This window comes from Stenella coeruleoalba, assembly GCF_951394435.1.
Source record: "Stenella coeruleoalba genome assembly, chromosome: 4".
In the NCBI taxonomy this organism is placed as follows: Eukaryota; Metazoa; Chordata; class Mammalia; order Artiodactyla; family Delphinidae; genus Stenella; species Stenella coeruleoalba.
This window is the reverse complement of record NC_137149.1, coordinates 52,171,585-52,459,942: the sequence shown is the minus strand read 5'-3', so window position 1 is coordinate 52,459,942 and position 288,358 is coordinate 52,171,585. Positions and strand designations below refer to the sequence as shown.

Here is a 288,358-nt window from a genome sequence, read left to right as displayed (position 1 = left end):
AAATTCCATTCTGAGAGTCATATCCTTGGGTCTTAAAGACTCACAGCCCATCCACAACAGTGCTGAGGACCAGACGGGGTGGGAGTCGGTCAGTTGTTGGTCTCTTTTGCCATAAGACTCTGAGAATCGTTAGGTGGTATTTATACTGCAGTCGTGTCATGAAACAAGCGTAGATGTTGGCCCCAGTCCTACTTGGGGCTGAACACTGATGTTGCATTTCCAGTCTCTTTGTGGCTTATCTTCCTCATCTGCCAAACGAAATTATAGTAATAGATAATTATTACTTCCTAGAGGTTTTACGAGGAATGGTCCTGGACACTTCGACTGAGGAGTTACTATAGTGATGTGTGAAACAGACACAGCCCTTGTCTTCGCAGAGCTTCAGGCTGATGGGGAGACAGATGATGACCACACAATCACACAAATGTAACATTCAAAGCTACAGTAAGTGCTATGTAAGTACACAGTAAGTGAAAGAAGAGTCCTGCAGGCTGTATGAACATCCAACAGGAAAACTAGTGTGGGTCCAGGGGAGAATTCCCTGTGAAGGTGGCATCAGTGGGTAGGGGTAAGTGAGGGTGAGATAACAGGCAGGCAGAAAAGCCCGGACAGGAGAACAATGTGGGCAAACACTGTGGGAAAGAGAGTGGACCAGGAGTGTGGCACTGGAGGGAGGAGAAAGTGTGTCGGCACACACAGAGTTGGGGAGTGGGTGGGGAATAGTGTAAGATGAAGCCATGCGGATGTAAGATGAAGCCACTGCACCACCAGGGAAGCCCCTGGTCTATGTTTTGAAACCACGGCTCAGGTTACTGCATGGAGAAGGGATAGGAGAAGTCATAGGGAAAGTAGGAACATCAGTTATGGGTCACGTGGACTGGGGTAGAGCAGTGGAGATGGAGAGATGAAATAATGGGACAGAAATTTATCTTCAACCTGAGAAAGAATAAGGCAATTTGATTAAGTCCCAATGGGTGGGATCAGTGGGAAAGGCTGTGGCAGTTAAAAGAAAAGGCAGAGGGCTTCCCTGGTGGCACAGTGGTTGAGAGTCCGCCTGCCGATGCAGGGGACACGGGTTCGTGCCCCGGTCCGGGAAGATCCCACATGCTGCGGAGCGGCTGGGCCCGTGAGCCATGGCCGCTGAGCCTGTGCGTCCGGAGCCTGTGCTCCGCAACGGGAGAGGCCACAACAGTGAGAGGCCCGCGTACCGCACACACAAAAAAAGAAAAGGCAGAGCCATGAGGGCTGGAGAAGGCTGCTTGGAGATGGGATGAAGTTGGGCCCTGAAGAATGGTAAACCCTGATTAGGTGGGAAGGAGTCAGACATGCTGGCAAGCCCAGTCGGTGAGGTGACTGCTATCATGATGCATCCTGAGTGCAACTGAGGAATCGTGTGAGACTAGATCAGAAATTAAATATGCAGACTCTAGTTCACACTGTTTTAGTTAGGATTAGGTTGCAAGTGGCAGAAAACCCAAAATAACACTGGCTTAATAAAATAAATTTATTTTTCTTTCTCACATAAATGAAGATGGGAGGTAAGCTGTCCAGGTCTGGCTAGTATATAAATTTTAAGACCACCAGGAATCTAGGTTTCTATTAGTATCCAGGTTTCTGCTATATTCAATTCTTGGCACCCACCTCGGGGTACAAGGTGGCTGCTCCAGCTCCAGTGCTCACATCTTCATTCTAGTCAGAGGAAGGATGAAAAGGAAAGAAAATGGTATGCTCCTTCTCTGTAAAGATACTTCTCAGGAGCTGTATATTCATTTCTGCCTATTTCTCATTGGCCAGACCTTGGCATACAGCCACATCTAGCTGCAAAGGAGAATGGAAATATATAACATTAATTCTAGGCAGCCACGCACCCAATTAAAAATTGGGGCTTCAATTACTATATAAGAAGGGGGGGAAGGGAAGCAGTCTGTGCTACACGCAGCAGTTTATGACAGTAAATTGTAAATTAAATATCGCTGTCATCTCTTTAGGTAGGATTCCTGTCAAGTGATAGAAAAACATTTTAGGATGACAAATAATACCCCGTCTGGAATGTTCTTTTCCCAGATAGTCATGAGGCTCATTCCCTCAATTCATTTTGATCTCTGCTCAAATGTCACCTCCTCAGGAAGGCCTTCTCTGGTCACCCATCACTCTCCATCCCCTAATCTGGCTTTGTTTCCCTGCATAGCACTTATCACTATCCGATATTATGTGCTCTATTTATTTCTATGTTTATTGTGCGTCCCTCACAAGGATGGGAGCTCAGTAAGGAGAGGGACTTTGTTTTATTCACTGCTGTGAACAGTACCTACATCAGTTCCTGCCAAGTACTAGGTGTTCAATAAATATTTGGTGATTGAACAAAGAAATGGACAGAGCACATAAACAAGTCATAAAAAATGCTCTGGCTTATCCTGGGTTTACATAAGTGACAGAAGAAATACAACTAGTAAACAAACCCATGGAAAATATGCAGCATCTTTGGTAATAAAAGACATGCAAATTATAGTACTCAGCCATAAAAAAAGATTGAAATTTTGCCATTTACAACAACATGGATGGACCTGGAGGGCATTATGCTAAGTGAAATAAGTCAGACAAAGACAAACACTGTAGGTTTTCACTTACATGTGGAATCTGAAAAAATAAAACAAACAAATGAATATAACAAAACAGAAACAGACTCACAGATACAGAGAACAAACTAGTGGTTACCAGAGGGGAAAAGGATGGGGGGAGGAGCAAGATAGGGGTAGGGGATTAAGAGGTACAAACTGCTAGGTAGAAAATAAATATGATACGAGGATGTAATGTACAACACGGGGCATATAACCAATATTTTAAAATAAGTGTAAAGGGATTATAATCTATAAAAGTATTGCCTCACTATGTAATACACCTGAAATTAATGTAGTATTGTAAATTTAATTGAACTATACTTCAATTAAAAGAAAAAGTGCAAATTAAAGCACCCACGAGGTGCTGTTTTTCAATGATTAAATTAGCAAACTGAAAATGTGAACTCATAATATCAAATGCTGATAAAAGGATGATAAACCAGTACTAATAAGCAGCAACCTTATAAACGAGTCTGATCCTTTAGAAAGCTATTTGCCCAGGCCTCAGGCCACCAGTGCCAGGCGTCGTTCATTGGCAGCTCTAACAAGTGGCAGTGACAGTGCATTCAACGTGAGCGCTGCCCTTGGAGTGGTACTGATGGCAGCCCCGAGGTTGCCAATGTACATCAAATGCCTCAAAATATATATATGCACAAGTGTTCACTACAGTGTCACTTATAAAAGCAGAAGGCTACACATAATAACTAAGTACCCAACTGTATGGAAATACTTTAGTCATTTGGAGTACGTGTTCTGAATGAAATTATAGCCATCCCTAAAAATAATACCATAGAGAAGTACCGAAACAGGATGATGAAAAAATACTAAGTGAAAATAATGAATATACGAAACAGTATATGTGTAAAGCACTTTTCAAACTCTCTGGGTGATGCAGTTGTAATTTTTTTTTTACTTTCTTGTCTAAATTAAAAAAAAATAAATACATTTTCCAGAACCCTACAAAAACCATATTTCTCATTTTGAGAGAAAATTCTATCTTAAAAGTACATTTTCAAAAAGTGGTAAGTAGGATGAATACTGTATATAAAGTAGGAGTTCAAATTTGCTTTTTATGAACTGTGATTAGAGGTAAAGGCTGGAAGGAGAGCTACCAAGTCTTTAACAAACGTCTATCTTTGGTAGTGTATATATGTCCATGCCACTCTCTCAGATAGCTAGTGGGAAGCAGCCGCATAGCACAGGGAGAGCAGCTCAGTGCTTTGTGACCACCTAGAGGGGTGGGATAGGGAGGGTGGGCGGGAGGGATACGCAAGAGGGAATAGATATGGGGACATATGTATACGTATAACTGATTCACTTTGTTATAAAGCAGAAACTAACACACCATTGTAAAGCAATTATACTCCAATAAAGATGTTTAAAAACAAACAAACAAACGTCTATCTTGAGGCAGTGGTATTAAGGATGATTTTAATGTTCCTATCAACATGAGACATGGTATATTATTATTATTATTACTATTGCTATCATTATTGTTATTTACTGAGCCCTTATGACATGCCAACCACTCTGCTGTGTGCTTTACACACACTGTGACATGTAATATCCCAGCAGCTCTCTGAGGTAGGTGTTACCTCTGTTAACCCATTTTACAGGTGAGGAAATGGAGACCGAGGCAAAGCTACCTGCCCAAACTCAGCCATGACTTGTTAAGTGACAGCCTTATCAGACACAGACATGATGTCTGCCCTCCTCTGTAGCAAGGAGGGGTTTTTCACTTGTCAGAAAGGATCCAATATGATTTCTCAAGAAGGGCAGCCAGTGGGAGAAGGACTTCAGAGGGGGTTGCACACAAGCCTCTGAGGGCAGCGGGGCTCAGTGCATCTACCCTCCTGAGGAACCCATACGTGGCCAGTGCAGGGTGAGGAGGGAGGGGAGTCCCAGTCAGGCTCTTCCAGAAATTTGAGATGGTTACAGGGAGGAAAAGAGAAAAACCCTAGTAGGCAGCAGTCTGGGTGAGTTTAGAAAGAGAATGAGGAATAAGGAATTTAGAGAGTGACATTTTGAGCAGCAGAGAGGGGGAAAATTGCAGAGGGGAGGTAAGATCATTTGAAGAAATGTCAGGCTGCCCTAAGAATTGAGAATCCTGCAACATACCATTACCTGTTAACTACCTCTGGCTTCTGGACTGTGATTCTCTGAGGATAAATCATGTGGGGCTCTGAAATGTATTTGTATAATATTTTTACTTATCTATTTTTCTTTATTTAAAAGATGTGCATAACATGAATCATGAGCATATGATTCACGTTATAATGAGGAAAAAAATCCAAATAAATCTTTTATGTGTTTTAGAACAATTGTTTCTTAAGATGGAGAATGGTTTGGGGAACAGCTACCAATTTCTTTATCCAGGGGTCCATCAGGATTGCTCATGTTCTGTCTTCCTAGTGGGGAGCGTTTGCCAGATGTCCTCAGTACCCACGGGGCTTTGGGGACTGCAGGAGACACCCAAACTCTGTGGCTCGGAGAGAGGGGAGGCACTTAAACCATTTCAACTCAGTTTAGTAAATTTTTATCAATTCTCCTGGGCCTGTGCTCAGTCAGAAGGTAGGGCTCCAAGGCGAGAAGTCTACTTTTTTTTGTTTTGTTTTGTATTTTTTGCGGTACGCGGGCTTCTCACTGTTGCGGCCTCTCCCGTTGCGGAGCACAGGCTCTGGATGCGCAGGCTCAGCGGCCATGGCTCATGGGCCCAGCAGCTCCGCGGCACGTGGGATCTTCCCGGACCGGGGCACGAACCCGTGTCCCCTGCATCGGCAGGTGGACTCTCAACCACTGCACCACCAGGGAAGCCCAAAAAGGCTACTTTTATTTTGCCCCATCTGTTTATCGCCTGCTTCTCACAGTGCACGGAGAATTTCCCAAGGGCAGGATTCCATCCACTTGGTTCATGGCTTATCCCCAGCACCTGGCACCTTGCCTGGCGCTTAGAAGGTATTCAATAAATGCGTGCTGAGGAGCGAAGTAACGGCTAACGCCCTGAAAAATGCATCAGCTCTCCCTTGATAGCCCTAATGTCTCTTGTTGGAATTCTCTCTTTTTAAATTTAACTCTGTGGTAACACTGGCTCAGAAAGTCAGACTGAAAACTCCAGAGCTGGCCAGGAAAAGAACCGATGTAATAGAGATATAGAAGGGTAGAATAAGCAATGCAATATTGGCTCTCCTGATTTTTTACTCCTTATTTATTCCCATTCCCCAAGCACATACTGTATGCCAGGCGCTGTGCTGAGGTCCTGGAGACACAAACCCTTATCCTGACCATAATAACGGGGATAAACAGAGCATTCCCAGGATTACTCTTATCCACTGATAATAACAATTAGAGTCCAGCCCTGTGTTCTAGGCATTTTTCGAGGTGCTTTCCATGAGTTGCTTTGTTTAGAGGTAGTGCTATATTATGCCTGTTTTACAGATGAACAAGCTGAGACTCAGAAAAGTCAGGTAATTTGTTCATGTTCACAACTGGGGTGAAGTTCAGGCTTAGGTTCCCACCATCTGACACCTGTTCTCACACACTTACCAGCTTCCAGGGAGCTTCCTGAGAGGTAATCCTGTGATCACTGGCCTCCAAATCACCAGGAATGCTGGATAAAAGTGCAGATTCCCAGGCTCGGGGCTGAAGGATCAGGATCCTTGGGAAGGGAGCCTGGGAATCCCCAATTTTTAACCACTAAGCCGAGTGATCAGATTTGCACTAAAGTTCGTAAAGCACAGCACTCAGATGTGCCACAGTTACTCCTTGTGAGTTTACAAACCTTCTAGGACCCACTGTCCTGCACTCCACCCTTTCTTCCTGCCAATGGATGAACAGAACAGAATAGAAAGGCAGGAAAGGAGGAAGAAAGGATAAAAGGAAAAAAGGAAGGAAGGGAGGGAGGGAGGAAGGAAGGAAAGAAGGGAGGGAAGGAGGAAGGAAGGAAGGAAGGGAGGGAGGAAGGAAAGAAGGGAGGGAGGGAGGAAGGAAGGAAGGGAGGGAGGGAGGGAGGAAGGAAGGGAGGACGGAAGGGAGGGAGGAAGGAAAGTAGGGAGGGAGGGAGGGAGGAAGGAAAGGAGGAGAAACGCCCCAAATTGGGCTCCATTTCAGTTCAGAGCAGGTGGACACCAGCCCTCTGCCCCTCTGCTCTTGGACCCTGAGCAGCAGGTTCCCTACAGAGGCTGGAGCGCAGCCGAAGGGCCTGAGGAACGCGTCCTTAGGAAGCACCCTCTATGGACGGTGATATCAGCCCACTTAAAGCAGCTGAAGCAGTCAGCTGCTGGGAACAGCAGTGCAGTGGAATTTAGCTATAGCCAGTGCTCAGAATCTGAATGTTTATCCCTTTCCAAATCAGGACAGTATTGCACAGGGTCCCCTCCTAGTGGGCAGGGTCCGTAGCAGTCTGCAGAATGAGAAGATTCAGCCAACAGGAACCGAGGCAGGAATGACAGGCAGAGACACGGGTTCTGGCTCCAAACGGGCTATGGGACACTAGGACAGTGAAGAAAGCTCTATGCTGCAGGGAGAGGAGTGAGGATGGGGCTGCCGGCCAGTGAGGGGGTATCCACAGCTGGTTCTCGCCAGCAAATTACATGGCCACTCTGAGTCAATTTCCTTGTGTGTAAAAGGAAAATAATAATAATAGTTACTATTCTCTGTGATTTATGGAACACTTTTTCTGTGTCAGGCACTGTCCTGAGGCAATCAATCTTCATAACAAATATCTATGAGGTCATTTTGGTCCCCATTTGACAGAAGAAGGAAATGAGCCTTAGGTTAAGAAACCTGCCCAGTATTTCCCGGCAGGTAACCAGTGAAGCCAGGATGTGATCCTGGGTCTGTCTGATGCCAAAGCTCGTCTTCTTAATAATTACTGTTAGCTTCTCCAACATTCCTCGAATTTCTAGTTCTTATGACTAAGTGCCTCAACGTGAGCTGTTCATGGTTTCAGAGAACAGAGGTACCACTCTCTTCCCAGCTCCACTGAGCCTGGATGGTGAAAATGTCCCTGAGCTCATCCGTGTCCAGCAGGGATTCAGCAAATATATAACACGTAGCTCTGTCAACTGAGAGAGCTGTCAAAACACAAGGGGTCCCAGAGGCGTCTAGACCAGGTCTCAGCTGGGCCAAGCAACATGTGAGAAACACAGGGCCCTCTGCTGTCACCTGCTGTCCCAAAGGTCTCAACTGAGGAGAGCACGTGTACAATAGGGCTGGAGGAGTTTTCCGGCACCACAAAGCCTCACAGAAAACCCAGAGCTCCCGGCCAGGTCCCCCTCTCTATCCTAACCTCCCACCTCATTCCTACTTCTACCTGAACTCCAACAGATCAAGTTCATTCCCACCTCAGGGCCTTTGCTCCTGCTGTGACCTCTGCCAAGCAGACCGCTCCCGCTGCCTAGAAGCAGCTTCCTGCAGATCGGCACAAGCTTTCCTCCTCCTTGCCATCTAGCTTTCTGATCAGAGACCCCTCCTGCGGGAGGCCCTTCCTGACCACCCTGCCTAAACTAGCACCCCCCATCCATCCCTCTCGATTACGCCTTCCTGCTTCACCTCCTCTGTGGTGCTTTACACATCTGAAATAATCTTATTCATTATCTGCTTATGTGTTTAGAAAGTACCTGGCAAACGGCTGACTCTCAATGAACATGTGCTGAATGAATGGATAAGTGAATAAATGAATGAATGGAAAATCTTACTCAAGTGTTTCTGTAATAAGAATCCAGGTACCTATAGTCAAAGTACCCCCCTTCTTTCAGTTTCCAAGGGCAGAGAAATAACCCTGCGGTTGGTAAGAACTTAACAACCGGTAGTTATATCCACACACACTGCTGGGCATGGGTCCAAAGCTAAAAAGGCACTAACTGCTTTTATATAAGGAGGTAGAAACGCAGTCCCTCCGTGTCCTTTAGTCCTGATGCTCTGCATTATGGTATCTGTTACTGTGTTAATTGTTTCTGTCTCACACGGCCAGTTTGGGCTTTATTCTGCCTATGTCTGGGACGGTGACAGGTTCCTATACAGAGAAGAGAGGTAATGTGTCCATGTGTGTGTGTGTGTCCACACCTGTGGGCATGTGTGTGGAAAAGCAGCGACACTCCAGGAAGGGTTAAGTTACAATCAGGCTGTCTGTGCTCAGGGCCCCATGGCTGGCCCAGGAATGGGATGGGCCTGGAAGGTGGAGCAGGCTTGCCTTGCACCAGCTGTTCTTTCCAAGACAGGAGTGCACATGCTTGCCCAGCTGGCCTGAGTGTGTGGAACTCCAGTCGCCTTTAAGAATGGCTTCAGAAGCCCACACCTGGCAATCACTCCCCCAACCCCCTTGCCCCTCCACGGCAGGTTCCATTTGGGAAACTCTCCAGTCGGTCATTAGAGGAATGAGCCGAGAGTGAGCCGTTCATCAGCTCGCCAGCGCTTGGTGAAAAGCAGCAAAGCAAGGATGGATGTGGACAGCCTTCTCTTGAATGGAAGCAACACGACGCCTCCCTGCAAACTGGGGATCGAAAACGAGACGCTTTTCTGCTTGGATCAGCCCCATGCCTCCAAAGGTAGGTGTCAGAGGCTGATACTTTAATTCAGAAAACTATTAAGTTGGGGGAAGAAATCAGCAAAGGCAAGGCTGACTGCAAAAATATAACAAAGTCCTCGTGAGACAAGGCTGGGTAAAGTCATCTGTTCAGAAGTTTGGATAAGAGATCAAAGAGCAGAATTGAGTCCAATGTTCTTCTTGTTCCCCAGGGGACAGTTGGGATTAATGTACAGGACTCGGGGGCACAAAAGCAGTGGGAGGAGGACCTGAAGTGGAGCCAGAAGAGAGGACAAGTGTAAAAGCTTGAACTTACAAGCATCACAGAAAAGGTGCTGTCACAATCTAGCTGTCGCCTTTTCTTGGGGGAAATCAGTGTGAAGAAGTGATTATAGCGAAATAATGCTTAGCAGCTAGGAAAGAAAGCAATCACTATTCACTAGAGGGGCTTTGTTCTTAAGAAAAAGTGGTTCCCTGAGTGAGTGATCCTTTAACAGACCAACCTTTTAGAAGCAACTGAATCACTCTGTGCTCTCCTCACTTTGTTTCTGCAAAATATTGTTAAGTACAGGGAGAGCTGGGTTCAATGATGTCCGCCCCTGAAAAAAAAAATCGGCAGGAAATAAGTGCTTGGTGCGCGTGCTAGGTTTTAACATTCTGCTCTCATAACCTCCATCCCTCGTCCGCGTTCCTCCTCTCAGAGTGGCAGCCAGCCGTGCAGATTCTCTTGTACTCCTTGATATTCCTGCTCAGTGTGCTGGGAAACACGCTGGTCATTACGGTGCTGATTCGGAACAAGAGGATGAGAACGGTCACCAACATCTTCCTGCTCTCCCTGGCTGTCAGTGACCTCATGCTCTGCCTCTTCTGCATGCCGTTCAACCTCATTCCCAACCTGCTCAAGGATTTCATCTTCGGGAGCGCTGTCTGCAAGACCACCACCTACTTCATGGGTGAGCTGCTGCTGGTGCCTATTTCTGGAGCTCGCCCCAGACCCTGCTCAGCCCCAGACCTTCCCCAACCCTTAACAGCCAAAACAAAACATCTGTCTGTGTGGGGCTAGGTGTAAGGACAGAGGAGCTGGCTTTATGAGGGGTCAGTCCTCATAACTCCCCAGAAGTCAGTCCCCAGTTTTAAGGGTCAGTTTCTCAAAGTGGAATAAGTTGGTAAGAAGCCACAGAAGAGCTTGGTTTTGCTTGTTTCTGTTAGAAAGTAAGACAGATGCAAGCCGTTCTGCTCCTTCCTGGAGGTCGTTGATTGTATTCTGAGCTCTACCCAACCCAAGGCATGGCTTTTGGGGTGGCCAGGGTGCTGGAAGAGGGCTCTTTCTGCCGTTGCTCTGGCTTTCCTAGGGAACAGGGACTATTTGAAAATGAGTTTCATCAGAGGTCTAGATTCCCTTCTCAGGATTCACTTCCCAGACTGTTTTCCCAGGGTCTGGGACCATCTCAGGCACGGAGAGAGAGAGAGAGAGACCTCTGCCACTAGACGAGGAATTGAATTTGCTCCTAGAGCCTGTGGGTCACTAAGCTGACACTGGTTGGCTGAGATATGCAGCTCTCTGCCTTTGCCAATCAAAATGATGGTGATGATAATAAAAGTCACAAGAGCTAATATTTTTGAATGCATTTTTTGAGCACCAGATATTCTCCTAATTGCTTTGAGTTTTTACTTCCATGATCATATTTTATCTCCCAACCACCCTATAAAGAATATACAGTTATCCTTCCCTGTTTCATGGAGGAGGGAACAGAGGCACAGAGAGGTTAATAATGTGCCCAAGGACACACAGGCGGTAAGCTACAGAGCTGACTTGAACCTAGATCGGTAGCCACAACAGTGGTGAGTACATGACCTCGCTTTGCCAACTGTTGTGGCTCTTCTAAGGCGGAAACAAAACATGCCTCTCTGCCCCCTCTGTCTGCCAAAATGCTTTGTCCCTTGCCCATTCTGAGAATTAGCTGGGAGAGGAGGAGGAGAGGCGGGGAATGAGGAAGGAGTTGTTGTTTGTTCTGACCTAAGCTGGGCCAAATACGCAGAGCTGAGTTGGGCTAGGGCAGCCTTCAATGACCGGAAAGCTTTGAAAGCCTTTATTTCTCCCAATTGAGGAAGCAGGATCCAGCAGTGACGAAATGACGATGAATAACTGATCTGCGTGACACGGACAAATAGCCAAGAAAGTGTCAATCTGGGTCCAGTCCTCGACTCGCAAATGAAAAGGATCATTGTTAAACAATGACGCAATAATAGTAACCAACATCGCATAGTGCTTTAGGCTTTCAAGACCTGTCTATGTATACCTTATGATAATATTTAATAATCTTAACTGGGGTTTGTGGAAGGAGATTTAAAAAGGGTGCTCGTGTAGCGGCACAACATTGTGAATGTGCTAAATGCCACAGAACTGTTCACTTTAAAATGATTAAGTTTATGTGATGTAAGTTTCACCTCAACCAAAAATGTTTTTAGATAGCTGGGGTCTGAGCTAGGAGCCTTAAAACTCTTCCTGAAAATTTCTAGGACAGACTGTTCTAGAAAATGAAAAGCAAGATAATTCTGCAAGTGTTTGCAATGCCATAATGGTTTTGTTGGATTTCTGATTCCAGTGATTTCAATTCTTCCCTTAATTTTATGTTCTCCTCGATACTGTTTCTAATAGTTAACACTCATTAAGCTCCTAATACAGAGCCAAAAACAAGAGTGCTCGCCTGCTGGTGGGTTTATAAGTACAGTGGACCCATTGTACAGACTTGACTCGGGACTTTGGGGCTGTACCCTCTAATTCAGATGTCATCAACTCCTTAAAGTCCTATAAAACAGAGCCAATCCTGTCTCAGACGTAAGTTCTTATAGAATGGTTTCAGGGTTGTAGATTCCTTCAAGTCTCTCAGGAATACTCTGGATATTCTCCCTAGAAAAAGAATATTTTTATACATAGTTTCACAAAAGGCCCCAGGCTAAGAACTCCTCCATCATGGTAAGAGATAAGAGAAGAATCAGTTGAATTTATGGATGAAGAATTAAAGGGAATTTTAAGGGGATATGAGATTATAATAAGTATGTACACACACAAAATACAAAAAATAAGGAAAATTAAGCTTTTTTGACTATACGTAAGTATATCCTTTTGAATGAGGTGTTTTGACGTCTTTCTCACTGATGATGCATGTTCCTTTTACAAAATACAGAAAGCAAAGAGAATGAGAAAAAAGGCCCTAGTCCTTCCTCCCAGAGAAAAACGTTAGTTATAATATGGAGAGTTTCCCCTTCTTCCTTTTTCACTAGGTAATTTTTCAACACTCCATTTGGAAACTTAGAATGTTTCACTCTTAAAAACAGTTTGGGGACTTCCCTGGTGGTCCAGTGGTTAAGACTTCCCCTTCCAATGCAAGGGGTGTGGGTTTGATCCCTGGTCAGGGAGCTAAGATCCCACATACCTTGTGGCCAAAAAACCAAAACATGAAACAGAAGCAACAAATTCAATAGTGTAACAAATTCAATAAAGACTTTAAAAATGATCCACATCAAAAAAATCTTTAAAAAAAAGTCTGTACTAGAAATTTTCAGGAAGAGTTTTAATGCTCCCAGCTCAGACCCCACTGAATTTTCAGGGTCACAGTCCTTGAGAATATTGGGTTAAAAGGTCAACTTAACTATGCAGATCACGCTCAAAACTAAAGCTATTCTACAGGTCACTCAGAACCTCTTCTGTGGGATAGGAACATATTTCATCCACTTGGTTATTAATTAATGAGCGCCTTCAGCCTAGGAAGGAGTTGGTTGTAATCAAAGTTCAATAAACTTATCTAAAAATTGGCAATAAGATGTATTTGCAAACACATTTCTTTACCTGCCTCAAATCGTTTTGGGAACAAAGCTGGGAATAAGTCATTTTTTTTAGATATACATACACAATATTCTTACCCTCTGAGCGTTTTCCTCTGCTATCTATCAAACCTGCGCAGATCAGGTATGCTTAAGCTCATTGTGCAAATAAACTTTGGATTTCAGAGCCTGCGTAACCAGCTTCTTTGTTCCTTTTCCAGGCACCTCTGTGAGTGTCTCCACCTTTAATCTGGTAGCCATATCGCTGGAGAGATATGGGGCAATTTGCAAACCCTTACAGTCCCGCGTCTGGCAGACAAAATCCCACGCTTTGAAGGTGATTGCCGCTACCTGGTGCCTCTCCTTTACCATCATGACTCCGTACCCGATTTATAGCAACTTGGTGCCTTTTACCAAAAATAACAATCAGACCGCGAACATGTGCCGTTTTCTACTGCCAAATGATGTCATGCAGCAGTCCTGGTAAGGCTGCATGGGTTTATTTGTTTAATACAACTCGATATAATTTTGCAGGTTTAATAAAAACTGGAATGTATTGTCCAGTGTCTGGGGGGATCAGTCTCCTAGAGACTTATCGAGAAGTTTCACTCTAACCTCTTTCTAGAGTAACAGTGACAGCAAACACTTAGAGTGCTGTGTTTTAAATGCTATATATATATATATATATATATATATAAATTCAACTAATCCTCTCAAAACCCTATAGGGTGGGTACTATTATTGTCCCCATTTTACAGAGGAAACTGAGACATGGAGAGGTTAAGCAAGTCACTCAAGTTCCCAAACCTAGAAGAGATAAGAGAGCATCTGGTCTTAACCACTATGCAGTGTGCTTCTGGAAGAGCTCTGATTTTCCAAGAACTGGAGGTAGAGCCGAGGATGAGTTCCAAATCCCACGTGGTTTTTCTTAGAGCTGCAGCTGTGGTATTTGCACGGGACACTGTACTGGAAATAAAAAGGCAAGGTTCTAGTACCTGTTTCTTTGCTTACTAGTGGGTGATATTGGACAAGTTCATATAACCTCCCTGACATTCAAGTTCTTTATCTACACAAAGATTTAAGAATAAAGATTTTTTTTATCTACCTCATTAGATGGATGTGAGATTCAAATGAGAGCATGTTTATGAAAATGTCACTAAATATCTTTAAAAAGGCTACACAAATACAGGACATTATGTTTACCAGTTCCCAGCATGTTTTAGAAGCAGGGAGCTAGACATTTAAAAATGGCTCAAGGGCTTCCCTGGTGGTGCAGTGGTTGAGAGTCTGCCTGCCAATGCAGGGGACACGGGTTCGAGCCCTGTTCTGGGAAGATCCCACATGCTGCGGAGCAACTGGGCCCGTGAGCCATGACTACTGAGCCTGTGCGTCTGGAGCCTGTGCTCCACAACAAGAGAGGCCCCCGTAGTGAGAGGCCCACGCACCGCGATGAAGAGTGGCCCCCTCTTGCAGCAACTAGAGAAAGCCCTAGCACAGAAAAGAAGACCCAACACAGCCAAAAATAAATAAATAAATTTTTTTAAAAAAGTATTAGACATGGGAATAAATGGGAAAATATGAGCTGTACATAGAAAAAAACTGACAATAGAAACCAACCCTAAATAACACAGATGTTGGAAACTTCAGACAAGGATTTAAAAAAAACATAGCTCAAAACTGAGATAATTTCTGCTTTCTTTGCCTTCCTTTTTTTCATTTCAACCAAGTAACGCGTACACACAAAGAGTTATGTTGCAAATGAGGGACTTTTCCAAGATTCGAAAAGAACTCTTATCAAAACATGTCCAATTGAAATGAGAAATGGCTCAGCCACCGTGAGCCTCTGACAATTTTATGGCCTAATTGCGTAATCTTACACATGCCAGACTGCAAAAGTGATTTAGGGGCCAGACTCATAAAGAAGGAGGCTGCAATTCTTCAGGAATCAAACATATTTAGAGAAAGCATAGCTCTGGCCCACCAGGCACTAGAACGAGCTTGCCACTGTGCCAGCGGGTCAGAACAACCAGAATGCTTATTTTGCAAAACCAAGGAGGTTTTCCATCATTGCTACCTATGCATTAGACGATTCTGTTGCTATAAAGTCAACAAATGGTATATTGTGATGTTTAAGAGCATGAGTTCTAGAATTGTATTGCTCGGCTTCAGATCTCACCTTTGCCACGAGCTGTGTCATTTTGGACAAATTGTTTATTGTCTCTAAGTCTGTTTCCTCATTTGTAAAATGGGTATCATGTTAATAGTACCTACCTCAAAAGTTATTATGGGAATTAGATATAGTAATATATATATATACTATATTGAAATTGAATAAGTCATCAATGAATGTAAACTCTTATTATTATTATTTCAGAAACCGTTTTATTGAGGTATTCACCTACTCTCATTGGCTTGTTTGTTTTTTCTTTTTTAAGCTCTCGTCTGTTTTAAATGTAGACTTGTTTCAGGCACAGACTTACACCAAACTTTTCCATTTAACTAGTCCTTCATAAGAGACTTTAACTGAAAGAAAAGAAGTAAACAACTTCTAATGACTGACTCTCCAGATGGGGAATTTCCAAAGATATTAAATACTAGTAATTAATGTGTTTCCTCAGACTCATTAAAATGGAGATGAGCCCTGCTTATTCCATCCCATCTGAGTTTGAAATGCTAGAGATGCTGGTTATTGCTTTTTATTTTATTAGGCACACCTTCCTGTTACTCATCCTCTTTCTTATTCCTGGAATTGTGATGATGGTGGCATATGGATTAATCTCTCTGGAACTTTACCAGGGTATAAAATTTGATGCTAGCCAGAAGAAGTCTGCTCGAGGTAACTATCTCTTAGCTGTATGTTGATGCCAAAAGATTACAAACGCTTATTTTCTGTAACTTAAATGGATATACCCAGAGTGTGTATAGGGTATATTAGAGGTTTTCAAAAGTCTTCTTAGGAGACTCTGTGTCCTAAGGCACAGTCGTGAGACCCAGTGTCTCTATTCCTCATCTGTAAAATGAAGAAATTATTCCTCTCAAAAGGGTGCTGGGTGGAATAAGATGACATAATACACACATCGCCCAATTACAAGCCGAGGGCCCACGGGTCCCAGGCTCTCTGTGCTGTTGCGTACAAATGGACCGCCTTCCACAACCAAAGCAAATTGTAATTCCAGGCGCCATCCTCTCTCCTCCCCTTCACTCCTGTTGCAGCTGCCACAGAGCCTCCCGTCCCCCCTTTCATTAGAGTCCACTCGCCAGAGAAACTTACCCGATACCTTTGTTGGTATCACTCGCCGCCCCCCCGACACACCGTTCTCACTCCACCCCTTTACTCAGCTCTTTACCACTTATACAACTTCAAGGTCTTCTTTGGTTTTTGCTCATTATGCAGAGTCCTCACAGTAAAAGCAGTCTGGAGCTTTCCCAAGCAAGCAGGAAACTTCCCCCTGAGGAGCTGGAAGAAGACTGTGCCTATTCATTCTTGAACAGTTCTTTAGCCCTATAATCTACATGTGTAAAATATTATTTTACTATTATAAATTATGTACATCAGATACTATACATTATTTTAGTAGTTTTAAGTTGCTTTTCATTTGAAGGAAAGGACTAGTGTAAACAATACCTACCCATGTCAACCAGGCCCGAGGTCGCCTGCCCAATAGTACAGTTCAAGTGTGGTTTAGCCCCTTGATGCAGGGGGCAGGGGTTCCATGCCTTCCGTCTGGCATGACCCATCCCGAAAAATAAGTGTTGTCCCTTGCCCATCCAGAAAGGAAGCCGAGCCCCGGCAGCAGCGGCAGATACGAGGCCAGCGATGGGTGTTACCTGCAGCGGTCCAAGCACCCAGGGAAGCTGGAGCTGCAGCAGCTGTCCAGCAGCGGCGGCGGCAGGCCCAGCCGCATCAGGAGCAGCAGCCCCGCGGCCAACCTGATGGCCAAGAAGCGGGTGATCCGCATGCTCATGGTCATCGTGGTTCTCTTCTTCCTCTGCTGGATGCCCATCTTCAGCGCCAACGCCTGGCGGGCCTTTGACACCGCCTCTGCAGAGCGCCGCCTCTCCGGGACCCCCATCTCCTTCATCCTCTTGCTCTCCTACACCTCCTCCTGCGTCAACCCCATCATCTACTGCTTCATGAACCAGCGGTTCCGCCTCGGCTTCATGGCCACGTTCCCCTGCTGCCCCAACCCTGGTCCCCCAGGAGCGAGAGGGGAGGCGGGGGAGGAGGTGGAGAGCAGGACCACCCGGGCCTCTCTGTCCAGGCGCTCGTACAGCCACGCCAGCGCCTCTGCCCCGCCCCCGTGAGCTGTGCCCTGGCCGCCAGCACCAAAGGATGGAGCGGGGACCGAGGGAGGCAGCAGAGAAGGAGAAAAAGAAGAAAGCAGGAGGAAGAGGAAGCGGGAAGTGAAGGAGCAGGAAGGCGCCATCCCCAGTGCGAACTATTCCTTGTCTGCTTGGCATCCTTCGTCTGAGTGCCAGGGGAACACTACTAGGGCGGGGCCGGGACTGGGATTCCAGGCAGCTCCAGGCAGGCAGTTTCCATACCAGTCACCATTCGAAAAACCTCAGCAGGCCGGTAACAGGAGTCCAACAGGACTCCTCCTGCACGTGTAATTGCCAAGCACGTGTTCAAACTGGGACGCGGACCCTACTGAGCTTTAGAAGTGGGGCTTTGAAGTGGGCTCTCACTCCCCATAGGGACACCCTTCTGTGCACTACTGCTTCTGCTGATGCAAAATTTGGGGGGCTACTTTGCCCCTGGGGAGTCCATCACCCTTTCACGTACATTCTGTAGCCATCCACCTCATCATGACCACGAATGGGAACCCAAAGCAAACCCTCTTCCGGCCGTTTTCTGTAGTAAAAGAACAGCCTGACTTGTGCTCCTTGAGGTCGGTCAGGGGCATTCAGAGACATAAGTTTATGTCGTCATCAGAACAGCATCTGGAAAGTTGTCTAAACGATGGAATTTGGAACTTATATTTCTGAAAAGAAAAGAGTATGTGGCAAGTAGCTGGATGGAATGCTGTCTTATCATAAGGAATGTTAAATGCCAGAGGGGGCATAGAAACATTTTTCTACTTTAATAATATATATTGCTTAACTCCACCTTTATATGGTGATATGAAACCCCATGGCTTCTTTGCCTCAACTTAACTTCTCATACTCGTCCTCTTTTCTGGAAAGACCTCAAGGTACAAAGGAAAGCTGTAACCTATGTGCACCTGGCCAAGCTGGAAACAGGTGGAGTCAGGCCCAGAATAAAAACTGGCATACTTGGACTCAATTAACAAGCAGCTTTTGAAAGTCAAAGGCTGTATATGCCTTTAAGTACAATCTATGTGTTTGTTAATGTTCATAGTAATTTTATGTGTATGTGGAATATGAACAGAGAAGTACATTCTTTACATATATATATACTCTTCAGGGTGTTTAAAAAAAGAATAGCGGATGGAGGTTGGAATTCAGAAAGTGTTATCATTCTACATTCCTCTACGACGGTTGGAGTTTCATGACTTCTTTTCTTTGCAAAATTGGTGTTGAAATCTCTCTCCTCCAATGTAGAATCTCAGCTTAAAATAAGACATGAACTGTACATTTAGATACAAGGAACAGAATGTGTCAGTCCAGTCTACCGGCCCTCCTCCCTCCCTCCCCACCACTTTCTTTCATAGTTTTCATGCCTCCAAGCATCTGAGAGGTGAGCTTTTCTTTTTCCTGTTTTCTTGGGTCCATGACCACCCATTGATCCATGCCTGACAGACACTCTTTGTGGTGCACAAGGGCTAGTGTTTTCAATTATAAAAAAAAAAAAAATCAATATGGAAAGGGGAGGGGCAGAGAGTGGCAGGAAGTGATCATGAATAGGGGAAGGGACGTTGTATAATTTAACAAGATGTGAGTGTTGACATTTGTTGTTTTTTTGCGGGTTGGGGGTATAAAGTGTTAACAGAGAAGAAATTATTGAGGATGTGAACATATGTTATAGGGGACTTTTCAAGCCAGATGTTAGTTTTTCTATTCCTCAGACTACAATCTTATTTTAATAATTCTAACCAGTCATCTCTGTCAAAAATTTCAAGGTAAAAATTCAACTGACTAAAACGTGCGCTGCTAAAATAGTAATGATAAAAGGTGTAAGAAATGAAGATGTCTCCAATATTTGAGTAAATCCTACAAAACCTACCATTTTCCTGCCAGAAGAATAAACCTTCCTCTCCGACAGTGTTAGCATATAACTAAAGCTAAATTAGCCTCTTTGCTCCCCACACCTTATTGGAAACCTTTGGAAATTCCAAAGGTATGTTAACCTAAAAATAGGGTTGCCAGATTTAGCAAATAAAATACAGGATGTCCGGTTAAATTTTAATTTCAAATAAACAATTAATAATTTTTTTTAGTATGAGTATGTCCAATGCACTAAAATACATCTTATATTTTATCTGGCAACACTACTTTAAAAGCATGTAAGAATATAAACAAGTTTTCCCAAATATAATATAGAGCAATGAAATGCATCTGTTCACTAAATTTATTGGAAAGTCTTTCACATAATGGAAGCTTTTTTAAAAAAGAAGAAAAATGCTATTAACTTTCAGAATCGGTGCCTGACCTTTGGAAATGGTACTATCAATAGGCTGATTTTACTTTAAGAAAAAAAATGTTTTTAACATAAAGCTATTCTAGTACTTTGTTGAGTCAATTGCCTTTATTTCATGGTAAACTGAATTCTTAAATTTGAAGTAAAATGACCAATAGAGTTAAGAAAATAGATTCACCAAGTTTCTGGTATTTTCTAGTGTCTTCTGGTAGCTTCCACTCATCACCAGAGTGGTAAGTTTGAACCTGAGCACTGAAATGTATCTTTGATTTTTACTTAGCCCATGTGTCCCAATGGCTTCTCATGCCTTAGTTACTTCGGTAAACTCTCAAGATAGCTTGCAATGGTGAATAAGAAATGCATGTGTCTAGATATTAGTTTATACATGTTCGTGTGTGTATCTTCTCCATTCACTTAAAATGTAATCATGAGGCGAGCGACAGCAGCTGTTGAATCTCCACTGTATTTCCTTCCAGTGCTTTGCCCAGTACTCTGTACACCATGAGTGCTCAATAAATGTTGTGACTGACTCCTGCTCTGCCTCCGATGCTTTGGAGAATTCTTTTCCTGTCCACAACAGTGAGTTTCAACAAGGCGGGCATACTCTTGGGGAGTATCAGAATTTCTAGAGGGCTTTTTCCAACTCTGCGCATATCCCTACCCAAGACTTGGCTGTGTGAGCATTTGCTGCCACCTCTCCCTCCCTTTTGCTCTCCCCCGTGTGTGTGTGTGTGTGTGTGTGTGTGTGTGTCTGTGTGTGTGTGTGTGTGTGTGTGTGTGTGTGTAATTGGAGATGTTACCAATGGGATGCTGTCACGCCTGTGAACAGTGCCAGGACACAGATTTTTTTAAAGGGCTGGGAAAAAGGACAAATACCGTAAGATTCTATTCACATGAGGTATCTAAAGTAGTCAAAAATCATAGAAACAGAACATAGAAAAGTGATTACCAAGGGCTGGGGCTTTAGTGTTTAGCCAGTGTAGAGTTGCAGTGTTGCAAAATGAAAGAGTTCTAGGGTCTCTTGCCCAGCTATGTAAATGTACTTAAAACTACTGAACTGTGTGCTTAAAAATGGTTAAGATGGTAAATTTAAAGTTAATGTGTTTTTTAGCAAAATAAAAAAGGGGGAAGGGGGTTGGGAAGCACTGGTCTACAGTATCCCTTGGTTTTGCTCCTTTCCACCCTCATTCTCTTTAAGGAGAACAGTAAAAATAACCATCACTGTGTTCCTAATCCATGTTTAAGTACTCTACTCACTTGTTAGGGCTGATAAGTATTATCAAAGCCCACTTGGCGCCCTTAGCTGTTACCTCCCATCTATTTGCTCTCCTGCAGGCATCTTCCTGTGCCATCCCCCCCACCCCCACCCAAACCTACCTCTGAGCCCTGTGGCCGTCTCTCAGCTCCAGCCAATGTGCTTCCTTGATTCGGATCTCTATGGCCCCTCCGGCTTTCTGGTCACCCTCAAGTGGAACATAGATTCCACATTTCCTAAACCTGTGGCCACAACTGAGGACCAGCCCCACAATTCCACACTACACCCTGGCTCTGAGCAGCCCAGCCTGGGAAGAATTTCAGGTGCTCCTTCTTGCTCAAGAAGAGAGATCAGACAAGTATGAATTGTCCAGCAGCCACCCTTGTACATAACACATTACAGGTGCTCAGTAAGTGTCTGGGGGTGAATGAATAAGTGAATGGATGAACACATTTGAATGGAGTCCGTCCTCAATGCCGGGCCTTTCCGGGCTGCTCTGGGGACAGCACCATCCTAACCAGAGGCATCTTGCCCAGAGTGTGCAGTAGGTAGGGCTTGACAAGAGGTAAAGCTGACTGGACAGCCTCATTCTGTTTCCAATCCTCCACGCTGAACATGAAGTACAGCAAAAACTGCTTTCCAGTTCTCTGACCATAAACACGTCCTCTGACGGTAAAGAGGATATACATTGGACCCCAAGTCCGGAAGTCTGTGTCCCAAACTTAGCCCTGTCCCTAACTTGCTGTGTGGCTCCAGGCAGGTCACACACCCTCTCTGGGTATCAATTCCTTCCTGCAAAATGACGGGTTGTTGCTCCATTTTTGGTACTGTGGGATTCAGTGGGTCGGAATGTGCTATGTGCTTTTATTATTCCATACCCTCCCTTAGTTTCGTTGGCTTCCCGTTGTCTTCGCAATCAGAAAAGCTCCCTGACACTAAGCACGTAACCACCTCTGAGGAAGGCTTGATCTCGAGGGCACCTCTGAGAGAAGGCGGCCAGGGTGAGAAAGAAAGGGTCGCAAAGAGGAATGTGCAAGCTCTCAGCCCCTTCTGGGTCACAGCTGCCCAGAGCAACTTGTGTGAGGCTGGTCCCTGGAACACGAGCCACATTCCCACTGAAACGTAGGCAGAAAAATCCACTCCCAAACCAAGTTTTTCCTAGATGAAAGAAGTACCAACATTCGTTAAAGCCTGCTTTATGCATTGTGAAGTCACTGGTGACAGCGGGTAACAATACACACTCATGGAAGGATGAATAAATGTCTGGTACATATGGGGTTAAAGGAGGCCGTCAAAAAGATGCTACCGCCAGTTGACCCTCGAGCTGGAGGCTCCCCTTCCCCTCCCCTGTCCCTGGAATATGCTTTCCACTTGCCTTCCCTGTTCCCAGAAGCTGCTCCAAGGATACAGCCTTGAGATAGAAATGTGGTGCCGAGGCTCCTGGACAGTGCAGAGAAGGCCTGTGAGTAAACTTCTAAGGGTCTGGTGGGCACGCGTGGAGATCGACTCATCTTGCTGCCACCCAAGAAAGTCCCCTTGCTTCTTATACCTGCCACGACCAATCTGGAGGGCGGCCTCTGTCTTCAGTCTCTCGCTGCCCTCTACCAAGGAGGCCGGTTTCAGATTTTACCCTGGAAGGCCCCGAGAAGGCTGCTTGCAAAGCAGCATCTGGTTTCTTATTTAAATCTCCAAACAACGTGCGAGGCATCATTTTCCACAATTCACAGGTGAATAAGTTGAGCCTCAGGGGAGTGACCATGTGTACGAGGTCCGACAGCTAGTAAACAGCAGAGACAGATCAGGCCCATTCTAACGCCACCAAGCTGCTGTCGGGATTAGGTGACATTCAGTAACCTAAGTGATCAACAGCTGGTGATTTCATTTCCTATAATGCTTCACAGTTCCTCGTCCTGGTGCTACACAAGGTTAAGGATGAGAAATCCCGTCTCTGTCCCCCGCCCCCCGCCCAAACTCACTCACCAATGGCCTTGCTCTGAGCTCCCTGAATGTGGAGGATTTGAAAGCTGGCATTTTGCACGTGTGTCTTGGATGCTTCTATCTCTATGTTAATTTTTAGAGGGAAGATAATACACTTTGCCATATCACGGGGAAGCCGAGAGATGCTATCAGTCAATGAGCTTTCACCTCTTGGGCGAATTATCAACATTATTAAAGTAGGTCTATTTTCTCAGAAGAATCAGAGAGGAGACAAATATAGGTCAATTTATCTGTCAGCCTGCCATGTGAAGCTTCCTGGTCTGTCGCTTCACCTGCTATCTATCTATCAAATCCCCCTTCCCCAGTTAAATCTACAGGTTATTATTATCTACAGACCGTCACTAAGATGTCCCCACCCCAAATTCATCATCTGAAATGGAATGATCTGTCATATCTCAAACCACCTCTTCTGATTCTGTCTGCTTGCTAATGGTACCTCCACTTGCTCAGATTCTCAGGCTCAAAATCTGGCTCATCTTTTTTTTTTTTTTTTTTTTTGCGGTACGCGGGCCTCTCACTGTTATGGCCTCTCCCGTGGCGGAGCACAGGCTCCGGACGCGCAGGCTCAGCGGCCATGGCTCACGGGCCCAGCCGTTCCGCGGCACGTGGGATCCTCCCGGACCGGGGCACGAGCCCGTGTCCCCTGCATCGGCAGGCGGACTCTCAACCACTGCGCCACCAGGGAAGCCCTATTGGTCAATTTTTGTTGCCTTGTGCTTCACTAACAAACAACCCCAAATCTAGCACAGAGGATCATACATGAAGGTTTTCAAAACATGTTTGATGAATGAATCCCTCACCTATAAAATAAAGTATTGGGTCTAGATTAGTGGATTTAAAATTTTAACACAGAGGAACCTCTTTCCTCCCTACCTCCCCAAGCAATTCTGTATGGAAGCCCAAATGGGAAAGAGATGAAAGATTGAGGGCTTTGAGACACTTCCTTGAAATCTTAGTGGAACCCCTTGGCGTTTGAAAACCACTAATTTGACTCGATTTCAAGACTAAGAATCTGTGATCCTTGGACCTGCAGTATCAGCCTGTCTTCCGTCAGGACTAGCGAGTGACTACAGTTAAGCTTGGCCTCCCAAGTTTAGGGTCTTGATTTGCAGACTTGCTGTGCCCTTGGCTTTGTTGAGTGAGCAGACCACTCAACACACCACAGCATTTAGCTGAGAGGAGATCCCGGTCCAACATGCCTCCTGTTGTGAGCTAAATTGTGTCCCCCTAAAATTCATATGTTGAGGTCCTAACCCCCAGTACCACAGAATGTGACTGTATTTGGAGACAGGACCTTTAAGAGGTAATTAAAATGAGGCTCTGAGGGTGGGCCATAATCCAATCTGACTGGTGTCCTTATAAGAAGAAATTGGACACACAGAGAGACACCTGGGCTGCACGTGGACAGAGAGACAACCATGTGAAGAGGCAGCAAGAGCCCATCTGCCAGCCAAGGAGGGGCCTCAGAGGAAACCAACTCTGCTCATCTTGGACTTCCAGCCTCCAGAACTGTGAGAAAATAAATGTCTGTTGTTTAAGCCTCCCAGTCTGTAGTATTTCGTTATGCAGCCCTAGCTGACTAATACACCTCCCCCTACCAAAGGTGCAGGGCTCAGAAGGCCCCTCTCATTCCTGAGGCCCAAAACCGGTCCAAACTGGTCAGAGAAGACAGAGCCTCAGAAATGCCCCTTGTGTGGTACCACCAGAACTTCTGAGAGTTTGAGCTAAGTCCTCACACTTGCCCCTAGGTCTCTTCTCCATCAACTGCTCTGTCTTTCCCTCTTGGGCCCTAATTTCAGTTACATCCCTCAAGCACAGAAGCAGCAGCTGCTATAAGGAAACAGCTGGCTGGGGGCTGGGGTGCGGGGCAAATAAATGAGCTGGGCAAGTGAGAACAGGAGTAGTGGCTGAGCGGGTTCAACCCAGCTGAAAAACTCCCCAGGTGGAGCCAGTGGATCCCAGGGCCTAACTCAGCAGGTGTTTCCCTGGGCGCCTTCCAGGTGGAGGGCTGCCAGATAAAATACAAGACACCATTTAATTTTGATTTCAGATAAGCAATGAATAATGTTTTAGTATAAGCATGTCCTGGGCAATGTTGTATTTATCAGCTATATCTGGCAACTGCATCCAGGAGCTCTCACGTGCTGGGGCAGAGAAAGAATGTCAGGAAACTGAGAGGGAAGAAATTAAATATGATCATGTGCAGCACAGACGGAGGACACGGCAGAGACTGGCACATCATAGGTTCTGAACCTATTTGGGAAGAAGCAAAGGAGTGCTTCTGGGTGATGTGTCTCTGGCCAGGGCAGGTGGGGCTGGAGACTGTCACCATCCCAACCTGCAGCCCCTTATTTGGAGTCAAGTCAAAGCATCCCAGTTGTATTCATTTTCTGTTGCTGCTGTAACAATCTATCACAAACCTCATGGCTTAAAATAACACAACCTTATTATCTTATAGCCCTGGAGGTCAGAAATCTGAAACGGGTCTCACTGGGCTAAAACCAAGGTGTCAGGAGGACAACATTTCTTCTGGAAATTTTAGGGGAGAACCCATTTCTTACCTTTTCCAGATTCTGGAGGCCACATGGCCTTCTCATCTTGAAGGCAGCAGCATAGCACCTTCAATTCTCTCTCTCTCTCTCTCTCTCTCTCTCCCTCCCTTTGTCCTCCCCATCCCCCTCTCCCTTTCCTTTCTCTCCTTGCCCCCTCTATGCTTCCATTATCCCTTCTCCTTCTTTGACTTTGATCTGTCTGTCTTCAACATATAAGGACTCTTGTGATTATGTTGGTCCACCTGGATCATGGTAACATACATACCCACAGGCTCTGGAGATTAAGACATGGATATCTTTGCAGGGCCATTATTCTATCTGCCAGTGTTTCTCCCCTGTGGCTTCTGCCACCTTGTCAAGGCTGCTATTAGGAAAAAACAGAGTTTGGCCAGGATCCATGGCTCCTAGATATATACAAGGATGGTGCTCAAAAATCAAGGTGTTGGGCTTCCCTGGTGGTGCAGTGGTTGAGAGTCCGCCTGCCGATGCAGAGGACACGGGTTCCTGCCCCAGTCCGGGAAGATCCCCATGCCGCAGAGCAGCTGGGTCCGTGAGCCATGGCCGCTGAGCCTGCGCGTCCGGAGCCTGTGCTCCGCAACGGGAGAGGCCACAACAGTGAGAGTCCCGCATACCGAAAAAAAAAAAAAAAAAAAAAAAATCAAGGTGTTGAGTACTAGGGGTTGAGACTTAGGCATGGACATGAAAGGCTGAGGGAAGGAGACAGAATGTAGATCTGAAACTAAAATGAGACACACTCAGGTCTGACCTCCTGAATATACTCCCCAGTCTACCCTGTGGGGGCATTTCTGACACCCTAAGGCTGCCTTAAATATTGCTTTCAACCAGGTCTCCCTTGGTTTGGGTGGAGAGAGCACAGTATGCTTTCTCTCAAGGTCACAGCCCTGGGGTAGCCTGAGCCCTGCACCGTCTTAGCAACAGCTCCACGTGTAGACCCTTGGTGACCAGGCTCTGACCCTTCAGAATCTTAGTGGCTGTGCTCCTTTGCTAAGGCTGCTGTAACAAAAGACCTCAAACATGGAGGCTTAAACAACAGAAATGTATTTTCTTACAGTTCTAGAGGCTAGAAGTCCAAAAGCAAGGTGTCAGCAAGGACGGTTCTTTCTGAGCCCTGTACATGCCTCTCTCCTAGCTTCTGCTGGTTGGCTGGGAATGTCTGTCATTCTTTGGCTTGTAGATACATCACCCCATCTCTGCCTTCATCTTCACCTGGTGTTCTTCTGTGGTCATGCCTCTGTGTCAAAATTTCCCTTTTAATAATGACACCAGCCATACTGGATTAGGGCTCCACCCTAATGACGTCATTAACTAATAACACCTGTAGTGACCCTGTTTCCAGATAAGGTCACATTCTGAGGTACTGGGGAGAGGGTTAGGACTTCAGCACATGAATTTGGGAGGGGACACAATTCAACCTGTAACAGTGACTTAGAGACTTCAAGTCTCCTAATTCCACAGCTCTCAGTGAAATGGGCATGAGTAATTCTACCCATGAAGTATTCACCCACCTCCCTCAGTGTGTGTCCATTAAATGCTTAATCCCTCTGCTTCCTCAGCTCGTGGCAGAATGCAGTTTCAGATGTGCATGTCTCTTCCTTATCCTCATGGCTCCTTGAGGTGGATATTATTAACCTCATTTTATAAACGAGACTAAGAGTTTGAGAAAGCTGCCAGAACCACATCACTCATGAGGGCAGAGCAGGAAGTCACACTTTGTGACCCTCACTTCCACTGGCCCTTTCAAAAGAGGGACAAGTGAGTGAGGACTAGGGCTTACCAAGTGTTATCCCCAATAGAAAACTGAGTCCCCGTAGAGAACTGAGCAGATCCTTGGGTCTGGAATCATCTGGCAAATTCCTTGAGGTTCAAAAAGTGCTACCAGCCAGGGAATAATTCACTGTTGGGTGAGCTGTGGGAAGCATGAGGGTAGGGGGAGTTCAGCTTCCAACAACAGAGGTATCTATGCCTGCGGTCTTGGGTCACACCCACATGGACACAAAGGCTTGGCATTCCCCATTCTAAGCTCCCAGAGGCCACTCCACCCTGCCCTTTGAAAAGGTAGATTCTTATAACTAGATAAACAGTTCCCCTTCCCCAGCCCAGAGCAGCATTACAGGAATCCCAAAAAGTACTTTTTTTTAATTACATAAAGTAATAAAATACTTAGGAATAAACCTACCTAAGGAGGTAAAAGACCTGTACTCAGAAAACTATAAGACACTGATGAAAGAAATTAAAGATGGTATAAACAGATGGAGAGATATAGCATGTTCTTGGATTGGAAGAATCAACATTGTGAAAATGACTATACTACCCAAAGCTATCTACAGATTCAATGCAATCCCTATCAAATTACCAGTGCCATTTTTTTTTTTTTTTTTTACAGAGCTAGAACAAAAACATCTTAAAATTTGTATGGAGATAAAAAAGACCCTTAATAGCCAAAGCAGTCTTGAGGGAAAAAAATGGAGCTGGAGGAATCAGACTCCCTGACATCAGACTATACTACAAAGCTACAGTAATCAAGACAATATGGTACTGGCACAAAAAAAGACATATAGATCAATGGAACAGGACAGAAAGCCCAGAGATAAACCCACACACCTATGGTCAACTAATCTATGACAAAGGAGGCAAGGATATACAATGGAGAAAAGACAGTCTCTTCAATAAGTGGTTCTGGGAAAACTGGACAGCTATATGTGAAAGAATGAAATTAGAACACTCCCTAACACCATACACAAAAATAAACTCAAAATGGATTCGAGACCTAAATATAAGACTGGACACTATAAAACTCTTAGAGGAAAACATAGGCAAAACACTCTATGACATAAATCACAGAAAGATCTTTTTTGATCCACCTCCTAGAGTAATGGAAATAAAAACAAGAATAAACAAATTGGACCTAATGAAACTTAAAAGCTTTTCCAAAGCAAAGGAAACTGCAAACAAGATGAAAAGACAACCCTCAGAATGGGAGAAAATATTGGCAAACAAATCAACAGACAAAGGATTAATCTGCAAAATATATAAACAGCTCATGCAGCTCAATAATAAAAAAACGAACAACCCAATCCAAAAATGAGCAGAAGACTTAAATAGACATTTCTCCAAAGAAGACATACAGATGGCCAAGAAGCACATGAAAATCTGCTCAACATCGCTAATTATTAGAAAAATGGAAATCAAAACTACAATGAGATATCACCTCACACCAGTTAGAATGGGCATCATCAGATAATCTACAAACAACAAATGCTGGAGAGAGAGTGGAGAAAAGGGAACCCTCTTGCACTGTTGGTGGGAATGTAAATTGATACAGCCACTATGGAGAGCAGTATGGAGGTTCCTTAAAAAACTGAAAATAGAACTACCATATGACCCAACAATCCCACTACTAGACATATACCCAGAGAAAACCATGATTCAAAATGACACATGCACCCCAATGTTCATTGCAGCACTATTTACAATAGCCAGTTCATGGAAGCAACCTAAATGCCCATCGACATACGAATGGGTAAAGAAGATTTGGTACATATATACAATGGAATATTACTCAGCGAAAAAAAGGAACAAAATTGGGTCATTTGTAAGGACATGGATGGATCTAGAGACTGTCATACAGAGTGAAGTTAAGTCAGAAAGAGAAAAACAAATATCGTATATTAATGCTATATGTGGAACCTAGAAAAATGGTACAGATGAACGGGTTTGCAGGGCAGAAATTGAGACACAGATGTACAGAACAAACATATGGACACCAAGGGGGAAAGCGGCGTTGGGGGGGGGGTGTGATGAATTGGGAGATTGGGATTGACATGTATACAGTGAAGTGTATAAAATGGATGACTAATAAGAACCTGCTGTATAAAAAAATAAATAAAATTAAATTAAAAAAAAAAACCCCAAAACCTCAGATCCTGGGTCGCATCCTTAGAATCTGGTGTGGGGCTCGGGAATATGCATTATTAACAAGCTCCCCGGGTGGTATTTACACAGGTGGTTCTGAGATGCACTTTCAGAATCTTTGTTCTGCAACTTTCTATTCTTTAGAAGGTTTGAGTCCCTGTTCCCCAAGACAAGGATTTATGGGGCAACAGATTTCACCACAGCCCCCCTGCCATGAGCCACTGGGGGAGCAACTGAGTCACAGGTTGGGACTGACCAAGAAGTCAAGTGGTCCGAGCCAGGAAGCAAGGGTGGTCTTCTTTTCCGTGATGGAATACAGAAGGATAGTGGCACTGCCAGAGAGAGTGGTGACACGGACGTGCACAATGTCACCTCGCTCTCCCAGCTCCACTCTCCAATTCTCCCTTTCAGGCTGCACCCAGGAGGCCCCCTGCTAGACCGAAAGGACTGCAAAGTAATGGCGGGGGTGGCTGGTGCAACGCCCCACGAGCTGAGGCCCCATCCGAGCTAATGCAGAGGCATGCTGGTGGGAAGTAGGAGAAAGGGGGCGTGGTGCAGCAACCACAAGCAAGACTCCAGAGTCAGACCACCTGCGTTCATTCTGGATTCTTCCCTCTGTTAGCCGTGGATTCTTCCTAGGGCAGGTCAACAACCTCTCTGTGCCTCGGTGCTATTGTCTGTGAAATGGGGGGAAGAGCCCAGTGTCTGCCTCTAAGGAAATTACAGAGAAGGAAGGAGGTCATCCTTTTAAAAAGCACTTACCATATCAAAGGCGCTCAAAAGCGTTAGCTAAAATTATTAACCCATGAGTCTTGGTTGGGACTGTTACTTTGGCTTCTGGCAAGTCCATAAAGAGGAAAGGGGCACATACTAGATGCTCAATAAATATCAGTTACATGTGCGTTTGTAGGCCTTGCATGCTGCTCCTGTATCCACCCCCAGATCTGAAGCACAGGGAGGGCAGTGTCCTGTGATCTTCTCCAGGATCCTCACACAGGGTTTACCCAAGATAGGTACCAACAAACAGAAGCCCAGTTGGAGATGGATCCCATGACAGCTATATCATCTTCCCCAGTCCTTCCTCTCACACTTGAAAAACGGACTCGCCAGGGCTTCATTGCCCATGAAACTGGAAAGTCTTGTTGCTAATTGTTCATTCTGAGGCTACTTCACTATCCTGATGTCTTTACTGATGAACACCCGTGACCTCCCCCTCCTTTCTCATCCAACCCCCAAGTGGTACCAGAGTGGATCCAGACAGCGGGCTGCCATTGTACATGGGTTCAGATTATAAAAATGTCAAGTACTGGAAAAAATATATTTCAAATTAACTCAATTTAAATATGGGGCCACTTCATTTAAATATGTAACTTGAATCTTCAGTGTTTCACTGCAAGAGGAGGAGGTGGGGAGGGGAGCAAAGGGTGGGGGGAGTGAGCCCCTGGTCCCTGCTGGGCATTGGGCTGGGCAGGTTTCCGGACCACCCGTCTCTCCCACTGGGTGTGAACTGGGTCTTGCTGATTCCCTAGGGTCTGGGACGGCAGGAGGCACACTGCTCCTGCCCGCTGTGGTCAGGAACCAGCACCTCCAGAGGAAGAAAAACTCTGCTGCTTGCCACCCTGGCTGGTCCCCTTCCTCCCCTTTACCTAAGTGGGTACCGAGCTGCCAGCTGCTATGAGATCAAAGCCAAAGGGGAGAGGCTCCGTGCATGCCCACTGCAGGGCAACCAGAAACATTGGTTTAGGTAGGCCGTTGTCAGTCTTGATCTGTCAATTTCTTACTTTTAGCACAGCACTAACAACATACACTTATTAACTATGAAAATAACGTTATAAGTGAATTTCCTGTGGGAAAGCTAATCTCTTTAAGGTGAGTCTGAAACTGTAGCTCCTGGCCCCCTTATCTCTTGTTTTTACAAAAGGGGCATTTTGAGAAATTCAGGTATACTGGACAATGGCTGGTTTTTATTGGGGAGGGTGGTAGTGTTGTCCCCCGAGGATCTGAAACAAGAATAAAAAGGTCCGGAGAGAGAAATGGAATCTGATCAATTTGGGCCCAAAAAGTAGAGTCAGTGGAGCATGCGGTCCTAGAGTTTGGAGTGAGGGGTAGCAAGGGGAGGAGCGCTGAGGAGAGGGGAGTTCTTTGCAGAATAAAATTAGGGTGCATGAGAGGGTAACATGACTTAAAGACCCTGAGGCCCATTTGCAATTCACTGTCCTAATCCTGCCAGGACCCAATAAACATGAGAAGGCTTAGTGCAATGGGAGGCTCACTGTGAGGTTGGTAAAAGTGGCCTTTGATACCCAGGCCTGTGAGACACACAGCCAATATTCAGCCAATATTCTTTCTCTTGACACTGCCACCTCCTCTGCAGGAGGCATATCCCTGCCCTACGGATATTGGGATTGGCCATGTGACTTGCTTTGGCCAAAAGAATTTGCAGACAGGGTAGTGACAGTGAGCAAGTTTTGAGCCTATGACTGAAGAAGCATTGAGGGTTTCCATTTATTCCTCAGTTTGCAGCTGGTCCAAGAAGGATGAGGGACACATGGAGCAGATCTGGACTCTACCCACAGCTTGGAGCCGAGCCCAGCCTAGCACAGATCAGCTGAACCCAAGTTGACCAATGCACACTTGAGCAAGAAATAAACCCTTATTATGTATCACTGAGGTTTTGGATGATTTGTTATGCAGCATTACTGTAGCAATACCTGACTGATGCATTGCCCTTTCCCTGTTTCCTACCACCTCACTCTGTGTGTCTCCTATCCTTTCTCCTAGGTCTTCTCCCAATCAGAGTATTTCTTTTTTTAAAATTTTTATTCGAGTATAGTTGATTTACAATGTTGTGTCAGTTTCAGGTGTACAGCAAAGTGAATTTGTTATATATATATATATATGTATATATATATATATATATATACATATATATATATACATATATATATAGAAAAATTTCAACCTAAAAGGCCTGAGGTCAACTTCTTAACACTTAAACTAAATTTTAACTACAGACTTTCCCCTCCCAAATATATATATGCTTCCCAAGTCATTGTCTCTTTGCCAAAAGAAAGGCTTTTCTATTAGGATTTCAGAAATCACCAAGCAGGTGAAAAAGGCATTTACAGACTGGGCACGCTTTTTTATGTCTCCTGATTTCACACTCCTAATAGCCAGGGTGAGGCACACCCCATCAAATAGCTGATTTTTCAAGAAGGCTCAAAATACTGAAAGAAGGGCTCAACAGAAGCCACACATCTGCTTCATTCTATCATTTGCTCACAAGAAGTGGCAACTTGGGCTGACGATTCTAGCTGCCCACCCCTCCCTTCAAGTTTGGCCAGCTCCCCAGTGCACATGGCAGCATGTGTTCAGGAAGATGACTAATGTTAGCAGAAGGCTCTGGAGACTCTCTCAGGGAACTTTAATTTATTAAATATAAAAATCCATGTTTAAATGTAATGTCAAAAGTACGACACAGACCAGCAATAGCTAAGACAGACTGCTGCCTCTAATCTTCAACAAAGAGACGTTCTTCATGTTCTGGCTTCTGGGCTTAAAACCTCTAACGATTTTCCAGGAAGGCTCAAACAACTCACCAGAGAAGTCAGTGGAGGCCAACAAAGCCCATCTATTTCTTTCCATCATCTGTTCTTAATGGCAGAGGCTACGGCTTTCATGTTGGGATATAGTACGTAGTTGAGTCTAAGTTAATTTCCGTGGAAGGCAGCTGTTCCTGATTGCTTGGGCTGGGCTAGAGAACACAGCTCTGTTTTCCATGGAGCCCAGACTTCATGTTCACTCGTCCACTCCTTTAATAAAGAGTTATAGGGCTTCCCTGGTGGCACAGTGGTTAAGAATCCACCTGCCAATGCAGGGAACACGGGTTTGAGCCCTGGTCCAGAAAGATTGCACATGCCGCGGAGCAACTAAGTCCATGCGCCACAGCTACTGTGTCTGTGCTCTAGAGCCCGCGAGCCACAACTACTGAGCCCATGTGCCACAACTCCTGAAGTCCGGGCACCTAGAGCCCGTGCTCCACGACAAGAGAAGCCACCGCAATGAGAAGCCCGCGCACCGCAACGAAGAGTAGCCCCCGCTCGCCACAACTAGAGAAAGCCTGCACGCAGCAACGAAGACCCAACACAGCCAAAAATAAATAAATAAAGTAAATAAATATATACCTTAAAAAAAAGAAAAGAGTGATGGAGAACCTGCTGGGTGCCAGGCCTGGCCCCAGGGCCTGGAGGCACGTGGAGTGTAGACAATGCCCAGGTCCCCTGTTTAGACTCTGGAGGTGGAGACACAGACCACACACGAGTAAACACAGAGTGCTTTGGTCACAAGGAGTAGGAAGAAAGAACAGGGTGATAGGATATGTGCGAATAAAAGGTAGGGTGCTCAGGGAATACCAGAAGTGGAAGTTTCCATGCTGCTTACCCTTCGACAGGCGCTATTTTAAGTTCTTTGTGTATATTAACTCATTTAATGTTCACAGCCACTGTATGCGGTAGGTACTATTCCTGCCCTTTAACAGATGAAGAAACTGATGCACAGAGAGGTGAGGTAACTCGCTCTATATCACACAGCCAATACGTGGAGGAGCTGGATGCAGGCCCAGGTGCTGTGCCGCAGTCCGCACTCTCACCTGCTATGCGACATACTGCCTCACGGAGCAGGAGACGGTGGAGCCGAAGTCTGGGTGATAGGAAGGGACCAGCCATGTCAAGATCTGGGGAAAAGCGTCCTCCTCGGGCGGGCAAGGAGACCAGCGCCGTCCTCTGGAACCAGAGTGGCAGCTCTGGACGCAGTAAAAAGCTTTGGGATCTGTTTCCACTCTGTGGTGTTATTTCTCATTCAAAAGCCACTTTTCCTGCTAAAGCTTCATGAGGCCTTGTGCATCATCTGTTTTTCTAACCTTATGTCCTAATACCTCATACAGTACTTAATCCATAGATATATTGAATAATTCTTTTTTGGATCAATGAACATGTTGACTAATTAATTAATGAGCACTGGACCAATCTGACATTGGTTTGAATTCTAAATCCTTCACCTGTTAACTGTTCAACCTTGGGCAAGTTACTTAACTTCTCTGATTCTCATTTTCCTTTTCTGTACGATGAGGATAATGAGACAATCACCAGGTTGGGTACTGAGAGGGTTAAATGAAATAGCTTTTGTACGGAGTCAAGAGCAAGGTCGCCATCGGATAGGTCCTACAGGAATGCTGGTGTCCAAATTTCTTTCCCCACTACATACAAAATCAGAGTTGTCCTAGTGCCATGAACCCACTGTAGAATCTAGAGTTGAAAGGGACTCTAAGCCCTTGTTACTTGAAGTGTGGTCCAAGGACTAGCCCATCAGAATTCCATGGGAACTTGCTAGAAATAAATAAGCTCAGGCCGTACCCCAGACCTACTGAATTAGACTTTCTAGAGGAGAGAACTGCTTATCTGTGTACTTCATAAGCACCCCTCTCCATCCTAGGTGATTCCTATCATCAAAGAGGAAGTTGAGATAGATGAAGCCTGCTCAAGTCCAAGGGTCTAGATCCTTCATACTGCTCCAAACACATGGACCCCAGCCCACTACCCTGGCGCTTGCTGCCTGGGCTTCCAAACATTGCTGCTAACCCGTTTCCCGGCTGCCATGACTCAGATACCTGCCACTCCTAGCTGGGCCCCCAGTAGATTGACAGCCACCCCACTGGATGTCCACACCGGACCAATCAGTTGGGCTCGGGAGGGTCCAGTAGCATCGCGCAAAAGAAGAGCCGGAGCCTGGCTCGCTGACCAGTGTCACAGTCCCCTGTGAGAGGTGCCTTCTCTCCTTTGCAATCCTCCTGGCCCACCTGCTGTACCTTAGGAAATAGAATGGAACAGGATTCTGTGTAACTGTGGGAGGCGGCCTTGTCTGTGAATCATCAACCACGTCAACAAACCCTAAAGACAGAGGTGAAAGAGAGGACCCGTTCTTACTCGCCTGTCAAACATCCTCCAGGCCTGTCTATGCTAATTGCTCATTAATCAACTCTGATCTTAGGGTGTCACAAAAATTGGTTTCTTCATTTTTAGGATATGATCAGACCTTCCAGAAACTAAATTTTCTTCTTAGCTGCTGCAGAACTCACTTCAGTGAGGTGTGGAACCTGTTGTTCAGTCTTGGTGACTGGACTCATTTGGGGTTTTCAGGGAGTTGGAATAAGAATGCCTTCCACTCCACCTTGTAACTCCTTGTTTTGCCCCTCAGCACACTGCTTTAAACATTGTTTAGAGACCACCTCTGTTGGGATGATAACCCAAATGATGGCGCTAAAACATAACTTCAGAATGGCGGTGATCCTGTCTGCCATGACGGCTCTGCCTGGCACAAAGTGGGGTTTCGATGTATACTTCTTAATAAATGCCAAAAAGCATAGAGATGTAAATGGACTTTACAAAGTTGCTCATCAAGATGAGGGCTGGAGGGCACATTGGGCTCTCATTTTTATCCAGAGCTGTTAGCTTTTAAATCTTTACTGTGCTCAGGCTGACTTTCATATCCTGTTCCAGCGAACTAGTGAAAATCTTTCCCAAGCCAAGTTCAAACTTGCTGCCATCTACTGGCCAACACTTGACATTATATTTACCTGCGTACATTTAAATTTTAACTTGTAACTTAAAACATTTGCAGAAAGTTACGGAAACATGATCTATCATAAGGATCTGGAAGTAATATCCCATTTCAGGAGAATAAACTGTTTTGGATTACGTGTTTTAAAATCTTAGATTATAAATTAGAGCGCAATGAAATTTCCAATCAATAAATTGTTATATCCTCAAAGGATGGATATATTGTTTTTCCGGATTTTATGGCTCCTCCTTCATAGTCTGTGAGTTTGGGAAAAAGCATATTGAGTCTGAAAGTCAAAGAATGTCTCCTGAAGTTACTCAGGCCCAGAATGTACACATTCAGAAAACTTCGGCGGGTAGAGCTGCCCACTCAGTAGAAGATGCTAGGAAGTCCATCTTCCCAGCTCCCCACCAAGAAAGTGTGTGTGGAAAAAAAAAAAAGAAAGTGTGTGTGTGTGTGTGTGTGTGTGCGTGTGTGTGTTTGATATACTTTTTAAATATCTGAACTGCAAGCATTGGAAAACAATAGATCTCACATTGCTCGTGGTACATATGAAAGGTAAGTCGGGTCCATAAATAAAACTCCCCCAGAAAGAAAGCACACAGACACACACACATACACCTCTAATTTCAAAGATTTTTCTGAGACTCAATGTGGCTCAAGACTGGCCATTGAGAAGCTGATGGTTCTGGAATGGGATCCAAAGTCTGCCTGGTGATTTTCTTTTTTTTTTTTTAAATAAATTTATTTATTTATGCCTGTGTTGGGTCTTTGTTGCTGTGCATGGGCTTTCTCTAGTTGCGCCGAGTGGGGACTACTCTTCATTGTGGTGCGCGGGCTTCTCATTGTGGTGGCTTCTCTTGTTGCATAGCATGGGCTCTAGACTCACGGGTTTCAGTAGTTGTGGCACGCAGGTTTCAGTAGTTGTGGCTCACGGGCTTCAGTAGTTGTGGCATGCGGGCTTCAGTAGTTATGGCATATGGGCTTCAGTAGTTGTGGCACACGGGCTCTAGAACGCAGGCTCAATAGTTGTGGTGCACGGGCTTAGTTGCTCTGCAGCATGTAGGATCTTCCCAGACCAGGGCTCGAACCCGTGTCCTATGCATTAGCACTGCGCCACCAGAGAAGCCCCTTGCTGGTGATTCTTTAGACTGTTCCAAGCCACCAGTGCCCCACAGGACCACAGAGAGAAGCCTCTGGCCAGGGGCAGGCAGGGAGACTACACTGTAGTCCAGGAAACATTCCCCTTCCTTGAAAACAGATTTAGCATCTCTGAGAATTGTTTGTCCTAGAGAACAGAAGAGTGGTGTGTGTGTGTGTGTGTGTGTGTGTGTGAGCTAAGACCTGCCTCTTGCACAGCTTCTCACTGGCAGGGCTCACCAACGTCTCCCTTGCCCAGTGATTTGCCAGGAAACCGCCACAGAGTGCGGTTCTCATCCAATAAATATTTATGGAGCTGAGAAGATGGACTCAAACTCATCCAATAAATATTTATGGAGCCTTTACAGACACTGTTCTAGGCTCTGGGGACACAGCATTGAACAAGGCAAACAGTGCTTCCCTTCTCTTGGCTCTTGTCTTCTAGCAGGAGAAAAAGGCAATAGACAAGTGCAGAAACTCAGGAGCAGTAAACGCTACACAGAAAATAAAACAGGGAATGAGATGAAGCGTGAATGAGCTGGGGAGCTGGAGGAGAGAGACTTATTAGGATGGCCATCTTTTTCTCAAAAAGCAGACACCTGAATGAAGTGAGTGAGACAGCCATGGGGAGCTCTGGGAAGAGTGATCTAGACAGAAGGAACAGTAGGTTCAAAAGCCCAGAGGTGGGAATCTCTTGGTATGTTCAAGGAACTAAAAAAAAAAAAAAAAACCAAATGCACGTCACATACATAACTTCAAATAATCTTTCCAAAGACCCTAAGAAATAAGTGCTATTATTATCCCCATTTTACAGATGAAACCGAGGCTCAGAGAGGTTAAGTACCTTGCCCAAGGTCATCCAGCCGACAAATGGCGGAGCTAGGCAAGGACACCAGGTATCTGGCTGTAGAACCCAAGCTCTTAAAGAATTTGAATTGATATGAGAAGAAACAAGTGCCGGGTATTACCTGGAAGAGCTGAGGGGTGTGGGTGGTGAGTAGGGGTGGAAGATAGAACCCAGGACCAAACCAGTCTTCGGGAATAAAGGGTGCTTTCCTTTCCTCCTGGGGAGACTTATAGAAGAGAATCTTTGAGAAGAGGGTGTATCAGTTGACAGGAAAGGAAAAGGAACAGGGTGTGCCTATGGGGTCCCCAGTGAAGTGTGTTTGTGTGTGTGTGTGTCTTCTCTTGTACGACTACGGGGACAGTTACACTAAGCGTGTCATTTTAAATTTCTCTCTGCTTAGACCCACACGCCCTAACGACCCGGTCCCTCTGTGAAGTCCGAGGGTTTGTGCAGCTGCACGGGACATTGTCATGGGAGAGCGGAGTACCCACACCCCTGCCTCCCCTGGGCAGGTGAGAAGGTCAAGGCTGAGGGTCCAGAGGGAGAACAGAGAGAGCCCTGTGGTCTGCAGCTAAGCTGGCTGAGGATGTAAGACAAAGGCTTTCCTTCCCAAATGCTCTGAGAGATCGTAGCCCTTAGGGGGAGGGTGGTGCCTGGGTCTTACTGTCTCATCCTAGAACCCAAGTTTCCTGAGAAGAGCAGTGTCGTCTATGTCACACACCAACCCCCAGGCCCCCAGCACCTAGCACAGGTCCTGGCAGGTAGAAGGCACTCAATAAATAGGTGTAATATGGACGTGTGATATGTCTATTGGGACCTTCTGCTGCAAGGGGCAGAAAACTTCTGGTTTCCAAAAGAAAGAAAATTTCTTAACCTGATAATGAAAAAAATGGGAACTAGATTGGGCTTTCCACCCAGTGGACACGGGGCTCCTATGGTGAACCCAGAACTCTGAGTTTGCCAGGTCTGAGCTCAGCCTTTCACCATATTTGTTTCATTCTCAGGTAAGTTGGTTGCAGCAGCTTCAGTCCCCACCCAACCTCCCAAGAGAAAGACAGGGTCCTGGGAATCACTCTGATTGGGCCAGCTTACATCATATTACCAGCCCTGAGCCAATCGTCATGGGCAGCGAAATGCAGTGTCTTGATTGGCCTCCATCTGGGTCATGTGCTTCACCCCAGATTCCTGAATGACAGCCCCACACTGACCTCAAGGATGAGCAGAGAGGGAGAGGAGGATCCCCTATGAGCCCCTTATATTGGGTGGAAATACAAATGATCTGTACCATCAGAGACAGGGAGATGGAAATAATAGCAATTATAATGACCAACATTTATAGAGGGCTAACTTCTACTGGGTTCCATTCTAAGCACTTTACAAGTGTTAATGCAATTCTGGTAACAATGGGATGGGTAGGTGGTATCAATAGTCCTTACGTCACAGAAGAAGCAGCTCAGAGAAATTAATTAACTTGCCCAAGTTCACACAGCTATAAAATGGCAGAACCAGGAATCAGACCCAGGTATCCAGCTACAATGTCCATGCACTCAACCACAGTCTATGTAAAAAACTGCTGAGAAAGCCCAGAACGGGGACAAATTAGTGGGCAGCATTTCAGCTGATACCCAGTGCCAAGCAGAGGCCTGACCCATAATAAACTCTATTTGTCAAATGAATAAATGGTGCCCTGGTCTCACCCATGTGCATTTGACATCCTCAGATGCAAGTGACTTGATTTCTGGGAAAATACTTTATACTGCTTCTATATCCTCCTAAGCTGGAGGTCCATAGTGGGTGCTAACAATTTTTATTTTTAGGAGAAAATGAAGAAGCAATCGTGATTGGAAGAAATATCCTCTCCACCCCACCTTAGGGAGGATTCCTATTCTTTCATCCACCTTACATTTTTACCCTGGGCAGCACTTCCAGAAATGACTTTTCTGGGTGGTCTTGATACCAATTCTCATCTCTGCTCTTCTGGGAAAGCTTCCTTCAGAGACCATATCTAAGCTATTTGCCAGTGGACAGGGGCTGAGGGGTTCCATGTGCTGCAAACTCGTAGATATAAGCAGGCATCTTCCCGACAGAGCCCAGGTAAAGAGCCTGGATCCTGGGGATGGTGGGGACAGAGAAAGCCCGCGGTCTGGAGCCAGCCCCTCCCCTGGCCAGGGTGTCTGTGGGGTCCAGCTTAGAATTCTCAGCTCTGCAGGTTGGTGCTTCTTCTCTGAATAGGCCCTGTGCTAGGGTCTGAAGTGGACCACCAAGGGATGGGAGTAAAACATACAGCATTCACTCACCCACTCACTCCCTTATCCATCCTTTTACTGATACTTATTTGAACACTAACCAAGTTCTAATCGCTCTTTCAGTTGCTGGGGCATTAAAAAGAGGAAGACCAAGATTCCTCCCTGATACCCTCCTCCCAAAAGACACCTGCTCATTCTCCTATGAAGCTGAGACTCTTGGGGGATCCAGCATTGACCAAATAATCACACACATCACTGAAAGGACCAGGAGCTAAGAGAGCATGTGACGAGGAAGCTGGCAGAGGTAGGGCTGGCAGTGGAGGAGGGAGTGACAGCAAACAGCTCCCAGAAGAAGTGATATTTGAGCTGAGCTCAGCCGAGCAAGGGGGAGTTCAAGGTGAAGTGGGTTGAGGCGAAAGGCAGTCAGGCAAGAAGGAAGAGTCAGGGCTGAGGTGGTGAAGAAGGACTGACAGAGGCAGTGCGGGTGTTGCAGAGATCGGGGGAGGAAGGAGAGATGCGGCCGGAGAGGGAGGAGGGGCCTGACCTTGCACGACTTTGTAGGATTTGTTGGGAATTTTGTCTTTCACTAGAGGACACTGAAAATCTAGTCCTGGGTATGGGTTTACGAGAAAGAGCTGTGATTCAGTTTCTATGTTAGGAAGTCCCACTGGCTATTGTGGGGGAAACCAGAATGGATAAGGGGAGAACCATTAAGAGGCTACTGGAGGAATCCACAGAAGAGATGGTGGAGGTTTGGACAAGACTGATGGCCGTGGAAAGAGGTAGCATGGACAGAGTCAAGAAACGTTTAGGACACAAGTCAACAAGCCAGCTCTGGGACCAAAGCGGATTCAGAAATGTGTTTCCTACTCACCCCTCCCATCCAGGACAATCGTAAGACTCCATGGGCCCTAGACACTTGTCCCTGGAGGCCAGGCCCCACATTCATATAAAATACCCACAGCCCACATCAAACATGGTTTTGTAGGGTTTTTTTAAATTGAAAATATTTTAATCATTTTGCTTTTCAGATTATCTAGCTACGTGTATAATTAATACATTGAATTTGCAAATGGTCACAGTTTCTTGGCAATCATCAGGCATACCCCAAAATCCTACCCAAGGGAGAAAATCAAAACTACAAACTGTTTCCAAATATAATCAAAATGTTTGTTACTCTGGATGATAAATTAGGTCAACACCTTCACACAGTCCACAAACTTAGAACTTTGAACGTGACCTCCGCCTAGGGCAGAGGCTGTCATTGTTTTTATTCTGGGTGTGTCAATAGTGTTGATTTATACAACATGCCATAATTTTGAGAACCCTCTTTTGGCATTTCTTCACCTGAAAAAAATTAGATTTACTGGGGTACCATTTACATCCAGTAAAATTCAGTCTTTTTATGTGCATAATTCTATGGGTTTGACGAATATCTATAGTTGTGTAACTGTGACCACAGTCAAAATAGGGAATATTTTCCTCACCCCCAACATTTCCCTGGATTCCCTTCCCCCCGTTCCCTGGCAACCACTGGTGTGATGTCCGTCCCCCGGGTCTTGCCTTTTTGAGGTCTTCTGATGGAATCACAGAGCATGGAGCCTTCTATGCCTGGCTTCTTTCACTCAGCACGTGCACGTGAGATCAATCTAATTTTGCACGTATCAATGGTTTGTTGCTTTTTGCTGCTAAGTAGCAGTTCACTGTATGATGTATTACCATGAACTTGTTTATTTTTTGTAAATTTATTTACAGAAATTTATTCTCCCGCAATTCTGGAGGCCAGGCTTGCGCGCCCTCCAGAGGCTCTCTGGGAGGTTCATTTCCTTATCTTCTCCAGGTTCTGGAGGCGCCAGGGGTCCCATGGCTGGTAGCTGCATCACTGCAGTTTCTGCCTCCGTCCTCACATGGCCTTCTCCTCTTTCCCTCTTGTCCTCGGATTTGGGGCCCACTTGATAATCCAGGGTGATCTCATCTCAAGATCCTTAATTACATCTGCAAAGACCCTTTTTCAGAAAAAGGTCACCTTCACCGGTTCAAGGATCAGCACACAGATACGACCTCTGGGGGCTGCCATGCACCCTATTACGTATGGATAGATCACAGTTTGTCTCTTCTCTCGCTAGCCGATGAGCATCTGGGTTGTTTCCAGTTTGAGGACAGTATAAATACCCCTGCTCTGGACACCCGCCGGTCTTTGCACTGACCCACGCTCTCCTTCCTCCTGCGTGTGGGATGAGGGTGTCATTCCCCTACTTGGTGACACAAGAGGCACTTGAAAACAAGGCAGTGGCCTGTCCCTTTCGGTCCACATCTAAGCGGCTGTGCCCTGAGGCCTGCGTGTCCCCTGCCCCCTGGTCTCAGGCCCCTGCACTTGGAGTGTCAAGAACATTTATATAAATGGGCTCTTGGAAAGGAAGAGCTCCAGCAGGGTCAGGGACTGAATCTCATTTCCCTGGACAGCTTCCTCGAGTGCCAGGCTCCAGCTTCAGACGTGGCAGTTTCTCTTCCTGTCAGTGTCCCCGGCACGTGAGTCCAGGGCAGGCTCGGGAAGCCAGATACCGGGTGCTGCGGCTGTGAGTCCCTCTGCCACCCCACACCCCCCGGGGACCAGGGCGCACTGACCCAGACGGGCTGATGGGGCCCCCCTGGGGTGCAATTTTATCATCAACCTGTAACTGCGTTATCTTCAAAAATAAATGAACAGTCGATCTTGCTAATCCCCTCGGGCTCCCCAGCTGAGCCTGGCTTGTGTTTGGTTACACATGTCCTCCTGTGGGTTCAAAGGAGTCTTCTGTTTAACATCTACATTTGCTTTTGAACCCTTTTCATTTATTTATTTTTTCATTGTTTGTTTCTGCTTGTCCTTGCCCTGTGTGGGAACACCCGGATGCTGGGCCCTTCTATTCTAAGGCGTTCCGCCCCTGTGAGATCCTGCACACCTGTGTGACCCTCACCCACCTGCTTATCTCACGCTGACTAGGACACCTTCAAACTCCCTGAGATGAAAGCGCCAATGGAGTTGTTTAGAAAAAAGGCTTGCTGGTGACCTCACCTGCTCCCCAGGAACGTCTGCCTCCTAGCCTGCAGGGGGAGAAGGTTCTTGCTGGGGGGCTGCGAAGCCCGGATTCAGTCTCCACCTCCTGGTTGAATTCTGTGTCCTTGACCTTCGGCTGTACTGCAACACTAACTGAGCCTGTCACTGCGGCGCAGAGTATAGTTCCCCCCAGGATTCATTCCCTCCATTAAAACAAACAAAAAACACTCTTTCTAGCCTTCTATGGGTTGAAATGCCTGGGTTGTTTTGTTTTTTTGCCGGAATTCAAAATCCTAACAGAGAGTCCGCTTCTACGGCAGAGATGGAGAAATCTGCCTAATTTCCTCCCAGTTCAACTTTTCTTTTCTCTGCTACTCCGAGGGCCTCCTGAATTTTGTGCAGCCCTATTCACAGTGACAAACATGGTTCCTGGGAGGCTGAAAACAGGGAGCATTCACCCTTCTTACTAGAGAATTCAGATGACTGCTCAGACACAGGTGAAACCGCCCTCAGGCTTCCCACAGGTGAAATCTCAGTGAGGTGAAAATCCAGGTGGCTTCAAACATAAGGCAGGTCTGCCTCTTCTCTTCCAAGCCACTGGCTCCCACCTAAATGTGTAGCTTGGTTTCCACGTGACCCAAATCAAACTCAGCATTACATGAATGCCTACTTTATGCCAACCACTTTACATATTTAATTGCATTTTTATGTTTATCAACAACCTCAGGGAAGCAGATATCCTTCCTTCCCTTCATTTTACAGATGAGGAAACTGAGTTTTAGAGAAATAGAGTGAGGTGTCTAAGACCTCAAAGCTAGCTAGTAGTGAAAGAGGAAACCTGAACTTAAGCCCACGTCTCTGTGTCTCTAATGCTCATGGTCTTTCCCTGTCCATGCTGCCTTCTCCAATCTGACGTAATTCACAATGTGCCTTTGAACAAGTTACTCAGCCTCTCTGAGCCTCAGTGTCCTTGTCTATGAAATGGGAATAGTAAGTCCTGCTCCCCAGTGTTCTTGAGAGCTTTAAGAATGGCATCAAGCAGGTAAACTATTTAGCATATTCCTGGCACATATATGTTCAGCAAGTAGCACCAACTTCTATTTTCTAGTAATAGCATTCAAGCTTTTGATGGTAGAGTCAGATCATAGAATCTTCCAGCTAGAAGCACCTTTAAGACCATCTTTTACAGTCCCCTCACTTTACAGATGAGGAGATAGAGGCCAGAGAGTTTACGTGAACTTCCTGTGGTCAGACAATGTGTTAGTGAAAATCTGAGGCCATGTTCATGGTCATTCAAGTACAGGTTCAAGTTCTTCAAAACTGGCTTTTGGAAGAAAGGAATGTTTGTATCTTGCCCTTTGAACTTCTTAGCTGCATTCCAGGCTATTTGGTGTGGGGATGGGGGATGGGGAGTAGTTTCTGTTTTTGTTTTGTAGCAAATCACAGTTGAGGAAAAATTGTAAAGGAAAAGCCAATATGGGTCAACACTTCTTGACCCATGTGAGATCCCTGGGTCAGCATCATCTAGAAGCTTGTTAGAAATGCAATTTCTTGGGCTCCAACCCAGATCTCTTGAGTCAGAAACTCTCTTAGGGACTTCCCTGCTGGTCCAGTGGCTAAGACTCCATGCTCCCAATGCAGGGGCCCAGGTTCGATCCCTGATCAGGGAACTAGAGCCCACATGCTGCAACAAAGAGTTCGCATGCTGCAACTAGAAAGACCCCGCGTGCCACAAAGAAGATCCCGTGTGCTGCAACTAAGACCCGGTGCAGCCAAATAAATAAATATTTAAAAAAAAAAAAAACCTCTCTTAAAATGGATCTTACAATAAATACTTCATTTGAAAATACTGTATCCATAAAATACACCAAGAACAGAATGTTATGAAAAAAAGAACAAGAAAGAGTTTTTGAAAACTTAAACAAAAAATGAGAGCCAAAATGAAAAAATCCAAAGAAGGGCTGAAAGGAAAACTAGAGGAAATCTCTCTGAAAAATGAAATAAAAAGACAAAGAAATGGAAAACAGGATAAAGATAAGAAAATTAAAGAAGCAATCAGGGTGGCGGTTTGGGAGGGTCATCTGACTGGTAGGAATTCCAGAAAGAGAGAACAGAGATAATGGAGGAGAACAATCTTTCAAAGACATAACACAAGAAAACTCCAGCAAAGTTCATAAATATCTATTATTTATTTATTTATTTTTGTCTGGGTTGGGTCTTTGTTGCTGCGCGCAGGCTTTCTCTAGTTGCGGCGAGCAGGGTCTACTCTTCCTTGCGGTGCGTGGGCTTCTCATTGCGGTGGCTTCTCTTGTTGTGGATCATGGGATCTAGGCACACAGACTTCAGTAGTTGTGGCACACGGGCTCAGTAGTTGTGGCTCGTGGGCTCTAGAGCGCAGGCTCAGTTGTGGTGCACGGGCTTAGTTGCTCCGCGGCATCATAAATATCTATTTTGAAAGCACCCAGTGAATGTCTAGCATGTGTTTGAAAAAAAAAAGTGTACAGCAACATATATGTCAGTGTACAATTTTAGAAACCAAGGATTGACAAAAATCCTAGGGCTTCCCTGGTGCCGCAGTGGTTGAGAGTCCGCCTGCCGATGCAGGGGACACGGGTTCGTGCCCCGGTCCAGGAAGATCCCACATGCCGCGGAGCGGCTGGGCCCATGAGACGTGGCCGCTGAGCCTGCGCATCCGGAGCCTGTGCTCCGCAACGGGAGAGGCAGCAACAGTGAGAGGCCCGCGTACCGCAAAAAAAAAAAAAACAAAAAAAAAGCTCAGTTGTGAAGGTTTAAGCAGGGGAAAACCACGATCACCGATTTTGTGTTGTGTTGTGAGCAAGGACAAAGAGCAGCCTTGTGGGGAGAAAACTTCGTTTCACGATAAAAGAACAGCTGCCAAAAACGGCCCAAGAGGCTGCTGGGAATGTCCTCGTCACACTCTTTCCTCCTTTATATGAAGAAGATGGGGCGGGGGCGGCGTTCTGGATTGAGAGTCTGGGATTTCAGCACCAGTGGAAATGATCGACCAGGCAGAGGTGCCAGAAATGGCGGACCTGCATGTTGACTGTACTCAATGCGCAGGGTAGTAGAATACAAGGAGGTGAAAAGCAGGGACTACAATCAATCATGCACACCTAAGCCTCATACTTCCCTTTTAAAAAACTTGTCATAGAATTCCACATTTTCAAGTGCTACTTCCAAGATTGCTCTAGGTCCTGTTGGGATAAGTTCCTGGACTTGGCCCTGTTCAGAATTGGCTGGGAGCGGTAGGACACGGAGATCAAGCCGTGGTGGATGGTGCCTGAAAACTTTACCTTTCCTTTAGAATTTTACATAGAAGAGGACCAGGAGGAGCCCCTCTTTGGCCACCTGGACTCGCACCTGGCCCGCGTCGAGGCGCACAACCAGACCCTCATCCAGCTGGAGACGGGCCTCACGGCCACGAGCCTGACGCACGTCCTCACGTGGGGCTGGTTGAGTTGAGGCAGTGGCTGTTCCACATGATCTGGAGCCTTGGGACTGGGACCCCCAAAGCCGGGCTGGAGGGTGCAGGATGCTGCGGCTGGTGTGGCGCCAGCCCCTGACCAGAACCACCTAGCCGAGCCCCCAACCCCATCCATCGTGCTGGACCCGCCTGGCCTGTTTTCATCCCACAGGAAGGGGAGGACCATCCCTCTTCGGCCTTCTCAGGCTTGCCCTTACCGCATGCTTGGTTCTAGATACCTTTAGATTTCACTGTGTCAGTAAAAGGATTTTGCTCTCCCCTGGGCAGTCGAGACTTGAGGGGGGTTTTGGCTCGGGCATATGGGTAAAAACACCTGAAGGGCACTGACACGAGGCTGCATTTGTAGCCCAGTCTTGTCCCTCAAAGGCCTAAGTCCCCCGGGTGTAAGAAAGTGGTCCACCAGCAAAGATCCAGTAAAACAAGTGGCCCAATGTAAAAAAACAATAAGAATAAAAATTTAAAAAATAAAGTGCTACTTCCGCAAAGCAAAACATTCTATAAATTCCATTATAAAACCACCTAGCTGTGTTCATCATGAATGTTTTTTGTTATAGAGTTAAAACCTTGTTCCTTTTCTGTATTAGATAATACTTACCTAACTTTTCTTTAAACCAAGATGAGTCATGAGTTCTTACATATGTGTGCAGGACACCTTACACTATTTATTGAACACCTGCGTGCCAGGCACACAAAAAACCGTATCCTTAACACAAAGAACTGTGGATAACTGTCCAGTCTTGCAGGTCCTATGGGAGCTGTGGCACCAGTTCTATCCCCCAGCCGTAAGCTTTAGGGTCTAACCTGTAGGTCAGGACGAAGCACCGCATTTGTACTTTACATACATCAACTTAATTTGTCGTCCTCATTGCTGTCTAGCGCTAAACTAGGGTTTTTCAGGGGTTTTTGGTACTGTATCTTTCTAGATTTTTGTTTGTTTAAGGAGAGGACTTGCTTCTGTGATCCCTCACCACTAGCACCTGATGCAGCTTGCCCTCTGCATGTTTTTAACTGGCAACCATCTATGGGTTCAAGGACAAAAAATATACACATATATATACTTAATTGGACCTTTCATTAGGTTGCTTAGAAAGTGATCATATACTATTTATAACAAGGGGTAGAAAACATATTATTCCCATCTAAATTCTAAACCAAGAAGCTATTACCCAATCTATACGTAGACTGGGAGTTTGGAACTGACATGCACACACAGCTATATTTAAAATAGATAACTAACAAAGACCTACTGTAAAATAAATAAATAAATTGGTTTTTTTTTAAAAAAGAAGCTATTACCAATCCTAGCCATTAAAGCCTCACAACTCAAATTCCAACTATATTGTTTCTAAATTATTTAACGATCACTATTTTTAGATGTATTTAGCAAAAATCCTGATAACTTTGCTTATATTTTTTTCTTCTGGGGGAGATCAGATAAATGAACTTGTTATGACTGAAAAAATACGTAACAACTTCCCCCCTTTACTTTGTTTCCCTATTAAACAAAGTACGCTTTCTCTCCAACGAGGAGCTCCCACCAAAAAGGAAAAAACATTCTATGTTCTTTCATACACCAAACCAAATGACAACCTTACACTGGAAAAGCAAGCTACTGTTAAATAATGCTCTCCAATCTTGTTGAGATTAGCTCGAAAAGTTCCTGAATTGGGAGACAACCCTTGAGTGGCGAAGCCCATTTCCCCGTGAAGAAGAAAGAACCACCCCCCGCAAAAAAAACTTTCTCTTTTTAAAGCACTGTGTAGTTTAAAACATTAAAAAAAAAAAATCAGCACAGCCATCACTTTGATGTGATGTAGATTAGATAGCAAGGTAAGACTGTAAATGTACCAACTGTAATATGGAATTTAATTTTATCTCTATGAAGTATTCTGAAATCAAAGACGATAATACATGCATCAGGCACATCCAACAGAAGACTTTTACAATGGTTTACATTTCCTTTTTATTTATTTCTTGAAACTGCCCATATTGCAGGTTTCTCATGGATGAAATATGGAACTGAGCAGATTCTTTTTTCTACAAAATTATGGTATAAACTTGCTCAATTTTCTATCTTATTGCTAATAAACCTTACAGGTGCACAGTTTGTAAAATAAACCCCTTAAGGACTGAATGCATAGAGCATGCTGCAAGGTACAAGAAATAAGCTAAAAATGAGCATATAAACCTACATCTGGACCAACACAGTACTGAATGCTGGCAAACATTTATCACAACACATGGAAAAATTAATAAAAGGAAATACAGTTCAGTCCTGAAAGGGTTAAATAGAAACCCTAATATATTATTGTTTCTAACCATCATCCCACATTACAGTGCTTGAAAACAAAGTCGAAAGTCTGGCACAGAAAATTACACACATTTGTTCAGTACTCATCAGAAACACAGCTGCTTTTGAAATCAAAAATAAGTAACTTGGTTAATAATTGAATAACATTTTGTTTCAAAAAGGAACACCCCCCCACCCCCTGCATGGATTATCTGATTAAACATGACTAGTTAGTTTAGTTCTTAAAACCTGTGTTGGAAATTGAGGGCACAGATGGTACTCGTTTCATTAAAAAAAAACAAAAACAAAAAACCCCCCAAAAACAAAAAACTAACCAGTTACAACTGCAAATAAGTCTGTGCAGTACGAGTGACAAATATTTCACTAATTAATATATATATGAGGATGCCTTTAGTTGCCACAGTTTAAGAAAAGTCAGCAGCAGGGTAAATTTTATACTAGTGTTCAACTCTGAAATCATTTAAAATAAAAAGGGCATTTTATATTTAAAGCCTTTAGCTTGCCATCCCAATCTACGTGATCAAATTCAACAGAATAAAAACATATTGGATAACAGACTCAGCTTCTATGCATATTTTCAGAAACTGCATAGAATCATAAGAGCATAGCCTACACTTCTAATACAGAATTAAAAAAAAAAAAGCTTGGATGTACTATACTTTAACTGAAGTGGTTACCATTCTGAGAGTCTTTATAAGGGATAATGACCAGCATCTCTAACAATGCCACCATTGGAGGAGGGGTCGTGTTCTACCATAACCAGAGGACAAGGCTCCTGAAAATTAAACACTGAAAATAATTCACAAAAAAATTTTAATCAGCTGATAAAAGAACTACTAGTAAACAATAAGCCACAACAGACAAATCATTTCAGTCTTTAGTTTGTGGTATGTAGAATGTCATAAAATAGTGGGGGGGAGAATGCCTGTATAAGCATATTCTTGGACTTTTCAAAAATAAAGAGGAAAAGGGTTTACAGTCTAATATTTCAATTATCTTATTAAAATAAACAAAGAGCCAAAATTAGATATAGCTAAACAGTAAAAAAGCAAAAGTTAATTTTAATAAAGCCATAAACTTGAAAAAATTATTTTGAGTTGCAATGCTGGGTAGGAATAGTTTGTTCTTCAAAAGCATCTCATCTGTTATCAGTTAATTTAATATAATTTGGTAACTAAATACCAAACCTGGGAAGTGGAGGAAACTTGTGGCCCATTCAAAGTAAGGCAGCACTGAAAACATTTCGGCGCTCTGAACAAAAAGCACTGTGTAAAGACTACTTCCAGACTCAACAGAGAGAAGAATAAATACTACTCATAAACAAGCAAGTTTGCAAGAAAAAGCCAGTAAACAGTTAAAACAAAGAAAGATAAGGCCACAATGAATTCTGCCCTTGGTCACTGAAACAGATTTAAAGTGTGAGGCAGGATTAGCTTACAAGAGAAGCTAGTGACGGGAGCAGACTTAAAGAGAGAAAGGCTATATATAGTATAATGCAGCCTGTGAGTAATTAAAAAGGCTTGCAGTAAAGAGAAGACCACAATAACTTTTATTTAACCACTAACATGTTTTACAAATGACTTCCCCCTTGAAAACTGAGGAAAAAGTGATGTAAAGATGTTAGGAATTGTATTTACAATGGCAGAGTCTGAGCAGAAGAATGAGTAATGAAGATATCAAAGCTGGGGGTGGAGGGGAGTGGGGGGAAGCTACTAACAATGATGTTTTAAAAAGTCTACTGACGGAAACTTTTCAAAATAGCCCAGGACACCAGAAAGACAATTTCTGTATGGAAACTGCAGGAAGTTAGTTTTGCATTCTTAAGGTACTTGTGGCTCCTGTTTTATGGGACAGTAAAAGCTTACCACAATCTAGAGGTAGTTTTTACTCAAAGAAAGATGACTGTATTACTAGACCATGTCCTGTAACATCACACACATAGTTCCTGTAGAAAACGTAGCCCAATGAGGCTGCTGCAATTTCTAAGACACCGAACATAGGCGTGCCCAAAGTGCAGGAACAAAACCAACGTGAAACCGGTGAGCCCAGCACACACAGCCAGCACACAACCCTGAATGCAGCCAAATCTTAACTGAATGGAGAAGAAATGCTTTCCGAGTAGGAGACATTTGTGAAGATGCTCAGTACTGGGGAAGAGAAAACAAAAAAAGGCAGGGAGAGAAATGGAAAGATAAAGTACATTTGCATTTTTATAATCTTACAGCTATCTGTTCCTAAAGTACTGTCTTCCAGCTATTTTAGTTGGTCATCTAGTAAAAGCATCTTGTTTCAAGGTTACAATGATATTTTGGCCTAGGCTACCCCCCACAAAAGAAAGTAAGTAAAAACATGCTTTTGCTGAGATTTTCCTCATTATACAATAAGGGCACCATCTACCAACTGGTAGCAAATACTTCTGATGATATTTTTTTGTCATATGCCAACAAGGCAGAAAAACACCCTGCTGAATGAAATCACTGGGAATATTCTAGCTTCAAAATAAAATGTTTAACTTACACATAATACAAGTTATGTACAAGATTAGGAGGAGGGAAAACCTGAACAAATCCTGGACCGCATAGATACATTTCTGCACAGGAAAAGGGAAGGGAACACTGTAAAAACCAACATGTTCCACGCCATTAACTCATTAATGGCTAAATGGCCACATTTAATTCCAGGTAAATGTTAGGACCTCTTGGATTACAACTATAAATACATTTTTTTAAAAAAAGGAACACAGAAATAACTATCAACGGTGTCTGAGAATAGAGACTAAGTCAACGTACGTTGCATGTATTGCAGGCAAGGCAGAGGCATTTTTTTTAAAGCTTTTGCACAGACTTCAAATAATCTTAAAAGAAATATGCAGGCCTTTACAAGATTTGACTTGCTGAAATCAAAACACCTTCCACTCATGAAAAGTCATAAGACTTCAGCTTTTAAAGAAAATAATAAAATAAAAAGAACAGTTCCAGCCTTAGACCAAAAAGACCTGGAGGAGTATGGTAATTAGATTAAACAAGCATGGTCAGGCTTGGAACCTGAATGTACTTAAGAGCAAAAGCTCAAAGGGGGTGGGGAGGAGAACAACCTATTTGGTAACAAAGGTGTACTATATATACTGCGATATAAAAAAGGTATGGTGAAAATGTACCTTTTACTAAAGCTTATACAAGTTCCTTGGTCCATAAAAACTATGTTAGATTTTCGTCTTCTAGTTTGATTACCTTTTACTCCAGCCACATCTCTATTTCTTGCCCATTTAAACAAAACCAAACAAAAACCAACCAAACAAAAATAACAGCTGAAAAAAATCAATTTCCAAAAGTTTGCACATTTTGATGTTTTTTTGTTTGTTTTACTGTGGCTTCTGCACTTCAAATCAGCACTTGCAGGTAATGGGGTTTTTGAATAGTATCACCGGGTACGAAAAGTTTTCCCAAGAAACCACAAAAGATTGTTCATTTTTTTCTTTCTTTTTTTGTCAACATTTTGCCGCACTCAAGTCAGTGTAAGTCCTAGCAAAAAGACGGTAGTTAGGACACAACTGTTGCTGTAGATGACGTGACATTGGTTGAATTTGTGCTGACATTTGTGTAACTCCCCTCGCTGTTTGTGTTTGACTCATTAGGGGGCACTTGGCTAGAGTTGGCTCGAAGGATTGCTCCTGCCGCGCTGCAATGTGGCCGTGGCCCCGGTTCTGGGGTGTAGGTAAAGGTAAGGCTGGTGGAATAAATGATTCCATCATTACGGACCAAAGTTACTGGAACCTGGACTGGCTGCCGGACCCATCTCCAACCTTCTCGGAATGCAGAAATGTCTGGGACAACACAGAGCATACTCTCTCCACATCTGAGGAGGAAATAGAAATCACTTAAAAGCACAGAAAATTTTAGAACTGAAACTTAAAACAAGGTTGCTTAAATACAGGACAACCAATATCAGGAAAGAGTCTCATGTACCCACACCCCCATCCAAAACTCTAGATGATGTAAAAAATTATATTAAGTACCTGTACATAGTTTCAGCTTCTACATCCCCAAACCACACTCGTAAATTTGGAGTGAAATTCTGTCCTGTAAGTTCAAGCATTGCTACGTCCCCACCGCCATTCAACTGCAATTCACAGAAAATCAGAACAATGTTGAGAAAACTTTTCATTTTTCATTAAAGTACAGTTTCTCATTCGACTATCATGTGCAAAAAAATGGATAAATAAAATGCTTCTTTTAAATGACATGATTATAAAGACAAAGTGAACTAAAAATATCGCAAGCTAATATACAAACTGATTTACATTTAAATTTTCTTGCATAAAATTATGTTCCTCTCATTTTCTTTTTTTAAAAAATCAACAAATGATGTGTAACAAAACCTCCAAAAAAAAAACTCCAAATCACAAGATTTGGAGAAAAATCAAATTTATTGTGAAATAAAATTATGCCATGTCATAGCTGAGATCAGCTGCAAAGAGCTAAAAGTCAACTTGTAAGTGGTCTCACCTGAAGACTTTCTACAACAGGCACCGGTGTGACTGGGGCAAGGACAGGGCCCATCCCCTCGTAAAATGTATACTCTGCCTTATCCGTACTAATGATTGTCCAGGAAGCGCCATCATTTATCATCTCTTTATTTGGTTCTTTTGGGCATGGAGTGGCCTTATGAAAAAATTGGTTAGAAATTGAGTTTTATATACACTGCAGTATAAGACACTTTAACAAAGTAACACTCATAGACTGGCATTAACATGAAGAGAATTTAGTACAAATTTATAAACTTCCCAAGCACGATGCTTCGCCAATCCCTAAACAAACAGAATGTTAGCATGGAAACCTCACATATGGCAGGTTTTATTTTAATACAAAATATTTCAGTGACATACTAAAAACTAATAATACCTTCAGAATACCATTTAAGTAAGAGTATACCAGTACCTGTATAATTTCTTTAATAAAAGATCAGTATCTGTGATGTAAATAGCTGTTTAAAACTCTTTAGGGATCCCTGAGAGAGAAAGAATGGGAGCCCCCTCCTGCTCAGAGAACAGCTAGAAACTTATGTACTTTCAGCTGGAAGGAACCGAGATATTGACTGACAATCCCCTACCCCTATCTCGAAACACCTAGGCCAGACCATCAGTGCTGGGTTGAGGAGACTGGCTGTGTGTGCATCTCTCTGGAAAGTCTCCAGATGTTCAGAAATGAGTTTCATGTGAAAGTATAACTATTCTATTAAGTCATCTGTTCATGTCATAATGTCCTCATGAAAGCCTTCTGAGTAAATATAGTTAAAAATTAGCTTTTGAAATGTGTCATCATTACTATCTTAGAAGACCCCAATATAAATCTGATGAGAATTATGAACGCTCCTCCAAAACAGGCATGTATCATATACAATGTTGTCTGCACATAATTTCAGGTGATTTACTGAACACCCAACATCTAGTTTTGGATAATCTGAGGGGCTCTTTGTTCCTCAGAACTAGACGTTAACTGCTTCTCTTAGAACATTTTCATAGTTTTGAGTTCTTCCTTGATGTAAGATGACTGCTATATCCGAGGAACATGTGGGCTAAGGACCCTTGAACTTGAGATAAATATCTGAACACACAGCTTCATGTATTCGGATACAATTAACATTAAGCGAGAGTTTCATGTTTCTAAATGCTGCTAACCTAATGGTTTGCACATTTTAGATTTTACCAGTAATTTAAAAACATACCTGAAACTGAATTATTCTTTCTTGAGAAAGGCACAAGTACATTCTTTCTGTATCCTTAAGGTAAAATGCACATTTATGGAGCTGTGACACAGGATCATCTGCATCCAGTAATGCGGTCTGCTTATCAACTTTCCTAATTATCTGTATTTCAACAATTAAAAAAGAAAAGATCATCACATACGGAGTTTTCATTTCGTACACTGTCAAGAGTACACAGAAAGAATCTGCTATATAATAATACATCACAGGTATTTGTCACATACCTACATACACAAAAGAATTTACAAACAATAAAGCTAGGTATAAGAATACTTTTAGATTGCAAGCATGTTAAGAATGTAGAGATGTTACCTTTTTCCTTGAACTCCTAAAAAAACAGGGCAGACTGGCACCTGTTTTCTAGATCAGTGGTTTTCAAACTTTAATGTCCATACAAATCATCTGGGGTTCCTGTTAAACACACATCTGTTCTGATCCCACAGATCACATATGGGGCCTGATATTCTGCATTCTAGCAAACTTCCAGCTGATGTTAATCCTGACCTTTCCAATAATATACAACGACAAATATTCCAACATCAAAGGGGAAATTATCTCTAAAGGCCACTAAGGGTGTGCTAGTCAGTACCTAAGTCCAGTATCATACTTATACGTTGTTTTAATTTTAACCTAAAAGAGGTTATCATTTTGCAGATTAGGAAACAGGCTCAGAGGTCAGGTTAAGTTCCTCAAAATCACTTGGTTAGTAGCTCAGGGACCAGAATATGATTCCAAGGCAGGCTGCTTGTCCAGCCTGAACTCTTTCCATTACACACCATGACCTTATAATCCAAATATTCCACAAAACACATATGGATATCTGAAAGATAATCCTATCAAACCTTAGACGTTACTTATCACATGGAAGGTAATCACTAAGTGTTTGAGGACTATGAAAATCACTCCCAACAGCATACAAACATGTTAGAACTATTTCTCATCTAAAATCAGAAGAAACCCCTTCCTTGACTACACATCCCTGTCCTTCCCTCTCACCACCCTGTTTCTCTGCTCTCCTTTACATCAAAACTCCTCTTCCTCACCACCCCAACTCCTGAAATCTCTCCAGCCTTTTGTCTCAAAATTGCTCTTGGTGAGGCCACTAAGGACTTCAAGACCGTTGAATCCCATAAGCACTTCTCTGTCCTCATCTTATTAGCTTTCTCAGAGGCATCCGACCCACACATTCTTCCTTCGGGGATACACCTGCTCTAACCGGCCTTTAGTCTCCACAGCCGAGTCCCCAAATCTCTTCTCTATCCATACTCTACACTTTCTATACTATTTAGAAGTTGGCAACTCCTAAATTTGTATTTCCGGCCATAGCCTTTCTCAGGCACTCGACGTGTATATTTAACTACCTATTCAACAGTTACACTGAAAATGTCTATTAATAGGCATCTCAATCTTAATCAAAAACAGAATTTTTTATTTCTCCCTAAATGTGATCCTCGCTCAACTCATAGCTCAATAAATGACACCACGTTCACTCAATCCTAAAACCGTGGAGTCATCCTTGACTCCTTGCTTTCTCTTATACCCAAGCTGTCAACAAATTGTTAGGTCTACCTTCAAACAAATCGGTCACCTCTCATCACCTTTCCAGTACCATCCTAGTCTAAGGTACCATCATCAACTTCTTGCCCGAATTTTGACAAAAGCCCAACCACCTTTCTCTTTGTTTCCACAGCTATGTCCCTATGCTCTCTTATCCACAAAGCAGCCAGAATTATTCTTCCAAACATAAACCAGCCATCATTCCCTGTTTAAAACTCTCCAGTGGGGATGTCCCTGGTGGCGCAGTGGTTAAGAAGCCGCCTGCCAACGCAGAGGACACGGGTTTGATCCCTGGCCCAGGAAGATGCCACATGCCACAAGCAACTAAGCCTGTGTGCCACAACTACTGAGCCTGGGCTCTACAGCCCACAAGCCACAACTACTGAGCCCGTGCACTGCAACTACTGAAGCCCACACGCTCTAGGGCCTGTGTACCTCAACTACTGAGCCTGCGTGCCGCAACTACTGAGGCCCACGCACCTAGAGCCCGTGCTCCACAACAAGAGAAGCCACCGCAACGAGAAGCCCGTGCACCACAATGAAGAGTAGCCCCCACTCGCTACAACTAGAGAAAAGCCCGCACACAGCAATGAAGACCCAATGCAGCCAAAAAAAAAAAAACACACACACACACAAAACCCTCCAGTGGCCTCCTATCTTACACAGATAACAGAAAGTCCATAGTGTAGATAGAGAGAGGGACTTGACAAGATGTTGCCCATGGCTAACCTTGCAGAATCATGTCCTGGCACTTCCCCCCCGCACCCCGACTTGGCTCTAGCTACAATGGCTTCCTTGCTAGTCCTCACACATTCCTGTCTTAAGTTCTTTTTGCCCTCATTCTGTCAGCCTGAAATGCTCCTCACCCAGTTTCTGCTTTTCCAACTTCATTCTGGTCTCTGTTCAAATAGCCCCACTTCAAAAAGACTTCTCTGACCACTCTAAGCACTCCCTTTTCCTATCCCTTTATCCTGTTTTAATGTCTTATCACTTACATTAACCTTTTAACACATTATATGGGTATTTCTTTAGCTGGTTTTCGTTGACATCCCTTCCAAAATGTAAGCTCCGGGCTTCCCGGGTGGTGCAGTGGTTAAGAATCTGCCTGCCAATGCAGGGGACACAGGTTCAAACCCTGGTCCGGGAAGATCCCGCATGCCGCGGAGCAACTAAGCCCGTGCAACTACTGAGCCTGTGCTCTAGAGCCCACAAGCCACAACTACTGAGTCCGCATGCCACAACTACTGAAGCCCACGTGCCTCACGTGCCTAGAGCCTGTGCTCTGCCACAAGAGAAGCCACTGCAATGAGAAGCCTGCTCGCCGCAACTAGAGAAAGCCCACACGTAGCAACAAAGACCCAATGTGGCCAAACATAAATAATAAAATAAAATTAATTAATTAAAAAAAAATGTAAGCTCCAAAAGGAAAGAAAGTCTACCTTGTTCACCAATGTATCTCCAGCATCTAGACAGTTCCTGGCCCATGGGTTCAGGGCTATTTGTAGAATGCACGTATGCATGTAGGACTGTAATACTTTGCTCCACAATGAACACCCTTAACAGTAGCTACTCACAAGATATTGTGAGGACTAAATGAATCAATATATGTAAAAGTGCTCAGAACAGTGCTATTAATATTATGCAATATTATTGGGTTTTTATCACTTGATTCACACCAGACATATTCCAAGATGATTTTTCTTTACTTAAGCCACAGCTATTAAAAATCCCAATCTTTTAAAGTCAACATTCTTCATATTTACATATTTTTAGCTCTGCAGTTTATTAGTCAGAATATTTGTCATTCTACTCACATCACCATTAATTTTTGAGTTTAAAGGGAGACACTACACTTTTAGCAATTACAGTTTCTAAGATATTCTGTGAGACTAATTAAACTCAAGCAAAATGTTTCCATTCAATGCTAGTCTTAAAGGTTTATTTAAATTTAATGATGTTTGGATTTTAGGGAAATAAGTGAATTTTGAATGATGTAAGTTTAAAGCTTACTGTAAGTCTACCACACTCAACTATGACTTCACCACGTAAGAGTCAACATTTGCCTATGACACTGTCATTTCTGTAATCCACTGTTTCTCCACTACCTAGTAATAATAAGCATATTGAGAACATGGGCCATGTTTGGTTCAATTTTATTTCCCATAATAGTTCTCTGGACATAGACACTGCTGAATGACCTAGTCTCACCAATAAAGAAACCAAATATGTCCCCTACTATTTGGTATCAAACTTGCTGTGATCATTTCTAATTATTAAGAACAGGAAAGAAATCTGAGAAACCAGATAGTATGAATGTTCTAACAAGCTATGTGTGATGAATTCTACATTCATAAAACACCAGATGTTACTCCAACCAGCTCTCTCTCTTCTACGCTGGCTTTGTAGGTTACTGGTACAGTATTTTCCATATTTCTGAGGTAAACAGGATACAGCTCTTAAGGACAGAAAACATATCTTATTCATATTCCTAGACTATACCTGGTAAATGCCCAGGCTGAATTCATGTCGCTGATTAGTTTACCTAACAGATTTTAGATGTCCCAAACCTCTGGGGCATCTGACAGCCTTGAGGAAGTGGGATAAATACTAACCAGTGTTTCTTGTTAGTTGGCTAGACCTACATAGACTATGCCTGTTTTTAAAGCATCCTAAAAACCAGGATTTCTCATTAGAACATTCATCCCATTGAAACTTGGTCTTGGAGGGAGAGTGTTTTCCAAGCAAAGATCTCCAATAAGGCTAATATTCTAGGAAGCACAGCATGCAATGTTCAGATATTAAGACAGTGTCATCCTTCTTGAAAGCACATGAAAGCCTCCTCTGAAAAACGTGCCTTTGTTGAAAACTGCACGTAAGTGGAGGTATAGGAGGGCCTGAAGTAGTGCAGACCATATAAAGCCTAGCTATGTCTCTGAGGAATCTAATTCCTCAGTCACACAACCTCTAGAAAGAGGTATTTACCGGTACATTGTTAACGATGGTACTGCAACTTTTCCTAAGGCATTCTCTGGATCAGGTTTTTTATTGCAGCATTTTTATAATCAGAGCCCCATACTTTTACATGTTGAAAATATTCAATTAAAGATGATGTTCAAGGGGCTTCCCTGGTGGCGCAGTGGTTGAGAATCCGCCTGCCAATGCAGGGGACACGGTCCAGAAAGATCCCACATGCCGCAAAGCAACTAAACCCATGCGCCACAACTACTGAGCCTGTGCTCTACAGCCCGTGAGCCACAACTACTGAGCCCGTGTGCTGCAACTACTGAAGCCCGTGTGCCTAGAGCCCATAATCCACGACGAGAGAAGCCACTGCAATGAGAAGCCCGCTCACTGCAACAAAGAGTAGCTCCCGCTCACCACAACTAGAGAAAGCCCACGTGCAGCAGCGAAGACCCAACACAGCCAAAAATAAATAAATAAAATAAATAAATTTATTAAAAAACAACAAAAGAAAGATGACCTTCAAGCAAGGCAGACCGGTACTTTACATGAAACTAAGTGAAAACACTATTTTAAGATTTGAGTCTGTCTTCTAAGTGGCCCATATATAAGCTGTTGCTGATCAGAGGCAAAGGCCTCTGAATAGTGATTCTATAGTACAAGCATTTAATACCAAAGCAAATAAACATTATCCTTGGAATACAGTGACACATAATGAATGAAAAGAGAAGAACCTGAGTAAATGTTGATTCAGCTTGTTTTTTGGTGTGTCTTTCTTTCTAATTTATGTACCCTTCTTTCCCTACCTTTCCCCTTTTTATAATTTGCCTCAGGTTCAAGGTTTTGTAAATTTATATTACTATGTTTCACATATTTTGGCTTATGAAGTTGAAATGGGAAATAAAATCACCTTGTACAACCATGACACAGAAAAATATAAAACAATTCAATAATATGATGCATTTACTTAGATAGTTATAGATCAACCCAGCTCCTGCTGAAATAGTCCCAGAAAATATCAGCCAATGAAATACTTCATCAAAGAGATACAAAGCATATTCAGGCAAGTAATACTAAAAGTTCTTCCATTCACTTAATCCCCTCCCCCAACCTGACCTTGAATCAAACCTACTCATAAACCCCCTCCATCTTTAATATAACTAAATTGTGTTCTGCTTCAGAAAAGGAGGGGGAAGATGACAAAGGGTATATGAGGGGCTTTTGCTTCATTCTGCTAAGAAAAGCAGTTTTTTACAGTTTTAAAAAGCCCCAAACACTATGCCTCTCTACCAGAGTAAGAAACACCAATTTTATTTAATTTTTAAATCCATCTTCCTTTGGGAGAATAAAATAATAAAAATTATGCTTGTATTTTTAAAGAAATTTGAAATTCTATGCTTTTGAAAACTTGGTCCTGTGTTGGGATGAAGCAGGTACCACAAAGATTGAATAATGTATCTACATTAGTTAAGAAAATAAATCCTAATGTAACTTTATAGTGCCCTCTATTGAACATATCCAGATATACAACCAAAAAGGGAAAAGGCCACCAACATTTATTAGAAACAGTCATGAAGTCATTAAGGCCATACCAATCTTGGGAGTGCCATGCCAGTAACTGAACACACAAGTTTGACTGTTTGTCCATAATGGATGTATCCATCGCGGACTGTGAATTCTTCTCCTTCTGATTCATCGTCATCCACTGCAGTGCAATGGAAACAGATCAAATTATCATCTTTTAGAACTTATTAATCTGCTTATAAAAATGACAAAACTTAATATATCTGTATGTCTTATTAGTAAAATGAATTTAACAATTTCACACGAAAAAAATCAAATGCATATTTTTATACTCACAGAGATGAATGTAAAATGCTCCCCACTGCTGAGAACTGGCATGGAAATTACCTCCTTCTACATGCAAGTATCTGGTACTAACTGTCTGGGATCGAAGTCGATTAAACAGAGCCACCTTTGTTCCTGAGGCAATGCATACTGCAAAGAAAACACAGCTCCTATTTATGTGAGTGGGGTTTGGGGGCGGGGCAACAGTGGAGAGCAAGAAGGGACCAGTACCCGGTGAATGAGGACTATGCATTACTATCATTTAATAATTAATGGATTCTGCTAACAATTCTTTTAACCCTCTAAGAAAATACAGATGATACCCCCAAAAATCAAGGTAACTCTTTATCAATAATGTCAAGCTAAAGATATACAATATGTCCATAAAAATCTTTTTTTTTTTTTTTTTGCGGTACTCGGGCCTCTCACTGTTGCGGCCTCTCCCGTTGCGGAGTACAGGCTCCGGATGCGCAGGCTCAGCGGCCATGGCTCACGGGCCTAGCCGCTCCGCGGCGTGTGGGATATTCCCGGACCGGGGCACGAACCCGTGTCCCCTGCATCGGCAGGCGGACTCTCAACCACTGTGCCACCAGGGAAGCCCCATAAAAATCTTTTTTAAATGAGAGTTACACAGTATGTTTCATGCGGTGCTGTTTTTAAAAAGGAAGTTACTTTTAAAATAATAAGTGTCCAACAGTAGGAAACTGATTAAATAAATTATAATATCATTCACCTATTTGAATGATGTGTATTTAAATGCATTGGTAAGAAAATATCTCCCTGATATATCACTGAATGGAAAGCACACTCTTTATACTGTGTTTCCATTGGGTAAACATATACATTTTTATGTGACAGCATGTGTCTCCATGTGCTCACATCTATTTCTATGGAATACATTCATAGAGAGGGGTGTGGAAGGATGTTTACCAAAGTTGATGGCAACTGCCTCTGGATACTGTGATTTTAGAGATTTTGCTTCCTTCTAAATACCTTACAGTATAGCATTGCATGAAATTTCTTGAAAAAGCAACCACATCTATGTAAGCAAGAAAATACTCTGAAAATGAAATATGTTCTCTGCCATCAAGTAACTTAGAGTCAATAGAAATATAAAATTAAAGAGGTAATCCTGTAATTTGAATTGGAAACAGCCTAAATACATGACATTATACCTCCTGATGCAAGAACACTACATCGCTGTGAAGTAGGCTTGCCCTCTAGTAACAAACAACAAAAAAGAACCAAAGAACAACCACCTTAAATCTGATCAAGTTTCTAAATTTACTGACAAAGACTCTCTCCTTGACCAAACTTTAGACAGGCTCCTCTGAGCCCTTTTTCCACCGGGACTTTTCCTTGGGCCCTGGCATTGGCCTGCCTAGCCCGGTTATTGCCAAGAATCCTGCTAAACCATCCTCCCATCCTTGATATCTGTTCAAGTTCCTCCCCTCCACCTTTATATCTGATCATCTAGGCCTGTCTTCATAAAAATTCTGGTAAGCTAGTTTGTCAAGAATCCCCCTTCCCTTCATGTCTCTCTCCTCTTAGTAACTTTCCATCCACTGATCCCCTCAACTCTGTTCCTTGGCTATAAATCCCCACTTCTCCTTGTTGTATTTGGAGTTGAGCTCAGTTCTTTACTGAAATCTCTTTTCCCTACTGCAACGGTAGTGAATAAAATCTGTTTCTAACCATCTTTAGTGTCCAGCTCTGTTTCTCTCCGACACTACAATTTACAGAAAATACATTAAACTACACCAAGGAAATATAATTAGCAAATTCCAGTATGTGGAAATCTCTCATGGTCAACTGATTCAGTCTCTTGAATAAATAAACTACAAGAAGAGAGAGAGAAACAGAGAGATGTAGAGAAAATCCACAGATTAAAAAAAACTCAAGGACATGTCAACACAATATATAGAATAATATCTGGTGGATCTTATTTGAATTTTGATTCAACCAAAGGGCTAAAAAAAAAACCCCACATTTTAGATAATTTTAAATTTGAGCACTAGCTAGGTATTTAATGATACTAAGAAACTATTTCTTTTTATAGTTGTTTTATGTTTATTTTTATGTGATCATGGTATTGTAATTATATTAGAAAACAAGAGACCCTATCTTTCAGAGATACACAGAAATATTTACAGATGATATAGTGTCTTGGATTTGCATCAAACTAAAATGAGGGCAGAGGAAAGTGTGTGTGGGGGGTAGGGTTACAGATGAAGATAAATCAAGACTGGCTTGAAGTTAAGATCACTGCTCCAAGTTAGAGGATGAACACAAGAGGTTTCATGTCATTAATGCAACTGTCTACTTTAGTATGTTAGAAAATTTCCATAATATAAAGTAAATGATGATGATAATAATGACCAAGCAGACTAAAAACCATCCACTACATAAAATCCCATTAAGTTCATAATAAAACAAAACAAAATAAAAACAAGCAAATAAACCAAAATCCTAAAACCTCACTGGTCACCTTCAAAGAATACTATTGTTATTCTGCAAATTAGTAAATAAGAACCTATCCTGGCTTTTCTCCATAGACTATACTTAAAGCAAACAGCTAACAAATGCAAAAGTTAAGAATAAAAGAATTAGAAAAATCATCATTTTGCAGCCCTTAATGAAATACTAGATTTAAGCAGCCATCATGAAGGGCTACTGAAATCATTAGGTTAAAGGTCGCTGAGGAACTTTTTAACTAGTGGATTAGACTAACAACAGCTCAAATTACTATAACCAATCTTAACATAACAAGAAGTGGGATAACCAGATATTACATGACTTCTGATCTGATAGAAATGAACATACATAGGAGCAGCTAATTCTAAAATAAAAGTTTAACCAACAGTTTGTAGAAAATATGAGAGACAGAGGAACACGTAATCAGCCAGATCCAGAATATGGAAATTCCACAGGAAAAATGACCCAGTTTCAACAAATAAATAACACAGAAGGAAAAACAGGCTGGTGGAAAGAGAAGAAACCATTACAGATTAAAATGTATGAACCTTGTTTGGATCCAAGTTTGAACAACCCAACTGTTAAAAACAACAACACAACTGTAAAAAGATATTTCTGAGACAATGTGATAAATCTGCACACTGACTAGCCATTAGATGGCATTAACGAACTACCATCAACTGTTGTTGGGTATAATGATGTTTAAAAGAAAATGATCTGTTAGAGAGTCACTACTGCAGAAATGGTTGAAAGGATAGGATGTCTGAGATGTACATTAAAAAATTCCAGCAGTTGGAGGAGGAAGGAAGGGGTGGTGGTGATAGAGATGATAAAACAGAATTGGTAAAACCTGTTGAGGCCAGGTGGTCACCTTATACTACTTTCTCCCTTTTATGTAAGTTTGAAAGTTTTCATAATAAAAAGTTAAAATAAAGAAAACTGGGTACAGAGGTTGAAGTGTAAAATTCAAACAGCATTTATCTGCTATAGTCTAAAAATGTGCTGATGAGGCAGCAGTCTCTGCCAGTGCAACTACATCAAAATTTTTGTTCAGGTTCTCAGGACAGCCTTCCAAAGCCCATTTGATATAACAGTGTTTCTCAAAGGGGTGCTTTTGATATTCTAAGTGAATCAATTCTTTATGGAATGGGAACCTTCTTGGGCACTGCAGGACATTTAGACACCCTAATGCTAACATTACTCCCTCCAGTCACTGTGACAGCAAAAGGAAACTCCCATTTCTCCAAATGACTCTGGGTGGCAGTGATGAACCAATTCTGTTTAAAAACCACTTCCCTACCCCAGGTATTGCCCATTTTTAATTAAAGAAAAAGACAATAAAGCAGCAGTAATAACTGAATATGACTTTTTCAGATAAAGTGAAGACCACAAAAATATTTGAAAAAAAGGAACTGGCTACTGAAAAGCAATTTTTAATTTAAAAAATAGCTGAATTTGTCTTATTAGTTCATGTTGGGAGTTGAGGACAAAAAAGAAAACAAGTATACATACAGTCAGCATTTTTCAATGACTGCTTCTTTTTGGAAGGTTTGGAGATGACTTTTATCCGCTTGCTGAGGAACACACCAATGTCATCACTATTGCCATAGAACATCTTTACAGAGAGCATGAAGTGCTTTCTCTTGTCTGAATCAGATATATACAATGTTTTGGCCGTGCAATAGTTCTGTGAAAGAAAAGGCAAGTTTTAATAGCACCAAAACCCTGTCAGCTATGTACCTACAACTCAGTATGGCCACGTCTAAGTTTGATCAGACTTAAAGGCAGTAACTCCACAGAAGCGCTGATAAAACCAACTGTGAAAAGTACTGATCTCTGAAAACAAAGTACAAAGTCTTCCTTATCAAGTCTACGAAATACTAACACTGTGTTGTTTTCCCCTCTCAAAAAGGCTTTTAAAAAATAGTCTTTTCTTGTTTTATACAGCTCTACATCTATTTCACAGAATTACCAATGTTATAGCAGTAATTTTTTAAAATAAAATTTTACAGTTAAAAAATTCCATGACTGTCTTTCTGCAAATAAGATATAAAGAAGGCTATCAGAACTCAATTAAATTATGTAAAAGATTTTAGCACTGATCCTTCTCAAAATAGTGCATACAACGTTTTTTCTTATATAGCCGAACACTAGAGTAACCACCCATGAGTCTGAGGAAAACAATATTTTTTGAAATAGCTAACACTTTGCCCAATGGGATAATTCCTATTGCATCACCAAAAGAACTGAATTTAAAGGTACTAGAGAAAACAAACGCAGCAAAGTACTATGTCAGTTTATCAGAAATTAAATTCTGGTAACTGAAAGGATAGTATTAAAGAATTATAGCACTTGCAAAACAACAAAGATACTTTGAAATGCTACTATTTCAATTACATATGACAATTCTAAAATCTTTCCTATTCCCTTGATCCCTGTGAATGAGGGAAGAGGCTAAATTATTGATCTATTTTTCCAGATTGGGTAAATAATGCTCAAGTACAGCTTAAGTATTTAAAATTCTGAAATATATATATATATATATATATTTTAAAATCATTGCTCTACTTTAAAATTAGGCTAAACAAGTTTCTTGACTACCTCTGCTGTGTGTTCCTTTTAGAAAGTAGTGCAAATGCCACTCATTTAGAAAATAACTAATGGGCTCTAGGTGTTTAATCTTTAAAATATTACTCACAGCCAATTTTAGTACCAGAACAAAAATCATGCCATACTTTATTGCATTTCTCAACAGCAAAGTTATATAAGAAAATTTAGGTGCCGTCTTGAATATTTTACTCAATTAAGTTTTTATAAATTCAAAAGGGAGAGAAAAGCTTTGAGAGGCTTTGTTCTGCACAAGGCAAAGTTAAGATAAAGCTCATAATAGTAATAAGAAAAATTAAAACAACAGCCTTTGCACTCACTCAGCTCCTTTCACTCCAGGATCTCTAAGTGTTCAGGGATGCTGAACCATGGCCCTGCCGTACTTTAAAAAGCTCTGAAAGTCAAATAAAGCCTGCACTATGGAATTATTCTACAACGTAAGACAAAGTCTAGGAAGATAGGTATTGATACACTAAAGAGAGTACTCCCATGTAACAAAAATAAAATGTGTACCTAAATGAAAGCAATTAAATTCTAATGGCAAAACTTAAAAATGATGAGATCACTTAATTTGAGTGTTAACATTAGGGGATATGATCTATATCAGAAAAGAGAAAATACTGAAATCTAGCATAAATGGTAAGGTAGACTGGCAAACAGGAAAGGAAAAAAGAGCAGAGAAAATTGGGTCATAACACAGACACTCAAAGGGCTTTATTTTGTTTGGAAAAAGCAAACATACATATATCTCCTTGGAAGGAAAGGAAATATACCCCTAATTACAAAAGTGAGTAGTTTGAATCCACAAAAAAATTCTAATAAAGCTATCTCAGATACAATTTATTATTTTTTAAAAGCTACAAAGCTACTGACCACAAACTACTCAAATTTCACAAGAAAAAAAAAAAGGACAAGTCACTGATTCAGAAAGAGTATTACAGCTTTAAGACGCTAAGTAAATAAAAACTGAAGTTACATTTGCTTCATCATACCAAAAGGCTAAATTAGCTAATAAAATTCTAAAACAGAAAATGGCATATAATAAATCTGTCTATAAACAATGAAGAGTTTAACTTAAAAAACATCTTTCTGAAGACAAGATCTTCAGGAAAGAAAAAAAATCTGCCCTGAAATAAAAAATACCAAATATAATGCTACAAAAGTTTATAGAAATATCTGAATTGTAGAATTTGAATTATATAAACAAAACAATACTAGCAACATAGGTGTAGGGGATGTAATTCTTTAAAATAAAAATACAAGTGTGCTAATTAGGGAAGTAATTCATGTTGCATAGCTTACCTAGTCCCAACTATGTAAGACAAAAACTGAGGAAATGAATAGTTAACAAATTAAAAACATCAGATCCAAAATATTACCAACATATAGTTAAATGTCATGACCATAAGGGCTGCATATACTAGAACTTTGTTGTAATGAAGATTAAAATACGGACAAATACCCAAAAATGCAAAATAAAATCCCTCCTTTTTCAATAATGACTAATTGTACCATTCAATGAACAGGCTGTTGAAAGAAAATAACATTACCTTAAATGAATGGAGGTTAAGTGAGATAGGACCAAAGTGCCTCTTTCTGAAGCTCAGCATCTATCCACTGCTTGGTCCATCTTTGCCTGCCTGGACCCAAACTTACCTTGTTCCTGTACCTTGATGATCCAAGCATATGATTATGCTGTTCTTTCTGCCTGGAATGACTTCTGCTGACTCTCAACCAGTCTTATTCTCTATAGACTTCTCTAATAGCATTTTTCATTATAACTAAATATTAACACATAATTTTGGCATACAGACACTGTACTACCCTGTCAGTAGGTGTTTTAAGCACTATTTAATGCTCAAGCTCTCAGGTATTCTCTTCTGCAAATTTCTAGGGCTTGGGGAAAGGATATAATGGCAGAAGTTGAAGAAAGATGTACTGAGAAAATTATGCTGAGAAAAGCAAGTGGCGGTGCTGTTTGTTTGTTATTACCTCCCTTAAAATTGCTGGAAGCTGGAAGTGTTAAAGCAAGCAATGAAGTTCAATTGACACAATTATATACAATGGTAGCTAGAATCCCTGGCATCTTACTACCTATCTGATCTAATTACCATTCACAGTTCCAAATGTCTAGATGTACAGCTTAGAGACATATCACTAAGACTTTCTATATAACAGAAAAATAGATGAGACATGACTAAGGCCTATTTGTTCAACCCACTACTTAAATATATCTTTTACCTTGGCTCAAGGGTCATAATTCAGAAATATTTTACACTGCTCTATTTTAAGATGAAACAACCTTTACTGTAGTAAGTTTTATCCCAAACCTAATTTAAAATACATAGTTGACAAGCCTTAATGATAAAAATATAAAGATACAAATGACATAAACATACTCAGATTTGAAGGAGGTTGAAGGCTCCTTATTCTCAGTGCTCATTATCTGTAAAATGACTAAAATTGAATGAGAGTACAAATCCACTAGCTCACCACCCTCAACCTTGCCCTCCAAACTCCCATTCTTAGTGTCGGCTACAATACAGCAAACACTAAGACATTCAACAAAGACTTACTGAATGAGAAAACACCTATTTATGCAGTACTTTAAAAGACATTCATGTAGTCACTGAAATCAGAAATAACCATTTTTCAAATTTTAATATCAAGAGAAAACAAAGTAATAACTAATGCTAAGTCACTGAAGAACTACTTTTGAAAACTAAAGGTACAGACTGAAATAACTGCTTTCTAAATCGATAAAATACAATTAGTAAAACTAACTCATAAATTTTATTCCCTAGTAAAGTAATCAAAGAAAATACCTAAAAGTTTGAGTAAAGGTAATCATGGCTGTTCCTGTCTACACAGCATATTTCTGTTCTACACTGAAGCTAAGTAAAACATTTATGATGTTTATAACCCATAATACTTTGTTTCTAGTGTAAGACTAAGATTAAATGAGTAGAATAAAACATTATTGAACTATGTATTTTCATTGTTGTTTGACTATCATGCCCCTGTCAGATGGATGAGCAATTAGCCTCCTATACTGGCACCCAACAGAAATCTGATTCACAGCCTGCTAAAACTGCTAGCAAGCTGAGGAAGCTTATTGTGTGCCACCTTTAGATGTCAACAGCTCAAGCTCCATCAATCACGACTAAACCACAGCTACTTGAGAAGTTTATTTCTGGTTCTGATTTATATATTCAAAAGAGTGCTACCAATAGCCATAAAAGGAAAAAAAAAATCACCACTACAAAAACAAGTAAGAAAATTGCATTCTGGTACCATGGTTCTCTTTACCTTTCCTTCCAAGTTCAGCTGCTGCATTTCTTGGTCACTATTTCCTATTCCAATAAATGCACACGGTTGAGACTCTTGTTCAGAACAACCATCGCGTTCCATTTGTTCTTTTTTTTTCTTCCATCCACTGCCCATAAGATATACACAAGGAGGAGGGCAAAAGAACCTGAAACAATGAGGGGGAAAAAACACAATGCAATTACATTCAAGAAAGCATTTCCTTTTCTTAAACACATGAATACAAAATCATGCTGAACTGCACAAAGTTAGCTCCTAATGAAACATTTTGGTGAAGTCTTTTGTAATGCAAATAATCATATCCACAGCACAGAAATCAAGACTTACACTTCCATTTGTTCAGGTAAGGTTCATCTATATTGATGTTATGCATTCACTTAGCCTAGATATTTTTTAGAGCAGGGAACGTCTCTTTTCACATAGCTCAGAGTTTTGAACTACTGCAGTTCAACAAATCCAAAGTACTCTAACATATACAAAACATGGTATACCATCACAGAATCTGCAGTTACTGATTAACGTCTACTCAAAATGATGTATCATTAATTAATGACATTCTTGGTATGGATATTACTCTTAACTTCATTTGGTAATTAACCTGGAAAACAGAATTAGAGCAATGCCCAAAGTAGAAAATTTCGAAATACTAATACAACTAAGTAAAAGAATTGAAAGCAAAATGAATCATTGGATTACTATATATCTTACATCCTGAACACCTGCTGTATGTGGATGACTGAAAGAAAAATATACTGTATCCTTTCAACTCACAGACACCAAGAGATTTGTTTCGCTAGTTGCCAAAAACCCATCCTCACAAATTCTTCCCACCTAGAATAATTTCCTTATAATCTTCTCTTAGTAATTACAAAATATCTACTTCAAATCCCAGCTCAGGCAGGCCCCACATTTTACATAGTTCAGACCATCAATCCAGTCCTTGTGTAGGGTGTAATTCCTTTGCTCAATCACACACTGACTTACACATACTTTAAAACATTTATGTCGGGACTTCCCTAGTGGCGCAGTGGTTAAGAATCCACCTGCCAATGCAGGGGACACGGGTTTGATTCCTGGTCCAGGAAGATCCCACATGCCGCGGAGCAATTAAGCCTGTGCGAAGCCCGTGCTCCACAACAAAGAGAAGCCATCTGCAATGAGAAGCCCTCGCACCGCAATGAAGAGTAGCCCCCGCTCACCGCAACTAGGGAAAGCCGCCTGTGCGCAGCAACGAAGAACCAATGCAGCTAAAAATTTAATAAATAAATAAATAAAATAAAGTTAAAAAAACATTTATGTCATGTCTCGTCAAGGGGCCTGAAAACTCAAATACCTACTCAAATAGTAGCCAAGTAAATTCAAATAGCAGCCAGGTAAGCAATATAAATGGGTGGGCCAGCTGTACAATAAATAAGTAGAAATATCCCTCAATTACCCAAAGAAGTAGGTTCCCTCCCTTCTTTCTTGAAACACACAGCCCTCATGGTAATTCCAACTTTTTGTACAGCTATAAGCATAGAAATTTCTTTCTTAATCTTTTAAGCCCACTGAAAGAAAAAAAAAAAAGAGCTTAACTGCAAAGAGCATCAGCCAATGCTGTGTGGCTCTGATGACAAGGAAACAATTGGGATCAGCAAGCATGTGAGTATACACTCACCCACCCACTCACAGGGCTGAACTATGGGCGTGGAGGCCTAGTGCTGGCCACATCCTCCAACTTCCCAATAGTTGCCTGAAATCAAGTTTTACATGAAATTCCTAATTTTAAAATTTTGCAAATAATTTATGCCTTTTAACACTTTTTAGGCCAACAATGTACAGACTTAAAAAAATAAAAAACTAAAGAACTGTACACAGGCATGTGTGTGTACATACATACACACAGATACCATCACGCTGGATTTAGCTTTCAGGCCACCCTAAAGGTAGTAAATTGGGAGGCTGGGGTCAACATATATATACTACTATGTATACTAATGAGAATCTACTGTGTAGCACAGGGAACTCTACTCAGTGACCTGTGGTTACCTAAATGGGAAGGAAATCTAAGAAAGAGTAGATATATGTATACATATAACTGATTCATTTTCCTGTACAGTAGAAACTAACAACACTGTAAAGCAACTATACTCCAATAAAAATTAATTAAAAAATAAATTAAGTAAAGGTAGTAGAGTAGTGTCTACTTGTTTGCTTCCCCCTCAGCACCTACTACAATACTGACTGAATTGTATCAAAATACATGGCACCTACTTTTCGCTCAACTCTACCAAAGACTACTTTAGAGGCAATCTACATACAATTTATAGGAAGTGAGCTGGGTTTATTTAATTTTCATTAATTCACAAAAATTTATTACACCCCTAGTCTATACTAGATACTGGGAATATATTAGTAGTTAAAACAAACAAAAATTCTTGTCCTAATGGAACTCAGAGTCTAATAAGAAAGACAATTTTAAAAAGCTAGATGACTAAAATAACATATATACTCTGTTAGCTGATGGTAAGTACTGAGGGAAAATAATAAAGCAGGGAAGGGGTACTTAAAAATGTAGAAGACCTGGGTGGCCAGAGAAAGCCTATTTAAGAAGATGACTTTAAGTCATGACCTAAAGCCATGGGTTTCTAGGGTAAGAGCATTTCAGAAGAAGGAATAAATAGCAAGTGCAATGGCTCCAAAGTAGAAAGGACTATAATGGACGGCGGAGAAACAACAGACCAGCGTGGCTGGAACAGAGACGAGAACAACAGGAGATGAAGCCGGAGTAATGGGGAAGTAGACCTAGCAGGTCGAAGGGGTCAGGCTGAGTTAGGATGAAAATCTTCTGGGGTCTTCTCATATGTATCTAAACCAACAGAAAGGAATCAGAGCAGCCTTTGTTCCTGTATACTCTCTGTCACCATGGACATAGAGGTCACAGCCGAGGCAGTGGGCTCAGTTCCAGGTCACTCCAAGTTTGGAGGGATGCCTGGATTAGCTGGGCTAGTTCAGGAGTTGGCTCAGTTCAAGTCTGCACCACGGATCTTTCTGGCCTCTAATGCTGGGAACCACCCAATACTTACCATGGCACAGATTCAAATATCTAGCTGGCACACTATCAGGAAGTTGAGAAGGCATCAATTTTGGAAGCTTGTCTACTATTAGTATTTTATTGACAGATGTTAAGCCTCCTTAGTAAGTTGGTATATCAGCTATAAAATTCGAAAAGCTTTGTTTTACTATAGTGTACCAAATGTAGTGCTGGTTTTCTCAAGAGTACTGTGATAAAATGGCATGAAACCAACAGGGCATAAAAATCAGACAGGTTGACAAGAAATTCATTACCACTCAAAACACTGACTTAGGTTCTATATTGAAAGTGCTTTCCAATCTTGTAATAAATGTAAGAAAAATGAAGATTCTTCAACTGCCTCTGAACTAGCCTTATTTTTATATCAACTCTACAACTATTCAAGAAAGCTGTGATGCAAGAAAATTGCAAACCCAATATAAACATTAAGATTATTTCTACCATGTGATGATGAAATCATATTTTAAACATCCCAATATTGTCACTCCCTAAAAATCAGCTAATGAATCAAATCTTCATTTCCAGAAACTTCAGTAGTAATATAATAATCAAATAGAAGATAACATCAATACAAAAAAATTTACAGACAAATGAAAGAAAATTAAAGGGAGGAGGGTAAGGAAAAAATGCCACCTAATTAACAAAAGAAAAATTAACATACACCTTTATAAGGTGTATGTGAATCGATGATTCTTTGAATTTGGACAGCTGGTCAATATGTACCAAACATTCAGTGAAAAGTCTGACCAAGTGGCTAGCTTTTGGAGTTTAACAGCTGCTATAAAAGGACACTTTATGAAACAATGTGCCTTTATTTTCTAATCTAAGCAACTATGACAAACAATGCTTTTATTTGCCACTTGGTGGCGATATGCACACATTTATGATTTCATTCATTTCCTAGTTCAACAGTCAGCCTTTATTTTCAGAGAGTGATTCAACAAGTTTTTCCTCATATCCTGAGATGAGGTCTGGAAAATACCTTACAGATTCAAAGAAACCTTTTTATTTAGCCCAATATATAAGATTAGACAAAATCCAAACACATCATTTACATTTTTTTATTTTGGCAGAATCATTACCCTTTGATGATTATTCATACTTCCCCTAACACAAAGTTGAAGAAATGTTAATATGTCTACTGGCATTTCCATATCTTTAATAGAAATTTGCCTCTAGACAAAATAATTTTTTCTTTAAGTTTATTTTTCAATTTGAAAAGACCTTCTTCGATTAAAAAGTAAAACTAGCCACTAACATACTAAGTGGGATACCAAATATGTTATGCAAATAAATACTCATCATTAGGCACAAACGTGAATCCTGAGAATGATTTAAGATTTTAGGATAAAACTTCCTACCCCAATATTTCTAGCATCATTCACTGGAGTTATTTTGTAAGCCAAGATGACTGTGGTCATGTCCCCAGGTTACCTCATGCCTAATGCAAGAAAGAAAGCAGATCTTCCTCTTTCCGCTGCACTCCACTAAGGAGTAAGGGAAAAGAACTCTTCCAGTAAGAAGCCCTGCCAGTAATCCAGGAGGCTGACCTGTGTTAGCAGCCCCTGACGACTAATGCCTTTTTAAAATCAGGTAATTTTAATAGGTTTTTACCTTTACTGTGAAACTAGTGTATGTCTCTTCTGGAAATTTTAATAATACAATAAACATAGAAAGTAGTTACTCTGGCTTTTTCATCTTTTTTTTTTTTTTTTTTTTTCATTCTTTGGAGTCAGAAGCTTAGATTCTTTGAGCTTTCCTCTGACTGGGGTTTTAGACCCACCAGGCTATACCCCAAATAATAGAAAGAAATTGAAAATAAGGGCAACCATAATAACAGTTAACCATTAAATCACCTATTTTAACTTGATAAACCACTATAGCTTTGTATTTTTAACAGTGACTAACAAACAGGAACCTTATCTGGACTAATCTTTTGAGTAGCTCTTCCCCTTCTGTTATCTGCACTGGGCCTCAGTTATCCACCGAAGTATTTAAATGACTTAGTGACTTTTAAAATTCCCATCCAAGATGCTTTTGCACAGTACCTGGAACCTTACAGGTTGTGAGAAATAAAGAATAAATGAGTTAATAAATGAATCCAATTGTATTAAACTGAGCAACACTGCCCAGGTTGGCAGCTTATACAATGAACATATGTTTTCCTATCTTCATTAGATCCAGCCCAATCTCACTCTGCTAATGGTACAAAGAGAATCCCAGACAAAGTGAAGTTTACAAAGTTTGTGTTTTTTAGACGTCTTTAGGTTCTTCAGGTACCTTTTCCATCTGCAAGCCTTGCTGTAGATAATTAACACTCAAACATAAAATGCAAGGCTATGAAAATTAGGGAAATGAAAAAAATATGAAATTTGGAATTACAGACCCAGGAGTTCTAATCCTGGTTTTTATCAACTCCTAACTAAAGTGAATCTGGGCATATTTAAAGTCTCTGATCTTTAGTCTCCTCACTCACAGAATGGGGATTAAAGCATGCCTACTTTACAAGATTATTCTGAGGATTAAAATTTAAAGACATCTGTAAGGCATTTCCAGAACAATGTCTAGCTCGTGACTGGTTAAAGGGAAGCTGTTCCTCCTTCAGATTCACTATGAAATACAAGGCTGACCATTTAGACCCATCTCAAGTAATGAGGGTATTGACTTACACTGTTTTGCTTGGTTGGGGGGAAGGAGACAATCTCCTATATACACGTGATATCATTATTGGCGGGGGGGGGGGGGGAGCAGACAGACCACCTGAATTTCCCGTACCAACTTCATGCAAAAAGGGGTCACTATCTCGATTTGGTTTCTTTGTCCCAAACTGCAGGTACCAACTTCTTCACATATTTAACTCTAAATCAGATGATTTAAGTTCCATTAGTAAAGTAATCAGAAATTTAGTAAACTTGAATAACTAAAAAAGAACACTTGGCAGTATGAGTCCTAAATGCTGTTTTCAGCTGTTCATCCTCTTTGAGGATAACATTATCAACTAAACAGTTTCACCATTTTTTCAGCTCAGATTTAGAGGACTTTGAGAAAGAGACTATTTAAAATTCTTCCAGCCTGTAAATTAATATACTACCTTTCCCTTCTCTTATGCATATGCTAAGATCTCCTTTATCTCACAAATTCTAAGATTCCACTCATTCCTTTCAATCCAACACCCAAACCTGAGTTTTCATTCCTTCTCCCAATTCAGTTTTGGTGCCTTTCTAGCCAATCCAAAAAAATCTTTCATCTTCCCCCATAAGCAGCCTTTGTCTACAAAATGTTTAACACAAAAATGCTGTCTGAAAGACAAAGGCTTGAGAAACTATTAACAAGAAAATTCCAGGAACCAAGTGAAAAAACAAATAACAAAAATCCACAATTATATACCAAAAATGCTGAAATTTTAAAAATACTAAGACGAACACTAAATATTAAAATCCCTATTATAATTTAATTTTGGCTAATCTGATTTATAGGTCATTTCTGTAGTGCCACATTTATGTGGTATGAGTACCAGCTCAGCTTTGCTGGGTTTTTTAACCTGAATAGGCACAGGGTCAGGGTGGAGAGGGCTGGGAGTACTTTTCTTCACAATCACTGCATAATTCAACTTGGGGGTTTGTTTAAGCCTTTTTCTTTTTAAAATGGTACTTTTGGGGTCACATTTCTTTATAAAACTACATTTTCCACCGAAAGGAAAGCTACTTTTTGAATGAGCTAATGTATCACAGAAATACTTAGAGAACACCATGCAGCCCCAAATAAAAACTATGGATTATTTCATTTTGTGAAATCACGGATTTAACCAGAGGATCTTTACTAAATAAGCCACAATTTACTTTGTTTCTCCCTCTTCAATAGAGACAAATCCCCCATTTTTCATTTTGTACTTGCAAATTAACCCAATAGAAACCATCCTCTTACTTGTATATTAATACATCACATGCAAATTCATGATAGCCATTATTAGCCATTAATTAACTATCTACCAGAAAAACAATAATCTTACCTTTTTTCATTTCCATATGACTTCTGTGCAACTTTTGCATGAAGAATAAGTACTGTTTGATCCCCTCGCTCTTTTAAATAATTTCGCATAGCTTCCCTAAAATAAAATATAAATATCACCATTACAGGGGTAAGATTTCGAGTATTACTATGCTCTATAATGAGAATACTTAAGAATATGTTTCAAACAAGCAACTCCAAAAATGAAAGCAATAAAGCAAAACAAACCTATGAACTAAATTTAAAGAATATTATACAATGGGGAAATATATACTGCTCATCTTCAACTCTATTCTTTGTTCTTTGAAAGAAGCTGTCCCTCGCTCTTGGAATTTATGATATAACGCAATTAAACCACAATTACAACTTAGAGAATAACCAGAATCACTATGTACACTGCTAATTAGGCTTTAAACCCTTTATAAAATTAATGCATGCAATATTTTGTATTTAATAATCTGATTCACTACCACCACTAGCCCCTCTCCTCCAGCTATTAGAATGAGTATTTTTTACTGAATACAAAGCCATAAGAAATCCTTAGGTCATACAAATTTATTATTACATGTTCTTAAAGTAACAACCCTACAAAAGGACTAAGAAAGGGCTACCATTTATATACAGATACATAATTACTCTCAAGGATGTTACTAAACACATAAAGTTAATAAAAGCTAATGCAAATTAGTGAAAAACAATTAAATTTTGGAAAAAATACAATGTTAATTATTTCAAGCACAAAATACTCCAACTGTCTATTTACTATGCAAGTGTATAAAAAATTCAATGTCTTAAAAATATTTATTCACCCAATTATTTTGCTAAGCAATATAATAGAGTATGAAGAACACAAGGTCTACACAGATCAAACTTTACATTTCTGAATCAGTAGAATCCCAGTTCTTGAGATGTTTAACACATTACAAAATAAAGCAAAAGTGCTTCAAAGGCAATCATCAAGAAACTTTTAATAAAGTGAATGCTATTTTTATTTATAAGTAAAAGACAAATGTATAGGGGATAGCTACAGAATAGTAGTTAAGTTATTAAACGTGGGGAATTCTAGACTTCTGGCACTTTGAAACTAAGTGGTCTGGGGCAAATCTCTTAACCTCATCTAGCTTGAGTTTCTGTATCTGATAATAACAATAATGCTGACATAACATAGAGTGGTTGTGGGGATTAAATAAGATGACAGCGTTTATGTTTAGTGACTGAAAACCTTTTGGCTCAAGGCAGGAATGGTAACACTGGAATCCAACAGATTGCACATTATTCCTTACCACTGTAACAAAGCTCAAAGTCCAGTAAAGACAGCAAAAAATGTTTGGAAAACAAATTGTAATGAGATTCATGTTCCAAATAGAGGTATGACCAAAGAGCTCCAATAGGGAGTGCCTATGTAAAGGAGGGGAGGGGTGATAAAGGACCACTCCTGGGAAAATTTTCTTAGAAGAGCTAACTTCTGAAGGAAAAGGAATAGTCACAGTAAGTGGGAGGAAGAAAGAGTAAGGCATTCCAGGGCCAGGGAGAGAAGGACGAGCAGGAATGACCCTGCAAATTTGGGTACAGCAAGAGATTCAGGCTGAGGAGTAAACCAGCCACAAAAAACAATAGTAGCTAAGATTTCTGGAGTGTTTACTATGTGCCAGGCCCTGAATAAATGCATTATTTCACTTAATCCTCAAAATCCAAAAGGTAAGTATTGTTAATACCATGGTGAATGTCTTGCAATTAATAAATGGTAGTCAGGAAACTGAAACAAATTCTCTAAAATTCTTAAGTGAGCCATGGCAGTGAATAAAATTGAGAAGTTGGGTACAGCCAAATTGTGAAAAGCCTATCAAATCCCTTGAAAATCTGACATTTGTAAACTTAAATACTAAGTATAAAAATTTAAGCTAATTCAAATATCACCCTATGATAAGATGGTGATAAAAGTGGTAGCAGGTAATAAAAATTTTAAGACACCTAGAAAAAACTTAAAATAAAAAAATCCATCTCTTTGAGAGTTAGGAAAAGATCATCATTTAATTTTATCTCCACTCCATTATAGAAAAACACCATGCTGTGGAAAGTGGATTTTCAATCTACACAAAAGGCAATGCAAGATCTTGAGGTTTCTTTTAAACATACAGTTAATTTTCCTTTATAGTTAATTCTAGTGGTGAAATAGAGAAGGGGTTTTAGAAAGCATAGAGAAAAGACAAACTTGAAAAAAGGCTGACACACCAAGAAAGAGGTAATAGAAGACAGTACAGGAGAAGACAGGTTTTAAGTCTTTTGTTTCAGGAGAAGCAAGTGTTAATAGGTTCTACTGGACAAATGTCAACTCTGAAGTGCCCCAGAACTCCAAGCTGGAAGTATTTAATAGGTTGTTGGAAACAACCATCTGTAGTTCCAGAGAGGGATCTGGGCTGGAAAAGTAGGGTTCATTGGTATACACAGTTCATAAATAAAGCCATGGTAGTCAATGAAGTCTCCCAGAAAGAAAACACAGTGATAGGAGAGTCAAGAAGAAAATGTATAAAAGGAAATGAAGAACTGGTAGGGGTAGAACTGAAACTGTCTATTAGATGCTATGGAAGGAGACAACCTCAAAAGAGGGGAACAATCAAAAGGTAAGATGCTGGAGAGGTGAAGGTCACTTTAATTTTAGCAAGAAGTCTAACAGCCACCAGCTAAAGCCTCACAAGTTATTTGTAAAATGAGAGGCCACTGTCATGCCTAACAAGTAAGAAAAGAGCCATAGGTACTATCTGGAAATACCCTCTAGGGAATGGAGAAAGAAGCTGACTATGTACAATGATTGAAAATCGGTATTGAAGGACTGGCTAATGTTGAAATCCATAAATGATAGTGTCAAGTCCCACTAACATTCCAAGGGAATAGAGACAGCACATTCTCAAACCTGCTGGGTACTGGACAAGAGGTGCAGCGTGGAGAGGATAACGATTAATAAGGGATTTGAGGTGTTAATAAGTCACGTGACTGACCATAGCATTCAAGGTAGATAAGAAAACAAAAGCTAAGCCAGGAGAAGGTCAATATCTTGACAAAACTGGCACAGAAGCCCAGTCACTGGCATAAAAAGTGAAAAGTTGCTATATACTTGAAAAAAAAAATTTTAAGAAACCATTTTAAATATATTTCCCCACGCTGAATTCTATTTGCATTTACAGTCTCTATTTTTATCATTTAGCAATTACTTGATATGTTGGTCATATTTCATGTCTTTTTTCCTTGTCTTCCCAAAGAGTATGCAAAGCCTTTAAGACACACTATTAGGTACATTTTAGAAATGGAGGAGGGGTTAAGTAACTTTCCCAAGATGATACTGAAGTCCCAGGATTCAAATTTAGGCAGTCTGGCTTTGGAGGACAAAATTAATACTATCAGATACTTTTGCACTGGTATTATGAGCACAGCTTTGGTATGAAACAAACAGGGAGAGGTCTGACTCTTGACGCCTGTCAATTACTAAGCCTGAGTTTTCTCACCTGTTTTTGTTTTTTTTTTAAAAGACAGTAATAGCTCATATTGTGAAAAATATTTTAAATTAAGTACCCCCACAAACTGACAAATATCCAGTGTCAGTAAACTCTACCTATTATTTTCTGAGAACAATGGCAGGAGGGAGGGGAAGATGGAGGTCGGAAGACTTACACTGAAGTTTAAGGGCAAACTTGAAAATGACCTGGAGGTAAATCATCAGGTGTCTCACCTGACTTGCAAGGCACAAGTTTTTGCAAGCATAATAGGTAAGCTGCACTTTTATACATCTTCCCATTAAAGATTTATTGAGAACCTATTACATCCCAGGCACTGGTTATCGTGCTAGCTGAACTGTTCACAATAATGATTACGACAAAAGATTACAGATCTCAAGGTACTTATGATGAATGCAAGATGACAGCTCTAGTTTTCCTTGTCTTTTCCCTTCATATTTATAATACAAATTCTTGAAAAAAGCAATTAGAACCTTAAGTAACCATTAATAATAGTTGTCCTGTAGTAGTAATTTGCCAAATAGCTTCTTTCAACAAGAAAAAATTTTCCTTTGTTAATAGAATATCAAACATTAAAATTATGTTATCTGGCAGTTAAAGGTTGACAGTTTTGTTGTGCACCTTAAGGAGCCGTTAAAAAAGATATAGGCAATATACTCAAAAGAAACACAATTAAAAAGTAAAGACCATGGAATGATAGCCCATGTGCTCTTCATTTAGTCTAGGGTTTGGTTAATTGAATAGGGTTTCAATTTCAGCAGTGTTGACATCCTGGGCTAAACAATTCTTTGTCGTGAAGGAGCTGTGCTGTGCATTGGAAGGCGTTTAGCAACATCTCTAACTTCTACCCATTAGAAACCAATAGCACCTTTCCTACAGTTGTGACAACCAAAAATGTCTCCAGATATTGCCAAACGTCAGAGGGGTAAAGGGGGAGGTCACCTGGGTTGAAAACCAGTGGATTAAAGAAAACCAAAAATGTTCCAACAATAAGTTGAGAAAATCACTCAGTCTTTTTAAGAAAGAATGAGGGAAATTTTGTCATTTGAAAACATAATATAGGTGCTGTAAAAACGTTACCAGTAGAATTACTACTTTGTATTACTGAATTGTTAAAAAACAGTAACAACAAAGCTAAAACTCATAATTTGTTGTAACAGTTACTATCTAACAAGTTTTGAAGCTTATGTATTCTTTGTTATTTCATTTAATAATTCCTTATAAAATATTCATTCTGAATGAAAGCCAATTAACAATTATTTGAAGAACACCATGGAGCAACTATTTTTGAAAGAGTTTACTCACTTAAAACACATTAGCTTAAACGTTTAGAAAATCAGAAAATTTTACCAGTATTTTTACTCACATGAAAGCATGGCAAATGCCATTCTAGTTTGACATGTTTAAACTATCACCATCTTCGTCAAACTTCTGGCTCTTTCTTCCTTTATAAACGTCTTTTTTTTTTTTTTAATATCGCAAACAAAATTCACAAAAAAGAACATCCTTAACAGTGTTAACCCCTATTCTTCTGAAAATAGAACCCTTACTTCCTCACCACATTCATGTACGCCGCCATGATTAGGCCAAGGGGCACATAAGTGATTTAAACCAGATGTACATGTGCGTGCACACGTTGGGGGCTGGGGGGAAAGCATTTGAGCTGGGAGCTAAAGTCCCAACTACTCAAGGAATGAAGTGGCCCACAAACTTGGAAAGTCCAGACAGCCATCCTTACAGATAGGATCAGTCCCTGTATTACTCAAATTGGAATTTTGTCACTTGTAAAATCCAAATAATAAAGGTTCCAATGTGAACTGTCTTCTGGTAAAGAAACCTAGTTTTGTTGTATCAAGTGTGCCCAAAGTAATTCCATACACACACCTCTGTACCTGCAAACATTTTAGAGAGCTGCAGTGTATACTTTGAGTAGTATTCAGTATACTGAATACTACTACAGGCCACAGGTCAGCAAACCACACTAGCAGCCTGTTTTTGTACTCTCTAGGAGCTAAGAATGCCTTTTACATTTTTAAAGGGTTGTAAAAAAGAACAGAAGTCTATGCAACAGAGATAGTATGCAGACCTCAAAGCCTAAAATATGTACTACTTGGCTCTTTACAGAAAACATTTGCTGACCCCTTCATAAGCAATAAAAAATAAAATGATTTTAAAAGAAAAGTTGCAAAACTGGAATTTCCCTGGTGGTGCAGTGGTGAAGAATCCGCCTGCCAATGCATGGGACACAGGTTTGATCCCTGGTCCAGGAAGATCCCACATGCTGCAGGGCAATTAAGCCCGTGTGCCACAGCTACTGAGCCTGCGAGCCACAACTCCTGAAGCCCATGCACCTAGAGCCCATGCTCCACAACAAAGAGAAGCCACCGCAATGAGAAGCCCACGCACCGCAACAAAGAGTAACCCCCGCTCGCCGCAACTACAGAAAGCCCACACACAGCAACAAAGACCCCAAACAGCCAAACATAAATAAATTTATTTTAAAAAATTTTAACTGTGTCAGAAAAACTGTGCTTTTAGAACACTATCTAAAAGATCATCCTCTAAATAACAACACACTTTTTCACTGTTGTTTAAGTTGGAAGATGGGGGTTAGGATAGAATAGGGTAGGTTTAAGAGATTTTTTTTAAGGGAAAGAAACCCTCTCTGAATTGAAGTGTCCAACCTCCATACACCCCAACGAAAAGCGATATAAAATTCCTTATTTATTCATTCATTCATTCATTTATGGCTGTGTTGGGTCTTTGTTGCTGTGCACGGGCTTTGTCTAGTTGTGGACAGTGGGGGCCACTCTCCACTGTGGTGTGCGGACCTCTCATCGTGGTGGCCTCTCCCGTCGCAGAGCACGGGCTCTAGGCGCCCAGGCTTCAGGAGTTGTGGCTCGCAGGCTCTGGGGCACAGGCTCAGCAGTTGTGGCGCACGGGCTTAGCTGTTTCGCAACATGTGGGATCTTCTCGGACCAGGGCTCGAACCCGTGTCCCCTGCCCTGGCAGGCGGATTCTTAACCACTGCGCCACCAGGGAAGCCCTAAATTATTTTTGATCAAATACAAGACCCTAAAATTTTCCTAAAACGGAAAACTCTTTAAAGGAGAAATGAGAAAATATGGTGAAAAAGAGTCGATGGGACCTAAACTTGCCATACTGTCAGAAGGGAAAATGTCCTGACTTTTGAAATTAAGGTTAAATTTTTATCACAGAATTGGGAATTGATTTTACATTCCAATTTTCTGTTTTATTCAAACTGTTTTACTAAATTGCTTTATACTAGCTTTGATAATAAAGAGTAAAAAATCTAAGTTTGCCCTCTTTAAGAGATTTAAACAGAAATAAAGCTTACCTAAATTCTCCCCTAGAAGACACACTAATTTCTTTTAAGGTATTTTTAAAGGGTAAAATGCTACTAACATTTTTTACAGCTTTACTGAGGTTTAATTGAAATACAGAAAAATGCATTTATTTTCAAGTGTACAATTTGCTAGGTTTTGGCATATGTATACACCATCAGCACAATCCAGAAAGACAGTCATCATTCCCAGTTTCTGTCTCTCCCCAACCCCAAGAAACCACTGATCTACTGTTATTATAGATTAGTTTGCATTTTCTACAATTTTATATAAAATTGTACTTTCTCCTGACTTCTTTAGAAAACTGGACATAATTATCCTAAGATTCCTCTATGTTGTTGCATGTATCAATAGTTCATTCCTTTTCATTGCTAAATAGAAAGCCATTGGAGAATATACCACGATTTGTTGGTCCATTCACGTGTTGGTGGGTATTTGAGTTATACCTATATGGCTATTATAACTAACACTTCCACAAACATTTGTATTCAGGTCTTTGTATTAATACGTTTCCATTCTTCGTAACTGAATATGTAAGAATGAAATGGCTAGGCCATATGGTAGGGGAGTTTTAACTTCTTAAGTACCATTTTATTGCACTTCACAGATATTGTCTCTTTTTTTTTTAACAAATTGGAGGTCTGTGGCAACCCTGCATCAAGCAAGTCTTTCAGCACCATTTTCCCAACAGCATTATTTTTTAATTAAGGTAAGTACTTTTTTCCCCCAGACATAATGCTATTGCATTAGACATAATGCTATTACATTATAGCGTAAACATAACTTTTACATGCAACAGAAAACAAAAAAATTTGTGACTTTTTTCCCCCAAATCAAAAGAGCTTTTATTGCATCTTTAAAATACCACAAATGAGTCCGAAGAATCATCTGGCATCTTGCTGTTTCTGTAGCCAGACCACTCAAATATTATTCATCAGCCTGCTGAACTGTTTCTTTTTTCAGAAACATAGATACCATCCAAAAATTTTCTGATATCCTTGTTTTTAACTGTTGGGGCTTGCTGAATCAAAGCAGCTAAATTTGACACAAGTTCAATGTCGTTTCCTTCAAGAATCAACTCATCTTTCTGGACCTGATACTGAACAAGCAACGCCTGGCCTCATCCAAACCCTGAGGATGTATTTTTCACCCCCAAAATTTTGGATTTCAACAAGAGAACCATTCTCCTGAATATCAACATTGATGGGGAACTGAGCATATACAGACCTCATAACATAAGTCCAGTGTAACACCCTTGATCATGTTTTGTATACAACTACAGACAGTGCAAACAGTCGCCAGTTCCCTTCTATTTCCCCACCATTTGTGAAGCCAGAGTGTCTTCTTTTTCTTTCCAAGGAGACTGAGTTCTACATTGATGTGACTGAAGTCCCTCCACAGGGTGCCTCTAGAAAATTTGTGTGTCTTGCCTGTTTTCGTCTAAAAGCTGTATAATTTGACATTTTACATTTAGGTCTATTTTGATCTAATTTTTGTATATGGTTCCAGGTATGAATCATAGTTATTTTATGTTATGTAAGTGGTGGGTGCATATGGTTATCCAACTGTTCCAGAATCCTTTGTTAAAAACCCTGTAGCTGACTAAACTGCCTTTGTACCTTGACTGAAAAACTTATCTCAAGAACAATTTCTGGCCACTATTCTGTCGCAATGATCTACTTGCTATCTTTAAACCAATACCATCCTTGATTACTGTAGCTATCTAACAAGCTTTGAAATCAGGTAGTGTTAAGTTCTTACTGCCCTTTTTCAAGGTTGTTCTGGCTAGTCTAAGACATTTGCATTTGCATCATAAATTTCAAAATCAGCTTGTCAACTGCTATAAAAAAGCCCATTGGGATTTTGATTGGGATTATGTTGAATCCATAGATGAATTTGGGAAGAACTGACACTATTGAGTCTTCTGCTCAAAGAACATTTATTTAGGACTTTTCAGCAATGTTTTGTAGTTTTCAGTACATAGTTTTTGCACATCATGTGTCAGATATTTTCCCCTAAGAATCACATATTTTTTGATGCTACTGTTTTTTAAATTTCAATTTCCCACTGTTCATTACTAGTATAAAAAACGCAATTCATTTTTATATGCTTTATACGTTGACTGTGTAGCCTACCACCTTGTTAAACTCACCTATTAGTTCTAATAACTTTTTTTTTTTTGGAAGATTCCATAGAGATAATACTGATGTCTACAAATAAAGTCAGTTTTACTTCTTTCCAATTTAGATGCCTTTCTTTTTCTGGCCTTACCCGTACTAATTAGAACCTCAAGTACAATGTTAAATGGAAGTGGTTAAAAGTGGACACCCCTGCATTGTTCCTGATCTTGAGGGAAAACATTCAGTCTTTCACAAGTATGGTGTTAAATGTAGTTTGTTTATAGGTAACCTTTATAATAATGAGGAAATTCTCTTCTATTCCTAGATTGATGAAAATTATGATGAAGAATGAAATGTCAAAAGCTTTTTCTAAATCCCTGAGATGACCAAATGATTTTCCTTTTTTGTTAATGTATTAAAATGACATTGATTGATTTCCATTTCTGAGATAAATCTCATTAGATCACGATGTATCATCCTTTTAATATATTGTTGGGGGACTTCCCTGGTGGTGCAGTGGTTAAGAATCCACCTGCCAATGCAGGGGACACGGGTTCGAGCCCTGGTCCAGGAAGATCCCACATGCCATGGAGCAATTAAGCCCATGCGCCACAACTACTGAACCTGTGCTCTAGAGACCGTGAGCCACAACTACTGAAGCCCACACGCCTAGAGACCCTGCTCCACAACAAGAGAAGCCACCGCAATGAGAAGTCCATGCACCACAACGAAGAGTAGCCCCCGCTCGCCGAAATTAGGGAAATCCTGTGCACAGCAATGAAGACCCAATGCAGCCAAAAATAAAAATAAAATTTAAAAAAGAAATAAACAGATCAAAAAAAAATACTGTTGGATTCATTTTGAAAAACTGTGAAAACATTTTATATCTGTGCTCATAAGGAATATAAGTCCACAATTTTATTTTATTTTAATGTCTTTGTCTGCTTTTAGTAACAGGGCATCACTGTCCTAACCGAATGAACTGGGAAATGTCCTGCTTTCCAGTTTTCTGGAAGAGTATGTATAGAACTGGCATGATGTATTTCTTAAATGTCTGGTAGAATTCAATAGCAAAATCATCTAAGCCTGGAACTTTCTATGTGGAAGGTTTAGAATTACAAGTTCAATTTCTTTAGATATAGGGTTATTCAGGTTATCTATCTGTTTCTTCCTGAGTAAGCTTTGGTAGCTTGCCTGTTTCAAGGAATTTGTGTATCTCTTCAAAAGTTGTTGAATTTATCGGCAGAAAGTTATTTCTAATATTTGCTTGTTATCCTTTAAATATCTGTAGAATCTATAGTGATATTACCTTTCTCATTCTTGATGCTAGTAATTTATACAGAAACAGATTTCTATTTGATATGATTATCCTTCTGTATGAAGGATTTCTTTAACATTTTTTGTAGCTCAGGCCTGTTTATGATTAATTCCTTTTCAGTTTCTTATGTCTAAAAATGTCTTTATTTTGCCTTTGCTAGGTATAGAATTCTAGGTTGCCATATTTTTCCCCCTTGAGTACTTTCAAGCTCTTGTTCCACTGTCTTCTCCCTAACAAGGTTTCAGATGAGAAACCTCTGTCATCCTTATCTATATCTTTTTTTCCTCTGTATATAATTTATCTTTTTTTCTCTGTTGCGTTTAACATTTTCTCTTTATCACTGACTTCAAGCAATTTGATGATGATGTGGTTTAAAAAAAATGATAGTTTTTGCACTTGGGACTCACTGAGTTTCTTGGAACTGTGGTTTTATAGTTTTCACCAAATTTAGAAAATTTTCAGCCATTATGTCTTCATATATTCTTTTAGTCATACCTTCCCCTTAAATGACTCCAATTACATGTATATTGGTGTATTTGAAAATAAACCACAGCCCATTAATGATCTTTTTTTTTCCAGATATTTTCTCTGTGTGCTTCATTTTGGATAGTTTCTATTGGTATGCCTTCAAGTTTGCTAATCTCTTCTTCAACAGTGTATATCTGTGATTAATCCCACCAAGTGTATTTTTTCATTTAAATACTTTAGTTTTCATCTCTAGAATTTGCTTTTGATCTTCCCTTTTTTATCTTCCAGGTCCTCTATTTAAGTTGTTCAACGTCTCCTCTAGCTCAGGGATCTACAATTACAGCCTGCATGTCGAACACAATCCACCGCCTATTTTAGAAATAAAGTTATACTCCAGTATACAGAAATGTCCATTGGTTTACACATTGTCTGAGGCTGCTTTTGTGCTACAACAGAGTTAAGTAGTTACAACAGAGGCTGTTTGGGTCACAAAAATACCTACCATTTTACCCTTTAACAAAAATTTTATACACTCCTGGTCTTAGCTTCTTTTTTTTTTAAACATCTTTATTGGAATATAATTGTTTCACAATGGTGTGTTAGTTTCTGCTTTATAACAAAGTGAATCAGCTATACATATACATATATCCCCATATCCCCTCCCTCTTGCGTCTCCCTCCCACCCTCCCTACCCCACCCCTCTAGGTGGACACAAAGCACTGAGCTGATCTCCCTGTGCTATGCATCTGCTTCCCACTATTTATTTTACATTTGGTAGTGTATATATGTCAATGTCACTCTCTCACTTCGTCCCAGCTTACCCTTCCCCCTCCCCATGTCCTCAAGTCCATTCTCTATGTCTGTGTCTTTATTCCTGTCCTGCCCCTAGGTTCTTCAGAACCACTTTTTTTTTTTCGATTCCATATATATGTGTTAGCATACTGTATTTGTTTTTCTCTCTCTGACTTACTTCACTCTACATGACAGTCTCTAGGTGATCTTAGCTTCTTAAACATAAAGAAGACAAATGTAATAACTGTTTTAATGTCTTTGTCTAATTTTATCATCTGTATCATTTCTGGGATGGTTTTGACTGATTTTTCTTATTATGAATTATATTTTCCCTACTTCTTTTTACAATTGGTTATTTTGATTAGATGTTAAGACACAATGAATTTCATCACCTTTTTGAGTGCTGCATATTTTTTATTCCTTTAAATATTCTTGAGCTTTGTTTTAGGACACAGTTACTTAGAAAAAGTTTTATCCTTTCAACCTTGCTTTTAAGTTTTGTTAGGTGAAACCAGAGCAGCATTTAGTCTAGGCCTAATTTTGTACCACTACTGAAACAAAACCCTTCTGAGTACTCTTGTTGATGCGCTGTGAATTATGAGATTTTTTTCCACTTTGGCTATTGGGAACAGGCACAATTCATAGTATTGAGGGAGCTCTAGGAATTCTTTCCTCTAATTGTTTAGGTTGTTTTTCCTCCCAACCTTCCGTAGTCTCCTCACACAGGTGGTAATCAATACTCAGCTTAAGACTAGAGAGGACCCTCTGTAGATCTCTGCAACTCTGCATAGCTCTTTCCTCTCCAGTTCTCTGCCCTAAGAGTTCTGGCCACCTTAGCCTCCTTATAGTCCCAGCTCTACCTCCACAACTCATGGTGCTTACTAGGCTCCACCTGGATTCCCCTTCCCTACATCATGTACTGGAAACTTTCTCCAGGCACTAAGCTGAGGCAATTGTAGGGCTCACCTCATTTGTCTCCTGTCTCTCAAGGATCACTGTCCTTTCTTGCCTGCCATTCAATATCTTGAAAATCACCGTTTCATATATTTTGTCCAGGTTTTTAGTTGTTTTAGGCCGAAGAGTAATTCTAGTCCCTGTTACTCCATCTTGGCTAGAAGCAGAAGTCCTAAAAGCTACTAAGATTTTCCAAACAGGGAAAACTGCTTAAAGGGTAAATGGAAAATCATGATAAAGTAGATGGGACCTAACTATATTATTGTTTATATTTAAGGAAAGGAAAGGAAATTTTACATATGCAGGTAACTATTCATCAAAATATATTTTATCAGGGACTTCCCTGGTGATCCAATGGTAAAGAATCCACCTTCCATAGAGTCTGTCATACAGAGTGAAGTAAGTCAGAAAGAGAAAAACAAATACCGTATGCTAACACATATATATGGAATCTAAGAAAAAAAAAAACAAAGTTCATGAAGAACCTAGGGGCAAGACGGGAATAAAGACACAGACCTACTACAGAATGGACTTGAGGATATGGGGAGGGGGAAGGGTAAGCTGGGACAAAGTGAGAGAGTGGCATGGACATATATACACTACCAAACATAAAACAGATAGCTAGTGGGAAGCAGCCGCATAGCACATGGAGATCAGCATAGCACAGGGAGATCAGCTCGGTGCTTTGTGATCACCTAGAGGGGTGGGATAGGGAGGGTGGGAGGGAGGGAGACGCAAGAGGGAAGAGATATGGGAACATATGTGTATGTATAACTGATTCACTCTGTTATAAAGCAGAAATTAACACACCATTGTAAAGCAAAAAAAAAAAAAAGAATCTACCTTCCAATGCAGGGGACATGGGTTCAATCCACATGCCGTGGGGCAACTAAGCCCACGTGCCACAACTACTGAGCTCACGCGCCTCAACCAGAGAGCCTGCGTGCCACAAACTACAGAGCCCACATGCTCTAGAACACGTGCACCACAACTACAGAGCCCATGCGCCCTGGAGCCTGTGTGCCACAACTAGAAAAGAGAAGACCTGCACGCCACAACTAGAGAGAAGCCCGTGTGCCACAACAAAAGATCCCGCATGCCTCAACGAAGATCCTGCGTGCCACAACTAAGACCCGACACAGGGCTTCCCTGGTGGCGCAGTGGTTGAGAGTCCGCCTTCCGATGCAGGGGACACGGGGTCGTGCCCCGGTCCAGGAAGATCCCACATGCCACGGAGCGGCTGGGTCCGTGAGCCATGGCCGCTGAGCCTGCGCGTCCGGAGTCTGTGCTCCGCAACGGGAGAGGCCACGACAGTGAGAGGCCCGCGTACCACAAAAAAAAAAAAAAAAAAAAAAGACCCGACACAGCCTAAATGAATGAATGAATGAATAAATATTTTATCGTTAGGAGTCACATGAACCTATTGCTGCTGGTAATGAAATTAAAATATTTATCTATTAAATTTTAAATTTCAAAATGCCTATATATGTGAATTAAGCAATTCCAGTTAGAATTTCAAGATATATAAAAATAATTGAAAATATATTAACATGGACCTGTGAGATAAGTTATATTTTCCCAGCCCACTTGATCTGAAATACACCTTAAATTTTTTTTTTAATTTTGAATTTCAGGCATTTCGTAACAGAAAAGTTATGAAAGCACAAACAATTCCTAGTCCCCATTTCCCCCAGACTCTCGAATGTTAATATTTTACCATATTTGTATATTATGGGTTTTTGTGGGGTTTTTTTGCGGTACGAGGGCCTCTCACTGTTGTGGCCTCTCCCTGTTGTGGCCTCTCCCGTTGCAGAGCACAGGCTCCGGACGCCCAGGCTCAGCGGCCATGGCTCACGGGCCCAGCCGCTCCGCGGCATGTGGGATCTTCCCGGACCGGGGCACGAACCCGTGTCCCCTGCATCGGCAGGCAGACTCTCAACCACTGTGCCACCAGGGAAGCCCTATATATTATGTTTTTAAAACCATTTAAGAGCACATTATAGACATAAAGTCCCTTTTTCCCAAGATACTTGTGTTTATTTCCTAAAAAGACAGTCTCTTATACAATCACAATGCAATTATCACTGGTAATAGATTTTATTCAGATGTCTCCAACTGTCCCTCTAATGTCCTTTATTGGGGGTGGGAGTATGGAGCAGTATTGAGAAACAGCTGTCCTCAGGCCAAATCAGAATAGCCTTCAGTTTGTTTGTTTTTTTAATTAATTTGAGCTGGAACACAGACACACCATTCATTTACATATTGTCTACAGCTGATTTGGGGATGCAAGAACAGAGCTGAAAAGTCAAAACAAACTCAGTGTGCCCCAAAAAGCCTAACACTTTTATTATCTGGCCTATTACAGAAAACGTTTGCCAACTCCAGCTTTAGAGCACAAGAAAAATTTGTTCCTGCTCCAGGTTCAGTTGAATTTGTCATGTTTAACTTAGTTGTCATGTCTTTTTGGTCTCCTTTACTCTGGTACTCCTCAGTCTTAGTTTTTCGTGATTTTGAAAATTTTGAAGAGTAGATGCTGTTTATTTTATAGAAATGTCCTTCCATCTGTGTCTGTCTGATGTTTCCTTATGCTTAGATTTAGCTTATGCATTTTTGGCAAGAACCACTACAAAAGTGATAGTATGTCCTCAGGATGCATATGATACTTAGTTGTCCATTATTAGTGATGTTAATTTAGAACGCTTAATTAAGGTGGCATCTGCCAGGTTTCTTCACTGTCATGTTACTGCTTTTCACTTTATAATTAACCATACTTTGTGAAGATATGCTTAGACACTATAAAAACACTTTGTTTCTCATCAGACTTTAAACCAGTAGTTTAAGAATTCACTGATGATGTTGGTCTGAAACGATTATCACTGTAACGGTTGCCAAAATGTGCTTTCCTAGGTCCATGATTCCTTCTACACTTATTAGGTGGAATTCTTCTGTAAAGAAAAGCTATCTCCTCTCCCCCATTTATCGAATTATTTATTTAACTCAGTGTAGACTTCTAAACTGTCCTTCTATTTTATGGGTTTTAATCTATTACTATCATTATTTATTTTATGACCAAAGTGTCCATGATTTGGCTAAAAGAAGCCTCTTCAAACTGGCTCCCTTTGTGTGTACTTCTGGCATGCCCCTGTCATTCTTTGAGTGAAACAGCTTTTTTAATAATAGTAATAATGTGGAAATAACCCAAATGGCTATCGGTGTGAATTAAATAAGGAGCAGTGGGAAGACAAGGAAAATCTATGGATACACTAAGGAGAACAAGGTAGAAGATCTACAGTTAACAGAACAATGGTAGAGTATGATGCCAGACTTTAAAAAGAAAAAAGACAGGTATATGTTTATACACACATACGATTTTCTTGAAAGATACTAACGACACAGGGTAGCATTAACTCTAGGACTGTAACTGTGGAACTGAATGTCTTATTTTTATTTTACAATCACTGATGGTTAGAAATTTTTAAAATCATTTTCAAGACTAACACTTTTAAATTTAACATGTGTAATTAAAATGCATACTGTAAAAAATTACATAATTAGAATATAATATTTATAGTCTCATTAAAAATGGATAATATCTTTGTTTTAAAATTCTCTTCTAAAAGCATTTAAGTATCTTTCAAGTTCCAGTTGTGATCAACAAATTGTGACTGGCTAATGAAGCTAGATATAGGAAACTATCTTTACATTGTAGCCCTTGTTATATTAACTATATAATACTCAATATTAATTCTTGAAAGGTTTCATTTTTCCCTTTGAACTGTATCTTCTTACCCTGTTTTTGAAGGGAGAAAAAGGGGAGATGTGGGGAAGGGAGGGTGAAAATACGCTCATGATCTAGATACCATTATGTGAATAACTTCTTGCAAAGAACACCTAATATAGCTTCCAAAATGACAGGATCTAACACTTTTATGAAATGTTTGGGTGAAAGACTAACATAATGCTTACCTAGTAAGTCGTTTAGGTGGAGGCCGCTCACCAAATTTTCTAGAGAAAAAATAAGAAAAAAAAATTAAATAGGCTGTATGACATGCTCCACAGTAAGCTTTTTAGGCACCATGAAATCTCCTTTATGACTTATACTTCAACCCTACTAAAGTCCAGTGTAAAAAGAAATCCTCTAGTAAACACCTATACCCAGTTATAACAAAATACATTCTTTAAAACCATTCCTAAACAAAACAACAAACTCTAACTAGGCCTGACACATCCACTCTAAGCATGTACCATGCTGATTAGATGAGGATGACAGGTACCTTCCAGAGACACCTTGCTAAAAGACATCTAACCAAAGACCCCCCTGCCCCAGTCTCACATAATCTGGAGCACTCAAAAAAATCCTCACAGCCCAAGAGGTGGTGTAGAGCTCACAAGTGTTTACCATGTGCCAGGCACTATGTTATACATTTTTTCCCTTTTTAATCATTATAAAATAATTCTGGAAGATACATATTGGCCCATTTTAAAGATGTAGAAAGCAAGTTGCCCAATATCACAGAGTAAATTAAGTGACAGACAGAGTTAAGATTTAAACCTAGATGTTGACTACTTAATTAGTTTATAGCATATGGCCCTTCAAAAATAAATATGCTACATGTACTAGCATAGAAGCATTTCAGTTGTTTGGGAGAGGGCAAAGAGAAAAGCATGAGCAAGGATAAGCACAATTTAGGTTGGAATTAGAAATACATACACCATGCAGGTTAAGAGAAAGACTCAGAGTGAGATTAGCTGAATTCAAATCTATGATTTGGTATTGGGTTGGCCAAAAAGTACCTTTGTTTCTTAAGTAAAAATAAAAGACACATTTTTCATTTTCACCAAGAACTTTATTGAACATATTCACTGTTTTGTTCTACTACCTTCTGCCATTTTTCAGGCAACTTCATAATTCCATTTTCCCAAAACTTTTTATCTTTTTGAGCAAAGAACTGTTCCAGGTCCTTTTACAGTCTTCCAAGGAATTGAAATTTTTTCGGTTAAGAGAATTTTGTAAAGACCAAAATAAATGGAAAACCAAAGGTGCAATGTCTTGTGAATACTCGAATGAATCAGAACTTCCCAGCCAAGCTGTAACAGTTTTTGCCTGGTCATCAGAGAAACGTGCAGCCTTGCGTTATCCTGGTGGAAGATTATGCATTTTCTGTTGACTAATTCTGGATGCTTTTTGTTGAGTGTTGCTATCAGCTGGTCTAATTGGGAGCAGTACTTGTTGGAATTAATCGTTTGGTTTTCCGGAAAGAGCTCATAACAGAGGACTCTCTTCCAACCCCACCATTACACGACATCCCCTTCTTTGGATAAAGACTGGCCTTTGGTGTGGTTGGTGGTGGTTCATTTCGCTTGCCCCACGATCTCTTCCGTTCCACATTGTTGTACAGTATCCACTTTTCATCGCTTGTCATAATTTGTTTTAAAAGTGGAACGTTTTCATTACATTTCAGTAGAGAATCGCATGCGGAAATACAGTCAAGAAGGTTTTTATCGTGCTATGTGGAACCCAAACATGAAAGCGATTAACATAACCAAGCTGGTACAAACTATTTTCAGGGCTTGATTCAGATATATTGAGTATGTCTGCTGTTTCCCACGTGGTAGAACATTGATTGTACTCAGTTAATGTCTCGATTTGATTGCTATCAACTTCAACTGGTCTACCTAACTGTGGAGCATCGTCGAGCGAGAAATCTCCAGCACAAAACCATGCAAACCACTTTTGATGTGTTCGATCAATCACAGCACCTTCTCCATACACTGCCCAAATCTTTTTTTGCATTTCAGTTGCATTTTTGCCTTTCTTGAAATAATAAAGCATAATATGCTGAAAATGTTGTTTTTTCTTCCATCTTCAATATTAAAATGGCTAAACAAAAAGTGATCAATTTTTTTTTTTTTTTTTTTTTTTTTTTTTTTTTTTTTGCGGTACGTGAGCTTCTCACTGTCGTGGCCTCTCCCGTTGCGGAGCACAGGCTCCGGACGCGCAGGCTCAGTGGCCATGGCTCACGGGCCCAGTCGCTCCGTGGCATGTGGGATCTTCCCGGATCGGGGCACGAACCCGTGTCCCCTGCATCGGCAGGCGGACTCTCAACCACTGCGCCACCAGGGAAGCCCCAAAATTCACCAATTTTGATAAGTCTTTTTTTAAATGCATGCTGATATGACAGCTGTCACATACAATCTAACAAAACTGTCTCAAATGAAGTTTTAGACAACTAAGCGCTACAAAAGCCATCTTACGGACAAAACTGAACGAACCTTTTGGCCAACCCAATATTTACTTCCTGTGCAGCCCTGAAATTATTTGACTCTCTACACCTCAGTTTCCTTCCTCATCTGTAAAAAGGACACAGTGGTTGTACTGACCTCAAGGAGTTGCTGAAGGGATTAAATGTGGTAATTAACATATAGAAGATACATAGAACAATGCCTGGAATACAGTAAATGACGAATAAATGTTAGTAATTATTACTGTTTTTTAGTTATAAATGGTTATGCCAAAATAACTAAAGATATTAAGTGTGATATTAATAAAGATAAGTATAAGAGGAAGAAACAAATCCCTATGTGATGATCTCCTATTTCCTCTGAAATAAGATCTTCTGAAAGACATGGCGGAGGCACACAGCACTCGAAGAAAAATGATCAATAGAATTTTGTTTTCTTTTTAAAGCAGGATTGCAGTTATAGTTTAAGTGAGCTGTTCATAATCACAGTTATAGGTTTGTGAAACCTAATTTGACTTAAGATTTCTCTACTATATTTGTCATATTTTACATAATTATTAACTTTGATGACTGAAGTCTTAGAATCCCATGTACTTCCTCTTGTTGAGTAATTTAATGCTATATGACATTGTTTATGAACTCCATTTATAAACAATGGGCATCTGTGACTTTGAATATTTTGGTATTTTAGTTAACTCTAAAATATTGAAAAGTGACTTTAATTGAAATAGCACTAAAAATGAGCAAATAATCCAAGTTTCTGTCAGAAGAATTAATAACAAGTAATTCTCATTGATTTTATCCTATAGGATGTTCAATTTTAAATACAATGATTTAGTAGTAATATAAGCAAGGCTGCTGAAGACCGTAGTTTTAAAACACTGAACTATTGGCTAATCTATGATGTGAACTCCAATTATGAAGTTAAAGGCTCTACTCCTGAATCTTTTTCCACAGGAAAGATTTTCTTTTGAACCTTTGAGATTGACTAAATGTACCACTGCAGCATATGATTAAAATAAAACTGCCTCACTAGAATATTTTTACAAAAACCAGGAAGTTTAAGACAATCTTTAAATTACTTCTTCACATATGTATTTAAGAGCAGTTATACTTTATAGAAGCAGCAAATTGAGGTGTGGCCAGAATCTAACTAAGGGCTTAAAATGGTGAAAATTTTAGAGAGAGACACAGTTAACAAATGAAATAAAACTTTTCAGTGAGAATCACGATGCCACTAACCCTTCAAACTAGCTAATAACTCCAACCATTAAGCATCCTTTGGGATCTAACACAGAATTGAACATAAGTTTATTACATGGCTAGTAAGAGATCCACTGCACTCAAAATACAAATGCAAATTGTTTCTTGGTGCTGTGAAATGCTTACAAAATTAGATTAACAACTGAATGCTGATTAAAATATGTGTCTACATTCTTTTTTGGAGCTACCCATTAGATGAAGTCAACAATCATATAGCATGCTTGTGCAATATCACTCCTGCCCCAATAAAAAACATGAGCAAGAGAACTCAGCAATTTGCCTGCTAAGCCTAAACAGCATTTCAAAATGATGCAGTGTTCTGTCTAGGTGCTATCCTAAGGCTAGAAAGCTTATAAATGTTAATAAGATTCAACTGGTTCTTCAGTATATAATAAAGCATCTCCAATTGTGTGCAGTCTCAATCCTCTCTTCAATGCATATGCCATCACATTCATATCTATCCCATTAAAAACTAATGGTTGGGGCTTCCCTGGTGGCACAGTGGTTGAGAGTCCGCCTGCCGATGAAGGGGACACGGGTTCGTGCCCCGGTCCAGGAAGATCCCACGTGCCGCGGAGTGGCTGGGCCCATGAGCCATGGCCACTGAGCCTGCGCGTCCGGAGCCTGTGCTCCGCAACGGGAGAGGCCACAACAGTGAGAGGCCCGCATACCGCAAAAAACAAACAAACAAAAAAAGCTAATGGTTACTGCAAATATCATATGATATTGCTTATATATGGAATCTAAAATAAAAGGGTACAAATGAACTTATTTACAAAACAGAAGTAGAGTCACAGATGTAGAAAACAAACTTATGGTTACCAGGGGATGGGGGGGAGGGATAAACTGGGAGATTGGGATTGACATATACACACTACTATATATATAAAAAATAGATAATTAATAAGAACCTGCTGTATAGCACAAGGAACTCTACTCAATACTCTGTAATGGCCTACATGGGAAAAGAATTTTAAAAACAAAACCAAAAAAGAGCAGATATATGTATATGTATAACCGATTCACTCTGCTGTACACCTGAAACTAACACAACACTGTAAATCAACTATACGCCAATAAAAAATTAAAAAAAGAAAACCTAATGGTTACTGTATCTATTAGAATGGGAGAAGGATCAGAAAATGAGGTTTCCGAGAAAATTCATAAAAGTGTTTAGTAGGTTCACAATGCACAATTCTGAAGCTCACAATTGAACTAAATTCTAATTATTCAATAAAATTCATAGGTCTACATATTTAAAACTGTCATTATACCAAGATACTATATGCACCCTATACTTATCAAGATCCATTTTCCTCTACTAATCTGATGTATTGATAGAATATACAAAACTTCAGGAATTATCTACTACAGAAAGAAGGCCCATCTTTAAACATGAGTGACTTAAGAAAATTCATAATGTATATTTACATTATGCAATCAAAATAACCAGTTTTCAGCAGAAATGACAAGTCAGCTAACAATTACTCAGAGACTGATTATGATTTAAAGATTAAGTTCTATCCCGCCCTTTTGCAGTAGGGAATGGTGAGACAGGCCGGTACAAATTTTTTATCTTTACTTGTAATCTATTTTTTGAAATTTTATTTATTTATTTATCTTTGGCTGCTTTGGATCTTCGTTGCTGCGTGCGGGCTTTCTGTAGTTGCGGCGAGCAGGGGCTACCCTTCATTGTGGTGTGCAGGTCTCTCATTGCAGTGGCTTCTCTTGTTGCGGAGCTCGGGCTCTAGGTGCACGGGCTTCAGTAGTTGTGACTCGTGGGCTCTAAAGCACAGGCTCAGTAGTTGTGGTGCACCGGCTTAGTTGCTCCATGGTACATGGGATTTTCTGGGGCCAGGGCTCGAACCCGTGTGCCCTGCATTGGCAGGTGGATTCTTAACCACGGAGCCACCAGGGAAATCCCTTGTAATCTATTTTTAAAACAAGATATCTATTGACGTGTTGACAACTGAAAACCAGAAATAAATTGGATCAAACAAGTTTAGGCCACTCTTCCATAAAACACTTTCATAATAGGTGCCCACTATATTTAACAATGCAAAAACAAAAAAATCTAAAACCTTAAGTACCCTAGGAACACCTCTGATTTTATGAAGTACTGACTTAATTCCTCATTGTAACAAAGAATCACTGTTATCCAATTTCTCTTTTTGATATTATAGGTTGTCAATATCTCATTTGCATGAGTAGGTTTCTCAAATTTTTTGCACACTATATAAAGCATAGTTTTGATTAAATGTGATCATCAACCCTGTTATATATTTAAAAGAAACAAGTTGTAATTCTGGACTTTTTTTAAGTAACAAGCAAAGGTTAGCTTATATAAAGGTGATTACCCTTTTCTTCTATTATGTATGCTTCTCCCTCATATTGGGATTGGTGAACAAAACACAAAAACCTATGTGCTGGATTTCCCTGGTGGTGCAGTGGTTAAGAATCCGCCTGCCAACGCAGGGGACATGGGTTCCAGCCCTGGTCCGGGAAGATCCCATATGCCGCGGAGCAACTAAGCCCGTGTGCCACAACTACTGAGCCTGTGCTCTAGAGCCCGCGAGCCACAACTACTGAGCCCACGTGCCACAACTACTGAAGTCCACGTGCCTAGAGCCTGTGCTCCGCAACAAGAGAAGCCACTGCAACGAGAAGCCCACACACCACAACGAAGAGTAGTCCCCACTCACCACAACTAGAGAAAGGTCGTGCACAGCAACAAAGACGCAATGCAGCCAAACATAAATTGGGAAGAAAAAAAAAAATCTATGTGCCATCATTAGTAATGCTCATATAATACTATGGCTCAAGAAAACTTACACTGCCCAAAGTATCTATGTTGTAAGTATAATTTTAGGCTAGCAAACTCATTTGACTTTAATTTCACTAGCTTTCCCTTTCTAAGATAACAATGATCTTTTATTCAAAATAGAAAGAGCTAGGGAGAATATTATTATAGCTAAATCTATTTTCATATACCTGGCAGTGTGAGGATTTTTTTAATTTTGCCATCAATCACTAAACATAGCACTTCCTACCTATAAATAGTATTAAGATTCCCACATATCCTCCAATCCATTTGAATTTTCAAATAAGTAAAAAACCTGCATACACTTTACACACTTCTTTCACTTCTTTTTTGCTCATGGTGGAGATGTAATATTGTTTTCCCCACAACAGATACATTTCCTTCTATATTAACCAATCTGTTAAGGAAGTATATGACTACAAATGTATTGAGGACAAACATGATAATATCAAAACTTCACCATATTAACACCTTTTCTAGCTAACAGATGATTCACGTGAGAAAAACCAAGTCAAAAATCAAAAGGCGGGGGCTTCCCTGGTGGCGCAGTGGTTGAGAGTCCACCTGCCGATGCAGGGGACATGGGTTCGTGCCCCGGTCCGGGAAGATCCCACATGCCACGGAGCGGCTGGGCCTGTGAGCCAAGGCTACTGAGCCTGCGCGTCCGGAGCCTGTGCTCCGCAACGGGAGAGGCCACAACAGTGAGAGGCCTGCGTACCGCAAAAAAAAAAAAAAAACAAAAGGCAGGTGTGGAAGGATAAGAAACAACTTTTTTGAATATAGAACAACTTAGTAATTACACTGCTAGAATACTGTCTAGTAACAATATTAGAACTTCCAAGTTTAAAAACATAGAGCTGGATGGAAAAGCAAGCTCAAGTAATGTGGGAAAAACACCTTTTCTAGCTAACAGATGCTTTACACGAGAAAAACCAAGTCAAAAAGCAAAAGGCGGGTGTGGAAGGATAAGAAAAAACCTTTTTGAATATAGAACAACTTAGTAATTACACTGCTAGACTACTGTCTAGTAACGATATTAGAACTTCCGAGTTTAAAAACATAGAGCTAGATGGAAAAGCAAGCTCAAGTAGTGTGGGAAACTATTCTGCCCTTGGGTGTAGAACTAAAAGTAATTTCCTCTATTTTTTTGTATTTCACAAATTTTTTGCTTCATGCAGAAACAATATTACAATAAATTAACTCAAAACACACTGGTGTGGTATTTGCAGGAAAAATGTAGAAAAGAAAGCATGAACAATTCAAACTCATAATTAAGCCAAACTCTGCACCAAATCTGCTGTAAACAGTATACAGTTCAAAAAAGTACTAGAATTCTTGAAACATGATTCAAGATACTGAAATTAAACAACATTTGATGGGAAAATTAGGAAACCTGATTCATATACTCAAGAATCCATACCTGATCATTCCACCAGGAGAAAGAAACAAATAGGTGATATACACTATCACTATAATCTATGCTAAAATATAATACGAAAAGCAAAGCAAGTGGTACTAGGAAGCTGTTTAGTAATTTACTCGCAAAAATAGAAGATGCTAGTTAGAAAGGACTACACATAACATACCGTCTTTGTCTCTAGATTCATTCATTCACCTAGTATGTACAAAATATAGGTACTTGGTATACATCAGTGAACAAAAGAAACACAAAATCCATGTCCTTATGGAACTTACATGCTACTAAGACAAATGGACAATGGCATATGTTCAAAGATATTATCTATATAGTTTATAAAACAAAAATGTAAGAAACAACTTAAATATTGTACTTATTGAATATGATTTAAAAGATTAATATTAGACTAATCTAAAAAATATATTTAAAGTAAATATGTAACTTATTTTTACTTCTAAAAGCTTATTCATTCTATACGTATGGCAGAAAACAGCCTACGTATTAAGTCACATAACTTTGAGCAAGACATGTCACCCTTTGTCGCATTTCAACTTCTAGCTTTGAAACTACTCTTACTTTAAGAACCATATTTAATGGCAATAATGCTCAAAACCTGTCAGGGTGTAACTAGTGGTCTTGGATACTGTAACAAAGACAATCAAGGCAGGAGACTGGATACTGTAACAAAGACAATCAAGGCATGATGTAGTCTCCGAAACCATCACATTTATTAAGCATGTTTCTATTAGAACAAGTATCCTATGGGGTAGACTTCAAAGACATGCCACACTTGCAGTTGACCCCATCAGGTGGAGAACATGCTCCCCTTCTTACTAGTATACTGGGTAGAGAACATTTGAAAAGCACTGCTTCCTTAATTTTTAAAGTCCCTTTATCCTACCTTTTCTTTTTCAATTAAAACCACAACAACAACAAACTTAACAGTCTGTCAGCAGTTTGTGTAAAGAATCAGGAAGAGTGGAAAGATACAAAGAATGAGTGACTGGGACCATCATTTCCAGCTATTCTCAGCATCTGGCTTTTTAGGTATCTCCAATATTATTATTACCAGGTTAGGGTAAAGATGTCTTTTCTAAAAGCCATACCTGAGGAGGGATTTCCCCCAATTAAATCTGCAACAGCCATAAGCCTCACCACCCAGTTAGCACAACTGAGTTATGAGAACACTGGCATCCATTAACATCACATATAAAGATCTTATATGAAAAGTATATGTCTTAAAACCTATGGCTCAACAAGAGGGAGCAATGAGACACTGAGCAAAGTACTCCAATTTCATGTCAAGAGACTGAATAGGACAAATTGACATCAAATGCCTCCTAACGTGATGCATAAGAGCACAATATCACTTCTGTGATATCACTGACAAAAAAAAACACAGAACTTGAATCTAAACGTGAGGAAACATAATATACCTAAATTGTGGAATAGTCAACAAAGTAAGTAGACTGTACTTTTCAGAGCATCAAGGTTGTGAAAAACAAGCAAAAAACTGAGAAACTGGCCCAGATTAGAAGGGACTAAAGATACATGATCACTGAATACAACAGACTATCCAGAATTTACTCTGCTATAAAAGGACATTATTTAGACAAGTAACAAAATCTGCATAAAACGGTAGATTAGAAAATAGGATATCAATTTTAATTTCTGGTTTTGACAGCTGTACAGGGGTTCAATAAGAGAATGTCCTTATTTTTTAGAAACACTGTAGTGTTTAGGGAGAAAACGGCATGATGCCTAATTACCTTCAAAGGGTTCAGGGAAAATAAGTATATATGTGCATGCGTGTGTGTGTGTGTGCGTGCATGTGTAGATACACAAAAGGATGATGCAAATGTGGTAAAATGTTAATGACTGACGTATCTGGCTGAACTTCTCTGTAATATTCTTGCAATTCTTCTGTAAACTGAAATTATATCAAAACAAAAAAGGCCACAATCAGAGAAGCACTAATCTCCTGATCAAGTTGCTGGCCTGACCCTAATTGCCACAGAACCTGGTGGTGACAAACCTATCAAAAAACATTCAATGAAGTTGACACATAAGACACTCTATGGCCAGCTTCCTGGCATAGCTCTTATGTTCTTACGACAATCATTTAAGAATTGTTAGGACTTCCCTGGTGGTGCAGTGGTTAAGAGTCCACCTGCCCATGCAGGGGATACGGGTTCAATCCCTGGTCTGGGAAGATCCCACATGCCGCGGAGCAACTAAGGCCGTGCACCACAACTACTGAGCCCACGTGCCAGCCACAACTACTGAAGCCCACGCGCCTAGAGCCTGTGCTCCGCAACAAGAGAAACCACCACAATGAGAAGCCCGCGCACTGCAAGGAAGAGTAGCCCCTGCTCGCTGTAACTAGAAAAAGCCCACGTGCAGCAACAAAGACCCAACGCAGCCAAAAATAAATAAATAAGTAAATTTATATTAAAAAAAAAGAATCGTTGCTGTAGATTTAAAGTTTGATAATACCCGTTGTTGACGTACAAGTAGAGAAACAGGAATTCTCATGCACTGATGGGAGTTTAAATTTGTAAAATCTTTTGGGAAGACATTTGGCAGTGTCTATTATAATTCAAGATGTGCGTTTCCTTGAATTCTTAGCCATTTCTATTCTGGAAATTTATTATATAGGTACACATAAACTGTGACTATGCAAAAATTTGTATACGAAGATATTCAATAAAACATCATTTGGGGCTGCCCTGGTGGCGCAGTGGTTAAGAATCCACCTGCCAATGCAGAGGACACGGGGTTCGAGCCCTGGTCTGGGAAGATCCCACATGCTGCGGAGCAAATAAGCCCATGCACCACAACTACTGAGCCTGCACTCTAGAGCCCGCAAGCCACAACTACTGAGCCCGCATGCCGCAACGACTGAAGTCCGCGTTCCTAGAGCCCGTGCTCCTCAACAAGAGAAGCCACCGCAAGGAGAAGCCCCTGCACCGCAACAAAGAGTAGCCCTGACTCACCGCAACTAGAGAAAGCCTGTGTGCAGCAATGAAGACCCAAAGCAGCCAATTTATTTTAAAAAAGCATCATTTCTATTAACAAAAAATTTTTTAAATCCATGTGTACAATTAGGAATAGATTGCTGGTTACACATAGCACCTCCCAGTCGTGCCCGCCCCCCCCCCCCCCGCCACACACACACAAGGAGAGAAAAAAGAGAGAAAGAAAAGGGGGGGGAAGCTATCCAATTAGTAGCATTGATCTTTTTCTTCCCCCCACCCCACCCACCCCCGGCCATGCCGTGCGGCATGCGGGATCTTAGTTCCCCGACCAAGGATCGAACCTGTGCACCCTGCAGTGGAAGGAAGGAGTCCTTACCACTGGACCACCAGGGAATTCCGAGTAACATTAATTTTGAATGAGGAAATGAGATCTACATTTTCATCCCCTTTCCCCAAGTGCATATATAAAACAACACACAAATACATACACCCTGCTACGCCCAGTATTAGTGATAATGGTGGGCAGCAGCAAAAATTCCATTTTGCTCTAGAATGTATTATACAATTTGACAGATGTTTTATTCATTACTAATTAAGTTTGGCTTAGGTAAACAGCAAAATAAAATTTCAGTATCTAGACATCAGTTAAAGCCACTCATACACCAAGTCTAGAATACAGATGGCTTAAAATAGAAACAGAGAAAAACATGTAAGTTAAAAATTTACCCCCATGGGGACATATGTATATGTATAACGGATTCACTTTGTTATAAAGCAGAAACTAACACACCATTGTAAAGCTATTATACGCCAATAAAGATGTTAAAAAAAAAATTTACCCCCAAAATGGTCTCAGTAAGCAAATTTCACTAGGGGAAACATTTTAGAAAAAAGTATTCCAGACCCAAATAAAGAACACACCTTTATGGAAAACATACTTCCAAAAAAGGAAAACATAACACAACATAAAGAATTTTAAAGAGGCTCCAATCTTAACCGTCTGTTTAATTTTTGCTAAGAACTTCTTCAGACACCTCACTTGATCTTATGCACTGCCTTTTAAGACAGTGTTTAAGAGGTGAGAAGCGTCATCTGATGAGAGCACACACACAGTTTCTCACCAATGCAAGTCATGGGACAGGCAGCCACATATTGCGGTAAGGGCATGGACTCAGGAGCTAGATTGCTTAAGCTCACATTCCACCTTTAAAGCAAACTAGTGGAAGTTACTTAAACTCTCTGTGTCTCATTTTTCTCAACTGAAAACACAGATGAAAGTATGTCCATGTAGGATTCTTGCAAGAATTTTAAAAGTTCGTAAGTGTACAGCACCAAAAAGAGTTCTAGGCCCTGAGTAAGCACTAGACAAAACACCACTACTGCTTCAAGAGTGGATTACTGAATATTTACCCTAAGAAACATGGTAAAACTGAAATAGGCCCTTCAAAACAAATACATATTTATATTGCTTTAAAATATATATAATCATACATCTCACAAAGAGATTAATATCCAGAATACATAAAGAACTATAACTCAACAATATCTGATTTACAAATAGGCAAAGGACTTGAAGAGATAAGAAGATATGTATCTCCAAGAAGATATACAAATAGCCTATAAGCACATAAAAGAAGCTCAACGTTACTAATCATTAGGGAAATGCAAATCAAAACCGTAATGATACCACTTCACACCCATCAGGATGCCTATTATCAAAAAAAACAAAAAATAACAAGTGTTGGTGAGGATGTGGGAAAATCTGAACCCTTGCATGTTGCTGGTGGAAATATAAAATGGTGCAGCCACTGTGGAAAACAGTATGGCAATATCTCCAAAATTAAATGTACAATTACTACATGATCTACCAATTCCACTTCTGGGTATATACCCAAAAGAAGTAAAAGCAGAATTTCAAATAGATACTTGTACACCAATGTTCAGAGCAGCATTATTCACAATAGGCAAAAGGTGGAAATAACCCAAATGCCCACCGATGGATGGACAGATGTGGTATACACATACAATTAAATATTATTCCACCTTAAAAAAAATTCTGACATACGCTACGTACAATATGGATGAACCTTGAATACATTGTGCTAAATAAAATAAGACACACACAAAAGGACAAATATCCTATGATTCCACTTATATGAGGGACCTAGAGTATTCAAATTCAGTAGAATGGTGGTTGCCACGGACTGATGCCAGGGGTGAGGGTAAGGGAGCATGGAGAGTTATTGTCTAATGGGTACAGTTTGGGACGATAAAAAAGTTTTGGAGATGGATGGTGATGGTGGTTGTGCAATAATATGAACGTACTTAATGCAACTGAACTGCACACTTAAAAATGTTTAAAATGGTAAATTTTATGTTTTATATATATTCTACCGCTCAAGTAGTACATTTAGTTTTGCTTAAACTATGGCTTAGTGAGGGATAATAGCTCAGCTTTGAGGGGTATCCTATGTTACTGCCTGGTTAGGTGGCGGCAGCTGTCCAGTAACTTAGAAAAAAACAAACAAGTGGGTGCCACAACAAACAAAAGAAAACCATGAGGAGTATATGTACATATATAAAAATGGTTTCTACTACCATCAAGGCAAAGATACAAAAGGAAAGAGAGAAATCTGTCCTAGAATCTACACCTCCCAAGGTAGCGCAGCCCAGAAAGCATGCAAACAATCCATCGAAGACTGTTTGGGGCTGAACATCTCCCATGGAAAATGCCAAGTGATCATGGAAAGCAGCTTGTACATGAGATGAAATCACATAGTTTTTGTCATCGCACCCCCCCATTACTTCTCACCCCCACCTCAAATTATAAGCAGTGAAGATCTTTTTTCTCCACAAAACTTCTGCCAAATATGTTAAGGGTGTCAGTTCTCTGAAGTCATTTGAAAATTCTTTGCAGGAAGAAAGAAATCTGATATTAATCAGAAGTTATTAATTTTCTCTCATCTTTTGAAATGCTCTTTCCAATCCTAGTGAGACTTTTAAAAAAAAAGGAAGGAAAAAAAAGCCAATAAAAGTAAATGGGGCTTTTTCCCCCCTTATGCCCTTATCTAAAATGAAATTTAGAAAGCCATAGATAATAACTATCCATAATAGGATTTCTTCACCTGTTCTCCTTGGGTCCTATTCTTGAAAAGGTATGCAACATTTAGTGTGTAGTTCATTTATCTAGGAAGGGATCCAGTTACCTATATGCTAACCACTGTTCAGGACAGGTGTTTGGCACTGAGAGATCAGATCCCCAAGAAATGACCATCAATGGTTTCTGGTAGGGAAGCTTGACTATAGCAGAAAGGACCAAAGAGATTTTTAGTGGGGAAGCATATAAGGAAGATGAATAAGTTACATTTCAGGAGACCTCTCAAAGTAAGTTCTTGACTCCATGGAATAAACAAACTATGGGAAAATAGGTGATTTTCAGTTAAAAAAGAAAGCTACTAAGTCAAAAGACTTTGCAATTTTAAAGCTGGGCTCTATATTGATTCCTAACACCCTAGAAATAAAAATTTCCGAGTAACTGTTGAGGAATCAAAGGATTAAACTTGGTAGAGAGAAACCAGGCATTGTACTACTTAGCTCCCATCACACGGAAAGTATGAGTAGAAAAAAATATTTCCCTGTAAAAGTTAGGTCCAGTGGACCTCTCTCTAAATTAATTGATTCAGCCTGTGGAATGGAATAGCCTCAGAAGCAACATCATGCAATGAGGTGGTACATGAAGGCCCAAGACTTTTCCTTAATGAAAGTACACCTGAGAATATAGTGATACTGATAAACCATTGACAACAGTTTAAAATACATGCTTGTTGACTTGAGATTATCACTGCACATGTTCAAAAGTAGTAAGAACGCTATACCCCCCCAAATGTGTATACATGGGTACCAAAAGACATCTACAACAATGTCCACAGCATCATCAGACATAATAACCACAATCAGAAACTCAAATGACCACTGTCAAAGGATCAAATAAATTATAGAATAATCATACAATAGAGTGCTATTCAGTAATGAAAGTGAACAAATTATCATTACATATGCAATAATGTTGATTACTAGCAAAACAAGTCAGATTCAAAAAGGTACAAGAATTGTATGGTTCTATTTATATGAAATTCAAAACAAAAAAAGCAAAACTAATCTACTGTACTCACAAGAATACAGGTTACCTTTGAGAGGGAGGTACAGACACTAGGAGGAGCTATAAGAAGGGTCCCTGAAGAGCTAGTAATATTCTGTAACTTCATCTGTGCGATGGCCACCCATGTATATTCACTTTGTGAAAATTTACTTTATTGTACATTTATGATTTGTGTGCTTTGCTTTTCTGTAGGTATATTACTTTAATTGATAAATATATTTCTAGATATATAAATATCTAAGTTTCTTGAATGAATGGATGGTTTTGAAAAAAAGTTCTTTCCTAGACTTTATTCCTATTGTCTTCAAATTGTATTTTAACATCAAAATTTAGAAGCCAGTGATTTCTAGTCCTCGGCTATACCATTCCCGAATGTATGTATTTCATATCAAGAAAGGTTAGTATAAGGGTATAAGTCCTGACAAAATTGGTCTTCTTCTCTCCATCCAAACTGCAGATCAGAATTTACAATCTCCTCTCCTAATTAGTAGGCAAAAAATCAGGATCAACTATGGTCCTCTGTTGGGGCAAACCTATTCCAGAGTAGGCACTTAAAAAAAAAAAAAATCACTAATTATGCAGTGTCACAGAAAAAGGTTGAATATGTACTAGGATTAGAATCTTCCTATTTGTTAATTTTTAAACTGGCTTCCTATGCCTCCCTCAACTAAAACCAAGATGAAGAAAAGGATAGAGAGAGTGGCATAATTAATTGTTTTCCTACAGTCTCACTCCTTTGTTCTTTCATTAACATTTAACATATTAAAGTGCCTACTGTATGTTAGGCACTGTGGTAGACACTTGGAACGTACAACAGCAAATAAGAAACATGATCCCTATGCAGACAGAATACACTACAACAGCAGGATCAGGCTATGCACTGTGCATGCATATCTCACTTCACACACACACGTCAATCTTATTAAGGTAGGTGCTATTATCCGCATTACAAGATCAGCTTAGAAACCACCTTGCCCAAATTGACACAATGATAAATTTGGTTTAAAATGTAACTAGAGAGATAGCCTCATCCACCACAGAGCAGATAGCAGAAGCAAGAACTACAATCCTGCAGCCTGTGGAACAAAAACCACATTCACAGAAAGATAGACAAGATGAAAAGCCAGAGGGCTATGTACCAGATGAAGGAAGAAGATAAAACCCCAGAAAAACAACTAAATGAAGTGGAGATAGGAAACCTTCCAGAAAAAGAATTCAGAATAATGATAGTGAAGATGATCCAGGACCTCAGAAAAAGAATGGAGGCAAAGATCGAGAAGATGCAAGAAATGTTTAACAAAGGTCTAGAAGAATTAAAGAACAAACAAACAGAGATGAACAATACAATAACTGAAATGAAAAATACACTAGAAGGAATCAATAGCAGAATAACTGAGGCAGAAGAACGGATAAGTGACCTGGAAGACAGATGGTGGAATTAACTGCTGCAGAACAGAATAAAGAAAAAAGAATTAAAAGAAATAAAGACAGCCTAAGAGACCTCTGGGACATTAAACACAACAACATTCACATTATAGGGGTACAAGAAGGGAAGAGAGAGAGAAAGGACCCGAGAAAATATTTGAAGAGATTATAGTCGAAAACTTCCCTAACATGGGAAAGGAAACAGCCACCCAAGTCCAGGAAGTGCAGACTCCCATACAGGATAAACCCAAGAAGAAACATGCCGAGACACACAGTAATCAAATTGGCAAAAATTAAAGACAAAAGAAAAATTATTGAAAGCAGCAAGGGAAAAACGACAAATAACATACAAGGGAACTTCCATAAGGTTAACAGCTGATTTCTCAGCAGAAACTCTACAAACCAGAAGGGAGTGGCATGACATATTTAAAGTGATGAAAAGGAAGAACCAACAACCAAGATTACTCTACCCGGCAAGGATCTCATTCAGAGCCGATGGAGAAATCAAAAGCTTTACAGACAAGCAAAAGCTAAGAGAATTCAGCACCAACAAACCAGCTCTACAACAAATGCTAAAGGAACTTCTCTAAGTGGGAAACACAAGAGAAGAAAAGGACCTACAAAAACAAACCCAAAACAATTAAGAAAATGGTAATAGGAACATACATATAGATAATTACCTTAAACGTGAATGGATTAAATGCTCCAACCAAAAGACAAAGGCTTGCTGAATGGATACAAAAACAAGACCCATATATATGCTGTCTACAAGAGACCCACTTCAGACCTAGGGACACATACAGACTGAAAGTGAGGGGATGGAAAAATATATTCCATGCAAAAAGAAATCAAAAGAAAGCTGGAGTAGCAATACTCATATCAGATAAAATAGACTTTAAAATAAAGAATGTTACAAGAGACAAGGAAGGACACTACACAATGATCGAGGGATCAATCCAAGAAGAAGATATAACAATTATAAATATATATGCACCCAACATAGGAGCACCTCAACACATAAGGCAACTGCTAACAGCTCTAAAAGAGGAAATGGACAGTAACACAATAGTGGGGGACCATAACACCTCACTTATACCAATGGACAGATCATCCAAACAGAAAATTAATAAGGAAACACAAGCTTTAAATGCAACAACAGACCAGATAGATTTAATTGATATTTATAGAACATTCTATCCAAAAACCACAGATTACACTTTCTTCTCAAGTGCGCACGGAGCATTCTCCAGGATAGATCACGTCTTGGGTCACAAATCAAGCCTCAGTAAATTTAAGAAAACTGAAATCATATCAAGCGTCTTTTTTGACCACAACGCTATGAGATTAGAAATCAATTACAGGGGAAAAAACCGTAAAAAACACAAACACAAGGAGGCTAAACAATACGTTACTAAATAACTGAAGAAATCCAAGAGGAAATCAAAAAATACCTAGAGACAAATGACAATGAAAACACGACGATCCAAAACCTATGGGATGCAGCAAAAGCAGGTCTAAGAGGGAAGCTTATAGCTATACAAGCCTACCTCAAGAAACAAGAAAAATCTCAAATAAACAATATAACGTTACACTTAAAGGAATTAGAGAAAGAAGAACAATCAAAACCCAAAGTTAGCAGAAGGAAAGAAATCATAAAGATCAGAGCAGAAATAAATGAAACAGAAACAAAGAAAACAATAGCAAAGATCAATAAAACCAAAAGCTGGTTCTTTGAGAAGATAAACAAAATTGATAAACCATTAGCCAGACTCATCAAGAAAAAGAGGGAGAGGACTCAAATCAATAAAATTAGAAATGAAAGAAGAAATCACAACTGATACTGCAGAAATACAAAGGATTTTAAGAGATTACTACAAACAATTATATGCCAATGAAATGGACAACCTGGAAGAAATCAACAAATTCTTAGAAAGGTACAACCTTCCAAGACTGAACGAGGAAGAAAGAGAAAATATGAACAGACCAATCACAAGTAATGAAATTGAAACTGTGATTAGAAATCTTCCAACAGGGCTTCCCTGGTGGCGCAGTGGTTGAGAGTCCACCTGCCGATGCAGGGGACACAGGTTCGTGCCCCAGTCCGGAAGAATCCCACATGCCGCGGAGCGGCTGGGCCCGTGAGCCATGGCCGCTGAGCCTGCGCGTCCGGAGCCTGTGCTCCGCAACAGGAGAGGCCACAACAGTGAGAAGCCCGCATACCGGGAAAAAAAAAAAAAAATCTTCCCAACAAACAGAAGTCCAGGACCAGATGGCTTCACAGGTGAATTCTATCAAACATTTAGAGAAGGGCTAACACCCATCCTTCTCAAACTCTTCCAAAAAACTGCAGAGGGAGGAAAACTCCCAACTCAACATAATAAAGGTCATATACGACAAATCCACAGCAAACATCATTCTCAATGGTGAAAAACTGAAAGCATTTCCTCTAAGATCAGGAACAAGACAAGGACGTCCACCCTCGCCACTATTATTCAACACAGTTTTGGAAGTCCTAGCCACGGCAATCAGAGAAGAAAAAGAAATAAAAGGAATACAAATTGGAAAAGGAGAAGTAAAACTGTCACTGATTGCAGATGACATGATACTATACAGAGAATCCTAAAGATGCTACCAGAAAACTACTAGAGCTAATCAATGAATTTGGTAAAGCTGCAGGATACAAAATTAATGCACAGAAATCTCTTGCATTCCTATACACTAATGATGAAAAATCTGAAAGAGAAATGAAGGAAACACTCCCATTTACCATTGCAACAAAAAGAATAAAATACCTAGGAATAAATCTACCTAAGGAGGCAAAAGACCTGTAGGCAGAAAACTATAAGACACTGTTGAAAGAAATTAAAGATGATACCAACAGATGGAGAAATATACCATGTTCTTGGATTGGAAGAATCAATATTGTGAAAATGACTATACTACTCAAAGCAATCTACAGATTCAATGCAATCCCTATCAAATCACCAATGGCATTTTTTACAGAACTAGAACAAAAAATTCTTAAAATTTGTATGGAGACACAAAAGACCCCAAATAGCCAAAGCAGTCTTGAGGGAAAAAAAGGGAGCTGGAGGAATCAGACTCCCTGACATCAGACTATACTACAAAGCTACTGTAATCAAGACAATATGGTACTGGCACAAAAACAAATATAGATCAATGGATCAGGATAGAAAGCCCAGAGATAAATCTATGCACCTATGGTCAACTAATCTATGACAAAGGAGGCAAGGATATATAATGGAGAAAAGACAGTCTCTTCAATAAGTGGTGCTGGGAAAACTGGAGAGCTACATGTAAAAGAATGAAATTAGAACACTCCCTAACACCATACACAAAAACAAACTCAAAATGGATTAGAGACCTAAATGCAAGACCAGACACTATAAAAGTCTTAGAGAAAAACATAGAAAGAACACTCTTTGACTTAAATAACAGCAAGATCTTTTTTGATCCACCTCCTAGAGTAATGGAAATAAAAATAAACAAATGGGACCTAAGGAAACTTAAAAGCTTTTGCAAAGCAAAGGAAACTACAAACAAGACGAAAAGATAACCCTCAGAATGGGAGAAAATATTGGCAAACGAATCAACAGACAAAGGGTTAATCTCCAAAATATACGAACAGCTCATGCAGCTCAATATTAAAAAAACAAACAACCCAATCAAAAAATGGGCAGAAGACCTAAATAGACATTTCTCCAAAGAAGACATACAGATAGCCAAGAAGCACATGAAAAGCTGCTCGACATCACTAATTATTAGAGAAATGCAAATCAAAAGTACAATGAGGTATCACCTCACAACAGTTAGAATAGGCATCATCAGAAAATCTACAAACAACAAATGCTGGAGAGGGTGTGGAGAAAAGGGAACCCTCTTGCAGTGTTGGTGAGAATGTAAATTGATACAGCCACTATGGAGAGCAGTATGGAGGTTCCTTAAAAAACTAAAAACAGAATTACCATATCACCCAGCAATCCCACTACTAGGCATATACCCAGAGAAAACCATAATTCAAAAAGACACATGCACCCCAATGTTCATTGCAGCACTATTTACAATACCCAGGTCATGGAAGCAACATAAATGCCCATCGACAGATGAATGGATGAACAAGATGTGGTACATATATACAATAGAATATAACTCAGCCATAAAAAGGAACGAAATTGCGTCATTTGTAGAGACTGGATGCATCTAGAGACTGTCATACAGAGTGAAGTAAGTCAGGAAGAAGAAAACAAATACCATATATTAACGCATATATGTGGAACCTAGAAAAATGGTACAGATGAACCAGTTTGCAGGGCAGAAACAGAGACACAGATGTAGAGAACAAACGTATGGACACCAAGGGGGGAAAGCAGGGGGTTGGGGGTGGTGGTGTGATGAACTGGGAGATTGGGATTGGCATGTATACACTGATGTATATAAAATGGATGACTAATAAGAACCTACTGTATAAAAAAATAAAATAAAATTCAAAAAAAAATGTAACTAGAGTATAATGTCCATGATTTTCCATGTAGTCTGCAGTAAGATAGAATTTAATTACACTTCAATTCTGGATACTAACATATGCAGAGGTATGAATATAAAAATTATGAAAAGATTATTAAATGTACTAACTGACCCTAAACGTTTCTATGCTATAGTATAGACCCGTTTTGCTTCAGTGAGGGGTCAACAAAAAACCTGAAAGGAAACCTTTCATTACACTCCCAATACTTCCGCTACTGACTAAATTTTATAATTGTAAAGGATAATTTTTTCTTTGATTACTAGAAAGTGAAAAAATATTTTCTAAAGCTATAAATGCATATAATTGAGGCCGTCTAAAGACATCTGCTGTGGGAGCATACCTTAGCTATTGCATAAACAGACACACATGTTCACGCATATCTGTAGGTCAAATTTTTGATGATTACTCTTTCGTATTCCCTGCACAAAGACAATATGTTATATTGTTCATGTGATAGTGTCTACCCTATCAATCATAATTTCACAAAGTACATTTTTTTTTCTGAGTTGAAAAGGACCAAGAATACGTAGAAAATTCAATTTTCTAAAAATTATAAAGACAGTACCAGCCCAATCTCTATCAAACCATTTTTTGGCCAATTTCTTAAATAGCCAAACCTCTAGGATACAGTTTGGTATTCTAAAATATTTGAATTCTGCAGTGCATCTGCCTTTTATTATAATTTTTTTTGCTGTACGCAGGCCTCTCACCGTTGTGGCCCCTCCCGTTGCGCAGCACAGGCTCCGGACGCGCAGGCTCAGCGGCCATGGCTCACGGGCCCAGACGCTCCGCGGCATGTCGGATCCTTCCGGACTGGGGCACGAACCCGTGTCCCCTGCATCGGCAGGCGGACTCTCAGCCACTGCGCCACCAGGGAAGCCCCTATTTCCCTTTTAAATAACACAGACCAGAACATTTATGGATGTGTAACCAAAATAAGGTCTAATTCATACAGGAAAGACTACGATTCAGGTTTACAAGGAGTTAAACCTTTTCAAAGAAGCCTGTCCCTAAGGGAAAAAAATAAAAGATGGCAATTATCATTTTAAAACATGCAAAATAGGACAGTGAAGGGAGACTATTCAATAAACAAAAATAATAAGGTGGTCAAAATTCGTATATTCAGAATAGGGAAGAAAAGATTTCCAGAACGTTTTTTATAACACCACTGCATGAATAAGGAAATGCCTTTCTGCTTGAGTGTTTATACCCAAAACAATACATTTCTTTTGAACCGTAACTTAACTTTCTGTTATCACGTCATGTTATAACGATCAAACCTAATTTTTGTGGTAAAGCCAAAAACCACTCTGAAGAAGTGGTCTTAACCACAATTCAAAGCTTAAAGAATGGCTTTTCTGCCAAACCTTATCTGAGCCATTAACCTGTCGTGCTTTCATACACTGCTAGGACCAAAAAGGCAGGCCCAGCAGCTAGCATCTGCTCAGGCAAGCCTCAGAAGGAGGGGCCATGGTGCTCTGCAAGGGGAATACACAACACGGGCACGGAGGTTGATGGTACCAAATCTGGCAGCAAACTGCTTTGCCTTGGGTGGTACAATAGGCAGCCTAATACTTCAACAACCATCTGAGGATCCTTGGCTCGGCACAGGCAAAAGAAAGATTCTGAATTGAGAATCACCATAAAGTGATTAAAAGTATAGACCATGAGTAAATTATAGTAGTAAAACACTAGAACAGGAGGCAAAAGCCTTGGGATTTGATAGCAGCAATGAGGAAAACAAGTCTATACTCTTAGCAGGTGTAGACTTAACTGTCTCAGTTTGGGCCATTCATGCTATATATTTACTTGGTATTTTGCTGTGCTATGAGTTCAAATTATGTACAGCTGTTGTGTTACAAATTTACTAGTTAACTGGCTAGTCAACTGCCCCTAACATCAGCTGTCTAACTAGAAAATATGAGGGCACAGTTTTTCTTTAAAGGTGAGCTGCTCGGGCTTCCCTGGTGGCGCAGTGGTTGAGAGTCCGCCTGCCGATGCAGGGGACACGGGTTCGTGCCCCGGTCCAGGAAGATCCCACATGCCGCGGAGCGGCTGGGCCCGTGAGCCATGGCGGCTGAGCCTGCGCGTCCGGAGCCTGTGTTCCGCAACGGGAGGGGCCACACAACAGTGAGAGGCCCGCGTACCGGGAAAAAAAAAAAAAAAAAAAAAAAAAAAGATGAGTTGCTCCATTGCAGCAGCTAATTCTTAACATTCCTTTCTAACCAACTTCTACACATGCATGTTCCCTAAAGACACTGTGGTCTCTCTTCTCTACAGTACTAGTATTATTGACCTCTTCCCCTCATTCTTGCCTTCCATCACAAGCAATTCACTGACAAATGCTATCAGCTGCATTCCCAAATTATCTTCTATATCTCCACTCCCTGATTCCATAAGGTTAGATGAAGCTCTTATTACAACTTTTATATCCATAGCATCCTAAACTGGCCTCATGCAGTAAAACAGACAAGCACATAAAAACAAACAGAATATATCCACTTATATATGCTCTCATTTAACTCTCACTAACAATTCTGATAGGCATTATTTCAAACTTAGAAGGGAAAACTGAAGCTTAAAGTCACAAGGTAGGACTTTCCTCTGTTTCTGATTACACACTGACCATACTAGGATTGAAGATTACATATAAATATATAAGGAAGCCATAGCCTAGTCTTTAAACCACTTTACTTTGCCTTCGCAAAATAATTGTTTTTTCCCCAATTTTAACTTCTATTTGCTTTTATCCATTAAACAAACCACCTATCATATGAAAATATATTTAAACGTTTCAGAAAAATCACTTCTTAACTTGTAAACTATTTCTCAGCAAACCAGAACTGCTGATTCTCAAGGATGAAACGCTGTAGTAATCCAACTAGGGAAAACGGAACGATGCCACATTTAAATAAACCAGGAAAATCTGACTGTGTTAACAGCTCTAGGAATTAGTCAAATCTAGAGCCTTTAAAGAATTATAAGTATCCCAGTAACGAAGAAAATGCCAACCTGTTTCCATAATAAACTGAAGATGCACAGGGGATTTTTTTAGGCTGTAACTTTTATGCTGGACAAATTTGTTTTAATGGCATTAGTGAGAAATATGCCCAACACTATAAGCATGTATTGTTCATAATTAAAATTGACTCAACTGCATAAAATATTAAGTTTTCAAATGGAATTCTGTACACAGTGTGTGCTCACTAAGCGAATGAACCATAATAATAGCAAGTCATCTTGCTAAAAGGATAACAAAACAGTCATGAAATCGTAGCTCTTAAACTATAATATTATTTAGACCAACTATTTTGAATTAACAAATGATTATGAACAAACTGATCTGAAATGTCTAAGTTATTTTCTACAGTGGAGGAAAAAATTATAAATGGTCCACCAAACGAGTTCATACTAACTTCACAAATTTTATAAGAGAAAAAGGAATTAACTATTTTACCAAGTCCAAAGAGCTAAAACGATGATTAATTTCCTCACCCTAATGAAACTGTCTACTTTTCCCATAAAGAATGCCCTGCAAAGACACCATGCTATAGGTAATTACTGTTACTCGCACTACAACAGCAATGTAGTTTAATGTGGTATGCTGACACTTCAAAAAAGTGATAATCCATGTTGTTGGCAGATTCTATTAGGAAGTGGTATCAAGATCTAAATGGGGCTACAAACAATACAGCCGAAAAGAGGTCCTTAGAAGTTTATGTTCTTTCATGTAATTTTGTTGAGTCTAAAACTAATTGCTAGGAAAACTTACATACACCAGGTGTAAGTCTTCAGCAATTTCATGCAGGCAATTTTTTTATTGTTTTTCTGTGGTACGCGGGGCTCTCACTGTTGTGGCCTCTCCCGTTGCAGAGCACAGGCTCCGGACGCGCAGGCTCAGCGGCCATGGCTCACGGACCCAGCCTCTCCGCAGCATGTGGGATCTTCCTGGACCAGGGCACGAACCCGTGTCCCCTGCATCGTCAGGCGGACTCTCAACCATGCGCCACGAAGGAAGCCCGAAAACATCTTTTTAAATACTCTCAAAGAATCTAACCTTCATTCTTAGAGAGTGTTTTTGACTTGTTTTCAGTAACCAAAAGTATACTGGAGCGATATCTAACAGCTGACCCAGTAATTTATAACATGCTCTTTCTTCTAATCCTAGACCTGCAGTTGGGGTGCTGCCTCCGGTCAGTTCTCTCAGTTCTTGGCCAATTAAACTAGAAGGTAGTTTAGTTTCTTCCTAAACTACACTTCAGGGACTTCCCTGGTGGTCCAGTGGCTAAGACTCCGTGCTCCCAGTGCAGGGGGCCCAGGTTCAATCCCTGGTCAGGGAACTAGATCCCATGTGCCGCAACTAAAGATCCCGCATGCTGCAACTAACAAAAGATCCCACTTGCAACAACTAAGATCCTGCCTACCACAACTAAGACCCGGCACAGCCAAATAAATCAATAAATATTTTTTAAAATAAAAAAAAAACTACGCTTTAGGAGGAAAAATCTTTGAAAGAAAAAGATGACAAGCTGCTCTTGTGCGTTATGATAACCAAAGTAAAAGGAACACAGTTGTGCACAAACAAATGCCACGAAGTGACAACATGAAACCTTGCACTCAACAGGATAAGCAGCATGAGGCAGAAAGTGATGACGTTGGAAGTAAATATGACTGAAATAATGATGAAAAGCTAAGCAATGCTACTGATAAGAGGAGAAAAGGTTGGACAGTCTGGAAGAAGACCAGGTTGGGGTGGGGGTGGGGGGACACTTGGGGAAACAGTAATAGAAAAAAGGGATTCAACTCTCCCATTCTCTGAATCCACAGGTTCTTGTTCCCTGCCCGCATCACTAGCAACAGTATGTCTTTACGCACTGACGCAAAGACAAGCCACCAACGTGAAGGCAGTTAACCCACGGGGCGGAAGGGAGGTGGGATTTCTTTACCTATCTTCTGTAATTCCAAAAGATAATTTCTAGGTTTAATACATCATACCCAATTCAGAGCAGGAACATATATGTTTTTGACTCAATTTCCAAGAACTTGCAGAGAAACATGAATTGTACTTATTATCTTTTGGCCTCTTATTTTGGCAAAGATTTTTATCCATTGTTCAACTCCCGAGTGTAGAAAACTAATGTACAAATTCCATTGTTGTGAAACAATTTACCAGAAATCTTCATTCTCGTATTGTTTTCTAGGAAGGAGGGAACTGTATTTCAAACACAATCTTAAAACATGAATATGCTGATACTGTACTACTCTGAAGCTTTACTTTTTAAAAAATATTCACCAGAAACTCTGTGATCATCTTCAATATATCTGTAAAGCAAATATCTGCTGTTATGAGGATACTGGAATAGGCAGAGGCACTAATCCAAGAAAAATAAAATTTTAAATATTATCAAAATCCTCACAAAAACAGAAGTTCTAACATTTGACTACCTTAAATATATTTGTGACGTATCTAATTTAAGGTTAATTTTTTTGGCAACATTAAACTTTTATATTTACCTTCTGAAGTAAAAAAGTACCTGGTATATGAAAAAGTCCTAAGATACAAGGAATGGGAAAATGAAGTGGGTGGATTTTAGTATGTATCATCAGTTTTTTGGTACTTTTTAATTGCATGGGTCATTTTCATCAATGCAAAGAAAGTAAATTCCTTCACAACTAGGAAATATTATACATTTCTTACCTATGAGCCTTTAAATATTTACGAGGGCAAGCAAGCAAGAAAACACACACACATACACACACCCCAAATAACACAACAAAAAACAAGGTTTCATAGCTAACTGTTTCCTACTGTCAGAGAGAAAACTACTGAGCTAACAATCCTGTTTTAGATATCTGAAGTCGTCTCTGGCTGAGGTCAGTTTGGCAATATGGATTTATAAGACTGAGTGCCATACAGTTTCCCAGATGATCATTAACAGAACTTAGGTCTGCAATACAGTACACATACATACCCTCAAAACAAGAGTTTTACAGAACTATACCATATGATCCATTCATGGCATTTCCTATCCTGTTTTTTTCTGCTTCATATAATTTGCAGGGTGGGGGGGAGTAGGGGAGGATAGCAACTTATTGAATTGACTCCAGAATGGGCTACCACTGGCAGTTTGAAAACCACTGATCTATGAGTTGATTAACACATTAACAGAATGCATGCCAAGGGGCAGTTTACTAGATTACTCTACTTGATAAAATATCCTTAGTTAATGCCACTCATCAGCTGCTGCTATTATGTTCCCCTTTTCTCCCTGCTCCTTAGATATTCTCCTGTAACGCAAAGCATGGTAGGAAGATCCTTGAAGATGATATAGAGAATATGGCATACCATTAGAAGCCACAGACTGGAACCTATCCTGGTCGCTTTTTCTCAGCAAGGAAAAACAATATAAACCTAATACCACATCTCAGGGACATCTGTGACTATGGGAGGCATACACTGAGTGGAACCAAAACGATCCAAGCAACATACACATAAATGTGCATATATCTTGTTTATTTCAGCTTTTTTAAAAAAATGAAACAAGTTTTTTTAAAAAATGCTCTTTTCTACATTCACTGCACTGATTTTATTTTCTATTACAATACATGTCTTAATGCTGATCATAACCCCCACTAAATCGAGTTCTTAACCAACTAAATCGAGTTCTTGACCCACTAGTGAATGGGCTGAAACCTGCAATTTGAAAAACACAGCTTTAAAGGACACACAAATCGACCTAGCAGGATAAGAGGACCAGAGATAAATTACCAGTCTCCAGTGGCCACCTTCTTTCACTGATGAGAAAAAAGCTCAAAGAATTGAAAACATTAGTCAAAGAGTGATTGTTTATTTAACTCTAGGAAGATCATAGAAGAAAGTATAAGATTCAAGAAAATAAATAATGTAATAGCATCTCACCCCGCAGAAAAGAGGTTCCTGATCTGGCATTTAATAATCATCATCAGGCTTCCCTGGTGGCGCAGTGGTTGGGAATCCACCTGCCAATGTGAGGGACATGGGTTCGAGCCCTGGTCCAGGAAGATCCCACATGCTGCGGAGCAACTAAGCCCGTGTGCCACAACTACTGAGCCTGTGCTCTAGAGCCCACAAGCCACAACTACTGAAGCCCACGCGCCTAGAGCCCGTGCTCTGCAACAAGAGAAGCCACTGCAATGAGAAGCTCGTGCACCACAACGAAGAGTCACTCGCCGCAACTAGAGAAAGCCCGCAGGCAGCAACAAAGACCTAACGCAGCCAAAAATAAATAAAATAAAATAAATTAAAAAATAAATAAATAAAAATAATCATCACTGTTAATCTAACACTGGCTTCTTGCATGCTCAATCCTACACTAAATGTGTATGGAATTTATTTATATATATGTGTGTGTATATATACATATAAACACACACATATAATGCAATATATAATTACGGTATTATATTTTTAATACACAAGTTTATTTTTTTTCCAGATCATTCTTTCAACCTGTCAAAACGAAAAAAGTAGTGCCAGATTTGAAACACAGATCAGCTGGCCGCAGAATCTAAGCTCTTAACCACCAAGCTATAAACTCTTCCAAAGAGAAAGGAGTTCCCAAATCTGGCTGTGCATCAAGAATCCTCTGTGGCATTAAAACAAAACAAACAGATGCCCAAGTACTACCCTAAAAAGAGATTTTTTTTTTTAAGTTGAAGTAGCAAATATTATGGAGAAATATATTTTGTAAACAATGTATCAAATACCGTCTCCAACCAAAGAAACCATCTTTTTGGAGAGTAGACACTGTTGTATTGGACATAAAATACCTGGTTGAACTTGGTTAACAGGCAGCTGACTTCACCTTGAAACTTGATTCACTGTCATTATAGACCAGAATTTAATATCAAGCAGTTTTGTCTTAGGTTTAATAACTAAATTCCATTAATAATTTAACTGCTGACATGTCAAGAGGATCTTAACATAAGGTAGACTGATAAAAATTACAGGCTGCACCAAAGTATTTCTATTACACTTATATATCCATGATTTAAACATCTATCTTCCCAACATGTTTTCCTTCATTACCTAAAAGATAAAGAATTTTGAACCCGATGTAACTTTATGAACTCAGCATTCTCCCTGGGCTGATTCACTTCCACTACCCCAAGAAAACATCCAGTAGCAAGCAAACAGTACAAAATTAGGTTTCCAAGGTTTCCAATAATTAAGAAATGGTTTTGACTACATCACTCAAATAAAATGTTATGAACACAAAAACTTTAAAGATTTTTGATGGTTAAGTGGGTAATATGAAGCCTAGAATTACCACTACTAGCAACCACAAGTAACAGTGGGACTACATACCACAAACACATGAAAGATTAACTGTATACATATGGTGGTGAAGAGACAACAATCACAGTATTAGTAAAGAATTACTCATTTTCCTCTCAGTAAAAATTCTTTGTAAAAGACAAAAACAAGCACAAACTATAAATGGTCCAAGTAAAAATTATTTCGTTTGGTCAAATTAATACTCCAACTGAAGAACTGTATCCAATTATTTCCTGTTCAGGCTACCATGAAATGACAGCACTACAGAGAAACTAGTCTATGATGTAAACCAGAAAGATAAATACAGACTAACATATGAATAATCACTAAACTATTTCGTGAAAGAAACTATAGCCCATTACTATTAAAATCTAGCAAAAATATCTACCCTAGTGTCTCCTATAACCATATCTCAAAGGGGGGTGGGGAATCACTCAACAAGCTTGTGATACATGGTTTTTTTACAACAAAAAATACTTTTGCCATAACTCCATAACCACATCTGCAATCTAAATATTAAAATATCTTAAAATATGCAATAATTAAATACAGAACCATGAGTGTTCACTCTACACATGACCTTGGGGCCGCTGGAAGATTTCTAAAGCATACCTTTTAATCCACGCCATGGTACTTCAAGAACATGTTAAGGTAAGCCACAGGCTGGAACACTTCGATGCACGTCAAAACACCTCAGCCAGTTTATCTGTATCATTCTCCTTTCCTTTTGAGATCATAATGGTTCCGAAGAACTATAATGCTTCCATTGGAATGACAGTTTCATAATTTCAATGACTTAAAAACAAAAACAAAAAATAAGAACTTAAGTGTTGGTATGTTAAGCCACTAGTGAGTGCACTGTGTTAATTGCTGCCACGGCTAAGAAAAACAAAGCAGCTACTGCTACTACCACGTAACATTTTTAATATGACCCTGATGTGAATGAGGAGGAGTACATGCTTAGTGGTCAGAGTGACAGCCCTTGCTTTATAGAGATCTATCCAAAGCCCACAAATCTCTTTACCCCAACTGATTCTTCAGTTTTCTTCTCAAGGAATGAAAATAACCTAAAAGACAGGTCTGAATACTTGGTAGGTGCCAGGTTCACCTCTGACCAACTATTCTGTGTTGAATGAGAGCTGGAAATCACCCACACACCTGCATAAAAGGGAACTCATTAATAGACACAACAGGGATTCCTTCAAACAATGCCCCTTCTGGTGTTAATATTACTGAATCATTTTAATTCCATGGAAGTCATTAAACTGTAAAAAGTTACAGTTTCTAAAGCTTACTTCTATGAAGAGCATGCAGATAAATGAACAGATCCATGGCTAACTATCAGGTTTTAGTGTTTCTCTGTGATTGCCTTGACAGGTTACCTGATTCCTCCTTCCTCCTCATCCCACTCCACCTTTCTTACATAAAAACATTAAAAACACTTCATTACTTAAATGATACAGTAAGAAGTCTATGTATCACATTTTAAATCTAAGAATTCATTCTACTTCTGCTTCAAGTTTGGCACTCTATAGTTACAAGAAAGAACGAATACTCAACCTACACAAAGGAAGTAAAACTGATAAATTATCAGTAATACACATACATTTATGTCATAAAGCAGTTAACATTACTTTAGGATGACTGATAGGAAACTTTTAATAAAAGCAAGCAATAAAAGGGGCTTCCAAGGAAAGAAAGTAGCTGGGAGAGGTTTGTTATACTCTGGGTTTATGGGGCAGCTCGTGCAAAGGTTAATAGACAAGGAATGGCAGACATCAAAGTTTCCCAGCCAGAGCTAAAAAGTACGTGCTAAAGACAAAGAGAAATTATTTCCTGTTTGAAAGGGTAGATTCAACTGATGAAAACATTTCAGGTCCACTGTCAGGAAAATTACATATTCCTGAGATTTAGATTTATTGCAGGTTGTAGGGAATACAGACTACAAAATGTAGGTCACTCTTCAGAAAGCTGGTAATAGTGGCATAATTGGGAAAATACTAATGAAGAACAGAAACAAGGGCCCTGGTCCAATGAAATCACTGTAGCCACAACCATCTTTAAAACTGATCATTTTACCGCTTTAGTGCAACTCCCCGACCCTTCCCCCTCCAGCTTAAAACCTTTCAAAGGCTCTATATGTGTTACAAGCTCCTGGGAGGAAACACACATTGTTTCCTACACTCTGTTCCTCCATGTTTCCTATACTCTGTTCCTCCAAATAAACTCTGGACTATCAGGTTAATGTTCCTGAAGTACAGTTCCTCCCTTGCACATAAAGAATGATGTTAATCACTGGGAAACAAGGCAGGATATAAATACATTAGATAATAAAGGAAAGAATAAAAGCCTAGGTCTGTAACACTTACTCATTATCTCATTTAATTTTTCATAACGCCATTTTACAGAGGAGAAAACTGACACTCTGTGGTCAAGTGACTGACCAAAGAAAACACGCAATATGAGAAAAGAACTAGGCCTTCAATCTAGACCCTCTAGCTGGAATTTCAACACTTGTTCTATGCAACATTGTTGTAAAATACTGCTGGAGGAAGGAGGTGGTATTGGGGCTAACATTTGTTGACAATATGCCAAGAATCATGCTAGGGACTTAATGGTATTTTATTTCATCCTGATTTACCACTCATAAGACTGACTAGTTGCCTCCTTTTACAGGTGAGGAGATTCAGGCTCATAGACATTTAAGCATTAATCTGTTCAACATAATGCATCTGAGACTGAAAGAGGTTGGTCAGATATTGTCTCATATGTCCAACCCTAAAACTCACACTCACGTTGCTTTGCCAATCTATCTCCCAGAAGCAATCAGAAGAAATCAAATCCAAACTTGTTTTATTTTTCAACCTGGCTGATCTAACAATAATCTAATTTTATAAATGCTGCTGACTCAAAATGTAGTCAGTGTATATAAACAGATTTTTTAGCTATGGTTTAACAAGAGACTATATGCACATTCACTAAAGCCACTAAGAAGGCTTAGAATCATATTTAATAACTCAAATCAGAAAGTTCATTTGATTCTTACAAATGAGATCCAGTTTTTTCATGAAGTTATGCACTTGAAGATCTTTTAAAACTGACTTGTAAATCATGGTAGTTATCAATATAAATTTTAGTTGACAAAACAAAAATAAGCATAGAAGTTATTTTCCTTAAGAGGGTGCACTACCATGTTTCCCATGGACTGCTGTTACCAGTCCTTAGCCTCATGGAAAGCAAATCATTTATTAGGTGAGGGAGGTGAGGCCATTCAGTCAGATTATCAGTAATTAAAAAAAAAAAAGAGAGAGAGAGCAAGCAGATGGTCAGCTCTCTACAATGCTTCAAACCATGTTAAACTAAGAGTAACAAAAAGCACTGGAAAAATTCCCCATATTAAGGACAGGAAACTCCTAAGTAACTTCAAATTTGAACAGAATCCAGCACTCACGTTGCATTCCAAAACTGCCTGCAGAAGCGATCAACAGAACTACTATACCAGTGTTTTTGGTAACAAGTTAGATGACTCAAAGAAACCATTTTTTAAATTGCTGAAACAGAATTTTGCAGAATTACCATATTTAAGGGTTCAAAACTGTTACAGGAAGAAATTAAATAGTCATTTAACAAATCTTCATCAGGGACTTCCCTGGTGGCGCAGTGGTTAAGAATCCGCCTCACAATGCAGGGGACGTGGGTTTGATCCCTGGTCTGGGAAGATCCCACATGCTGTGGAGCAACTAAACCCGTGCACCACAACTACTGAGCCTGAGCGCCAGAGCCCACAACCCACAACTACTGAAGCCCACACACTGCAACTACTGAAGCCCGCGTGCTGCAACTACTGAAGCCCCGTGCCTAGAGCCCGTGCTCCGCCACAAGAGAAGCCACCACAATGAGAAGCCCGAGTGCCAAAACGAAGGGTAGCCCCTGTTCGTTGCAACTAGAGAAAGCCCACACGCAGCAACAAAGACCCAATGCGGCCGAAAAAAAAAACGAGAAATTCTGATGCCCAACTACATACCTTTTTTTTAATAAATATATTTATTTTTTATTTACTTATGTTTGGCTGTGTTGAGTCTTCATTGCTGTGCACAGGCTTTCTCTAGTTGCGGCGAGCAGGGGCTACTCTTCGTTGCGGTCTGCAGACTTCTCATTGAGGTGGCTTCTCTTATTGTGGAGCATGGGCTCTAGGCACGCGGGCTTCAGTAGTAGTTGTGGTGCCTGGGCTCAGTAGTTGTGGCTCGCGGACTTTAGAGCACAGGCTCATCAGTTGTGGTGCAAGGGCTTAGTTGCTCCGCAGCATGTGGGATCTCCCCGGACCAGGTCTGGAACCCGTGTCCCCTGCATTGGCAGGCGGAGTCTTAACCACCGTACCACCAGGGAAGTCCCCCAACTACATAACTTTAATTTCAAAATTAATGTGTATTAAAACTCTATGCAAAAAAAAAAACTCTATGCAATTGTCTACAAAACATTTCACTTCTTTTGGAAGAGACAGAAATACATTTTCATGACAGTTGTTACGGCCTCCTTCACTATGTTGTGTCCAAATTGGGTAGCTTTTGTCTTTCATCTCTGTAAAACTATTATCTAACCACCAAAGCCTGGAACACAATTGGCACTCAGGACTTAAGCATGTGAAAATGTTATAAACCCCATTTGGGACACACAACTGACAGCTAAATACAGAACGTTCGTGATGGAGTGCTTGTCTCATGTGCTCTAAAATATGTTAGGCACACAAATATTCGAGTGATTTGAAGAAATTATTTAGAAATGGCTTATACATGCTGCAACAATATCAAGGACAACAGAGACTTTGAAAGAAGATGATTTAACATGGACACCATTTTTTGACTACTGAATTTTGTTTGTTTTGTTTCTGACTACTGAATTTATAATACACAATGATTATTAAGGTATAAGATCAGCACTGCTGCTAAAACATAAGCTTCAGGAATGTAATTAGAAACAAATGCCAGTAACTTCAAACTTCTATGCTTTTATAAACAGTCTCACATAGAAAGCTGAAATGACAATAATGAATGCATTCCAAGGCTCACTGCAATATTACCAAGAAAGGACTGGTAATTTCCAACAACACAGGAATAATTAAATCATGGCACATCCATATGATGGCAATAAGTTAGTAATGTTGACATTTATAACATGGTAATATTCTAATTATAAACATGGTTAGTTAACTATATATAGTGTTGGGACTTCCCTGGTGGTCCAGTGGTTAAGACTCCACGCTCCCAATGCAAGGGGCCCGGGTTCGACCCCCGATCAGGGAACTAGATCCTGCATGCCGCAACTAAAAGATCTCACACGTGGAAATGAAGATCCCACGTGCCGAGACTAAAACCTGGCACAGCCAGATAGATAAGATAGATAGATAGATAAATGGTGTTTTCTCACATTACATGTTGTGTGTGTGTGTATATATATATATATATGAAGTATAGAAAATTATAAATATATTTATAAATATAAATATGTTAAGTTCCATAAGATCAAGAACCATTTCAAATGTATCGCCAGCATTTATCACAGTGACTTCACACAGCCGGCAATAAAGCTTGGTGGTTAGAAGAATGGACTCTGAATAGGCTTGGGTTTGAATCCCAGATCCATAACTTACCAATATATAACTCTGAGCAAGTTAATTAATCACTAGGTAACTTAGTTTCTCCTTTTGAGAAATTGGGATAAAAATTTCATGTAATAGGAGACAAGGGATCTAATATATGTAAATCCCTTAGAACAGTATCTGGCACATAGTGATGACTCAATGAATGGGGGTTGGGGAGGTATGGAGGAGAAACAGTAGATTCTCAAATACCCAAGTAAATGAATAGACATTATTTTTAAAACATACACAGAAATGTTAGTAGGCATATGCAAACATTAAACAGGGTTTTTCAAACTTTGCTAACCGCAACCAAAAGTAGGTTTTAACGTAACAGCCACACACACATTCTGGTAGATAAAATCTATTCTATTTTATATCATGAATTTACTTAAAATGCTGGTTGTAACCCAATAAATGGATTTCACAATTAGTGAATCACTTTCTAAATGATGGACTCACAAATAATTTCTCCTTTATTTTTATCCTGCCACTTTAATTTTTCTTAACAAGGAGCAAGAAAAATTAACTATTACATCAAAAACCTAAGGTCAGAAAATACTCCAGGTTGGGGAAAGGTGCAGGGGAGGGATAAATCAGGAGTTCAGGATTAACATATACACACTATTATATATACAATAGATAACCAATAAAGACCTACTGTATAGCACAAGGAACTCTGCTCAATGTTATGTGGCAGCCTGGATGGGAGGGGAGTCTGGGAGGAAATGGATACATGTATATGTATGACTGAGTCACTTTGCTGTGCACCTGAAACTATCACAACATTATTAATTGGCTATATTCCAATATAAAATAAAAATTAAAATAAATAAATAAGTAAAAATAAAATGGGGAAAAAAAAAAAAGAATCTAAGGTCAGAAAATACTCCAGACTGGGGAAAGGTGGAGGGGAGGGATAAATCAGAAGTTTGGGATTAACATATACACACTACTATGTATACAGCAGATAAACAACAAGGACCTGCTATATAGCACAGGGAACTCCACTCAATATTCTGTAATAAACTAAATGGGAAAAGAATCTGAAAAAGAATAGATACATGTATATGTATAACTGACCCACTTTGCTGTACACCTGAAACTAACACAACATTGTAAATCAACTATACTCCCGTATAAAATAAAAATTTTTTAAATAATAAAAAAAATTTTAAAAAACTCCAGAAAAGGCTTTAATCTGTTATATATTTTTAGTTTTGTTTTATAGTCTTCCAAATTTTATTATTTTTTTTAAAATTTATTTAATTTATTTATTTTTGGCTGCATTGGGTCTCTGTTGCTGCGCACGGCCTTTCTCTAGTTGTGGTGAGCGGGGGCTACTCTTCGTTGTGGTGTGCGGGCTTCTCATTGTGGTGGCTTCTCTTGTTGCCAAGCACGGGCTCTAGACACGCGGGCTCAGTAGTTGTGGCACACAGGCTTAGTTCCTCTGCGGCATGTGGGATCTTCCCGGACCAGGGCTCGAATCTGTGTCCCCTGCACTGGCAGGCGGATTCCTAACCACTGTGCCATCAGGGAAGCCCTTATTTACTCTTAAACCACCAGAAATCTCAATAGAAAACTTTAAAAGATCATCAAAAGGTGATACAAAAATTTGCCCCCCCCCTTTTTTTTTTTTTTTGCCCCCTTTTAAAATATACCTAGGTAGACTTACTCGTGAAGTTTTGACAAAGGGAGAACGCAACATTAAGAGGTATGAAAGAAAAAAGGCTGCTGGGTTTGGTTTAATTGGACAACTGCTGGATCCTTCCTGATCCAGCTTCTGGTCTCCTCCTAGCCATACAAATAAAACATATGTTCTGGCCACACTGGAAATTTGTACATCTCTCAGAGGACACCATGGTGTTTCAGGTCTCTGGACCTTCGCCCCACCCTCCCACATGCACAAACTGCAGGAGCAGTGGGTAAAATAGAATTTAACGTCACATGATATTGTTTAAAAGGAGAATATAAGAATAAAGGAGGGGGGCTTCCCTGGTGGCACAGTGGTTGAGAGTTCGCCTGCCGATGCAGGGGACACGGGTTCATGCCGTGGAGCGGCTGGGCCCGTGAGCCATGACCGCTAAGCCTGCGTGTCTGGAGCCTGTGCTCCGCAACGGGAGAGGCCACAACAGTGAGAGGCCCGCGTACCGCAAAAAAAAAAAAAAACACCAACAACAAAAAAGAATAAAGAAGGGAAAAAATGAAATAGGTGAGACTAGGAATGAGAAACAAAATTTTTTAATGTTTTTGGTGCCTGCAATAGATGACATTCTACATGCTGAGCTAAGTTAGTGTTTTTCCATAAATTCTCACAGGCTTATTATATAAAGATATTTTTAAGAAGAAAAATACTAAATACTGAATTGATGAAGCAACGTATTTTTAATTAGATACCATAATTTAGGGAATGTGTTCTACAGACACTTTAATTTTAAATGAATTTTGTCAACGAAGTACTTGGAAACAGTCTTGTTAAATAATGACAGAAAATTAACCATTGCTATTATCTAAAGTATGAAAATCACATATTCCAGGTATTTCAATTCTAAACTTGTTTTTGCCAGTGCTAATAAAGGTTTCAAATCTGGTTTGAGTAACTTTCCAAGAATCTTTCTGAGAATCATAAACTATTCTGATTCCATCGTAATAGTAAAGCTGTAACTCCTTTTCCAGCTAAACACTGGGGGCAAGGGAAAGTCAAGCACCTAAGAGGCTAACTGAAGATCAATGAGACCCACTGACTAAAAGACGCTTGACATCTAACAATTCTGGAAGATGGAATATTCAGCTAATTTTATTTCTGAGGAACTCCCAACTGGGGAAGCTCTTTTCTCAAAATGTATATCCTAAAATTTTCAGTAACAGCGTTATAAAAACTATCAAAGTGCCTGATGCTGCTGCTGCTCTTAAAGTGGCAAACATCCAGGGTGTCAATTGGCATATGCCTGAATTTTTTGCTAGAATTCTAGATGGCACAGTATGGACAGGTATAATTTGAATATAAATACACACATGCATACACACACACATATACACACACAACTATCTTTTTTCAAACAGATTAGTGTTAGCAAGTTGACCAAAGCTAGGAGGGTGGGGAACGTGGTAAGGGCGATGGAAGAACTACACTGTTCAAAAGTGCTGAGTAAAGGATGTTAAGGAAGGAAAAGTAGTAATACAGTAAATCAGCTCATAAAAACTACTATACATTTATTCAAAACAAGCAAATCAACAGAAGCTTCTTTCCTTCCTAGGATTTGAGAGGAAACTAAGGAAGAAATGCTAAAGAGTCTGAATCAAATTTACCTCTACTTTCTTTTTTATGTAAATATTTATAAAAATGGTTATGAGTGAATTCAGTTTCTCCATACCATTTTCTTTCTCCTTTGGTTTCATTGCTTAGGTCTCTTTTTGTTTAAAATAAAACGTAAATTTTGGTGGCTTGAAAAATAGTGTGGTCATGAGTATAAAGAATGTGCTGATCGAGTTCTGGGCTTGGGAGTCAGGCGTCATAGGTTAGAAACGCACTGGATATGTAACTTCTGACCAGTCACAACTTCTCTGTAGATAATAAGAGAATAATAAACTACAATATTAATGCTTAAATACTGCTTAAATGTGAAAGTACCTAGAACACTGCCCACCAGAGCAGGCATAAACATTTACTGACTCTGAAGGCACAATCTGATAATCAGTCACTGCTAATGTCACAATTCTAAAGCCAAAATAAAACATTTTCCTAAAAATTTTTTAATTTAATGTTCAATAAATACTTATGTTTAAGTTTTAAATTTTTCACACTTATGTTTATTTCAATTATGTGGATGATGATCCAATCTGTAGCTCTTAATTCATGCCTTCAAGCATTCTTTCTCTTGACAAATTCATTAGTTCAACAAATATTTGAACATCTACAATGTGTCAGCCCTTTTTTAAGTACTAAGGATACCTCACTGTACAGATAAGACCAAAACGCTTGGCAGCACAGTTTACGGTGTAACTAGAATGTCAGATAGTGGCAAATGCTACGGAGAGAAACAGAAGGAAAGGATAAGAAAGACAGGAGGTGAGGTGCAATTTTAAATAAGCCCTCAGTGAGGTAATATTCAAGCAAAGATCTGAAGGAGGTGATGAAAGGAGGAAGATTTCATGCAAAGGTAACAAAAAGTAGGTCCAAGAGCCCTAAAGCAGGAGTGTTTCAGCGAGGAACAGAGACTACAGGAGAGGCGTATCAGGAGACGAGAGGTTATGTGAGTTTGTGTGAGTACGGGTGGCGGTGTGCATGTACATGTTCAAGGGACACCACAGATCACGAAGGTCTTGAGCTTTTTACTCCAAATTTTGAGTCAAGGAAGATCAAGATCTAAGCAGAGGAAGATCAGCATGAATTGGCTGCTGAGCAGGGAAAGAGAAAAGGTATAAAGGGAAAAAGCAGTAGAGACCAGTTAAGAGGCTATGGTGACTATGTAGGTTAAAGATGAAAAAGTCTCACACAGGGTGGAAGCAGCGGGAAGTGTCACAGGTGATGAAACTATGGGCATTTTTTTTTTTTTTTTTGCGGTACGCGGGCCTCTCACTGTTGTGGCCTCTCCCGTTGCGGAGCACAGGCTGCGCAGGCTCAGCGGCCATGGCTCACGGGCCCAGCTACTCCGCGGCATGTGGGATCTTCCTGGACCGGGGTACGAACCCGTGTCCCCTGCATCAGCAGGCGGACTCTCAACCACAGTGCCACCAGGGAAGCCCGGGCATATTTTAAAGACAAAACTAACAACATCTGATGACACTCTGGATCGTGGAGTTGAAGAAAAAAGAGGAAGAGAGCAATGGTGACTCCAAGGTTTCTAGCCTAAGCAACCCAAAGGATAAAGTTACTTAATGAGATGGGGAAAACTTAAGGAGAAGATCTGGGGTGGGGAGGGTTCATTTTTTAATTTTGTATCTATATGAGATTGTGGTTGTTCACCAAACTTATTGTGATGTATGTAAGCTATCATTATGCTATACACCATAAACATACAATGCTGTATGTCAATTATATCTCAATAAAACTGGAAGAAAAAATACATTAGGAAAAAAAGAGGGGGTTTCAGTAGCTCAGTTTGGATATAATAAATTGGATATGCTCAGATATTCTAACAGAATTTATTACAGTTTATCAGAACTTTCTGCAAAGAGTAGGGAGGTATGACAAGTCAAGTTAGTCTATTTAGTTCTTGCTTGTAGTTGGAATTTTTAAAAAATGAGGTAAATGTATTATTTACTAAACAAGTGTTCTAATAATCTTAGCATTTTAATTATGCATCCTCTGCCATCTATATCTGTCAGTGTTAAATAAATGATAATGTGGTAAAAATATTTTTTAAAATCTCTAATTACAGAGACTAATTTACGGGAGACAGTCCATATTCAAACACTGTACAGGTAAAATAATAAAGGCAATCTCAGATAAGAACAGGAACCTATTATCTGATGCTCTCTAGTCACCAAAATGCTTCTCAGTCTCAATCCCATAGACTAGAAACAATAAATTTAACAGACAGCACATACGAAGTGCTTTCCACATGCTAAGCATCTCATTTAAATTACCAACTACCTTCTATTAGCTTACCTATTACAATGAGGCTGAAAGAAATTAATAAAGTTAAAGAACTGTCCTATAACTTTAGCCATACTAGAAAGAACTAGTTTAAAAGTCTCTAAGGACTTCTTTTGATCTGTTGCTTTAATTTTCCATCACCATGCTTCATCTAGATTTTGTGTTCTCTTCAGGCTTTTCATTTTCCAATGCCAAATGATAGGAAAGGAACATGAAGGAAAATGATGTATTAAAGAGTTCCAACACATGTTCCTGAGATGGAACTGTGTTGAAATGTATTAACAGAAGTCACAATTTCAGGCTGTGGGCTTAGAATTACAACTCTGCTAAATAGAAATGAACTGTAGAGAACTTGGAAAGTGAATATGTGTTTTCTAGGGAGTAATGAATAAAAAGATAAAGGAACCTCTCTGATATACTTATTCTCACCTCGCTGTTCTTATTTTAACTTCAATTAGAAAATTACTGCCACAAAGTATCAAGATTTTAGAGACACTTTCAAAATTAACAGGTAACACTTGACAATTCATCCCTATTTTAGGATAACCTTATCACAACTTTTTTCATCAGATGCAGGGGCTGTTTTATTTCACCTATCTAATAGTTGAAGGTCTTCAAGCAGTTCTTCAGTCAGACTAGAACATGTACAACACCATCTCTGTTTTGGGCACTTCAAAGTGTACATAATTTTGTACATTTTACTTAATCCTCACAATAATCCAATGATTATATTAAAAACCGCAAGTCTTCTAAGTCCGGTTAACTTTATACTATACCTCCATTGTGGTGTCTACCACTAGCAGGATAAGCATTTTAGGTCATTTTTCCAAAAGTCATAATATATTTGAGTTGTACAAAGTATTTATATGATCTTCTGTAATCATCCTTGTGGCAGCAAACACTATTTTCGAACAGTGGGTCTCTACAAGACTGTAGTGGTTTGCACAGTTTTATCAAACTCAATTTTATTATATGCAATCTTCAATAACAAAAAACCCAAGATTCCCCCCACCAAAGAAACAAAAACAAACAAACAAAAAACTCAAACAAATGCAACCCAAATGTCCACCAGGAGATGGACAGATTTCTTAAATGTGGTACGTGCATACAATGGAATACTATTCTACCTTAAAAAGGTAGGAATTCTGACATGCTACAACATGGATGAACCTTGAAGACATTATGCTAAGTGAAATAAGTCAGTCACAAAAGGACAATGCTGTATGACTAGGTAACTAGAACAGTCAAATTCATAGAGATAGAAAGGAGAATGGTGGTTACCAAGGGCTCAGGGTAAGGGGGAACAGAGTTATTGCTTAATGACTTCAGAGTTTCAGGTTAGGAAGATGGAAAAAGTTCTGGAGATGGATGGTGGTGATAGTTGTACAACAACATGAATGCACTTAATACCACTGAACAGTACAGTTAAAAATGGTTAAAATAATAAATCTTACATTACATATATTTTGCTACAATAAAATAACTGAACACACATCATGGAAATACATCAACAGCAGATAGTGAATTATCTTCTTCCTTATATTTTAATAAAGTTTCCCTTATTTTACCCCAAACCTATTTCTCATTCTAGTTTTGTTTTTGTAAATGGTGCCGCCTACCCACTCAGATAGCCACAACATTCAGTTTCTCTGTTGTCATCCTAAGCTTACAAACTGGTTTTAACTCTGTACCACTGCTTGAATCTGATTCTTTAATTTCTAATGTCACGGTCTTCATTACAGCATTTGATTACTATAACAGTCTCATAGCCAATTTCCCATCTCAAAAACCTAGCCTTCACAGTTACTGCTTTTGAAATAAAGCTCATGTGTTAAAACCTTTCCAAAGGCTCCCATTGTCCATTCAAGTTTAAAGTTCTGAGCTACACAGTAAAAATACTTTGCTACTTGATCCAACCTACCTTTCTAGACTTGTCCACAAGCCCCTCTTGCTTCCTATACTCTACACATCAGATTCTTTACTCCCTTTTGTCTCACCGTATTTACTAGGCTGTCCTGCCTCCATGCTTTTTCTCACACTTCTCCATCTGTACAGAAGTCCCTTCTTCTCAATTCCTATTGAAATCCACTCATCAACTCACACACTGCTATACATATGGGTGTGAGTTAATATAAGGTTCTGGAGCTGGCAGTATCTATCAAAACTACAAATGTACATATCCCTGCCACCAGCAATTCCACTTCTAAGTGTATGTCTTACAAAAATACTCACAGATATGTGGCTACGACACAGCGTTGTTCCTAAAAGAGAAACACAGGTAGTTGTATGCCAAATGCAAACTGGCTAATAAATTCTGTTACATCTATATTATGGATATGGAATACTACACAGTTTTTTTTGTTTTTTGCGGTACGCAGGCCTCTCACTGCTGTGGCCTCTCCCGTCGCGGAGCACAGGCTCCGGACGCGCAGGCTCAGCGGCCATGGCTCACGGGTCCAGTTGCTCAGCGGCATGTGGGATCCTCCTGGACCGGGCACGAACCCGCGTCCCCTGCATCGGCAGGTGGACTCTTAACCACTGCACCACCAGGGAAGCGCTACACAGATTTTTTTTAAAGAAAATTTGGGGGGGGGCGGGGCGGGGGGTACCGCGCCACGCAACTTGCAGCATCTTAGTTCCCCGACCAGGGATGGAACCCAGGCCCATGGCAGGGAAAGCACCAAGTTCTAACCACTGGATCACCGGGGAATTCCCAAGAAAAATAATTCTAAATGCATGCTAAGAACTCAAGAATGATTAACTTTTTAAAGTAAACATAATATATAACATACAAATACAATAATATGAGCCCATCTGCCCTCTAGAAAGCCCAAAGTATATGGAAAATTGTCTGGAAGAATGTATCTCAAAATTTTAAAACTGGTTACCTCTGGGGAAAGAAGTAGAACTGGAGGCTTCTAAACTATCATAATAATGATACAAGAATATATTCCTGTATTAATTGTATAACATTTCAAGGAAGAAATGTTTTATATATATATATACACACATATATATATGTATGTATATATAATATATATGTGTATATATATATGTGTGTGTGTATATATATATATATATATACACACACACATATATATATACACATATACATATATATAAAAGGAAGAGCTTATACAGACAATCTCTCTCACTCCTGATCTATTTGGCCTGATCTGGCTCCTACTCCATTTATCCAATGATACAGAACTTAACTGAATGGCACTGGCTACACAGAACAGAAGCACAAGCAGCCTATCTTGGCACAGATTTATCTTGGCTCAGGCTCCCTAATGACATTCACAGCTGCCAGTGACACACGCCTCAGGTCCAGGGAGAAAACAGCCACATTCTCACTCCGCCACTACTCAGGCTTACTCTTCGACTGACTTTGTTTTCATCCATTTGAAGGAATGTTTACAAACTGAGCACTCATGGTTTTTTAATTAATCCATCTGTCTCCTATGAGAACCACACCCTGACTGGGAGGGACAGAGGACAGAGAGTACCCAGGTATTCTTTTTTTTTTTTTAACATATTTATTGGAGTATAATTGCTTTACAATGGCGTGTTAGTTTCTGCTGTATAACAAAGTAAATCAGCTATACATATACATATATCCCCATATCTCCTCACTCTTGAGTCTCTCTCCCACTGTCCCTATCCCACCCCTCTAGGTGGTCACAAAGCACCAAGCTGATCTCCCTGTGCTATGCGGCTGCTTCCCACTAGCTATCGATTTTACATTTGGTAGTATATATGTCCATGCCACTCTCTCACTTTGTTCCAGCTTACCCTTCCCCCTCCCTGTGTCCTCAAGTCCATTCTCTATATCTGCGTCTTTATTCCTGTCCTGCCCCTAGGTTCTTCAGAACCACTTTTTTTTTTTTTAAGATTCCATATACCCAGGTATTCCTGAACAAAATCTCGTCTCCCGATTTCCAGAACTCACCTTCCTCTAGCATAATTTAAAAGTTTAAGGGGAATTCCCTGGTGGTCCAGTGGTTAGGACTCGGTGCTTTCACTGCTGAGGGCCCGGGTTCAATCCCTGGTCAGGGAACTAAGATCCCACAAGCCACACAGCGCAGTCAAAAAAAAATTTTTTTTAAGTTTAAAAATAAGAAGAGGAATAAGAAATCCTTCATGAAGGCTTTGCTGAAATCCCCAGTCCAAATTAATCACTCCTTCTTCTTCTGTATTTGTGAAATGTCTCTATTACAGGAGTCATTATGTTCATCTTTATATTACAGTAAAAGTTCTGAGCATAGCTGGATTCTGCACTAAGGTACAAACAGCCAAAGACCAAACTGTCTTAACTCATCTTTTATAAAACTTAAGGTGTTCAAAGATCTTGCCTGTAACAGGTTTTCAAGAAATGACTCCTCAATAGAATTTGTTGAAAATTGTTCAGTGCATAGTACTAAGAATAAAAATGTCAATAGAAAATATCAAATCAAATAAGAAGGATCAATGAGAAGTTTTAAATGGAGTTCCTGTTCAACTTATTTGGTTAAATGAAAGCTTTGAGTTGGAAGAGAGAATATAAACCTTAAAAACCACTACATGTCATAGGCAAAAGCAGTATAGAACTTTTAACAGCGTTCAAACAGAAAAAAGTTCATCTCCTTTGAAACCTAAAGGAAAAAACCTGTTTGTATCCCCTTACATCACACGAGCCTAAATACAATTACAGCCTCTTCACTTTCTGATTATTTTACCAGTTTCCTATATAAAATTTTGCCAAAAAATGAAAATACAAATCTCATTTACCACATTTTGTGTCTGTTTTCCTTGTGACCTACATTTGACAGTAAAAACAAAATCCTGCCTTCTCATATTTTACATTAAATAAAATTGATAAGCATCTAAAAATTATTTGAAAAGTGTTAAACTTGCTGAAAATATTTCTTGACAGTGGTATATGTTATGCTATGCTCTGAAGAGTACTATGAATTATAAATGACAACTGCAAATTAAGAGCTAACACTTACTATTAGTAAATTCAGTGTGTAAAAAAAATTGTCAGGAATTATCTCCTTTATTTACTACCAAACTCTATGGACAGGTATAATTAATTCCATTTTACAGATACACAAATTGAGGCTTAAAGAAGTCAAGTAACTTGCAGAAAGTAACATTTAAGTGATAGAGCCAGAATTCAAAGCCTGGTCTTCCCGATTCCAAAATTAATACAGTTGATCCTTGAACAACGTGGATTTGAACTAGGCAGGTCCACTTACACACGATGAATTTAAACTATGCAGGTCCACTTACACACGGATTTTTTTTTTCTCCAATAAATACACACTATAATACCATGCAATCCATGGTTGGGTGAATCCAAGGAAGCGGAACTGTGGGTACAGAGGGCCGACTGTAAAGCTACATGAGGATTTTCCACTGCACAGGGGTCTGATGTCCCTAACTGCCAAGTTGTTCAAGCGTCAGCTGAACTCACCTGCCACTCACCCTATGCATTTAACAAATCAAATTAAAACAAGTGTAAAGTCTGTTCTGCTATAATGTATGTTCTTTGCTGTGAATTACTTCTTAGGCAACTAGAAATAGGTGAGTGATGCTAGTGTAAAAGGAAGTTATGTTGCTTCATACACTATTTTTCCTAGCATGTTAATGTTTTGAGGCAAAGGGGAAAGCTTTTCCACAAATAAAGATGAAAGCTTAGTAACAGATGAATATTTTAAGGAAAAAGCCCTGAAAATCTACAAAAGTACTTTTCTTTCTTACGAGTAGTAGCTGGTTTAGCGGCTTCAGGAATTGCTACTCTTTCAGCTAACTGGGTTAAGCTATTTGACAAAGCTGCCTGTGCAGATGAAGAAGCTGCAAAAAATTCACCCTGTATTAACACAATGGATTGGGACTTCCCTGGTGGTGCAGTGGTTAAGACTCCATGAGCCCAATGCAGGGGACCCGGATTCGATCCCTGGTCAGAGAACTAGATCCAAGATGCAGGCCGCAACTAAGAATTCGCATGCCACAACTAAGGAGCCCGCATACCGCAACTAAGAAGCCGGCGAGCCGCAACTAAGACCCAGAACAACCAAATAAACAAATAAATATTTTTTTAAAAAATGGATTAATGAAGAAAGCTACACATAGGATTAGATTTTTAATTTTAATGAAAATAGTCTCTTAGAAGCAATGTCCTTCCAGGACCTACAACTAGAAGAGGCTGAATTCAAGGTTCAAGATTCCAAAGATTGATGGTAACACAAGGTACAAATGCTAGTCCTTTGTTTTTTTAGGATTGCTATTGTTTTTAGTTAGTATCCAAGATCAGTTTCATGGAATTTCAATAGTCTGTCCCAAACCTTTTTTTCCCCACGAGTCTTATTACTTTCACTGCACAATTTTGCAAATCTCAAGTTTTGTCAAGCTACATATTCACCCCTCAGTATTTGCAGGTGATTAGTTCCAGGACCCCCCTGGATACCAAAATCTGCAGATGCCCAAGTCCCTTATATAAAATCACATAGTATTTGCATATAACCTATGCACATCCTCCCATATATATAGTTTTATTATTGTTATTCTTTTTTTTTTCTTTTTCGGCTGCGTTGGGTCTTAGTTGTGGCATCTGGGATCTTTCATTGCAGTGCACAGGCTTCTCTCTAGTTGTGGCGTGCAGGTTTTCTCTCTTTAGTTGTGGCGCGCGTGAGCTCTGTAGTTCGTGGCATGCAGGCTCTCTAGTTGAGGCACATGGGCTCAGTAGTTGTGGCACGTGGGTTTAGTTGACCCGCGGCATGTGGGATCTTAGTTCCCTGACCAGGGATCGAACCCGCATCCCCTGCATTGGAAGGCAGATTCTTTACCACTGGACCACCAGGGAAGTCCCCCCCCATATACTTTAATTCATCTCTAGATTACTTATAATACTTAATACAATGTAAATGTTCCATAAATGCTATGTAAATAGTTGCCAGCAAGTTGCAAATTCAAATTTTGCTTTTTGGAACTTTCTGGATTTTTTTTCTCCCCAAATATTTTCAAACCACAGTTGGTTGACTTCTCAGATGCAGAATCTACAGATACAAAGGACCAACTGTATATGGCATTATGGCAGAAACCCCTGTGTGCATTAGACAAAACAATCCCTATGAATCTTTAGTACATGGATTTATCAAAATGCCACGGTTAGCTTTTTGTTTGGCTTTGGTTCTGGCTTTTAAAAGTGTGACGTGGCTTCCCTGGTGGCGCAATGGTTGAGAGTCCGCCTGCTGATGCAGGGGACACGGGTTCATGCCCCGGTCCAGGAAGATCCCACATGCCATGGAGCGGCTAGGCCCGTGAGCCATGGCCACTGAGCCTGCGCATCCAGAGCCTGTGCTCCACAATGGGAGAGGCCACAGCAGTGAGAGGCCCGCGTACCGCAAAAAAAAAAAAAGTAAAAGTGTGACGTAAATGTCAATGCTACAGAGAAAATAATAAAAGTGTGTTAAAACTGCTACCATTAGGACAAAAATGCAGTAGTAGTGATTAATGATATTTTGATGATTTGCTGTTGATCTTTTTTTTAATATTTATTTACTTATTTATTTGGTTGTGCTGGGTCTTAGTTGCAGCAGGTGGGCTCCTTAGTTGCAGCTCGAGGGCTCCTTAGTTGTGGCATTCAAACTCTTAGTTGCAGCACTCAAACTCTGAGTTACGGCATGCAGGTGGGATCTAGTTCCCTGAACAGGGATCGAACCCGGGCCCCCTACATTGGGAGCACAGAGTCTTAACCACTGCACCACCAGGGAAGTCCCTGTTCTTGATCTTTAAACAAAGATCAACGTCAACCAATTGTGATCCTAAAGTAGACATGAAGCGTGCGCGCGCGCACGCACACACACACACACACACACACACACACACACACACACACCCAAAGCAGCCCTTAATGTACTTCATTTCTTAACATATCAACTAGAGAAGATGATCCTATGGGGAGTGATTCTACTGAATAATCTATTATATAAACTAAGGCAATGGAGCCTACCCAGCATGCATGTATTTCCAAATTTATAAATACAGCATCAAAACAGAAAGCTCATATAGAAAGATAAACATAGTTTGTATAGAAAACAGGCCATATAATGCAGATATTTTGATACACAGTTGCCCAGAATTAATTGTTTATAACATAAAGCATTCTCAGAAAAAAAAATCATTCAAGTGATGCCTTGAGACTGAAGTATGTGGTTAAATGTAGGTTCAGGTTCTGGTACTAATTCCAACATGGAAAGGGGACTTCTCATACCAACAAGCAGTTCCCTGGACAGCAGAAAGGTGTCCTACAATTCAACTCAATTCTGACACTATCTACCGGGAGATAGATCTCCGAGGTTCCAATGACCTCCAACTCGGGTTTCAGAAGCCAGTCTCAAGCCCAACTTATTACGTGTGTTTCTGACCAGCCAGCTATATAGATCAGAGGTTCCCATGACCCCCTCCTTGGGTTCGATTAATTTGCTAGAGTGGCTCACACTTACTACATTACCGGTTTCTTATAAAAGGATATAACTCAGGAATAGCCAACTGGAAGAGATGCAAAGGGCTCGGTATGGGGAAAGGGCCACATGTTGCCACATTAACATAACAAAAGACACCTTTATCACTCAGGAAATTCCATGGGTTTTAGGAGCTGTGAGCCAGGAACCGTGGACAACACCAAATACGTATGAGAAATATATTCTGGTCATCTGATGACCAGATTTATAAATCACAACATCACAGTGGTAAAAAATTTGTTTCTTCTTCCCATTAGTCTTAATATTATACCTCCCTATTTCCCTGTTTCTATCTAAACAGTCTCGGAATTATGATCCTCATATGTCAGAGATTACATACCAATCTATACAATATTACCACATGTATTGTTTAAATCAACAGGGTTGGGGGCTTCCCTAGTGGCGCAGTGGTTAAGAACCTGCCTGCCAATGCAGGAGACAGGGGTTCGAGCCCTGGTCTGGGAAGATCCCACATGCCACAGAGAAACTAAGCCCATGCGCCACAACTACTGAGCCTGCACTCTACAGCCCGTGAGCCACAACTACTGAGCCCATGTGCCACAACTACTGAAGCCCACGCGCCTGGAGCCCATGCTCCACAACAAGAGAAAGAAGCCACAGCAATAAGCCCATACACCACAATGAAGAGTAGCCCCTGCTCGCCGCAACTAAAGAAAAGCCCACATGCAGCAACAAAGACCCAATGCAGCCAAAAATAAATTAAATCAATTAATTTTAAAAAAACAGGGTTGGGAGAGACGTTTTGCATTTTAATAGAATAAAGCAAGAAAATTTCAAGTAATCATTTAAGAATTCCAAAATTAGTGTGTAAACACTCATTTACTCCAGGAAAGTTCCCTTCCTTTATTAATTACCTTTGGCTTGAGCAAATAAATTAGTTTATCTTCCCTAAGTGTCATCAATTTAGAGTGAAAGTTATTCAAAATCACATTTCTTGCCTGAGGGACAGTTTTTGATCCATCACCATGCAAAATCCAGAAGCCATGCCAGCAAATTATTCCAGTACATACATCCTCATCTCCCAATCTCACACCCAAAACCTGTTTCCCATATCAAATGATAGCAACCCTGTAATTACCATTGCTCAAACCAGAACATGAGGTTAGCTTTGATTCTTGTCTTTACTTCACATACCATATCTAATCTAGGCACGCTTTGCCTCAGGGTCTTTACATTTGCTGTTCCTGCTTGCTGGAATGTTCTGTCCCCACATAAAACATGCCTCACATTCTCAACTTATCCTTAAGGTCCTTTGCTCAAGTGTCACCACCTCAGAGACCCACTTTATCTTGTTGCAACCTCTTTCTGATACTCCCTATCCTATTTCCAACACTCTTTCTCTTCTGAAGCCCTAATCTCAATAAATATTTAACTTATTTGGTTTTTGTCTCTCTCACTAAAATGCAACCTCTATACACTGGCAGATTATATATATTTTTATATATATATTTTGGTCTGTTTTGTCCACTGGTATATCCTAGTGCCTGGGACATAGTTGGCACTCAAAATCCTTTGAATACATCACTAGGGCTCAGTCTATGTCAGATGATCCCAACCTGAGGGAATAAAAGGTGTTCCACAATGTGAAAGGTTGATAATGGTGCCCTCACTGACTGATCTGTTTCAGCACATCACAAATTTCCTAGTTTAATGACCTGAGCCCTCAAAAAAACAGGTGAAGGACTTAAGATAATTTCTGCAACAAAAGAGGTATTGGAGATAGTACTAATAATTTAAGCACACTAAATAAATAAATGGCAGAAGGGTACCTCTTCCTCCTAGTATTCCCTCTTTACCAAGTAAAAATAATGATTAATCAGATATAACAAGACAGTCAAAAAGAAGATAATAATAACCAAGATAACTTCTTAAAATATAGATTTACATCTATTATCAACAGTAACTTCACTGTATATATAAATTTTGCCCCAAAATATTAGCAAATGACAGTGCAAAGCAATCACAATTAGTAAAATACTTAAAATTTTAAGTACTTAAAACATAACAGGTCTCTATAGGTTGTGAGTTTTTTCTCTCTGGCAAGGTTTAAAGTCATGATTTTCAATTCAGTACTTTGGAAAATGTCATTGAGTTTACATGCTTCTTTTGTGACTTCTTATAAAACAGTGTAAGATAAAAAGCCACAGGGACTTCCCTGGCAATCCAGTGATTAAGACTTCACACTTCCACTTCAGAGGGCACAGGTTCGATCCCTGGTTGAGGAACTAAAATCCCGCGTGCAGCGGTCAAAAAAAAAAAAGGAAGCCACATATCATGGGAAAGACTTATTCTTCCTGTCATGGTAGAAAAGGCTGAAGTATGACTTGGGGAATAACATGAACATAAACCAAAATGTATTTTTCTGTCAGTAAATTACTATATAAATATGCACAGAAAACACTGTTGAAGATTATGGGGGGGGAATTGGTATTAGAAAAAACTACATAGTGCGGGAAATTTGTCATACAGTAGGTAGTTATGTTTTTTCTGATATGCCTCAGTTTATTTAGTCTTTGCTGGCTTCTTAATGAAATGCAAAGTTTTCTAAGAAAATATCTATAGGAAAACATATTCTCAACTGCAAAATCATTCTACAGTTAAATATTTACTGAGTGCCTTTTACATGACAGGAACTCTTATAGGTACAAGGGATAGAAAACTGAACAAAAAGACACAATGTCTTCAGGAGGGAGCTTCTTTGACCTATTTTAATTAAAGCTTTTTATGGAAAATCAGTAAGAGTATTATCTGCTATGAGAGTGGCTGCTTTAAGCAAAATAAAACAAGATTTCTATAAAAAGCTTACTGAGATCCCGTCACACAAGAAACTCATTCATTTAATCTTTCAATTAGGAAGCAAAGAAAATGACAACAGAATGACACAAAGTACTACCAGATGTCATGGATATGGTTAGTTACACTATATCTTCATGAAACAGGGAGTAACCTTGAAAACCTTTTGTACCACATAGAGGTTTGCTCTTCATCTTGTGGCAAAGCACTTAAAAGGTTTTGAAACTTGACGAGTTACTCATTTTTCTTACACAAAAAGGTCCCCAAATTGATTACTTTTCCTGTGAAGACATGCAGCTTCCTGTAGTATGTGATCTAGCAGTTACTTCTGTAAAATTAAAAACACTTAAGGTAAGCATGGCATTTTAAACAATGGCTTTTCAACTATGAAAATCACCTGATTTGTATAGAACTAACTTAAAACTAGCCCTTTGAATGACTCTCAAAGTATTAACCAAGATTTTTAAAAAATGATGCATATTATATATACCACAATTAAAAAATAACAAAGTAAACTTAAATACACTACTCTCAAAAAATACTTGTGAAGATAAAAAGGGGTTCTACCATTCTATTAAAAGTATCTTCAAAATTTTGTTTACCTCATTTTTATCACAAAATTTTTTAACATTTGAAATTTCTATAGATACTTCAATGTGTATATTAGTAAAGTACAACACTTCATTATAATTTTTTAATACACAATCACATATACTGGGGTACACGTTAACTTTCTACTGATATAGGTAAACAACCAAAAGTCTAGAGACTATAGTACAGTACAAAGCAAAACAAAGTGCTGCACAGGCCACATAGCTCTTGTAGTATATGGATCAAGACCCCAAAGACAGGCAATCTTCTTTGGCTTCGTATGAATTAATTAAATCCACCACCTCAGTCACTAGGGACACCAAGCAAAAATATATGAAAAAATCAACGAATAAACATCAACCCTTGAGGAGAAAAATACAGAATATTTTCCCTCATTAAAATGAGATAGTCAGGACTTCCCTGATGGTCCAGTGGTTAAGACTCCACGCTTCCACTGCAGGGGGTACGGGTTCAATTCCTGGTCAGGGAAGTTCTACATGCCACATAGTGTGACCAAAAAAAAAAATTTTTTTTTAAATGAGATAGTCAATGTGGAAAGACTCTGAAAAGTTAAGAAAATCAAGTTCATGAATGTCTTCATTGTCACATTACTGAATGTGTGCCCCTGTCCCCAACAAAACCCCCTTTAATGTTGACTTTCCATTAATACATGAGAAACTGCACAATGTTATACAGAAAAGGCACCAACAGGAGTTCCCATATAAATTTCATCCCCTTCCCTCTTTGTGTTCCTTCCAATAAGCATCTAAACATGTCAAGCCTATTCCTCCATCACAACACCTAGGTTCCATTCCCACCAAGTTCTGAACCACTGCTCTTGAAAGACCTGTCTCCACTTCCTCAACCTATGTCAAACCACATTTTAGCTCCCACCAGTTCTTAACCAATTTGAAGTCCTAAAGTCTTACCAACTTGAAGTCCTAAAGTGCTAAACTAGTGAGCATTTGTGTTTATCCCATTTGCCCTCTTTGTAGCATGTGACACAACTGACAAGTTTCCCTCCTCCTAGAAGGACTCTCTTCATTTTTGTGATACTACACTGTCTAGGTTTTTGTCCCACCTCTTCTATTACTAGTTTTCCTTTACTAGTTTTTACACCTCTACCCACTCCTGAAGTATTGATGCTCACCAGTGGTTTGTCTCTGCTTAACTCGACCTCTCCCTGAGATTGTGCCCACTCCCAAGGTTTTAATTAACATCTAACAGTCTTCAAGTATGTGTGTACAACCTTGACCTCTCTCTCCTGAGCTCCAGGAACCACACACAATTTATATATGTAACTGGCCACTGGATATCTTCATCTAACTTTCTCACAATGGCCTCAAACAAAACATGTTCAAAACCAAGAACTCCCCACCAACACTAACTCTACTCTTCTACTATGCCATTTGTCACAGTGCCATCTAATTTTAACAAATGGCACCACCATCCCCCACCCCAACAAAATGTGTAAAGCACCAGAGGTTTTTTTTCCTTCTTTACAATTTTTTTAAATATTTATTTATTTAGTGTTAATTTATTTTGGCTGTGCCAGGTCTTAGTGGCAGCATGCAGACTTCTTAGCTGTGGCATGCATGCAGGATCTAGTTCTCCGACCAGGGATCGAACCCGGGCACCCTTCACTGGGAACTCAGAGTCTTACCCACTGGACTACCAGGTAAGTCCCTTGACAAATTTTTAATAGCTCCAAAATCGAGATATATATGCCAAGACTCTATTCACTCTTACAACTTACCCCAACCAGTTATACTAAAGAAATAAAGCACTACCCTGTCTTTTCAAAAGGCAACCTGTCTTCACAAATTTTGTCACTAGATTCCTTTCATATATTTAAAAATGACCTCAAAAATACAGATAATTCTTGCTACAGAGTAAATATAGCTTACAAATGCAAAGTTTTTAGAATCCTAATAGTTGACTCGTGTTCTTGAAATTTTAGGAGCGTAAGTATACATGTGAATCCCCAATATGTCTTTGTTTTAAAATGTCCAACAGGGGAATTCCCTGGTGGTCCAGTGGTTAGGACCCTGCACTTTCACTGCACAGGTTCAATCGCTGGTCAGGGAACTAAGATCCCGCAAGCCATGCAGCGTGGCAGAGCCAAAAACAAAACAAAACAAAACAAAATGTCCAACAGGAAAAGGAAAACAGACACATTAAAAGGGAGAAGATAATCCTATTAATAGCAAATAAAAGCTCACATTAGAGTAGAAAAAATACGTGATTTTGTCATTTTAAGTAATTGTATCACTGTATTCTCTGAAAATCTTCCTTGTACACAACAGAAACCTATCCTTAATCCTAACAAAAACCTACCAATGCCTCAAACCACTGGATGGGCTAGTCATCTGACCAAGCAGAAATGAAAAAAGCACTGATGTCAGAGCTAATGAAAGTCAAAAAGTGGAAGAGGTAGCTAAGGAATCCCTGAGAGGATAGCTGAGGCATCAGTATCCATTACTAGGTGATTCCTCTCACAGGAACAGACTATCTTCCCCCAGGAACGTGGGAATTATATATACTCTCAACTTTTGTAAATTCTCAAGTTCACTAAGTCATTTTAATAACTACATCATATTCTATTGTCAGGTATCGTCTTTCAAAAGTATACCAAGTTGGTGTGATTAGGAAATCATCCAACATAAACAGGAACCTCAGTAGCACTGTTAGGGACCAGTGCTGGAAAAGCCATCTGTTTATGGAAATAATACTTCCATTTCCCTAGTGATTATAGCTACTAGTGACAACTGTAAGATCCCAAGAGAAGAAAAGAAAATTTAACTGCCTCGAAACTTTAATTATTCATATAAACTAGCCAAGAAACTAAAGTTAAATGTTACACAAAGTGCTCTCTAACCCCCTAATATTTTTGGCTAATTTTTCCTTTGGTAGCCCACATCTGCTCTGCTAAAATCTGATTATGAATCAGAAGTAACTCACTGGGAATGCATTTTTTTTTTAACTTAAAGGAATAAAACACTTTATTTTAAAAATTCGAATACGCTTCAAATGAAAGCTGCCCCTTTATTAAACACCCACAAGTTTCAAGCTTTGTACAGAATATTAGAATACTTGTTCATACTCTTTTGGAGGAAAATTGCCTGTTCTGCCTCACTTGTTTTTTGTTGACATTGACGTTTTAGCTCCACTGTCATAAAATGACCAGTTCTTTAAGATTTGATCAAGAAACAAGTTTCTGATCCACAGAAGTAGATCATGAGGTTAATGCAGAAGTCAACTGGCGAAGTTTCTGTCAACTGTTACACTTCATGTCCTCTTCCTCCTCCGACCTCCCCGGCCACCGCCTCCTGGAGATCCCTTCTCACCTGAGGCTGAGGTAGAAACCTCTGCAACGGCAGCGGCTTACATGGATCTATATAAAACTTCTGTAGTTTTTTAAAGGAAGATGCCTTCATGTCCTCTGACAATTTAACTGAAAAACAAAATCTCTAAGCTGTCCAAATATTTCATCCACTTTTCCAATTTGTTCTTTGTTTTCTAAATAAACTCGAGCACTGAAATAAGGCACCTTATTCTCATCTATGGAACATTTACAAACTATGTCATCTTCACAGAGATGCATGAACTCTCCTAATAAAACTACTTGCTCTGGAGGTCCTTGGTCCTGGCCTTTGTTAAAACCTCCGCGGCCGCCCCTCGTCCAAATCCTCCTCTGCAGCCGCAACCTCTGCCTCGAAAAGACATGCTCTGCTCTCACCAGAGCCACGTGCACCTCAGGCGCTGGGAATGCTTTTATATCTAAAAGTAATTGTGGATAATAACTACAATTCACAAAAACTGTTATTTTTAATGTGCATAAAATCCTGTTCCACACAATAAAAGAAGTTACTGTCAAGGTTTAAACTCTCTTAACTACGAGGAAAAATGAGGCAATTTAACAACAAAAAAGTTCATTTTAACAGCATATTCAACCTGTACTTTTTGAATATCTTCAATACTAAGCAATTTGGGCTTCCATGGTGGCACAGTGGTTAAGAACCCGCCTGCCAATGCAGAGGACATGGGTTCGAACCCTGGTCCAGAAGGATCCCACATGCCACGAAGCAACTAAGCCCGTATGCCACAACTACTGAGCCTGCGCGCTAGAGCCCACGTGCTACAACTACTGAGCCCACGTGCCACAACTACTGAGCCCGCATGCCTAGAGCCGGCGTCCCTGCTCTGCAACAAGAGAAGCCACTGCAATGAGAAGCCCGTGCACCATAATGAAGAGGAGCCCCTGCTCGCTGCAACTAGAGAAAGCCTGCAAGCAGCAAGAAAGACCCAATGCATCCAAAAATAAACAAATTTATAAAAATAAATAAATACATAAATAGTTTATAGGTTTGCAAATATACACTCTAATAACTTCCTAAATACTCACTATAATCTCACATATACAGTTATGGGTTTTTTTGGTTTTTGTTTTCTTTGGTCAGGGAGCCTCATTTGTTTCAACTATCGCTCCTACCACTCTTCCCCTTTTTTTTTTTTTTTTGAAATAAATATTTCCTAGAATTCTTTTCATTGGAGAAATTTATCTTCTAGATATTTTGATAGAAAATACCAAGGCTCACCTTATTTCTTGTAACTCAGCTCCAGGTGTGAGCTTTAGTATCTCAGAGTAAAACTACTTTTAATAATTTATAGTTAACTATTTGGATCTGCTCAACAACGTATTAAAACCATATACTTTTGAAATGAAAACAGGTATACGCACTGTGCCTAAAACTATATGTATGAGCTAATCATACCAAATGGAAAATATTTAGTTCCAAACAATCCAACATTTAAACAGCAGACACAGGTAAAGCATCATCCATAAGTGCTATTACACACAGTAATTGCTGAGGGCAAAAATATTTGATGACAGAAACCATGTCCATAAAACAACTAAAATGACAATTTACCTTTACACATATCCAAGTAATACACTTAAAGATCATCAAAAAGTCAAGCAAAACATTCCAAATTCCTTCAAAGTCATAAGAAATAAAGAGCAGTAGCAGAAATGACTGCTCCAAAGATTCCCAGAATAGAAACACTCTCTCAATTTGTACTATCCTAACTCACTCCCCTCAAAACACATTCACCCTTAGGGAACAAACACAGAATTCATTGCAACTGTGGCTACAATTTGTAAGCAGCCTTTCATTGCTCCATAAAGGCTCATCATTGTAGAAGTTCATCAGTTTTTAAGCCACATCCACAGCCGCTGTCTTAGTTAGAAAAACAACAAAATTTGACAGCAGAAACCTTAAAATAAAAGATTTACATAAAACAAAATTAAAAGTACTTCAGTATAATAAAAAGAATGAATGTATCTAGAGTACCAAAAACATGAGACTTGAGTCATTTTTAATGGTGATACCTTTCATTTACATGGTGTGAGAATTACTCTCTAAGCTCTCTGGCACATATAGTATCATTTCTAACTTAAAGCCTAGATCAAAAATATCATTTACACAGAAAATAAGCAAAGCAGGGATATTACCAAATTAGTTAGCGGTGAAGAGAATCTATTTCATGACCACCAGCCTGTGTTCTTTCCACAACCTTCCTTCCAAAATCATATTCTAAAATTCAGAGGCAAAAATCCCACATAAAACTGTTCTAAAAAAATATCTATTAAAAAAAGTCTATTAAAAACAAAAATCCTGCATAAACCAATTCCCTATTCAACTTTACCCTCCTGCCTCAGATCTATTCTCTGCCTGGACTGAGGGAAGGGGCTCCTCTGGTTAGTGGGCACAGCCAATCATGTGTTGATGGATGACTAAGCAGTAACTACATGTGGGGAAGCATTATCACATATTAGACTGCACAATCACTAGAAGACGTTCATGGCAATGGAACTGGAATCCAGAGACATGAGTTTGAATTTCAACTCTCCCACCAACCAACAGGTAAGCTTGCTTAAGTTTCTGTAAAACAGAGGAACACTATCTTCCTCACTAGAGGATGGCAAGGGCTAAATGCAACAACAGACCTCAAGACTACTGAACACCATATTCAGGTATTGAACACATTAGATGAATCAGTATTTATACCAGGGGGCTTATACAATTTTATAAGTATAACACATAGTAGTAAAAGTAGGACTAAAAGTAGGACTAAAAATCCTAAAAGTAGGACTTCAAATCAAGGAGAAAACAACAGACCATTCAAAAAGTGATGCTGTTAGAACACTCCGTTCATTCATTCAACAAATACATACTGAGTAGCCACTACATGCCAAGCACTATATTCTAGCAGGGAAGAGAAATAAATAAAAGGCAAATAACAAGCTGACACATGCCAGTGAGAAAAATAAAACAGGGAAGCAGCACATAATGTGGGATAAAAAGTAGGATAAATGTAGTAAAATCAGAAAGCACTAGAAAGGAGACCAAGAAAAAGGTGCCAGTGAGGTGGGAAACTAGAAGTGTGGTATTCTAGAAGGCAAAAAAATGTTTGAACAAGACATCAAATGCCACTGATCAAGTCAAGTCAAATAACATTTGAAAAAAAAAAAAAAACTACTACATTCAACTGTGTGAAGGCAACTGGTAACCATGAGAAAAGCAGTTTTGCTGAAGTGGTCCAGACAAAAAGCCTGGTTGGAAAAGGTTTAGGGGAAATGGAGTAAGAGTAACTGGAGATAGAAAGAACTCTTCATATGAAGTTTGTTGCAAAGAGGAATAGAGAAATAGGAACTAGAGGCGAGGGCTGAATCCAGAGAAGAAATAACAGCATGTTTGTATTGTCAAGAATGTTTCACTAGGGCTTCCCTGGTGGCAGCAGTGGTTAAGAATCCGCCTGCCAATGCAGGGGACACGGGTTCGAGCGCTGGTCCAGGAAGATCCCACATGCCTCCGAGCAACTAAGCCCGTGCGCCACAACTACTGAGCCTGCGCTCCAGAGCCCGCGAGCCACAACTACTGAAGCCCGTGCACCTAGAGCCCATGCTCTGCAACAAGAGAAGCCACCGCAATGAGAAGCCCGCGCACCACAACGAAGAGTAGCCCCCGCTCGCCGCAACTAGAGAAAGTCTGTGCACAGCAGTGAAGACCCAACGCAGCTAAAAATAAAAAATCAATAAATTCATTAAAAAAAAGAAAAGAATGCTTCACTAGAAAGGTAAAAATTGAGACCAGAGGAAAGGCTAGAGGGCTAACCAATGTCCTAGAGTAGCTGAGAAGGGAAGGGATCTAGGGCACAAGTAGAGAGTTTGCCCTAAAGTTTGGAAGTATACTCACCCCACTGTAAGCAGTGCATTATCTCTGGGGGTTGGGATTTAAGTGTGAAGAGGAACTGTCTTATTCACTCTATACTAATTTCAGTTTACAAGTAACATGTATTTGTCTAAATTACTTTTTAAAAAACTCAAGACAGGATTTTAGGATGGTGGTGGCAGCGGCAGGTTTTCAATCTCTCCACATAAAAGAGCACCTAGACAACAAAATCAAAATCTATGGACACCATTTACAACAAAATTAGGTTGCCAAGTAACCCCAAACCTCTAAATACTAACAACTGTACACTAGCAAACCACCAACTGCCATAGACTGAAGAAGGAACTGACAAGGCTATGACAGTGGTCCAACCAGGAGATGAAGCTGACCTGGAGAATAAAGCAATGGCAGTGAACAAGGAGAGGAGAGCCCAGAATATGAGACAAGTAATCTGGAAGCAGAAAGGGAATGATTTGGTCATCAACAAAATAAGAAAATACAAGAGCAGGAGGAAATGAGGAAAATACGGAAGTTCATTTTTACCTGCTGGATAAACAATGGCATTAATAACAGATATCAAGCCTATTTTATAAGATGGTATAACAGGTCTATTCGGTGAAAAAAACATGTTGCTTTGGATAAAACAAGTTTGGTGGGCCTACAAAACAACCAGTAGTAGTTTTAGAAATATGTATCTAAACATCTGAGGTGATGATACACATATCAAGTCAAAGAATAGATAAGACAAAAAGAGAAAGACAAAGATTGCAGACCACAATATTTAAGACTAGAGGAGGAATAGGTAGAAAAGATGGAATGTCCAAGAGATAAAGATAGTGTCTTATTAGTCATGAATAAAGACACCATGGTCAATAAAAACAAAGGAGGCAGAAAAATTAAACAAGGTTTTGGGATCCAGTTGAAGGGTTATTTATTGATGGCCTGGGATGAAAAACCAGATTTTAACATTTAACAAAAAAGATAAGTGGTAAAGAAAAGATCTGGCCCTGGCTTGAATGAGAAATAAGAAAGGAAATCAACAGTAAGCAATTGTTACAGAACAGCCTAGTCTGGCAGCCCCTTGCATACATACATTTGATCCTCACAAGAATTCTGACATATGCTCCCCACTTTACAAATGGAGAAACTTAAGTTACAACACAATTAGGTAACTTGTCCAAAGCCAAACAATGTGTATACAAAATAATTAAATGACCTGAAAATTGGTCTTTAGGAAGAAAAGGAATAAGACATAGATAAAAACTAAAAACACAAATAGGAGAAAGAGGATTAACTGATTTAACATCAACCCAGGAGTACCTGACAAGATTATTTTTTAAATGATACAAAATTTTACTTAAAGATAAACGATGCTACTTCAGAGAACCTTCTGAGTTCAAACACTAGTCAAGAATATATATTTATTTTTTAAGTAATGTAATAGAGAAGAATATAATAATCTCCTTTTCCTTAAAGCCTTGTGTTAGGCTTACCTATGTCTGGGACTGTCTTGCCACCTAGTAGAGAGCTTGGAAGCTTTCAAATGATTAACATTTAGGTGGAGAGATAAACATAAGCTCTCTGAGTACATGGTAGTGCAATGACAAAGGCAGAAGGGAAGCTGTGTGAACTTGGGTTAAATCACTAAATCCCTGACCCTCGGACACCTATAAAATGGAGATACTATCTCCCTTCACAATGTAGTTGAGGACTCAGTAGATATTCAACAAAATGTCAATTCCCTAATCCCCTTAAATATTCTGTTTGCTAAACTACTGACATCTTTTAATATATCAATAAAATAGTGTGTTAGCATTTCCATTTAAAACAAAAAAAGTTGAAGAATATGCTCCCAAATTGATAACAGTAGTTAATTCCCTGGTGGAAGACTACAGTGGCTCACTTTACATGACATATTTAAATAACTTTTGAGTTTCTTATAACAAACATTTTTCCAACAAGAAAAATAATCAAGATGAGTGTTTACAGATGACACTAACTAGCCCTTAAGGAAAACTTCCACTCGATAGTCACTTCCCTGAAATAATTTTAGAAACAAGGTAAAATACAATGAAAAAATAAATCAATTGCACACCTAAGCTACCATGTGAACTTAAATTGTAATGTAATTTAAACGATATTTAATGTACCAACTGACAACTTCCAGGACTTACAGCTAAGAAACTAGGATTAAATGAATAACATGCCACTAAATTCTGTATTAAAATGTACCTATGACACGATAGCATAGGGGAAGGCCAGAATGAAAAATACTTGTTACCAATAATTATGAAATCATCTTTGAAAGCTATGGCTCTCCAGGTTTGTTTTTTTAACATTACAACAGTGAAGCAACAACCCCCACTAATTCAGTACAATCCATTTAATCAAATAATGACACTCATTACTGTAAGCTGTAAGTAGAGTACCAAACCAAAACTACCACTACTATCTTTGGAATGCTGAAATGGATTCAATTCACTTCCTTGACATTTGGATAAGCACAGATGACAGACACAACAGATTTAATGAATTCCATAGTCAAGAGTATCATATTGTTTTGACATAAATACACTAAAAAATCACTCTATGAAAATCATAAGGTTCATAAACAAGCCCATCTTTCAGTATATGATTTCAAGTTGTGGCCTCCTTCCCTATATAAGTCTTCTTTTTTCTCAATCTCCCCTCCTGTCCATTTTCTTGGAAATAGCCAGCTGCAATTTAGTGCAGGTGGCAAAACTAAGAAGCTAAGGAGGCAAGAAGCAGAGACTGGAGTGAACCAGGGGTAAGTGAACCCAGGCAGTTCTTGCACAGGGGCAACTAAAGCAGACTGGGTGAGGAGGTGTGCAGTGAGAACAAGTGTGTGGCCACCCTGGTCAGTCACAAGTACAGTACAAGATAAAGAAGGCAAGCAGCATCAAGAACAGGAAAACAGCAAAGGAAGAAAGAACAGGCAGGCTCAGAGCTGACCTCTTATTAAGCAACACTGGCAGCAGTACTCCCGGGTTTGGGGCTGAGAAATTTGTATTCTTGATCTAAGCCCACAAAAATAGGGGGAAGAAAGTATTTTAAACAACAAAGTGCATGTAACATTAAAAGGCAGCTTAGCGGTATAAATACAAAAGAGTGAAAGCCCAGCATAAATCTCTCCCCTTAAAAAACAAACCAGGGGCCTCCCTGGTGGCGCAGTGGATGAGAGTCCGCCTGCCGATGCAGGGGACACGGGTTCGTGCCCTGGTCCGGGAAGATCCCACATGAAGCGGAGCAGCTGGGCCCGAGAGCCATGGCCGCTGAGCCTGCGCGTCCGGAGGCTGTGCTCCGCAACGGGAGAGGCCACAACAGTGAGAGGGCCGCGTACGGCAAAAAAAAAAAAAAAAAACCAGAACAAGTCTCAGCTCAGGCACTGAATGTGTCTCAGCCATTAACTAATTGTAAATTATTTACTCTGTCTCTGCCTACGTTTAAATGAGTGGTTACTTTAGAACATATGATTAACAAGGTCTTTTCCAGGTCTGAAGTTTCCTGAATCTAACGGATTTAACAACCTGTAACATTTGTCACACAGGATGTAGTTTCTTTCTATGGTATGTTTGTTACTCCACAACAGGGAGAGCACAGTACACCAGAATATAAATAAGAGAATACAGAACCGTGTCCAGTATCCCTACAGACCACACTTCATCATCATCTTTCATTAAATCCAGGAACAAACAAATTCCCAATCTTCTCCTTTAAAGCAATCCACAAAGTCTTAAGAAAAAACAAGGCCTAAAATCTAGGCACCAGGCTTCACTTTAAATACACTCAGAGATGGGTAATTTAGTCACTGTGATGTGAATTTTAACTAAGCTTCACTTCAGCTCCTTTTTACAGGACATATTCTAATGCCATTACACTTTTCTGTTTTTCAATACTCTGAGGTTTCTATTTGCTGTATGTTTCATATCCCACTTCAAAAAGTATAGTCCAGAACTGGCAGAAAGCTAAACAATAATCCAGGGGGTCAGTTTATCAGTGGGCTCTACATACAAAAGCCAATCTATGCTGAATTTCAGCTTTATCACTTAGACTAAGTGCCACCTAGTGGCAAGTATTGTATTTTATTAAATCCATTCAAGCCATGTTCATCCAGCAAGTACAAACTGGCCAATAGCAGTTGCTCCACAATCATGCAACAAAAGTAAAATATTGGCCCAGTCTTTACAAAGCTCGCTGATAGATTAGATAAATGGATATAGACAGAAGAAAAAAAAAGATAATACAAGTATATTTACACAACTGCAGAAAAACGTTAAATGTTATATCAGAAGCATGCAAAAATATTCAGTATTTATTTAAAAGAAACAAACACTGTTAGGTAGGTTCTCTAACACCTGTTCATCTCACTCAGACTTTCCCACCTGTAAATACTTCATCACTCAGGTTTCAATCGTTCAGTGTCCCCCCACCCGGTCCCACCTTCTCTTCCATGCTTCTCCCCACCCCCATCTAATATCCTTTAAATTCTATTCCAGAAAGGGGGAAGAGGAGAACCTATTTTTTGAGCACCTACTACTCCCAGAACTGAGTTATTAGGCATTTTATATCCTGTATCTCATTTAATCCTCATATTGATACCATGAAGTATTATTTTCTCCCACTTTTTAGACAAGGGCAAGACTTAGATTAAGTGACATGCTCACAGCCACAGATTTTATCTACTGCATCGATTCCAAAGCTCCCTATTACCACCCTGCCCCCAAAAGTGTTGCTTTGTTCCTTCCATTCCTAGGCTTTCCAAAATCAGACTTTGCTCATATATATTTCTCTTATGTTCTCCATCAACTCCAATCTATTTTACACTACAATTGACCCTCGAGCAGCACTGGTCCACTTACATGAATATTTTTTTCAGTAATGAATACTAAGTACCACGTGACTCAGGCTCATTGAATCTGAGGATGGAGAACCATGGGTACAGAGGAACCTCAGGTACCTGAAGGTCCTACTACAAGCTATTCGCCCCAACCCACCCCCCCACACACCTGTGTTATTCAAGTGTCAACTGTATCTACACCCAGCCTCACCTCTTCAAAACTCGGTCAGTGCCCCCCCCATGCCTGTTTGATATTCAAATCCTTGGCTTAGCACTCAAGGTCCTCTAAGAGGCCCCAACCACTTTTCTAGCTTTATTTTCTACCACTCCCTATGACCTCTCCTCTCGAATTAAAAGATAATCATTTGCACCCATGTTCCCATCAACATTATACATCTGTTAAACACATATAATCTCCCTTATTATCTGTGTACTTTCCACTAAATCATGAGCTTCACTGGACCATTTTTTAGCCATCTTTAAAAGGTTTTATACAGCGGTCTTATACCTATTAAGTGCTCAATAACTTTAATAAATATATTATTAAAACAATTATAAAGAACCACTAAAGCATGGTTATACTCTTCATTTCCCTTAACCATTCCTTCATGTCTGGGGATCTCAATATTTCTACCTCTTCCACTTGGTGTATGGATCAGGAGCTCTGTACAGAACTACATAATTTTTTCCATGAAAAAGTTCCTCATACTCAAACCGAAAGTTAAATGATTTGAAAAAGTATGCTGGAAACAATGGTGACAATAAAAAATTCAGTGGTTGCAGGATGGGATAAGACAGGAGAGAGCAATGGACAGGCAGAGCACAGAGGATTTTCTAGGGCAATGAAGCTACTGTTTGATACTACAACGGCACATACATTTGTAGATACGTTATACATTTGTCCAAACCCACAGAATGCACACCAAGAGTGAACCCTAACGTAAACTATGGACTTGGGGAGATAATAATGTGTCAGTGTAAGTTCATCAGTTATAACAAATGTACCACTCTGTTGGGGGATGTTGGTAATACAGGAGGCTATTTGTGGGGGGGCAAGGAGTACACAGGAAATATCTGTACCGTCCCCTCAATTTTGCTGTGAAACTAAAACTGCTCTAAAAAATAAGTTCCAATTAAAAAAAAAAAAAAGGAATTCCCTGGCAGTCCAGTTGCTAGGACTCGGCGCTTTCACTGCTGGGGCCCGGGTTTGATCCCTGGCCGAGGAACTAAGATCCTTGAAGCCGTGTGGCACGGCCAAAAAAAAAAGTATTCTGGATAAAAAAGCAAGATCTTAGTGGATCTGCAGTTTTCCAAAAACGGAATACCACTGTTCCAAAAGAAGTTGTTTAAAGAAAAAATATATAACACTGATTCTCTATTTTATAAGGCAACTGATACTGCAGTTATATAACACAATCTTTACAACACTAGTAAAAAATAACAGGGTTTCATAAAGTGATGAACATTTTTCCTAGTTATATAAACTGTTTATGAGAAACTATTCTTATTCATTTACAACTCTATCATCTAATTAACAAGTGCACAAAAAATGTTAGTTCTAAGGCCAAATTAAAAATATGGAATATAGATGGGACTTCCCTGGTGGTCCAGTGGATAGGATTCCACGCTCCCAATGCAGGGGGCCAGGGTTCGATCCCTGGTCAGGGAACTAGATCCCGCATGCATGCCACAAATAAGAGTCCGCACGCCGCAACTACAGATCCAGCCTGCCGCAACTAAGACCTGGCACAGCCACAATTCATTAATTAATTAAAATACTGAATATAGAAAAGAAAGCATGGGAGGGGAATTAAAAAGGGTCAACTTGATTTTCTAGTGTATTCCATCTTACATCCAATCAGCACAGCATTTTCATTGCAAGGCTTTTTCATTGCAAGGCATTTTCATTGCAAGGCAACTTAGGATACCCAAGATGCAGTGGTTTCTTTCTTTTCGTTTTTGTAAATTTAAATATTCCCAAAACTGCCATGAACTTACCAATGTGACTGAAAAGCTGTCATGCTTATCACTCTTCATTGTCTCAACACAACAAACCTACACAAATATTTATACAGATAAGTAATTACTACCAATTATACAAACCAAGCCAGAGTGCCTCCAATGCTTGCTTTTTCCCCAGTAGTAAGTTGTGTTCAGGAAATGCATTACCCTTTTCACACCATTAGGATATCATTTCACTCCCTGAAGCAGAATCAGGCCTGATGAGACATAAGTGACATCTTGATGTTGTACCAGGCCTAACGGGCATCCAGAACTATGGGCAAGGTGTCCTGAGAGATGGTAGCAGCTGGGCATTCAACATTCCTACATCATTATAGCTGTCCAAGCAGAGAAGAGAGCAGGAAGAAGCAGACCCCAAAAAGTTGGGGGCGACTCAATGACAACATGTGTGGTCAAGCAGTAATGTATCAAATATGTCTGCTCAAAATGCCAAGGCATATATTCAAAGGGCTGCAGTCCTCTGCACTAAATACACTGCTGCCTTCCTAAGACATGAGCCACAAACCACAGGTTGCAATATAAGAAAGTTCATCTTGAATCCTGCCTGTGAAAGGTTACCAAAAGAAACTGATTATTAAAATTGAAGTATTTGTATACAGTGCTTTACTATTTACAAATCACTTACACATCCATTGTTTTGACACACATTTTACCTTACTTGATAGTCACAATGTATCCAGCAGATAAACACAACAAAATTATCATTACTTATTTTATAGAGGTAGAAACTGAAGCTTAAAGAAATTATCTATAAGTAATCTGTCCACAAAACCTGAGCCTTCCTGAAGATTATAAACTTATTTGGTTCAATCGTGTGGATCCCCCCAAAAAAGCAGCCTACAGTGTCTTAAGGTTTAATGCATGTCCCTATGCATCTAAGAAGTACTTAAAACCCTTAAAAATAATGAAACCTTTTGAAAAACACTGAATAGTCAACCATACAAAAAAACAAAATATTTAAGCTTGTCAGTTTGTACAAATACACTACTTTCTAAAAATCCAAAGGAACTTTTGCCTAAGAATTTTACTACAATGTTGTCAGGGGCTATAAGACTGTCTTTGACTGAAAATATCAATTCCTTTGGGTACTTCAGCAATTAAATACCCTATAGAATCAATATATTCCCTGTACACATCAAATTCTGCTTACACGAACCATGTTGCATCATGGTTTCAAAGTTCTCTGAGTCCTTTGTTCAAAAAACTTTTTACTGAGTCCCCATCATGTTCTAGACACTCTTCTAAGAATATATAATTTTTTTTAACGTTATCTGTCATCAAGTGACCAACAGCCTTTGGGTATGACAGACAATTACAATTCAGTATGACACTTCCAAGTGAATTATACCCAGTCCTTTAAGAACACACAGGAGGGGTACTGAACCCAGCCTGGTGGATCAGGGTAGAATATCCTCAGACCAAAATCTTGAATAATAACCTACCTAACACCAGCACTTTTCAAGCACAGGGATACATTAAACCGTGGAGCCCATACAAGGAACTCCAAGTTCTTGAATATGGCTGGAGAACTGAATATGAAGGGAGAGAAAGGCAAAACAGTTCAGCTGGAGAAAAGGTAAATGAAATAGTTATACAGGACCCTATATGCCGTGCTAGCTAACATTTTTTGAGCACTTGCTATATGCCAGGCATCCTCAAATGCTCTCTTGCATTTAATCCTCACAGAGAACCACTGAGCTAAGAATAATTACCTTGCAACTGATGGAGGAGGCAAGGAGAGGTTAGATCGTTTGTCAATCTTATAGAGGTTTTAAGTGGCAGAGACAGAACTGGAACCCAGTTCAGATTAAATCCTAAAAGTGAGCTCATAAACTCTCCACTCCACTGCCTCTCTTAATGAAGGCTGCTAGGGGGAGCCATTGAAAGGTTTTTAAAATAAGGAGTGAAGTGATCGGATTTGCTCTTTAGAACGACTATGTGGAAGTTGGACAAAGGGGGTGAGTCTAGAAGCAGAAAGAGGAAGCTGCCAATGTCTGTAGCAATCCAGGTGAGAAACGATGAGAGCATGAATTGTGGCAGTGAGGATGAAGGAGACAGATTCAAGAGTTTTTCAGGACGGAAAATTATCAGTTCTTAGTGATTAAACATAAAGAGTTAGTGTGAGAGAGAAAACCTGGCTTGGGGAACTATTGGGACATGACATAATCTACCAGGAATAGAGAAGCAACTGGTTTTGTTTTTTCAATAAATATCTACAGAGTATCTCCCAAATGCGAAACACTTTTCTAGGCCAAAGGTCAAGTCTGAAATTATGGTACTGGTTGTTAGAAAATATTGAGAGTAAATGACAAAGCATTAAAAAATATAAGGTATATTGAAAATTAATCACTACTATTAACAGACTTGGCCTAGAGTCTAGTGAAAACATTTTGTGCTACCATTTAAAACAAAAGAGTACCACATGCAGAAAACAAATCAACAGAGGAAAGGCATCCCACAATTTTAAAATGTGTTATTATATTTGAGTTTGACAGATCTTCACTCTCTTACACAACACAAACACACACACACACACACACACCCCACCCTGTAATGTGTTTTACTTATCCCTCTCCCTCTTAAAAACAGTATCAATTTTATTACCCTAACTATAATACATATTTGGAGATTTTTCATCCCACTATCACCACTGTGATTTGCCAAGAACTTAGTTCATAACCTCCTACTTGATTTCCTATAAAATATAACCTACTTCACATTGGCTTAATTCAGTAACAATTCCTAGATTTTTTAACCACACCTTTCATCCAAGGATGCTCTGTGCAAATCCTAAGGCACAGCAATCCTGTGCAGATGTGGCAAGTTACTACAATTCCCATTTTACTACATAGTTAGGAAATTGGCCCAGGGGAAGTAGAGTAACTTGGAAATAATCACAAAGCCAGATGCCAAAAATAACAACTTTTAGCCAATCCATGAGAAAATACTGCCCCTAGTTGAAATAACATGAAATTTAGTATTAGGAGGAAACAAAATGTGAATAATGTTTTAAAGCCAAGTCCTGGGTTTTTTAAATATATTTTTTTAAATGACCGAATACTAAAGATTTGTAAGAACTTTCAAACACACCATTTTTTTCCCTAATACTTTATCCATCCAGAGAGCCAAAGATTATTTAATGAATTACATCTGGCAAGAGTAGCTTCCCTCCCACCCCCAAAACGTTTTTTATCTTAGCCACTTAAGACACTGATAGAAATCTGTGGGTATAGAATAGGTAAGTTTTAAACAAACCTATTTAAGAAGCATATATTAGAACAGGAGTCAAAATACCCCAAGTAAGCCTCTTATATTTTTTCCTGAAAGTATACCCTCTGCAGATCCATCTGCAACACGCATGGACAATACATTTAAAGCTTTAATAGTCAATACTCAAAATGAAAGTTTCCCAATTACAACTAATGCTGTATGTTTCTAAATATGCTGCTATTTAATATGATTTAATAAAGGTAGTTTTATTTGGTCATGAAGTAAAGGTCTCACACGATTTATAAACAAAAAAACACAACTTGATTTTTAAAAGTTGCTTTTATGAGGTTTGTGTGATCATTCTTATCTGCACACATCAGAGCAAAATACCTTCCATTATTACAAGGTATTTGCTTACAGTCAGAAACAACAGTGTGTGCTCAAGATTTCACCTTCAAAAAGAATGATTATGCCCTAGGAACAAGTAAGGCAGACAAATGATTATAGGTGGAATCCACTCATGGAACCCAGACTGCAAATTTTCACAGAAGCCTCACATATCAATCATGAAAGATGATTTTCCATTAAGTAAAATTCAAACTAATTCATACTAATTCTAATCACAGCCTTATAAAAAAATGCTTTCTTCTCCACCAACATTCCTCACATTTGTATATCCTCTACTAGTAGCACTTCATGTGGTTTACAAATGAAATGACACTCCAAGTGATTTTATGGATAACGTATCTTCTAAAAGTAGTGATCAGCTAGTTGGGGCGGGGGTGTACCTCCTGAACAGTCTACTCAGCCTAGTAATACTGGTAAATCTAATACCTCTCATTCCAGCACCAGAATATCCATGCCATTTAAACGCACCATACCACCGTCCCCCAACTCCCACACCAAACTCGAAGCTTTTAACATTTCCATAACAATAAGCACTCTGAACAAATTAAAGCTCCTTTAACACTAGAAGTGCCTTTACCTTACTTAAAGACTATTACTTAAATGTCTTTTAATTGCATTTGATTAATGCATTCCACAAAGATTCCAGAAGCAGTAGTCATCAACCCAAACTGCACTCTTAAGTGCTTTTTCCTCGTTTCAACTTCGAAGATGGGGCAGAAGAGCTGTCATAAATCTACAGAGCAAAAGCACGTAACTGTAAACTATCTAAAAATTAAGAAAAAGTAAAATATTTATATTAAATTTCCAAGCAGGATGCCCTCCCTTTTTCCTTGCAAAGCAGCAGTTACTGGTAAAATAACTGAACTCTTGAAAATGCTGAAATTCTCCACCCCAAACCAACATTCACAAGTTTTTTAACACCAAATACTCAACTGCTATGCACGTACCAAATGAATATCCAACGTAACAATTTAAACTATTCTCGCACGCCAACAGAAAAAAAACACCTTTCGTCTCTACAACACCCTCAGGTAACCCAGATGCAAAGCTACGACAGCTGCCCTTGGCCTAGGCCATCAGAAACCAAGGGGCGGGAGGGCGGGTACTGGGGTTGGGGGGGGGGCGAATAACCAAGAGACCTTTTTCCAGGGCTACTGTTGCCAAGCAAAACAACCAGGGGCCCAAAGAGACCGCGAAGAAAACTGGAGACACTGTAATCCCGAGAGAAAGGGGTGGTGGGGAGGTGTGCACGCAATCCCGAGAGAAAAGGGTGCGGAGAGGAGGAGCGCTGAGGAGGAAACCAAGTATCCCCACGCATCTTTCAGACGCACAAAAACAACAACAAACCCTAGGGTCTGTCTGTACTTAGGAGCACCAGATGGAGTCCCCGGGGCTGGGACAGTTCAGCCGACAAACACCGTGGATAGTGGATAAACCAACCGATGATGGGAGGTGAAGGGGGTACCAAACGAATAAACCACTGAACGGGGAAGACAAAGCCTCCGGGGGTGATCAAGGGCCAAGCAGAAAGGTGAGAGGGAAACGCAAGAGAGAAATAATGGGAGAAAAATTAGAAGAAAAACAGAAATGTGGTACCTGGGCTGTGGCAGGTCACTGAGCTACCGAATAGAGAGGGGCACAACAAAGGGGCACGGGAGGAAGGACAGCTGAGGGGAGGAGATGAAGAAGGGATGCGGGGCGCGACGGGTCGGACAAAGCGCCCAAGGCGGCGAAACAAAGGGCCGGGGGTAGAGAGTCGCGGGGGGCAGCGGGGAGAGACAAAGCGCCCGGGGCCGGGGGCACCCGCCCGGCGAGAAGGCGACGACGGCCTCAAGGAACAAAGCTGCGCGGGGCCGGGAGGCAGGGCCAGCGAGCGGCAGCGCGGAAGGCGCGCTGCGGGCACGGAGCCCGCGGGCCCCGCGCTCCGGGCCGCACTCACGCCCGCACCCACCGGCCTCGCCGCCGTCGCCACCCGCCCTCACGCGCCGGAGCCCGAGCCACAGCAGCGCAGAGCGGGCAGCGCACGGCCACACGCCGCCGCCGCGCTCGGCGCACGCTACACCGCCCCCGCGGCCCCCGGACGCCAAGCGTGCCGCGGCCCTCGAACCCGCCACCAGCCGCGGGCTGCGAGACGCCCGCAACTTTCCCGGTTCCCAGCGCTCCGATTCCCCCAGACTTACCCTGTCACAACAGGCGCCATCTTCCACAAACTCTCGCCAAAACTCCAACCCTCGCGAGATTCCCCCTGACGCCTTCCCTGGTCCCTCTCCCCCGCCCCTTCCCTTTTTCCTCACTCCTCGATTCCACCCAGCCCCCGCGCTCCCTTTTCCCTCGCAGCAGCCGCGAAGAGCCAGACGCCTCGCGCCGCCAGCGGAGTAAGGGATGCAGCTCACTGCCTTCCCTGGAAACCTACCCAAGAGATGGAGCATGCGCAGGCGGCTCCTCCGCGGGCGAGCCCTCCATCTGGTACATGGGGAGCGCTCCGGTTATCCGGGTTTTGGGACGCGCCCTGAGGGACGTACGTGGAGACTGAGGAAAACCGGAGGGGATTACAACGGGGACGGAGAATGGAGGGGTCAGGAGGCGGAGCCGAGGGGAAGAGCGGAGGGGTCCTGGGAAAATCTGCCGCGTTTCACAGGCCTAGATGAAACACCTCCTCAGATGGGTGTTTTCCAAGTGGCTTCCCGCTCACTCTAGTTCCCAGCCCTTTTCATTCATTCAAACGTTCATTGGACGCCTCCATTACGGTAATGTCAGCGTTAGGTGCTGGAGCTACAAAGATGCCTGGAGTTCGGACGAGTGACATACCAAGAACTATCTTAGTTCATTCGACCCCCTTGCTAACAGAGAGACAGACAATATTACATCGTGGTCCGACCCTCCAGAACTCTGTAAATGAACAACTTTTGCAGTTGAGCTCTATTAGAGCCTTAGCTTTCTTCTCCTTGGGTGTGAAATGAGGTCAGGCCAAGGCCTCTGGCAAAGACACCCCTACTGTGTCCACTTCGCATACACACGCCAGAGCACCGCGAAGCTTTCTCCATAAGTGAAAACTGCGTTGTAATTGAAAGCCACCACTCCCCCACCCCGCACTCAAGCCAAAGGTTTTGCTTGGGCAGAGAGCTGCCTGTCGTGTAAATCTCCCTAGGACCTCATCGCAGCCCCCAGACTTGTGTGAACCCAGATGTATACGGGGACAGACTGACAAGGTCCTCCCGTGGGCCTGGCACAGTCGAGGACGCTGCTCGTTGCCCGAAGTGCATCTCAGACAATCTAAACCTGGAAGCCCCCGAGCAAACTTGGCCCGTCTGGGCACTTACTAGAAAGGTGCAGGACCCGAGCCCTACCTCTTCCTCCCTACCTGCAGCACCACTTTCTTCCCCCCACCCTTGCCCTTTCAATTCCTAGAGATTCCCAGATCCAGCACTGCCTCCCGCAGGGAGTCCCAAAACCCGGAGAACTGGAATCCAGAGCCCGAAACCTGCTGAAGGCGCTGCAGGATTGGCGCGGCACGAGCGAGCGGCACTGCGCATGTGCCCAATGCGGGCAGCCCAGTCTCACGCTACACCTCCTTCCCACCGCCTTCCACTACTCGATTCAGACACAACACGGGCCGTGGGAAATTTCTTAAACCTCGCGAGAACCCTCCCACTGTTGCCTATGCTTTCGCTCCAAATCTCGCGGAGCCCAGGAGGGACAGGTGTTTGTCTACAGCAGCTCCCGGCGCTGTTCGTGCCGCGCGTGCCCGGGCGGCGGGCGCGGGCGGAGTGGGAAGGGAGCGGCTCTTGGAGGAGGCGCGGGGGCGGGCTGGAGGGGTGCGCGTGGCTGGGAGCGCGGGGCGGGGGGCGGAGGGCTGCTGGGAGGGGCCCGACGTCTCGCACACACACGCTGCGTGACGCTTTGTGGAAGGAAAATGGGGGTGGTGGAGAGGCAGCTTCTGAAAGAAGAAGGGGAAGCCTGGAGATTAGAAACTCCTCCTGGTGTGGATGGTAAGAGGTCAGACTCTAGGGCAGGAGGAGCCCCAGGCCGGTCCCCGGGGAGGTTTCCTGTCGCCCTCCACGCGCCTGGTACTTTCCTAAAATGTTTTTGACGCCGCGCCCCCGGCCTCCGGGAGCTGACGGCCCCCAGTGTCGGGTTTGAGTCATGCCTCTGAGTCACCCAGTCTGGCCACCACTTTACTTGCTTTAAGACAAGTTTGGATCCGCTTAGCTACTCTCTTCTAGCGAATGGTTGTTTTCTTTCTGAGGTACCCGCTGGTCTCAAGAGTTGGGTAGGGAAAAAATTGTGCTCTGTGCGCTCTTGCGTTGTAGACTTGAATAGATTCCGCCTCCCACTCGGACACATTTTTTTAATTTCTCCCCCTTAATCTCTTTTTAGCCTTTTGAAGTAATCCGTATATATCAGTTTCTGCGGGTTTTTTTTGTTTTTTTTTTCCTTTCCCCTAATTTAACTTAAAATACTGGTTTTGCTTTCCTTCACCTTTTTATGTGTTCGTTGAAATATTCATTCCAAATTTTAGGTATTGTTTCATCAGATGCTTTAGTGACAGCTGTTTTAAGTGCATTTCTTCTTGGTTTATTTATCTGTCCAGTGAATTCCGGTTTGCATTCTTCAACCAGGCACATTTCAGATTGCCTTGGTGTGGTTTCTGTAACCAGCCTAGCCTGGCATTGTCTAGGAACTGGTGTCTTGATGACATCGTAGACCCACAAATGTAGAGTTGAATTGAGTTTTTTATTTTCGGAGAACAGTGAGTCCTTTAATAAGGGTTCATGTTCTGCTAGTTATGTAGTGGACAAGAAATCAAGTTTTTTAGTTGTTTCCAAGGTTAGTTGTGTGTGTGTGCGCGTGCATTTGCATATCCCTTTGATTAAGTATTTCACAAAAAGAAGATGCAAGAACATTTAATGCAGTATCTCACTGCAAGGCTGATTTGGAATAGGCTAGCACCAGGAGGAGAATGATGCCCATGGGCACACATTCCTTTGAGCCTTCATGCCAAGAAGGTATTTCAGTCATGGCCTTGTCTAGGCCATTAATTGCATCTGGAACCATGACCATCTGAGAGCCCCAGCCACAGAGAGCCATGGTAACCACAAGTCAAATCACAACTCACCTTCACCCTAATACCTGCTCTACCTGCGTTCTTTCCCCATCCCAGTAAATAATTCCATTCTTCCACTTATTTAAGCCAAGAACCTTGGAATCATTCTCACCTCCTTTCTGTCTCACATCCAACATCCAATCTAACAAAATCTTGCTGGGTCCACCATCAAAATTGACCCACAGTCCAAACACATCCACACCTCCATGGCAACCAGCCCAGCCTAACCCATCTCATTTCTCACCTGGTTTTCAGGAAGTCTCCTAACTCATTCTGCCTTCATCCATTATTGCCTTCCCTCAGTCTGTTCTCAGTAGAGCATTCAGAGTAACCCTCTAGAACGCTCCAGTGGTTTTCCTATGAGGCCTGCCGCCCAGACCTCCTGAACTCCTTGATCTCACCTCTTCCCCTTGCTCACTGAGCCCTAAGCAGCAGCCTTCCTTGCTATTCCTAGGACATACCAGGCACCCCCTCAACTCCTACCTTTGCTCTTTCCCCCAGATGCCTTAAAGATCCTTCCTTCACTGCTTTCAGGTCTTTGCTTAAATGTCACCTTCTCAGCAAGGCCTTCCCTGACCACCCTTCACGAAAGTAACTCCTCATACCCCCTGCTCCCTCCTTCATTTTTCCCACGGCACTTATCGTAAACTAACATACCATATATCATATCTGTGTATTGTGTTTACTCTCTGCCTCCCCCCATTATAATGCAATCTTAATGAGGGCAGGGACTTCTATTTTGTTCATTGTTCACGCCTCAGCCACCAGAACAATGCCTGGTGCAGGATATACGCTCAGTAAGTATTTGTAGAATGAATGGGATGTCTTCCACTTCTAGAACAGAGTAGAAATGATTCTGAAGACTCACTAAGCCTTCTAGGGTTCAGAACAATACCGAGGTTAGACCAGTAATGAATATCCCAATGCCAGCTTGCCTGGAGAGGAGAAATGAGCCTACAAAGCAAACACCTGTGTTGACTTTTTGCAAAAAATATTCTTACTCCTGAGTTAGACCAGTAGATGAACCTATACTTAACTTGAAGAGTTTCCTTTACTCTCCATCCTAGAACCTCAGGAAACAAAACACTATTGGCAGAATATAAAGAAACAGGTATTCTCATGTGTTGCTAATGGAGTGAAAACGTGTATAATCTTTATGAAAACCATTGTGATAAAACTTACCACTACCTGTTAATCCTACAATTCCGTTTCTAGACATCTATCCTACAAATAAACTCATAGTGTGTGAAACAACCTGTACATATATTGTAGCATTATTGATAGTAGAGAATACTGATAACAACCTAAATGTCGATGAAGAGATGTCTTATTAAAAGAAAACCACCAGGCTTCCCTGGTGGCACAGTGGTTAAGAATCCTTCTGCCAATGCAGGGGACACGGGTTTGAGCCCTGGTCCAGGAAGATCCCACATGCCGCGGAGCAACTAAGCCTGTGCACCACAACTACCGAGCCTGCGCTCTAGAGCCCGTGAGCCACAACTACTGAGCCCACATGTTACAACTGCTGAAGCCCACGCACCTACAGCCTGTGCTCTGCAACAAGAGAACCCACCACAGTGAGAAGCACGTGCACCACAACGAAGAGTTGCCCCCGCTCACCACAACTACAGAAAAGCCCTTGCACAGCAATGAAGACCCAATGCAGCCAAAAATAAATTAATTAATTTAATTAAATTAAAAAAAGAAAACCACCCTGATATATTCATAGAATTGAATAGTATGCATCTGTTAATAAGCAGAGGCTGCTTTTTATGTGCTTATGTGGAAGGATCACAAAGTTTAAAAAAACAAGGTGCAAGGGACTTCCCTGGTGGTGCAGTGGATAAGACTCCACACTCCCAATGCAGGGGGCCTGGGTTCGATCCCTGGTCAGGGAACTAGACCCCATATGCATGCTGCAACTAAGAGTTCGCATGCCACAACTAAGAGTTCACAAGCCACAACTAAGGAGCCCACGTGCTGCAACTAAGGACCCTGCCTGCTGCAACTAAGACCCGGTGCAACCAAATAAATAAATATTTTTTTTTAAAAAAAGGTGCAAAATAGTGATAGATAAATGTATACTTATTTGCCTATATGTATCTAAAAGGGTTCTGGAAGTACACAGGAGAAACTGTAACAGTGACTGGTTCACTGTAAGGGACTCAATTGTTGGAGGATGTAGGTGAAGAGGTGGCTTATCTTGGATCCTTTGAATTTTGTACCAAGCACATGTACTGCCTGTTCAAAATTTAAAACATTTTAATTAAAAGGGGGGAAAAAAAGAAAAGGAATAAATGTGCAAGAAGAAAACAATGACCAAAGTGTTCCCTTTTTCCCACCTGCTAAAAAATTATTTTCTAATAGAAGTCATGTACTTGATGTACCGTCTCAATAGAATTAAGAACTGCAGAACTGTCAGGACTTCACCCCAATCATTTGGTAACGCTGAACTCAGTCCATTCAAGCAGCAAGTTCAGAGTCCCTATTACTCTATGTCAGGCATGATCTTTGGTAGTTTACACAGGATAGGTAGTGCAGAGACCTCAGGGGACCGCCCCCCCTGCCCCCGGCCAGCAGAGTACACAGACCAGCTGCAGGATAATTCTAGGGTAGAGGCATGAGTTTAATGGCATTGGGGTACAGTGGAAAAAGCACCTAACTCTTGCCTGATGGGCCCAGGGAAACCTTGCAGAGATGACTTTTGAACTAAATCTTAGTGGAGTGGGAGTTCAGAAGACAATGAGAGGAGGAAGCATAAGAAGCACAGGAAACAGCATGTTCAGGCTCTGAGGTGTGAAACAGCATCTTGTATTCAGGGGAACTCCAGGTGGTGCATGTAGAAGCGGGGGTAGGCAGCATAGGCAGGGTCACAAGAAGGACCTGGTAGAAGGGTGGTCCTCAAAAGTTGGTGGGCCCAATCCCTAAGACTTAAAATGAGTAAATCTGGGCTGAATCCCAGGAATAGGCTTTTCTAGCAGGCTGGTCAGGGATTCTGATGCAAATTGTCCATGAACCAAGCTTTGAATCTTTGTTGTAGGAGTTTGGTGTACTCTTTCTTCAGGAGTTTCACATTAAAGGGGCCAATGGTGTGTAGTTTCTTTGTTAAAACAATAAAGGAAATATTTAGCTACTAAGAGGAATAAGTTTGGAGGCCCCTACGTGTATATCCAATAGACATGTGGAGCAGATAGTGGCAGTGAGATCAGCACATTTGTGATGGGATCACATTTCGCTGTGGTGGTTTAAACACAGCGGCATGTTTCAACATTGCTTTCATTCTAAAGTTAAGTTACGCCAACTCATATTAATGAGACACACTAAAATATTGAAAATTTTATTGAATACTAGGCAGCCCCATGATGGAGAACACGGGTTCCAGCATCACATTGCATGGTTCCAGCTGTAAGACCTTAGACCAGTTATTTAACCTGTCAGTGCCTGTTTCCTCACGTATACAATGGAGAAAATAGCAGCTAATTCATAGGGTTGTCATGAGGATTCAACGTGTTTATTCTGTCTAAAGCACATAGAATGATACCTGTAACATAATTGCTATAGTAGTGTTCATTTTTATCATTATTATTTTTATTTAATAAATCCATAAGTTGCCTTCATCCCGTGAAAATTCTTGCAAAGCATGTCAAAATGTCTTTAATGCTTCAACAATCAATGTTAAAATAGCCAAACATAGTGATGATTTTATCCAGATTGATGTTGATTCATTTCTTTATCATACCCATTCAGAAATGGCAATATCATTATTATTATTTAATTTCTAAGAGATTCACGTGGCCAAAAAGGTTAGGAAACCTGCTGTAGATGGCCGACAAGAGCAGGGCTTGATGTGATCAGATTGTGAGGTGGTTGTGTGCCTAAGAAAACCTTACTGATAGCTCACGTTAGAAATTAGGAGCCTTTTACTCCACAGAAGTCTCTTAACTCATGGTTTTCATTCATCCTAATACCTTCCTTTTTTAATAAAAGTATCCCTATCATTTTCTACTGTGTGTTAATTAAAATTAATAAAATGTATAGAAGATTGAAAAAGTGTCAAGAAGGATTCCATAAAGACTATGTGATTCTATAAGGAAAACAAGCTCTAATTCTAGGATTAAAAGAAAGAAAGAGAACATTGAAAGTAAGTCACAGAGTGGGCTTTAGGAGAACTTGAGAAACAAAAATAAATATTCACCCTTTGCTTTCCAATTGCGTTTGATTTTAAACAGGATTCTTTGGCCCTGGGAATTTGATTTCTTTTCTTTTTTTTTTCTTTCTTTTTTTTTTTTAGGTCCAAGTAAAACAAAGCTTAACATGTGCAGCAGTTCAAGAAGGTGAAACAGGGGACTTCCCTGGTGGTGCGGTGGCTAAGACTCTGAGCTCCCAATGCAGGGGGCCCGGGTTTGATCAGTGGTCAGGGAACTAGATCCCACATACATGCCACAACTACGAGTTCGCATGCCACAACTAAGGAGCCCACATGCAGCAACAAGCAGCTGGTGAGCTGCAACTAAGGAGCCCTGGAGCCGCAGCTAAGGAGCCCGCCTGCCGCAACTAAGACCCAGCACAACCAAATAAGTAAAATAAAATAAAAATTTTAAAACATACGCAACGTAACAATAAAATATATTTTTTTAAAAAAGGTGAAACAAGAAAAAGAATGCGCCATTTACTCTAATGATGTAGAATGCGAATGGAATCAAATGTACCTTTGGTGAGAATGTGTACAAGGTGAATAATCTATCAAAAGTTGTTGCTCATGTAATTGAAAGAAAATGTTTCCATGTGTGATTGATACATCTTGTTCTTTCTATGCCATAAACAAGATAAAGCCAGTTAACACTATCTATGCAATCAATGAAAACAGCGTATGAGTTGTAAAATTCCAGTTATCTGTTTATAAAAGAATACATTTGAGTTTTGATTTTCTAAACGTTCCCCTTTGTCATGTATCATATATTGTGGTTTTTGGTTCTGTGTAGGGTCAAAATTGAACACTCATAATTAACAAAACAGCTGGGGTATAAAGGAAGAAGCATTGGACCAGCTCTCCCATTGAGTCCTACATCCACCACTAGCCAGCTGGCTAACTTTGGGCAAGCTAATATTTCCTCATGTGCAAATGGGGAATGTAAAACCTATGGCTTACGGTCATTTTGAAAATTATTTGAGATATTACACGAAATAACTGGGTACATAGTAAGTACTCAGTAAACGCTGCTGCTTTAGGAAATTGTACCACCCATGCCAATGCTGTTTTCTTTTCTATTAGATGGACTAGGACTCCCTGCCTTAGAGATTTGTTGCACAGATCAAATCAGATAACGACACAGATAATTAAATGGCAAGAATTATCTTTAAATAAGTTTATTGTATTTATTTTTGGTTGGCACATTTATTTGTAAAAATTTGAGTATGGTTTTATAGCAAATGAATAGAACAGACAAAGATCCCTAAATTTTCTCCTCTGCCCCATGTTACTATTAACCTGGGGCACAAATGACCTTTATCAGTTTTTCAGAGAAAGCCTACCAGAAAGGTTTTACCCTTTGCATCTGTGTTGTTTTGTGTCAGAGATAGTGTAATGATAAGCATCAACTTGCAGTTATGACCTTTGTGGCTAGCATCCTTGTCCAAAATAGACTAAGAACTAAGAAGATCAACTTTGGAACCAGTCTATTCAACCACTGACAAATAGTGAAAGATATCAAACAATTCCTATCTTGTGAAAAACCAAACTCTGTCAAGGACAGCTATCAAAGACAATGGAGAATCCCCTTGAACATCATAATCAAAATTGTACATTGTCACTTTTAAAACAGCCATGATGTCAGTATGTCAATATTTTTTATTTTAATTAATTAAAAAAATTTTAATTGTCATGTCAACAAGGGGAGTTTAAAAATGAAATCTTGTGAAATTACTGCAGGAAAAAATATATAAGATAATTTCTAAGTAAGCTATCAATAAATATTGAGTACAGATTTAGTTTAATGTAATAGGAAAAACAAAAGTTTCATCTCAGTCTCATAATGATGTACTTAATTTGTAAAATGCATTAGAGAAACTCTATTTAAAGGAACTTTTGAAGACTCCGTGTTACATATTATAACTGGTATTGTTTTACATGAACTTTTTTTCTCTTAAATGGTTATTTAACAGAATTCTATCATGATTAGCATTCTGTGGAAGGTAAAATAAATTGTATTAAGGTGTTACTAATATCCCACTAGTGGAAAAAACATTTCTCAAGATCTTAACTGCAAATCTCCTCCCACTTAAGTTCTTTGGGAAGATTTGGAAATTTATGCATGCTTCTTTTTTTTTTTTTTTTTCTTTCTCCCAGCTTTCAAAACACTTGGCTTAAATTCTACCCTCAGAATTACTTCTGACTTCAGTGAGAGTTATAAACTATTGTTTGGGAGAAACAACTGTCTCCTACTTTTCAAGTCTAAAGCTCTCCCGAAATGTTCTTATGAAATGTGAATCTGACTTTCATCATGCAGTTTTACCTACATAGCATCATAGTTTCCTTCACCAGCAAACACTAAGTATTTTATTTTTAACCAGCAAAGCTATATCTGTATTTGCATGGTACTTTCCAAGTTTCCAAAATAGGCAACAAATCACAGAATCTAAGCCAAACAAAAGGACTTAAGAACTGAAAGATAACTTCTGAAAAACAGATTACATACAGAAGTACTCAGTTTTATGAAACAGAGGATTTTTTTAAAGTTGTATGCCAATCTAACATGCAACCGAACCCCTTTCTATTTAAAGGGATACTGTGATACGCAATTTGTGAAATGACAATAAATATGAGTGAGTCTACACCATCCCAAGGCTTCTCACAAATATCATCTCAGTCAGTCCTCAGGACAAAGCTGCAGATAGGTAATTTTATTCCTGTTGTAGCTGAGGCTCAGAGAGCATGATTTGTACAAGTTATAGTTCTGGAAGTGGAATTTATGCTTGTGGGGTTTGTTTGGACTTTTTTGCTATATTAAATTATTTTATTATTACAACCTGATAGAGAATATCTTGTGTCATATACTCAAAGTACCAGATTATAATTTTAAAAATTACTTACAAAAATATAAATGCTTAAGAATGCAAAAGATTTATTTTTAAATAGCAGGTAATATTTTATATACATAAATCAATCGTATGAACTAGTAACAGTGACTAAGGATGGGTAGCCAAAGCAGGGAGAAGACCTAATACCCTTGTGGATTTTTTCCCATGTTTATTATTTTAAAAAATAATTCACCAAAGACATTACAAGAAAAGAAACCTACAAACCAATAAATATAAACACAAAAATTCTCAACAAAATTCCAGCAAATGCTGAACAAACTAGGAAGGGAACTTCCTCAACCTGATAAAAGCATCTGTGAAAAATCAAGATTCAGTGTCATTTTAAAAAATAAAAGACTGATGCTTTCCCACTAACATCAGGAAGAAGACAAAGATTTCCATTTGGACCATTTCTATTCAACATTGCACTGGAGGTGCTACCCAAGTAATTTGGCAAGAAAATTAAATAAAGGCATTCAGATTAGAAAAGAAGAAGAAAAAGTGTCTCTATTTTCAGATGATAGGACTTTATATATACAAAATTCTGAGCACTCCACTAAAAATGTATTAGAACTAATACACAAGTTCAGCAAGTTTGCAGGATACAAGGCCAATATTCAAAACTCAATTGTATTTCTATATATTTGCAAGGGACAATCCAAAAATAAAATTGAGACAATTCCATTAGCATCAAAAAGAATAAAATACTTCGGAATAAATTTAACAAAAGGAATGCAGTTCTTACACTCTGAAAACTATGAAACGTTGTTGAAATGAATTTTTTTAAAGAAATTTTTAAAGATCTAAATAAATAAATGGAAAGATATTCATGTTCATGGATTGAAAAATACTAATAAGATGGCAACGCTCCTCAAATTGACCTACAGAATCAACACAATCACTATCAAAATTTCAACTGTCCACTTGGCAGAAATGGACAAGTTGTTCCTAAAATTCATATGAAGTTTTAAGGAACCCAGAATAGCCAAAACAATCTTGCAAAAAAAAAAAAAAAGCTGGAGCAGCTACACTTCCCCTTTTCAAAACTCACTACAAGCCTTCAGTAACCAAGACTGTGTGGTGCATGCATGAGGTAGACATATAGTTCAATGGTGTAGAATTGAGAGTCCAGACATAACTGTCACATTTATGGTCAATTGATTTCCATCAAGAGTGCAAAAACAAATCAATGGGGAAAAAGTAGTCTTCATAACTGGTGCTGGGACAACTGGATAGCCACATGGAAAATAATAAACTTGGGCCCCAAACTTCACAACATATATTAAAATTACCTTAAAATGGATCATAGACCTAAATGTAAAAACTAAAACCATAAAACGCTTAGAGGAAAGCATAGATCTTCATGAACTTGGATTAGCAATGGTTTGTTAGATATGACACCAAAAGCCCAAGCAACAAAAGAAAAAATAAATAAATTGGGCTTCATTAAAATTAAACTTTTGTGCTTCAAAGCACACTCTGAAGAAAGTGAAAAAGACACCCCACAGAATGGGAGAAAATATTTGCAAATCATATATCTGATAAGGATCTAATATCTAAAATATATAAAGAATTCTTAAAACTGAATAGTAGAATAAACCATAATGGAAAAGAATATTTAAAAAAAGATTTTATGTATGTATAAAACTGAGTCACTTTGCTGCACAGCAGAGATGGCACATTGTAAATCAACTATACTTCAATTTTTAAAAAACTAAAGAAAAAAAGGGAAATAATCCAATTTACAAATGAGTAAAGGCGCTAAATAGACATTTCTCCAAATAAGACATGCACATGGCCAATAAACACTTGGAAAAATATTCAACATCATTAAGCAACAGGAAAATGCAAATCAAAACCACAATGAGATACCATTTCATACCCACTATGATGGCAACAATCAAGAAGACAGATAACGAGACGTTGTCAAGGATGTAGAAAAATTAAAACACTTGTACACTGTTGGTGGGATGTAACATGATGAAGCCATTTTGAAAGACAGTCTGACAGTTCCTCAAAAGGTTAAAATAGAGTTACCATATGACCTGGCAATTCTCCTAGGTATATACCAAAGAGAACTGAAAACATATGTCCAAACAAAAACTTGTACATGAATGGTCATGGAAGCATTATTTGTAACAGCTGAAAAGTAGAAACAAACCAAATGCCCATCAACTGATGAATGGATAAATTACATGTAGTATATCTATAAAATGGAATATTATTAGGCCACAAAAAGAAATGAAGTACTGATATATACTATAACATGAATAAACCTTGAAAACATGCTATATGAAAGAAACAAGTCACAGAAGGCCCTCTGTGTATATGAAATATCTAAAATAGACAAAATTATAAAGATAGGAAGTAAATTAATGGTTGCCTAGGGCTAGGGAGTATTGGGAGGGGTATGTTGTGAGTGACCACTAAAGCATACAGGACTTCTTTTGGAATGATGAAAATGTTCCAAACTTGATTGTGGTGATTGTTGCACAACTTCGTGAATATACTAAAAACCATTGGATGTACACTTTAAAGGGTGAATTATATGGTATGTGAAGTCTATCCCAATAAAGCTGTTAACAAAAAAAGCAGAAAAAAATTAAAATTTAACTTTATTCATTTAGTTGCTTTAAAAGTCAATATGATCTTAACCTTTACCTTAGCCATATGCTGATATAAATGTTCATGTGTGGACAAATAAATAATAAGCTCCATAGAAAATTAGAGAATCGTCATCACTATGTCAACTGATTTACCCTCTAGCATCATAGTAAGTTTGAGATTATATTTCTGGCAAGGATGATATTTCTTAACATTTCGGAAGTGAACTGACCTTGTTTTAAGATAAGATTAATAGCTGCAATTTTTTTTTTTTTTTTTTTTTTTTTGCGGTACGCGGGCCTCTCACTGTTGTGGCCTCTCCTGTTGCGCAGCACAGGCTCCGGACGCACAGGCTCAGCGGCCATGGCTCACGGGCCTAGCCGCTCCGTGGTATGTGGGATCTTCCTGGACCGGGGCGTGAACCCGTGTCCCCTGCATCGGCAGGCGGACTCTCAACCACTGCGCCACCAGGGAAGCCCCAATAGCTGCAATTGTTGAGTACCAACTTAATCCAAGGGACTTCATGTCCAGGATCTCATTTGATGCTCTTACACCCCTGAATAGGACTCCTCCCCCTTTTAATAGCTAAGGAAGCTATGGCCCAGAGAAATCAACTAAATTTCCTTAGCTCACAGTTACAGATATAGCAGAATATGAACATTTCCTGTCTTTTGCCCTATGCTGGACCTACTGGGTCACCTTCTCCCTCCTTACCTTTGATGAATTAAGAACCCAAAGTCCAGGGACTTGTAGGGTAATTACATAATAGGTATGCTAATATTACCTTGAAGACCTAAGAATTGGGACACCACCTCTAGGCTATTCCTGAGAGCTGGTGATGGGGAGTTGGAGGGTGGGGGTGGGATGTAGAGGAGATGGAAATGGAAATTCCTTATTTTCAAATGTGGAGGAAGTGATGAAGAAATTGAAAAGGAAACCCCAAAGTTTCCTTCCCGCTCTAAAGCTCAATCAATTTAAGATTCCACCTTTGTGGAGCTGAAGGTAATTGGAATTCAGATAACTATTTCTTCCTCTCCTGACTTAGTCTTATCCCAGGATTCATGATTGAGAAGGTGTTTCCTTTACATCTCCAATGTTTACAATTTCATCAGGAAGTGTGTTTTCTGACTTTTTTCCCCCTTAGCTGCACTATTCTGGCAAAATGCATGCCATCAAAATCATCTTTGCAAACTTAGTCTTTTTATACTTATTTTTAAAAATTATCCTTAAGTCTCATATTTAATTTCAATCGATAACGATGTCCACTTCCAATCCTTAGCTAAAATTGCCTTTAAATATGTGACAAACAGCAAAAACTGCCTTATTAAATAAAATTATTTTATTATTTATTTTTAGAACGGGTCTTATGTACACATGAAACAAAATTTTAAATTCACAGAAAGGAATGCACATAGGGTTGCCAGATCTAGCAAATAAAAGTACAGGACACCCAATTACAGCTGAATATCAGATAAACAACAGCAACAAAATTTTAGCATAAGTTTGTCCCATGTAGTATTTGGGACATACTTATCTAAAAATTATTTGTTATTTATCTGAAATTCAAATTTAAGTGGGCGTCCTGTATCTTAGTTGGCAACACTAAATGCAGAGAAATGTAAGACTCCCTTTGGCTGGGGTCTCCCAGGGACCCAGCTGCCCTCTCCAAAGAAAATCCTATCACCAGTTTCTTGAGAATCCTTCCAGGGATATTCCATAATCAACTTTCTTTTACAGGAGTCACCTTATCAAGCCTCAGCACAAAATAGAATCTGAAAAAAAAAGGATCTAAACAATATAATGATGTCCGTATTTTTAATTTGGACTCATAGCAGTTACTAAAGGAACTTAATGGAGGCCATGTAATGCACAGAGGAGGAATTTTAGTTCATACCAACTGGGTATGTTCCTTAACTTCTAGGATCCTTTACAAAAGGAGGTAAATATTAATAATCACCTCATATGTTTGTAGTGAATAATATACGTACAACATACATGCAAAATGCCTGTCATAACAACGTAGGCGTCAGATCAACAGAGTCCGCTCCCTGTTTGGGTGTTTTGGGATACTCATCTGTAACTTTCTTAAGAAGTTCAACTTGAAGCCCCCTGAATGGAAATACAGGCCAGATTAACTGAGGGTGTCTCAGTATAACCTTCTAAATTTGCAATCAAGTAACTAACTCAATTGCCTCATTATAGCCTCTACTCCATCAAATACGATGGCTCAATTTATCGTATCCTACTTTCACCTTATTGAATCTATCCCTCTGTCATCTGTTGATTGAAAAAGAAATATTTACTGAACACCCACTCTGAGCCGGGAACTCTTGTAAGCGCAGGGGAGACAGGTCTGAGCCAGTAAGACAAGATCACTGCCCTCAGGGGACTTGTGTTCAAAGATAGAGACAGATAATAAAGCGGTAAACAAATAAGTAAGACCATTTTAAATAATGATGAAAGCTAGACAAAATATTAAACAGGAGTGAAAAATGCTAAGAGGGGAAGGAAGCTCATTTTATTTAGATCAACTGCCCTCTTAATGGTAAATTCCTTTCATTGTGCTTAAACTGCTCAGAAGTACTTTAATTGTGTTATTCTTTTAAAAAGATTTTCAAAAAATACAACAACCTTTACAATTTTAAGTTCACTCTTTAGACTCTAGCAGGATGTAGATACCGAGGTCTTTTAAAAGTATAGACTTGGATATTTCTATCTTTCTTTGGTAAAGTTTACATAGGAAAAGGAAAGTGATTAGCATTCAAATTCTGAGCGCCGATTATAAATGGACGAAGCCTCTTACCAGCTATTCACGTTTATAATCCACCTCCCCATACCCCTATCCCACCCTCCCACCCAGTGCTGGGAGTTAGGTGTTTTTATGTTTATTTTATAGGTGCAGGAAGTGAAGCTCCCAAAGTTCAAGTGATTTGACCAAGGACACCCAGGTCAGAAGTGGACAGACCAGATTTGATGCCGTCTTTCTGCCTCCACGTCAAGAACCCTTTCACTTATACCAGGTAACCTATAATTTGCCATTCCCTCCAAAACCTTGCTACTTCATTTAAAAGGTTTTCATTTAAAAAAATTACTGTGAAGGGAGTTGGGGTATGTTGAGATTTGGCATAAGTGTTTCAGCATCGTTAAAAAAAAAAAATCACAATATGTTACTTCCCATTTCATTTTTTCTGTTAAGTCACATATTATCAGAGCTAATATTCAGAAATAATTATCCATTTGTAAGGAGAGTGATTACTACACTATTTTAAAAGCAGTCTTAACTATCTTTTCTGAGAAGCAGCTTGTTGTTTGCCAGGATAATACAAGTCCTGTGTGTGTATTATAAAATTAGCAAGGTTTATATGAAGAAAACCTTTTTCCTTTGTTCCATCCAGTGAAATGATGCCTTTTCGTGATGATTAAAAGCAAAACAGCCTAAAATGCTATATTAGTTCACCAAAATTTCTCAGAATGGTGTTATTAAAACTGAAACTGAAATATTATGGAGGTGGTAAAATCTCCTCACATTCAATTATCTATGAGCAAAAAAAATTAGATACCGTCAGTATCTGCAGATCTACACTATGTGTTAATAATGATGCTGAAAACAGCATGAAACTTAGGGTGAATCCTCTAGGTAAGGATTCTTCTAAACAGTTATAGAAGAGTTGATAAATTAGTAGACCCTTAACAGTTAACTGAGGTGCAAAATTAGACGCACTTAAGATGTTATATTAAACTTTGCTAAGAAGATAAGAATCATTTTGAAATGTGACTGGTTTCCAGCTTCTTAGTGGACTCTCCCTCCCCTGCCCTGTCCCTAAATAGTGTCTCTTTTGAGGTATAAAGTATTTATTTCATAGCCTCATTCCTATGTTGGAGTTCTTTTCTTTCATTTTTTGGAGCTGGAGGGAAATGTGATGTTTCTAAAGGACAGGTTGCAGATTTTGAGATAATAATACAGCTTTCTCTGTCTTACCTTTTCCCTTAGAAGTCTAGATTTTAAATGCCTCTAAAATGGTTAGACTTAATTCTACTTAAATACACTTGACAGATTTGCTTCTTAAAAGTGCTTTCTGTTTTCACTTTGTATTTCAATAACTTCACTGGTCTTCCTGCCTCTAAAATGTGGATTTTCCTGATTGGTGACATCATTTTTGGTGTTGTCCAGTGTTCTCCCTGCAAAGCCCTCCGACCCTGAAACAGTCTCCACTATTAATAATCACCTAACTAATAAGAACAGGCCCGTCAAACATACTGCTTTGAACTTGAGTTTTATAGGAATTTATAAGCCAGACTGTTTCCTCAAATTATGGTTATATTGAACAAATATTAGTTATTAAGAAGATCCTTTTAATGCCTCTTCTTCCTCTTCATTCACTCTAAAATGTTCGGTTCCTTTTGGAGGCACACAACTTGGTCCATCTCGTGTAAATCCCCTGTAGGGTTTGTAAAACTGCAACCCATAATCCCCTCTTGAAAAAATACACTGATTATTTGTGCTTATCCTAGTTCTAAATATTACAATAGTTTCTGGATTTTTGCCACATTCCTCTCTAGATGGTCATTTGGGAGACTTTGTTTATAATATGTGTTTTGAATGAAAGTTAAAAATTCCAAGACCACAGGATGTAAGACTCAATTGTGGGTTAAACTTAATTTTTGTATTTTTTCAAAGAGGCCTTACTTAGATTACAACAATAGCAAACATTGAATAGAAAATGAGAGAAGGTATGTTTTTTCCAAGGATTAGTGTTTGAAAGAATATAAGAAACCACGGTATTTCCAAGGATTAGGGAATGTTTTCAAAGTGGCCTATACCATTCAGTTGGTGGTTTAGGTAAATTAAAACATTAAGCTGTTTTATGTACATCAGGAGAAACATTTTCTTTAGTGATTGTGCTAATTGTGATTTTCTTTAGTGATTGTGCTAATTGTGCTAATTGTGATTTTCAAATCAGAAACAAAACCTTGAATTTAAAATAGCACCCCTCCCCTAGAAAAGTAGTTAAATTCATCAGGATAAACAGTATAATAGCATTTTTTATTTTTTCAATTTAAGGCAATGTTAAAAATATAAAAGCTCCTCTGGGACTTTTTCCTTCTAATAAATTCTGTTTCTTCCCCTCATATTCTTTGCTTATTTTAGAAGCTGATGCTCATTAAAGAACCCTCACAGATTTTTTGACAAAATGAATTGGTTTTTTTAATGTAAATTAAGGCTTTTTGCATCTGATTACGACTTCAGGAAGTTTTTTAACTTTACAAATGATAGACTTCATAAACCGGTGTGTCTGACTTTAGTTGTTTTGTGCTCTGGTTCTTTTGCCTGTTGCCTCTTGAATATATCCTTTTACTCCTCTGCTTAGAAAACAGAAAACAGTGCCCACAATAAGGAACACTTGTAAGTTAAGGCCAGCATCCTCTTTAAACATTCTCAGTCACTATACACTGACGGATTTCTCCTCAAGATGTTTAAGCTTACATTCTCTCTATAAATCAATCTCTCTCTCTCCCTCTCTCTCTCTTTCACACACACATATGCACACATACACACACACACACACACACACACACACACACACACACATATGCCAGTGATTTCTATGACATAACCTTTCTGGAATTCTATAAACACAGGATATGCAACATGGGTTAACCACTTGTCTAGAAAAGAAAATAAGCAGACAGTTGCCCACAGAACACATCTTACATTTGAGCTCCGACCTATGCCAAGAAAGTGATCCAATGAAGTGATCACTTGGAGTCCCTGCCTGAATAACAGCAGGACCTTGAAAGCTCTGTTGCTATTTTAGATGGATGTTGCTTGTTAACAGAATGCAGAATGAATTATGGCCTCTGTATTAAGCGCTTTCATTGTTGACCTTAATCTTCACAGAGGGTGAGGTAGGTAGCCAACTGCAAGTATAAAGCTTATATTAGGTACAAAGGAAAAGATTCTACTTAAGAGAAAATAGGATAGAAACATTAAGTCACAGGCTAAAGTAAAATCTTTTGTCATTCATCAAGGTAAAGAATAAGATATTAACCATTCAGGGCTTCTCTGGTGGTGCAGTGGTGCAGTGGTTAAGAATCTGCCTGCCAATGCAGGGGACACGAGTTCGAGCCCTGGTCCGGGAAGATCCCACATGCCGCAGAGCAACTAAGCCCGCAAGCCACAACTATTGAGCCTGTGTGCTACAACTACTGAAGCCCACGCGCCTAGAGCCCGTGCTCTGCAACAAGAGAAGCCACCACAATGAGAAGCCCACATACCACAATGAAGAGTAGCCCCCGCTCGCCGTAACTAGAGAAAGCCCGAGTGCAGCAACAAAGACCCAACGCAGCCAAAAATAAATAAATAAACTTATTAAAAAAAAGAAAAAAATTAACCGTTCACATTTAGCAGCTTCCTTAGAACATTTATGAAATAGAGTGAAGAATAAATGAGTAAATAAATGCCGTAAGTATTGCCCTTCTTCCCTAAGCTGATAGACTGATATTGAGCCTGATGGATATTGCTCTAACACAGGGACACCATCCACCACTTTAAACTTAGCACCTACATTCAACAGCAGAATTTTAGGTCCAGTTCTACTCCCAACTACGTAGGCATTGTTAGAAGTGGGGTAAGTAGGGATGTGACTAATAGTCTTGTGTCCCTGTAATAATAGTGGGAGATCACCGTGCTAAATGTTTGCAACTTTTCTATTCTACAGAAGCGGTGACATCAGGAAGTGATACTACTAGTGGTGATGACAGAAACTGCCATTTCAGGGAGTCAAATGAGTTCCTCTAAATTCCACTTAAGACAGATTCAAAGGAAGGCTCTTCAGTGGAGGCAGAGGGAACACTCACTCCACTGCACCCTGATGGACTCGGACTCGTTTGGGCTCATTAATTCAGGAGCTATCATAGCAGCTCTAAATGGGAAGAATCTGTTTTCACAATTACTGATATCAAATAAGCATCACAGTGAGGCAGGAGATAGATGAACTCCAGGCTAGACATTTACAACCAGCCTCCTGTTTATATTTCTTTTTCTTTTCTTTTTTTTTTTTGCGGTACGGGGGCCTCTCACCGTTGTGGCCTCTCCCGTTGCGGAGCACAGGCTGCTCCGGACGCGCAGGCTCAGCGGCCATGGCTCACGGGCACAGCCGCTCCGCGGCATGTGGGATCCTCCCGGACCGGGGCAGGAACCCGCATCCCCTGCATCGGCAGGCGGACTCTCAGCCACTGCGCCACCAGGGAAGCCCATGTTTATATTTCTTGAGGCAAGAAATAGATGGGCTCCAGGTTAGACATTTACAGCCAGCCTCCTGTTTACACTTCCAGATAGAAATAACAACAGGAACAGGGTAAAAAGTTGGACTTTGCCTCCGGTGGACACTTTAAGGTAACAGTAATGGCAGGGGCAGAGAGCAGCTGAGTCCTGTCCAGATAAAAGATAAAGAGACCACATATTCCTCATTCTTCAGGTCAAGGAGACCTCCCCGACTACACATGCTCAGAAGGGCTCTTTAGGGGTCAAAAAGGAGAGGGTGCCACCCCATAATGGGTGTTGTCAACCTTCCCATTGGCCTCTACGCTGGAATCCATCTTGGCTAAAAGATGCGCACGCATGTCGGGGAGGGACCTAGGACAGGTCAGGTGTGGAAAAAAGTGAGCTAATTGGCCAAAGGTAAACAAAGATCCGGAACTTTAACTGCTTCTTTACCGCGCTCCCCCTCATTAGGGAGGATGCCCACACCCTTTCTCTCTGGGTGTTCTCTCTGCCTTGCTTCTGTCTTAACTAAACAAACTGTTTCTCTGTATGCTCTCCTACATGTTGTGCTATGTCTAATAATAAACTTTGTACCTGTTTTTGCCTCCTTGAAATATTCTTGCTTTCAAACAGGGCAAGAGCCAGGGGAACTTTGTTTTGAGTCTCTAGCCCTTGCTGGTCTGGCGGCTAGGATTTCTGGTTCTCATCCAGGCTACCCAGGTCCAGTTCCTGGACAGGGAACTGAGATCTCCCTTCAAGCCACCACCCAGTGCTGTCTCCACAAGATCATCAGGAGTGAAGTGATTTACTATGGTTATACAATTACACAGTTCCTCTAATTTTACCCCTGGGGTAACTCGACAGCATCACAATCTGAATGTGAACCTGGCAGAAGGGCTCCGATTGTGGAGGCAGGGAATTCCTTAGGAGGCTCCTTTCCCTTCAGAGATCCTTGAATTAATAATTACTGGGCAAGCAGGGACCAAGGTGGTGAGGATTCAGCACCATTGCCATTCCTTTGAGCCCCAAATCAGCCCTGTGATTGATCCTTTGGTGCAGCATGGCCAACAAGGATGGAAGGGACCTCCAGCAAACTTGCCTTTTTCACAGGAATGATTCTGAGAATTGGGTGTAGTAGGGTAAAGTGGGCCTTTGGAATCACTACACTTCTTTTACCTCTCCTACCGCTATCAGCATTTTCCTCTCACTCCCATCTCCTCAATGTTCTAGTCCTGCATTCCATCTTGTCATTTTCCTAATATTTAAAAATGTTTTAAATATTTTCAATTATTTACAGCACTTCATCCCCAAACCCAAAGCTACTTGGTCCAAACAGGGCAACACTCAACTAGGTACTCAATGATTCATCTTTGATTCCTCTCTTTTCATCATCAACCCTACCCAATCCATTGGCAAGTCCTGTTGGTTCTATCCTCAAACTATGCTCCACGTCTAATAATTTTTACCGTCTCCCCATTACATCCTAGCCCAGGGTACCATCACCTCTCTCTAGGTACCTGCACTACCTTCCCACCTTCTCTCTACTTCTACTCTATCCCCTACAATCCATTCTGTGCAGGATATCTGAAGTGATCTCTTAAAAATGTAAATCATGGATCATGTTACTTTCAAATTTAAAACCTTCCATATACAAGTCTACCATTTTTGTTATTCCTCAAGTATTTTGTCATCATCATTAGCATTGAAAATTCTTGAACAACAAAGCTGTGTGCTGTCTTACAGGAAACAAACTGGGAACTGAGGGCACCACCTTCCAGAGTCAGGAGAAAGGGTGGGTGGTGATGGCCATCAAAGGGAGGAAAGCTAGCAGAGCCCTGGGGACCTGCAGTCAAGGAAGAAAGGAGGCTGCTGAGAGTTGACTTGGGCCTGAGGAGGGGTCTAGGCTGAGCAACAGACCCCTAACTGGCCTCTGAGGCTCTATAGGGTGTGGCTTCTGCCCCCTCTCCAGCCTTTCCCCTCACTCTCACTCCCTTCCCTGAGTCTTGTGCTCCAGCTATTTTCAAATGTCTTTCCTTCCTCAATGCAGGAATACAGACTTGCCCTGCCATTCTTTTTCTCTACTTAGAAGGACTTTCACTAGCTTTTCTTCCTGGTAAATATTTATTCAGTTCATACAATTCCCCAATAGATTTCCCCTACCACAATTTTTTTTTTTTTTTTTTTTTTATATTTTGGCCACACCGTGCAGCATACAGGATCTTAGTTCCTTGACCAGGGATTGAACCCTCACCTTCTGCAGTGGAAGTGCAGAGTCTTAACCGCTGGACCGCCAGGGAAGTCCCAGCTCCCACTACATTTTAACATCTTAATTTTCCCCCTTGCTCTGAAGTTTGTACAGTTGTTAAGCCTATTCTTTTACTCTAAATGACAACTTTGTAATAATATCTTCCAGTAGTTTTCCAACTTTTGAAGTTTTCTACATGCCATGAATATTAATACTTACAATTCTATTTGATTAACAAGAAAAAAAAGATTATGCTGAACAACGGCCTATTGAATTGAAAAGGCAATGCATCTGATGCATTGTTAAGGCTAATGCACATGTTAACCAATGGACCAGACGAGCATCTAAATATACTAGTCATTCTGACAGGTAGCTTCTCTGCTCTGATCGCCTCCTTTTCTGGACTCTGGATCATTGCACAAAGAGTAACACTCATTTCTCTCTACTCTTCCCATGTACATTAATTTTTTTCTCTTTACAACACTTCTCAAACAAGTATTATAGAAATATAGTTAATAAAGAGAAAGCAAAACCTTATAAGTGAATATCTATTTGCTCAGGGCACATAAACAGTGTTCAGGGAGAATGCTTTTTATTTTTTTAATGAAGGATTATTTATTTTATTATCTATCTACTTCCTTGAAGGAAGACCAACTGGTTTAGAACAGAAATAAAGGCTATTAATTTTTATGTATTTCATTCACAATTCTATTCTGGAAGGAGGATTCCCATTAATAATAGAAACATTTATAAGTATTATAATATCTAAATAAAAGTACACTAAGTCATTTACTTTGGGGTTAATATTTAGGGTGTATATTTCAGCTCACTGGAGAGTTCCTGACAGAACCAGAGTACTTGGAAGAAGGCACATTACTGAAGCTAAACTTGAGTTCTTTTATAGCAGGACTGGACAGCTGCTTGCACCTGCCTTAACTTTTTTTTCAGGCTGAAGTTATCTATTCCAGGATCCTATGTCATGCGGTATAAAGCTTTGGTTTCAATCAGTCACTAACACAGGAGCTTGGATATACTTGAAATTCCTTTTGGGGGAAAAAAATTGGCCAAGGCTTTTGGCAGCACTGCTTCTCACACCCAGGCCAAAGTGGGCTGGCTCTCTATGGGGACAGGAATGCGTAATGGTATCTCACCCTTAAAGTCACAGAATCATAGCAATTTGGCCCCAGAAGTGACTTTGGAGTTCATGTGGTCCAACTTACTTATTTGACATTTTTCTATAACATCATGTTAGCATTCCTTGCTCCCTTATAGCAGGTAGCTGAAGCCCTTAAGTTAATTGACAATATAGAACATTTGTACTATAGGTGCCTGGTAGAGGATGTCAAGACAAAGAAATAAGATTAGGCAAGTCATTCAAGCACTCTCACTTAGAATTCCGGATACTTAAGACAGTCCAGCAGACAGATTAACTATCTATTTATGTATATTCTCCACATTACATTTCTTAGTTTAATAAAGTAATTAGAGGGCAATGAGCCTGGGCCACATTTTCATTAGCCTCTTGCTCAAATATATTCACCAAATTAAAGGTGAGGTATGTTCTCTGTGAATATATACAGGGTTGAAATGAGAATATCTTCCGCACAAGCACAGCTGGAGACATTGACCACAGTGTCAAGTGGCATTGTCTCTACCCAGATCCATGTAATAAATTCCTTCTTGAATTTAGTTTCAGGCAATGATAACTTGTGTGCTTGCGCCTGTCAGAAAGTGAAACCCCTGTAGCCTATCATGTTTCTCCTTTCACCTTCGCTCTCAGAAATATATGAACCAAATTTATTGCCAAGTGTTGTAGTCTGACCAACTCTGGTGCCTAGAGGTATTTACTCCTCCTAAATATTTTATTTGTAAACCACCTCAAGTAATTTTAGAAGTATGTAAGTTGACAATAGATATCAAAATTAATAAGATGGGTAAACAAAATTAGTAGGCAGTAAGGAATAGTCAAACTTGCCAATGACTTGTCTGTGCAAAGGCCTTTTTGCCAATTTTCCCATTTGAAAGGGAGTGAAGAGATCTTTGTGTTTTGTGTCAGAAAACCTGGTTTTAATTCCCGGCTATGTAACTCACTTGCTGAATAACCTTACAAAAGTCACCTAGCCTCCATTTCCTCATTTTTAAATGGGGATATTAATGTTGTCAATCCACTAGGTCACTGTGACAAACAAATGAGAAGACATGGGGAGATGCTTTACAAACAGTGAGTCACTGTAGAAACGTTCGTGGTTGAAATTTCCATACTGTCTTGCGTGACCCACTCTACTTTAACCAGCACATGATGTTAGTGTGGGTTTTAAAAGAAGTTCACGAATTCATAAACAAATTCCCAAATTTGTTGCTACTCTTCCTTTTAAGAGGTCGAGCCTCATTTCTCTCCCCTAAATACAGAGCATGGGCTGTATTTACTAACTTGTTTGTAGCCGATAGAATGCGGCAGATGTGACAGTGTGACTTGTGAGACCAGGTCATTAAAAGCATAATGCCTTCTCCTTGCTCTCATGCTTAGATCACTCATTACGAGTGAAGCCAACACTCAAGTACCCCGACAGGGAGTTCCATGTGATGAGCAAATTTGCCAACAGCCAGCTGAGTGCTCCATCATGGAAACACACCCTCTGGCCCCAGTCAAGTTTTCAGAAAACTGTACCCCCAAACGGCTTAACTACAAACTCCTGAGGGATTCTAAGTCAGGACCACACAGCTAAGCCACTCCTGGGTTCCTGGCCCTCAGAAAGTCAGTAAGAGAATAAATATGTATTCTTGCTTAAAGTCCCTAAATTTGTGGGTAGTTTGTTATACAACAACAGATAACTAATAAAATGTCCACAGTTATGTACCCATCCTCTTGGAGAACACTGATGAGGACCAATAGGGGACCTTGCTCTTCCCAGATGTTTTTTTTTGCTTGTTTGTTTTTTTGCGGTTCGCGGGCCTCTCACTGTTGTGGCCTCTCCCGTTGCGGAGCACAGGCTCTGGAGGCGCAGGCCCAGCGGCCATGGCTCACAGGCCCAGCCGCTCCGCGGCATGTGGGATCGTCCCAGACCGGGGTACGAACCCATGTCCCCTGCATCGGCAGGCGGACTCTCAACCACTGCGCCACCAGGGAAGCCCCGAGATGTTTTTATTCAAGGAAATTCTTAGTGCCCCAGCACCTTAGATCATTGTATTGGAAATCACCTCAGAGCCATGTGGTGCAGTTCTCTCATTTTGCAGAGGGAAAATTGAAGCAGAGAGGTAAAATGAGATGTTCAAGGACATTTAAATGAATGGAAAAATTGGGGCTAGACCCTTCTCTTTTCTTCTTCTATTTTATGTCATCTTTTCTTTTTTTAATTTAAATCTATTTATTTATTTATGGCTACATTGGGTCTTCATTGCTGCGTGCAGGCTTTCTCTAGTTGCAGCGAGCGGGGACTACCCTTCGTTGTGGTGCGCAGGCTTCACATTGAGGTGGCTTCTCTTGTTGCAGAGCACAGGCTTCGAGGAGCGCAGGCTTCAGTAGTTGCAGCATGTGGGCTCAGTAGTTGTGGCTCGCAGGCTCTAGAGCGCAGGCTCAGTAGTTGTGGTGCACAGGCTTAGTTGCTCCACGGCATGTGGGATCTTCCCAGACCAGATCCCTTCCCAGGGATCAAACCTGTGTTCCCTGCATTGGCAGGCAGATTCTTAACCACTGTGCCACTAGGGAAGTCCTTTTCTTTTCTGTTCTTTTTTTTGTATATATAAATTTTTTTTATCCCTGTGTTCTGAATTCACAGCATTTTTAAAGTTTATTTTATTTTATTTACTTTTGGCTGCATTGGGTCTTTGCTGCTGCATGCGGGCTTTCCCTAGTTGCGGAGAGATGGGGCTACTGTTCGTTGTGGTGTGCACTTCTCATTGCGGTGGCCTTTCTTGTTGCTGAGCATGGGCTCTAGGCGCACGGGCTTCAGTAGTTGTGGCACACGGGCTCTACAGCGCAGGCTCAGTAGTCGTGGCACATGGACTTAGTTGCTGCGCGGCATGTGGGATCTTCCCAGACCAGGGATCGAACCCATGTCCCCGGGATTGGCAGGCAGATTCTTAACCACTGCACCAACAGGGAAGTCCCTCTTTTCTGTTCTTAATGATCTAAAAAGCTCCTTCATTTTTGAGCAGAGATCTAAGAACAATGGGATAGTTCAAAATTGATACTCTTTTCCCCTGATATACCATGCTACTTTTCCTTTGCAGTTTTTCACCCAAAAACATGCCAACTAGTAGTTTTTAGTTTACACCATAATTTTACAAAAGAAAGGGTGCCCCCTCAGATAAGGAAATTGCAAACCAAATAAATGTCTGTGTGAACACTTGCTGTTTGTAAAATACTGTACAGAATCAAAGAAGATTGAGCCCAAATTCCAGCCCCTAAGGTCCTCACAATTTGGTAGAATGGGATGTTCTAAGCACAATCAGAACAGTGAATTATGGGATATTGGAGGACAGAGAGATCACATGTGAGACAGAAAAATATATTTAGCCAGGAGCCCATGGTACATATTCTACAATCACATTCCCACAGTGATGTCTAAAGTCAGTCTTTGATCAACATCGTGAAAATGACTCTACTACCCAAAGCAATCTACAGATTTAATGCAATTCCTATCAAACTACCAATGGCATTTTTCACAGAACTAGAACAAAAAATTTCACAATTTGTATGGAAACACAAAAGACTCCAAAGAGCCAAAGCAATCTTGAGAAAGAAAAGAGCTGGAGGAATCAGGCTCCTGGACTTCAGACTATACTACAAAGCTACAGTAATCAAGACAGTATGGTACTGGCACAAAAACAGAAATATAGATCAATGGAACACAATAGAAAGCCCAGAGATAAACCCACACACATGTGGTCACCTTATTTTTGATAAAAGAGTCAAGAATATACAATGGAGAAAAGACAGCCTCTTCAATAAGTGGTGCTGGGAAAACTGGACAGCTACATGTAAAAGAATGAAATTAGAACACTCCCTAACACCATACACAAAAATAAACTCAAAATGGATTAAAGACCTAAATGTAAGGCCAGACACTATCAAACTCTTAGAGGAAAACATAGGCAGAACTCTCTATGACATAAATCACAGCAAGGTCCTTTTTGACCTACCTCCTAGAGAAATGGAACTAAACACAAAAATAAACGGGACCTAATGAAACTTAAAACCTTTTGCACAGCAAAGGAAACTATAAACAAGATGAAAAGACAACCCTCAGAATGGGAGAAAATATTTGCAAATGAAGCAACTGACAAAGGATTAATCTCCAAAATTTATAAGCAGCTCATGCAGCTCAATATCAAAAACACAAACAACCCAAACCAAAAATGGGCAGAAGACCTAAATAGACATTTCTGCAAAGAAGATATACAGATTGCCAACAAACACATGAAAGGATGCTCAACATCACTAATCATTAGAGAAATGCAAATCAAAACTACAATGAGGTATCATCTCACACCAGTCAGAATAGCCATCATAAAAAAGCTACAGGGCTTCCCTGGTGGCGCAGTGGTTGAGAGTTCGCCTGCCGATGCAGGGGACACGGGTTTCGTGCCCCGGTCCGGGAGGATCTCACATGCCGCAGAGCGGCTGGGCCCGTGAGCCATGGCCACTGGGCCTGTGCGTCTGGAGCCTGTGCTCCGCAACGGGAGAGGCCACGACAGTGAGAAGCCCGCGTACTGCAAAAAAAAAAAAAAAAGCTACAAACAATAAATGCTAGAGAGGGTGTGAAGAAAAGGGAACCAGCTTGCACTGTTGGTGTGAATGTAAATTGATACAGCCACTATGGAGAACAGTATGGAGGTTCCTTAAAAAACTTAAAATAGAACTACCATATGACCCAGTAATCCCACTACTGGCATACCATAATTCACAAAGAGTCATGTACCACAATGTTCATTGCAGCTCTATTTACAATAGCCAGGACATGGAAGCAACCTAAGTGTCCATCGACAGATGAATAGATAAAGAAGAAGTGGCATATATATATAATGGAATGTTACTCAGCCATAAAAAAATGAAATTGAGTTATTTTTAGTGAGGTAGATGGACCTAGAGTGTGTCACACAGAGTGAAGTAAGTCAGAAAGAGAAAAACAAATACCGTATGCTGACACATATGTATGGAATCTAAAAAAAAAAAAAAAAGGTTATGAAGAACCTAGGGGTAGGACAGGAATAAAGACACAGACATAGAGAATGGACTTGAGGACAGGGGGAAGGGGAAGGGTAAGCTGGGACGAAGTGAGAGAGTGGCATGGACTTATATACACTACCAAATGTAAAATAGACAGCTAGTGGGAAGAAGCTGCAGAGCACAGGGAGATCAGCTCAGTGCTTTGTGACCACCTAGAGGGGTTGAATAGGGAGGGTGGGAGGGAGATGCAAGAGGGAGGAGAGGGGCTTCCCTGGTGGCGCAGTGGTTGAGAGTCCGGCTGTTGACCGGTTCGTGCCCCGGTCCGGGAAGATCCCACGTGCCGCGGAGTGGCTGGGCTCGTGAGCCATGGCCGCTGAGCCTGCACGTCTGGAGCCTGTGCTCCGCAACGTGAGAGGCCGCAACGGTGAGAGGCCTGCGTACCGCAAAAAAAAAAAAAAAAAAAAAAAAGAGGGAGTAGATATGGGGATATATGTATATGTATAGCTGATTCACTTTGTTATAAAGCAGAAACTAACACACCATTGTAAAGCAATTATACTCCCATAAAGATGTTTTTAAAAAAGAAAAATAAAGTCAGTCTTTGAAAATAATATGCTAGGATGAAAAAAAATCTTAAGGTTTCTTAGAATAAACTCTTCTTTAACTTTTTTAAAAAATTGAAGTATAGTTGACTTACAATGTTGCATTAGTTTCTGCTGTACAGCAAAATAAGTAAGTTATACGTATGCATAAGTTCTTTTTTATATTCTTTTACATTATGGTTTATCACAGGATATTGAATATAGTTTTCTGTGCTATACAGTAGGAACTTGTTGTTTATCCATTCTATATATGAGTTTGCATCTGCTAATGCCAAACTCCTAATCCATCCCTCCCCCACTCCCCTCCCCCTTGCCAACCACAAGTCTGTTCTGTCTGTTTCTGTATTGTAGATAGTTTCATTTGTGTTATATTTTAGATTCCACAAATCAGTGATATCATATGGTATTTGTTTTCTCTTTCTGAGTTACTTCATTTAGTATGATAATCTCTAGGTCCATCCATGCTGCTGCAAATGGCATTATTTCATTCTTTTTTATTGCTGCATAGTATTCCATGGTGTGTTTGTGTGTGTGTGTGTGTGTGTGTGTGTACCACATCTTCTTTATCCATTCATCTGTTCATGGACATTTATGTTGTTTCCACATCTTGGCTATTGTGAATAGTGCTGCTATGCACATAGGGGTGCATGTATCTTTTTGAATCATAGTTTTGTGCAGATATATGTCCAGGAGTGGGATTGCTGGATCATATGACAACTGTATTCTTGGTTTTCTGAGGAACCTCCATACTGTTTTACATAGTGGCTGTAAAAAAAAGAACTTCCCAGTTTGAGAGGTGCTTTTAATAATTATTACCATATTTAATCTTGTAATTTGGATATATTGATTAATTTGGATATTATGAGAAAATGAAGACTTGGGGTTAGGTGACCTGCTCAATATCATTTGCCTCTAACTTGAATCTTCTGGACATCTTAGCAAACCACAAAAATCACTGTATTTGAGCGGGGCCCCCTCACTGCCCCTTGCCTACGGCATGTGCATTCCAGCCTTGCTGCCTTTGCTCCCTCAATCCCTCTTTCCCCCCACTCTCACCCAAAGAAATGTGTCACTCAATTTGGACCTATTGAACAAGGAAACGAATCCAATCTTTACCAAAACTTCTTCTCCGAGCCCCCAGCCCCTCACTGATCTTCCATCCCCCAGGTCTCATGCCATTGTGGTCAATACTGTGGTAATCTCTAACTGTAATGATTGTATAAGTGTGCATTAGTTGTGCCTCCCTGGCTAGACTGTAAGCTCCTGGAGGACAGAGACTGCCTCTACAAAAAAATAAAAAAGTGCCTCCTGCGTCTTATACAGTGTCCCAGGACCCTGCTGGGCAGTGGCGGTGCACCAAAAAAAAACCCCACTGTATTTAAAAGCTTATTTACATGCATTCAGTAGGAAAGAAGAGAAAATAGCTTATGACCCCTTTTGCTTTAGAAAATCCTATAAGAGATGTTTATTTTAAAACTCAGAGTCTACGTTTAAAAAACAAAGGGGTGGGGGCTTCCCTGGTGGTGCTGTGGTTGAGAGTCCGCCTGCCGATGCAGGGGACGCGGGTTCGTGCCCCAGTCCGGGAAGATCCCACATGCCGCGGAGCGGCTGGGCCCTTGAGCCATGGCCGCTGAGCCTGGGCGTCCGGAGCCTGTGCTCCACGACGGGAGAGGCCACAACAGTGAGAGGCCCGCGTACCGCAAAAAAAACCCAAAACAAAACAAAAAAAACCCCAAAGGGGTGGCATTTCCGTGGTCTCAACTAAATATTTCCTTTTATTATATCAAACTATTAAGAAATAGATCAAGCTCATTTGATATGTTCTCATTTAAATTTCTTAGATGCTTATTTGCATATGAAATCTATCACTCAACTCTCTTGCACCCATTTATTTATTTATTTTTGTCAGGTGATTTCAGTTCATGTTTTCATACTTAATTCGAAATTGGAAATTAAAATTCAAGCGCAATCTCATAGTAGCATGGGATTTTAACATGGTGTTGGCAGTTTTTCCCAAAAGAAAGAAACGCATGGGACATGGACATGTTGTTTTTCAAGGAGTTATCTATCTTGGTGACCATGAGGATATGGACCTACTGTCCATAGCAGAATTCTTTTTTACATGATTCATAGGCAAGATTTACATTAGCAAAAAGAAAAGGAGGATTAAGGATGAAGGCAATTATTTACGTCTCATAAATCCTTTGAGAATTTGATAAAACTTTGACCTTCTCCCTAGATAAACACGTATATACGTGACGTTTGCATGAAAATTGCGGTGGGGATGGTCCTCCCCAATCTAAATAATTTGGAAAGGATGAAGCACTTTCTTTGAAAGAGCTCTGTAACTCAGAAAAGGAGGATTAAATTAAAACAAAAGGATTTTAAGAAATAACTTTATAAGACCAAGACTAAGAACTGTTAAATTAGCGTAACTCTTCTGTTCAGACATTAAGAAATTAGAAGTCTAGTGTCTATTATTTACATGTAGCCAGTTGAAGATGGGAATAGACTTACTGGATATTTCCATCTTTGGGATTTGCCTGTTCTGAAGGTAAATATACATCTTAACTTATGTTTTCATTGCCTGCTAAAAGCAACTCATAGAGTATGTCTTTTTCAAATACTAAATGTTTTACAATTGTAACAATAAACAAGTCAGAGACAATTTTAAAGATGATGCAGTAGAGTGGTTCCAAAAATTTTTTTTTAAGCAATGGAACTCTCAACAGTATTTTAAAATACAATAGATTAAAATGGCATTTTTAGCATAAATTGCTTTTTTATATGCTAAAATTAAAACTCCTCACTATAATGTCATTCCAAGAAGCTGTTTTTGTTTAACACAAACAGTTAGAAATAGGACCTAATGGAAAATCGTTACAGCCTCATCATCCAATGTGTTTCTGTGTTTAGTCTTAGCTACTCAATAAATATCAAAAAAATTCTAATTTGGATATAGATATAGTTACAAACGGCAACAGTTTTAATAAACAGTTACCTTTGACCTCAGGATATTCTTCAAATAAAGATGGAAGGAAAGGCTTTATTCAAAGTCTACCTAAAAACTGGAGAGCATATGGGAAGTCCATATTTTATGAAAATTTAGTATATAACTAATCTGAGTGTACATTTGTTTTAAAATTTAATTGTGATAAAATATATATCACATAAAATTTACCACTTTAATCATTAAGTGTATAATTCAGTGGCTTTAAGAATATTCACAAGTTGTGCAACCATTACTACTATCCATTTCCAGAACTTTTTCATTATTTAAAACCATTTGCTTTTGTTTTTTGTAAAGGTTTTCCAGTTCACTTTTTAAATTAGTTTATTCTGTTGCCCTCTTGTAGGAAGATTCACATTAGGAAGATGGGTGAATTATCAGTCATCTAATTCACATCATTAATGGGAAAGAGCTGTTTGCCGAGCATTGGAAATATTAAGACCATAAGACCAGGAACTCCTCGCATGGGTTTTTCATCCCCCTCCCCTCCCTGCGCCACCCGTGTATGACAGCTGGCCCAGAGCAGAACCTTCCAGGGGGACTCTACCCGGAATGCGGGGCGACTCTGACCGCACTCTCCTGACTAGAGGGTGGCTGAAGCAGTGAGCTGGGCCTCGGGAAAATGCCTTGTCTGGCATTAATCATACCATTTGCTTTTAATAACCAATTTTTAAACAGTGAAAACAAATTTGAATCAAATGTTTGCAAAGCTACTAAAGCATTTTCTTCACAGAACAGTTTAAAAAGTATGGTCCACTCAGTTTGAGGCGCAGAGGATGTATGGGTCTGGACAGACTGGTCTGGTTTGCCACAATCGAAGGTTAAACCAGGGCAAGAATGGTGCTCTCCTGGCTACCCAACTGTGCTGATTTTTCTCTTCTACCCTTCCATCCCGAGGAGCAACAATCTCTTTATCATTCTATCCTTGAAAGACAATTACAACTCCATTCCTCAGAAGCCTTTCATCTCTCTCTACTTGAAAATGAGAAGTTCAATTGTGGCATGCAAAAACCTGCTATCTTCTTGGGAGGTTTTACTGAAATTCATCACAGCTGGTCTTAGAATCATCCTAAATTAAAAGCAAGTCTAAGCAACTCCAGGAATTGGTATAAACATTTCAAATATCTTGCAGAACAGCCTGCTATGCAAGACTTGTCTTCTGTAAGTGGCCCCTCTGTTCATGGCTAGGCTCAGACCACCATCCTCCTCTACCCCACCTGCCCTTCTATTCAATCAGGTTTAATTTAGTGAAGTTTATTAAGAACTACCAGGTAGGACAGACGTTCACCACAAAGAGTTAACATTTATTGAGTACCTACTGTGTGCCAGGAGATTTTGCATCTATCTGTAAATTCCTCTTGGCATTCCAGATCACCTACATGTATTTGTTCTTCAGATTGTCCTTTGAACCGGTTTTAACATCTTTCTGGTTCCCTCATGAATGAATTAATGAGTTAAAGTCTTTAGCACGTATTCATTTTGTATTGTATGGGAGTCATGGTTTCATCTTTTTGAAAATTATATTTTAGTGCCTTATCTTTAGACAAAAATTGGAGATGAATATGAAGCACATAGGATAAAGTAACTAGAAAGCAAAGGCAGCAAAGAGAGGATAAAGGGGCAAAATCATTGAAGAGGTCCTAATCAGAATGTCAAAATCTTGGCATTCTTGATCACAATGCTATAAACACTGCTTAGTACATAGTAGGTGCTCAAGAAATATTCAGCAAAGAAGCTAGCTTGGAAAACAAGATATATATATGTATAGGAAATATGTATAGGAAATAAGCACATATATAGGAAATAAGCAGCAACTAGGAAAAAGAACATGAAGATATCACGTACAAATAACTTGTAAAGATGACATGGACCCTGAGTCCAATTTTTAATAGCATGACAGAAGCCTATGGGGAAAAGTAATACATTTAAAAACCCTAATCCTGCCAGCCAAATGCTTCCTCTGGGCCTTTGTGGCTAGAGAGGGTCAAGAGAACATTTCTCTGCGGGAAAAATGTGAACCCGCACGTACAAGCCAAGTCTCTCCCTTCTGCTAACATTTGCCATCTTTTCCTCCATCACTAGCACCCTACATAGTTTTAAATCCTGCAAAAGAGATGAACTGGTGCCCTCCACCCCTGTAAGGCTATGTGCCCATCACATCATGTCTCTCACAGATCAGATTTTCTGTAGTTCTGCCCCTGCTTTCTTGGACACCTAAAGCTCGGCCAGACTGGCACTCATCTACAAGACTTACAAAGGTAACCCACAAGGGCCATGCACTGGAGAATCCAATCCTCCATGGCCCTTGGGCTTGTAACCTAGTTCCAGACCCAAGAGAGGAGAGAGGCTCCTATCTGGTGGTGCAGGGGGTAGAGTGGAGATTCCTAAATCATTAACTAAGGAATTCCGTAAACATTGGATTTTTCATGAGTGCTAGTGTTACAGAGGGGGATCAGAGCCCAATTTTCACAAGTTTGTCTTTTTTACTTAGAGAAAATCATGTGGCCCAATGATTCTGTTCCAGCCAATATATGGAATACCATCTAGCCAAAAGAAAACAAAATAATTTCAACACTGACTTCACAGGTTGAAGAAGGAAGATATCATTTGACCCTGCCCTTGCCTCAAAGGACACAAAGATTTCTCTGCTAAACAGTCTTCTCAAAGATATAGGGACACTAAATCTAACACTTGAAGTTCGCCTGTTTAAAGTTTTTTCTTTAACACAGTAGGTACTCAGTTAAACATCAAACAATTAAAGCCACTACGCTAGGTCTGGTATCTTGGTGAAGTAAAGACTTGTTTGTGTTTTTCTCTCCCATTTAAATGATTCAAAGGGTTTCACATACAGCATTTAACCAGCAAACCCAGGAAAATGGAAAAGTAATCAACAGAGTCGCGTTCCAATGTGTTAACAACAAAGCAAGTACAAGCCTGGAGCCCGAGGTCACTTTGGCTTTTCCATAGATTGCATGTTAATTGACTTCTGTGGATTCACCAGAACATGTAGCATCCAAGCTCACAGCCAGCCTTCCTCGCCCAAGCAAGATCCCTCAGCCCCAAGAGCTCATCTAGCGTGCTACAATTTCCAAAGCTTTGCTTTAGTCACCTTATGGAAAGAGCTTTGCAAGTAGGACTTTAAATTCACTACAGCTTCAGAGTTAGCATGTCATTCTTAATCTCTCTTGAGCCATTAAAACTATGTGGTTTGGAGAAGAGGCGACAATTGTGACTTGTCAAGACACCTCCTGCCCCGGTGGTTTGTCTTCAGACCACTGACTTGACATGTTACTTAACCACACAGTGACTCACGTAGTCTTCCTGGCTTTTAATTTCTTTTTCCTATCCCACCGGGCTTTTGGGAGGTGTAAACAGAATTATAAAATGCCAGGTCCCACCTTTTTTTTTTTATAGGGAAACAGGTACACACAGAGATTCAGAGCCTTGCCTAAAGTTACCGAGGTGGGATTTGAAATCTTATCGTAGTGCATTTTAACTGAATCTGCTTAGGATGCCAAATTACCAGCCTTTGTCCTGAACTGGAGTCAGGGAACCAATGGCACCACATGGGAAAAGGCACCCTATAGAGTCAGACACTCCTGCCATTTTCTCTTGCTGTCACCTTGGGTAAGCATGGAAACTTTCTGTGCCGCCAGTTCTTCATTTGTGTCTTATCAACAATGACACCTCACCACTAGTAGTTATTGTAAACATCAAGGACGAAGCAGGCAACGCTCCTTCACTTAAATGCTATCTTCCTCCATGCCTTCTCATGCTGGCCCTCCTGCCTTGGTATTTTAGATTCTCCCTGATCCAAAAGTATACCTTCCCGTATCTTCTATCTGGTTTCAGAAATTCCTCAAATTCATTCACTCTTCAACAAATACTTATTAAGCACCTACTATGTACCGGGCGCTATTCTAGGTTCTGGGGGTGGAGCAGTGAACAAAGTAGCCCAAATTCCTGCGCCCCAGAGTTTCCATCCCAGAGGCTGAGGGTGGAGCGGGTGGGGTGGGGTGGGGGGTGGAGCAGGTGGCAGAAGAAAAAAATAAAGAAGTAAAATGGGGCTTCCCTGGTGGCGCAGTGGTTAAGAATCACCTGCCAATGCAGGGGATACGGGTTCGAGCCCTGGTCCGGGAAGATCCCACATGCCGCGGAGCAACTAAGCCTGTGTGCCACAATTACTGAGCCTACACTCTAGAGCCTGCGAGCCACAACTACTGAAGCCTGCGCGCCTAGAGCCCGGGCTCCGCAGCAAGAGAAGCCACCGCAATGAGAAGCCCGCACACCGCAACGGAGAGTAGCCCCTGCTCACCGCAACTAGAGAAAGCCCGCACCCAGCAACGAAGACCCAACGCAGCCAAAAATAAATAAATAAAATAAATAAATTTATAAATAAATAATTTTTTTAAAAAAAGAAGTAAAATGGAATGCATGGACAAAGCATGTTAGGAGGTGACAAGTGTGATGTAGGAAAATAAACAGAGAAGAGGGCAGCAAAGGCTCCCTCGGGGTAGGGGGCTACACCTGTGGTCTGGAAAGCCCACATCTGAGCAAAGACCCGTAGCCGCAGGGGAGTGGATCAAAATTAAACTCTTTTCCCCCAAACCAGAGATGACACAGATACCACCAGGAGAGGCAAATATCCCCAGGAAGGTGCCGATGGAGATGACTGAGTCTTGACCATTCAAACTTTTAAGAAGAGAGAAGAACATCTGGAGTCCTGAGCTCTGAGACTCAGACATGCAAGAGTGGCTGCAAAGGGCCCCGGGGAAGGCTGTGGTCACCGTGGATGACAACGACAGCCCACTTCCCCACTTCTCCCTGGAAGCTGACCAGGGGATAGAGGCAATTGCGTGACCAGCTCCCTGACCCAGGTCTTTCAGGCTTTTCTGAAGGAGGAGGTGCATCTTTGAGTAAAAAGAGTCAATGGAGTGGTTCTTCCCTGGTCTTGTCATGTGTGCCCTCCTTGCCTTGGATTCCAGAACGGCCCTGGAGGTCTACAGCCCTCTCTGCTGCCAGCCTTTCAGCCGGCGAGCTCTGGAAAAGCTTTCACCCTTGCTGCCTGCCAAGGCCAGGGGACGGGTGTGGCATCCCACCCTCCTGGAGGTCACCAGCCAGCCAGCTTTGGAAAACAGGGAGCTTGGAAAAAAGTCACTTGAATTTTATAAAGTGGTAACTACTGCGAGGCTTTAGGTGATTAAACCTAAATGCCATTTTCCTGCTAAAGCTCTCGGGTGAGGTTAACAGTTCTCTTTAAGGTCAACTCAGGAAGTTTTACCCAAGAAAAAGGAGGTGGGGGGAGCACTGTTTGCCAAATCAGGAAATGTGAATTAACTGACAAGGAGCTGAAAATAAAGAGACAGAGGCGACGGAGAAGAAGGGAAGTTGGACAAATGAGTAAACTTGGGAAACACAGGTCAGTGGTCATTGCAAGTAAATTCTGCTGGGCGAACCTTCCTTTTTTATTGTGGGTTGCTCTGAAAAACTTGGGAGGAAAGAAAACCCCAAACTTAATGCCGTCCTCGTGGAAGGAAAACCTAAGGCATTAACAGGGATTCCAGCCTCGGTAATGTCAACATTCACCTTGGGCATGGAAACTCTGGCTCTGAGAGCTTGCTCCAAGTTTCCTCTTTCACACCACAAATGTCACCAATGCTTTCTGCACAATGTATGATTTTAAACAATGAATACACTATGTAGATCAAGTCGGACTTTCCTCCACCCCACTACCCCTCCCCTGGTATTAGACCTACCTCATGGTTTCAGACCTGGTTGGCACTCCCTAAGGACAGAGAGAAGAAAGCCATGTTTTTAAGCAGGTGTTCAGGAACCAAGAAGAATGAATCACTTTGGAAAAAATGAAGGCGAAATGCAAGTTCATCTGTCACCAAATCTGTAGTGAGTTTCAGAAAACAGAATTGGCCTTTTTTGCATTTTCTCTTTCCTTGCAAATATCTTTTGGTTTTATCTAGACGCAGAAGCCAAAGGTCTGCAATACAAGGAACTTTGTCCAAAGAGGTTTTGCCCTAAACAGCTCTTTTTTCCCCTACCTAATTTTCAGACTTTTAGTTAGGGCTGTCCTGGACAGAAGGCCTTTAAAGGGATGAGGTAAGTGACCCCAGGCACTGGCCCTGAAGAGATCTGGAATCTATTGGAAGCGTGTGTGCACATTGCATGCACGCATGTCTGTGTGTGTGTGTGTGTGTGTGTGTGTGTGTGAGAGAGAGAGAGAGAGAGAGAGAGAGAGAGAGAAAGACTGGGCAGAATGAATGAAAGGACAAAGGACATCATAGTTTATATTTTGGAGTCTCCTGGTCTCTCCACATTGACAAAGCTGGCTTTCCCATATAAGGCTAGGTCTTCAATGAAAAACACTCCACACTAATTGGACCTCGGTGGGCTGGAGGGGAATGAAATGCTTTCCGGAAAGACCACATCAATGCTTTTCAAACTCTAGTACCCTGGGTACTTGTTAAAAAATCTCCAAGGTCCCACCCCCAAGAATTCTATGTTCTAGTCCAGGGTGGAGCCAGGAATAGGTCTTTTAAACTATCAGACCAGCAATTTCACTGGTTGAGGAACACCCGTTGACTTTATGAGCCAGAGTCTGTTTCCACGCAATTTTTCTCTTAACTCTTTAGTAAGTGTGTTGCTTCCTTCTGAGGGCCTAGATCCTTTTTTTTTTTTTTTTGAGGCAGGGCTGCACCATACAAGGAGCTGGTTTATTTATTTATTTATTTTTGCTGTGTTGGGTCTTCATTTCTGTGCGACGGCTTTCTCTAGTTGTGGCAAGCGGGGCCCACTCTTCATCGCGGTGCACGGCCCTCTCACTGTCACGGCCTCTCTTGTTGCGAAGCACAGGCTCCAGACACGCAGGCTCAGTAGTTGTGGCTCACGGGCCTAGTTGCTCCGCGGCCTGTGGGATCCTCCCAGACCAGGGCTCGAACCCGCGTCCCCTGCATCGGCAGGCGGACTCTCAACCACTGCACCACTAGATCCTTCTTAAAAATAGATATTTGCTGCCTCAAAGAAATTTGGGATTCCAGCTTGAACTCTCTGCTCTTCTTTCCCTCAGGCATTCCCCTCCCTTCTCTCCCCCTTCACTTCCCTCCCTTGAATTCTCCTCACCCCTCACCTAGTTCTTCTTTTCCTTAGTTTAGTTCCAGAAGCTATTTCATGAGTTTCCTCTAAAGTTTAAGGTGCTGGGGTTATCAGAATGAATTAACAAGCTGAAGTCTGGTTGAGGAGACAGACAGATTGAACAGATCATTTCCACAGGGAGAGAGCCACGTGTTAAAATAACAGCAAGTCCTGGGGCTCAGAGGGAAGGGTAGTTGAGAAAATGCTTTGAACGGCCCCAAGTGCTATGGTTTTCCAGTAGCTGAAGTCGGGGTCCGGGTCCAAGCTTCCCAGTTCCTCCCCCCATCAAATTAAAGTACATGCATTTTCCAATTGCTAATTTTTACCAGGCGAATAACCCAAGAAGCCAAGTATCAGAAAAAGAGCAAAATTAATTCAAAGTTATAATTAGAAAATGATATGGTATCCGAAGTGCCCAGGAATTGAGCACACGTTTATCGAATTAATATATGAAGTCTGTTCTAAACAGGTTTTCTAAATTTAGGTTGTTGCTTTCTTCATTTGCATAGAAAGGGCTTTGCTTGGGGGATGGAGCAGAGGAATTGGGAGATTATATTTACCCCCGCCCCTCCCACCAACCCGCTCCACTGCCCCTCCCTCTCCCTGGGGCAATGCTTGACCTTGGCTATGACACTTTCTGTTTTTTGGTTTCCAGCTAGTAAAGTAGGCAGAACAAAATACCTTTGCTTTCAGCTGCTTGACAATGACACTGAGAAGATTTATGCACTAATTCTGTAAAAATCACCTGAGCTCCCTGAAGGAGCAAATAGTGTGTGTGCCTCTAGTGAGGAGAAGGGAGAGACAGAAGACGCATATTTTTTTTTTTCACTGTACTTCTTGCTAGCTAATTAGAAAACAGATTCATTAAGGCTCAGGCCCAAAGAAAAAGCCCAAAGCGTGAAAGAGACTAGAGAGAATTACATCATTTCCTCTGTATCTTCCCTGAGGGCATCCTGGTTTTGGAGAGAATGACTCAGGCCACAGACATGAAGCAAAAACAGCGCAACTTCCAATGCTGATTATTTTGGACCAGAACCTTACACAAAAGAGAATACTTTTTTGGAAAAACAAAGGAGTGAGGCAAGCAAAGAGCATGGTTTTCTGACTGGGCTGAAAATAAAACAGAGGGAAGTTGACACTAAGTCAGAGCATGTGCTGTACTTTTCCTTCTTCCCTCTGTATAAAAATCAAAACAGCTTTCAGACTTACTCAACTAAGTTTTAGGAAATTTAGATCAGTAAAATTCTTGGAATAGAAGCACTGGTTTAGAAGTTTACTCTTATTTTTTTTCATGCATTTTTTATTTTCACAGGAATGTCAGATGTAATTGGGCAGATAAATTAAGTAGGAAGATCTTTTTTTCCACCTCCTACAAGTAGCTGTTGCTCTTAAAATGAAATTGTAAAGTTTCCTGTCCTGTGAATGCCTCATTAAATTCATTCCTTCGCCTCTAGCAATAACCAGCATTTTGAAATCTATTGTCCTTGGGCTTCTCTGGTGGCGCAGTGTTTGGGAGTCCACCTGCCAATGCAGGGAACACGGGGTTCGTAGCCCTCGTCTGGGAAGATCCCACATGCCGTGGGGCAACTAAGCCCGTGCACCACAACGACTGAGTCTGCACTCTAGAGCCCGCGAGCCACAACTACTGAAGCCGGCGTGCCTAGAGCCCGCGCACCGCAATGAAGAGTAGCCCCCGCTCTCTGCAACTAGAGAAAGCCCGGGCACAGCAACAGAGACCCAACTTACCCATAAATAAATAAATAAATCTATTTATTTAAAATAAATGAAATCTGTTGTTCTTTCTCAGGTGATGATAGACTGCTGATATTTACATATGAATACGAGTTGTTTCTTTTTTTTTTTTTTAAGTTAGTCCAGAGGAACCCAGGAATGATCTTTGGGCAGCGTCCATGGCAAATTCCTAAATTGGGAGTTCGTTATTCTGGCTGCTGAGTTGCGTATACACTGGGAGGCTGGACCCAGGACAAGCTTTGTCCTATCTCCAAGCCCCACCCCTCCAGTCTCCAAGACTCTGGAGCACACACAAGCAAATATGCTTGGGGAAAATCGGGTCCTTTTTTTTTTAAAATTACTTAGCTACAGATAACTTGTCTAATTTTTTAAATAAAAATTTATTTTATTTATTTATTTTTGGCTGCGTTGGGTCTTCGTTGCTGCGCGGGCTTTCTCTAGTTGTGAGTGGGGGCTACTCTTCGTTGCAGTGCGTGGGCTTCTCATTGCGGTGGCTTCTCTTGTGGAGCACGGGCTCTAGGCACGCAGCTTCAGTAATTGTGGCACATGGGCTCAGTAGTTGTGGCTCTCAGGCTCTAGAGCACAGGCTCAGTAGTTGTGGCACACGGGCTTAGCTGCTCCGCAGCATGTGGTATCTTCCAGACCAGGGATAGAACCCATGTCCCCTGCATTGTCAGGTGGATTCTTAACCACTGTGCCACCAGGCAAGTCCCTCAGGTCCTCTTATATTTACCCATTTAGAGATCCATCATGCTCCATGAGTCCCAGGAAAGACAGATAGAGTAAATGTTAGGCTTCTGTGTAACCCCATGTCCTACTCTATCTTGAAATCAAGAGAAAAGACAACTTATTAACCATTTGCGTCATCAGAAAGTGCAAGTTTAAGACCATTTGGGTTTTAAAAGTTAATGTATGAAAGAGAAGAAAAACACCTCTTTGGAACTTTTGCAATAAGACGATGATTAAGAGGTTCAGATTATGGAAAGATATTTGCAAAACATTTTTGATTATTAATGTTTCTACCTTTAATTCAATTTTACCTAGGAATTGTGGAGTTTCCACCACTGAAGGTTTTTTGTTTTTGTTTTTTTTGGCCATGCATGATCCTAGTTTCCCCGGCCAGGGATCAAACCTGCGCCCCCTGCAGTGGAAGGGCAGAGTCTTAACTACCGGACCACCAGGGAAGTCCCTACCTGATCTTGTTTAAAGCTGAACTCAGTGGCTCAATGGCTCCTCCTAAATGTCATCCATCTATCCATCCGTCCATCCGTCCTCTATTTCCAGGATGTAGACTATGTGCTAAGCAATGTGTTAAGTGCTGGGAGCACCACAGGGAATAAGATGTGGCAGGGCAGTCTGCTGGGGGAGAAGCACTTGATAATTTCAGGCAAATCATAAAATAACCCCTACAGTAGTAGAGGGCCATGGGAGCACAGGGTAAGGGCACCAACACCATCTTGAGAGCTAAGGGATATCCTCAACAAAGTGACAGACTAAACTGAGACTTGAGGGCAATGAGCAGTTAGCCCGGGGAGGGGCACGGTGCTTTGGGGGGAAGTGTCAATGTTTGAGTGTGGCTAGATTGGAAAGGGAGTGAGTATGTGTGTGAGAGTGTGAGTGAGGGTGTGTGCATCTGTGATGGGAAGGAATGTAGAAAGAGAGCAATGGTGAGAAGGAAGGCTGAGAAGATGAACAGGAAGGGAATTTACATGGCAAAATAAAGAGTCCCGAGGGCAATGAAGAACGATTGAAGAGTTTTAAAGTAGAGGAAATGGCAGGATCAAGTGTATAGTTTAGGAAGATACCTATGGAGGGGCTCTGCTATGGAGGGGCTCTGCTATGGAGGGGCTAGGAAGGAAGACAGGGAGTTCAGTTAAGAGGCTGCTGTAGTGCTCCAGGCTAATATGCTAGAGCAGCGGTCCCAACCTTTTTGGCACCCGGGACCAGATTCATGGAAGACAATTTTTCCATGGACAGGGTGGCAGAGGGGATGGTTCAGGCTGTCATGCGAGTGATGGGGAGCGATGGGGAGGGATGGGGAGGGATGGGAGGGATGGGGGGCGATGGGGAGGGATGGGGAGCGATGGGGAGGGATGGGGTGCGATGGGGAGCGATGGGGAGCAATGGGGAATGGCAGATGAAGCTTCCCTTGCCCACAGCTCACCTCCTGCTGTGCGGCCCGGTTCCTAACAGGCTGCAGGCCGGTACCAGTCAGCAGCCAGGGGTTGGGGACCCCTGTGCTAGATCTAGATTAACAAGAATTTACTGATTAATTCAACACATAATTTTAGAGGCTTATTGAGACTGGGTTGTGAACAAAAATGCATCTGCCCTAACATAGGTTAAAAATCTGGTGGAAGAATTGGACATTAATGATGTAATTGTACAAATAAATATAAAATGGCAACTGTGATAGGTGATATTGTGGCAGAGACTGCTTTCCCCCCAGATCTGTTGTTTGCTTCTTTGCCCAGGTAGACAGCTAACTACATTTCCCAGCCTCTCTTGCAGTGGGGTATGGTCATGTGACTGAAGTCTAGACAATGACATCTAAGCAGAAGTGAAGGAGTGTGGTAGAGAAGTAAACAGAGAGGAGCCAGCCCACTAAATGTGTGGAGGAAAGTTACACTGACAACCTGAATACTAGGCCAGGAGTGTTACGTGAGTAGGAAAATAGTTCCTGATGATTGAGCAATTACTTATTTGGGTCTATTTGGTATATCAGCTTAGTCTACCATAAACTAATATCTATTGTAAGAGAGAGGCACAGAGTAAAATGAAAGAGTAAAATTGGAAGACCTGACAATCCAGCAAAGGAAAGTCAGGAAGATTTCATTGTAGAGTTCTGAGGATGAGTAGGAGTTAACTGAGATCGATGGAGCTGACTGTTCAAGAAATAGTCAACAGGTAGACTCCAGGGGACCAGATAACTGGATGTGTAGCTGAAGGAGAAATTAAAGATAACATCCATTATTTTGCTTTGGGAAACTTGACAGATGACTGTGCTGGCATAAGAGCACACAGGAAGAACATGTTTGAGGGGGAAAATAAGATCATTTTTGGACATGTGAAGTTTGCAGTGCCTGAGGACCACACTAGAGGCGTCCAGACTATTTGAATTATGGTTCTGAAGCTTTGTAGAGGGGGATTAGGTAGCAGTTAGAGTATGTTGGGGTGTCATCTGTTTCTGAATAATAATTGAAACAATGGAAATAGAGCAGACATTCCAAGGAGATGGTGTAATGTTAGAAAAGCAGAGAGTCAAAGATGGACTCTCAAGGAATGCCAACATAAGGGAGGAATCTATAATAGAAGAGAAGGCTTCAATGAAAACTCAAGAGCAGCGGTCAGAGTGGAAAGAGGAAAACTGATGAGAAAGCTATCCTAAAAGCCAACAGAGAAGATATTACACATCTATCTTTAGTTTCTAATTTAAACAAAATTAGAACTAAGTTTTCTCTGATACTTTTCATAATGGGCAGGATTCTGGTGTCAAACTTAGGATGGTCATAAGACATGCTACATTAGACAGTCATTTGAAAGTTTTGGTTTAAAGTGGTTGAAAAGTTCTTATTTGATGACAAAGAATTTAAACATATGTTTTAGAAGTGTTACCTACACTTATCCAAACTGCACAGAATTTCTGACTCAAAGCATCACATACTTGGTCACATTTGTGGTCCTGATAAATCATTCAATATCTCAGGGTGCTGTTTGGGTTACATCATCGTCAGATTAAAGCAGAAGGTGGAAGTCACTTTAAAAGTATAGTAAAATATTCCATTGTAACAAGTAAAGTATAATCTAGACCTAAGTTCCTTTCATTGCAGTTTTCTTTTTTCCCTTTGATTTTACAAAGTTGTCAAAAACTGATTTTGTGTGGAATAATTTTAATAACCAAAAAAAGGACCAACCACTTCCCTCTCTTCTTCCCCTTTATCCTCTATGTACTTTTCTCAGTTCTCTTACCTTTGACCAAGGGATAGAGCCTTCCTCATTTTTTTCCTACTTCCCAAAGCCCAAATTAGCTCTTCTGGTTGACATAAAGCATTTTCCTAAGGAGATTATAAAAATGCTTTTCTGCCTTTATCTCCCACTTCACTTAAAAAAAAAAAAAATCTCCTCTTTGCTTCTTGTCCATTCATCTCAGCCCTCTAGTGATGCATCTCTTCCTTTCCTGTCTCTTCTCATTCTTTCTCTTCTTCCTCATTTTAGTCTTTGCCAGTCTCCTCTACTTCTACTTTTAAATTGTCTCTTTCTTTGCTTCTGCACCTTGGTTTAGGGCCACCATGAGTCAGTGCAATATTTTCCTCAGTTCCCAAATGGTGTGTTTTTTCTTCCTCATCTATAAAGTGGGCATAATCATGCCTTTCCCATGTATTCCCCTCATTTATTGTTTGATACCTTTTTTAAAATTAATTTTTATTGGAGTATAGTCATTTACAATGTTGTGTTAGTTTCTGCTGTTTTTCATACCTTGCATATGCAAGATACTGTTTTAGGTGGCTCATTTTCTCTGCCTTCAAGGAATTTACTGTAAAAAAGTAAAAATTTATGGTTTTCTAAAAGTAATTATAGCGACATATGTCATGCCTGAACAGCATAGCCAACGAGTACTGGTGAGGTCAGAGAAATGAGGGATTGGGTGGATTTAGGAAACAAGGATGGGCTCATGGAAAAGGAGAGGATCCTTGAATGGGACTGTGAATGATTTTCATTTTATCATTTGGCAAAGTCAAGGCCCCAGGGAAGTACAAAGGAGTAAGAGAGTAGCATTTCAATGAGGAGCACTTCAAAAATACAAAATGGTCTGCAACTGCAAGGTACTATTATTTCCATCCCCTTGTAGGTCATCAACATCAACAAAACAACTTCAGAAACCTCCATTATTTGGCCATTCAAAAATGTCAGATTTATCAGAGCCTCTGGGTTACAAAAGAAGAAAACAGGTAACAGCTGCTTTTTTGTATCCTGAGTCAACTAAAATTGTTCACTATAGATTCAGCAGGTAAGAGAGTTGAGGATCAAGAGCATTAAGAGAGTTTATGGTGTCCAATTCTGAGTATGCCACAGCTAATAATGGAGCTATAGCTGAAGTCTACAATGAGAGAATTGTTAGCAATGACACTTTATTTTTTGGTTTCTACCCTTAAGTTTAATAATTTCTTTTCAGCAAAAGCTTTCAAACTGATTAGCACCATCAGTACATGAAAGAGGATTTGTATTTGTATCAGACAAGCCATACAAATTGTTTGCCATGCTCAAAGTTCCCTTCTAAACGTATGGGTCATGCTTTGTTCTATATGATCCTGCTACTTTGGCTGCAGCTAATGGACACAAAGATGTTTCTTTGGGGAGGAGGGTTGGTGAGTGGGAAGGCAGCCATCTATAGACTTTGAGATGGCTTGATGTGAGCACTCTACCCAGTAGGAGTACCATCTCCTAGATGCACTAGTAGATCTAGGCATGCACCTGCTCAGATTCTCTCTTTCTCATGGAGTTTGATTGTGAGCCCTACAGGAAAAAAAATGGGTGATAAATAAAGAAGTAATAATTTAAAATAAAGAAAGAAAGAAGAGAGATCAGAGCAGAGAAAGACAGGAGAGAGAGGTAGGAGAGGTGAATACAGAAAAGTCAGTCAGTACTGAGTAGGTTGAGAGACAGGAGACCAGCAGAGAAGTGAAGTAAGTCATGAATATGGTGGACAACTAGAACTGCTGTTGAATGACTAGAGCTACTACTGCAACCTGAAGAAAACTGAATGATGTTTCCTGAGGCCTGACTGCAGCCACTGAGACTGTTTCCTGTGCTTTCTCACCTTTCTATGTGTTCTTACCACAAATTTCCCCACTAACTGACATAACAAGAGCATGTCTCTGCTCCTTCTTACAAGGAGCTCACTTAGTAATTTACAAATTATGTTTTTATACCAGGTCACCATGTGCAGAAAACATACTTTCATGGGCCATAGCTATACCTGTTGAAGTTTAAGCATTGCTGATACTATAATAAAATCCTGGATTGTCCAACTTATTCAGGTTGCAAATGGTCTTCTCTATTTTTAAGCTCCTATATCTTTAAATGTCTCTACCACCAGCTAATATTGAGAAGCTAGGTGAATGCAGGGAGAAGCAGCTCAAGTTAAGCTGTTGGGTTGGCCAAAAAGTTCGTTCAGGTTTTTCTGTAACATCTTATGGAAAAACCCAAATGAACTTTTTGGCCAACCCAATACTTGTTATTTCTTCTAATGTTTGGTGATGGGAAAGTAGAAACTAATGAGTAGGTGGTATAGCATAGAGAGGTTGCATATGTATTGGTTTAAGGGTATGTTTGAACTTGAGCATGACTCAACCACTTTAAGACTCAGTTTCTTCACCTATAAAATAGGAGTAATACTACTACTTTATAAGATAATTTAGAGGATTAAATGATTTATTAGATGTAAAAGTCTTAGAAAAGTGACTATTCCCCCCCGAATCCCCACCCATAGGGCTAGTTGGGGATTAAATCAGATAATACAGGGACTTTCCTGGTGGCGCACTGGTTAAGAATCCGCCTGCTAATGCAGAGGACACGGGTTTGAGTCCTGGCCCGGGAAGATCCCACATGCCACAGAGCAGCTAAGCCCGTGCATAGCAGCTACTGAGCCTGTGCACCTAGAGCCTGTGCTCCACAGCAAGAGAATCCACCGCAATGAGAAGCCTGCTCATCACAACGAAGAGTAGCCCCCGCTCACCGCAACTAGAGAGAAAGCGTGCGTGCAGCAACAAAGACCCAACGCAGCCAAAAAAAAAAAAAAAAACCACTTAGAAAAAAAGAAAAGGATAATACAAGTAGCACATAGTAGAGAACCTGACACATAAACTCAAACGAATATTAGCAAGTACTATAACAACAGTATATCAATGAATACTATAATTCCTCAACTGGTTTCGCAGTTAATGGACTGATAATTTTATATTCCAATCCACCATGTTCTGTGAGGGGTTGGCACATACGATTGAACTCTGCAAGTCACTACAGCTTGGTGTGATGAGAAAAGCGTGGAACCAGGAGAACAGAGATTTTGTTCCAGCTCCAGCCCTAATGGGGTCTATGACCTTGGCCTAGTCATTTGAACTCTCTGAGTTTCAATCTCCTCATGTGTTAAATGAAGGTCGCAATGTTCTTCTGGTTCATAAATGCTGTGATTCTAAGCCTTCATGTGGTTTTAAATTTTAAAAACTTGGTTTGTAGGTATGCATTTACAAGCATATGAACATCTGTCTTTGCAGCTGATATTGACTTTGGTTCTAGACATGGAAGAAATTCGCTTTTTCATTTCCTGAGATCATTTTTCACAGGATCTGAAAGAAGGAATGGTGTTAAGTTCTAGTGTATATCATTGCTATCTAATCATCACTACATTGTTTTTTAATGTATATTTCTAGCTTATTGTAATTAAGTGGCTAAAAATTAAGCATGTACAAAGAAGTCACTGTAATTAGGTATGGTCTAGAAAAAGTAATTTAGGAATTGTCTCTGGCAATATCTAAAATTTGATATCGGTCTCCTATTATCTTCATGAAGTTTACTACATTAAAAAATTTATAAAGTTGTAATCAATCCTGTCAGTTGCACCCTGATTTCTCCAGAAACACCATACTAGTTAAAATTTGTGCAGCATTTTGTTTTTGTTTTTTTCAGAAGCTGGGGATCCTTCAATTCCATTTTTATTTCCAAAGCCAGGATGGGGCTGTGGGTTGGCAGTGGAGGTGTGGTTTTGATGGGATTGGCTAGGCAAGAGAAAATGAACACTACAACAATTGTGATGACAATTCACTGTCTGGAGACCATACATCCTTGAGATGTCTGTGCTTATGCATAAAATATCTCCAACCGGTTTACAACCATCCATGAATCCAAGGAGTGCTGCTGACAGAGGAAGGGAGGGGTGGAAGGAGGGAGAGAGGAAAGAGGAAAGAGAAAGAGAAGGAAAGGAAGGGAAGGGGGAAATAATATTTGAATATGAACCATGGAAATATAAAACAAGAAGTACCCTTAATGATCATCTAGTCCAGCTTACTAATTATTCATAGGGGAAACTGATGTTCAAAGAGGTTCAGTACTTGCCAGAGGTTACTCCGTTATTCAGAAGCCAGGACTAGAACTTGGTAATTTCTGAAGCTGGGTATTCATTCATTCATTCATTCATTTATTCAAGCAACGTTATTGAAAGACTTCTATGTATAGACGTCATATTAGGCATTGAGTGACAAGGCACTCCTGCAGCTTACATTCTATGGGAAGAAATGCTATAGCATAAGCTAGTTACCCAATAAATGGTAAAGATGAAATCAGAGTGTTGAGTGCTTTAAAGAAAATAAAAGAGGACGTTGGACACAGGGTGATGGCATGCATGGGGAGCGAAGACTTCTCTGAGGAGTTAGAGAAGGAAGGAACTGTGCAAAGATTGTGGAACATAGCATTCTAGGCAAAGGCCTAGGCAGAGAACTTCCCTTTCTTCTCTCTTCTCCCTCTCCCCCCACTTCCTCCTCCTTCCTCTTCCTTCTCCTCCTCCTTCTTCTTCCTGTCTCTCTCTCTCAACCCCCCCCAATACTTTAAATATGTTAAATATAATCTTTATAGCAAACATGCAAGTTCTGGATTCTTCTCAGTCTCTAGTGTAGAGAAGGGACAACTGAGGTTCAAATGAGGTAGTGCCAAAGTCAGGGAGTGTTAGGCCCCTAAAGTGGGAATGCATTTGGAGGATTTGAAGAAAGAAAGCCCATGAAGCTGCAGCACAGTGAGCAAGGAGAATAGTGGTATGAGTAGAGGTGAAAGAAGGAAGCCTGGGACAGATCGGGAGAGTCTTAGGCAGGTAGTGACAGGATTTGATCTGTAGTTAAGGAAGGCCAATCTGATATATTGTATGGAGAGTGGATTGGAAGGGGCTGGAGTGGAAGCAAGGAAACCAGCCAGGATGCTATTGCTCTTGTCTGGGTGCAGTATGATGTGCACCAAGATGGTTGCAGTAGAAGTGGAGAGAAGTGGACAGATTCTGATGCTCAGAGGAGACACAATTAGGCGTATCCCCCAACCTTGTTACTCAATGTTCTTTTTACTGATAAGGGGCAAAATGGAATTTATAAGTAAAGCAAAATTCCAAAACCTTTCAACAAGATTACCATCATTTTGCACCAATATTGTTTCAGACCACGTAACTATTTCAAATATGATTACTATATCTAAACTCAGAGGGACAAGAATCTTCCCCCCATTATATTCCAATTATAGAATAAAAATAATCCATCACAAGAAAGCAAACAGGTGTCAAGATTTTCATAAATAGAGAAATAAACTTCCAGTTTATGATTTGAAGTCAATGTAGATTTAGCTCAATTTCATGTATGCCTTATACATTTATACCCACATAGACATTCACATGTCAATGATTTTAGCCTGACCAGCAATGCTGAGGCAAATCCACAAAATTTTACTGTATAAAAGTGGATTGGCAGGGACTTCCCTGGCTGTCCAGTGGTTAAGACTTCGCCTTCCAACGCAGGGGGTGCGGGTTCGATCCCTGGTCGCAGAGCTAAGATCCCACATGCCTCGTAGCCAGAAAACCAAAACATAAAACAGAAGCAATATTGTAACAAATTCAATAAAAGACTTAAAAAAAAAAAGTGGATTGGCAGACTTCGGAAATATTTTCAGTGTTGAGGTTTAAAATACCTGCTTTAAAAAATTCAACTAACTAGGAGAAGTTGATAAAAATTCAATTAATTAGACTTTAAGAGTTTTTACTTTGTTTTGTTTGTAGTTTTGTATCCTATAATAGCATTGGCAAATATTGCTTTGGCTATATGTATAATATTGGGTTACTCAGTTTAGAATATTTTCCCAAGTGTGGAAAGAACTTAAGCATGACATACAGCTCATGGAACATGCCCAAAACCTACAGGTCAAATGTCCCTGTAATATCAGTAGCTGTCATTGAACACCAGTAATATTCCTCAGATGCCTTAAATGTGTTAAATATAATCCTTATAGCAAACATTCGAGTTTCATATTATTATCAATCTCTAGTTTAGAGAAGGGACAAGTCAAGTTCAAATGTGGTAGAGGAAGCAAAACCAGCCTAGTCTTTCTGATATGCCCAATTTTATGAATCATTCAGTCTGACTTTGGATTACAGAAACACTGATTCTTAAATCCACATTCAGGTTCAAAAGCTGATGTTCTCCAGCCAAAGGCCTGTTTGGTTGTTTGTGCTATTTTCCCATCATGACGGCCCTGGACTACACATTCTGCATCAAGTTAACTGCTAGGTTAGTGTTTTTCAGACTTGAGCAATGTATGCAACTCTTTGATAGAGAATATAAATTTATTATTGATTTAAATTAGTTTTCAAAGAATATGACTTTAAAATGTACGAACAGAAAACTAGTTGTAAGCTCCTTGCACTTGTAGTTTTTACATATGCCATGATAGAACCCAAGGCAAATTTAAGAATTATATTAAAACAATACTGTTTAAATCTGTAGAAATTTTGTGATCTACATCCTTGCAGCCTTTTCCCCCTCATTGTGAGAGAGATCGTAGTTCCCCGACCAGAGATGGAACCCTGGCCCCGGCGGTGAAAGTGCCGAGTCCTAACCACTGGACCACCAGGGAATTCCCTCATTAGATTCTTTTTATTTGGCTTCTCACTATTGTGATGATCCTGTTCTTCCACCACTTTTCTCTATTCAAACTACTTAAAAACCTTCATTCCTGGGCTTCCCTGGTGGCGCAGTGGTTGAGAGTCCGCCTGCCGATGCAGGAGACACGGGTTTGTGCCCAGACCGGGACACGAATACGCGTCCCCTGCATCGGCAGGCGGACTCTCAACCACTGCGCCACCAGGGAAGCCCAGCACTATTCTTAATACTTCCAATCTGGAAACATCCTAAATGCCTATCAACAACAAATTGGATAAATAAGCTGTGATATATTCATATAATAAATTATTATACAGCAGTGAGAATAAAGAAATTATTGCTACATATCACAGTAACATGGAGGAATCTCAAAAATACAATGTTGAACAAAAGAAGCCAGATACAAAAAAGTACATAGTACTTATGTTCACACACACGTACACACACACACACACACACACACACACACAAGTACATACTGTATGATTTTATTTATACAAAGTTTAAAAACAGCTAAAATAAATCTATGCTTTTTGTGATTACCCTTGGAGTGGGTAGTGGCTAGGAGGGAGCTTAAGGGAACTTCTGAGGAACTGGTGATGCTCTATTTCTTGTTTTAATTGGTGGTTAGTTGGATGTAATAATTTATTGAGCTATATAATTTGTACACTTTTCTTTATGCATACTATAGTTTAATAAAATGCTTACTTAAAAAAAGACCTTTCAGGGCTTCCCTGGTGGCGCAGTGTTTGAGAGTCCGCCTGCCGATGCAGGGGACACAGGTTCGTGCCCCGGTCTGGGAAGATCCCACATGCCGCGGAGCAGCTGGGCCCGTAAGCCATGGCCGCTGAGCCTGCGCGTCTGGAGCCTGTGCTCCGCAACGGGAGAGGCCACAACTGTGAGAGGCCCGCGTACGGCAAAAAAAAAAAAAAAAAAATGAAGACCTTTCAAAAGTCATCCTCAAAAAAATGTCATCTCTCTTGGTATTAGGTATTGACGCTTTTTCTTTGGCTTCTGAAGTGCAATTGTTTTTCTCTCTCCTTGTCTACTAATGCAACAACAACAAAATTTTTTTGACGACCAACTGTATTCAAGGCATTGTGCTAGGCAAAGAACTCTACTACACCAATAGGAAGATGACAAGTTACATTTAGAAAGCTTGAAAAACTCTGTTCTAGAAGCTGCTTGTCAAGACTTTCTATTAATCTTCAAGATTCTTTCCAATCAGAGCTTCATATTCCCTCTTTGGCTTCTGTATTAAACTGTTTTGACTTAGTGGTCACCTCCCAGCTGGTGTTTTTGGCTTTTGCCCAAGAAAATCCTGCTTTCTGATCTCTGGTCTCTTGTTCTCCCCAGCTGTTCCTAATCTTTGAACTCTTACCCTGCCATCTTGGATATATCAGATTCTTCCTGGCTCCTCTCTCCGCTCAATTCTTTTAAGAATTTAAGGGATGAAAAATTCCTCCAAGTCTCTATTTGTATCCCATGGAGACTCAAGCTTACTCTGCATTCAGGGAATTATTCACTATTATATGTCCTTATATATTTTAATATATTATTATATTATATTCATATCTACTTTATATATATAGTTGTTGCTATATCCCAAAAATGATATAGTTTACTTTCCTGTTTGGTATTAAAGCTCATATTGGCTGTGAAAGTTTCAAAAGCAAATACTCTTGGCTTCAGTAATAGGTTAACAAATGTCATCACTATTACTTAGTATTATTTGGGAGGATCTACTATGTAATAAGACAGGAAAAGCAAATGAGAATTTTAGATATTGAAAAAGAAAAGGCAAAGGTATTTCTGTTTGCATGTAATATATTTTTATGCCTAGAAATCCCAAATGACCCATTTAAAAATATTAAAACCAATAAGATAATTGGTATAATGACTGCATATAAGATAAATTTTTAAAAATTACAATATAGTTGATTTACAATATTGTGTTAGTTTCAGGTGTACCACATAGTGATTTAGTTTTTTTTTCAGATTATATTCTATTATAGGTTATTACAAGATATTGAATATAACTCACTGTGCTATACAGTAAATCCTTGCTGCTTATCTGTTTTATGTATAGTAACTTATATCTGTTAAGCTCATACTCCAAATTTGTCCCCCCCACTTTGGTAACCATAAGTTTATTTTCTATGTCTGTGAGTCTGTTTCTGTTTTGTATATAGATTCATTTATATTATTTTTTAGATTCCACATTTAAGTGCTATCATGTAGTTTTTATCTTTCTCTGTCTGACTTACTTCACTAAGCATAATATTCTCTAGGTCCATCCATGTTGCTGCAAATGGCAATATTTCTTTTTATTCTAAGACCAAGTAATATTCCATTGGATATATATATATATATCACATCTTCTCAAGCCAATCATCTGTTAATGGGCACTTGGGTGGTTTCCATGTCTTGGCTATTGTAAATAGTGCTGCTATGAACATTAGAGTACATGTATCTTTTCGAATTAGAGCTGTTGTTTTTTTCCATATACATACCCAGGAGTGGGATTGCTGGGTCATACAGTAGCTCTAGTTTAGTTTTTTAAGGAACCTCCATACTGCTTTCAATAGTGGCTGCTAGGATAAATATTATTAAAACAAATAACTTTTCTGTATATTAGTAATAATGAATTATATACAGAAATTACAAAATAAATTCTTTAAAAATAGTGTCATAAATAAATTTAACAAGGGAAGTCTAGAACCTATATAAAGTATTAAAATTTAATTGAAGGAAATAAAGCATGTCTTAAATAAATGGAGAGACATACCAAAATCTTGGATTAGAAAAAAAATCATGAAAATAAAATCCTTTCCAAGTTAATATAAAAATGTTATTGATTGAATACTGGGTCCACTAAGGACCCAGTAATGAAAAGGATATTAAAAAATAAAAATTCAAAAATTGTCAAGAGAATCTTGAACAAGAACAATAAAGGACAGTTTGCTATACCACATATTTTAAAAAGATACTATAAAGTGACTGCAGTAAAAATATTACAGTATGTCCTATAGATAATACTTTTACAGCTCTACAGACCTTTCTTTTTATGAACAGGGTGATTATAAATGAGCCACATCTGACAATAGGCTGTGAGGCCACTCAGCAAGATAAGATCCCATTAAGCTCTGTCCCCTGGCTAGTTCCATTTTTTCCCCCTCCACTTAGTCAGTGAGTCAGGCAAAACACTTAAAGCAGGGACCAGGCTGGGCTTTAGAGAGAAAATTGTGCAGAAGACCCTATTACTGCTCTCAGAGAGCTTGAAGTCCAGTGAGAGAGCCTGGCAGTTACAATACTGAAGGACAGAATACCTGCCTGTAGGGTTCTTGCCTCTTCTACTTCCATGTACCTGAGCCCACAGTCTGACAGGTTGCACGTTTATGGTCCCTTAGCCAATGCCAGCAGCATTTTTCCAAGGAGCCAAGCTAATGAAATTCCCAGAAAAGTTACTGTCCTGGTAGCACACAATCAGAATGCAAATTATATCTCACTAGAACAGTGGGTTTTCAAACTTAAACACTCTTAAATATTATAGCAATCAGTATACCAAAATCAATTTTATTTATATATACTAGAAATGAAAATCTGAAACTGAAATTAAGAAAATTCTATTTATAATAGCATTGAAAAGAATAAAATACTTAGGAATAAGTTTAACAAATAACTATAAGACTTGTACACTGGAAACTACAAATCATGAAATAAATGAAGACCTAAATTAATAAAAAGCCTATGTTCATGAATTGGAACATTTAATACGATTAAGATGGCAGTACCCCTTGAGCTGATCCACAGATTCGAGGCAATCTCTATGAATATGACAACTGACTTTTCTGTAGAAATTGACAAGCCGGTCCTAAAATTCATGAAGAAATAGAAAGGGCCCAGATAGCCAAAACAATCTTTAACAAGAACAACAAATTTGGAAGACTCAGACTTGACCATTTCAAAACTTATTACAAAGCTATAGTAATCCCTGGACTGTGTAGTATGGGTGTGAAGATAGATACAGAGATCAAGAGAACAGAATTGAGAGTCCAGAAGTAAACGCATACATCTACAGTCAAAGGGAATGGTGTGGTCAAATGAAATACAGGATCCCCAGTTAAATCTGAATGTCAGACAAACAACAAATAATTTTATAGTAGGTCCTGAGCAATGTTCGGAACATACTTATACTAAAAAATTGTTCGTAGTTTATCTGAAATTCATATTTAACTCGGCATCCTGTATTTTTATTTGCTATATTTGGCAACCCTAAACAGGGAGGCAGGACAGACAAATTTTGCCCACATTGTCCTCTGCCAAAGGCTCTGGGAAGGGGATGCTGGGAGTCCTAAGTATTTAGTTACTTAAATTTCTGATAAAAGGATTCTATTTTCTGTATAATAACATCCTTTACAAGAAAAATATTGCAAAGTGGTAAAATGCATTTTACATCCCGTTAAAAAAATCTCTTGGCTTTGAGTGGAACCATGATTAAAAGGATTAAAATGGCTAATGAAACAGAGTGTAGCTGGATTTACCGTAATAACTGAAGTAATGAAGGAACATTCCCCATTTCCCCCTAAACAAACTTTCATTCTATCAGGCTCTTCTCCCTCCCTCCCTCCCTCCCTCCCTCCCTCCCTCTCTCTCTCTCTCTCTCTCTCTCTCTCTCTCTCTATCTCTATCTCTATCTCTATCTCTGTCTCTCCAATGCACTGTGCCTGGTCTAGAAACGTACCCTGGGATGTTGGGTTGGCATTTCCTTTCAGTACCTTCTGAGGTCACTCTGTGCAAAGTTTACAGTTTTTTCCTTGATTACATTGTGCCTAAAGTGTTAACCCTGTTAGCAGTCACTGCACAGATTTCCTCAATGAGACTCTTGTGCGCCTGACAATGTAACTATTTATTTGAAAGTCACTACCATTGACATTTGTGCTGCTCAAAGGGAAGTGTTACCAGTGCTTTCTTTATGTCACTGTTTCTCTTCAGTAACCAAGAAAAGCAAAACAAAGTACAAATAACTGCTTATTCAGAAAGAAATCTCAGATTGTTCCTTAAACCTGCTCCAGGCAGCACATACAGACTTTTGAGTATCTGGAAAATATGAAAAGCCCTTGGCTGGGAGACAAAACCCAAACTGATCTGCCGTGATGGCAAAAGCAGAAATAGGAGCTCAATAATAAAAATAAATTTCTGTACAGCTGATAGTGGCTTCGGGAGGGTGGAGGAGCTCTCAGAAGTTCAACTATGATCTGTGCGGCCAATGCTTGGGGGCCTGCATGGGGGCAGGGAGGGAGACGGGGCTTTGATTCAGGGATGGTCCCTCAATTGTTGGCTGATTGATTGAAAAAGGCAAATGGGGCTGCCGTCTCCCTGCCAAGGGTTTTATTTGGCCTCGGCCCTCCTTGGGTGCCTGGAGTGTGGACTCTCTGTGGCCCTCACCTGCTGCTTTGTTCCGAAAAAGCTGGCGTCTGGCAGCCGCTGCCACTCACTCCTCTGAGCTGTTGTCCCGGCTGTCCTGAGTGTGTAAACCCTGCCATCCCCATCTGCCCAGCCACCTGCCTCCTTTAAATATCTTCCTGCAGCCCCACCGCTTCTGGAAGCTCTCTGGAATCATCGCCACCCACTTGTTTCTAACTGCCCACACAATCCTCTCTCAGAGCCACCCTGAAAATGACTGTGTCTCATTTCTGTTGATTGTATGCGCCAACAGAGGGCAAAGCACATGCAATCTGAGGCAGGTGGGCTAGGGTTCATTAACTGATTTTTGTCCCTTGCCAGCTCTGTGACCTCCGGCCACACAGTCATGATGATACCTAGACGGCTAGCGAGCTCTCACAGTGTGCCCGGCAAGCGTTCAGCAGGTCACATGCTCCCTTTTATTTTCTCCCCCTGTAAAACTATGAGTTAGGTGCGATTATTCACCTTGTTTTATACACCGGAGAGCTGATAGAGAAGTAAAAGAACTTGGTCAGGGTCAAATAGTGCCTTCATGGTGGAGCTCGGTTTGGAACCCAAAGCGTCAAGCCCTTACTGGGACCCAAATATCAGGCGAGGTACCTTTATTATTTAATTTTCTCAATAGCCCTATGAAGTGTGTATTATCCACATTATACTGATGGGGCAACTGAAGGCCAAAAAATTTTAGTGGCTCATCCATGATCATGCCTCTAGGAAGTAGGCAATGCTTCCAAATAGGAAGCTTACACCTGCAGTGGGGAAAAAAAGAAAATACGTGTTTTGCTCTAATGAGTTTGCAAAATGCTGGGTCAAATCTAACTAACAAGGTTTTTGGTTTTTGTTTTCCTTTTAATGTTTAAATTGTTTAACCGTAGAACTTCCTAGGGTTTTGAACACTGCACAAAATGCACACTCTAAGTCTCCAAAAAAGGATTTCATAGGCAGCCTTTTCAAATGAAGTTTTTTTTGAGGTCTACCTATTAACGTTCTTTTGCAGTAATGCTTCCCTGAATACAAGTTTGGAAAACACTGCACTACACTACTGAAGTGATAACACCTGCAAAATAAGGATGTAGCTAGAGATTCATTAGTTGTTGCTGTTGCTGTTTAGGTGGTAATGACAAGGTACTTCAGGTGCTTCCCAGCCTGCTGAGCCTGCCAGGGCTAACCAGCTACCCCTGGTCCTCAGAAGCCTGGCACCCAGGTGCCACTTGTTTTATTCGTTCATTGAACTGATATTAATCCTCCTCATAACCTATGGGGTGGATACTAGTGTAGAAGCCTCCAAGATGGCCCTGTATGGTCCCCTCCCACACTGAATTAGGGGCTGCCTTGGGTGACCAATAGAACATGGCAGAGGCTGTGGTATGTGACTTCCAAGTCATAGAGGTATAACGTCACTGCAACTTCCATCTTGGTCTCTTGGATTGCTTGCTCTGGGTGAATCCAGCTGCCATTTTGTGAAGACACTCAAGCCACACTGTGGAGAGGCCCATATGGAGAGGAACCAACTCGCCAGCAATGTGAGTAAGCCTTTTGGGAAATGAATTTTCCATCCTCAGTCAGAGTTTCAGATGACTGCAACCCCCAGTTGACATCTGACTGCCACCTCATGAGAGACCCTGCGCCACTCCCAAATTTCTGACCCATAGGGATGACTATTGTTGTTTTAGGCAACTACATTTTGGAGTGGTTTGTCATAAGCAGAAAATAACTAATAACAGGTACTTTTACTGTCCCCCATTTTTCAGTTGAGGGAATGGAAAGGATAAGAGAGGTGAAGTTACTTACTCAAGGTCACAGGACTTACTCAAGGTCACAGCCAGAGTTTATGTAGCTGAGGTGGGATGGAGCAAAGGACTCTTCCCCTCACACCTCAAAATATTGCCCCAGAAGTCTGCTACAGAATCCAAAATTCTATTACTAGGCTCGTTTATTCAGTGCAGTGATGTGATAACACAGAAAATTTTGGATTCTGTCCATTCTTTACCTCTCATGAACTTTAGGTCCTCAGAGAGTAATATCATTTACCTGGTTGCGGATGAAATAATTTAATATACTGAAAGCTCAGGCAGAGTCTAGGCACTGGATATTTTAAGTTTCCTTCCCTTCCAATTCCTCCTTTAGCATCAGGCCTCACTTTGGTGGTGAGGAAAAAAAGTTAGCCCAGCCAGCAATCTGTCATTCCCACCCTAGAGGGAATTAGCTCATCAGGATCCAGTCCTAACTGGCAGGAGACTGAGGGGGCAGACTTTTCGCTTGGAGAGCAGAGGACAGGAAGACGTAATTCTTGAGTATGGTTTACTTCGGGAGCAGGCAAGCTTGGATGGGTGCCCCAGAAGGCTTTTGGAACACCTAGAGGGCATCAGAAGAGGCCAGAGAAGCCACTGTAAGCGGGAGGGAACTTTTCTTCACAAATTGACTTAAGGCCTGCCCTAGGCAAGTCAAATCAATAAAGACGATTGTTGTACAAAGCATCCCTTGAATATCTGCTGCTTCAGTTTCAGCCAGGAGAGGCTAGGAAAAGAATGTGCAGTGATTCTGTCTTCAAAGTTTTTTTGTTTGCTTTGTTTTGTTTCGAAGTCCTTGGCCCCAGGTAGAAGATATTTATCCACAAAAACCAAAATTAAGTGCCTTGGTTTAGGTCACAGATTTTGGTCTAGAACCCAAAAACCTGTGTTGTAATTACTATGTTTAATTAAATCCATTTGTTTGGGGTTGAGGGGCACATATTACTTCTTCCAAGAAACCTCTCCTCATTAACACTGCCAAAGGTCACTTATTTTGAAAAATTTAACACCAATATGTAGTCTGGTGTACACTATTAAACACTTTATTAGGCAAGTTTTTGGAACACTTACTCTGTGCCAGGTATTCTATTACCTGCTAGGGATTTGGCAATGAACAAAATGCAGCCCCTCATACCGTTATGAAGGTGACACTTAGAGGTCGGGACATTGTAGGATAGACGATAAATTATGTAATAAGCTAAAAGGTGACTGAGAAAAATAAAAGGGAAAAGGAATAGAAACAGCGCTTGTGGGGTGGGTAGTGCAATTTGTATAGAGATTGGTTAGGGAAGTTCTTGCGGAAAAGGTGACATTTGGGCAAGACTTGAAGGAGGTAAGGAAGTAAGCCATGTGGCTATCTAGGGGAAGAGCATACCGCTAATTTATATGTTACTAGGGAATTACTCTTGGGTTCCTTCATGCTTGCAATTTTATTATTCTTCTGTCCCCTAGTAAATCCTCAGGAGCGTGTGTTTCATCTGCTTCCTTGGGTCTAATGTAAGTGCCTTCTGCAGAATGTTATTTGTACCGCAGGCTTTTAATAAATGCTTGTTGAATATTTTGGTTAAAGTCATTTTCTCACTATTGCCCTTTTTAGGCAAGAAATGAAGGGAAAACTACAGTAGTTCAGTACTCTGTCCAATAGTCTAAATTACTTACAATGTCCAAACCAACATTTAACTGCACTGTCCAACATTCTGGGTTGGTATCCTTTGCCTTCCATAAACATTACATCTAAAAAGATTTGCGAAAGTCTTGGCTTCTCCTAAATTCAAAACAGGAAGCCTCTGTAATCTCTAAGCTGTCTTTATTCACCTCCAAACCCCAAACTGGAATCCACCATTACTATTTTGTAATTATAATCTTTTTGTAAAATGAGCTCTGACATTTTTTGAAAATGATTTCCTGCCTAAGCTAGAGACATCCTGTTATTCTTAATAATATTCTATGCCACCTAAATATTAAGGTACCTTGAATTCATAAGGACAGAACCATACATGGCTGGTAACTTACGTGTTCCTCTTTGATTTTTACAAAAAGAGCCACTTCGCAGAAACTCTTTCCAATTTCTTTTTGAACAAGATTCTCAGTTTTCATATCAATGAGACCCTGACGTTTTTGATTCAGTGCTTTCCGCAAAGGTACATAACCTGTGCTTATTTTATTCGCTCTTGATTTTGTTTTGAAAAGACAAATTGAAAATGCAAAGAATTATAACAATGTTGAAGATCCCAATGACGCGAACAATAACGGTGTTGGGGAAAATTTAACAGAAAATCAAAGTCAGAAGACAGAGTCAGCAGCTGAGTAATGAGCTAACATTACACATAGGAAATGGAGACAAGGAAACATCTTAACGAAGCTGAAGGGACTGGGGAGTCAGGGGGTATAATTCTCTAAAGGATAAATTGGTTAAAAACCCAAATGGGGAAGACGAACTCATTGTAAGAGACAGATCAGATGGTGGTAGGTAATAAGAAAGTCAAATGTGTCAAGACGAGCTTGCTACTTTGACACCCGTGGTCATGTAAATGCCTCTAAGGAAGAATATTAGGATAATATGGATGTAATCATTCAGGGTTTTTTCCTCAGTATTTCTTTTTTTTGAATTTTATTTTATTTTTTTTATACAGCAGGTTCTTATTAGTTATCCATTTTATACATATTAGTGTATACATGTCAATCCCAATCTCCCAATTCATCACACCACCCCAGCCCCCTGCTACTTTCCCCCCTTGGTGTCCATATGTTTGTTCTCTACATCTGTGTCTCTATTTCTGCCCTGCAAACCAGTTCATCTGTACCATTTTTCTATCCACATATGCATTAATATACAATATTTGTTTTTCTCTTTCTAACTTAACTTCACTCCTTATGACAGTCTCTAGATCCATCCACGTCTCTACAAATGACCCAATTTTGTTCCTTTTTATGGCTGAGTAATATTCCATTGTATGTATCTATCACATCTTCTTTATCTGTTCGTCTGTTGGTGGGCATTTAGGTTGCTTCCGTGACCTGGCCATTGTAAATAGTGCTGCAATGAACTTTCCCAGTATTTCAATTTCTAGCACATATTCTTTCAGTCAGTCCTCAGATGTATTCAGTAATGCTTTACTCACCATCTGGGGTAATAAACATCCAATCAAGCACCAACTGTCCCGAATCTTAATCATTTCAGGATGTCAGATATAGAAAAAAAGGGACTGCCTTAGTTCTTTCTACAGTGCAAATGATACTACTTGGACATCTGGAGAGGGAAAGACAGCTGCTCGCTCTGTATGTGAGACCTTGGGCAAATTACTTACCATTCTGAACTTCACTTTCTTTAACTGTAATATAGGGATAAGAATACAAAACTTAGATGGTGCTTAGGAACATGAAAACAATAGCCAACTTATACAAGTTTCCAGGCATGCTTTCAAACACTTTACGTGTATGAATGTATTTAATCCTAATAACAATCCTATGACATAGATATCATGATTTACGGACGCGAAAACCAAGTGCAGAAAGACCCAAGCCATTTGCTTGCAGCCACGCAATGGTGAAACTGGCTGCAGAGACCACGTACTCAACTGCCACTCCGAAATCTCTCTCTAATGATGGATGTAAAGCACATAGTGCTCAATAAGTGGCTATTATTGTTGTCATAGGGAGAAGATACAATATTTCTTACCTAAGCAGATTCAAAGTGATTGCTTTCCTGAGACTCCCAAACTCATTCAGGTGAGAAGAAAATCGGAACTGATAAAAGCAGACACTTTAAAAATAAGTGGATCATGCACAACTTTTCGTTTTGGACCACATGTAATGTCATAGATTTACAATTGGGCTGAACTGACTGCTCATCTCAGCAAAAAAAAAGAAAAAAAAAAGGCTCTGTTAAATGAAAATAGCAGTTCAAGCTAATTGCTTGACTAAATTGTTTCATTTTATTTAAAATAATCAACCTGTCAGTTCAGTGAGGCTCCAGCCTTATTCCTATGGTTTTGTGGTTTTTGGGGGGTATAAAATGGAGTTAAAATATCGATCTCATTCCTTCAATCAATTAATTTGTAAACAGGTCACATCACTGAAATGGCCAGTCTTGCCACCTACACATTTTTATGTTCAGAATCCATCACTTGTGCTGATGTGTATAAAGCCCACTTACATGTTTCTTTGTTGGATGTTGTCGGAGAGCCTGGGGGAGGGATTTATTCTTGCCACGATCTCAGTGAGGTGATAAAAATGACAGTCAAGTGGAGGCTTTCCTCAAGGTGTCAAAATATATCAGTGGAGATATTTCATCAGGCTTCATTACAAGGTGGCAGAATGCAAAAGCTATGCTTGTCATTTTTATTTTATTATGAATATATTTTGTGGGCCATTCTGATGTTAGGACAAAAGTGGAAAGCTAATGACTGGGGAAAAAAAATAGAAGAGAAATGAACTGAACTTATTTGCAAGGACATGAAACTAAAACATCAGTTGCATCAGAAACAAAGAGCATCTAGAGAAACAAAAGAACCTTTATAACAGACCAATTATTTGTGGGGAGTAGGTCTAGAGGTTAGAACAAGGACTTATCTGAATGAATCTTTCATATTCAAATGCTGAGTGCCACTTACTTGCTATATACTGCATAAGTGTTAAATATTATTATTGTTATTATTATTGGTACATTTGTATGAGTTATAATAAAAATGTAAGTTTGCCTAAATTATGGTACCTAGTAACGTAAGAATGAGGCAAAAAGCCAGTCAACCTGGTTGTTTCCACCTTTTGGCTACTGTGAATAGCGCTGCAACGAACGTGAACCACACTGACTTTTTTCTTTTTTTTTTTGCGGCACGCGGGCCTCTCACTGTTGTGGCCTCTCCAGCTGCGGAGCACAGGCTCCGGACGCGCAGGCCCAGCGGCCATGGCTCACGGGACCAGCCGCTCCGCGGCATGCAGGACCCTCCCGGACCGGGGCACAAACCCGCGTCCCCTGCATCAGCAGGCGGACTCTCAACCACTGCGCCACCAGGGAAGCCACACGCTGACTTTTTAAAATCCATTTTACAAGTAGTGGTATAGCACAGTCATCAAGCACGTGGTCCCTTCACTCAGACTGCCCTGCGTTCTAATCTTGGCTCAGTCGTTTACATGTGATCTCATTTTATCCTACTGTTCTTTTCCTACTATTATCCTACTGGTCTTATACTACTATTATTATCTTATAATAATGTCCATACATTATTGGCACTATTATTAATCCACATTTTATAGTTGAAGGAAATGGAAGCTTAGAGTGGTGAGGCCCCTCTGAACAAGGACATACAGCTAGTAAGTGGCAGAGGTGGGATCTGAACCCAGATCTAGCTACACCTAAGCTTGTGCCCATCATGATTACTTTATCCTGCTCCCAGTGAGGGGAACTTTTTGATGCAGTGGAGTGAGATGGGAAAGTTAAGATGGCAAATACTCCCAGATAGGAAGAGACACTGGAGATGGGGTGCAATTTCTTCAAGGAGCCAAGTTTAGAGCAGTCCGGGCCAGTGGGTGCTCTTGAGTGCCCAACAGAAGGAAGAAGACACAGAAATGGAGGCCAGCTCTGGAACTCGTCACTCATTCCTTAATTGTGCCAGGGTTCAGCCCTAGAGGTCCAAGCACACTGATCCACTCCTGAGGGGTTCCTCTCATTTCCCTCAGCTATCTTTGGTTTTGTTTTTTAAATTTTTAAATGCACCACACGGCATGTGGGATCTTAGTTCCCCAGCCAGGGATCAAACCCAGGCCCCCTGCATTGGAAGCGCGGCGTCTTAACCATGGGTCCACCAGGGAAGTCACAACCTTTGGTTTTTTAACTACAGCCCAACTCAGCTGAAGAGGTGATTTGTTTCACCACACCCATAGAACTTTCCACCCTATTCTGGAAAACATACCCCCCGAAAAAGGAGAAGAAAGGCACAGAGTTTATTAAATTTCTTTTAGGCTCCCTGCCTGATTCTCCACCCCGCAGCCTAACTTGTTTTAATTTCTCCCAAGGAAGCCCATGGGTATATGCTGATTTGCTTGGCTATAGTCATGGGTACTTTTTAGAAAAACAAAGCCAAGAAGAGCCCTAAAGCCTCCCGTGACTTGAACCATCTGCCAATAGCTGTTTTATTAAGTGCTGATTCTGCCTGTGGAGCTGACTTAATGGAGGTGGGAAAAAAAAGTCAGGGCCAAAACAAGGCACCATTCAGATGTGGTATTGAAAATATCAAGGTAACAGAGAGTTTCTGTACCCAGCCCTGCAGGGCCAAGTACTATATGAATGAAAGGGAAGCGGCTGTTCCACATACAGCTGGTCGAACTATTCATAGAGACCCAGCAAGAGGGAAAGACCTATTACTCACTACCTCCACTCCTAGCCAGCTCGAGATTCTTCCCGATGGGACAGTTCCTTCCATTTTGTCCAATTTCATTGAAAAATTTGAGTTTTACCTAGAATTTTGTTGATTAGTCACATGTGTTCTTGGGTGTTGTTTTTCTTCCCCTGCTTTTCAAAAGAGGGGGATTGCAGAGACTTGCAGGTGCAAGTCAGAAAACAGAGGCTCGAATTAAAGAACCCTGCAAAATGCGAAACGTGGAAAAAATACGAATTGGAAGGGGAAATGAAAGCGATATAAATCATGGCTATCAGAACAAAACATCACTATTAATGACAAATCCTGTGGCAATGAAATCTAGACAGGCGCCTCGCTAGAATTCTTCCCCTGGACAGTATGCCTACATGTGGCTGTGAGCTCGAGTGTGCGCATGCGTGTAATTGTGTGTATGAGTGTATGTTTTAGAAGGAATAACCCAAACAGAGACGGTCTGCAAAGCAGCAACTGAGGAAAATGGCAAAATGAGGAGGGATGGATAAAGTAGCCAAACCAAGAGTCTGCTGCTGAAATTACAACCAGATTGCCTCTGAAAAGCAAAAAGCAAATAAGCTCGAACAAATAAACCCGTGGCTAAACCTCTGTGGCAGATTCGCTTTCACAAGGGTACCTGCGAGACAATGTCCAGGTCCCTCCTTCCAGATGAGAGGCCGAGGGCTAAGGGGAGGAAGAGGGGTGATGCTGGCTGCAGAATTGGGGAAGCCCTGAGTGGTCCCAGTGGCCTGCTCGTCACGGTGGGATCGACACAGGGGTGAGACCTGCTGGGGAGGCCTGGAGACAAGTAGCAGTTCAGGAAACGCAGAAAGCAGAGATGTTAAGAAGCTTTGGGAATGAGAACGTAGAAGCAGCAGGAAAAGGGATAGGCCGGCAGAAAGACGTGGAGCAAATGTGCTGACATCTGACATCTATCAACAGCACCCAGACGATCCGTGACTAAAGCGAAGGCTGCTGTGTGTTTCTGGATTTCCACATCACAAGCGGCAGATTCTGGGAGAGCGTTCTTGGAATGAGGTGGACATATGGTCATGCACCCTGGGCCTGCTGCCTCGGATGTTCTGAAACGGCAGCAACTCCAAGTGAAAAAGAATAAATGAATACAAGATGGTGCAAAACTCCACTCCACTCGGGGGGTGGGAGGGATGGTATTAATTCACTTAGATCCCAATATAGAGTCTCATCGTGGGCCCTTTCCATGCACTAGATGAATATTAATGATGATCATTGCTAATATTTATTATTGCTTACTGTGCCAAGCTCATTATTTGGATTTTCTTATTGACTTTTCACAGCTACCCTACGAGGTGGCCATCGTTAACATCCATCTGCATTTTACGTAGTTGTTGGGTAACTAGCCAAGTCGCCATATATAGGCAGAACTGAGGTCTAAACAGCAGGTCCTGCTCACTCCAGAGTCAGCTGACCACCCTGCTTGTAGGACTGAGGTCCTGAGCTCAGTTGAGAAATTACCCAGGTCTTTACAATGGCAAAGGTTACAGGAAAGGATTCAAATCTAATTACATGGCTGCCAGTCGTGCAGGCTCCAGCCATCAGCTGACTCAAATGAGAGATTATTTTATTCTTCTAATGTTGCTGCATAAACATTCTCTACTCTGCTTTCCTGAGACAGAGACACAGGGGAATATCTGGGAGTTATGGAAAAGAGCTACCTCCAGGGCTCTTCCTCATGGTCAGTGAGGATTCACCCACCTCTCCCAGCCCCTATGTCTCTGCAGTTCTGAAAACAGAAGTGACATTTAGAATGACACCGTGAAGCCCTGCTGGATTCTGGAGTGCCTTCCTTATCACTAAGGACTCATCATTGAATAAATTTAAATTTTGTTTGGCCTAGTTTTCTCCTTAAACCAGTTTTATTGCACGCATTCTAATTCTGAGAAAATTGGATGGCTATGTATGGTATCCACGGCAACCTTCACTTAAACAGAATATGAAATTAACCAGGCCACTCTGTGCCTCTGACATTCCAGAAAAATGGAATTAACTGCAGACAGAGCATGTTGGCAGTCTTTTCAAGGCAATTTCAGGAATTCTATGCCCATGGGGTCCTAGAAGTGTCAGATTGGGTCCTGTCTAACCCCACTCGGGTAGACGAAGTTAATCAGAGCCTCAGTTTCCCCATTTCAGAATTGTAGAATTTTGGTGGTCAGCTCCTTTAATTGTTCCCCCATCCCCTATTTTCATTGGATTGACCGCAATTTTTATTTTTTTCCCCTCCTTTCGTGGTGTGGCAGTTGCATATATCCTACTTCTATTTTGCTACTGTTTGCCCTTGATTAAAAAAAAAAATGAATAGGCTCATTTTTTACAGCTGTTTTAGGTTTACAGAAAAGTTGATCAGAAACTACAGAGTTCCCATATATCCTCTCCCCAATCCCCAGTTTCTCCTGTTATTAACATTTTGCGTTGGTGTTGTACATTTGTTATAATTGATAAACCTACATCAATGCCTTATTATTCACTAAAGTCCATAGTTTGCATTTGGCTTCCCCCTTGCTGCTGTATGTTCTATGGGTTTTGACCAAGGTATAAGGACAAGTATCCATATTCCACCATCATACAGAATAGTTTCATCGTTATAAAAATCCCCTGTGCTCCCCTCTAAATCCCTGGCAAACGCTGATCTTTTTACTGTCACTATAGTTTTGGCTTTTCCATGTCATGTACCAGGAAGTTATAGCCTTTTCATACTGGCCTCTTTCACTTAGCCGTATGCAATTACGTTTTCTCCATGTCTTTTCATTGCCTTTAATTTTTCTTTTTTTAACAAACATGTAAACCTATATTTTTCTGCCAAAATAAAGAATCAGTATCTACTGGGATTTCCTACCACAAAGCAATGCAAAATCTTACTTCTGTTTTTCTTCATATCAGCTACCTCCAACACAGGTTTTGTTGAAATTTTGGTTCCAGACGGGTATTAAATTTTTTTTATATTATACCTCTTATATTGGATAAATCTTTCCTTAACGTACGAAGCCTCACTACTCCATTGTCATCAATTGTTTAGACTTAACTCTATGTGTCCCTGTTTTTTTACTTCTTGCTTTATTGGATTCTTGGTCTTGGCTCTAGTTTCTAGGGCTCTCTTTGGGGCTGGGTAAGCAGAGGTAAATCAGGTGGGGCAGGAACTCATTTGACTGTTGGAGTTCCATTGGAGATGTAGCTAGACTTCTAACTCCAGCCCTCCTGGACTGCCTCTGGGAAATTGGACTGCCCTGCTTGGCATAAATTTAGCAAGCATGTATTAAGCAACTGCTACATGCCAGCACTGGGCTTCAGGAGAAACATATGTCACTTGGATTCTGTTGTCAAGAATGTTCTATCCTCACTGCTGTGGATGAAACATCAGGGGGAAGGGACAGGATGGTGGTACTTGGTGTCCGAGACATACTCTCTGAGTCAGAAAATAATGGAGAGCAAGTCAAGATAATTAACCAATATTAATACAAAAAATATTAATGGCTAATATCTATTGAGAACGGCAGAGATTCTCCTAGACTCATTAAATTCTTATAACAACTCTGTGAGGTGAGTAATATTATTCCCATTTAGGAAACTAAAGCACAGAGAAATCAAGTAACTGTCCAAAGGTCAGAGAATTAGTAAGTTGTAGAGCATGGATTTCAACTTGGGCAATTGCCCCCAGTACTGGGCTAAAGTGGGGGATTAAAGAGAGTTTCTCAGCGCTGAGTCTCTCCTGGCCCCAATCTGTCCTCTGATGCCACTCTTGCTATATCCCTAAGAAAAATTCTGCTCCTGTCTCTTCTGATGGCTTTGCTTCCGAGGGGCAAAGCTGGGAGCACAAAACCCTTTACCACCTGGTCCAAGGCCCTTTACCATCCTTTAGTTCTGGCTCCTCTTTTGCCCTCACTTCAGCCTCCCTGAGTCTTCACTCTTCTCTGCCTCTGTCTTGCCATATTAAGACTCTGTCTCTGCTCCTTATCTTTCCTTTATCTTGCCTTTCCTTTATCTTGCCTTTCCTCTCCTTTATTACCTGGAAAGCTCCTACTACTTATATTTCAAGACCACTCGCAGCCATAACCTCCTTTGTGAAGATTTTCCCCAGATTCCTAGGCAAAGTTAGTAATTCCATTCTCCAAGCATCCATACATCTACTCATATCTCTGTTATAGTCCATGGCAAAGTGGGATGTACATTGCTATCTGTTTACTTGTCTGTGACCTCCTCAGTGTCAGAGAATGTGTCTTATTCATCTTTGTGTGCTCAGCCTTTCATGGAACATATCACATGGTTGTCTCTCAACGTGTAACTCATATAAGAGCAAGCAAGTGCTGTGGTCCCCATCTCATGGAGTGCCCTTCAAAGAAGCATATTCACCATCAACAATTAATGAAAGTATTATAATTCTTACTCAGTTGCTCGAGGAAACTTCCAAGGATTGTATTTTTTTTCCATATAAGAAGAATTTTTGTTTTTATTGTTGGTTGTATTCATTTTAGTAGTAGTACTTCCTTTATTTTCTCAGTTGGAGTTCCTTCTACCACTTGAAAATAGAGTTTTTATCTCACATTCTGATTTCATATAGAGTCCTTGATTACATGTGCCACTGGTATTCATTATGCCATTTAGATTTTGTTCAGAAATGGTAATTGAATTACTTTACTAAACTGCCTTGTGATTGCGTGGTTAAAGACCTTGATTGGATCCTAGGTACCGAGTTTGCCAACTGATTTTTTTTTCTAATTAATTAATTAATTTTTGGCTGCGTTGGGTCTTTGTTGCTGCATGCAGGCTTTCTCTAGCTGCGGCGAGCGGGGGCCACTCTTTGTTGTGGTGCACAGGCTTCTCACTGAGGTGGCTTCTTTTGTTGCGGAGCACGAGCTCTAGGTGCACAGGCTTCAGTACTTGTGGCACGCGGGCTCAGTAGTTGTGGCTCATGGGCTCTAGAGCGCAGGCTCAGTAGTTGTGGCACAAGGGCTTAGTTGCTGGAATAGTACGTTTCATGCACAGTAAAGCCTTTAGAAAACTCACCTCCTTGTCTCTGCCACTTTCAGTTGCCTCCATAGACATGGCAGCTCCTCATTCATTCACTCATTCACTTGTTTGTTCATCTATTCAATCAAGAAACATTTATTGAGAACCTACTAGGTGCCAGGTACTCTTCTTGGCACTGTTTCTCTCTCCTCTATTCTCACTTTTCAAATCTCAAAATTCTCTCTAGATATCTAATCCAAGGGCTTTGCTATCCCTTTCCTCTCATACTCCCTCTTGTCTTTATTCTGAAGATCAGCTAAACATTTCTGGCCTCTTTATTTTCTCTGTTGGTCCATTAACAAGATTCCCCTTGATAAATCATAGCCTAGAAACTGACCCAGAAAACTAGAATCCTTGCTCCTTAGAATCTATCTAAAAGGAAGGGGAAAGATTTTGAAAATTAATGGTGGGAATGTAAATTGGTGCAGCCACTGTGGAAAACAGTATGGAGGTTCCTCAAAAAACTAAAAAATAGAACTACCATATGATCCAGCAGTTCCACTCATGAGTATATATCCAAAGCAAATGAAAAGACTAATTCAAAAAGATACATGGACCCCAATGTTCATAGCAGCATTATTTACAATAGCCAAGATATGGAAGCAACCTAAGTATCTATCAACAGATGAATGTATAAACCTAAGTATCCATCAACAGGTGAATGTATAAAGAAGATGTAGTATATATATATATATATATATATATATATATATATATATATATATATATATACAATGGAATATTACTCAGCCATTAAAAAGAATGAAGTCCTGCCATTTGCAATAACATGAATGGCCCTAGACGGTATTATGCTTAGTGAAATAAGTCAGACACAGAAAGACAAATATTCTCTGTTATCACTTATATGTGGATTATAAAACACAAAACAAATGAAAGTATATAACAAAACAGATGTATAGAACAAACTGATGGTTACCAGTGGGGAGAGGGAAGCAGGCAGGGGCAAGATAGGGGTAGGGGATTAAGAGATACAAGCTACTATGTCTAAAATAAATAAGCAACAAGGGTATAAAGTACAGCACAAGGAATTATATCCATTATTTTGCAATAACTTTAAATGGAGTATAATCTATAAAAATGTTGAATCACTATGTTGTACACCTGTAACTAATATAATATTGTAAATCAACTATACTTTGATAAAAAACAAAATAAACAAATATATTTAACATCAACCTTGAACAAAAAGAAAAGCAATACATTAGTAATATTGGTCCTTGTTACGGGTTAATGTGTATATATGCAAATTAAAAAGTAAGGATCCATGCAAAAATATTCTAAGTTCCAAATGAATGATACAATCAGTAGATGCTATAGGATTAAGGGCCAAAATATGTGTTTGGGCCCCAGATGAATTTCCTCAGAGTGATGTAACTACTGTAGTGCAGTGAAATCAACCCTGGACCTGGGGCCAGGAGACTTCAGCTCCTGGCTCTGGAGCTTAGCATGGATGGGAGGTGGGGCATCTGGAATAAGCACCTTAACTCCTTTTGATCCTCTAGTTTGTCATCTCTAAGATGGGGCTGTTTATACCAGCAATCCTCCTCTCTGAGGCACTCAGGGGCTCTAGGACATAACAGATGACTGGTCCTTTGGAGCTCAGGGAATGGTTGTTCAATCTGAACCCTTTGGTTCTGAATTCTTTACGTGTGGGACCCAGTGAGAGGTAGAAAATACTGGGACCAGAGTTCAAGGTCTGTGTCAGATATGGATGGAAACCCACCAGCATATAAGCTCTGTCAGGGCAGAAATTTTTGTCTCTTTTGCTCACTGATCTATCCTAAGTGTCTGCAACAGTGGCTGGACACTCACTAAATATTGTAAGAGCTTACTAAACATTGGTTGATTTTTTTAAAAAGTTCCTATAGCAATATGAAGATGTATTTCAGTGCCTTTGAAACCTAGGTCTCAAACACTGTTACTGAGAGTGACTATTGGTACAGCCTTTTGAGGGGCAATGAGGTGGAATCTTTCCAAGTTTAAAATGCACACCTTTGCAGGTGGAATATAAACGCCTACCCTCTGGTTATTCAATTAGATATTATTGCAACTCATCTGCATATTTTCTAGGCCTGCATGTATCATTTATGGAGCACGTGAAGAGTGTAAAGTAGTGGCTGAGGGCACAAACTCTGAAGCAGAGTGCCTGGATTTAAACCCTGGCTCTGCCAGATACCAGCCAGTGTGCCCTTCATCAAGTTACTTAGCCTTCTGCATCCTTGTCTGTGGAATATGGATGATAACAGCACCTACCTCCCTTATGGGGTTTTTCCAGAGCGTTAAAGGGATTCAGATGTGTAAACGTGTGGAGTAGCACCTGCTCTGCGAAAGTACATGCTCACTTTTTATTCCTGGGGATTTTGGAAGCTCACCACAGCCCTTTTATAGCCAAAGTCTCGGAAAGTTAAAAACGAAGGCCAGGAGCCGCCAGTCAGCTACAGAAGCAGCACATGAGCTTTGGTGTGTCTACCCCAGCACCCACGGGCTTGCCCATCTCTCTCCCCAGCAACCACAGGCAGTACCAACATAGATTCCTTGACTCACAAAGTGTTTTTGTCCTGATCCATATTTTCCAAGTGCTCTGCTCTGATTCTGGTCACAATCACCCTGCCTGTGGTCAAGAAAACACATACATCATCTGCTCCGGGTAATCTTGCTTTCCTCAATAATCTTGCAGGCTGAATGGGCAGACTCTCATCTGGTGACATATCAGGGTATCTGGAGGGTCTTCTTTTTTTTTTTTTTTTTTTTGATGTGGACCATATTTGAAGTCTTTACTGAATTTGTTTTACATTTTGGATTTTTGGCCACGAGGCGTGTGGGATCTTAGTTCCCCAACCAGGGATCGAACCCACACCCCCTGCACTGGAAGGCGAAGTCTTAACCACTGGACCTCCAGGGAAGTCCCGGAGGGTCTTCTTAAAAACCAGCCCTCTCTCAGCCTGACCCCCAAACCTGAATTTCTTCATTAGATAATCCTATTCTTATTTGTCCTTGACTTGGTTTTCTTTTAATTTTACTTCATTAATGGTATCATTTCCATTTTTAAAAAATCCTTGGCATCTAGGGCTTGAGGGTTGGCCCCGAAAGGGGCCTCGGCCCGGCCTTGGCTTCAGTGCCGGGTCTGAAGCTCTCTGGTGGCTGGCTCTGGAGAGAGGCTGGAGGGGAGAGGCAGGCTAATCCAGTTCTCCTCGGTGCTAAGGCCTGTTTCTCGTTAGAGCTCTGACTCCACGCAGCTCCATGCAGCTTCCTGCCCTCCCCACATCGCCCCACACCAGTCATACTCTTTCAGGCTCTTAGCATCCTGACAGGGCTTATTTTTAGGGTTAATCAACAAGTGGTATTGAGTGCCTGCTGTGTGCAGAGATGGGGCTGGAGACCCTGGTGGAGAAGGGGAGGGCCCGTGGCAGAAACCAAAGGCGAGGGCCCGCTCTCAGGGGTTTGCATTTCTGGCACAGACAGCAGCAGCGTGGTCAGAGGGTCATCTGTGAACCAGTAAGCTGTTGGGTCCCAGAGTGGTGGCCCTGTTTGAACCCATGAGCTCGCGCTGGTAGGAGTGCTTATACTTCAGTGCTTTTCGAAAGGAACATCCTTCTGTGGGGAGAGAGGACTGGGTGGGAGCAGAACCAAACATTTCTGCCCTCAGGTCCGTCTGGGTGCTTCAAGGGGAATTTTCTCAGGCAGCCACAGTTCTGGGATGGACTTTCACGTCTGTCATTAGAGCCATCTGCTTGGTTGCCTCGGTTACATCACTGAAAAGCTGTCTGCACTCCCTTCCCTCTCAGCAGCAGAGAGGCCGTGGATGCCTGTGGCCACAGGCCACAGCTTGGGGGAGGCTGTGGGGCGGGATTACCATTGCCTGGGGTCTCCTAACCCAACTCCTCACTGGAGCCAAGGTGAAACTGTGTCCCACACAGGGCTCTGGGCTTGCTCAAGGTCATACAACTAGAAAGACCCTGAGTGGACCTGAGTCTTCTCATTGCCTGTGCAGACCTGGTGGTAAATCAACACTGCTTCCACCAAGATGATCTTACTGTGCTTTAATAAGGTGGAAATGCCCTGTTCTCTTCGGTTTTATTCTTCCCCCTTTCCAAGAGCACAGGTCTACCCCTCCGTGAGGATCTCCTGAGCACGTCTATGTGCCCAGCACTTGTGAGACCTGTAGGAGCCACAAAGACTTGGGCTTTGTCCCCATGGAGGACCGTAGAGACAGACAGGGCCAGTCACGAGACAAGGACCGTGCAAACCCAAGTCGACCTTGAAAACAGCCCCAGCTACAGAGTAGGCTGGGTCTTAGGGGGAATTTAGAAGTTTTGTGTCAGAGTGGAAGGAATTGGGTGAAAATACCAGATACCGGTTCGCATTTTTGTTGGTTTTTTTCCAACTGGGCAAATTCTCCATCTACTTCTGGTTTTACGTTGATTGCCAGCGATGCTGCCAAGAGCGGAAGGATGTTCTCCTTTCAAGTCAGGAGGCCCACTGCACGGTTCTGAGTGGAGGGAGGGTGCACAGCCCTGAATCCCGGGGCTGCTGCTTCTCACAGCCTTTCGAGTTACAGGGCACTCAGATTCCTGGAGACAATAATTGGGCTTCTGGGGTCTGCTTGGGTCCTCTTGACACTGGGATGCTGGCTAAAATATCTCGGGCCATAAAAATACCAGCATGAAAATACTTGTAGCAAACCACACATCCACATGTTCTAGGCAGAGGCTATAAAACTCCCAATGACACCAGTATTGCTCTTCGAGGACACAAGAGTGCACAGCTGAATGGAAAAAGAAGGGATATTTTCAGGGTGAAAATGGTGAGTTCAGTACCATCATAAGCTTTCATTTGTCCTCCTAAGAATGTCTTCCTCAAGCCTTTAAAATTAATTTATAAAGGTTGATTCCCTTTTTAAACAGTTTTGCCAGGCCACAGTAAGGCACGGTCTTTACATATTGCCTTCCTCAATGTGACTTATCAAAGCTCTGGTGGGGAGAGACAGGGTCCAGTAAAATCTAGTGGTTCTGACCTACCCTTTCTACCCTAAAATTCTTCTGCCTCTCTCCTAGCCCACATCCATTCTCCACGAGCCACAAGACTTATTTTCCTCAAATGCACACCTGGCTGTGACCCTCCCTTGCTTAAAATCTCAGCCGTTCCCCTTTGCCTCCAAGTCCAAACATTTTCCCAGAGCTTAGCAGGCCCTTAATGATCTGGCCCTGCCTAACTTCTCTGACCTCATCCCGCACCATTTCTAACTTGGTTCATGTCCTCAAGATGCTCCACGCTCTCTCTTCAAGGTCTTCAAACCTGCCAGGTCCCCTGCCTGGATGCTTTCTCTCTCTCCTTCACTCAGCTAGCTCATGTTCACATTCAGGTCTCAGTTAATATCCTGTGGGAGGCTGGAGCAAGTCTCTCATTCATTGCTTATAGTTGGTTGAATGATATGCCCTCCCCACCACACCCCCCTCCCAAGATATGTCCATCTAGTGCCTGTGACTGTAACCTTGTTTGGAAAAAGTGTCCTTGCAGATGTAATTACGGGTCTGGAGATGAGATTGTCTTGGATCATGTGAGTAGGACTTAAATCCAATCATAAGTGATCTTATCAAAGAAAGGCAGAGGGAGATTGGAGACCCACGAAGTGAAGGCCATGTGTAGATGGAGGCAGGGACTGAGTGATGCAGCCACAAGGCAAGAAGCACTTGGAGCCCCCAGAAGCTGGAAGCAGCAAGGAAGGATTCTCCCCTGGGGCCTTAGGAGGGGATGCAGCCTTGCTGGTTGGTTTCAGACTCCTGGCCTCCAGTATCAGAGAATGAATTTCTGTTGTTTTAAGCCACCCAGTTGGTGGTAATTTGTTGTGACAGTCCGAGGAAACACATACCCGGCTGTACCACTCACACTCAACACACTGCCCAGCACTGAGGGCCCCAATCAATTTCTTGAATGAACTAAGTCCAGGAGACTGGCAGAGAGATGAGAGGGTCTGGGGAGAGTCGGGGTGGGGAGATGTGCTGAGAGGTGCTAACAGGTAGCAATTTCTGGATACACCTCCCGTACAAGGGGTCACTCTGCTCTTAGATGCGGGGCCCTGGAGCGTGTGGTTTGCAGTCTTATTTACGCAGCACTCCAATGGGCCTCCTGTTACCTCAGGAGGTTCTGCGAAATCTCAGAAATGTTCTCTTGGCAAAATGAGTTTCATTCACTTTTAATAGGTAGTTGTTTATTTGAAACATATTTCAATTAATTAGCAAGTATATCTGAGTAGCTATGAGTCTCTTCAAACTTTACATGAGTTGAGTAGACTCTTGATTTTTCCCCTGAAATCTGTACCTTTTCAGGCCTCTTGTCTTGGTAAATGGTAGCACCCTCCACTTAGCTGTGCACGCCCCAGACTTGAGCGACACCTTATTTTCCCTCTTGCCCTCACCTCCACCAGCCAGAGCTGTTAACTCCGTGTTCAGAACACATCTCCTGGTACTCTGCCTCTCACCTCCTCCAAACCTCCCCTCTAGTTCAAGGCACCATCCTCTCACTCCTGGACTTCCACAACGGCCTCCCCACGGATTCACAGCAGGCTCGCTTGCCTTCTTACCATGTAGTCTCTACCCAGTAGCCAGAGTCACCTTCCAAAGGTGACTGATAAATCTGATCTCCACAATCCCCTGATTGAAATCTTTCAATTGCTTTTCATTGCATTTAGAAAAACTCCAAACTTACTACCATGGCCTCCTGAGCCACTGTGGGTCTAGCCCCCACCTACCTTTCCATTCTCATCTGGTATAGCTCTCACCTCGGACCACCATGCCACAGCCTCACCTGTCAACCTTCTGTTCTTCCAACAGTCTAATCTCTTTCCTACCTCAGGACATTTGCATTTTCTCTATCCTCTGTTGGGAACGCTCTTTTATGATTTTCATAAAAGTAGCTCCTCATTTTCCCACGCCAGGCTTCTTCTCAATGAGGGCTTCCAGTACGACCCACTGTACAAAGTAAAAAGTAGCCCCCTTCTGCAACCATCCCATGGCTCCCTTATAATTGCCTCCACAGGCAGGCTACAAGCTAAACGATGGAATTCGTTTGCTAGGGCTGATGTAACAGAGTACCACATACCGGGTGCCTAGATGAGATCAAGATGTTGGCAGGGTTGGTTCCTTCCGAGGACAGTGGAAGAGAATCTGTTCCTTGCCCCTCCCCCAGCTTCTGGTAGTCTGCTGGCAATCGTTGGTGTTCCTTGGCTTCTGCTGCCATCACCCTGATCTCTGCATTCAGCTTCACATGGTGTTCTGTCTGTGGATGTATCTGTTTCCAAATTTCCCGTTTTTTATAAAGGGGATAGGGGGCCCACCCTATTCCAGTATGACCTCATTTTAACTAATTACATCTGCAGGAACCCTATTTTCAAATAAAGTCCCATTCTGAAATGCTGAGGGTTAGGACTTCAACATATGAATTATTTTGGGGGGGTGGGTGGGGGACACAACTCAACCCATAACAGAATTGTTCACTTGTTTGATTACTTATTTATTGTCTGCTCCAATAGAAGTTTCTTGAGGGCAGAGATGTCCTTCATCTTGTTCCCACTGCTGTATCCATTGTACTAAGAACAGTGCTTAGCACAAAGGTTCTCAATAAGTAATCCTTAGTATATAGTGGGAACAGTCACACAACTCTGTTTATACTAAAAACCACTGCACTGTACACTTTAAAGGGGTGAATCTACGGTATGTGAAATATATCTCACAAAAAATTTCCTCATGAATGTATAGGTGGAGTGATTATGCATTGTATAAATATCTCTTCTTTCTGGGACTCACTTTCTCTCTCCGTCATACGTCCTAATTCCTTGGAGGTTTAAGGACATTAACCTTTTTGAGAATCTGATGAACATTCCTCCCCAGTAAAATGCCAACAGGCACATGCATATATCTGTGTATCTGCAGACAGCTTCTGCGTACAATACTTTTTATATAACTTCGGAGAGTTCATGGACACCTTAAGTAAGACTGCTTCTGTGGACTGAAGTCACAATGCTTAGGTTAGAGGATCTCACCAAAGACCTTTTAGCTCTGAAAATTATGGGATTGCACACACCTGTGCTCTGCAATGCACAGGTGCTCTAGGTAGAAAGTGAAATACTTTGCCACTGTTTACAGGGAGTTTATGGTCAACTTGGAGAGAAAAAAAAAGCATATAATCCAAAACCGTGTGGATAAATGTTTCATGCAGTTTCTTGGGTTGAAAGCACCCATGACTAGGCTTTCCTTTGGCACACTGACAAAAGAACCAGGCATATGTAGAAAAAAGAAAGAGAATGCAAGTTTGCTTCAGGGTTTGAGAACCAGTGTCACCAATAAAAATGGGGTTGACACAATAAGTTTAACAGAAGTCTTACTGATAATTGAAATAAAAGGGATTTTTCTTACTTTCCTTTAAAAACCTGTTAATGTCATATAGCATCTGTTTAAAAAAAAGATATTAACAATGTTTTTTGATGCAACGAGAATGATTGTGAAGCAACGTAATCACATTCTGCTGCTCTCTGCACCGGGACAGGCCCATCAGGCAAGCTGTCGCGGAGCCACTTTCTCCACGTGGATATGCCTAACTCTCCCTCCCTTCACTCACATGCCAAGTAGAAATTCTCATAACAAGACGTTTAATAAAGAGGAAGGGGTGGGCTAGTGGAGGAGGGGAGAAAACTGGCAGTTAGAACCTTTATAAATTCAGCGAAGACAACATTCCCAACTGTAAAACGTTGTAAAACTCTCCCAACTGTCTTGAGGGTTATCTCTTTGCCTCTGAAATGACTGTGGCCAGTACATATCTCATTAAGAACACATTAGGAACCCCAAATAAAAAGCTGAATTAGAAGAAAGAGTTTCTGGAAAATTGGCTAGAAGGAAAACCAATCCAACAGTTGTTTTAAGTTCTACAGCGGTTATCACATGGGTTTAGGTTGGCAAGATCACTGGCCTCAAAAGTGTTTTCCTATCCCACCAACGTCATCGTTAAATCAACAGCAAAACCTACACTCAAAACGAAAATGGCATGAGAAGTTAGGGAGGTGAAGTGATGGAAGAAGGAACAGAGGGAGGGAAGAAGGCTGGAGACAGAATGGAGCTTGGTTGTTTGGTTGGCTTAAGATAAGATTTTCATTTTTTAGGTCCATCAATACAGAACGTTTTCCACAACCTGACTCTGGAATGACTAGGTGAGTGATTGCTACATTGCTAAGGCTGGTATTTCAAATTAGCATATATTCGAACGAAAAGCCTTTGTTGAGATGGAAAACCAAAGTCACATATCCAGCAAAGATCATATTTTCGGGGAGAGCCACTTGTACCAGCTTAATAGAATCCCTTGTTAAATATTCAGGAATTTTGCAAGCTAGTTGACATCATGCTGGTAAAGTGAAATAGGCCACGGTGAGAGTATTTATATCACGGGAAATGTTAGAGACCAGGGCCTTTTTTTTCTTGGAGAGCTGGCTGCTAAACATTTACCAGCACACTGTCTCTATACTTGAATAGTTACCATTTTAACTGCAAGAAAACAAAGAAAAACAAATACCTCTAGCCAACCATTTGGAACAAGCACAAACACTTCTGAAGAGGCAACTTAGAATTCATCTTAAAGATAGTCATTCAAGCAGTCAGCAAACATTGAGTACCTAGGTTAATCCTGAAGGGACAATGAAAGCATCCACTATAGATCTCAGTCTCTGAGTATCTTATAAATTGTTTGGGGAGACAGGATGGGCATACATGGAATAATTATGTAAGAGTACAAAGTATAATTACATGTAATATTGTCTTGTAAAAATTGGGTGCTGCAAGAATTCAGAGAAGAGGAAGATCACAGGGTGGTTAAAATAAGCAAAAAAAACCATGCAAATCATGGTCCTCTGTTAATTCAAAGCAGTAACAGATAAACCAGCTTCATCCTAATGGGATGTTTGGCTTGCAGCAAAGGGATCTTCAGACAATTAAAAAAATCCTTTGAGTTTCTCTCCCTCTTACTTAATATAACAATCATTCTTGAAATATATTATTAACACAGAGACTATTGTGCTTTGTAATAGATGGTGACATCTCTGGCGTGGGGCTATTCATGTTTTCCTGGGTCAGTTGGTCAATGGGCCGACCTTCTTTTCTGCACTTGAGAGAGTGTACTGCCCTTGGGCCCAGAGTTGCAGCTACCATTTGAGGAGGCTGCTTAAGTTTGAATGACCAGAGTTTGAATCCACCCTCTGTCACTTTTTAGCTGTGTGACCTTAGGCAAATGATTCAACCTCTCTGTGCCTCAATGATCTCATCTGTAAGATGGGGAAAATACACACATTTATCTCATTGAGGTGTTTTAAGAATTCAAATGGGTTAACTCATATAAAGAACTTAGAACAGTGCTGAGCATGTAGTAAGCATTATATTTATTATTATTGATATTATTCTTCTGAGCTTGAAGCCCAGCCCTGCTATGTGGGTTTCGTGCCTTGTGCAAGTCACTCTTGGTCTTGAAACTGGGGTTTCCTCATCTATAGGACGGGAGTGATCATTTCTGTCCACCCTGCAGGGGTATTGTGAAGACTATAGTAAGTAGTATATGTGAAAGCTCTTGGCAGACTGGAACGTTCTGGACAAATATGAACTGTTGGGGCTGGTGGGAGATATCTGTGCTCAAAATTAGCCCCTGGGTTCTCGGCCTCGTGATGGCTTGGTGTGTTTGGTGTGCTGTCATGGTTTCCAGAATCCCATCGCTGTGTCCCAGAGCACAGAGTCATGGCTTGCTGGCTTTCAATTGTTTCCTCTTCCTGTGTTTTGTCAAAGTATCATGTAAATGTACTCAAAGCGTCTGCCCTAAACGATTAGTTCATTGTTCATAATCTACATGTTCCCCTCCCATTAGAGCATCAGCTCCCTGAGGGCAGGGCTTGCTTGTCTGTTTTATTCCTGGCTGGACCCCAACAGTATGGACCAGCGTCTGGTACGTGATAGGCACTCAATACACGTTTGTGGCAGGAATGGAGGTTCACTGTTCTCAGCCCACATTTCTCCAAACCAGAAAAGGGAACTGAGCGGCGTCTCCATGGAAAGGAATCAGTATCCTGTAGACATCCACAAAGGATCACTCGGTCCATCAGTCAGCTAATTCTCAGCTGTATGTGTGTACAAGCCTCTGCTGCATCCTTTGGGGGAAGGCAGGCATGGAGGGGAAGGTACAGCCTCTGTTAAAACTCTTTTTTCAGATGAAGAAGATGCCCAACTTGAGATCTCACAGATCGATCTATTACCCCACCCTAGTTCCACATCCTAAAGCTGACCTGCTTGTCGCTGACACCAGCTCCCAGAAATGGACACTCGTCTGGATCTAGAATAACCATGAGGAACTGGTTTCTAAAGCACCATCTGCTTACCATTTACTCGCTAAGGTTTTCCATTTCAGAATCAGACGTGAGCCACAGAACCCTTTGCCTTCTCCAAGGGGCTTAGAAAAGACTCTGTCATTTCCACATTAAAAAAGATGGGTGGGAAGGGAGAGGGCTGCTTGAATCTAAACTGGAAAAAGCTGAATTGATTTATGGAATTCTGCAGGTGGGTAGCCCTGGAGCAGGAAAGCAAACCTTAGTCACCTGTGCAGCTGACATGCCATGATTTTCAGAAGAGGCACAAAGGTTTAAGGGATTTTATGTAGATATTTAGCACTATCGTCCTTTAAAAAGCTACCAGAGTTCAGAGAAAAAAAGACCCAAAAATGTTTTCTTGGCTATCTTTCTTTGAGTGACTGTGAAAACCCATGAAGGAGGAAAACTGGCCAGGAATTTTTTTTTTTTTTTTGAGGGTATGAAAGCCTCTCATTTTTATAGATTTGAAAATCCTTGGAGTTTAACTTTGAACTTTAACCAAGAAAAATTATATCATATAAACAATGGCATTTGTTGATTGGATGAAGGACTAGATCAATATTGGTCTTGGCAACCCCTTTTGGCCGCAGCTGCCTCCAGAAATATGCTGGTTGTGGTGTTAAAAAATTATGTCAGTTCCTCACCATGTGCCTCTTTTTCTTGGAGTTTGCCTGAGCATTAGTTTCCAAAGATACTTCCAGAAGTTAACCTAGAGCCTGGCCTCAGTAGTGAAGGAAGTCACACATAAACTCTCAGAAAGCAGCCACCACGGTGAGCTTCTGGGAGGGACAGAGGAAGAAATCTCAACTTTTGGAGAAAGAGGATAACCTAGGGCAGCTTTGAATTCCCGGAGGATGGCCGCATTCTCTCTCACTGCTGAATTTTTCACTTAGACTCATCACACTGAGAAGGGAAAAACCCCAAACTAAACAAAAATAAATCAGTGTTGGTAAGTGAAAACCATTGCTTTGAAAGAAAATAATCGTATTGCAGACACGATGGAGCTGTCTACTTTAGAATGTCTTAAATCTTTCCATTTTGGGTTGGGGGGGAGAGTGGTGGTGGCTGGGATGTTTAAGGAGGGAAGTAGTAAAGGTTTTAGTGTTTTATTTTAGACTATTGTATTATCAATTTATTTGGGGCATAAGACTTTATGCCACATGTTTACTTATGCACATATTTATAAAGAAATGACACGTATATTGATTTTACTCAACTCAGCAGATTGGTTTGGGTTATTTATCCTTATTCTCTGTAACTTTGGTCTGGATTTTCACTTTAAGTATAATAAGTAGAGCGATGCCTGACTGTGAAAGGGGCAGCAATAAGAAAAGTTAAAAAGGAATCCTGCATATCACTCCTGAGTCTGCCAGCCTCTTTTGCCCTGCGTGGTCTGCCCTGATTCTCCTGCGCTGTGAAGAGCGTGGGGCAGTGTCCTTTACACTAAAAGCTGGCAATGAAAAATGGCACAAGGCTGGAGCTGCCACCGTGTCCCTGCTCCTGGTGAAAGATGAGTGCAAGCCTGCCACTGCCTGGGAAAGACTGAGCCAAGAGCAGCTGCGTGCCCCCTCTTGAGGACCTGCTGGCTGAGCCCGCCCTGTGCTCCTAGTGGCCAATGGGCACCCTTGGTCCTCCTAAGCCCCACCCCCCATGTAACTCTGCTACCAGAGACATCTCCTTTCAGCCACGTGGCCCCTGGCACCAAGGCCGGGACCTTGGCATGTCCCTTGGAAAGGTGGCCAACTCTGCACTTGCCAGATTCTCACAGTTTTCTGACCCGTGTCTCGGCTGAAATGAGTGCGGGGGGGGGGGGGTGGGATTATTTTCAGCCCAACTCAGGGAGGTTGTGCTGGCCATAGACTAACAATCATAAAACAAGGCTACTGTGAACGTTTACTGAGCGCTTACTGTCTACCACGCATTGTGCTAAGCACTTTGCACACTTTATTTTATTGAGTGGTAACAACCATTTTATGAGAGTAGCACTATTTTCCAGATGAGAAGGTTGAGGCTGGGCATCTCACGGCTAGCAACAGTGCTGGGATTTCCTCTGGGGCTGTCTCCTTGAGGAGCCATGGCGCTTCCAACTTGGACTGACACCAGGTCATTTTGCCCCACTGTGCTACCTCTTTGCAAAGCCACATCTATGAGGGTCTCCACCAGTTGCCCTCACTCATAAATACATTGGGTGACTGGCGATGGCGATGGCGGAGCCGCACCTACGTGCCCCAAGGACCCGGCCAGCCTGTGAATCATTTCCAGAACTCTCACAGCCTTACTGAACAGAGCACTCAGGGAACCCTTCCTTATGTCCTGTCTTCAAAGATCATCACTTCTTTCACTGTCATGAGAACAATTTGCTCAGCTAGATTCAGTATTCCCTGAGTGCAAGAACTGTGTCTTCTATTTCTTCCAAATTAAAAAAAAAAAAAAATCACTGACTCTTAGGATTAGAAAGGATCCTTAGAGATCACCTGCCCAGTTCTGTCATTTTCAGGAGATGGATGGAGGCCCAGTGAGGTTCGACAACATGGCTGAGGTCCCGCAGCTGGAGAGGCGGCCTCAGGACCAGAAGAACCTCTGGCTCCTGACTGTATCGCGCAAGAAATCCTCTGGTTGACCTGAATTGACCTATTCAGCTACAGCGGGGAAGAGAAGAGGGGCCGTGAAGCAATCACCGACAGGTCAACCTCAGTGGTCATCCCTGGTGCATGTCACCTCCCTCACTCCAACCTACTCCTCAGGCGCGCGGTCAGCGATGCCTGTGATGGAGAGAGAACCCCGGGCTGTGCCTTAGAGGAAAAATACATCAAAGCGTCTTCCCCGTCGGGTGAAGCGTCTTCCCACAGGACCCCTCGGACACACAGCCGCGGGCCTGATCTGGGCGCAGGTCTCCCGCAGCCCCTCTCCGAGCCCCCCTCGTGTGGCCTCGCCGGACTCGCCGGTCCGCAAACAAACCGGGGTGGAAACCGTTCGCCGCAGCCCGGGAGCGCTCCCCGCAGGGCTCCTTGCCTGTCTGGTCCCGCGCCCTGCATATCTCGATGGAGCCCCGGATGCTTTGTGCGCCCTCCAGGAGGCCACAGCGGCCGCCAGGGCGGTGCGCCGGCGGCGACGGGAAGCAGGAGTCCCCAGGGGGTTGTGCGGCGGAGCCCCAGTGATGGTTGCGCGCTCTCAAAGTCACCTCGGCCACAGGGATCAGGCAGCCCTTTGCCTGCCCGGGCCACCTTCTCCAGCGTCCTTAGGCCTGGACCGAGCCGACTTCTGGTAGGGCAGGTCGCTGGAAGAAGTAGGATTGTGTGCAGAAATCTTGACAGGTTAGAATGGGCGTGTATTTAGGAAATAATTCAGTGAATACTATTGATTTTAGTCCCCCCCCTACCCTTCCCAGGCTAAAACGACTTTACATCAAGAGTAATAGATAACATTCATTAAGCATGGACTTCTAGCTTGAAATTGTGCTTGGTCATGTGAACTTTGTATTATTTCGTGTTTACTGTCCTGGCATATGGCAAGCATTAGTGAATATTTGATGAAGGAATGAATTTATTCCCCACAGCAATCCTACCGTTATCTCATCTGCAACTGACGGAAGCTCTAAGATTTGTACAGCCCACCTCTCTCCAATCATGAATTCCTTTGATGTGAAATTTTACTCCACCTGCATAACAGGGGCTCTCTGCCCTTCCCTCCCTCTACCCCCTTCTTCTGCCAAAAAAATCCCTAAGGAAGAAAAAACCCATCTCTTCCTCCATAGCTCACCTCTCTTATGAAAGGGACCAACATTTTACAAAAATAGTAGTGAACACGTATCATGACTCCAAGCACTTAACATGAGTTAACTAATTTAATCCGTACGACAAACTTACAAGGGAGAGACTCATTATTATCTCGATTTTGCAGATAAGGAAAGTAAATCACAGAGAGGTTAGAAACTTGCCCCAAGCCACACAACTGTTAAGTGACCAGGATTTGGATAAAAGAAGTTGGTCTCCAAAGTCTATTAAGTATTATGTGATATGTACTGCCTCTCAGGGTTCTCCTTTTCTCCAGGAGGAAAGTAAGCAGTTTGTGTGTGTATTTGAAAGGTAGTGGTGAAGTTATAGTCTGCAAGACAGGAAGGAGGTGTGTGGGGGGCAGAGAACTATGCCCCGTGCCAATGCTGAACCCCTAAGGCACAAGGTTACCTGAAGATGGCTGTCTGGAATGCTCTGAGGGCTGAGCACGAAGGGCAATGAGTGTGGGAACCTTGGCAAAGATCAGAGAGGGAGAAGCTGCTGGCAGCCATCCCCTTCACAAGGGTTCCACAGGTGGCCGCAGCAGTGGCCAATCATTTACTCAACTCAACACACTGAGCCTTTAGTCTGAGCCAGATCCTGTGCAAGAGTGGAGCACAGAGGGGTGACGAAAACAGACAAAAGTCCCTTCTCTCAATGAGCTTACATTTTAGAGGATGGAGGAAGACAATTCAGAGCTAAATACATCTATGACAAATCATGTTAAGGGCTATGAAGAAGAATAAAGCTGGTAAGGGGACAAAGAGAGACAGGGGTAGGGGATGCATATACAGGCTGGTCAGGGAAGGCTCCATTTAGAAGGTTGCATTTGAATACAGATATAAAGGAGGTGAGGGAATGAGCTGGGTGAGTATTTGGGAAAAGGTATTCCCAGCAGAGAGAACCACATCATGCAAGAACTTGCAGATCATTGTAAAGTCTTTGGATTTTCCTCTGATAGTGATGAGAAACTATTGGAAAGTTTTGAGGATAGAAGTGATATAATCTGACTTTTAACTTTAAAGCAGGGGTCCCCAACCCCTGGGCCATGGACTGGTACCGGTATGTGGCCTGTTAGGAACCGGGCAGCAGAGCAGGAGGTGAGTGGCGGGCGGGAGAGCAAAGCTTCGTCTGCCGCTCCCCATTGCTCCCCATGGCTTGCATTACCCCCCAAACTCCGCCTCCTGTCAGATCAGTGGTGGCATTAGATTCTTATAGGAGCGCGAATTCTACTGTGAACCGCACATGGGAGGGATCTAGATTGTGCATTCCTTATGAGAATCTAATGCCTGATGATCTGAGGTGGAGCTGAGGCAGTGATGCTAGCACTGGGGAGCGGCTGCAAATACAGATTATCACTAGCAGAGAGGTTTGACTGCACAGAGACCACAATAAATCAATTGCTTGTAGACTCATATCAAAACCCTATCAGTGAGTGACAAGTGAAAACAAGCTCAGGGCTCCCACTGATTCTGCATTATGGTGAGTTGTATAATTATTTCATTATATATTACAATGTAATAATAATAGAAGTAAAGTGCACAATAAACGTAATGAGCTTGAATCATCCCGAAACCATCCACCCCCCGCCCCCAGTCTGTGGAAAAATTGTCTTCCAAGAAACCGGTCCCTGGCGCCAAAAAGGTTGGGGACCGCTGTTTTAAAAGATTACTTTGGCTGCTCTGTGAAGAACAGATTTAGGGGATAAGGATGGGTGTGAAGCAGGTAGACACTTTATGGCAATAATCCAGGCAAAAATATGCTGGTGACTTAGACTAGGATGGTAAAAGTGGAGGAGGTGAGAAACTATATGACAATCACATTTGCTGATGGAATGGAACCAGTCTATCTATCTGTCGTCTATCTATCTATCTATCTAGATAGACGTGAGGGAGTCAAGAACGACTGCAAGGTTTTTAGCCTGAGCAAACAGTACGATGAAGTTGTCTTTACGGAGGTAGGGAAGAATGAGGATGGAGCTGAACTGGCAGGGAGGGGGTGATCAGGTTTTGGTCATGTTAAATTTGGTCATTGGCAACTAAGTGGAGATGTCAAGTGGGCAGTCAGCTACAGGGGTCTAGAGTTGATGGGACCAGTTGGAGTTGAAGGTCACTTTGGAAATCATCAGTGCAGAATGATGATATTTAGAACTACGGGGCTAGAGGAACTCACTTAGGCAAGGAGTGAAGAGACAGAAGGAGTCTAAAGATGGTACCCCAATTTTAGAGTTAGAGGAGAGGAGGAGGAACCAACAAAGTCACTGCCAGAGAAGGGGAAAGAGAAAGTTGTTTGGGAAGAGGCAGAAATAAACCATGTCAAGTGCTGTAAGATGAAGACTGAAAAAATTACCATGACATGTTGTACTAGCAGCTCCTGGGTATCATTGAAAAGATGGATGGAGGACCAGGGACCTTCCCTCTATTTCTGTTCTGAGTAAGCCCCGAGTTTCTTGTGTGGTGTAGGGGGCAAGGATAAATCATGGAAAATTTCTGGGATTTGGCAAGTCTTGATCCTTTTGCATGCAGGGCATGATAAAGGTTTAATTTGATTGAGAACATTAAAGAAATGTGGCATTTTTTTGTACTCCAGGGTGTCACAGAACCATCTACACCTGTTGCTTTGAGGTTTACTTCAACGTCGGTTTTGTTCCCAGAGACCGTGAATTGTGAGTCATGCCTGTTGGGGGTAGAAATGCGAGGCAGAGGTAAAGGCAGGGAAGGGTGGAGGTTTTTGCAATGAAGCTGTGGGTGTAATACATGGAAAACGAGGGCAAAGCCCGTGTGGTCCTTGGAGTCACACTGATGCCCTCTTGGGGAGGGGGATGGAGGCACCTGTAATGGGAGGTCCCTGACATGTTTTTTGGCACAAAGCTCTCATAACAGAGCTCAAGCTCTTGAACCTTGAATACCAGAGAGGGAATTAAGAAATACCTACTCAGCTGTGTCACCCAGCTAAGTAAAAGTTACACCATTCTTTTTCCACCTCCAACATCCCAATTACATCACAAGTTTGGGATCACAATTAAAACCAGGAGGACAGACCCCAGAGGCAAAAAATAGTCAACAAGTCTGAGTTACAAAATATAAAAAGCATCGAACATTTGGAAAGAGAACCCACTGGGGGGAGAGGAGCTTTATATTATGTTCATTATCCATAACAGATAAAAATGAATTTCCAAAGTTTTTGGAAATTACAGAGTAGGGAGATCCTGAAAAGTCTCTTAAGAGTAAAAGATGGTAAATGGAATTCATTCACTCATTCATTTTCACTTTGGAAAACCATCCATATGCCCTGAGGATAGATCAGAGAACAAGGTGGATGTGATTCCTGCCCTCACACCACTTACAATTGGTACAGCTGAAATAGGCAGTTATGGCCTAGGGTGATCAAGAATGCAAGTGGAGAAATACAGGCACTAGAGAGCCATAGAGGAGGGGCACTTAATCAAGGGGTTAAGGAGACTTCTGAGATGAAACAAGGTCTAAGCTGAGACCCGAAGATGAGCAGAATGAAGTGATTTCTGGGCGCCTATCATATGAGAGGAAACAGTACAATGGGCACTGGAATCCTTTGCCTGCGTTCAACTCTGGGCTCTGCCGTTAGCTGTGGAGCTTGGTGAAGCTAGTCATTTGTCTATGCCTCAGTTTCCTCATGGTATGATATACTACCTTTTTCTTTTAATTTAACTTTATTAAAAAAAATTTATTTTAGGGCTTCCCTGGTGGCGCAGAGGTTGAGAGTCTGCCTGCCGATGCAGTGGAAATGGGTTCGTGCCCCGGTCTGGGAAGATCCCACATGCCGCAGAGTGGCTGGGCCGGTGAGCCATGGCCGCTGAGCCTGCGCGTCCGGAGCCTGTGCTCCGCAGCGGGAGAGGCCACAGCAGTGAGAGGCCCGCGTACCGCAAAAAAAAATTATTTTATTTTATTTTACTTTTTTGGCCATGCCGCGCAGCATGCAGGATCTTAGTTCCCCAACCAGGGATTGAACCTGTGTCCCCTGCAGTGGAAGCGCGGAGTCCTAACCACTGGACCGCCAGGGAAGTCCCCATACTACCTATTTCAAGGAGTTGCTATGATGATTCAAGTAGGTCTGTAAAGCATTAAGTACAGCACCTAAAAATAGCTACGGAGATAAGTTGAGTAAAATGTCAATAATATCTTCTTCATTTGAAATCTTGTTTCATAGCTTTGAATGTAAAAATATATTTCTAAGGGCTTTACTAACTTCATTCAACACCCTACTTTCCTTACAATGTTTTAAATTCCTCAATAGCAAATGCACCTACTGCCAGGTCTCCAGGCTCTGTCCTTGAGGCGGAGGAGGGGAAATGAGAACCATCAGGACTTGAGGTGGAAAGGCTACTGGAGGGTGGCTGGCACCGCCCTCAGTCACTGAAAGAGTAAATCACAGGGCACTGCTCTAACCAGAGACACAAAAGAAAAGAGCACAGTCGCTGTGACTGAATGATACTGGCCAGGATTTGTGTGTTTGTTTTTTTTTTAATATGAAGAATTCTTTTTGTTGAGATATCATCCATACACCATAAAATACACCTCTGAAAGTGCACATTTCAGTGGTTTTTAGTATGTTCCCAAGGTTGTGTGATCATCACCACTATCTGATTCCAGAACATTTTCATCACCCCAAAGAGAAACCACTTGCTGGGTTTTTGAATGGTTCGAATCTGTGCCAGAGTTGCTGATGCAGAAATAAAGTATGTGTGATCAAGAAATGTATAGGGCTTCCCTGGTGGCGCAGTGGTTGAGAGTCCACCTGCCGATGCAGGGGACACGGGTTCGCGCCCCGGTTCGGGAAGATCCCACATGCTGCGGAGCGGCTGGGCCCGTGAGCCATGGCCGCTGAGCCTGCGCATCCGGAGCCTGTGCTCCGCAACGGGAGAGGCCACAGCAGTGAGAGGCCCGCGTACCGCAATAAAAAAACAAAAGAAATGTATAAACAGCAGCAGATTGGAACTGTACAGCTCATTCCTGGGATTTTCTGCGTCCTGCCTCCTAATCCCCTGAAGATTCACTCTAGACCTTCAAATTGACCTAGATGAATTGTCTCACAGCAACACTGTCTGGTGTTCCATTCTGACTGTGTGTACATTATATATACATGTATATATATAGGGAGTGTGTGCACGAGTGCGTGCGCGCGCGCGCGCGCGCGTGTGTGTGTGTGTGTGTGTGTGTGTGTGTGTGTTAGTGGGTACCTGTTAGTTAGCAGCTGACCTGTTCTTTTAGCATTCTTCCTCACCCTGTCTGACCCTGGTGTACACAGGAGGGGCGAATCACACCAGCAGGACCTCTTGGTTCCTTTCCCCGGTACTCCTTGACATCTTCCCTTGAGTGTTTCACAAGACTCTCAGTTGAACTTGTCCAAAATGGAACTGATTAACTTCCCCCGCAAACCAGCCCCTTTATCTCAGTGAATGGCTGCATGTAACCACCACCCATTCAGCTATCCACCCTAGAAACCCAGGCATCATTTGTGACACCTCTCTCCGCCCCCCATCTCCCTGCAATCGCTGAGTCCTGATAATTCTGCTCCCACAGTTACTCTTTTTTTTTTTTTGCGGTACGTGGGCCTCTCACTGTTGTGGCCTCTCCCGTTGCGGGGCACAGGCTCCGGACGCGCAGGCTCAGTGGCCATGGTTCACGGGCCCAGCCGCTCCGCGGCATGTGGGATCTTCCCGGACCAGGGCATGAACCCGTGTCCCCTGCATCGGCAGGCGGACTCTCAACCACTGCGCCACCAGGGAAGCCCTCACAGTTACTCTTGAACCCGTCCACCATCTGGATCTCTGCCATGGTCACTCTCCTGGTTCAGAGAACACTCATCTCTGGCCTGATTTACACAATCACCTCCTACCTGGGTCTCCCTGTTCTCAGTTCTGTCCCTCCTTCCTTTCCATCTTCCACATTTTCTGATATGCAAACCGGATTATGCCACCTTCCAGCTTAAAATCCTTCTGCAGCTCCAAGTTGCTGTCAGGACAAAGTCCATATTCCTTCATTGGAATTACAAGGCCCTGCCCACCACCTGAGCCTTCTTTCTCTCTATGCTCTTCCCACGTCATACCTCACCCCACCTCCTTCATCACTGGGCGCTTCCTCACGTAGGTATCTGGCATTCTGGTCTTACACAGACTGTTCCCTTTTCCCTGGAATACTCTCCCTGCCCTCTCTCCACTTTTCCCCAGCCTCCTTCATCCAGCTAAGCCTTACTCAGACTTGAGGTCTCTGCTTGGATGTTGCTTCTCCTAGAAAGCCTTGAACGCCTCCTGTGTGTTCCCAGAGTTCGAGCACCTCTTCTTCCAGAGCATGGAGGGTGACACTGCTTACTCTTCAGTGGCCCCCATGGTAATGCTCACCGGCGTATCCCCGGGACTTCAGCAGTGCTTGGAACCTGGCGGGCACTCCTCCATACTTGATGAGTGAATGAAAGAAGGCAGCTCCCAGGCCCAGAGAAGCTAGCGGGGAAGATAGTTTCTTGGTGCCAGTCTTCCAATCTTCCCTTTGAGCCTTCCCTGGATCCCTTCACATACTTCTGTTGACAGTAGCTCGATGGTCTAACCCCCTCTTTGTGCTCTCAAAGGCCTCAAAATCTTTAAAAACTGCAAGAACGAATGACTCCTTAGTGGTAGAATGTTCAAATTTATAATTGTTAACAGGAAAGCAAATTTCAAGGATAGGAATTCTTTTCTGTTCCTCTCTAATCATTCCACACAGCTGATTTCCCAGTCCAGCATCTAACCCTGGCCGAATTCTTCCCTTGTGAAGAATTTTATAGGAAAGGGGAGTTCGTGTTTAATGGGTACAGAGTTTCAGTTGGGGAAGATGCAAAAGTTCTGGAGATGGACGGTGATGATGGTCACACTACAATGTGAATATACTTAATGCCACAGAACCATAACTTAAAAATGCTTACAACACAATGCAATTTTATGTTATGTATATTTTACCATAATTTTTTTAAAAAAGAATTTTACAGGCTATGGTTGTAGTAGTTTGTGATCAGACAGTTCTTGGTTTGAAACCTAACTGGTCCTACAAGCTGTGGAACTTTAGTAAGAGGCTGAGTTTATGCATCTGTAAAATGGGTATGATCATTCATTCAACAAATATTTATTGAATATCCATCAGGAGAGAGGCAGAATAGCATCATGGTTGAAATCAAAGGCTGGTGGCCTAGATTTGAATCCTGGTTCCATAGCTCTTTTTGTTTTTAATTTTAAAATTTTATTTATTTATTTATTTATTATTATTTCCGGTTCCATAGCTCTTTAGCTGTAGGGAAACAGGCAAGACAATTTTTTTTTCCCCTCTGTGTCAGTTTCATCATCTGGAAAGTGGAGAGGGTAGTTTTTCCATCACAGGGTTGTTATGAGAAATAATTGAGTTATTGTAGGAAAATAGAAGTGTCTGGCACAAGATAAGTGGTACTTATTACTATTATTATTACTATTTGCTTCAGTTGTGTGAAAGCACTTAGAACAGTATCTGGTATAAGTGTTACCTATAATTATTTTATGTTATTATGTCCTAGTTCTTGAAACTGGACATATAGCCATGAACCAAATAAAGTCTTTGCCTTCCTGGAGCTTATAATTTAGTGAGGGAAACAGACAATGAATAAGTAAATGTACAGTATAGCAGGGAGTATCTAATGTCTGCCTCACAGTATGAGCGCAATTACGTGAGACTCTATATGTAAGGTGGCTGATGGGGCCAGACCTGGCTCATGATGGGCACTTAATAAATGTTAACTCCTCTCTCTTCTCCTCTCGTCTTTCTCTCTCTCTCTCTCTTTGGAGATAAGCCAGTTAAAGCCAGGCAGCCTCTGGACCCATCAGCCGAGGAAGTGGAGGGAGCAGCTCAGGCCAGGGCTTTGAAAGGTTGGTAGCAATTTCTGCACCAGGTAGTTTCTCTCTTGCTCCGTCAGAGGAAATATGAATCATCTGCCGTTTGGCTTCCATTTCCTCGGAGGCTGCAGGCCCAGGAAATCTGTGGCTTGAGCATCAACGCGGAGATCAAATGAAACAGCTATTGGCGGTGGAGTGTGTGCTAGGACGACTGACAATCATCTCTTGAGCCAAATGACATCCTGAGCTGGCTCCTCAGCCCTCTGATTGCATTCAACTCACCTAATGAGTTGCATTTCCAGGCATGGGGTGATCCTTCCTTAACTGTGCTGGCTGGTGGAGCACACCCAGACCAGGCTGGGGCAGGACTAACCTAAGTGTCCATTGACAGATGAATGGATAAAGAAGATGTGGTGTATATACACAATGGAATATTACTCAACCATGAAAAGAAACGAAATTGAGTTATTTGTAGTGAGGTGAATGGACCTAGAGCCTGTCATACAGAGTGAAGTCAGAAAGAGAAAAACAAATACCCTATGCTAACACATATATATGGAATCTGAAAAAAAAAATGGTGCTGAAGAACCTAGGGGCAGGACAGGAATAAAGACGCAGATGTAGAGAATGGACTTGAGGACACGGGGAGGGGGAAGGGTAAGCTGGGACGAAGTGAGAGAGTGGCATGGACATATATACACTACCAAATGTAAAATAGATAGCTAGTGGGAAGCAGCCGCATAGCACAGGGAGATCAGCTTGGTGTTTTGTGACCACCTAGAGGGGTGGGATAGGGTGGGAGGGAGGGAGACACAAGAGGGAGGGGATATGGGGATATATGTATATGTATAGCTGATTCACTTTGTCATAAAGCAGAAACTAACACACCATTGTAAAGCAATTATACTCCAATAAAGATCTTAAAAAAAAAAAAAAAGAAAGAGAGCTGATAAGTGTACAGGAACCGGGATTGAGCGGGTCAGTAGGAGACTGGAATTTAGTGTACCTTGCTCCCTGGTAGGTGCATGCATAAATGTGGTTTGGAGGAAGTGCAACGCTAGGCCTTTTGTTGTGCTTCCTTTGTGTTCTCAAGTTTGAAAGACATGCGCCGGACTCTGAGGAGCTCCCGTCTCTTAGGGAGACACATAGGTCCACACAGTTAGAATCCAGTGGACTAAGTGCAAAGATAACTTTGGTTACTCAGAGAAGTATTCTGAAGTGTGGTGGTGGTGGCTGGGAGTCCAGAAGGATCAGAAAAAATGTCCTGGGGTCGACTGATCGACTGAGCTCTTTGAAGTCATGTGCCCTAGCAGCTCCATCACCAAGAGGCTGTCTGGCTTTGGATAAGTCGTTTCATGTTAATGGAATTAGTTTCCTCATCTGTCAATGGGGACAAAATAGTACCTGCTTTACAGGTGATTTTCCTTTTTTTAATTAAAGAAACAAAGTGCTTAGCATAATGCCAGGTATGCTGGATGTGCTCAGTAGTATCACCTATTGTCATTATATCAGTCTCCCTTAGTGTTTCGTCATCTGGAGTAAACGTGTGTGTGTGAGTGTGTGTGTGTGTGTGTGTGTGTGTGCGTGCGTGTGTGTGTATAGTGGGGGATGGTTATAAGCTGAGGCTGAAACCTCTGGGAGCACCTCTTACCTGGGGCTGCAAATGGTAGCTGGTTCATGGGAGTGAGTATCATAGTGTCAGCTGTCCAGCGGGGAAGGCCAAGCTCAGAAAACCAGAAAGCAGGTTAGGAGGTCAGTACGCAGCCAGGAAATTCGAGATAGATGACATAGGAAACCACAGCTCAAAAATAAGCAGGAAAGATGTTCTGGACCCACACCTGTGTGTCTATCAAGTGCTGCTACCTGCGTCTTTGCAGGTGATGCGGGGACAGTTGGAGGTATCATTGAGCTGGAGAAGGAGAGGACAGAATTAGTCCGATGAAAAGGGAGCGACTATTGACCTAGGTAAAGGAAGCAGAAGGTGCAGGGTACAGAGGCTTGAGAGAACCTGCTGGGTTTCAGAGCGCTGAACAGATTGGTAGGGCTGGAGCACAGGAGAGTGTAGGAGAGAGATGCCAGGTGAGGCCGTAGGGCAATGGGGCGGGGAGGGGTGGATGTATCACAAGGGGCTCTGGGTATCAGACTTAGCAGTCTGCTCTCCATCCTGAGCGTTATGGGGATCAGGGAAAGAATTTGAGGACAGGAATGACACTGTCAGATTTCTGGAGTAAAAAGCTCCCTCTGGCTGCTGTGTGGAGCCGAGCTCCAGGAGGACCATCTGACGGCAGAAATAACAATTATGTAAGAGCTGAAAAGGTGCTTACTTTGAACACAGGGTAATAGTTACACGATTGATTGTACTAGCAATTATAATGATGCCAGTGTTCTGGAGCGATTTAAATAGCAGAGTTAGGGCTCAAACCCAGTGGAAAAACGCTCAGGAAGGGAAAGTTTAAAAAAAAACTTCAAGCGAAAAATTGACACTGAAACAAAGAAAAGGGGGAAAATTTCAAAGAACTACCAGAGTCAATTTTGTAAAAGTAAAAATGAGAAAGTGTCTCCGTGGATAATCTTCACTTATTCCAAAACTGAGATAAGGGGCACCTTCATTTTCAATACGGAAGCAAGAATTTGTTTGTTGCTTCTTAGCTGCTCAAATGTATTTCCTGGTTTTATCTGGGCAGCAGACATGCTGCTGCTATCAGCTTGTATAATATGGTTTTGAATGTTCACACCCTCCTCTTATGAGTGCCTTTTAATAGTGCATTGGTGATTGTATCAGTCTCCTATTGCTACTGTAGTAACTTACCACAAATTTAGAGGCTTAGAACAACACAAAGTTTTAATTTTACCTTTCAAGAGTTCAGAAGTCTGCTGGGTCTCATGTAGGTAAAATCAAAATGTTGGCAGGGCTGTGCTCCTCTCTGAGCGCTCTAGGGGAGAATGCGTTCTTGCCTTTTCCAGTTTCTAGGGGGTGCCTGCATTCCTTGGCGCGTGGCCCTTTCCTCCATTTTCAAAGCCAGCAGTCACATCCCTCTGACCTCTGATTCCACCGTCACATCTGCTCTGACTCTCTTCCGCCTCTCCTGTTCACTTATAAGGCCCCTTGTGATGATGTTTTGCCCACCTGGATAATCTGGGGTATTCTTGTCATCTCAGGATCCTTAGCTTAATCACATCTGCAGAGTCCCTTCTGCCATCTATTCATGGCTTCTGGAGCCTAGGACATGGACATCTTTGGGGAGCTGTTATTCTGCCTACCACTGTGGTTAGTTATGGAATGGAAGTAATGAGAAATGGACTCATGTGCCAGAGAGGCAGTGTGTGTGATGGATAACCTGAGCTCTAGGAACAGGCATCCTGAGTCTGCACACTGCCTCCCCCAACTGCCAGTCCTGTGGGCTCTGAGTGTCCATTTCCTCATCTGGTAATGGGAGTGTTAATCAGACCCAACTCACAAAGTTGTTGTAAGGACCAATTAAGTGCTAGTATATGTCCATAACTTTGAATAGTGACTGGCACATAGTTAGTGCTCATTAAAATAGTGGCCATTACTATCTGATGGATGGGTATTCTATAGTCCTTTTTTTTTTACTGTGGTTGAATTTAATTATTATTGTCAACATCTGTGTGTGTGTGTGTGTGTGTGTGTGTGTGTGTGTGTGTGTTGGGAGAATTCGTGTGTTTAAGGAAAGTCTGATTTCTCATCCTTAGGACTTGTCATTAGCTGGAAAAGAAAGTGCCTGACAACAGTTGAGCAGTCCAGACCAGTTAATGATGCTAACTCTTAATAGATGTAACTGGAATATTTTCTGGAACTACTAAGATTTCTATGATATATTGCATAAAACCTGCAGATAGAAATTTTAGGTTGTGTTTTTCAGATATTGTGTGTGCTATTCCATGAGGTAGATAGAACTGATTTTATAAAATCGTATATGAATTTCCTACCTCATAGGAATACTTAGGATTGTGATACAGGCTGACCTGATTAGTTTTAGTAGTATACAGATACGTATAGTTTTCCTATTAAATAACTTCATTAAACAGAAAAGTTTGAGAATGAGGGCTAATTAAATTAATGAAATTACTTCTGATTTTTAAACATAATTATTATTTAAGTCTTCCCCAAACCACACATCAGAGTCAGGTGTACACATTCACACTGCTTCAGGAAAGGGTATTATACCCTCTATCATATTTCTGACTCCATAAATAACATAATTTTAGCAAAATAGTATGTCATTTTATTGCAGATAAAGTAATGAGAAACAGCATTATTATCCTGTTTTACACTTGTTGTAAAATTAAGCATATCTAATCTACATCCATGTAAACTGGGCTGCTTTTTAGGAAGCTATTTTATATGATGCATTCCATAATTTATTTCTCAGTAGTTTTTATAATATTCTCTAAAATGAAAATTAAGACAGTTTGGTTGAAAAATAAAGTCACACTTTTAAAGACAAGAAATACATCGAATCTGGCTGATTGGTTTGACACTTAGGCTTGATGACGGAACATTTTTCATCAGTTGAATGAGCCGAGATTTTGACCAAATTTTATCTCGGGCACACAACAAGATAAAAGCATTAAAGTGGTTCTATTCTAAAAGATGTATGGAAAGAAATATTTTGCTTTTCTCAACTCTTACTGAGACAAATTGAACAAAGTACCTCTGAGGGAAAGGATAACAGGTAAAATAATAATAATTTCAAAGTCTTGCCCTTTTTGGTATACAACACAGAATGAGACCTTAATGACTGAATAATGAATCCTTTCTCAAGTCAGATGGTTTCCGATTATTTACTTTCAACGAAATTGAAGGAGGACCTAATCAAAGTGATAGATGCTTAAGAATTATTATACTGTGTTTTGGGCGTGCAATTCAGAGGGAGTTCAGAGAGTTGAATGTCAGTGCTTTGGGAAGACTTCCTTCCCTTCCCATCTCCTTTTTTATGTGAATAAAAGTTCTCAGTGGTCACATCTATGAAACAGAAAAACAGGAATAGAAATGATTCTAAACTCTGTCTCTCTCTAATTGTAAGTAATCATCATTCCTGAATATATGAGCTAGTGGGGGAACATATCTCCACCCATCTCACTGCGATGCATTCAAAATTACTTTTAATATTATAATTATATACCAAAAGTTAAAATCTATTGATGTTTTGATCAATTGTATACTACTAATAACTCGTAACGCTTAAATCTGGAAGGATTAAAAAAAAATTTTTTTAGAGCTTGGTGGCTAGAGGAAAAAATATTCATATATGTGTTGTAGATGCAGAACATAACATAAAAAATACATTAAGATAAAATTCTGAGAAGGAAGAGAAATAGAAATAGCAGTTCAAGGGGGTAAAAGAACAATGTAGAATTTCTGAGTGTGAAAGAAAAGCTTGTTTGTGCCTTTTTAAATGGGTGATAGCACAGCAAATTGCTAGGGTATTGCTGGGGTGATAACTCCAAGGGATTCGTTTAACATAGCGATACAACTATTTTCTTTTCAGACATCCATTTTATAATATACTATAGGGATTTTGGGCAATCATTTAATCTTAAACTGAAATGATAAATTAAAATTAGGGGGCTTCCCTGGTGGCGCAGTGGTTGAGAGTCCGCCTGCCGAAGCAGGGGACACGGGTTCGTGCCCCTGTCTGGAAAGATCCCACATGCTGCGGAGAGGCTAGGCCTGTGAGCCATGGCCGCTGAGCCTGCACGTTCGGAGCCTGTGCCCCGCAACGGGAGAGGCCACAACAGCGAGAGGCCCGTGTACCAAAAAAAAAAAAGAAAAAAAAAAATTAAGTAAGTTAAGAATGTGTGCAGAGGTGTAGTTTTCAAAATTCATTTTTTGGGAGTATTAGAGTGAAAAAATTTGAAGTCTGCTGACAGTTTCTGAGTGGACGTTAGCAGGTCTGTGAAAGCAAGTGGGCATGCTTGGACCCGTGTGTCCCAGTGGCCCACTTCTTGGTTTGCTTTTGAAGGGCTGTTCAGCCCTGACCTCAGTGTGTCCCACTCAGCCTCATTCAGCAGGAAAGAGAGGGTCAGATCTGCAGGGCACAGTCAGCCAGCATCGCCCTTCAGATTACTTCACTTGATTTGGTTAAATACAATTTTCTCCAAGTGTATTTATGAAACACATATAGTACGCACTATGTACCAGGCACTATTCTAATTGCTTAACTCATTTCAGCCTTGTAAAAACCCTATTATGTAGGTATTGTGATTATCCCCATATTATTGATGAGGAAACTGAGGCACAGAAAGATTAAATAACTTGCTAAAGGTCACACAGCCAGTGAATGGTGGAGCCAGGACTTTTTTTGCGGGCCTCTCACTGCTGTGGCCTCTCCCGTTGCGGAGCACAGGCTCCGGACACGCAGGCTCAGTGGCCATGGCTCACGGGCCCAGCCGCTCCGCGGCATGTGGGATCTTCCCAGACCGGGGCACGAACCCGTGTCCCCTGCTTCGGCAGGCAGACTCTCAACCACTGCGCCACCAGGGAACCCAGGACTTCTTATACATTGATTTTTTTTAAGGGAGCAGAAAGAAATGATTCTTTTCTCTGTACCCAGGATGGACTACCATCAGACTCCTTTCTCCCCAACATGCCTGGTACTTCATGCTCTTTTTTCTATACCCAACACTTGTCTGGATTACAGGTACGCTCGATTTGCCTGTGAGGAGCCAAAGGATCCAGTTTTGAGATGCAACAGAGTTGAATTTCAATGGCCTGTTCACTGACGCTGGCTTCCACACTGTGAATCATCATATAAATGTCTTATTCAGACAGAAAGGCTGGGTAATTAGTATTGCAGGTCACTAGTAAAAGGCCTCAGAAAGTATCAAACCATCCCCCAAAACTATTTTTCCTGGCCTCCTTCATACGACCTCATAACTCCAGTTTCAGAGGTTTGGAGTGGGCAAAGCCCTCTTACAGTTTCCTTTACATCAGTGAGGAAAATGAATTACCCTGGCAGAGCAGTTGAGGGGAGAAATCACTTTTCGGCCATCTGCCCCTGCCTTCCAAATGACTTCCGTTGGGTTTGCCACTTGACATAGGCAGAGGGGTCAAAAAAGATTGCCAGAACTTTGAGGATGAAAAACACCTTAGGAAGTTTGCCACTTTGCAAAAAGAAAACCACTTAAAAAATACAACCCTCTCCTGAAAAAAAACCAATCCCTCCTCTCCCCCAGACGATATAACTATCTTTAAAAAAAAGTCCTGCATTTGGAGATAGATTGGTATCTATTACCAATAGATACCCAGCAAGCGAAAATTACTTTGGGGCAACTCTGGGACATTTTAATATCCTTAATATTATATAGGGCACTGCAGAGCTGGAAGCCAATCCCCACTCCAGCTTGTTATGGGGATAAAGCATCATGGGCTATGAGTCCTGGTAAGAAAGATGCCAGGATCAGCCAGTGCCTACCGCCACCTATCAGCCTTAAATCTGTTAGAAAAATTTCCCAAAACCTCATTTATTTTTTCCCTGCAAAGATTAAATTGCCTTCTAGTTGTCTGAGTTGTTGGGAACATCAAGAGATAGAAGTGAAGTGAAAAATTAGCTTTGCTTTAAAAAGAGCTATGCCAGGGTCAGGCTCTATATGCAGTGCTGTAGAGACATCTGTGTGTGATGGGATAGACGATTATTAATATGACCCTGTGCCCTCATTCTTCCCTGTCCACTGTCCTGTGAAAAGGAATTAAATAATAAAAAAATTGGGAGACTGAGGAGAAGTGTCAGAAGAGAAGATCATCTTTGTGGTCTAAGGGTACAAAGAAAAGCCTGGAAGGAGCAGCATTGGGTTTGGGAGAATTTAGGAATTATCAGAGTTGCCGTGGGGGTTAGGAATTGGATCCTCTTTAATTTCGTTTTGAGAGATGCAAATCAGAGGTTAAACATATACTTAAAAAATTTCCTATGGCTATTTTGACTGTGCTTCTTTGGATATGTCCTTATGCTGATATCGCATTGGCCACATGGAGTTAGAGCTGCAGGAAAATCAGGAGAGGAATCAGCAACAATTAATAACACATTTTCCACTGGTAAGTTTTTAGGGTTCCAGAGCAGAGATGGTTACTGCTTATGTTGGGCTGTTTTTGTTCTGAAGAAAATGGGGGGGAAATAGATGACACCATTGCTATGGTCTGAATATGTAGCCCCCCTGCGCCCCACCCCACCCGATTCATATGTTACATCCTAACCCTCAGGGTGATTGTATTAGGAGGTGGTCTGTTTCCAGACCAGTGGAGTTTTGAGAATTAAGTGAGATCTGGGAAACACATCCATTCCAGCATGTTCCACATTATAGATATTCAACAAATGTTCATTAATTCAGAATTACAGATTAAAATTCAAATGTAAACGCATTTTTGTTGCAGTAGGGGCCCTAAATGTTTAAAATGGGCAGTGGAAAACATGAAAAATACATTAACTATTTCATTTGAACCTTACCAAAACCCTGTAGTGTAGATAAGCTACATCAGCTACTTTTTTTTACGAAGGAGGGGCAAAGTGCTTTAATGTGTTGTCTAAGGTCCCACACCTAATAAGTGATGTTGGCAGCATTCAGCCTCAGGGCTTCTGACTCTCCAAGTTCAGTGCTTTTTTCTGCAACACCATTTGTTATGGGCTGAGTTGGGTACCCCCCCGCACCACCACCGCCCCCCCACGCCCCGCCAAATTCATGAGTTGAAGTTCCAACCTCCGGTGCCTCAGAATGTAACTTTGTTTGGAGACAGGGCCTTTACAGAGGAAATAAGTTTAAACGAGGCTGTTAGGGTGGGCTCTAATCCAATCTGACTGATGTCCTTGTAAGAAGAGGAAGGTGAGACACCAGAGGAAAGATCATATGAGGACACAGTGAGAAGGTGGCCACCTGCAAACCAAGCCGAGAGGCCTCAGGAGAAACCAAACCTGCTGACACCTTGATCTTGGACTTCAGCCTCCAGAACTGTGAGAAATTTAATTTCTGTTGCATAAACCACCAGTCTGTGCAATTTTGTTAATGGCAGCCCTAGCATGACACCTGTCTTATTCCTGTACTAGAAATGTCAGTGGATCCCACTGACTATAAATAAGGTCTAATTCCTTAGCCCAGCGTTTAGTATAATACGTAGGACTGTCCTGACTGTCTCTAGCCTACTAAACTCACTTGATTAGGACTAAAAGCTTTTACACCCTGGTATCATCTCTCCTTTTTTGGTGATTTTGTTTCCTTTCTATACCTAGGGGTTGAACTATTTCTGGGTCTTCAAGGCCCAGACCAAATACCACTATCTTCCTGGCCTTCCTCATTCACTTTGCTTCTAGGGATCTCTTACTTCAGGTTAGGTGAACACAGCCTCTGGAGGCAGATGACCTGGGTTTTGAATTCTCCCTCTGCTACTGATGCTTTGTGACCTTGGGCAAGTTACTTAACCTCTCTAAGCCTCATCCTTTCCCCTGTGCATGGGAACACCAATAGTACCATTACATAGAAGTTGTGAAGAATAAGATAATGCCTGTAAAGCCCATTGTGAGTATCCCTCCTCCTGCAGCATTGTAAATGTCCAATGTACATAATTTATTGCCTTATTACACAGGTTTTATTATTCTTAATATTTTCATTAATTCTTATTCTTATTTAATTCTTTTTCTTAGTTTTTAAAGCTTTCATTTTATATATATATATATATATATATATATATATATATATATATATATATTTTTTTTTTTTTTTTTGCGATACGCGGGCCTCTCACTGTTGTGGCCTCTCCCGTTGCGGAGCACAGGCTCCGGATGCGCAGGCCCAGCGGCCATGGCTCACAGGCCCAGCCTTTTCGCGGTATGTGGGATCTTCCCAGACCAGGGACACGAACCCGTGTCCCCTGCATCAGCAGGTGGACTCTCAACCACTGCGCCACCAGTGGCCCTTTCCATAATATTTTATCTGTACTAATCTAAAAGCGCTTGGGCCTTTTAAAAACTTTAAAAATTTTGTTGAAAATTCTGATTATTGAAGTCATGCACGCTCATTGCAAAAATTTCACTAAAAACAGAAAAACAAAGGGAAAAATCACTTATAATCTTGCCATCCAGAATATCTACTCTCAACATTTAATATATCACCTTCCGTCTTTTTTCTATGTGTGAATGCATGGTTTTAAAACAAAAACTGTGATCATATTAAATATATTACTTGTATAAAGTGCTTTTTTCCATAAAGGTAGGTTTATGTCCATATTAGCAAATGCAGTCTGCATCAGAGGTCCACCTGATCTGTCCTGATCTAGCTTATAGGTACGTTTAGTTTAGTTTGCATAGTTTAAAAAATTTAGCCAACTTCAAAAAAATCAGGGTATTTTCCAGAAAAGTCACATTCTCCTGCTCTGGAAAATCTGAAGTTCCAGCCGCACTGGGACTGGGTTCCAGGAGGCCAGTCACTGGCTAGAACTGAGCAGTGCTTTCACATTGTGTTCCTGGCCCACGGTCGATCCCTGGTCTCCATCGTTACTGGTAGTGGGTATGTAGCATTTTCTGGCTATGTGTGGACACATTTACTCTCCTCAACTAGAATAGGAAAGTTGAGGGTAGGCCCTATTCTCCTTTATCTTTTAACCCTTGGACTCTCAGTGCCTCCCACTTACTTATCTCTTAATAATTATGTGACATAAATATGTGAATGAATGGACTCAGTTGCGACATCTCACATATTCACATCACTCACTCAAGGAGCGCAAGGAGGATCTGGACCCCATCAGAGCATTGGGCTTCTTCTGTCCCTTGCAGTGGCTCCCACAGCTGGACTCAAAGCGGGGCTCCATCCACATTGGTAACTTTGGGGGAATCTGACATCTTTCTTCCAGGAGGAGCCTTAAAAACTTTCAAAAGGCAAACCATCGTAACCACTTCACTTCCCACCCAGAAGCAGCCAACTCTCAAGCGGGAGATGACAGCTCCTGAATCGCACAAAGAAGCCTTTCAAAACATCTAACATTGGAAGAGAGTAAAGGAAACGAAGTTTGTCATCATCTACCAGTGGTTGTGCTTGCTTTTTTGTTTCTCTTCACTGTCTTTTAAGCACCGTGAATGTCTCTTAGGAGCCATAGGGTACATTGTGCATGAGTTCCTGTGGGTGTTGGTGCTCAAATTAGAAGCTGGATTTCGGGGACAGCTGGAATGCTTCCTTGCTGCTCCACCCTGCAGGCTGCACGTGAGGCCCAACCGCAAGATGTGAGGCGGGCCCCTTTAATCCTACACCAGAGTCTTGACTTCCAAAACCTGATCCTCCAACATTTGGACTTATATAACTTATTTGTTTATTTTTAAGCCAGCCCTGTCCAAGTTGAGAACACTTAAGACTCCCTTTTAGAGGAAATTTGGAACCTAACATTATCATTAACTGAATCAGCAAGCAACGGTTCTGTAAAAACACCAAGTGGCACAGTTCTGAGGACTTTTATCGTCATGTTCCTGGTGGAATTACATCGTGTGGTAGTTTGTCTGAAAATTGTCCTTGGGATTCTTTCCCTCTCTCTCTGTCTCTTCCTCTGTCTGTCTCTTGCTCCCTTTCTGTCTCTCTCTTGTAAACCATGGTCTGAGTTTAAGGGAGGCGGGGTTGGGGAGAGCTGAGCCTCCCTGCTGTGTAGGAACCCCTTTCATTTGACAAGGGACCAGGTCATTCTTATTCTGTAATTGACCACAGTGGTTCTCCAACGAGTTCAGCTGGTGGGGCCTCTGGAAGACATTGTGCTCTTTGTAGAGCGTGGTAAAGCAGAGAACATGATAAGACACATATCTTTGGGTCAGATCGGATGCCATTTTACAGTAGATTCTAGACGAGAGGGAACAGGTGCAAAGAGTCTGATAAAAATGTATGTGAAACCAACAGGGATCTACTGTCCAGAACAGGGAACTATACTCAATATCGTGTAATAACCTATAATGGAAAAGAATCTGAAAAAGAATATGTATACATACATCTATATAACTGAATCGCTTTGCTGTACACCAGAAACTAACACAACATTGTAAATTAACTATACTCCAATAAAAATTAAAAAAAAAAGTATGTGAAGTTGTTGACTGCTATGCTATTTCTATTAGGGACAACACTAGAAACGCTCTAAATGTTTAGCAAGACGAGAATAATTAAATTACCTATGGCCATTTTCAATGCGCCCATTAAGGATTCATCAAAAGTTACAAAGATTCTTTGGAAAGTCTTTAACAATGTTGAGAGAAGTGTCTATGATTTGTCAGGTTAAAAAAAGTGGAAATAAAGTCATATATGAAGTATGAGACCAATTACATTTATTGTATGGACAGAGATCCTTAGGAAATTTAGGACAGGTTATAGCTCTGCATGATGGAATTATGGGTAGTTTTTATTGTTTATTTATCCTTTTCAGCATCTTCAAATGTTTCCATGATGAGCATTTATTGCTTTGATTGTCAGAAAATAAAATGATTATAAGGTAGTCAACTTCCCTGGTGGCTGCAGATTTGGGTCCAAGTTTTCTTTCAATACCATTTTTTTTTTTTTTGGCCCTTACTACCCTCTGTCCTCCTAAGGCTCCTCCAGTGAGGATCTGGAAGAAAAGGCTGGGGTTTAAGTTGAGGAGGGTGAGACGTGCCCCTGTGCGCAGAGCCACAGCAATTTCCCTGGTGACCCGGAGGTTTGTGGGCACCTATGAGCTACATGCATTCTGTCTGGATTCCTGTCTGCAGATTCATAGAGCTTTACTAATTTAAGAAAGAAATGAGGCTGAAGGAACTTGGAATCGGCTGATCAACCTCATCTTTGGGTGAGAAAGAGTTCTAGCAGGACCCCCCCTTCCCTCTTCTTATCCCCACAGCCTCTGCTTCCTTAAAACAACCCTGAGGGACATGCAGACAGATATTTTCAAGTTCGGGTGAGGCAGCTTGGTTCAAGCAAGGCTACTGGACTGCACACGCTGAGCTTTCAAGGTTGTCCGGCCAAGAGGGGACTGGTTTATTCCTTGGGCCAGGCAATTCCTTCAGGCCTGTGAGTTTCCTCCATGTGTGAAATGGATGTAACGCGACTCAAAGCTTCTCTTGGAGCTGTGTCCCATGACCTCATCTACCACTGCCTGTGCACATGGGGTGAAGTGCTCCCTCCAGGCGCTGAAGGGTAATGTGGAAGGACTTGAGCTGGGACTCAGGAACAAGTCTTAGGAGGATTTTTAGGAAAGGAGCCAAGTCTTTTAGCTACCAAGCATGGCAATAATTCAGTTTATTATATCCACCCACTGTTTATTGAGTAATTGTCTACATTTTGAGCCAGAATCCAAGAATCCCCTGGACTCCTTAGAGAAGCCACAGTTTCCTCCATTAGCATCCCATCTATCCCTTTCGGTTAAGGCCTGGATCCGTGGTATGGAACCGGCAAGGGTCCTGAAATTGATGGGTCTGGGTTGAAATCTCATCTCTACTCTTGTCACCTTGCAATCACTGTGGCTTTGGGCAAGTTGCTTAGTCTCTCGAAAGTTTATTTTCCCCACGTTTAAAATAAGAATAATAATGCCAGCCTCATGGGGTTGTTTTTGAGTAGAGTTGCTAAATTTAGCAAATGAAAATATAGACACCCAGTTAAATTGGAAGGTCAGACAAACAACAAATATTTTCTTAGTATTATTAGTATGTCCTAAATATTGCACAGGACATACTAATTGCTAAAAAATTATTTGTTTATTATCTGACCTTCCAATTAACTGGGTGTCCTGCATTGTACCTGACAACCCTATTCTTGTGGCCAAAATAGAGGGATTTATCTGAAAGCCCCTGACCATGGCTCAATGAGTACTCTTTCCTCTGTACCTTCCTCTCCCAGGGAGGGCTGCATGATTCGTTGCTTCCCATCTTCATGGCAGGGGAAATAAAGACTCTGTGACCAGGTTGGTGGAAGAACGGTGAGGATGCTCAGTTAGAGGGGAGACATCTCCACGGGAAGAGTAAGAGAAGGCAGAAGACATGAAGGCTGGCATGAGCTAAACCTCTAGCAAATAGTGTCCCTTGGTCCTGTGTGCCTTTAACACACTCTGCTTGCTCTCTGCAAGCCTGTCAGAGGAGGTGACACCTTGGGGCCATGAGGCGCCCAGATGGGGATGCTGACCCCAGGGAAACCCCAGCTAGGCATGACCATTCATAGGCTTCAAAGGCCAGCTGTTGTGTTAGACAGAGGGACTTTCCTGGAGGTGATTTTTACAAAGAAGGGGTAAAGGGGACTGCGTGCCCCAGGGGCCTTACTGGGACTCGGGGGAAACCCGGGGTAGAGCTGACAGTGGCCCGTCCTTCTGCTCCTTTCTGTGGCTCCACCCCCAAACTCGAATCCCCTCTGACTTCAGCTCCCCCGGCTCATGGGGTGGAGATGGACAGGTGGCAGGTCACACTCTGGCCTTTGTGTGCATCGCAGGCTGCTCCAGTGCCCCCACAACCTCAGGGTGTCATTTTCCTTTTCTGATCATCCGAATTCCGGGTGAGGAGCTCAGCTGTCGTCGGCTTCAGGGAATTTTTCCACCAGGATTGAAATCGGGGCCAAGAAAGTGTGGGCATGCAGAAGGCATTCTTTCTACTATTCAGATGTGCTTTCTCTTTAGTTTGGGCACTAGAAAAGGCTGCCTTTACCCAGAGTCCCAGAAGAAAGTTTTCAATTTCATTATGGTGAAAAAAACACACGAAGAGAGGTCCTAACCTCTGCCACATTTTCCCCATCCCTCCTTTAAAAAACTTAGACAACACTTTAACATATATTATTTAAAGTTAAGAAAAATAAAATTAATTCAAGCCATGCCCAGTGCAAAAGGAAAAAAAAAAAAGGAAAAGGAAAAGAAAAATTTGAAGGGAGACCTCTATCTCTAGTCTCTACCTAAGGATCACAGTCAGCTTGTTATTTTTATTTTGGAAGAGGTGATGTAACAATTGACTATTACTTACTAAATCGTTTTCTTTAACTTAATATACTTTCTAAAATTTTTAATTCATCCTAAGAAAGAATATATTTAAATGTAGGATTTGATGTGCTATATATATTTCCCCCTTAACATATGAAGATAAACATATGCTATTAAAAATTTAAAATGCTCATCTGTGTATCATTTAAAACTCTTTCAGAAACACAGTTCTTGAATAACTTCATGAAGTTATTTGAAGCCAGAAATTCCTATCTATCACCCAGTTAACAATAGGCAGATTTAGTGAGACGTTTACTCCATTCTGGAACATGCACTTTGCACGTATTAGCTCATTAGTCCTCCCAGGAACTCTATAAAGAGGGTGTTTTTATTGGCCCCATTTTACAGATAAGGAAACTAAGACTGAGAGAGGTAAAGTCAAGGTCATATCGCTGGTAAGTGAAAGTCAGATTTAAAACAGAGCAGGCTGAGGTCAGAGTCCACGCAACCCCCCTCCCTCCCTTTCTAACCTCTTAGGAAAAACAAAACGAATAAAACAACAGGTATTGATACCACCACTTGCCAGGAGAACAGCAGGCAACAGTTCTGTTGAAGAAAGAGCGCGTTCAGAATGAAATGGTAAGAGCGTCCTTCCCATAACTTCTAATGCATTGCATGCAGTTCCCAACTTGCAGGGGGGTTGGATTCTAAAAGTTGATTTAAAAGCAATTTCGCTGTCGCCTTGCTCTGTGCTCCAAGGCGCTTTGTACACACCTCTCCTATTACACTCAGCACGTTGTCCCTTGGTTGCTTACACATCTCTCCCCTCCAGGGCTCCAGCCTACTCAAAGCCAAGGGCCTTGCCTTATATTTCCTTTGGTATTCCCAGCACCCAGCACAGCGCCCAGCCCGCGAAGACCCGAAGTGTACACGTATTGTATTAAATTACGAGTCATTTGTTTGGAACTCAGCACACATTTCCCTAAAGAAATGCATTACAAATGGGAGTGGAAGCCTTGTGTTTCCAACCAGCCCACATGAGTTTATTTAACCTTTCTCCTAGTCTACCAAGAGTACTAATAAGTTATGCATAGCCGTGGGTGGAGCGAGAGGTGCATGCGGAGATAGAAATCTTTCCCTCTCTTTCCTGGGTCAGACCTAGATGAAATTTCACATGGGTCATAGTTCATCTTTGACTCCCCACAAACTGCTCTTTTTTTCTATATCTCCCATCTATGGTCATCACTGTCTCCAGGCTTCCTACTCAATGTCAAGCTGTGGTCCCTTGCCCAAGTCTTCTCTGTTCTTTCCCCAAATAACCTACTTGACACCCTTGCCGATCAAAATTCCTGTTTCCTGAATGCAGGAGAGCACAGTTGATGTCCAGGAGGAAATTCACAGATTAGCAAGAATTAACTCAATTCTTGCTGATCTGTGAATGATATCCTCTAATATCCCTCCACCGCCACCCCACCCCCACCCCCAGTGCTAAGCACGTGACAGTTTATAGCACAGTCGTTAAAATTGTAGGATTTGGAGACAGATCTAGGTTTGAATACTGATTCTACTTCTAAGTTATGTGGCCTAGGGAAAGTAATTTAACTTCTCTAAGCCTCCGTTGTCTCATCTGCAAAATGGGAATAACTGTAGTTATAAAGAGAGCTAATACCCTGTTTTTTGTTTTTAAACATTTTTTAAGAATTTGTTTATTTATTTATTTTTGGCGCGTTGGGTCTTCGTTGCTGAGCGCGGGCCTTCTCTAGTTGCGGCGAGTGGGGGCTACTCTTCGTTGCCGTGTGCAGGCTTCTCACTGCTGTGGCTTCTCTTGTTGCGGAGCACGGGCTCTAGAGCACAGGCTCAGTAGTTGTGGCACACGGGATTAGTTGCTCCTCGGCACGTGGGATCTTCCCGGACCAGGGCTTGAACCCGTGTCCCCTGCATTGGCAGGTGGATTCTTAACTGTTGTGCCACCAGGGAAGTCCGTGTTTTTTTTTTGTTGTTGTTGTTCTTTTGGTTTTTTTGGCCGTACCAGGCGGCTTGAGGGAATCTTAGTTCCCTAACCAGGGATTGAACCAGCGCCCTCCGCAGTGTAAGTGTGGAGTCCTAATCACTGGACCACCAGGGAATTCCTGAGAGCTAATAGTTTAAAAACACTTAGTGTTATGTCACAGTGCTAAGGACTTGATTGACTTTATCTTTGCAGCAATCCCATGAGGTAGATACTTTTATTATTAACTGTTATAAAGGCAAGTGATTCTTGAAAGAGAATTTAATGGTAAATTAATTATTATTTATTACCTGCCTTCCTTCTTCCAAAAAGGCTTTGAGGCAAAATGCTACATTGATAAAATTTCTGACAGCATGGATGGGAGAGGACAGTCATTCCCGGGAGGAGATTTTTTCAGGGCAAAGGGAGCAGGGACTGCTGCTAGATCACCCATGGCTGAAAATTTATCCTGAGAGTCCATTCCCTTACGTGGTTCCTGTTTCCACAGCTTCTTCCCTTCCTCTGCCTCTGAATGTGCCGAATCTGCAAGTGGTCCAAGTTTTTTTCTATTCCCTTTCTTTCTTTTTTAATTTTTTCACACAGCCCGTGGCAGCTGCAAGGTGGAGGGGACCAGGCGGGTGGCAGCAGCTGTTTGTATGTATGGGATCTCTGTAGTCTTTCTTTGTGAGTCAGGGGCTGTCTGTATATATCACAAGCTACCACCTGGCAAGATATTTCGTTCCATCTATGTTGTTTAAATGTTTCCTGGATGATGTCATGAATGCATACGGATGGGAGGAACTTCAAGATGTTAATTTTCAGCCCCTCATTGCCCTACACGGGGACATCCTAGGACGATTTTCTCCTCTAGTTTAGGAGACAGCTTGAAATTTGCTTCCCGGTGCTTCCCATTTACCAGATGCGGAGATTTTAAAGCCAGTGGGGTAGGCATCTGAACAGAAGCCACAGTGTAGTCCTGGAAAACACTGAGCAGAAGCTAAGGGCAGAGGCAGGTGGCAGGCTCATCCCCTCGGGCCCCCTCAGTGATGTCCTGTTGATTGAGTAACTTCACTTCGCTGGGTCTCAGTTTCCTCTTCAGTCAAATAAGGAGGGTGGGCTGAATTATCTCTGGTCTCTCTGGAGCTTTAGGACTCTGATTCTCTGATAAATTACTCAGGACAGATGGCTGTTCATCCTTTGTGATGCCACCCTAGGGATGGACAGTCCATGGTGACCCATGTACGCCTGTTCAAATGTTTCCTTATCCTTAAAACTGAGAAATTTCCCTTTATGCTAATAAAAATTTCTTGCGATTTGAGCGTTCTCTTTTTTTTTTTTTTTTGGTTGTCGTTGTTATCCGGACTTCTAAAAACATAGGTAGAATTCTACCTGTATTCCTATTTTATGGTGATACCTTTGTTATACATACAGTGACATGTCTGTTTTAACCTAGATGATGAGTTTTCGAAGACTTGATAGCAATGAAATTCTATTTTTATATGACATTTATATTTAAAAACTATTTCACATGTATCATTTCATTTGAACCTCAAACTAAAAATAAGAAGAGAAATTATACTCATTTTTATAAGAGGGATTTCCCCAGTGGTCCAGTGGTTAAGGCTGTGTGCTCCCAGTGCAGAGGGCCTGGGTTCGATCCCTGGTCAGGAAACTAGATCCTGCGTGCCGCAACTAAAACTCGGCACAGCCAAATAAATATTAAAAAGAAAAAAAAGAATTTAAATATTTATAAGTGAAGAGATTCAGGATGAATAAACCTAAATTCCTTGAACAATATTTCATCTTACAATTACTAAGTGAAAGAGTCAGGACCCAAACCCAGGTCTTTACTCAGAGTCTAGTACTCAGGCCATGAGAACTCATTAATTTAAGGCAGCACCACCAGCCGACATACCAGCTCCCCCTGCTTGAGTTTCTGCTGTGTCCTGGGTACACTACTAGGTGCTTTGCATACAGTATCTCGAATCCTTGAAACAGCTATGCAATTGAAGTATTATCACACTCATTGAGAGATGACAAAAATTGAAGTTCACAGAGATTAAGTATTAAGTAACCGCCTGCTGGCTAATGTGCGCTGAGAGCAAAATTCAAACCTAAACCCATTCTTTTGACAGTGCTGCCTTTCACTTAAATACGCATTGCCTAAAATGAGACCCAATATAGTTTAATCTTCAGGATTTTTTTTAAGGCCACATGAATTATGGTTCCCTGAAAGTACAGTTAACAGAAATGACACACTGATTGAATCCCATTCAGCCAGCTGGAATCTCACTCGGTTGCCCTTGATTTTTCCTGTCGTACATCACTCTGCTTCTTGGGCTTTCTTTTCTAGACTTTTTTCCCATTTTTTCAAAAATATTTTTTGTTCCTTTTTTTTCCTGCATCCTCTGAAAGTGTCTCTACTTTAATTTTAAGAGATTGGCATTTAAAGTGAGTGTGGCATTCTTAGTTAGAACTCGGATGATGACCAGTAGAAGAATGAGATTTTAGTTTGCCCCCTCCTTCCCATATTCTGAATTACATGTCCCAAGATCATTTTTTTGTCTTTTATAAATTTATTTATTTATTTTTGGCTGCATTGGGTTTTCGTTGCTGCACAAGGGCTTTCTCTAGTTGCGGCGGGGGGGGCTACTCTTCATTGCAGTGTGCAGGCTTCTCATTGCTGTGCCTTCTCTTGTTGCAGAGCTCAGGCTCTAGGAGTGCGGGCTTCAGTAGTTGTGGCACACGAGCTTAGTAGTTGTGGCTAGAGGGCTCTAGAGTGCAGGCTCAGTAGTAGCGGCACACGGTCTTAGTTGCTCTGCGGCATGTGGGATCTTCGCGGACCAGGGCTCGAACCCGTGTCCCCTGCATTGGCAGAAGGATTCTCAACCTTGCAGCCACCAGGGAGGTCCCTGTCCCAAGATCATTTTAAGTTTATTCGTAATCTATTTTCCTGACATTTTACCTAGCTAACCCTTGCCCATTTTGTATCTACATAACTCTTTGCCTATTCTTAAACACTCTAACTTCATCTGTGAAATGGGGATAATGTGTACAGTGCGGGGAATATGGTCAATAATCATGTTGCATCCTTGTATGGTGACAGATGGTAACTAGACTAATTATGGTGATCATTTTGAAATGTATAGAAGTATCGAATCACTATGTTGTACGAATAGGAACTAACATAGTGCTGTAGGTCAGTTAAACTTCAAAAACAAACAAACAAGCAAACTCATAGAAAAAGAGATTAGGTTTGTGGTTACTAAAGGTGGGAAGTGGGGTGGGGAGGGGGAACTGGATGAAGGTAGTCAAAAGCTGCAAACTTCCAGTGAGAAGATAAATGAGTCCTAGGGATGTAACGTACAACATGATAAATACGGTCAACACTGCTGTACGTTAGGTATGAAAGTTGTTAAGAGAGTAGACCCTCAGAGATCTCATCACAAGGAGAAACATTTTTTTTCTATTTCTTTAACGTGGCATCTGAATGAGAAGACGGATGTTCACTAAACTTATTGTGATAATCATTTCACGACGTATGTGAGTCAAATCATCATGCTGTACAGTGTAAACTCACACAGTGCTACATGTCAGTTATATCTCAATAAAACTGGAAGGAAAAACAAAGGAATGAGAATAATGATTTCTGTCCTGTCCACATTTCACAGACTTGATGATGTCCCATCAAACAATATGTAGGGAAAGCACTTGGAAAAGTATAAAGAACCATGGGCATAGAGAATTATAGTATATTTTGCTTTTGAAAAACTTAAACTGTAGAAATGGAGCTAAATAATCAGGATTGTTCAGTGAGGCAAAGATTTGGATGTTCTGAGTTTATTTATTAGTTATGTATAATATATACTAATTATATAAAATAATTAAATCATTTTAAAAGGACTATATGCATTATTTAGAGTACTGTCCTTGTCAGGCCACACACTGACATGGTTCAGGGTTGCTTAAACAGAGGATTGATGTCTTCTCTGTTTCTCCCCACATCTCCCTGGTTTTTTGCCTGTAGACTCTTGGCTGATCTCCTACAAACCCCGCACCTGGTATTACTATGTACCCTGTGTTAGCCTTCCCTTTCAGAAGTCCCCACCTTTTCTGGTATAAGGAAACATTTTTTAAATGTTAACTCTTTCTGTGCAGTTCCACGATAATAATGAACTTCTGGCAACCATTGACTGAGAAAATACTCAATGACAAAAGGATATTACAAATTCAGAAAACCCTTTAAATGGGTTTATATTTAATCCATTACAACTGCATCCAAATGCTTTTAGAAAATACACAGACATATCTGAGTCATTATTCCACCAGGCATGTATACAAGCACTCAGTAGATATTTGTCAAATAAAGGCATGGATAAGAAGAGAATGAAAATGTGCAGGCAATGCTTGTGGTATCTGTGGATTTGTGACCCTTTTGTCATAACTCCATCCCCAACCCCTGCCCTGGGGGGAGAGCTCAGAGCTTGAAAACCCCTTGAATGTTTTCCCAAATACCCAGTATACAGTAGGCACTCAATTGTTGTGTCCTGAATGTATGTATGGATGAATGCTACTCTTGTCTCTTAATTAGATTACAATTTTGAGGATAGCAAGTACATTGCAGGCCCTTCTGTATCGTCAGCAGAACCCAACCTTGTACTGAGAGAAAGCTGCAGCTTTCAAATAAACCAGGAACTCGATTAGTATCACCTTCCGACAGATGCATTTCTGAAGGACCTTATTAAAAAGGAAACATCTAAAATTTAAACTACCAAGAGGGAATAGAGATGTCTTTGATTTCAGAAAACTTGTGTTTCTCTGCTAGGTAAGTGAAAGAAAGTACGGAGTTAGAAAATCACGAGGAGATGGGACAGGGCCTACGAAGCAGTGCTGTTGGCTTGAAGGCAGGAAAAGCATAGAAACCTCACCCTTTGAAGCCTGCCTCAGTCTCTGCTGAGTAATTTAAGGCCGCATCAGAGAGGAGGCAATGTGACCAGAACATTGCCTGGGTGGAGACTGAACTGGCAGAAGAAATGGTTAGTTTACCACGTCTTGAAGTGGCAGTGGCAAAAAGCAATTTACTGATTCATAAATCACGAACTAAACCATATTACATATTTTTATGGCCAATGTGACATCAAGAATTCATTAGAGGATTCACTCACCTCAACAACGCTGGATGGAGCAGACCAATCATGTTAAAGAGAAACTCTTAATACAGGTTCTTCTTGGAGGCTTGAGTGAAATCAAACACTGCAGAGAGAGCCTTGTGCACCCTGAATCTGGTGCCCGCTTCACCTTGCAGCAAAGGAAGTGAAAGTGTCAAAACAAACAGAAGAAAGTCAACATTCTGTCTGAGGGGAAAAATGCAGACACAAGTATTTTTTTTTTTTTTTTTTATGGGGTGGAGGGTTCGGAAGTGCTTTGATTATAGAGGATCGCTGTAAAGGGAAACAAGAAATCATCTTTCCTAGTTCTTGTTTTTCCTGGGCTTATCCTGAAATCTGAAGCCTGGTTTTTATATATAAATGCAACCTGCAAAACAAATTACCAAAGGGAAAAAGGAGAGAAGTGATGCTACAGCTGCCTTAGGTTAATTTGATGTTCTTTCATGTTTCGGAGCTGCCTTGGTATTCCTGGCCTCGGTTCTTTCTGTTGAATTGAAATCGTTGGGTGAATTGGATTCCCCAATCCTAGACAGAGCCTTAACCATAGAATTGTAAGAAAAACAATCACAGAATTGTAAAACGTAATTGACATTGAATGTGTGACTAACTGAAGAAAAAGAATGAATGAATTAGCAGTGTGATCTCGGTCAAGGCACTCGACCTCTCTGGTCCTTTCTAACTCTGCTTAAGTAACTTCATGCAGATCTTGGACCAGTGGCCCTTGCCACAGGGTGACCAACCTGTCCCAGGCTTTGTCGGCTTTAGCACGGAAAGTCCCACATCTTGGGAAACCCCTGATACAGGTAGGCTGGGACAGTGGTTACCCTGGGCCTCTGTGACCCTTGCTATGTTCCAGGGTACACGAATGATCCAACTCTTGGGCCTTGAGCTGCCCTGTCCTGTATCTGTCACTCCACCTTATCAATGAGGAGTGGATCGTGGTGTGTCACAGACACTAATAATTGTTTTTGCCAATTCATCTTCCCTTCTCACCTCCTTCCTTGTTGGCAGAGTCCTGATTTTATTCTTTTGTTCACCTACTGAGTGGCCCAGAAAAGGGGACCGTAACCCCACTTCTCCAAGATGGGGGTGGATCTTGATTAATCTAATCCAAGCATGCAATTCTAGTCTCCTTGCCAGAGACTGAGTTAGCAGGGGAATGTGGTATGCACTGGGATGGCATTACTAGTTGTTAAAACTTCGAATGCTTTGTAATGGTTGGTAAAGAGATGTTGCCCAAGGGCCCTGGCTCCTGCCCCAGGATTTCTGTGCTAAACCTCTCCCTTTCAGCTACTAAAGGGTTAATGTCCAGCAGCACTGGGGGCTTCCTGGACTCTAGCTCCAGGTTTCTTGCTTTGTTGGTTCACTGCCCTTTCCTTTGTGTGTTATATATTTTATAGAATATCTTGCCTGTATGTGAGCTAATTCTGGGGACGGGTGGCAGCAATAAGAGCTCCATCCAGGGCTTCCCTGGTGGCGCAGTGGTTGAGAGTCCACCTGACGATGCGGGGGACGCGGGTTCGTGCCCCGGTCCGGGAGGATCCCACATGCCGCGGAGCGGCTGGGCCCGTGAGCCATGGCCGCTGAGCCTGTGCGTCCAGAGACTGTGCTCCGCAACGGGAGAGGCCACAACAGTGAGAGGCCCGCGTACCGCAAAAAAAAAAACAAAGCAAACAAAAAAAGAGCTCCATCCACTTTCCTGAGGACAGTGGTCCCAGTGGCCGCTACCAGGGTCCCGGGTCCTGGGTCACGGTATGGTCTCAGTGCTGGTGTCCACAGCAGCAGGTACAGTGGTTCTGTGCCAGCCCAGTTCTACTGTGTCATTCTGGGCACAGCCTTTAAGCCTCGCAGTGCCCTGTTTTTTCAGGGGATACAACCTTTTGATCAATTCCTTTTCTGCTTAAATCACTATGTCAGTTAGCTTTCATATGCCCCACGCTACCCCAAACTTAGTGATGTAAAACAATAACCATTTATCTAGCTGTGGGTCATCAATCTGAACTTGGCTCAGCTGGGCTCAGCCATGTATCTGCAGACAGCTGCTGGGGTGGCTGGAATGGGCCTATCTGGAGTGACCTCAGCTGGGATGGCTCGTTTCTACTCCATGTGACTGTCATCCTCCAGCAGATGACTCCTCCAGGGACTTGATCACACAATGATCATATACTGATCCCATAGTGAAGGCAGCCTTCCGAAAGAAAGGGAGCGGAAGTGTCCAAGTGCTCCTGAGGCCCAGAACTGGCATGGTGTCACTTCTGCCTCATCCCATTAGTCAAAGCAAGTCACAGCCCAGACCAAATTCAAGGGCTGGAGAAACAGTCTCTGCCTCTTGAGACTGTGAGTGTAGATATAGGAAGAGTAGGATATGGAGACATTTTTGCCAGTTACCACAATCATCCAGAGCTTGTATTTGGTGCTCCAACTGGCACAGCATGCTGGAAGATCGGGGCAAAGGAGACAGAAGGGGACCCCTTTCTCCTCAATAGACTCAGGAACACTGCGGGGGAACCAGGTGGATCTGTCTAAGCCTGCTCAATTCTAGGAGTAAAGGCCTGGCTTGAGAGAGAAGCATGTGAGGAACGCTACAAGAAACCATCAGGCGCTACATCGATTTCCTCAGGTTTAGATGTGGTGGTGTATGATTCATCCACACTCTTTGCCCTTCTGCCCTGGCAATCAGGACTGTTCTAGATGACAGCTCCTCCAGCAACCTTCTCACAGAGAAGAACAGACCCTCTCTTCTTATCCCTAAACCCACTACGGACACTTGGTCGAATGAGAACTAAACTGATGTTCTTTGAAACTCCTGAGGTTTGAGGTTGGTTTTTCCTGCACCATTAACTATCCTATCCTGACAGACAAAGTATTTAATGAAGTACCAGTCCTGAGGAACATTGCATAAAAGAAGAGTTTTGTGAGTAAATGAATTTGGGGACAATGAGAAACTGTTAATTTTCCTTTGGTGTTTATTCTCTTTTTGCATTTTGGTGATAGAACGCTCTGAGTTTTGGCCTGATGCTTGAGTACCTAACCAGAGACTGCATCTCTTAGCTTCCTTTATATCTGTGTCCATATGGCTGAGTTCAGGCCAGTGGGATGTAAGCGCAAACGATGGTGTAATTCCATGTTATCTCCTTAAAGGGAAAACCTCTTGCCCTAAACTCTCTCTTTCGATTTCCCCTGCCTGAGAAATGGTAACCACTGGTGCCATCTTGGAAGCCATGTGTTGAGACTGGAAGAGACTTGGGCCACTCTGTATTGATAAATCAAAGAGAAATTAACTTCTACTTTGGCCCTTGTATGTTAGAGTCTCTTTGTTATGGCAGCCTAAGGTGGACCACAGCTAATATCACACTATATCTTCCCCTTGGAGATTCATTTGAAATATACTAAAGATTCAGAGATGTGCAGTAGTAAAGAAATTAGTTCGAATCTTATTTACTGAGGGAATGCCTCTTTTTTTGTGGAACATTTATTGATTTCACAGAGACAACTTTAAAGTAAATTTGCTTTGGGAGAAGTATTGAAATAGGCTCATCTTGGTAGCCATGGAAGACCGTGGAGTTATCATTTCTAATGACTGTAAATAAAGGGCATGACACCACCCACCCCCAACTCCTCAACTCAGCTTCCATTGGTTTCTTCTTGGAAAAGCAGGCATGTAGTAGAAAAAGCAGGAGAGTGAATGACAACAAGCCTGGACTGGAATTAAGGCTCTGTGACCTTGGGCATCCTCCTTCACCTCTCCAGGCCTCTGTGTCCTCATTTGTAAAATGAGAATACCTATGTCTACTTCACAGGGTTGTTTGAATCCTGAATTTAAAAGCAGCTGGCATGCAAGTGTCTCTATCCCTCTTCCTATTCCCCTCTGCTTTACCATGAAATATCTTTCAGGGTCTCATAATCCTTCTAAAAAAGAAGTTCACTCTCAGGTCTCCTGTAAACCCTCCCCTCCCAAGTAAAAGTAAAAGTGAAAGTGAAAGACACGATCAGTAAGATGAATGTTTTTTCTTATATTACCTGAATTCTAAAAGGGGTTAAAGAGAGAGAGAGAGAGAGAGAAAGAGAATGAATAAGTAAGTCTTAAAAGTCACAGGGAAGGAAAAGCATTAGATCCCTTTTGGGCTGTAGGATACTCAGAAAGAGAAGTGACTTTTAGGTCCTTATCTTTCAAGGATATGAATGACCTTAGGCAAGTAGTGAAGAATCATATCTGCTTGTGGGTTTTCCCGGTAAAGCCAAGGATGACACATGGTCTTAGAATTCAAGTTAATTAGGAGTAATTCAAAGTGTATTGACTTGGCAGAATTCTCTTTAGTTACCAGTCTACAAATCAAGGGAAAATGGAGGCAGCAAATTGAGCCAGGAGGACTCTTACATTGGAAACTTCATGAGGGTGAGCTTGGTGCCTTCCCCTCACTCTTTCCTCCTCTGCAGAGGCCAGCATGGTGTTCTGTGTACAAGGAACATTCAAGCATCCTCACCGACTACCTTTTCCTCAGGAATATGGAGGGTCAAACTCTTCAAAGGGGACTTTTATTTTAAGAATTTTGGGGTTGTGGGATTAAGAGATACAAACTACTATGTATAAAATAGACAAGCAACAAGGATATACTGTATAGCACAGGGAATTATGCCCATTATCTTGTAATAACTTTTAATGGATTATAATCTGTAAAAATATTGAATCACTATGCTGTATACCTGAAACTAATATGACATTGTAAATCAACTATATTTCAATAAAAATTTTTTAAAAAATTTGGGGGAGGGGACTTCCCTGGTGGCGCACTGGTTAAGAAGCCACCTGCCAATGCAGGGGACATGGGTTCGAGCCCTGGTCCGGGAAGATCTCACCTTGCCGTGGAGCAACTAAGCCCATTCACCACAACTACTGTGCCTGTGCTCTAGAGCCCGTGAGCCACAGCTACTGAGCCCGTGTGCCACAACTACTGAAGCCCACGAGCCGAGAGCCCGTGCTCTGCAACAAGAGAAGCCACCAAGATGAGAAGCTCACGCACCGCAACGAATAGTAGCTCCCGCTCACTGCAACTAGAGAAAGCCTGTGCCCAGCAACGAAGACCCAATGCAGCCAAAAATAAATAAATTTATTAAAAAAAAAAAAAAGAATTTGGGGGAGGGTGTACAGGCAACAGAAACCAAAGCTAGCTATGTTGAGCAGAAATGGAATTTATCTGAAGGATACAAGGGAAGCTCATCAAATCTAAGGAACTAGAACAACCAGGCCTTGAAAAGAGCAGAACCAAGGCAACCCCAGACCCTCAGCAGTGACAGCTGGGGGGCTAGCCATCTAAAGCACTGCTGTGATGTGAGAGGGAGTGTGATATGTCCAATCTCAAACAGGATTTACTCTTTTTTTTTTTAAATAAAATTAGGTTTATTGAGTTTGATATAGCAAAGAAAGTACACCCCAGAGGATACCCCAAGAAAGCTGGAGGCCTCTTCTAAGATTTAAGATTGTGGTAGAGGGTTTTAAGGAGGGATTAAATAAAGGAGAGATGGTTACCTATTAGATGCTGTGAAGAAATCATGGCAGTTTAGTGATTGGATTTTTAAATAAATTTTATCTACAAAACAGTAGTCTAAAAGTGGGGCTATTGTATTGGTTATCCAAAAAAAGGGGGTATTTAGTTATTTTTGTGGTTGCTATGGCCTTCTATCACACTGCAAATATGATTCTAATGTAGACTTTTCTGAGCTTCATGGTTTGGCCTCCTGCAATGCTATTGTTTGTTTGTTTGTTTACATCTTTATGGGAGTATAATTGCTTTACAATGGTGTGTTAGTTTCTGTTTTATAACAAAGTGAATCAGTTATACATATACATATGTTCCCATATCTCTTCCCTCTTGCGTCTCCCTCCCTCCCACCCTCCCTATCCCACCCCTCCAGGCGGTCACAAAGCACCGAGCTGATCTCCCTGTGCTATGCGGCTGCTTCCTACTATCTTATCTACCTTACATTTGGTAGTGTATATATGTCCATGCCTCTCTCTCGCTTTGTCACAGCTTACCTTTCCCCCTCTCCATATCCTCAAGTCCATTCTCTAGTAGGTCTGTGTCTTTAGTCCTGTCTTACCCCTAGGTTCTTCATGATTTTTTTTTTCTTAAATTCCATATATATGTGTTAGCATATGGTATTTGTCTTTCTCTTCTGACTTACTTACTCTGTAGGACAGACTCTAGGTCCATCCACCTCACTACAAATAACTCAATTTCGTTTCTTTTTATGGCTGAGTAATATTCCATTATATATATGTGCCACCTCTTCTTTATCCATTCATCCGATGATGGACACTTAGGTTGTTTCCATCTCCAGGCTATTGTAAATAGAGCTGCAACGAACATTTTGGTACATGACTCTTTTTGAATTATGGTTTTCTCAGGGTATATGCCCAGTAGTGGGATTGCTGGGTCATATGGTAGTTCTATTTGTAGTTTTGTAAGGAACCTCCATACTGTTCTCCACAGTGGCTGTATCAATTTACATTCCCACCAACAGTGCAAGAGGGTTCCCTTTTCTCCACACCCTCTCCAGCATTTATTGTTTCTAGATTTTTTGAGGATGGCCATTCTGACTGGTGTGAGATGATATCTCATTGTAGTTTTGATTTGCATTTCTCTAATGATTAATGATGTTAAGCATTCTTTCATGTGTTTGTTGGCAGTCTGTATATCTTCTTTGGAGAAATGTCTATATAGGTCTTCTGCCCATTTTTGGATTGGGATGTTTGTTTTTTTGTTATTGAGCTGCATGATCTGCTTATAAATTTTGGAGATTAATCCTTTGTCAGTTGCTTCATTTGCAAATATTTTCTCCTATTCTGAGGCTTGTCTTTTTGTCTTGTTTATGGTTTCCTTTGCTTTGCAAAGGAAAAAGCTTTGAAGTTTCATTAGGTTCCATTTGTTTATTTTTATTTCCATTTCTCTTGGAGGTGGGTCAAAAAGGATCTTGCTGTGATTTACGTCATAGAGTGTTCTGCCTATGTTTTCCTCTAAGAGTTTGATAGTTTCTGGCCTTACATTTAGGTCTTTAATCCATTTTGAGCTTATTTTTGTGTATGGTGTTAGGGAGTGATCTAATCTCATACTTTTATATGTACCTGTCCAGTTTTCCCAGAACCATTTATTAAAGAGGCTGTCCTTTCTCCACTATACATTCCTGCCTCCTTTATTAAAGATAAGGTGACCATATGTGCATGGGTTTATCTCTGGGCTTTCTATCCTGTTCCATTGATCTATCTTTCTGTTTTTTTGTGCCAGTACCATACTGTCTTGATTACTGTAGCTTTGTAGTATAGTCTGAAGTCAGGGAGCCTGATTCCTCCAGCTCCGTTTTTCGTTCTCAAGATTACTTTGGCTATTCGGGGTCTTTTGTGTTTCCATACAAATTGTGAAAGTTTTTGCTCTAGTTCTGTGAAAAATGCCAGTGGTAGTTTGATAGGGATTGCATTGGATCTGTACATTGCTTTGGGTAGTAGAGTCATTTTCACAATGTTGATTCTTCCAATCCAAGAACATGGTATATCTCTCCATCTATTTGTATCATCTTTAATTTCTTTCATCAGTGTCTTATAATTTTCTGCATACAGGTCTTTTGTCTCCTTAGGTAGGTTTATTCCTAGATATTTTATTCTTTTTGTTGCAATGGTAAATGGGAGTATTTTCTTGATTTCACTTTCAAATTTTTCATCGTTAGTGTATAGGA

At 41.0% G+C, this 288,358-nt stretch overlaps 2 protein-coding genes and 2 pseudogenes across 8 annotated transcripts; 1 reads left to right on the top strand and 3 right to left on the bottom strand.

The window, feature by feature from the left end:
- Nucleotides 1-9,054: 9,054 nt before the first annotated feature.
- On the top strand, nt 9,055-17,271 carry CCKAR (cholecystokinin A receptor; the record flags this gene model as incomplete). The annotated part of the gene is made up of 5 exons (XM_079919387.1): nt 9,055-9,163; nt 9,843-10,094; nt 13,188-13,449; nt 15,675-15,802; nt 16,739-17,271. The coding sequence occupies 5 exons, from the start codon at nt 9,055-9,057 to the stop codon at nt 17,269-17,271; spliced, it is 1,284 nt and encodes a 427-aa protein (XP_079775513.1).
- Nucleotides 17,272-48,245: 30,974 nt separating this feature from the next.
- On the bottom strand, nt 48,246-281,335 carry LOC307185311 (recombining binding protein suppressor of hairless). Of its 5 annotated transcripts, none has more exons than XM_079919377.1 (12): nt 280,628-281,335; nt 122,932-123,114; nt 93,118-93,156; nt 76,627-76,722; nt 69,527-69,692; nt 65,123-65,297; nt 61,148-61,285; nt 60,880-60,992; nt 54,731-54,871; nt 53,512-53,667; nt 53,022-53,125; nt 48,246-52,861 (listed from the first exon to the last, which is right to left on the bottom strand). In XM_079919377.1, the coding sequence occupies exons 2-12, from the start codon at nt 122,946-122,948 to the stop codon at nt 52,546-52,548; spliced, it is 1,461 nt and encodes a 486-aa protein (XP_079775503.1). In that variant the 5' UTR covers nt 122,949-123,114; nt 280,628-281,335; the 3' UTR covers nt 48,246-52,545. The 5 variants fall into 5 exon arrangements, with proteins under 5 accessions (XP_079775503.1, XP_079775504.1, XP_079775502.1 ...); XM_079919378.1 differs by lacking the exon at nt 280,628-281,335 and adding an exon at nt 165,612-165,711; XM_079919376.1 differs by lacking the exon at nt 122,932-123,114.
- Nucleotides 83,554-87,403, bottom strand: LOC307186047 (large ribosomal subunit protein uL6-like; annotated as a pseudogene). The gene is made up of 2 exons: nt 87,345-87,403; nt 83,554-84,907 (listed from the first exon to the last, which is right to left on the bottom strand). The product of its transcript is annotated as a large ribosomal subunit protein uL6-like (transcript).
- On the bottom strand, nt 148,747-153,320 carry LOC307186046 (H/ACA ribonucleoprotein complex subunit 1-like; annotated as a pseudogene). The gene has a single exon. The product of its transcript is annotated as an H/ACA ribonucleoprotein complex subunit 1-like (transcript).
- Nucleotides 281,336-288,358: the final 7,023 nt, after the last annotated feature.

Bases quoted from the DNA above. Each gene is read 5' to 3' on its own strand.
- LOC307185311 (XM_079919375.1), bottom strand. From the start codon at position 165,670: ATGTACCAGATGGAGGGCTCGCCCGCGGAGGAGCCGCCTGCGCATGCT. The intron at 76,723-93,117 runs GTAAGCATTATG...ATTTTATTTTAG, and splicing joins CCACCTAAACGACTTACTAG to GGAAGCTATGCGAAATTATT. The intron at 53,668-54,730 runs GTATGTTTTTAA...TTTTTTCATAAG, and splicing joins AAAGAATAATTCAGTTTCAG to GCCACTCCATGCCCAAAAGA.